The sequence below is a fragment of the Hippopotamus amphibius genome, chromosome 1 (assembly GCF_030028045.1).
Source record: "Hippopotamus amphibius kiboko isolate mHipAmp2 chromosome 1, mHipAmp2.hap2, whole genome shotgun sequence".
Lineage (NCBI taxonomy): Eukaryota > Metazoa > Chordata > Mammalia > Artiodactyla > Hippopotamidae > Hippopotamus > Hippopotamus amphibius.
In genome coordinates, this window is record NC_080186.1 from 99299492 (window position 1) to 99548182 (window position 248691).

A 248691-nucleotide genomic window follows, 5' to 3' on the forward strand; every position below is an offset into this window, starting at 1 on the left:
TTTGCAATGTGACTCCTTTAATTATGTAGTAATTTCCAGAATAGTATCCTACCAGAATTAATTCACTGGGGTGGGCAGCATATTTCTAGACTATTTTTAAACTGAACCTAAGCTTATTAAGATAGGTGAATTGAATACTTACAGAGTCATAAAGGTGATTTAGCAATGCTTTTGGCTTGTCACAAATATTACTATTTAGTACAAACTAAGATCATTTGGGTGTCTATATGACTATATATGTTAAGTGCTGGCTTGACTCAAGTAGCTCCATTCAGTTCTCACAACTCAGGTGAGTACTGTTATTATGCCCATTTTGTGGATGAGGAAACTGAGGTTATGTAAGATTAAAGTTTACTCAAGATCTCAGAGCTAGTAAGTAGAAAAGCTGAGATTTCCAGTCTGACTCCAGAGCTCAAGCTCCTGATCACTGCAGTTTTCTGTTAAGAGTCAAGATAATTCACTCTTGGTTGAGGCATGTGGCAGACACTGTTGGGTGCCTACTTAACAACTATTCCCCTTTTCTCCTCTGAAACAGAACTCTTATTTTGCCTGAGCTTGACTCATGATTAACGAACTATGGCAATTTCATTTTCTTTTGTCTGTGATTGGTCTGCAGTGGGCATATGACCATTTTCTGTCCAATAAGGGGGATTCTATGGGGGGGAGGCAGTCTGGGAAAGATTTTTCTCCTTCATAAAAATGGTAGCAGCTGTGCCTTTCCCTCCCTTCCTGCTTGTACAGTGACCTCTGAGGATGTGATGTCTGGAGCTGTAGCAGCCACATTGCAATCTAGAGGTGATAAGCCTGGAGATAAAAGTCAACATGAATATGATGTTAGAGAGCAGGCACAAAAAGAGCTTGGGTCCTTAATGATATGATGGTGCTGCCAAACTAACCCTGAGACTACTTTCATCTGAATGAACCTCATGTTAAAGATGTAATAACCCCATGCTTTAAGCTACTGTTAGATATTCTGTTCCTTGTGACCAAAGATATCCTGCTGGATACAATCTGGGCAGGGAAAGATGTTTTCCCAGAATTGCTGCAAAAATAAATGAGGTGGGGGTTATCACGACTTCATCCAGGAATCCGTTAGTGTAGGTAGTAGTTCAGAAAAAAAGAAACTACTCCAGCTTTGTGTCAGATCTGGCTAAATCTGAGCAATCCACATGATGACTATGTTGGATATTTTCCCTTTTTCTCTCCAGATGCTCTGCTTCCTCTTCTCTGTGTGACTGACTGATAGGAACTGCTTCAAAAGGCTCTCTTGCCCTCTGGCTCCTGGTTCGATTTAGCTATTGGGATGTACCAGCAGGAGGATGGAAGAGGGAGGTGAGTGAGAGAGAAATCCTCCAGCTTCATCCTTGGGTGATTACTTAGGCTGACTGCATCCCTGACTGAAGGTCACAAGCTCCTATCAGGCTGCCCTTTCTGTGATGAGTTTTGGTAACTATTTCTTCCCTTGCTTCTATAGATCTAGGAGCTTGTAGCCCCAGGGTTCCACACTTCCCTTGGGGTTTCCCACACCCTGCCCACATCTTTGTAAAGTGCCATTTGTTTCCTGCCTAGGCTCTGACTGATACAATGGCCCAAGCTTCAACAGCTGCAGTGATTTTGTCCACATCAGTCTGAGACGTGGTGAGATTCTGTGGAGTTATGCATAGTTTAAATAAGGGCTTTCCCCAACCATTAAAGGGAGGCAGGAGACTACATAAATGTCATACTTCAAAAGTGAAAGTATCATAGCTTAGAAAACACTTTCCACCTGAGGACAAGATATCAGAGAAAGCGACCTGGAAGAGATGGCATTTGGGCTAAGGATGGATAGGATTGTTTTAAATACAAAGACAAGGCAGAGTGTGAGCCAAGTCAGGGAGGAGAGAAAGCGCAAGAGTTTGTGAAAAATTAGTGCTGGAAGGGACCTAAGATGTCCTTTATTCACTGTTAGTTCTCTCCCCATCTCCTTTACAGGTGAGTAAACTTGAAACTGAGATTTGGCCAAGGTCAAATAGCAAGTAAACAGCTTGCCAGGACTTCAGTCCAGGTCTGCTAGCTACTAGGCTGTTTTCTAATCCACCTTCTAACCCACTCTACCCCACCCTACCTCACCTCAAGCAGTCTTACGTGTCAGTCTCTCCTACTAGACTGTGACCTCCTAGAGAGTGGGACCTCCGTTTTCTTCAACCTTGAAGTCCAGCATGTAGCACAATGTCTGATACATGCAGCACAATGTCTGACACATGCAGCACAATGTCTGATACGTGTCTGATAGTCATCCTCCTCTTCCTCAGCTATTAGATGGTGAGAAGTACCCACCCCCTGGCAGACACTAGACTGTATCTCATGTAATTTTCACAATAACTTGGAAGGGTATAATTATCTCCACTTATCAGCCGGAGGCTGCTCTGGCTCCGAGAGGCTGTCTAATATGCCTGAGCTCACACAGCAGTATGCAGGATTCTATTTTACCTTTCATCAACCAGACTCCGGAGTCTTTGCCTCAATGGGCGTTCAATAACTTTTGCTGAAGGAATGAACGAACGAGAAACATCGACTCATTGTAAGTGGTCAGCTGTAATTGGCCACCCCGAGGCTCCGCCACCTCTGCCCTCAGACTTGGCACATCCTCTCTTCTCCAAAGTACACCCTCTTATCTCTGCGCCGGGTGCAGGCTCCCATGCTCCGCCCCCCCCTCCGCCCGGCCGGGCCCCCCGCCAGCCACGCCTCCACCTCGGGGAGTTCCCGTTGCTCTTCCCAGCCGAGTTTTCTCCTGGCTCCGGCCGCTGCTCGGAGGGCCTCTCTCGGCCCTGCGATCTAGAGCCGGCCCCACTCCGCAGCACCTCCTCCTGCCCTCCCTCACTCTTCAAACTTCTTTTTTCCACTGTCTTTAAACTTCAGTCATCCTAGTGCCCGCCTCCTCCACTCGCAGCAACCAATCGGGGCTTCTCGTCCTCGTCGAGGGTCCGCCCCCTGCCCACCGGAGGCCAATCCCCGGCGAGGGAGTCGAGAGCCGGGGCTCGTTCCCAAGCGCCCGGCCCGTGACGGCAGCGCGCCGGGCGCCGCGCGGCGGGAGGGGGCGGGGCTCTGGGTGAGGGATGGGCGAGGGCGGGGGGGAAGGGAAAGAGGAGGAGGAGGTTGCGGCGGGTTTGAAAGCGGCAGTTTCCTGGCAGCTCGGGCAGGCGTTGGTCTCCGCGCTCCAGCTCCGCAGCGGCCGCGGTCGATCCTGCGACGGCTCTACGCGCGCTGCTGCGCGCCCCCGACGGGTTTTCTCCCGTTCCGGCTCTTCCCCCTTCGCCTCCCCGCCCCCCTGCTTCTGCTTTTCCCGCCGCTGGGGCGCGGAAACCGGGGGCCGGCCGTCGGCTGCGACCCCGCCCGGAACCCCTCTGGAGCCGCCCGGGGACAATCCCCTGCGCCTTTCTTCAGCCTAACCCGGGCGGCCCCGGGGAGCGCCGCCGGGCGGGGCGTCCGAGGGGCGTCTCGGGGCTTGGAGCGGCCGGGCCCCCCGCGGGCTGTGGTCGGGGGTGGGGGGGCGTCCGAGCGGCGAGGCCCCCCTCGCCGGGTTGCGCGGTCCGCCCGGGGCCCCCCCAGGCTGAGAGGGGGCCGGAGCGGCGCCCGCGCAGGGTCTCCCCCATGGTGCAGCGGGCGTCGGGATGTCGAAGACGCTGAAGAAGAAGAAGCACTGGCTCAGCAAGGTGCAGGAGTGCGCGGTGTCCTGGGCCGGGCCCCCGGGCGACTTGGGCGCCGAGATCCGCGGCGGCGCGGAGCGCGGCGAGTTCCCCTACCTGGGGCGGCTCCGCGAGGAGCCCGGCGGGGGCACCTGCTGCGTCGTCTCCGGCAAGGCGCCCGGCCCGGGGGATGTGCTGCTGGAGGTGAACGGGACGCCTGTCAGCGGGCTCACCCACCGCGACACCCTGGCTGTCATCCGCCACTTCCGCGAACCCATCCGTCTCAAGACTGTGAGGCCAGGTACGCCGACCCTGCCTTTCTGTCGCGGGATGGGGAGAGTCTGGGGTGGGCGTCTGGGGAGCGGCGGCCCCACCCCACCGCTTGTCCTCCGGGGTAATCGTGCACCTCCTGGGTGTGCCGGACCCCCTGTTGAGGAGGAGGGGTGGCGGTGGTGATTCCCATTTTGCCGGTGGGAAAACTGAGCTCTGGCCTGGCCGGGCTGCTCTGCTGGCTGTCGCAGGATTGCCACCAGAAGCTGGGTTTCCTTAATTTGTAGCTCCATCTCCCACCGCAGTTTTTGACCAGAGGAAAAAACCAGCCTTTTTCTGTTCTTTGTGGAAGAGGTCCTCAGGATTGTAGCATTTTCTTTGGAACAGTCTTAACGCATTTTGTAATAGAGGAAAAGATCTTTACTACTAAGGCACTTGGTGCCAAGGTTACCACCTAGTGTATCTGGGAGAGCTTAGCTGCTTCAGTGTTTCTCGCACACTAGCAGCACCTCGGAGCTGACAGCCTAACTCTTGTCAGCCCAGGTGGTTCAGGTGTCTGGGTAACGATGGTGTACAATATGCGATTTGTGGCAGGATGTGTTCTTGCAGGGAGCTGTTGAATAGTCTGGGTTTCGAAGGAAGACCTAGGTGCCTCCTAGGAGTAAAATCGTTGATTTTGCGGAATTTTGTTGAAGTAGTGGGTTGCAAAGGCTCCCGTTGCTCTGGTGTCTTTTATGCTAGTAAAAATCTGCTGCAAAGCTCGTTACATTTATGGCATACTTGCCAGTTTCAAAGCATTGATCAGACTGCGTACAGTGAAATCTGATAGGAGGTAACAGCCCTCATGTATTTGTTGTCGATAACGTCGCTGGTCGTTTCAGCATTGGTAGAATGTGGTTCTGTTTCCTGAGATGTTTGTAGGGGAGAGAATTATGACTACAACGTTATTAGAAATAAAACCATTTTTATTTATAATGGTCTGCTTAATTATGACTTGGGCTAGAAAAATCAGTCCATCCGTACACTGCAAAATGCTAGAAAATTCTGGAGAAAAATTTAACATGTTGTCTCCCTCACATTTTTTTTTTTTTCTTCTTTCTCAGCAGCTCACTTTGGAAATATCTCTCTAGTAGTCCTTAGGCTTAATGGGAACTGATGGTTTGTGGTGCAGTATCCACATGTGTGTGTATTGTGGATGTATACACACACACTCACATGTCCCTGCAATCTTAAGATTTTCTTCATATGGTCTATTCCATGACATTCATTTTAAGCTTATGGATTTATATGAGGTTTTCTTTTTTTTTTTTATTGTTAATTTTAAAAAGTTTGGCAGACTTCAAACATCTTTTTCTTTATAGTTTTTTTTTGAATTAAAAAATCTTTCTTATTTCAGACCTTTAGAGCCATATATGAAGGGTAGAGCAAAGGCTTTGGGGGCTGTAATTCAGTCAGGCACTTTCTGCAAAATACTATATATACAGCATTACTGGTCTACGTGAGATTTAGTTCAAATCCCATGAATCAGGGAATACTGAGAACACTTACATCATTGCTTTGTGTTTTGTTTTGATTAGTTGGGAGCCTATATGAGAGTATAACTTGTTTTTAAAAATAATTTCAAAGATGATTGAGGAGGAAGTTGATACTTTCTCAAGCTATTGTGATTCTTGTAGAAGACTGGGAAAATGTGTCTTTCATTGATATTAGTCTGGTCTGCATGTTATTAATGTCTGCATGTTATTAAAGGCTTTATATAAAATTTAACAAAATAATTCAAAGCTTAGAGTAAAGCTTAGAGTGTGTTCAGTGATGTTAATTAACTGTGTTTAAAAAAAAAACATATGCCCCAGAATGTAGTTGACATTTTTGTAGTAATAAAAATTTTTCCTCTTCCATACTGTCCTATTTTAAATGTTTAGCCAAAATAGAATGTACTGGGTATAGCACATTTTGTAATCATTAATAATAAAAGTTCTGAATAGTACACCTGTTTTTTTAAAGATACACTCTGCTTCAATAATGTCTAAAGGATACCACTATATGTCATCCGAGATTAATATTCTTGTTTCTAAGCAAGTTGTTGATTTCTTTTAAAAATAGTGTTGTTTAATAGCCTCATGTTAGGCATTATCTTAGATTGCTTTCTTAAATGGCTTTACGTAAACATTTGCTATAAAATAGCAAACTTTTTGCACATGACTTTAAATATTAGAAACTAAGAACTTGAAGAGGTTATTTGTAAAACTTTGAGTGTGATTAAAAACAGCATATATATTATCTCCAGAGGAGACAAAGATTCTATACTGTTGGGATTAAACTTGAAAAGTATAAAAATACAAAGTAAGGGAATTTAGAAAGGGATTTTCCCCCCTCCTTTTACCTAAACTTCATGAGAGAAATGGATTTTTTCAGTTTAATAATGTATTTTAAAGTGTACTTAGCACTCTGTCTCTTGTCTTGATTAATAACTCTTTATTAAACTTATTTATAACATGCCATTTAGAGACTAGCACAATGCAAGAGTGCATTCAGCTACTTGTATAAGATGTATTATTAGTGGGGAGTGACCTCATATTTTCTGACAAAGTCCACCGTGGAAGGATGAGCTGGACTGTAGGATATAACTGGCGTAGCACCGTTTCTTTCTTGGTTTCTCCTTTCATTTAGTAGATGTTAAAGGAAGCTTAGCCAAAGCCAGTACCCAGATGATTTAAGGAGGGTTCTTTCTGGCAGTGACTGTTTTTAGCTTTGACTTGGGGTTTTATTTATTTACTTTCTTTTGTTCTAATCTGTAATGGAGATTTGAAAGTAACTCTTTAAAATATGGTTCCTAATCTGAGGCTTTTGTGAGAGAATTAGGAAATTTCTTATTGAAATCTTACTATTAATGTAGTATTTAGTATTCACTACTTTCCTGCTCCACCTAATTCTTGGCCCAAATCGTCACTTGTTTCTTAATTACAACCTTGTCATTTGCGTTTTCTGCAAGAGAAAAATTTTCATTTGAATTTGAACTTTGTATTTTCCTGGTAGTAAAGGAAGTTGAACTTTGGACCTCTGGTGGAATTGTTTCATGACATAGTCCTGTGAGCAGAATAAGTTTCTTTGATTTTACTTCAGAGTATATTTTTAAACAATTTCTGTTCTGATTAATGATAGAAGCAGTTAATTTTATTCTAAAATTCCTCAAATTATGATTGTGCAGAGTATTATGGAGTATTTGCTTCATATACCTTAAACACATATTTCAGTGGTTGTGAACTATGTGGACTTTATTCCAGGTTAAATATTGATACAGTAAGTACATGAAATCCTTTTCTACTGCATTATCATGCACATAGTGCATTTGCTACCCTGTCTAGTACTAGATCTAGAGATACAAATCATGAGGAACAATGTTTGTTTGTTTAAACAAAAGCTAATTTGAAACAGATCTTGTTTAATGTTAAGTGTAGGTAAAAGTCTTCACCACTGACTCTGAGATATCCAACTTATAAGGGAATTTTGTTAAAATGAACACATTCCTAGAAATACTTTTCCCACTGATGAAGAAACATTCTGAAATGCTTTTAAGTAAGAATGTTTCTGTTATGCCAGTAATGAATAACTCTACGCCTTTATTCTCTCAGCTTTTGGATCTTTTTGTTATTCTTTTTGATTTAGTGGATACTTTGGGACTTGAGTTTTATTTAGGTGGTTGTAACATTTAAAGAAGCAAAAGGTGAGAGCAATTGCTAGCCTCCTAGGTTTGCAATATAAAAACATTTCTTGTTATCTTTTTTTAACCAATAGAAGTAAGAGACTGGGTGAGGCAGCCCCTTTGCTGGGGAAAATAGCATCAAATTTTGATAAACTTTAAATTCGAAACTTTCCTGCTTTTTGAAAGTTTGGTAACAATTTTTAGGGTCTCAAGTTGGTTTTAATAACTCAAGGTTTGGGTTCTGGACTCTATTCATCAGCACCTTCAATTCAGATGACAATTGGGCTTATACCACAGCGGCAGAACAAACTCTTAACGTTTGTCTCTTTCACTTTTCAGATCATTTTAATTTTATTCAGTTTAATGCTAAAACTGATTTTTATGGGACATGACTCTGTGTTCCTGAGAAATATAAAGTGTTTTTCTTCAGAGATCCTGGGATGTACTTTATAAAACCTCTTGTTATAAGTGGGTTTTTTTCCCCTCTTTTTTTCTCCTGGTCTCTACTCTCTCTCTCTCTCTCTCTCTCTCTCTCTCTCTTTCTCTCTCTCACACACACACATGGTAAAACAAATCTCTTCCACTTGTTCAAGTCTCTGACTTATGAAGTCAGTGCATAATCTTCTCAGGTGAATAGTTTCATATAATGTCTTTACTATATAACCCCTAAGTGCTCTGTAAATTTTGTGGGCACTTAGGATTTGGGGAGTGTACTGTAGGAGAACTTCATTTTTATGAACCACTTCAATATGACTTACCAATTTCAAACTCTGCCAATTTCCAAGCCAGTTTTCGGTTGGTTGTGATTTGACAAAGGATAACTGTTTTGCTATTAAAGATTAGAACTGTGTCTTCTATCGTTAATTATTTTTGTTTCTCTTCTAAAATTTTGAGACGTAATCTACTTGCCATACTACATTTTGGTAGAGAGAATGAGTGCCCTTTATTTAAAACTTCTTAAGGGTAAGATTTTCAGTAGCTCGGAGGCTTGGTGTCGCGAGAGACTTGTTTATGGCGGAAGAGAGGCAAGTTCTTTGCTCTTCTCCTTGAACAAATATTATTCAAAATGTTTTCCCAGAAATGCTCCTTTTCCTTTATAAAGAGAAAAAATAAAAGTTCTATTACTGGCACACATTCATTCCCTCCACAAACATTTAGTGGTGAACCCACTGTGTGAGCTAGCGCTGGCGTTATAAAAACATAAAGTATAAAAATGAGTCAGAAATGGTCTCTGTCTTCAGGAAGTTCTCAATTTCTTGGGAGCTTCATGATTCATTGGTAAGCAATACCTGTAGGAAGGATTTTACCTTTTTCACTTTTCTCCCAATACTTAAACAAATCTCTTTAGGTAAGTTTTAGTAAGAGTTTTGGTAGAAACTGGGATAATTAATTGGCTGCCCAGCATGCTGTTCTAAAAAGTGGTGTGGAGTTGTATCTTGGAGAGAAAGGATGCTCAAGTTAAAGGCTGACAAAAAGAGGGAAATCAAATATAAACAAAATTATCTTTTGAAAAGTCTTCAAAGTTAAATTGCCCTTAAAATACATTATATTTGTATTCTATTTACAATGCATTTTACAATACAATTTGTAGTTTATTTTACAGTGTATTTTATACATTGTGTTTGTATTATACCATTTTTAGGAGGTGTCTCACCCATGCTGGAACCCATTGCTCTGTTTTGGTTGAACACCAGATGAAGTAGTTTGCTTGCATTAAAGAGAGGTGTTTTTACAAAAAAAATACCTTTTAATGCGGAGAAATTATCCTCAGCTGGATATGCATAGTGAATTACAGAAGTTAAATGTGTACATGAGGTGAAAGAAAGGATTCATTGTTTTTTATGTCTTGTTAGAGTCTTTACCACCAGCCCTTATTTCCCGACTTGGGTGGTTGGGGAGGGAGTTATGGAGAATTTTGAACTCAACTGGGCTTTGAAAGATGGATATGTTTTGGTTGAGTGGAATTAAGATCCTCTCAGTAGCAGGTAAGAAGCAGAGGAGGAGCAAAACATGGGACAAGAATGTTCAGTACAGAAAGGTCTACAGTATATAGTCCCTATCAGTAGTTTTTGTGTGTGTTTTGTGTGTTTGTAAAACTTTATTTTTTGTAAAAGCACAAAACCCACATTATAGAATAATTGGAAAATACAGGGAAAATCATACTGTTTAAATGTGTAGGTAGTTCCGTTATGAATTGTCTCCTATTTTTTTTTTTAATTAGAACTGAAATGTTTTTTCTTCTGATAAATAATTCTGATAAGGTGCTTAATACTATTTCCACCTTTGGCATTCCTCAACTCATAATTTAATACTGTGAGTATTTTTACTTAACCCATAATGTAGCTGAAATATTACCATTAGTATTATATTCTTTATGGTTGATAGGCTTTCTTGGGTTGCCTTGGAAGCCTGGCCAATTTTATGGGCGAATACACTTCGCTACTCTAACAACGGGAAATGAAAATATATTCCCACCCTAACTTTGCCTTCCCTTTTGTTAGAGAAGTTGACTGACTTCCAGTGAAAAGGATAAACTGTTACATCTCCATTTCCCGCCTGTCCCTAGCAATTTAATTGTTGCACAGCTGCATTGCAGGGGTTCCCAGGAGTATTTCTCCCCTCTCCCCTCCCAATTTGAGACATCCCAGCATGGCCAGGAGAGCATAATTTGACTTATGACATATCTAAATACCTGAGAAAAGACCAACTGTACTCATAAGCTGTACATTGTTTTATTAACACTCATCCTGGACATATTGTTTGAGAGACTCAGTAAGAAATATAGAGGCTTAAACTTTTCTGTTATAATTTATTTGGGGTCTAGGGTTTTTAATATTATGGAATGGGAATTGGAAAGATATTTTGATTCAAATTTAATAATTAGGATCCATTCTATTTAGAAGCTTTCCTTCTCATCTTGGGTATGCAATATGAACAGTAACTGATCTAGTTAATTAAAATTTTCTGGCATCTTAGGCCCTTTGCTATATTTTTTTGCAGAGAATTTTAAACACATAATTATTTTTCTTGCTTCAGGGAAGTTTGTGAGAGGTTACCCTGTATCTCGTTGTTCTGGTTGGGAATTATATGTGACTGTGAAAAATAGGATTTTACTATACATGATGACATTTAACAGAAGTAATTTTATGAAATGAAAATACTTCAAAAGGGAGGAAAAATAGGCATTTATTAATAAATGCTCTATTTCTGAACTTAAGTAGAACTATGTTAAACTGGCTTTGTTTTTTCCTCTAAGAAAATAACTTTTAAAAAATCCGCTTTAATGGAGTAGTCCTATATTACTCTTTTTTTAAATTAGTTATCTATTTTATACATATTAGTGTATATATGTAAATCCCAATCTCCCAATTCATCCCACCCCCCACCCCCTATATTACTCTTCGGGTATGGTTATCCAGTTTGCAACAGGTATCTTGTGGTATGTAGCTTAGATTTCAGCAGGAAAGGAAAGAAATTTCGAATTCATGTCAGTTTTTGTGTTGGTAAGGGTTCTGTACTGCGAATCCTGACAGAAACACTACTGAGATTAGTTTAGGCTAAGATGAAATGTATTGGCTTATGTGCGTGAAAACCCAGGCATTGGACAGTAAGAGCTAAACTCTTGTTCTCAGGGACTGTTACTTGACTATCTTTCCTCCAGGTTGGCTTCTTTCTGAGCTCGGCTCTGTGTAGCAGGAAAGGTGGCTCTCAACCCCTCAAGTCATTTAGGTTCCTTAAATCTTCTCATCTTTTTTTTTTTTCTGGACTCCAATAACAAATCAGATCTTAAGCCGAGTCACTTTGATTGGCCTTGTACCCATCACAGACCAGTTGTGGAGAGAGAGCCATGGGGTACCATGATTGGTCAGGCCTGGGTGATATGTCCACTTTCACAGCTGAGTATAGAAAGCACAGTGTGATTAATAACTGTACCAGAACCCCAAGAGATAAGGGAGGGGTAGTTCCTCAAAAGATGGTTGCTGGGGACACAGCACTGCAGGAAATGACCTCTTTTAAAACATTTAATCTCTCCTGCTTTGAAGCCAACAGCAGTACATGGTTGTCATAAAGCTCTCATTTTTAAAAACCAGATATTGGCTGTAGACTACAACTGAGGCATTGATTTTACTCAAATATTTTGCTTAAATATTATCATTTTTGACGTTTTTATCTAAAAACTGCTTTAAGTGCTGGCTCTTTAAAAAATTGAGATGTTGATACCTTAATGTGCACAATTTAAAAGTGCTGCTTGGGTTTTTCTTCAATTTTCTTTGGATTTTTTTAATATCAAATAAGATTCTCCAAATCAATGCTGCTTGTTCTTAGGTAGATAGAATACTTTGGAGGATCATTTAATTATCTTTGACATTGAGAAAATGATTATTAGTCTAGTTAATGCAGTTTTTAAAACTTAATGTTGTACCGTTTTGAAAATGAAATTCTACACCAGTTGCTCTCTAAGATGGTTTGCTTTTAAAACAATGGTCTTTTAAAACATAAATTGACTGAATTACTATTGCGTTCTTTCCAAGGGCTCCCTAATGATACCTTTAAACCATGATCTTATAGAACTTATACATAAAGGAACTACTTCAGTGACGTTTTTAAGTTTGAAACACTGCTTAGGAGTGAAATGTGAATCTGTTTAACCACCTAAACAATCAGCTAAACACAGGGTTGCTTTTTCTTGCCTCCACAGAGGTACTTGGAGTAAAGGTGGAGGGTTGAAAGAGGGGCAGGTACTCTGAATATCTTTCCACACTATTTTTATATTCTAATTACTGTATTAATGTCTTCAACTTTGCCATAAAACAATTTTAAGATCATCCGTCACTTTATATATGACACACACAGTGGGAGTTTGCAGTTTTGCCGAGTGTTGTCTGGTAGTTGAACCTTTAGTGAATGTTTGTTTGTTTGTTTTTTCACCTCTTTATTGGAACATAATTGCTTTACACTGTTGTGCCAGTTACTACTGTACAGTAAAGTGAGTCAGCTGCATTTATACATATACCCCCATATCCCCTCCCTCTTGAGCCTCCCTCCCATTTAGTGAATGTTAAATGTTGGAAGGTTATTGATAAATACATTTACTGTGCATAAAAACAAACATCCATGGAACTGGGTATGATTTGTCAATAAGAATCATAGCAGGGGCTTTGATTTTTAGGTTAGTTCATGTCTTTCTTGTATCTTTAGACCATATTTGGAAAATTACTGCTCCTACTTCAGAGCCCTATTAGGACCAGAGTTCTCCAATATTAGTTCCTATATTGATTAATGAAGTCATGAAAACTGTTAAAATAATATAGCCTTCCTCATGGAGCTATATCTTAACCTACCTCTGTAGCTTTTGGCAGAACACTCTGTAAAATATTATTAATTTTAGCTAAGCATACTATTCAGTAATTTCAGTGTTTGATATAAGTTGAAATGTACATGCTAATGAAAGACTCAGTTTCCTTTGAAGAGAGTTAGATTTGCTAACTGGAGCTATCTCACAATGTAATGCTGATGAGTGAAATGACACATCAGCCTCCCTTTGGTGGCAGCTCTAAGTTGACAACCTTACTCTAAGTCTAATAGGAATATTCTGAGTTGGGGACTTGTCATGATAATGCTAGCTGCCACTTATTGAGTAACCATTGTATGTCAGGGTGTTGTACACCCATCTCATTTGAATGTGTTGGCATGCATGTATTCCTGTAAAAAGTGCATATGTTGTTATTCCTCATGAGTCGGGGATTATCATCTCCTTTTTACATGTGAGAAAACTGAAGATTGGAAAGATTAGCATGCAGGTCACACAGACTCACGGGAGCACTATGAACTGAAACAGTTTTGAATCTTCCTTCTTTGCATTCCAGATAGAATATAATTTCATTATATCTGAAAAATCTCTTACTTCCCTTTTCTCTATTAAAGGAAAACCCCCACAATTCTGAATTGTTTGAGTGGGTGTTAAATGCAGTAAAACACTGGGCAAGTACTTAAAATAAAAGCTTCATTGCTTGGCTCTGTTTCTAAACAAAGTTGTGGCAGTGCAGATTAATCTTGACAGTTCAGTTGCATGATAAAGCAGTAGTTCCCAAGAATTACTAATCAAACAGAAGGTCAGCCTTAATTCTGGCTCTCTTCGTCAGAAAATATTTTCAGCAGGTGCATGTGAAAGCTCAGATACTTTTAGGGTGAATATACTTGTGAAAACCGTACACTTGAAACTGGAAGGGATATCTTGTTCTTGTGTTCCCTGTTCACTTGCTCTAAAATTTACTCCCCGGGAAGGTGTGTGTTAGCACACTTATCTTGAGACAAGAAAAATGTTCTGAGGAATGTAAGAATGTGTTTTGGAATTAGGAATTTTTAATAAGTATGCAGACTCTGTTCAAAGTATACTTGGCTTAAATAAAATGTAGATTAACTCATGGTATTCAAGTCAATCTCTCTTCTTCTAGCCTTCAAGTACCGAACAGTAAGGTGGTTCCTTTGAAGAGGCAGTTAAAGCAGACCGTGGAGTACAGGCACCTCTTATTCTTCAAGTGTTTGTGCTGTTATGTTTTCTATTTGGGCTTAAAGTGAGTCACTCGATTGGACGGAACCATAGCAATCCAGTCAATACCCTTTGTCTACAGATAAATAAGTTAGGTTTAGCAATGACAGGTGACTCTGCTCAGCGCGAAGCTGGCGGAGCAGGGACTAGAACTCAGGTTCCTTTTATTGTTTTGATTTCTGGCTGAAGAATTTCTGTAAGAAATTTGTGAAAAAAGAATTAGGCTGGTTAAACATATTCTGCCCCTTTATGAAATCTGCCTTCTTTTGGAATTAAGTATAGCACAATGACTCCGTCTGTTAGGCCATCAGTATGCACGAGTGTCGTTGGAGGCAGTGGTAACCCAGAAGTTGGAGCACGAGAGAGAATTGTGATCGTTATATGCTTCAGGTTTTCAGGGCATTTTTAGTCTTCTGCAATGCTGTAGCTTATGGTTAAGATTTAAATAGTCAGAATATTGTTAGCTGGTGTAACAGCTGAACACTTAAGTATTTTTTACTGTTAATTGTTCTAGCTTTGAAAAATTTATTATTCTTATTAGAAAGATTCTTCACAGTGCTTTCAGGAGAGTCCTTCTGAATGGGTGCTGCTGTGTGGTAGACTGCTGTTGCTGTCCCATCCTGGCCTCTGCTTGGAGGAGTGATGAATTCCTCTGATTTAGAGCCAGCTATACTTTGATTTTTTTCCCCCTTGACTTACTAGGGGATGCAGTGGGGGAAGATGAGTTTTAGGGCCAGGGACTGCTCAGGGATGTGGTGAATGAACCATCAGGGGCACTTTTGGTTCAGGGTCCTTGAGCTTGTCTGGCTGTAATGAAAGTTGACATAACTGTCACTACTGAGAGATTGTGCTCCTGATGGGTACAGGACAAGTAGATGTCTCATGTCATGGTGAGCTGGCCACAGCAGAGGAGAAGGTATCACCTATGTGAAGCAAAATTGAAGAAAGGGGCTTGAGGTGGCCATTCTGGGGAGACAGATGCGAATGGTGGCGTCTTGATTGGACCCTTTTTATGTCTGCGAAGGAACGGCATGAGTGCTGTATACAGTCAATCCCCCATGTACTCCTTTGCAGTATAAGTCAGGGTTCAGTGCAGGAAACAGAAGGGATGCAATGCAGGGAATTCACTGCTTGGGGAATCTGTGGAAGAGCTAGAGGGCTGGGTTCTAGGCCAGGCCTCTGAGAATAACATCCAGGACACTTTGGAACAGCTCGCCATGGGAGCTGCCACTTCTGCCATAGTCAGGAAAGTAGCAATCGGGAAGTTGCCACTGAAACCACAGCAAGAAAATACCGCTGTTGCTGTGATCAGGGGGATCACAGCAGCCACTGCTGTGGCCATCATAACCGCTTGAAGTTTGAAATGTAGCGTCTGGCCACTGCTGTGACAACTTCTCCTTGATGCCTGTGAACTAGTGACTAGACGCCGAAATGCTCAACCTGGCACCGCTGCTTCTGCCACTGTCCCTCAGCATCCTTGAAGCTGGAGACTAGACACTGACATGTCTGTGACCTTCTTTAGCTAGCTGAAAGCAGCTGAAACCTACAGGCTGATAGGCTCTGCCTCACTGCTAACTTCTGTATTTTGTGTCCTGCATCTTAAGGGTAGAATCAAATTCTCATCCTGAATACTAGCTGTAAAGGAGCCTGGAAAATATAGTTTTGAATTTCCTAACCTCTGCATTTCAGGAAGGCTTTCTGTAAGGAGGTGGACGCTGGGTGCATCTTATTAAATATAGTATGTTAAATACAATATAGCCCTTTCTTGATAACTCACTGTCATTTCTGTGAGCTTCTCTTTCTGAAATGGCCTATAGTTGGGACGATCTAGGGCTGATGGATTTTTAACATCTGTAGTGATCTTTCGTACTAGGTTAGCTTGGGTCTGTCCTGCCTGCCATCTCTGCTTGCTGCGACATCTGTGTTTTATATCACTTGATCTCAACCTTGCCTGCAAGCTGCAGGCATCCAAGGACAGGGAAGGCAGCTCGACTGAAGCAGCGAATTCAGAGGCTGGTCAGCAACATATGATTTCTGTGGCCTAAAAAGATGAATGGGGCCAGTAAGAATCTTTCCTGTGAATTTGAACTAAGACAGAAAGGAAAGAATTTTCAATTGGGGTTGGATCCTCAGCTGAGGGGTTTTGCAGTGATGCACTGGAGTTAGCTGTACTCTTTCATGAGTTTGTTAAATTTTCAGGAATTTTGTGTCGATTGTCCAACACAACCATTTAAAAAATAAGTTGTATAAAATTATGATTAACTAAATTATATTTAAAACAGATACTACTGAAAATTAATCATTTTCTTATGATTTTTCAGCTTCAGTGAGTATAATTGACAAAATGTAATATATTTAAGGTGAACAATGTGATCTGATTATGCGTATATATTGTGAAAGGATTCTCACAACTGAGTTAGTTAACACATCTGTCACCTCACATATTTACCTTTTTGGCGGAGAGATGAGGATACTTAAATTCTACTTTCTTAGCAAATTTTGGTTATACAGTATAGTATTAATCAGCTTTAGTCACCATGTGATACATTAGATCCTCAGACCTTATTCATCTTACAACTGAAAGTTTGTACCTTTTTACCAACCTCTGCCTGCTTCCCCCATCTCTTAGGCCCTGGCAACCACCATTCTACTGTTTCTTTCAGTTCAACTATTTTGTTTTTAAGTTTCCACATCATTTCCTAATTATTTCACTATATTTTACTACCATCTGTGCTCTCTCGTTTCTTTACCTCTGTTCTCTCTGAATGGCAGAAATATCGGTGCTATATGATGGTGTGTCACTGCTGTGGTGGGAGTTGTTAGCATTTACCAAACACACTACTGATCGTAGCGGTGGGGAGGGTGAGTCGAGGTTGGAAAGGCCACGCTGAACCGTGTACAAACTAAAATTATAGGAGAAGAAACTATGAGTAATCAGAAAAAACTGACGCATGATGTAAGGCTGAGTGGTGTTAATAGCAGAGTGCTGGAGGGAAGGGCCGCAGACTCCGCTTCCCAAGGTCTGGAATCATTCTGGAATCATCATACAGCTCCAGTCTCCAAGAGATCCAACCCTATTTTATTCCCCGTTCTTGGAATTGTGTGAACTTGTGAGTTTCTGTGTGTTATCAACCTTAATAGAACACTTTGAAATTTTATTTTATTATGTTTACATGTCTTTTTCTCATGGAGAGGAGACAGCAGTGTTAAAAGTTTGGGTTCAGATTTTCTGGGATAGAGATGGAGGTAAACAAGGGAGAGAGAAGTGTGATTTATGAGCGTTTCTGGGGTGGGGGGGAGCTTTGTAACTTGTGGTTTTTGCTCCAAACTCTTCCCCCCAAAACATTTTACATTAGAATAAGGTTGAAAACTCCACTAAGGGATGACTATTATAAATATAAATATATATATATTTTTTTCATATAAGCATATAGATATATAGTCTGTGGTATTTTTCATGTGTAAACAATGCACAGACTATTGTAGTTGCTTGTACACAGAATGACGTGTTATTGTGTAACTGTCTGAAGCTTCAAGGCCAGCATCATGGGACATAGGTGGTATCTGTATTCGTGTAGCTCCTGCCTCTGCTTTCAGGGACTGCTAAGATGGGTGTAGACTGTAGATCCGGACTGTCTGTGTCTGTAGCGCATAGCCTCAGCCTCTTCAGCTGCCTTTAATCACCTGCTCTCTGCTCATGGTTCCAGTTTTGTTTTCTCTTTACTCTGATTGCTTCTCCCACGCTTCTCTGCTTTCCAAAGGAAAAACGGACCTTGTAGAGATCCTGCCAGCCAATTGCAGTGCTCCTTAACTTCTTCCTGGTGGATATCCAGTCTCAGCGGGTCGGGTGTGAACCTAGGGTGGTATTCTTCTATCTTCTGTTATGTTTGTCCTTACTGCTCTTTACCCCCAGAACATGTGTGTATATGTTTTCTTTTGTTTTTTCTATTTCTGGATTTGGAAATATTCCAGAAACCTGGTCTCTAGGTAGATAATATTTTACTGTTCATTTGATATCCATGTTTTAGAGGTTAGAATTGGACTGCTTTTAGTAAACCAAACTCTATCTTTTTAAAAGTCATTTAAAAAAAATAGTGGTTGGAAATGGATCTTTGAAAGGCCAGTAGATAATCTCTTGGGATAATCTCTTACTAAATGAAAGAATAAAAAATTGTAGGCTTCCTAGGTGGCGCAGTTGTTAAGAATCCGCCTGCCAATGCAGGGAACACAGGTTCGATCCCTGCTCCAGGAAGATCCCACATGCCACAGAGCAACTAAGCCCGTGTGCCAAAAAAAAAATTGTATAATTGTAGCATATTAATCCACTGTCAAAGTGTTGTAATGCAGGTGAGAATTTCACCAACACTTTTAATGTATTAAGGGATCTCTTATTGTAAGTAAACGGTATAGAAATATTTTATCATTACAAAAATACTAAGTGGAAATATGTATATATATTTTTTATTATCTACAGTTTGCAAACTTTTCAGCTCCTAAGATATTGTTTTTCTCCATCACGGTCACTGGTAGTGACTGAAGTGGTATCTGTGCAAATTATATTAAAAGCTCATGGCTTTTCTTTGATCATTTTCTAACTTTGGGGGCCTGACTAGGTGAGGGAACATGATCAGAATTTATCCTTTGTGCTTATGTGGAGCCCCCTCTCTCTAAGCAGTGGTACAGCCTCACTGAGATATTTACACATTTACTGCTCAGAATGATTTTCCTGAAAGAACAGTTGTGCTAGAGTGTAGTCTATGTGTACCACTTAGTTCCTTTCTTGCCCAGAGTTTTTACATCAAGTTGTTGTAGGAATCTGTTCACCAGCGGGAACAAGAGTACCTGTTTGTTGTTGTTGTTTATTTGTTTTTTAAAATAATGTAACTAAATACAGGAATTGATACATGTAATTTTACTTTATATATCACAGTTTAGGACTAGTTGTTTTATTCTATTAATAGACATAATAGAAGACAGAGGAGAAATCATAATCTCCATCCCATCTTTTGGTCTAAATAAATCCAAATGGATTTTTAGTGAAGTTTAATGGAATTTCACTGTTATTTTATTCATGACACTTGTTTGTAACAGGTTTAGAATATTTACGATTTGGGATCACCAACCTATTTCTCATACTTATGAAGTCGTTAATTCACCCATAGCGATAACAGGGCCCTGGAGAATTGGTACCAGAAAAAATATGGCCCTTCTTATTAAGTATCAGACTTCAGAAATATATTTGTGTCTACCTTAAAGATAAATAATATCATGACAAGTTGAAAGTTTGTAACTTTAGGTAATAATGCAGTATATACCTAGGGATATGTGTTGAATTGTGTCCCCCCAAAGTATGAAGTCCTAACACCCAGCACTACATTTTGGAAGTAAGGTCTTTGCAGATGTAATTATTTAAGATGAAATCTTCCTGAGTAGGGTGGGCCCTTGAGAACAGAAGAGACACAGGGGAGATCACCATACGGGGGGAGGGGATCAGCAAGAGGGGAGATCACCATATGACTATGCAGGCAGACTGAAAGGCTACAGCTATAAGACAGTGCCAAGGATGGATGGCCACCAGCAGATACTAGGAATAGGCAAAGAAGGATTCTACCCAGAGTCTCTGAGCACGGCGCTGCTGACACCTTGATTTTGGACTTGTAGCCTCAGAACCATGAGAGAATAAATTTCTGTTGTTTTAAGCCACCTAATTTGTGGTACTTTGTAACAGTCACCCTAGGAAACTAATATATATGTATCTATATGTATTGTAATGATGACTATATCCATATTGTTATTTAAGAAACATCTCAGTTCATTAAAGTTATCATCTTCTTTATAACATATTAAATTGTGGATTAATATGCTGTGAGTAGCCAAATATTTTTTATTCTTTCAACAATTAATACGATAGATAATAAAAGCTTATTACTGTATAAATTCCCTAAGCCTCAAGGGCTACAATATTATAGAGAAGGTGATGTCTCTTTCTTAGAACAGTTTCCCTGCTCATGCTGTCTACTCAACACCATCACTCCAATTTAACTTGCATTTATGTGTACTTCTAAGAAAGGTGATATGTAGATGTTATACTTTTATAATGAAAATGAGCAGATGAGAGCTAAACCTATCTTTTAATGCTTTAGCTAAGGTAGAAAAGGAAAGGAGACTGGCTTATTTTCTTTTAAACAACTTAAAAATTTTTTTTTGTTTTTTTTTAAAAGAGATATTTTTAAATCACAAATTAAGAAATTAATGGAATCTTTAATATTGCATGTTTATATTGCTTTTTGGCTTTATTTCTTCCAAATAATTTCTGGAACTTAAGCAAAAGAAAAAAGCTACATTGTAAGTAGGTGTTTACTGAGGGCAAATGAAATATTACTACAATCAAATGTAAGGATATAATAATTTTTTAATTCAGCAGATATTAATTGAGCATCTGCTTAGTGCTTGATAATATTGTAGACATTGGGAATGTAATAATAAATAAGGCAAATGATCTCTTATGGAGTTAACATTTGATTAGAAGACAGGTAATAAACAAGAAGATATAGACTAATGCCATAATAATCATGGAGGCAAAGAGTTAATCATGGTAGCATAGTTCTTATTATGTGCCAGGCATTGCTCTTAAGTGTTCTTCCTATTTAGTCTCACAATGACCCTATTTCCTTTTTTACAGATGAGAAAACCAAGGCACAGAAAAGATAAGTCATACAATTAGTAGACCCAGGGTCACACAGTTAGGAACCAAAGAGCTGGACTCTGAATCCAGACAGTGTGACCGCAGATTCTGTGCTCATAAGTGATGTACTCTGCTGCTGTAAAAAGAATAGATCAGGATGATGAGAGTGTCTTGTTTAGGTTGGGTGGTCAGGGAGAGCCTCCCTGAGGAGGAGACATGTAAGCTGCAAGTTGAATGACTAGAAGGAAGGAGTCTGTCACGTGAAAAATTTGAGAAAAAACATCTCAGTCAAATAGAATTGTAAAGTACAAGAGCTTAATGTTGGAACTTGGTGTGTTATTGGAATAGAAAGGCCACTGTGTCTGGCACCTAATAAAGGAGTGGGTGAAATTGATAGGGATTAGATCAAAGAAGTAAACGGGGGTCAACAAGGGTCTGTAAGCCATGGTAAAGGGCTTGGATTTTATTTATTCTTAGTGCCACTGGGAAGTGTAAACCTGGAGAATAATTGTCTGCTATACATTTCAAAAAGTCATTGTTTATGATTTGGGAGCGGGCAGGAGTGGAAGAAGGGAGATCTTTTAGTTCATGTGAAAGATAAAGATGGCTTGGACTGCTGTAGAGTAGTGGCAGGGAAATGAAGTGCATAGATTTGAGATTTTTTTTGTTTTTTTAAATTTATTTATTTATTTTATTTATTTATTGGCTGTGCTGGGTCCTCGCTGCTGCACACGAGCTTTCTCTAGTTGCTGAGAGCACAGGCTCCTCTTGTTGTGGAGCACGAGCCCTAGGTGTGTGGGCTTCAATAGTTGCGGCACATGGGCTCAGTAGTTGTGGCTCACGGGCTCTAGAGCACAGGCTCAATAGTTGTGCATGGGCTTAGTTGCTCCGTGACATGTGGAATCTTCCCAGGGCAGGGCTCGAACCCGTGTCCCCTGCATTGGCAGGGGGATTCTTTACCACTGCGCCACCTAGGAAGTCCAATTTGAGATGTTTTGAAGCAGGAAGTACTAGGACTTGCTGATTGATTGATTACAGGTGAGGGAGGAAGAGGAATTCAGGATAACTTCCAGTTTTTTGCTTTGAGCAACTGGTACTGTTTCCAGCAATAGAAAAGATGGGAGCTTGGGAGGATTGAACAGGTTTTTTTTTTTTTTTTTGCTGTGGAGTAGGTATATCCCCTACCTAGATTATTTTCTTAACTTTTTACTCTGCTTGCTTAATTATATATTTATCTAGCTAATACTTATATTTTTAATGTGTTTCGAAGTCATTAATATATTTCCTCAGGGAAGGCTTTGAAATGCCCATTTTCCTCATTTTACAGACGAGAATACTGAGGCTTGGAGAAAAGTGATGTTCAAGGACGTATAGCTAATTACTGATGGATCTAGGATTAGCATGCAGGTTATCATTAGTCTAGAGCTGTGATTTGGTTATATTTTAACTTACAAATAAGAATAAACATGAATTTTGGGAACTAGATAAGTTTTGCTGCCAACTGGTTTATGTGCTAAAAACACTTGGATCCAAACTTCAAAGACAAAATGCAGAGGATGTGGTGCTACTACTGCATTTGATTGGATTACACAGTTAGCTTAGCACTTAGAACTTGCTGGAAAGTACAATATGATGTTGTAGAATTGAGAACATTTTCAGATATTTGGTCCAGGAATGTAGCTTGGGATTCTTTCAAGCATTAATCCTCTTGTTGGCAAGGCCTTTGCATTTAATTAGCAAATGTTCCTCACATGCCTACTATGCACTAAGCCCTATGCCAGGCCGAGATATGCGAGGGAATGATTCAGTTCCTTTCTTTCAAGGAATTTAGCCTTTGACTTCTGTTTCAGTTTCCTAAAATCTCTCTCCATCTTTTGCTCTATGTTTGTTTAAAAATGTAATAAAAGCTGAAGTTCAGAAAGGTAGAGAAGCATCTTCAATCTAGGTAAGTCGTCAGGCTCTGTGGTAAAAAGTTATATGCATATGGACATAGGCTGCAGATTTTTCATTTGCATTGTGTGAGCACATTATTTTCTAAGGAGTCAGAATATGCCCTTTTAGTTTTTGTCTGATGGTATTAACTAGCTTGGTTATCCATTGTCAGTATCAAACCTGGAAGTAAATAATGATTTAAGTTGGTACTGAAATAGGAGACGTATTTGTCTTTAGAAGTCAAACTAATTATTTTATATTGATGTTATTTTTATGCTTTTTTGTAAAATAAATATTTTCAGTATTTATTGACTTCTGATCATTTGAATTTTAAGGAAATTAACCCAAGAAAGCACTGTGTTCTTTCCTTGCTATGGTTTTTCTCTGTTCTAACATTTAATATCCTCCAACAACTCTCTCAACTCTTTCCAAGCTCTTTCCAAACTTTTGTTAGTACCCAATGTGGATACTCCATTATAGCCATATAATACTAAAGTATTTGCCATATACTAAAGTATTTAGCTAAATACTAAAGTATTTGCCATACTTGTTCAAAATCCAGCCCTAAACTTATTTCCTTAAGAGATTTTTCTAGGATTAATCTATGACCATTTTTATTTCTATGCTTTGCAACCCCAGGACACTTAAATAGTTCTGTACTTTGCCATTATACATTACTAATTTTATAGCTCTTTAGTAATTTAAACTCCTCCCAGCAGGTTATCAGTAGAATTGGTCTGTTACCAATGTTGAGAAAATTCACATTTATGAATGAAACACTTTCTAGCCTGGAAGGCAACTCCGTACTCAAAGCTTCAAAGAGAGGTTCATCTTGATGGAAAGATTCAAGAGGAATAATACATGGGTAACTCTCCCAGATTTGACATGGAAAAAGAGAAATGAGTGGAGTTTAGCTCCTTGTTAGTGTGAATTAGAAAAGTGTAGGGGGGGAGAAGAAGCCATAATTGATATCCTTTTGAACTTATTTGGGATACGTCTCAACTAGGAATTGACTTTTTAAAACCTTCTCTTTTTAAAAACAGCACGAGGGACTTCCCTGGTGGTCCAGTGGTTTGATCCCTGGTCAGGGAACTAAGATCCCACATGCTGTTCCCCACCCCCCAGCCCCCCCCCCCAAAAAAAAACATAGCATGAGCATAAAATGACTTTACCCACTTGAATTCAGCAAATTCAGCAAGTCCTTTTTTTTTTTTTTTTTTAAACTTAAGCTTTGGAAACAAAGTCCAATAAGAAATAAAAGAGATGTGACATTGTTATTTATATAGTTCCCCATGAACTGAATATGGACATGGTTTCATGAAGTATAAAATTATCATATGTGAATTTTTTCTTTGACATCTCTTATTTATCCCTGTGAAATATTTATGAATTCTTTACACTTAACATAGGAAGACTGGCTAGTTTGGTCATAATCAGTACCAGTTTGGTCATAATCAAGTAGGGTGTCTGAGATTAGACTTCAATAACAGCATAATTTGCATTAGGGGAGAGATAGGGCTTAGGGCTAGACATAGGTAAGATTATAAAGTGGAATTAGCATTTGATAATCCCCCCCCCCCCCAATCTAGTCTCAGCACCCTCTCCCTGGTTGGCACTCCCCACCACTTGGCATTCTTCCATTATATAACAGATGTCGGGAAAGTTATCTGGTTAACCTATTCTGTACAAAGTTATACTAAACTGATGTAGGGAATTATCACTGCTGAACCTACTCAGGGATATTTCCGCCTTAAACTCCTATATGACTCAAAATAACAGAATTTCAAGTGATGCTGTAAGAACTTTTCCTCAAATTACCCCATTAAACTTATTCTGCCTAATTTAACAGAATCCAGAAAGCATCAGTATAAGGAAGGTATCTGTGCTTCCTAGCTCCCTTTTATCACCACATTTCTTAGGCATTCTACTTCTCTTGCTTGAGGGTTATCTTCTTGGTCTGTCTTCTTACCAGATGGCTGTCTGTAACAGTATTTTGTCGTTTAAAATAAATTAGTTGAGGGAGTTCTCTGTATTTTTTGAAATTCTTTGTAAGAATTGAAATGTAAGTCAGCTTCATCTTTTCTGAGTAACAGTCCTCTTGTGGGGTTGGCAAACCTCTTTTTACGAAGAGGTCTAGTGCTTGAGTTTTGATTATTAGATCTGAATTTGAATCCCAGCCCTGCCACAATTCTGTATTCAAAAGTTCTATAGAGTGTAAAGAATCAGGACAAAAACCCGGTCGTTTACCACCCAGAAGCAATCACAATAATTACTTTTTCTTTTACTAAATTAAACTTTGGCTATGACATTCTTAGACATGGGATTACTTGGTCAAAAAATGTAAACATTTTTGGGGATCTTGATAACTCAGGTTGTATCTTTCTGGTTCTGGAGCTAATACTTTTTTTCATTATACTGTATTATCTAAATATCTTTGGAGTTTTATTTTCTGTTTTAGCCAAATGTCAGATCTTTTAGCTAAAAAGAGTTTCTTTCCTCTTTTGGTTCCAAAAGTCGTCTATTATTTTAGATTATTTGCTAAATTATTAACTATACAGGAAAACTCCAGCCCTCACCTCACAGCAGTATCTGTCATACTGATAAATGATCATGATATACCAGGCTGTTAGCCCTTCCTAGGTGGAATGGCCCAGTGAGGATGCCTAGTACTGGTTGGTGATTGGTTGTATTCTGTCTTCTACACCTGAAACTTTACCACGGGTTACTGCTTGGATCAACACAAAGTAGGGTCCCTTTTTCCATATGTAAGCATCTCCAATTTGCATCTCTGGAACTCAAGCCCTCCTTTAGATAGCCAGATGGATCTTATGTAAAAGTAGAAGTAATCTTGGCTATACAACCAGAGTTGTTGATATTTCCATCTTTTAAAATTGAATCAGTCTTAAATTTCAAGTCAGTAAGTAAATTAAAAACCAAAACCAAACCTGGGGTAAGCTGCCAATAAATTGCAGAAGTGTTTAAATACATGAACTTTACAAATATAAAACTGTAATATGTAACTTACATAATATATATAATATATAACTCTCAGAAACTTACTCTCCTCTTTGTTGAGTGGTAATGTTTAAATAGTAAAGCTGAGCTCTTTTGGGCACATTGACCTTAATCTACTACTGAGAGTAGTAAGCTTTTAAATTGACACATACACAGCCCCCATTTTGGTATCCACAAAATGCCTTATTTTTAAAATGTTGTTTTTAAACCTTAGTTTTCACTAGCTACTTCTGATAGTAAAATTAGGTGCCTCTGTCATATCTTTTTTTAGAAAGCTAATTTTTGCATAAGGCTGGTTTTCATGTGTATCCTTGTACATTTGAATCACTGCCTCTGATTACTTTTCCGTAATCTATTCTAACCTCAAGTATCTAAAAGTGATTATTTAAGTCACAATGATTCTTGAAAAACAGATGGGTTAAATGAGCTATAAATTTTGTTGGAAATTAAACAAAACTGGCTTCTTTGAAGGGAATTGATTTATTTGTTGCTTTCCTCTCTGAAACTTGAGCAAAAATTAACTTTTAAAGAATGAAGTTGAATTTTCTATTTAATATCTACATAAAAAGAAAAACATACTTACCATTTAATAGTAGTAATAAAATAGTTCTATAAATTAACTCTTTTCAATCCAAGTTAACATATATTACTCAAGCAGATTCAAATAAATGATGCTTATGTGTAAGACACTACTAAGTGCTATAATTAAGACTTGAGTGTCTTTCATATTTCTAACACTAATTCCAATTGTTGTATGAAATTTGATATATCATTTTCTTGATGAGATGACATTATTATAATGATTACAAGCTTTACAATATTTGGGTAAAGGTGTTACTAGGCCAAATAATGAAAATCTGAAGCAAATCTTTGGTGTTTTCAGAAAATAGAGCAATTTTTAATCCTAGATCCTCTTCCCTATTATGTTTTTAGGTAGCTTTTTCTAGGAACATAAGTAATACTAATAGCCAAAGTAAGCAATTATAATTCAAGTAGTCTTTCTGCCAAAAGGAGAAAGGAATTTGGGGTGTTTTTGAGTTATCTAGGCCATTGCTTTCCAGATTGATTAAAATTAACAGAAATTATTAAAGTACTGTGTGGATGCATTTTTATAAACCAATCCTCCCAGCCCCACACAGATACCTGATGGGACACCTAACACTATCTGATTGGTTCTTTTGGGAATTTTGTACGTACCAGCAATAGCTGAGAATGAATAGTTTCTCCTTGTTCCCTAACTTTCCTGCCACTTATTCAAATCCTTTTCACTTTATGCTGAGACTGTTTACAGTGGCTGTGATCCTCCTTTTCCTCTGCTTTCTATTTCACATCTTCACTATCACATCCTGTATTCCAGCATCCATAAATAGAAGTGTAGCAGGAAAACCTTTACTATTGTAAAGTAAATTATACTATAGGTAAATGTTTATTATGGTGCATTTGTGAAACACTTTGTTATTATTTTTTTGCTGCATCATTATTTTGCTGGAAGAAATTAATGTTGGCAGATAAAGCTATTATATAACCATTTAAGTATTTTGTAAAACATTTGGCTTAACTAATACTGTACTTTTGTTTAATTGATTTTTATCATAAATTATATAATTTGCATAATAATTAAAAATGAATGTAGAGTTTGGGGGCACAGTATTAGGAAACATTAGTCATATACATAATATAGGGAGCTTTTACTTTTATTTTCAGTTTCTGCAGTGGTTTTATTAATCAAGGAGTCATATGGAAGTCTCAGTTGAGAAGTCATCTATGTAATCTCTTAAAATCCTTACAGATGGGGAGGAATTTGAGACTTCTCCAGGTTAAATCATCTTATTATTATTCAGTTTGGGAGGAGAGAAAGGAATAAGGTCTTTTAATCTTCTAGATGATCAAAACTGTTGGGAGTTCTGAATGGTTGTTTCCTCTCAACTTAATATTTATTGAGCAGTTAGAGCAACGTGCTTGGTAAAGACAGGTGGACCAAAAGGATGGGGCATTAGACATCATTGCTGAAGAGAAAGTCTAGAACTATTTTGGGCCAGGAGAGCAGGGTACACGGATGGGATGAAGGAAACACATGAGGTTTTTGACAAAAGAAAGGTTGGGAATGTCCTAAGGCAAGACTTAAAACTGTTATTTGAAGAGTGGTTAAAGAAATCTTTCAGTTTGGAAAGAGAATGAGTCTATTAGTTTCCTAATGTTGCTCTAACAGATTAACAAACATTTAGTGGCATAAAAGACCACAGATTTATTATCTTACAGTCCTGGAGGTCAGAAGTCTAAATGCGTACGCAAGGCTGCATTCCTTCTGGAGGCTCTAGGGAAGAATCTGTTTCCTTACCTTTTTCAGCTTCTAGAGTTTGTCTGCATTCCTAGGCTCATGGCCCCTTCCTCCACCTTTAAAGTGCATCACTTCAGCTTCTGCTTCCTTTGTCAGATCTACTTCTTTCCCTCTGATCTTCCTGCTTCACTCTTATAGGGACCCTTGGGTTTCATTGGGCTCACCAGGATAATCCAGGCTAATCTCTCCATCTCAAATCTTTAACTTAATCATATTTGCAAAGTCTCTTGGCCATATAAGTTGATACTTCGATAGGTTTTGGGGATTAGGGCATAGACATCTCTAGGGGAACCAGTATGCAACCTACCACAGCAGTCATGGGAGACTTGATAACTATATTCAGATATTTGAAGGGCTGACATGTGGAAGCTGGAAGAAGGATTAGGCTTTTTCTGTGTGGTCCCAAGGGATAGAATTAGAACTTGTGGGTGGAAATTACAGAGACAGATTTGTACCCACTATAAGAGAACTTTGTAACAGAGCTGTGAGGATGGAGTGGGCAGTCTCAGAAAGCAGCACGTCCCAAACACTGGCAGTGTTGAGCAGAAGACTAAAGTTCCCTTACAGGAATTGTTGCAGGTAGAATCTAAGCTTTGGCTGGATCTAGACAAGCTTTAGACCTTTGGTAGGCCTGAGATTGAGTGATTCTCTTTGCACAGTCCAACACTATCAGCATTTGGATGTGAAACACGGCCTGTGCCTTAGCAATTCAACTTCGAGTTCATTAGTTGCTTTACTGCTTTATTGTCACGCTGCAGCAAGGCCTAAAAGGGAGATTGAAAATGAGAGCTATAGATTTAGGAACCATCTGCTAAAACAGTGACCCAGTTCTATTTGGTAAAAATTCTTGTGGATTAAACGTTTTCACTTATTTTAATAACTCCGGTTCTTTCATTCAGGTGAAAAAAAAATCATATTTAAAAAAAAACCCCGAATAGATGGCATTCCTAAAAAGTTATATGGAAGAGAGTTTGAATTTTTAATCCTACAGTTTTCTAAAAAGGAGATAAATTTTTTAGAGATCATTGGTCTCATGTGAAGACTCTAGGTGAGGAATGTAGTAAGATAGAGTCAGTTTATCTGTGTTGAATATTCTATGGTTTCAATCAGAAGATCTAGTAGCTCACTTTCAGGCACACCCAAAAGCTCTACTGCAGCTCAGGGAATCTGAGATAAAGGGCTGTATACTGGGGAGTAGCTTATGCTGGTTGTCAGTGAAGATTGCTTTGGGAGACCTGAAAAGGTTTGTGCACTTTTTGTACTTTTAGACATCTCATAATACGCTTTGTACCAAATTCGTTTCCTTCATACGTTTTTAATGAGTGTTATAGATGAATACTTTTGGGGTGAGGTCTACTGCATATGCTTTGAGGAGTGTTTTTGCTGGAACTGAGCTAAATGAGCCTACTTTCTGGCCAGTCTGGCATACTGCAGCATCATGGCATTTACCTTTTTTTTCCTGAGGCAATTGTGCCTTATGCTTTCTAATGAACGATCTTGTGTCTTCACTAAGGATCTACAAAAGATTTCCATGGTTTCTCTAGCTTCCTCCTTATATTTCAGACCTGTCCAAGATGGTAAATATGCTTAAGGATCCTGTTAGATAAACCAAATGTTCAGTTAAAATTTCTGTGCCATTACATATGACAGGAAAGGGAGGTAATCCTATCAGAGGGTTTGACTGGGATATAAATCATTAAATTATAGCGTTGGAAAGGGCTTTGAGAAATTCTTATCCAACTGTCTAGTTTAAAGAGACACATCACCTAAATTGCTGGAATAGGTTCCTCAAGATGCACAATCTAAAGCAAGGTTTCACAAATTCTGGATTTTAGGGCCTTCAAGAACACTCTGAAACTGCATGCAAAATTTCTGTGAATGTGTCTTTTTAATAACACAAGAGTCCCTAGACTTTTGTTAATTCATTCATGAATTATTCCTACCCTCCTTTCTATTCTTTAATAAGTATTATGTGTTAAGTTTGTACTAGGCCTTGGGCCTTACTCTTAATATAACATATATTTCTTAACACACTTGGCTTTTTGATTTATCTGCAGCCTACGGGAAGTAACCAACCTTAAAACAGAGAACTGTAGTGTTGTAATAATGGATGCCAATAATTATTGTAGTTAAAAAGATCTCACAGGTTTTTCTGATTATTTTAGGAAGGATCTCAGAAGTGGACAGTATCTGTGTGCAATAAACCAGATATAAGGGGCTGTGGCTCTATAATTACTCCTGGTCCTTTGTGGTGTGTGTCTGGTCTGCCCCTGTCTTGCTTTCTTGTTATACTTTAGTGCCTGTAACTACCTTGGCTTTTTTTTTTCTTCTTTTTCTTTTTTTTTTTTTTAAATCTATATGTGTTTAGATTTGGCCTTGCTTACTGATTATCTGATACAGGGTTTGGTGACCTGGTTGCTGGACTATGTGCTTCCTTAGAAGTTGGTGTTTTTGGAAATTTCCCTCCTACTGACTTTACAGCTATAGATAAAACATGACCTGCCCAATTCTCTCTTTACCCTTTTTATTGTGAGTGAACTTCACAATTACTGTTTTTTGATTAATTGAAATTTTTATTGAGAGAAGTATAAATTTACATATAGTTATAAGAAATAATAGAGATATCCTATGTACCTCTTCCCCATCTTTCCCCAATGGTAGCATCTTGTACAACTGTAGTGCAGTATCACAATTAGGATATCAGTGTTGATCCAATCTATCAATTTCATTAGATTTCCCCAGTTTTACTTGTACTGGTGTGTGTGAGTGTGTGTATTTAGTTCTACAGATTTTATCATTTGTGTGGGTTTGTGTATCTACCACCACAGACAAGATACAGAACAGTTCCATCACAGGGGTCCCTTTGATTGCCCTTTTGTAAACACACTCATCTCCTTCTGACCCCTCCATATTCCTAACCCCACAACCATGACTATTTTCCATTTCTATAATTTTGTCATTTCAAAATGTTATGTAAATGCCCTCATGCAATTTGAAATTTTGGGGGCTTGGTGGTTTTCATTCAGCATAACTTCCCGGATCTTCATCCAGATTGTTGCATGTATTGGTAGCTCATTCCTTTTTATTGCTGAGTGGTAGTGCATGGTTTGTATGCACCACAGTTTGTTTAACCATTCGCCTGCTGAAGAACACCTGGACTGATTCCAGTTTGGGGCTATTGTGAACAAAGCGGGTATGAACATTCACGTACAGGTGTTTTTGTGAACATAAATGAAAAGGTAATACTGGCCTCGTAAAATGAGTTGGGAAATGTTTCTTCCTCCTCTGTTTTCTAGAATACATTGATAAATTGTATAAAATTGGTTTTAATTTTTCCTTTAATATTTAATGAAATTCTCTAGTGAAATCGTCTAAGCCTGGAGTTTTTTTTTTTTTCAGCGCTTTTAAATTACCGATTCCATTTCCTTAATGTTTCTAGGACTATTCAGATTATCTGTGTCATCATAGTTGAGTGGTTTTGAGAAATTATCATTTAATTAGTCATTTCTTCAAAATCGTTGAATTTATGAGTGTGAAGTTCTTCATAATATTTTCTTGTATCCTTTTCATGGCTGCAGGACCTGTAGTGTTATCTCCTATTTAATTCCTATATCGATGATTTGTGTCTTCTCTCTTTTTATTTTTATTAGTCTTCGCAGGTAAAGGTTCATCAATTTCAATGATTTTTTTTTCCCAAAGAACTAGTTTTTTGTTTGTTTTCTCTATTGGCTGTTTCCAATGTCATTGATTTTTGCTTTTATCTTTATTTCCTTTCTTCTGCTTGCTAGCTTTGGGTTTGCTTTTATTTTTTCTGGTTTCTTTGGGTAATAACTAAGATTATTGATTTTTTTTTAAAATTTATTTATTTGGCTGAGCCCGGTCTTTGTTGTGGCATGTGGGATCTTTTAGTTGTGGCATGCAGGGTCTTTAGTTTTGGTACGTGGGATCTAGCTCCCTGACCAGGAATTGAACCCAGGCCTGCTGCATTGGCAGCACAGAGTCTTAGCCATTGGACCACCGGGGAAGTCCCTGGATTATTGATTTGAGACCTCTCGGTTTTTTGTGTTTTTTTTTTAACTTTTTCTTTTATATTGGAGTAAAGCCGATTAACAATTTAGTGATAGTTTCAGGTGCACAGCAAAGCGATTCATATATCCATTCTTCCCCAAACTCCCCTCCCATTCAGGCTACCACATAACATTGACCAGAATTCCCTGTGCTATACAGTAGGTCCTTGTTGGTTATCCATTTTGAATATAGCAATGTGTACATGTTGATCCCAAACTCCCTAATTATCCCTTTCCCCTGCCCTTCCCCCTAGTAAACATAAGTTCGTCCTCTAAGTCTGTGAGTGACCTCTCCTTGTTTTTATTTTTTACTTTATTTTTTTGTTTGTTTTGTTTTGTTTGTTTTTAAGAACTTTCATTGAGATACAGTTAACAGACAATAAACAGCATATATTTAGAGTGTACAATTTGGTATCCCAATCTCCCAATTCATTCCCCCCAAACCCTCCCCGCTTTCCCCACTTGGTGTCCATGTGTTTGTTCTCTGCATCTGTGTCTCTATTTCTGCCTTGCATTTCCTCTTTCATAGTTGTTAGCATTTGCCTTATGTATTGAGGTGCTCCTGTATTGGGTTCATATATATTTATAATTATCTCCTCTTCTTGGATTGATCCCTTGATCTTTATGTAATATCCTTTCTTGTCTCTTGTAACATTTTTTATTTTAAAGTCTATTTTATCTGATATGAGTATTGCTACTCCAGCTATTTTGATTTTCATTTGCATGGAATATCTTTTTCCATCCCCTCACTTTCCGTCTGTATGTGTCCCTAGGTCTGAAGTGGGTCTCTTGGAGACAGCATATATATATGGGTCTTGTTTTTGTATCCATGCAGCCAGTCTTTGTCTTCTGGTTGGTGCATTTAGTCCATTTACATTGAAGGTAATTATCGATATGTATGTTCCTATTACCGTTTTCTTAATTGTTTTGTTTTTGTAGGTCCTTCTCTTATGTTTCCCGCTTAGAGAAGTTCCTTTAGCATTTGTTGTAGGGCTGGTTTGGTGGTGCTGAATTCTCTTAGCTGTTGCTTGTCTGTAAAGCTTTTGATTTCTCTGTCGAATCTGAATGAGATCCTTGCTGGGTAGAGTATTCTTGGCTGTAGGTTCTTCCCTTTCATCACTTGAAATATATCATGCCACTCCCTTCTGGCTTGCAGAGTTTCTGCTGAGAAATCAGCTGTTACCCTTATGGGAGTTCCCTTGTATATTATTTGTTGTTTTTCCCTTGTTGCTTTTAATAACATTTCTCTGTCTGTCTTTAATTTTTGTCAGCTTGACTACTATATGTCTTGGCATGTTTCTCCTTGGATTTATCCTGCCTGAGACTCTCTGCACTTCCTGGACTTGGGCAGCTATTTCCTTTCCCACGTTAGGGAAATTTTCAACTATAATCTCTTCCAATATTTTCTCAGGTCCTTTCTCTCTCTCGTCTCCTTCTGGGACCCCTATAATGCGAATGTTGGTGCTTTTAACATTGTCCCAGAGGTCTCTTAGGCTGTCTTCAGTTCTTTTCATTCTTTTTTCTTTATTCTTTTCTGCATCAGTGATGATCACCATTCTGTCTTCCAGGTCACTTATTCGCCCTTCTGCCTCAGTTAATCTGCTATTGGTTCCTTCTAGTGTATTTTTCATTTCAGTTATTGTGTTGCATATCTCTGTTTGTTTGCTCTTTAATTCTTCTAGGTCTTTGGTAAACTTTTCGATCTTTGCATCCAGTCTTTTTTCAAAGTCCCGGATCATCTTCACTATCATTATTCTGAGTTCTTTTTCTGTAAGGGTGCCTATCTCCTCTTCATTTAGTTGTTTTTCTGGGGCTTTATCCTGTCCCTTCATCTGGTACAAAGTCCTCTGCTTTTTCATTTTCTCTATCTTTCTGTGGCTGTGGTTTTCAGTTCTGCAAGACGAAATACTGCTGATACTGCTTGATACTGCTGTCTTCCCTCTTGTGGAGGAAGCTATCTAGGAGCCTCCTGTGTGCTTCCTGATGGGAGGAACTGATGGTGGGTAGGGCTGGGTGAGCGGAGCTTAGTAAAGCTTTAATTTGATTTGGTGGGCAGAGCTCAGTAAAACTTTAATCTGCTTGTCTGCTAATGGGTAGGGCAGTGTTCACACCTTGTTGGTTGTTTGGCCTGAGGCCACCTAGCGCTGGAGCCCACAGGCTCTTTGGTGGGGCTAATGGCGGACTCTGGGAGGGCTCACACCAATAAGCAATTCCCAAAACCCCTGCTGCCAGTGCCCCTGCCTCCTCAGTGAGCCACAGCTGCCCCCCACCTCGGCAGGCAACCCTCCAGCACCAGCAGGTAGCTGCTGCTGCTGGTTCAGTCTCCTTATCAGGTCACTGCTCCTTCCCCCTGGGTCCTGGTGAGCACATTTTTTTGTGTGCCCTCCAAGAGTGGAGTCTCTGTTTCTCCCAGTCCTGTGGAGGTCCTGCAATCAAATCCCACTGGCTTTCAGGGTCTGATTCTCTGGGGGTTCCTCCTCCCGTTGCTGGACTCCCAGGTTGGGAAGCCTGACGTGGGGCTCAGAACCCTCACTTTAGTGGGTGGGCTTCTGCAGTATAACTGTTCTCCAGTTTGTGAGTCACCCACCCAGCATTTCTGGGATTTGATTTTAACGCGATTGCGCCCCTCCTACCATCTCATTGCGGCTTCTCCTTTGTCTCTGGATGTGGGGTGTCTTTTTTGGTGAGTTCCAGTGTCTTTCTGTCAATGATTGTTCAGCAGTTAGTTGTAATTCCGGTGCTCCTGCCAGAGGGAGTGAGTGCATGTCCTCCTACTCTGCCATCTTAATCCTATCTCCCTCCTTGTTTTTAATGTGAATATTTAGTTCTACACATTTTCCTGTCAGTACTGCTTTAGCTGTATCCTGCATATTTTGGGATGTTGTATTTTCATTTTCATTTTGTTTTATGTATTTTATAAAGTTCCACTGAGACTTCATCTTTAACATATGGATTTTTTAGATTATTTCAAAGTGTGTTGCTTAATTTTCACATGTTTAGAGATTATCCTGTTGTCTTTCTGTTATTGATTTGTAATTTGATCTATATACACACTGTATATGATTTAATTTTAAAAAATATGTCAAAATTTATAGCCTCTTGGTGAATGTTCCATGGGTGGATGCTTGAAAAAATGTGTATTCTGCTTGAAAAAATGTGTATTCTGCTGTTGTTGGATGAGGTGTTCTGTTTAAGTCAGTTAGATCCTGGTTAATTTTGGTTGTTCAGATCTGCTACGGCCTTGCTGATTTTCTTTCTGGTAGTTCTGTCAGTTGCTGAGGGTGGGGTATTGAAGTTTCCAACTATAATTGTGGATTTTACTGTTTCCCTTTTCAGATTTGTCAGGTTTTTCTTCCTATATTTTGAAGCTCTGTTTTTTGGTACATGCACATTTAGGATCATTATGTTTTCCTGGTAGATTGATATTTTTATCTCTATGTAATATCCCTCTTTGTCTTTTAAAATTTTCATTGCTCTGAAATCTCCTTCATCAGATATTGATATAGTCATTACTGCTTTTTTAAAAATTAATGTTTGCATAGTATAACTTGTCCTTTTTTGTTTTTTAATTTTTTCTGTATTGGGTCTTCATTGCTTCGCACAGGCTTTCTCTAGTTGTGGTCAGTGGGGGCTACTCTTTGTTGTCATGTGTGGGCTTCTCAGTGCAGTGGCTTCTCTTGTTGCAGAGCATGGGCTCCAGGCTTGTGGGCTTTGGTAGTTGCAGCATGCAGCCTCAGTAGTTGTAGCACAGAGGATTAGTTGCTCCATGGCATGTGGGATCTTCCCAGACCAGGGATTGAACCTGTGCCACCTGCATTGGCAGGTGGATTCTTAACCACTGCATCCATCACCAGGGAAGTCCTCCTTTTACTTTCAGCCTACTTCTGTTGTTGAATTTGGACTAAGTTTCTTATAGAAAGCTCACATTTTTTTTTAATACATGCTGTCAATCTGTCTTGATGAGCATGTAGATCATTTTATATTTAGAGTAATTGTCTTGGTCTGCTTAGACTGCCATAACAATACCATAGACTGGATGACTTAAACAATGACATTTATTTTCTCACAGTTCTGGAGACTGAGACGTCCAAGATCAAGGTGTTGGCAAGGTAGATTTCATTCTGGCTTGCAGGTGGCTGCCATTTTGCTGTTTGCTCATATAACCTCTTTGTGTGTAGGTGGAAAGACAATGGAACTCTCTAGTGTCTCTTCTTATAAGGACACTAATCCTATTGGATCAGGGCTGCACCCTTTTTTACCTCATTTAACCTTAGTTACCTCCCAAAGGCCCTATCTCCAAATAGGACTTCACCATATGAATTTGGGCAGGGGGAAGGGGTGGCGGGTGACACAATTCAGTCCACAGTAGTAATTGTCAGATTGTTAGAACTTAAGTCTGCCATTTTTTTATTTGTGTTCCGTTTGTATCCTCTGGTTCTTATCCCTATTTCTCTTGTCTTCATGTGGGTTACTTGAGCATAATGTGTAGTTTTTGTAGTGGTTGCTCTGAATACATATGCATGTATTCAGTCTCCTGGTATCAACATTTTACCACTTTGAGTAAAGTGTGAATAACATGTTACACTTGTGAGGAAAGTATGAAAACCTGACTTCCTTTTAGGTTCCTTTACCTTCCTCATTTAAAAATATTAGACACCAGATGGCATTATAATTTTTGTTTCAGTCCTCAAATATGATATATAAAACCCAGAGGAAGGACAGTCTACTGTATGTACCCATATTTCTGCTCTTTCTGTTATTCTTTCTTCTTGATGTTCCAAGATTCCATTATTTCTTTTTTTATCATTTCCTTTCTGTTTTGAGAACTTCTTTTAGCCCTTCTTTAATGGTATATCTGCTAGTGACAAATTCTTTTAGAAGATCTTCTTTTTTTGATGATGTAATTTTTCCCTTTCATTCCTGAAGGATAGTTTCTCTGGATATAGAATTTGTGGTTGACAGTTCTCTTCTTTCAGTGCTTGACAAATGATGTGTATTCCTTCCTTTTGGTTTCCATGGTTTTGGATGGGAAATCCACTGTCATTCAAACTGGTGTTCCTCTTTAGATAATGCATTGTTTTTCTCTGGCTGCTTTCCAGATGTTTTCTTTGTCTTTAGTTTGCAGAAGGTTAATTATGATTTGTTTTGCCGGGTATTTTCTTTGGTTTATCCTGTTTGGTGTTTGCTCAGTTTCTTGCATCTGCACATTTGTTTGTTTTGCCAGTTTGAGGGAGTTTTTGGCCATTGTTTCCTTGAATACTCTTTCAATTCTATTCTCTTTTCTCCTCTCCTTCTGGGACACTGCTGATACAAATGTTGTGTTCTTTTATTAGAGTCCCATAGGTTCCTGAGGGTTTGTTCAGTTGTGTTCAGTCTATTCTCTCTGTTCTTCAGATTGGTTAAATTCTACTGTTCTTTTTTCAAGTTTACTGATTCTATTCTCTGTCATCTCCACTGTCCTGTTGAGTCCATCCAGAGAGTTTTTATTTCTTTTAATGTATTTTTTGGTTCTGTGATTTCCATTTAGTTTCTTTTTATAACTTGTATTTTTTTACTTATTATAATTTTTAAAAAGTGAAGTATAAGTGACACGTAATGTTATATTTCAGGTATACAGTATAATGATTCTATATATGTATACATTGGGAAATGATTACCACAAGTCTAGTTAACATCTGTCATCTTACATTGTTACAAAAAAATTCTTTTTTCTTATATGAGAACTTTTAAGATCTACTCTCTTAACAACTTCCAACTTTCAGATATGCAATGTTTGAATTATATTTGTATTATTAACTATTTATTAATAATATTTGTATTATTAACTATAGTTGCCATGCTATACATTACATCCCCATGGCTTATTTATTTTATAGCTGGAAGTTTGTACCTTTTGACCCCCTTCACCCATTTCTCTGATCTCCAACCCTCTGCTTCTGGCAAGCAAAAATCTGATCTCTGTTTCTAAGAACTTGGTGTTTTTGTTTTTGTTTTTAGAGTCCACATATAAGTGAGATCATACAGTAATTGTCTTTCTCTGTCTGACTGAATTCACTTAGCATAATGCCCTTGAGGTTCATCCATGTTATCACAAATGGCAAGATTTCATGCTTTTTTAGTGACTGAATACTATTCCATTGTATGTATATGCTACATTTTCTTTATCCATTTATCATTAATGGATACTTAAGTTGTTCCCATATGTTGGCTATTGTAAATAATGCTGCAGTGAACATGGGGGTGCATATATCTTTTCGAATTAGTGTTTTTGTTTTCTTAAGATAAATACCCAGAAGTGAAATTGCTGGAGTATATGGTAGTTCTGTTTATTATATATGTACATAATGTAAATACATTTATTATACTTATTTATATATATATTTTGTTTGTTTAGGTTTTTGCTTTTCATTTGTTTCAAGAGAATTTGAAATTGATTGTTGAAGCATTTTTACGACCACTGCTTTACCTTTCCTGTCAGATAATAGCAACAGCTGATTCACCTTTGTATGGATGGCACTTTATTGTCTTTTCTTGTTTGAGCTGTGATGTTCTTGTTTGGGAATGACAGACAATTTTCTTTTTTATTGCATTCTGGCCTTTTTGTGTATTATGTCAGATGTTATGAGTCATTTATATCTTTTGTTTTAACAGGTAGTTACCCTGTTAATGTTTAGCATGGCATCCTGCCTCCTTTTGTGGGCTCTGATTTCAGTGATAGCTTCATTTTCAGAACCTTTGTGGTGGTGTTTTGTTCTGCTTCGTTTATCTGGTACCACTGGGGCTCCCACTGGCCCCTGCTGGTGCTGCTAGAGGAAGTAGAAGGGCTTTCCCCAGGCTGGGCCACCTCATGTCTTTGTATGGAAGAGGGGAGTTTCAGGTCTGTGGGGCCAAAGATTTCCCCCAGGCTGCTCACTTGCTGTGGTGGAATTTTTCTTGCCGGTGCCATTTGGACATCCTGTTATCTCTCAATAGGACAAGGAAGCCCAGATTTTGAGGAGAAGGAGATTGTTTCCCCTGGCTGCTTCTTCTTAGTGGGACTCCCAATCATACCCTCTTGCTTTTGGTGGTGGGCTTACCAGGCACTGTTGGAGAGATTCTTGTTTAGTCCTGGAGAGAAATGAGCCTGCTGGACTGCCTTCTGTGCTAGATTGGGGATTGGGACGTGCCGGGACTGGGTTACTGTCTTCTGTTGGGTGGGGGGCACATAAGATACCCTGCCTCTGTGTTGTTTCTCTAGTCTCAGGATCCCAAAGCAATATGCCTCCCTGTTTACCACCTTCCAAAGTCTCTTTTGGTTATCTTGTCATTATTTTTAGCGTTTATAGTTGTACTTAGAGGGGAGGAGCGGGGATAAACCAGTCTAAGCAGTCTTGTCTGGACTGAAAGTCCTAATTATGTTTTAAAATATTTAAAATTTTTAATTTACAATTACTTTAACAGAGGATACCTTTCGTTTGAGGATATCTTGCTTCTTATATACTGACTCCACCAATGACCTTATGTGATCCTGTAAAGGTTGATTTTGTGTACATTACTTTTACTTTGCCAACCAGGAATATATATAAGTATTTCTAAAGTGAATCAAAATTCACTAAATAAAAATTTTGTTTTTCAAATGGGTAAACTTCTGTTATGTTCACTTAACTCCACTTATTGAAAAGACCATCTTTCCCCCACCACACTTGCAATATAATTTTTCTTATAAGTCAGGTTTCTAGGAGTGAGTCTTTCTCTGGACACACTACCAGGACTGACAGTAGACATATAATGCAAGTCACAAATATGAGCCATGTGTGTAATTATAAATTTCTAGTAGCCACATTAAAAAAGGTAAAAAGAAACTGATGAAATTTATTTTAATAATATTTTATTTAACCAACTATATAAAAATATTAATAAGTAATCAATGTGAAATTATTGAGGTATTTTACATTTTTTGGTACTATGTCTTTGATAGTAGGGCATATATTTTATATTTACAGCAGATCTCAATGCAGACACAGAATTGTCATCAGAAATACTTGATGTGTATTTAGGTTTCAGAAAATTTACAGTTGAAGAAGTAGACTCACATACCCTCAGTTAGTCCAAACTGTGTTTAAAAATTTTCCAGTAACTGAGTCAATTATCAGTTCTTGAATTTAAATTTGTTACAATAAAAGAAATTCAAAATTTAATTCCTGAATTGCACTAGCCACATTTCAGGTGCTCAGTAGTCATATGTGTCTTGTGGCTAATGTATTGGACAGTACAGCTCTATTCTGTTCTGTTGTTCTATTGTCTATCCTCACTCTGGTAACATATTGTCTTAATTTACTATAACTGTATAATGTCTTGATATCTGGTGGTATAAAGTCTTCCAACTTTATTCTTGGCTATTATTAATCCTTTAAACTGGCATGTAAATTTTAGAATCACCTTGTCAACTTCTACAAGCATTTTTTTTTGTTATCTGCATATAACAAGAAAAGCAAAGCCACATTGAGATATGGAGGTTGGCTAGTTAGTTGCCTTTGTTCTTTTCCTAGCTAAGCAACTGGTTCTGAAACATCAGCATCACTGTTCCTGCCAAATCATTATCTGCACCTCTGCAAAATTATAAAATATAATATGAGATGATATGGGCTTTTCAAGATCATTGTGAATATCAATTATTCAAGTCACAAATCGAATATGATTTAAAAATATAATACAGAATATGAAAAAAAATACATTTCCTTATTTCCTCTTGTTTTATTAGAGCCTAAGAAGGTGTTAGGACCAGAGAAGAGGTTGGAGTAGTTTGCTGGTATTGGAAATTACACACTTCTCTATACTATTTCTAGTACTAGGCACAGGGCCTGACACATAGTAGGGATTCAAATATTTGAATAAATAAATGGAGACACTATACTTTGAACTCTTTGATCAGATGTGGAGCCATTATACTTATTCACAAGCTAGGCCTTCTACTACTACAAACTGACTTTTTTTGGTTAAAATGGCTGAGTGATATTATTATACAAAGTAATATATGGCATTTAGGCTTTCTGGCATTTCTTTAAAATGTGAAAAGAGGTGTTTAGGGACATAATTATAATAGAATTACTATATAATTTGGTGTAACTCATGATGCATGATGTATGACAAGAAAGTGAATTGCTCTGATTTGAATAGAACACTATTAAAGTAAATCATCTCATGTTTTTTAAATAGTCCCCAAATTGTAGTCACACAAGACCAGTTATCTGGCTAATTGTTCTAATCCAAACATTGCCACGTTTAAATCTTTGATTGCATCACCACCCCTGTGAGCTAACTTATTAAATTCTTATTCCAAAGAAATTTTGCTGTTGGAATAGAGTATCCTAAAGTAATTTCCACACAGTTCTTTTAAGTTAGCCATGTTGAGTTTTAAAACATTTTCTGTGGTATTAGGTTGAGCAGACAAGAAAACATCCGTTGGGCTTCAGGGTGAGCAGTCAAGAAAGCATTCATTGGATTTCTTTTTCTGACAATATGACTGCCTGAATATTTAGGTTATGAAACATTTAAAACATGCTTGACTTAAAAAAAAAAAAGCATGACAACATAAAATCATTTTAAATGACTGGATGAGTTTGCAAAAAGGAGCAAACAAGATATCAGGAACATTAAGGTGGCTTTGAAGCCACTGGATACCTTGGGGACATATACAGACCTAGGTGACCAGTAGCTTTAGAGCACAGAGAGGCTGGGGACTAAGATGTGGGCTTCCACAGGTTGAGAAGTCAGACTGGAGACTACTGTAGGTAAAGGGCAAGCAAGTATAAAGCAAAAAAACAAAAGTACTTACCATACAGAAGTAAGAAAAGAAAATGTTCTCTCTGGCCTTGGCTTTGAATAGAGGTTAAAAGCAAAAAAAGCCTCCCTGGGAATTTGTGGCTGCTTCCTCGCACTCATATGTGTATCTGGAGTTAAATTAATGCTGTTTGCATGATCTGAAAAAGCCTAAACAAGAATTATAATTTAACCCAGACTTGGGTCTTTAATGCTCCAGGAGCTTGGCAGAACCATACTCAAGTCTTATCTGGAAGTAAACCTCTTCAACCAAGTTGCAAAGAATTGCCACAGAGATACATAAAATCCAAGTACACCATCAGAAACTACTGTCCTAACAAGCCACCATGTGTGAGAGTCAGCAGGAACACCATACCAAAGGACCAATCCCAGTAGACTTCAGTTATTGGAGTGTAAGTGTGGTTTTTGTTAGAGGAATAAAAGGAGAAATTGAAAACATCATAAGGAGCAAATAATTTTTTTTTTTTATTGACCAGGCAGTTTTGAAAATGAACCAAATAGAAATTATAGAAATGTAAAATGAAAAACAAATCTTTAAAAACCAATAGTAAGGTTAAATAGGAGATTAGACACAGCAGAAGATTACTAGAAGGTGGGTCTGAAGCTGATACTGAGAAGGCAGCGTAGAGGCAGAGGGATAGAAATTGTGATAAAAAGGATAAGAGATACAGGGAATAAATTACAGAAGATGATAGAGGGAGAAATGGGGAAGAGGCAAGATTTGAAGTGATTAATGGCTGAAGTTCCTCTAGGAAAAAGATCCTCATCTTCACTCCTTAGAAGCCCAAGGAATACAAAAAAATCCATACCTGGGCACATGGACTGTAGTGAAATGCAGAACAGTAAAGGCAAAGACAGAGATCTACTAGTAGAAACCTGACACAGGGAAAAATCGAAATGCTGAGAGAAAACAAGGGCCAATCGAGAATTGTATTTCTAGTGAAACAGTCTTTCAAACATGAAGGCAAAATATATTTTCAGATAAACAAAAACAGGGAGTTTACCTGTTTACTGAAGACCTCCCTCCTCCAAATAGCTTTGAGTGATTTACTTCTGATCTTAGAAGGAAGGTTTGAGGTATAAGAAAGAACATAGCGAAGTAAAATGGGAGATGTGGGGATAAATCTAAACATACATTAATGATGTAACACAAAAATATTTAATTTGTGGCATTTAAAAGACCTCAGGAATATCAGAGTTGTTAAAAATACTGTATTACAATTTGATGCAAATGGGAAAGAGATAACTAGATTTAAAACCTCTTCAAGCTCTTGCATCGTTTGAGAACCAGCTCTAAAAGATAGGATTTCTGTAAGTATGAAAGTTAAAAATTAAAGCTTAACATTTAAAAGAATGAAAACAGTAGATCTCTTCTAAATGAGGAAGAAAAATATGTAATGAGAAAAAAGCCAATCAGTTTAACAAAAGGCAAGAAAAAGAAAAAAAATGTGAGAAAAAGAGCACAAAGTAAAATGGGAGAAGTAAATCCAAATATTAGTAATCAAATTAAGTATTAATGGACTTAGTTCTTAAGTTAAAAGACACACGTCAAACTGAAAAGGAAAACAAAATCTAGCTATATGCTGTTGATAAGAGAGCCCCTAAAGGGTAAGGACAGAAAAAAGTTAAAGGTAAACAATGGAAGAAATAGGCAAATACTAACCAAAATATTTCTTGGGTAGTGATTATATTGTCAGACCAAATAGATTTTATGGCAAAATATTATTCGCATCTAAGAGGGGCTCTATATAATGAAAAATGTTGATTTTACTAGGAAGCTATTTCTAAGTTTGTATGAACCTAATAGCTTAACTCCAAACTATAAAGAAAAAAAAAATTGAATGAACTGCAAGAAAATTTGTACAAATACATCATCATAGTAGGAAATTCTCATATACCTCTCTAATACCTAATTCTTAGGTTCAGCAAACAAAAATAAGTAAAGTTATAGAAGATGGAAAGTTATAAACAAATTTGATTTGATGAATGTATATGGAACCCTATTCCCAACAATTGGAAAATATACTTTTTTTTCAAGCGCATATTGAAACATTCGTGAAAATTGACCATGCCTTAGGCCAGGGGTTTGCAAACTTTTGGTAAATGGCCAGATGGTGTGTATTTTCTGCATTGTGGGTCATATGGTCTTTCTTGCAACTGTTCAGCTCTGCTATTGTGGACTGAAAGTAACTGTAGACAGTATGCAAACACATGGGTGTGACTATATTCCAATAAAGTGTTATTTACAAATACAGGTGACTAGCTGGATTTGGTCTATAGGTCTTAGTTTGCCAGCTCCTGCTTAAGGCCATAAGAGTCTCAACAGATTTCCCTATCATGCAGACTACATTTTCTGACTAAAGTGCAATGATGTTAGAAAATCAGTGTTCTCTCCACACCAACATATTCAATACATACGTATAGGGGGAAAAATCTTCTTAACTCCTTGATGAAAGAAGAAATCAAAATGGAAATTTAGAAAGCACTTAGCACTGAATATTAATGAAACTACTATAAATTAAAATTTGTAGAATGCAGCTAATGTAGTGTTCACAGGAAGATTTATAACCTTAAAGGAATATAAGAAGAAAGGCTGGAGATTAATGTGCTAAGCATGTAACATAAGAAACTTACAAAAATAAAAGAAAATTAGAATAAATTCAAGCAAGGTAGAAAGAAGGAAATAATAAAGACAAAAGCAAAAGTCAATGGAATAAAACCCAGCACATCCAAAGTTGTTTTTCTTGCAGAGACATTAATAAAAAAAAAATTAGGAATGAAAGATGGGATATAATAATGATGCTGCAGATAAAAAAGAGATGAGAAAATTCTGTGAACATTTTTATGCTGCAGAATTGGAAAATTTAGATGAACAAGTTCCTAGAAGAATGTAGCTTATCAAAATTGACTGCAGATATTAAAAAAACAAAAGTTTGAGTGAAGAAGCTGTCAGCAATCTGATCTTCCTAAAAGAAAATGGGCTCAGACAGTGTTTCAGACATTAAAGCAATGATAATCCCAGTGGTATACAAACTCAGAGTAGAAACAAAAATAAAAACCTATTCTATGAGATTATTCTGAATACTAAAACCAAATAAGGACAGTGTGAGAGGAAAATTACTGGACCATTTCATTTATGACTGTATTCAGAATTTCCAAACAAAATATTAGCAAACTAAGCAGTGGTGTGTAAGAAAGGTAAGTTCAGCTTGTTCATAACTAGCCAAGAATACAAAGGTATTGTAACATCTCAATAGATATAGAAAAAGCACTTGATAAAATTCACCAATGTCCATTCAGGGTAAAAATTCTTAACAGATGTGGAATGGAAAGAAACTTTCTTAACCTATTGTAATTCACTAAAAACCTACAGCAAGACACTCAATATTGAAAGAGGCATTATTTTTTTTTTTGGAGATATGTATTTTATTTTCATACACTAGATCAAAACTCAGATCCCAAGGGTAATGGTGAATTGGAAGATCGATCAAGCAACCATACACAAATTGTAATAAAGTAATACAGTCCCCTCAAAAAATCACTTCCTCCTTTTTCGAGAGAACCAGATAATATTTCATTTAAAGACTGCTTCCATTTGTGTATACAATTGTCAGGACTGTTTTTAATAATAGGCTAGATGGAAGAATGTTTCTACTTGAGATGCCACAAGAAGTGCAGCCAGAAGTGGAAAGCCCTCGTAGATTTCCAGTGTGTTCAGGGAAAGTAGTCACTCAATGTTGACCTAGCCAGCACCAGTTTTTCTTTTAAAGTGGTAAATCCATTATGTTCACCAATGAACTGACAAGCTACACGGCATGATATTTAAAAGCTTTTATCAATCTATCTAGTTATTCCATGTTTATATAAATTTACTTACGTGTATTTTTTCTAAATCCAAGTATGAAACCAATATGAGTTGTCTACTGCATAATTGTTATTTTTCTTTTTATCTTTTCTTTTTGTTTTACTTTATCTCTGGTACATATTTCCTTACCACCTTAGTAAAACTCTGTTCTGTCAGACATATGTGAGATTATGTTATTAGTAAATGATTTAGCTATAATTCATATTCCAGGTTTCTTTTTTTTAAAATTTGCCGATATTTTAGTTATACTTTGTTATTCCTTGAGTTGTAAAAATATCGATCCCCTTTCTTCCCTACGTCTCCACCCTTTACTGGTTATCTTAATTTTTTTCCTGCTTTTCTCCTGTCTTTTGAAAGAGGCATTTAAAAAAAAAAATCAGAGACATAACAAAGATGCTCTTCATCACTGCTTCTACTTTATATTGGAAGTTATACATTACTTATAAAGTATAAATATATAAATTAGTTATGAGTTATGAAAAATATTTTTCTCAGTTGGAAATTCTAGCCAACCTAATGAGACAAGGCAAAGAATGAAAGGTATAAGAATTGGAAAGGAAGAAACAAAATGGTCATTATTTGTAGATGATAGTGTTGTCTACATAGAAAATTCCAAGGAGTCTGCAGAAAAATTATTAAAGTTGTTAGATGTAAAATAGACTAAAAATGAATAACGTTTAAATAAGCCAGAAACCAAAAGAGAATTTTTTAAAGATAGCATTTATAATTTATAAATTATATAAAGATATGTAGATATAAGTTAAACAGAAATGTATAAGACCTTTGCAGAGACTGTAAGACTTTATTGAATGAAAATAAAAGTCATAAATAAATAGATCATGTTTATGGATAGGGAGACTGGATAACATAATTGAGTTCCTCACAAATTGATTTGAAAATTCATGTGGCTTCATTCAAAATGAAATTTGAAAACTTATGCTAAATTTGCAGAGGACAAGTTATCCTAGAAACATGAAGAACAAATTGGGGCAAAGGCTTGGTCTACACTGTGTAATTTTATAATTACTGTCAGTAATTTGTAATTCGACAGTATGGTAGCAGCATAGAGATAGATAAATAGACCAATGAAGCAGAATAGAGGAACAGAAATAGACCTTTATGGGAACTTATATATCAGAGTGACATTGCACATTATGGGGAAAAGGATGAACTATTCACCATATATTGCTGGAAAAATTGGTTATCTATATGGGAAAAAATGAAATGGGATCTCTACCTCATACTCTATACAAATCAAGTTCAGGCAGGTTAAAGGCTTAATAAGAACAGCTAACACTTATGTAGTACTTAATATATACTTGACCTTGTTATAGCACTTTACATACATTGCCTTCTTTAATCACCGCATTTATCTTTTAATGGTAGGAGCTATTATCTCCTTTTTTTATGTGAGGAAACTGAGGTGAGCACAGAGAAATCAAGTAATTTGGCCAGGGTCATAGTAGCAGAGCTACATTTGAGTGCAGCTAGTCTGGCTCTGCTGTCTTTGTTTTTAAACACTGTGCTATACTGTTCCCTTCACTTAAATGTGCAGGACAGAATTCCAAATTTTTCAGTATAGAGATGTGTCTTTTATGACCTCAGGATAGGAAAGGATTTTTTTCAGGAATAGTTTTATATTTATCATGAAGAAACAAAATCAATAAATTTGGCTACTTTAAAATTAAGAACTTTTGTTTATCAGAAGATATCACAAAGAAAGTGAAAAGCCAAATGGAAGAAAATATTTGTAGTACATCTAACAAGAAAGGATTGTATGACCATAAATATAAAGAATTCCTATTGCACTATAATGTATGAGTTTTGTTGCTCTGTATCTTCTTCCATGATTGGAATGTCTTCTGATTGTAGTGGCCATAAAATGGTATATTTGTGGTTTTAATTTGCAATCTTTGATTTTTAGGGTGAGCATCAATTCCTATGTTAATGGCCATTTATGTTTTTTTTTTGAAGAAGAGCCAGTAGGAGATGGGACATGGGGCTGACCATCTGGCACTTTGGGGAGTGGATTCTACCTCCAGGTACTCCTGGGTCTATACATTTTATCAGAGAAGCACCCATGATCAGATCTGCCTCTCTGGCAGACTTTTGATTTCTAGAATATTTTTTATCTTCCTTTCAGACATACTCTTAAATCATTTAATAGAACACTGAATTTGCTGGTACAGTTCATAACATTTGGAAGGATTACCATTTGATTTATTCTCTCTAAATCCACAGCTATTAGGAAATAACCTAAAACTTCAGGATTTACTTAGCAGAAATGATTGCCTTCTAATGTATGCTCTTTCAAAGGAATTCAGAATCCTGTTACATAAGAGGCTATACAGCTTTAATCCCATGCATTGATATTTAGTGACCAGTTATACTTCCAAAAAAAAAAAAAACCGGCTTAAAATTTCCCTAATTTTCAAAGTAATACATAGTCATGTAAAAAAAATTTGGGAAATACAAACATGTAGATGATAATAAACTACAATTTAGACAACTGTGACCTAACACTTGTGGCACGTTTCTTTGTGGTCTTTGGTTTTTATATCTGTATGTATATAGTTGAGAATAATAGTCCCACTTTAAAAGAAGAGCTTTAACTTCTTATGCTGAAAAAAGTAGTAATCATGATTATTTAGAAATTTAATGACATGGAAGTTGAGTCAATATTTTTGGTCCTATTTTATCTTTATTTTGTGGTCCAATTTTAATTACTGTATGTCTTCCTATTTTATCTTTGGTTTTCCTGGGCAATGATTTTTTTTCTTTAAAGTCATGACCACTTTAAATCCTTTTGAGAAATGAACTGAGAGCATGTGCTGGTTGTCCATTTATTGCCTCTAACTCCAAATCCACCTTCATCACACTGGTTGGTAATCCTGGAACTGTACCCTGAAACATTTCTCCTTTGCCAACTGGTATATTATCAAGTTTTGTCAGTTGAGCTTGCTGGAGGGAACACAGCAAGAGAAAGGGACTTTTCTCACTGGTTCCCTGATGCTTTCCTCCTTCTTGCTCTTTGGCCCTCAGCCTACAGGGGGTGGGGGCTGCGGGGGGAGCAGCAGCAGTAAGCTCAGCTCCTAGGGAGTCTCAACATCATCCCACAGGTGGCCCTGTGCCCTAGTGGGTGGTTTCTTGCTTACCAGTGAAAACCTGTGGCACTTCTGTCATCCAGAAGACTAAAGCCGCACAGTCTCCAAAGTGGTTTGAATTTCAGCCAGTGGGTGGGGGGACTGCAGGGGAGGGGTTAGAGGATTGTCCTGTGCATTATAGAATGTTCAGCATTATGCCTGGCCCCTGCTTATTAGGTGCGGGTAGCACACCCTACCGCCTGAGTCGTGACTATCAAAAATGTCAAAAATTGCCAAATGTCCCTCTGGGGACAAAATCACCCCTGGTTGGGAACCCCAAGTGTAGTAGAACACTCTTCCTTCCATGATCATGTTTTCTTTTCTTGATTTTGGGCATATCAGTTCTCTTAATTTTCTTTCTTTATACTTAATGCTCCTTTTCACTCTGCTTTGCTGGTTCCTCTCTCCTTGGCTTCTTAATGTCCATTTCTCTCTCCCTGAGCTCCACACTTATATATCCACGTGATTAGTAGACAACTTCATTCAGAGCTCTAGTAGACATTTCAAATGTAGTATGTCTACAAATGAACTCCTGATCTCTGCCATCCTCCCCCCACCCCACCTCATCTCCATCTGCAGCCATCCTCGTTTCATTGATGGCAGTCCGTGTTGTTGAGGCCCAAACCTTACAATTTTATGTGACTTATTTCTCTCAAACCTCACATACAATCCATCAGGAAGTCCTGTTGGCTCTACCTTTCCAATTTATTCAGAGTGTGACCTTTTCTTACTCTCTCCATTGCTGTCATCCTCATTTCTTGCTCATTTTACTGTGGGAGCCTCCTAACTGGTCTCCCAACTTCTGCCCTTCTGTCCTTGATCTTCTCATCACAGCGCCCAAGTGACCTTTTAAAATGTTAAATCATATCATTCCTCTCTTCAGAGCTCTGCAGGGGCTCCTGCCTTTCATTCAGAATAAAAGCCAACATACCCAGCACATAATAGGTGTCCCAAAAATATTCGTTAAATGAATGAAGTACTAAATCAAATCCATTTAAATACATTTTTCCCCTTCCTCTTGCAGATACTTTATGCTTTTGACTACTACGCCCTGTTTCGTGGACTGTCCTCCTTTGGAGGTAGTTATTTCCTCTTGCCTCTGGTTCTGTCTTCTTCATGGCTCCACTTCTGTATGTACAGTCATATAAATCTCCTTTGGCCCTGTGTTTCCTTTTTGTACTCCCCATTCTTTCTTGATGATTTTAATCACACCAGTGGCTCTCAATTGCATAATAATATAACCAAGAAGTCTTTCCTTTAAAATTTTTATCTCCACTGAATATGAACTTCATGAAAGCAGGGATGGGGTCTTTCTTGTCAGCTACTTTATTTCCAGGGTCAAATATGGTTCTGGTACATTGTAGTCATTCAGTATGCATTTGTTGAATGAATGGACTTTAACTTTGTTTTTCATGGTGCTTTTTATAGGACATCTTCAACTGGGTGTCTTTATATCAATACGTAACATTTAGTGTGCCCCAAACCAAACTCATTTTTTCCCCACAATAAACCTATTCCCTCTCCTTTCCACTTTGCCTTTTTAGTAAAGGGTAAAAGGATACTCCATACCACTGTTAAAGTGAAAAATTTAGGTTTTATTTTTTTTTTTTGTTATTTTTTTAATTATTTTTTTTGGGGTACACCAAGTTCAATCATCTGTTTTTATACACATATCCCCATATTCCCTCCCTTCCTTGACTCCCCCCCTCTCGAGTCCCCCCCACCCTCCACACCCCAGTCCTCTAAGGCATCTTCCATCCTCGAGTTGGACTCCCTTTGTTATACAACAACTTCCCACTGACTATCTATTTTACAATTGCTAGTATATATATGTCTGTGCTACTCTCTCGCTTCCTCTCAGTTTCCCCTTCACCCCCCGCCCCCTCCCATACCTCGAGTTCTCCAGTCCATTCTCTGTATCTGCGTCCTTGTTCTTGTCACTGAGTTCATCAGTACCATTTTTAGATTCCGTATATGTGAGTTAGCATACAATATTTGTCCTTCTCTTTCTGACTTACTTCACTCTGTATGACAGATTGTAGTTCTATGCACCTCATTACATATAGCTCCATCTCATCCCTTTTTATAGCTGAGTAATATTCCATTGTGTATATATGCCACATCTTCTGTATCCATTCATTTGTTGATGGGCATTTAGGTTGCTTCCATGTCCTGGCTATTGTAAATAGTGCTGCAATAAACATTATGGTACAAGTTTCTTTTGGGATTATGGTTTTCTTTGGGTATATGCCCAGTAGTGGGATTACTGGATCATATGGTAGTTCTATTTGTAGTTTTTTAAAGAACCTCCAAATTGTTTTCCATAGTGGCTGTACCAATTTACATTCCCACCAACAGTACAAGAGAGTTCCCTTTTCTCCACACCCTCTCCAACATTTGTTGTTTCCAGATTTTGTGATGAAGGCCATTCTGATGGATGTGAGGTGATACCTCATTGTGGCTTTGACTTGCATTTCTCTGATGATGAGTGATGTTGAGCATCTTTTCATGTGTTTGTTGGCCATCTGTATGTCTTCTTTGGAGACATGTCTATTTAGGTCTTCTGCCCATTTGTGGATTGGGTTATTTGCTTTTTTGGTATTAAGCTGCATGAGCTGCTTGTATATTTTGGAGGTTAATCCTTTGTCCGTTGTTTCGTTGGCAAACGAAATTTTTTCCCATTCTGAGGGTTGCCTTCTTGTCTTGTTTATGGTATCTTTCGCTGTGCAAAAGCTTTTAAGTTTCATGAGGTCCCATTTGTTTATTCTTGATTTTATTTCCCTGATTCTAGGAGGGGGGTCCAAAAGGATCTTGCTTTGATGGATGTCATAGAGTGTTCTGCCTATGTTTTCCTCTAGGAGTTTTATAGTGTCTGGCCTTACATGTAGGTCTTTAATCCATTTGGAGTTTATTTTTGTGTATGGTATTAGGAAGTGTTCTAATTTCATTCTTTTACATGTTGCTGTCCAATTTTGCCAGCACCACTTATTGAAGAGGCTGTCTTTTTTCCATTGTATATTTGTGCCTCCTTTGTCAAAGATAAGGTGCCCATGTGTGTTTGGACTTACTTCTGAGTTCTCTATTCTGTTCCATTGATCTTCCTTTCTATTTTTGTGCCAGTACCATACTGTCTTGATCACTATGGCCTTGTAGTATAGTTTGAAGTCAGGAAGCCTGATTCCACCAACTCCATTTTTCCTTCTCAAGATTGCTTTGGCTATTCGGGGTCTTTTGCGTTTCCATACAAATCGTAAGATTTCTTGCTCTAGTTCTGTGAAAAATGCCATTGGTAATTTGGTGGGGATTGCATTGAATCTGTAAATTGCTTTGGGTAGTACAGTCATTTTCACGATGTTGATTCTTCCAATCCAGGAACATGGTATGTCCCTCCATCTGTTTGTGTCGTCTTTGATTTCTTTCATCAATGTCTTAAAGTTTTCTGCATACAGATCTTTTGCCTCCTTCGGCAGGTTTATTCCTAGGTATTTTATTCTTTTTGTTGCAATGGTGAATGGGAGAGTTTCCTTAATTTCTCTTTCTGCTCTTCCGTTGTTAGTGTATAGGAATGCAGGAGATTTCTGTGCATTAATTTTGTATCCTGCTACTTTACTAAACTCATCAATTAGTGTTAGCAGTTTTCTGGTAGAGTCTTTAGGGTTTTCTATATATAATATCATGTCATCTGCAAAGAGTGACAATTTTACTTCTTCTTTTCCAATTTGTATTCCTTTTATTTCTTTTTCTTCTCTAATGGCTGTGGCTAAAACTTCCAAAACTATGTTGAATAATAATGGTGAGAGTGGACACCCTTGTCTTGTTTCTGTTCTTAGAGGGAATTCTTCCAATTTTTCCCCATTTAGAACGATATTGGCTTTTGGTTTCTCATATATGGCTTTCATTATGTTGAGGTAATTTCCTTCTATACCCATTTTCTGGAGAGTTTTAAAAATAGCTTTATTGAGGTATGATTTATATACCATAAAATTCACCTGTTTTAAGGGTACAATTCAGTAAATTTTAGTGTATTTATAGAATTGTACATCCGTCACCACAATCTAATTTTATAACAGATTTACCACCTTGGAAAAAAAGCATCATACCCATTTATAGTCACTCCGCATTCCCACCCCCGTCCCAGGCAACCATTAATCTACTTTTTGTCTCTGTATTTGCTTTTTTTTTTAAAGTATTTCATATAAATGGAATAATACAGTGTGTGTTTTTTTTCTACCTGGCTTCCTTCACTGAACGTATTGTTTTTTGAGGTTCATTCATGTTGTAGCTTTTGATTCTTTTTTACTGCTGAGTAGCATTCCATTGAATGGATGTGTCAGATTTTTCTAATCCAGTCACCGCTTGATTGGTATCTGGGATGTTTCTAGTCTTTAGCTGTAATGAGTAATACTGCTGTGAACACTTGTGTGTGGGTCTTTGTGTGGACATATATTTTCATTTCTTTTGGGTAGATACCTAAGAGTAGAATCGCTGGGTCATATGATAAACCTATGTTTAACGTCTTAAGGAAAGTACTAAACTAATTCCCAAAGTGGCTGTGTCATTTGATATTCCCACCATCAGTGTACACAGGTTCTGGTTTCTTTACTGTCTTGCTGATACTTGATATTGTCTTTTTGATTATAGCTATTGTAGAGGGTGAAAAATGGTATTTCATTTGGTTTTTATTTGTATTTGATATGACTTGTGTTTGATTTGATATGTGTTTGATATGACTAATGGTGTTGAGCATCTTGTCATGTGCTTATTAGCCATTTGTATGTCTTCCTTTGCCCATCTTAAAATTGAGCTGTCTTTTTACTATTGATGTAAGAGTTCCATATATTCTAGATGCAAGTCTCTTACCAGATATGATTTGCAAATATTTTCTCCCAGTCTGTGGGTGTTTTTTTACTTTCTTCTTTTTTAAAAACTTGAGATATTATTCACATACTATAATATTCACCTCTTTAATGTGCACAATTCAGTGGTTTTTAGTATATTTGCGGGGTTGTGCAATCATCACCACTATGTAATTCCGGAATATTTTCACCACCCCCAAACCTAATATCCATTAGCAGTCCCTCCCCATTTCTCACTCCCTCTAGCCTCTGGCAGCCACTTGTCTTCTCCTTTCTGTCTCTATGGATTTGCCTAATCTGCCTCTTCCCTTTCTTGAGTGCTGCCTTTTGATGCACAAAAGTTGTAAATTTTAAGTTCAGCTTAGCAGTATTTTTCATCTTGTGCTTTTGGTGTCACACTTAAAAAATCCTTGCCTAACTCAAAATCACAAAGATTTACTCTTATATTTTCTTCTAAGATTTTTATAATTTAGTTCTTACATTTGGGTTTTTGGTCCACTTTGAGTTAATTTGTGTGTAGTGTGAGATAGAGATCCAAATTCATCTTTTTACATGTAGATATCCAATTCCCCCAGCATTTTTTATTAAAAAGTATCTATTTTTGGACCTACAGTGTATCACATGCAGGCAACACATAGTTAAAATCTTGATTTTTATCCAGATGACAATCTCTGCCTAAAACCTTCTGATTCTTCCTCAGAAATCGTTGACTTTCTTCCTTGTTTTCTATTTATTCTCTCACTGCCTTTGTCCTTGTTCAGAATATCAGAGGCCTCTCAGATGTTTTCTTCGTTTCCTGGTGTGGATTCCTTTCCAATGTTTCCAGATCTATTCTTTATACTGATTGCTTCACTCAGTTAATTTACTGACCAGGCCCATGTGGACCTTTGAGTTTGCAAACCCTGGCATAAAATGTCATGTTTTGACTCCTATAACTCTTCTACTCATTATTTTATTCACTAAGTATTTAGTGTCTGCTAAGTGACATGCACTGTTCTAGGCACTAAAGATAGAGCAGTATTTCTGTAAGCTTTTGATGATGAACTCACCACTCTTAAAATGTAGTAGCAAAAAAGCAGCCACCATTCATTTAGCTCATGATTGTGTGGACTGACATTTTGTACTGGATTCATTGTGCGGTTCTTTTGGTCTCGGCGGAGCTCAGTCATGCATTTGTGGTCAGCAAGACAGTTCTGCTTCTGGGAATTGGTTGACCGTCTAAGGCAGGAGTTGACTATCTGTGGCCCCTATTTTTATATGGTCCCTAAGCTAAGAATGGTGTTTATATTTTTGAACAGTTTTAAAATAAAACAAATCAAAGAAAAATATGTGATGGAGATTATATAAGGCTCTCAAAGCCTAAAATTTTTACTGTATGTCCCTTTACAGGAAAAGTTTGCTGTTCCTTGGTCTAAGACAATAGGTGTTGACTGGGCTGTGTCTCTCATCATCAAATAGGCTAGACTGGGCTTTTCACGTGGCAGCAACAGGGTTCCCAAAGAGAGTTGAAGCATACAAGACTTCCAAGGCTTAAATTTAGAACGAGCACAACTTGCCTCTGCTATATTCTCTTGGCAAAAGCAAGTCACAAAGCCATCTGAAATTCAACAGATGGAATAAAGGACTCCATTTTTTATGAGAGGGGCTGTAGAATCATGTTTTAAGAGGTGTGGATGAAAGGAGGAGACAAACCATGGCCATTTTTGCTGTCTGCCACAAGGAGTGGACAAACAGACAAAAAGCTTTCTGCTGTTCTGGAGTGTACATTCTATCCATAGAAGTAAATTCTCATGTTTCATTATACCCCCAAAATATGCCCTTTAAATCAGGCATACTGTCCTAGTTGCATGTCCCTGAATGCTAACTGATTTCTCACTTAGACTGAAATTACAGTTGTGCTTTATAAATGTTTACAGAATGAAAGAATAGTATGACTTTCTTCCCTCATTTGCTTGGTTAACTCCACTCTCCTTCAAGTCGGCTCACCTCTTGGAGGCATTTCCTGTTAGCATGCTGTTTCTGTGTTTACTAACATACTATAACACTTACAGCATGAACCAATTATACCACTGGTTCATGCTGAATTGTGATAATTTCCTATCTCCTTACTTAGTAAGGTGTTTGAAGACAAGGGTTGGTGTCTTTGGTGTTTTGTTGATGTATTTCCATTTGTATCCATGCTGTGTGTCAAGCACTGTGCTGAGCGCTAGAAGCAAACAAAACAGACAAGGAAAATTCTTGCATTCATGTAGTACAGGAGGTATTTTTAATAATACTGATTTTTAGCAAGATTAGTATATTACGTTTTGTTTTTTGCATTGTCTCCAAACTATTTTTCATCCGTAAGTCTTCTCGTATATGTTTTATTCTTGTGAGATTTAATCTTTAAGGCCTTTACTACATCACTTTTGATTTTTATAGTTGCATCTTTAGTTGCTATGCAATATGTGTGTTTTGAAAATTAAGTATACTAAATCTTTTATGTTGAAATTCATATACTATTTTGATTAATAGTTCAGTCTCTTCTTGGTTATTCACTTTTTCTATTCTTGATAGTCTTCAAAGACAGTATGTCTTACACATTTTTTATAATACGGGTTTGAGGTTCTGAGTTGTTTTTCCTCGAGGAAAATTAGATTTTAGTGTTTAGTATAGTGCCAAACACATAAGGGGCATTTGTTCATGGTAATAGCCTCTTTAGTTTTCTGTTTCATTGAATTTTACCCAAGATAATTATTCTTGACTGACTTTTAAATGGCTAAATAAATTCTTGACCTTCAGTGTAATTATAACTTTTTTCATTATGAATCACAGTGATACCCAGTTTTTCTCTTCTCTCCCCGTTTGACTCTTAAAAATATTAATGTGTAAATTTGGAAGTGTCTCTATTACACAGTTGCTAACTACTTGAAGTATTTTGAAAATATGCGTACGAATTTTATAAATTAATGCCTCCAGAAATGAAACTAAGGCCAAATTAGAGAAGGGATTCATTACCTTAAAAGAATTAATAGTATGATTCTTCCCAAGAGGTTATTGGATAGTCATATTACTTATTTATTCTTTCATTCTTGGTTCAGTCGTTCATCCATTTAATAAACAGTTTTTGAGTGCTTACTATATGTGAGTTACTGTGCAAGATGCAGAGATACAAAGAAGAATTAAACAGAAAATGTGTGGAGGGAGCTCTTTAGTTTATATTTAAATCTAAGATTTGGAATATTATAGAAAGCTAGAATATAAACATCTGGTGGAAGAGGGAGAGCAAAAAAGAACTTCATGGGATTTTAACCTTTTCTAGCATCTTACTTGAGCATCCTATAAAATGTAGCAAAAGATATTCTGATATTTTGGATTGAAAGCATAAGACTGTAGATCTTTCATAAATGAAGAATTTTTGGAAATGCTAATAGCATCTAGTTATTCTAAATCTTTAAGTGTCTTATATTTGTTGCAGTTTGTGAGGATTCAACAATTGTTGAAAACGCATATAAACATATGCATCTTATGAAAGTTGATGTTATGAGCTTTCTGAGCTGTTCAAAATGATGAATGATTGTTAGAATTATTAGAGTAATATAAATTATTTTGATTGCAGACTTAGAGAACTTATAGTTTGATCAGAAACGGGCTGAAAAACAATCATTTTCCTCTCATTAACTTCTTTTTTTTTTTTTGGCACACGGGCTTAGTTGCTCCGCGGCATGTGGGATCTTCCTGGAGCTGGGATCGAACCCGTGACCTCTGCATTGGCAGGCGGATTCTTAACCACTGCGCCACCTAGGAAGCCCTCATTAACTTCTTTATGATACAGGGTGTTGAGTAAGACATATACTTTATATAAGTGAAATCACATAATTGCCTTCTATATTATATTTTGTTATGTGTAGAAGGCCAGATCAAGACATGAAAACTTTAGTGGGATAAAAGCAGAAGATTTCTCTAAAGGCCATTTGGTTTGTAAGAATGGTGAAGAGGCTACACAGTAGCTCATATATTTACAAGCCTAAGTGATTTTTATTCTGTGTTTTTATTTACAAATGACTAAGATTAATCTGTGGATCAGCAAAAAGGTTTAAAATATTCAAAAATTGAAAGTTGGATCCCTCCACTTCCAAAGGTCAGTCCCTGCTGGGACAACACTTTTATCAGCCAGTCCGCCTCTGACATTAGGTGAAAACTCCAAAAGTTACAATTTGGCCCACAGACCCCCATGCCCCAAATCCCTGAGGTGGCTTTTGAGGTATTTAACAACCGAGATCAGGCTGAGGAGGGAAAAAAAAGACCCAACGTGAGAAAAGACAGGCCAGGACTCACATAAACCAGGCGGCTTGAGGAGGAAAAAAAAAAAAAAGTAGGGCTATTTGGGTTTTTTTTTTTTCATTTCGTTAAAATGGAAAGGGTGTTATTTAACCATTGATCTGGGTAATATTAATGTAAAGAATGTGAAATGATCCTTTTTCCCCTTTGATGCTCTTTTACTTTAATAAACAAACTACTTTTTTTGTGTTGAAAATCTTTGGGAATGGAGTGGTAGCTGTACAAGTTATATTAAAGCAAGGGCACTCTTAAAATTCTGATATTTTGGAAAATTTTATTTAGAAAGCAATTTAAACAAAGTCATTTAAAGGTTCATTTCCATTTTGCATTGCAGGAGTTCCTATACTCAAAATTATTCCTTGGAAAGACAATAATTACATATTATTCTGTGTATTTACTTTGACCAGATGAGTTAGATACTATGTCTTTCTCTTAAAAAAAATTATTTATTTATTTGGCTGTACCAGGTCTTAGTTGCAACATGTGGGACCTTTTAGTTGTGGCATGCAGGATCTTTAGTTGTGGCATGTGAAATCTTAGTTGCAGCATGCATGTGGAATCTAGTGCCTTGACCAGGGATCGAACCTGGGCCCCTGCATTGGCAGCATGAAGTCTTAGCCACTGGACCACCCAGATACTATATCTTATTCAATCTCTGCTCCCCGATTTAAGTGGCTTGGGCATGTGTGCCCACATATATATGCATGTCTGTCCACATATTACACTGTGTATATAAGGCACATGTATGCATGTCTGTCTGTATTATACTGTATATAAAAAGTGTATTAAGTCCTTCTCCTCCTAAGACATTCCAACTTTTATGAAGATGTATACGCATCTATAGAGTTATTTGAACATGACATTAGTAGAAAGGATGTCAAATAAGAATAAAATCAATATTGTACCAGATATTTTAAGGTTGTTTTAAAATGAGGTAATTAAAAGTAACACTCTCAGAGGTCTTATCTCTTTGATTTTTCTCCCCACTCCCATGCTTAGCCTGGTTTTTTACATAACTATTGTTTTATGCTAGTATTGTATAAATTTTAATATTTCTTTTTTAGTCTTTTCCTTTCCCCTTCCCTCTTAGGCTTGGAATTAAACTTTGTCCTTAACTATTAGTGTTTAATAAGAATAGTAAAATTATAATTAGAGCAAATGCATGTTATCTTTTAAATTGATTACTACTTCCATCATTCATAATTAATTAAATATCTTGATTTTTCTAGATTCTTGTTTTCCTCTTTTCTTTTTCTTCCTTGCTGATCTCATTGTCTTAGAATTAATTTGTGTTTCTTAATTCTTCCCCCCCAGATAACAGAAAGGAAGAGAAGGTCATACTTAAGGGTTACTTGATTTTCATTCACTTATTTATTATTTAACTGTGTTTGCTGCTGGCAGAAGTATTTCTCTGCTGCCTTTGTATGTATTGAATAATACATTAAACTACATATATTCAGCTACTCTTTCCCCAAACATATAGAATTAATCTTTTTTTCTACTTGTATTTGGAGCACTGTAGTTAATAGTTTAGAAACTCAGAGGCTTGTTTCCCTATATTTTCTGTTTGCATACTAGCTGTTTTTGTTTTTTTAAAACAATCTTTCCCTGATGTACCCCCTCAACCCTCCCTGGCAATCATCCTTTTTTATATAAAGACTTTTATTATCTGTCCCTTGTTTAACTCTCCTGCTTCTTCTCTTGTCACTTCCAAATTATTGGCCCCAACTGTACTGAATTACTTATAGTTCCTGAAATATGTCTTGTTTTCTCTTCCCTCCGTGCCTTTGCACATACTTGTACTCTACTTGGAATGTTCTTCTGCTGTTGCCCCCTCCCTTTCTCATCACCTGGCTGGCAAGCTCTTTGCAGCATATTCACAGGTCATTTCCTGGAGTCAGTTCATGATATTTCCTCCTGTCTGGGCTTCCACAGCATCCTATGTAAGCCTCCAAGGTTACTACACCGTATTGTTTGTCACCTCTCTTGACTATGAGCTCTGTGAGAACACAAATGGACACTCCCTTCTCTTTCTTCATGCTTTGCACAGAATTGAATGAATTCAATTGCCACAATGATTTTGCAGGAACTTGTTAGCATCTCCATTTTATAGTTACAAAAACTGAAGTTAATTTGCCCAGTGATACAGTTGGTAAGTGGTGGAGCCTGGATTATAACCTAGGCCTGTTTGACTCCACAGTCTCTGGTTATTTCATTTTGTCATGCTGCTTCCTCAACCATACAAATGTTAATAATTGGTGATGGGCAATAGTGTAATGTGGTGTAAAAAATGTGGACTTGGATGTCAGACGGATCTTGATTTTGAATTCTAGTTTGCCATTTAACCAACTGTTGGCAAGTTGCATAATCTCTATAAATCTGTTTTCCCTTTTGTAAAATGTGGCTAATAGCATTACCTATTTTAGAGGATTGCTGTGAGAATTAAATGAAATAGTATACGAAGGTGATTTTGTAATGCTGGGCATGTGATCTACTTTATAGGTGGTAATTGTTTCAGATAAGATATATAGCTATGAGCAAAAGAAAGATTGACTAGCAAAGGCTTAAACAAAAATTTTAAATGGCTTCACATAATACAAAGTTTGGAGATCGTCTTCAGGTAACCTAAGTTTCTTATCTTTCTCATAGTTGCAGGATATCTGTGAAGTCTCAGGTATCATGTCAAAAGCTAGAGAAAGTAAGAAGGCATGAACCCCAATAATAGCTTAACTGCTCTTCTAACTAGCTTAACTGCTCTTCTAACCAGTCTTGCCATTATCCAAGCTGTGAGAGAAACTGGGAAAGTGGAGAATGAGGTAGCAGTGACTAAACCAGCAATCATTCTTCACCTAGGGATGAGAACATAGCTCCCATGTATAAAATTAGAGAAGTACCTTCCACAGTGGTTGTGGTGATGCTGCTGCTACTGGGTAATGACATAGCCCTGAAAGCTGTCACAAGTTCTGCTTATCACTTCATCAGCGTGAAGCAGCTAACAAGTACGCATGGTGCATTGATTTAATCCATATCAAATAAAGGCTAAGAGTAGATTAGCTATGTCCTTATTATCTCATTATTTAGGGGCTAACATTTTGCAAAACTAGCTTTTCAGACATTTTCTTATCTCATTGGCTTAAGAATGCTTACAAAATTTGCTACGACTTCTGACTGCCCCCTCATCCCCCAGCCAACACATCAAACAGCCACCACCAGATAGACAACAACAAAACCTCATAACATCACTGGAGTCCCTCTGATAGTTTGATGGCTGTTATTTTTTTTGAGAGAGACCCAAAATTTTAGCTTCAACCATCAAAGTTCATGCTGTTCTTAAAGCTACTACTTCTCCCCTAGTGTCTCACGTTTGGGATTTCCCCTGATGCCCTTATCAGATTCAGTGAGAACAGTGGGATCTCCTGTACTACTTCCTCCTCCTACCCAGCTTCCTATTGTTGGAATCTTTCACAATTATTAGACCTCCTTCCACCTGCTCACTCTGTTGATTTTTGGCTCATTGGGAGAGAAAAGGGAAGCAGAACTGTGCAGCTCTTGCTGCTTTGCCAGTGATTGGGAGGGTATGTTACTCAAATGCTCATTTGGATTCTGGAATGAATTTTGCGATAGAAACAGTGGTGTGAAAGATGTTAGGGTTGTATTCTATTTTTAGTTCTCTAGTTCAGTTACATTTTGGCTTTTGAGGAATGAGATCTCCCTACCGTTATACATTGTTCAAGTAGGGAAATATTTTATGACTTCCAACCAATATAAAAACAAGCATTTGGAGTAGAATATATATCATGAGTGGAATATATATCATGAGTTGAATGGCCTATGCTTGGGTTTCACCTTTTCTGTACCTTGGTAGCATGCTGAACTAATGCTCATCCAAAGTGAAAAAGCAGGAGGAGAAGCTAAGGATATAGATAATTCATAGACTGGTTAATTATTCCCTCTATCATAAAAAGTAAAGTATATGGAAAATCTGAGTCTTGGCTGCAGAATGAAGTATGTTCTTTCCTGTGGGTACTTCATACATTTTTTTCCATTTTAATATTTATATTTTGAAGCTTCAGTTATTTTTCTATTGTCTTCACTCAGAGAGCTTAGAGATGCATATGTAAAGAATAATATCTGATTATTGCATGACTGTTGCTGAGTTTCATTCTTGGGCTCAACTATGTTGTTTTACCAATCAGTGTTAATGCCAGATTTTCTGGAACTGAGATTCACTAGATGGTTTTCAGTTATTCAGAAGCCACTGATAATTGAGTACAATAATAAACATGATAATTTTTAAGTTTGGATTCCATATATTGAGAGGCATATATGCTTTATTTACTTTTTGAAAAGGTTTTGAAGTAGATGAAAAGGCAGAAGATATGTTGAGAAGCAGATGTCGTATGACTAAAGTACCCAGCTGTGTGCTAACAAAATGAATCTCATGCCGATTAGTTAACAATTCTTTGGCAGTCAGAGATGTATGTAAAGCAGTAAACACAGCATGGGGAGATAAAAAAAATTTAAAACATTTTCTAAGCTTAAAACATTGGCAGTGTCTAGTCTACCATCTGTATTGCTGAAAAGTTGATTTTGTTATGGTTAAGTCATACCAAGGTCACGTCCCCCCCCCCAAAAAAAATTGGTTAACCCACTAGAGTCTTTATCCTCAGATATTAGCATTACATGTCTCAGCACTTGGATTAGTGAGAAAATATTATTTTAGTAAAATAAATTCCATTTGGTGTATATAAATCTAAAAACTTTTGTATTAGTACTCTTGTTTGTCTGTTATGAAACAGATTTTTTTTTAATAAATTTATTTATTTTATTTATTTATTGGCTGTGTTGGGTCTTCGTTGCTGCACACGGGCTTTTTCTAGTTGCTGCGAGCGGGGGCTACTCTTCATTGTGGTGCGCAGGCTCCTCATTGTGGTGGCTTCTCTTGTTTTGGAGCACGGGCCCTAGGTGCGTGGGCTTCAGCAGTTGTGGCACATGGGCTCAATAGTTGTGGCTCACGGGCTCTAGAGCACAGGCTCAATAGTTGTGGCGCTCAGGCTTAGTTGCTCCATGGCATGTAGAATCTTCCCAGGGCAGGGCTCGAACCCGTGTCCCCTGCATTAGCAGGCGGATTCTTTACCACTGTGCCACCTAGGAAGTCCAGATTTTTTGTTTTTGTTTTTCAGTTCTTGTTTGAATTCTTTCAGGTCAAATCTATTAATTATTTAAGATTTTTCTGTTGAAATGCTTCTTTGCCCAGTTTGGGTATATGACTATTTAACTACAGTGTGGTGTCATTGACCCTTACCATCATGGTCTTCTATGAGAAGAGGCAGAGCTTTCTCATCCTACAAGTCTTTCCTCTTTGAGTAGATAGTAAACTCTTTAGGATGGCCTAGTTAGGCTGAAAGTTCACTCTTTGGTACTTAAAATAATATTCCATTCCATTTTCCCTTATAGGACCCCAAATTAAAAATTTTACACCCATAGAGTATTTCTATATACTACATCAGCTCTTTGTAATTAGTTTCTTTTGGTTCAGTGATTTTCTTCCTGAATACTCAGAGATTTTGCATACCACACATGGGATTTTCTTAGAGATATACTGAAATACTTTAAAAATGTACAAAAATCAAGGTCAATATAATTTGTCTGAAAATAAAAATGAAAAGTATAATTAAACATTTATTAATGTGTGGGTCTGATTAAATTAGGGTACATAAAATTGAGATTTGGTGTGCATATTCCTATATTAATAGTCTGCAATAAATTGAAAACACGCTTCTTTGAGTTAAAAACTAAACAAAGATAGAAGTTCTTATAATACTATGGATCAGGAAAGAGATTCTTTCATTAGAGTAGTCAAGTTTCTTTACATCAATACATAACTTATTTTTAAGCTGAAACCTAGGATCTGAGAGCATTGGCATCCCACATAATCTATAACATTGTTCTGGTTATGGTGTCTGCAAAAATTTTCACTCATTGGCCTGTCTTATTTTTGCCTATATAGCTCTGCTTTTGGTTTGAATTGAAAATATTTTATGCATATAATGTAACTTATGCTTTGTTTGGTACCGAGAATCTTTCTTTTGGTTAAACGCCAATCTGGCAGTACCACATGAAGCTTAGGTAGAAAGTGGACAGAGAGGGAGGACTGCATACAGTGAAAAGAGTGAATGATGAAGAGGAAAAGGAAAGAGAGGAAAAGTTGTGTCATTTAGAGACTTAACTACAGGCCCTCTAGATACTCCATTAATTCATATAGTATCTTTGTGAACTGGAATCTTACAGAGGACTATAGAAAGGAAACTTCTTACAACTGTTCTTGTCTCTGTAATTATATTTCTCAAAATAAAGGAAACAAATGTTAATTGAATTTCTGTAACAAATTTTGGGAAATATTGTATATTTACTTGATTAAAAACATAATTTAGAAGCTATCATTAAAGATAAATTTTCATACTTAAAATCTATCATGTCATCAATAAAAGAGGCAGCCCTAGCACATTGGAGGCATTTGAGTTTTCATAAAATTCTGTAGTTTATTTTTTTAAGCAAGAGGTTTAATAATATTTGTTGAAAATCTTCATTATAACCATCATGGGCAGATTATATTAAATCTTCTCAAGTGTTATCCATCATTTGAAATTTTCCATTATCTTAAGGATGGGGGTAGAAGGAAGTTTTATATAAGGACTCAGAGTTTTGTTAAGCAAATAAAAACTGTGAATAGCACTATTAGTGAGCTTATGCTGTGTGTGTCAGTGGGTGGGGTGAGTTTTGAGATGTTCCTTCATTGTGTGGGTTTTAGTTTCCTCATCTAGAAAGTAAAAGGCGTGATATAATAGATGAGCTCTAAACTGTGTATTTAAGAGACAGTAAATTTATTATTCAGTTCAAATCCTGTAGTGTGGTATTCAAGGCCTTTCATAGCTAGAAATCTTTAGTTATATTTTATTTAATTTGCTTTCACAAATCCTATTGTAGTATTCACCATTCTTCAGACTTACAAATCCTGTCTGTTGGCTCCTAGCTACTCTCCACCCTTATCCCCGTTTACATTTCTTCCTGTAATTTTCTATCATGGTCAGTGGGATCACTGTTTACCTTGTCATCCTATGTTATAGGCGCTGAGTGCTTCACATGCATTCTTTTCTAATTCAGTCCTCATGGCAACCATATGATATGTAGGCACTATTGTTGTCTCCATTTTACAGAGGAAATGGAAACCTATAGTGATGAAGTCATTGCCCAACATACACAGCTAGGATGAGTCTGAGCCAAACCTCCAACCCGGGAGTGTGTTTTCAAAGCCTATGCAAGCCTTAACCTCTAGGTAGTATTGCTTCCTCTACATGCAGTCTCCCAAGTCCTGTAGATTTTACCGCCTGTATAAAACTTGAGAGTCTTTCTTCGTCTGTCCTTCCCCTGCCATTACTTTAATTTAGGTTCTTCATCCTTATCTAAACTATTGTGTTCGTCTCCTAGTCTAACTCAGTAGATGGTTCAGATCATTTAATAGTTTCCCCATTACATATAGGTTAAACTGTAAGATCCTTAACAGGTATAATCCATCCCCACATTCTATTACCTGCCCACTTGCGTCTTGTATTACATTATAAATCCCTTGAGTGTGGGAACTAATATCTTTGTATTCCTTATAATATTCTGAACATAACTGCTCAACCAGTAGTTGCTGACTTAATGAATGAAGTAGACCTAGGCAGGTTCTTGGCTTGGCAATTAAGTATACTTTTCTAGAATTAAATTACTCTGTGTAGTAGGAATAATAAGATTACTTTAGTATATCAATAATTCACGCATTATTATTTTACTGTAATAATAAGCCATTCAGTCCTCCAGTAATATTAATTTGAATTAATGCGATTTTAAGCTATTACCTGTGGTTGTTCTGAGTTCTGTAGAATTGCCTTTTTTTTTTTTTTCCCCAGAAGGGAATTAATAGAATTGAGACATAGCAAGAGCAGAAATACTGGGTTTTGAACATTCATTGTGGTACAAAATAAAAATCAGCAGTCGTTGACTCCTTGTTAGAAACTTGACTCCTAGTCAAAGATTTATAAACTTTACCTTGTATAAATAAGTCTGTAATCATAATCATTTATGATGCTCAGAATATACCAGTGATTCATGAGCCACTCTAAGGGAATGTGTGAGTAACTGGTATAAATCCGTACTTGGTTTTGTTTTAATTTGCAACTTTTCTCCTTAAAGTCTTTTTTAATCTAAAGTTTTGATGGGTACATTGAAACATGGTAAAAGTTATTGACAGTTGTGACATTATTTTTAACAAAAATGTTTACATCATAAAAACAAGACTTGGATAAGATTTCATGATAGATGAAGTATTTAAGATATGCTACATTTAATATCTGTTTCACTAACTGCATATTTTGTGTTAATTCATTTATTCTTTTTTTAAATTGAAGTATAATTCAGATACAGTAAAATTTACTGTTTTGTAGTATACAATTCAGTGGCTTTCAGTATATTTACAAAGTTGTCCAACTATCACCAATCTGTTATTGCAGAACATTTTTATCACCCCAGAAGAAATCCATGCTTGTTAGCAGTCACTTCCTTTTCTTCTCTGCCTAGCCCCTGGCAACCACTCATCTACTTTCTGTCTCTGTGGATTTGCCTGTGCTGGAGATTTCATTTGGATTTATACGATGTGTGCCCTTTTGTGTCTGGGCTTCTTTCATTTAGCATGTTTTGAAGCTTCGTACATGTTGTAGCACATATCGATTTCATTCCCTTTTATAGTGGAATAATATTCCATTGTATGAATACAGCACTTTGTGTTCATTCATTCATCAATTGATGGATATTTGAGCTGTTTCCACATCTTGAGTATTTTGAATAATGCTGTTACAAACATTTGTATACAAATTAAGTCAGAAAGAGAAAAACAAATATCATGTATTAACGCATATATGTGGAGTCCAGAAAAGTAGTACAGATGAAACATTTGCAGGGCAGGAATAGAGACGCAGACGTAGAGAACGGGGGTGTGGAGAAATTTTTATGCGAATATATGTTTCCCATCTCTTGGGTATATACTTAGAGTTACATATTACTTAGCAATTCTGCTGCTATGTTGAAGCATTTGAGAAACTGCCAGACAGTTTTCCAAAGTGGCTACATCTTACATACCCACCAGCAGTGTATGAGGAGTCCGATTTCTCCACATTCTCACCAACACTTGTTATTTGTCTTTTTGATCATAGCCATTCTAGTGGGTGAGAAATGAGCTCTTAGAAAAGTGAGTTTCTTTGTAATATAGTGTTAAGTTAGATGAAGGTAATAATTATTTTCCAGTTTACAGAAAAGTAACTAAACTTTAATTTTTCCTCCTGTAACTGGTATTAAATAATTAAACCTACTACTAATTAGTTATACTAGCTCTAGATACACAAAATTATGTACTCTTAAAAAAATTACACATGTAAATGTGTCATACGTGTTTCTGGTACTCCATCACCTATATAAACTTGGAAACTACTACTTTTATATATTTAAGTCTTAAGTACTTAGGCTTATAGAATGTTGCTTTTTCTTTTATTGTTCATGTTGATTATGAAAGAACAGTTCTCTAGTATATTCACATCGATTGTAATAGGGTTAGAAGTGTAATTTAAATAATATTTTAAGACTTTCAAATATGTGCAAGTGGTACATTTTAGTAGGATCACATAAATGGGTAGTGGAAGTTTAAATGACAAAAAATGAAAACAAGCTATAACAGGAATATATCTTGTGCCAGTTTTGATAGTGTTCACTATATTTTAAGTAGGCAGATACTTGTAAAGAAGTAGCAAATAATGCTTTGAATCATTTTCTTCAGTTAGGCTTGCTTAGAGCCAAGAAGCTTCTTTCAAAGCAGTAGTGCACAGACAAGGCTATTAGTCTCTTGGATGGTTCTCTATGCTGAAAGTCATGCCTGGGTTTTTGTAGATTTTTTTTGCATGCATATACAGCTAATTTGACCAATTTTTCAAATATTTCTTGAGGGTATACATAAGAATAAGGGTTAAGTTTTAGAATTAGAATAGCCTTTCCCTTGTGAGTAGAGTAACATGATTACTCTGGTAAAGATCCTTTCTTTACCTGAGCTACTGCTTGGAAGTTGAAGTAACTGGGAGATCTCAACTTATTCTCCTTAACATTGCTTATCACCAGTATTCCTGAGGCTGTTAGTGCTGATTGCCAGATATTCTTTTATATAATGAGTAGGAAGAGTTATGTTTGTTGATAATCTGTGTATGGTAGTACATCTGTATTCTTTCCTCATCTCTTAGTAGGAATGATGTCTTGCAAACTAACATCCTAACCCTTTGGCTCCTCTGACATGCCTGCTCAGAATAATAGTGATGTTTCTTCATATAGGTAACCCTAGTTTCTTTTAAAGTAATGGTTTATGGTATTATGACCCAAATGCATGTTTTAATGTTACACTAGTTGCTTAAAAGAAAAAGAACATTTTGCAATATTAGGTGGCAGTAATGTGATAAACTGGATGGTAAAGGATCAGTGCTGGTGACATAGATACCTAGGCTGAACAAAATGGATAGAAGGGGTGATCATAATTGATGATGAGAGTGACATCACAGTGGCGCTGTAGATAATGCATGAGTCCTGAATTCCCTTGTTCATTCTTACATTGGGGCAGGAAATAAATTCTTTGTAAGTGTTGTCTTACATTTGGAGGGTGTGTCCAGGCTTTAATCCTGAAGTCATATATTAACGAGATAATTCATCTAGCAGATTTGGGGGGCAGTATCTTTATTTTTCATCATTGTAATATTTTGGGGTTATAATTTCTAAGCAGTTGGAAAGGATATCCATCCAGAATAACCTGGAAATTCTGGGTAAATTATTTGCAAATATATATATATTTTCAATCAATTCAGTTAGTATCCACATTCAGCTTGCTGAATTTTTTTTTAAACAATTCTAAATTATTTAGCATCTTTATTCTCTTCCTAAATAATACAAAGCTTTTAATATACTTTACTCATTGTGCACCTCTATGTACAAAACTTATCATTATTAGAATATTCTTTTTAAAGAAACACTAACAATAAAACATAGACTATAATTTTACAACTTATCAACATCTGTGTTTACCATCGTTTCCCTGTGGGTTCACTTTTCTTCTTGCTGAATTGTATCTTAAATATTTCATCCAGTGAGGATCTACAAACTGCTTTTATCTTTGTGTCTGAAATATCTTTATTTCGCTATGACTCTTGAAGGATAGTTTATCTGGGTGTGAAACTGTACATTGACAGTTTTCCTTCTTCCTTTGAAAATCTGTCTTTTCTCATCTGTTTTTATTGGTGAAAAGTCCATGGTCAACCCACTTGTCTTTCTTTTGTAAAAATCCATCTCTTCTCTCTAGGAACTTCTTTCACCTTATATTCTGCAATTTTATTATAGAGTGTCTAGGGACAGGTTTATTTTTATTCATGCTGCTTGGTACTGATAGTGTCTTTTCAGTCTCAGGGATCATCTTTCCTCATTGAATTTTTTTTTTTAAAGAAAAATGTTTTAATATCAGGATTATGTCAGTCTATAGAATGAGCTGATAAACTTTATATAAGGATTATGTGTTATGTTAGGCTTTAACCTCTAAAAATGTTCTTATCCTAAATGACTCTGTGGGTATATAGATAATTGACTATTTTTTTTCCGGTCTGGCTTTGTGTCTCCTCAGATAGTTTTCATCTTCTGGAATGATTTTTGGTAATTTATATTTGTCTAGAAAATAGTCACATCTCTGTAGACTTTTAAATTTTTAAAATAGTGCACAGTATTACATATTAAAAAATTTTTCCACATATGCAGTTGTTACTCTTTCATTTATGATGCTCCGTAAGGCTCATTTTGATACCAAGTGTTCCTAAAAGTGTCATAATAAAGATCACTGCAGGAACAATGTTGTACTTGAGATTTTTGTTTCTCATAAAGAAATAGACATCAATTAAGGAGGATTTTTTTGAGGTGGAGGTGAACAGTGCAGTCAGGCAGGTATATTCGTCTGGGGAAATACAGCATGAACAGAAGAAAATGATTGCAAATATTAATAGTTTTCTCCTGTGTGATAGGATTGTGAGTGGTTTTTATTCTCTAGCATTTTCTTCTCAATTTTTTTACATTTTCTACAGAGAAAATAAACAAATAGTAGAAATAAACCTGAGCTTATGTTCCATGGCAGTGTGTCTGTATGTACACATTAGTTTTTTTCTTTCCTCCCATCCATCTGCCATTGCCATTCCCCTTTCCCAACTGGGTGATCAAAAATGAGGATGGATGGATAATAAATGTTTTTTCATGATTACTTCCTTAGCTCTCAACAGCAATTATAAAGTGTTCATTTTACAGAAATAGCCAGTTGCAGACATACTGAAATGACCACTTTTTGCTTTGCAGGGATAGTCTTTGCTTATAGAGAGGAGAGAGAGATCACAGTGTCTTTCTTTCCTGAGCAGTAGAAATGTAAACTGTTGACCCTTCTTTTTCCTGCGAAGCGAGGACCTAGCTTATTTCTTCTAACTTCCCTTTCCAGGCAGGGGAAGGAATGAGAGAGAGAGAGAGAATGCACGTGCCTGCACACGCTCGCAGGAAAAATGGACTATAGTTAGTACTAACTGCAGTAATGTTCCTATCCTGGAGGTCTAGTATAATTTTTAGGAAGTCAAGATATGTAGCCATAAGGGTATTTTATTTGGGAATTAAGATGCAGTGAAGTTATTTGACATTAATTCATTTTTGGAGTTTTGAGACAATTGACTGCCTCATTGCAGAATTTTTAATCTGAAATCTGTTGTGAAGATTGATGACCTCTCTAAAAGATCTCTCTGTAACTGTTGCATTAGGACATCAGATTTGGCCAAGTATTGATGTGTTAATTCTTTTGGATGAAATTCTGTGCATACACATACACACACACTGAAATCTCATTGTTCTACAAAAATTTTATTTTTAGTTATTTAACCTCTTTTTATATACTATTAAGGAAAATTATAATGGAAATGCAATGCTGTGAGTTTGCATGGACAACAAAGGTGTTCTCTTTTTTCTTTAATCTTTAAGAGTATGTCAAAGCCTTTTGTGGTGACTTATGATTCAGGACCGTCTCTTAGAAGCAACTGCTTTAATATTTTATAGTGACAAATGGGGAGTCACAAACATGGTAGTTATGTTGTATATTTTTTTCCTCTGTTGATTTGACTAGGATTAAACAACCTCTAGGGTGAACTACCTATTTAGCAAAAAGTAAGGAGGTTAAAGTAAGATGAAGGAGAAACAAGGAAAATAGGACGAAAGAAAAACCCAAGATTGGAAAGTTTAGTGAAGAAACTTTACTCAAAGACATGAAGAGGTCTTATTCCTCACTGTCCCCCAAAACCATGGCCAAAATTCTTACTTTGATTATTCATTATCAAGCAAGTGAAAGTGGGATCAATAGATGGTTGGCAAATTGATACATTCTGCCTTGTATGCCCTTAGAAGTAGGCAGTTGCATGTTATAAATTGTAAGTATGTAAGCATAAATATAGGTGTACATTGCAGGTTTCTTATGGGAAGGCCACCCAGCCTTGCTTGAATATTACCTGGTGCTCTCCTATATTCATAGGATATGAGTGGAGCCAACAGTTGGTTGATGAATTGAAAATGCTAGTTAGAGAATTACAAATTTATATATACATATATTCTATAAGCATTTTGCTTTTAATTTAAAGCATATATTTTACGTTAACTTAAAATCTTTTGGAGTAAAGTCCAGTTTTTTTCATTGAGTATGGGTCTACCGACCAGAGACTGCTGTCGTCTTTCTTCCATAAATAACCTAGAATGCCTATCTGCTATTTCCAATTCCAAGTTCCATAAAGTAGAACAAGAACTTAGACATCTGCATATAAAATTTGTATGGAATCCTACTTGAGTTTTTATTTTCATAATTTCTCTTTTCTAATTTTTGGAGATTTACCTTTCCAAAGATTTCACTGTTTTCCCAAGACGTTTGTCTTAGTTTTCATAGAAACACCCGTTTTTGTATTCACATTTCACAATATTTAATTAAATATTATGTAATCACAACTGTCATAAAAGGGATAAGAATGAACACAGCAGTATTTCAACTTGGGAAAACAGAATGTGACAGTATATTGCTAATGGAGTAGTCTACTTCACTCAAGCATTTAGCTTGCTGTGGGCAACTGTGTGTTTTAAAGAGGAAATTTAGAGCTAGCTGATAAATACAGTGGAGACCAGCTCACTTGGGAAGCGTCTTCTGTGCTTGACTTATTTTTTTTATTTTTTAATTTTTTTATTTTGGCTGCACACCATGCAGCATATGGGGTCTTAGTTCCCTGACCAGGGATCGAACTTGGGCCCCCTGCGTTGGAAGCACACAGTCTTAACCACTGGACCACCAGGAAAGTCCTGTTTTCTTTTGTAGGGACAGTTAGCTATGATGGGTCCTTATGGTTAAGACCTTTAACAGTGATCTCTGATGAGGAGAGTTGTTAAGGAGCTAAATATACACGTGTTAATAAGAGAAGAGAGCTGCAAGCAATCTGATTTGAGTTCATACTTAACCACTGTGTTCTCTACAGCGTCCCCTTGTGGGAGGTATTAACATTCTCTATGTCCAGGATACATCAAGTACACAAGAAAGAAATGGTGCGTAGAAAGTAATGTAATAATTTTGACTTATTCTCTGTGTTAAATAAACTAAAAAAAAACAGAGTTTACCATCTTTTCAAATATTTCTGGAAGAATTAATTACTAAAACTGATCTTTTCTTAGGATAGCAACGTATCACCAAACAGGAATTATGCAAACCACTTATGCAGACAAAATCCAAATGGAATTATGAATTAATAACAACACTTTAAAAAACCCACTTGGTTGATAATCGTTATTTGGGAGGAATATTTTGCTTGTTTTAGATTAGGTATCAGAGTCTTCTTCCTTGTGGGGGTGGTTTAGCCCAGCCTTTAGCCTGTTCAGTTCCTGAAGAGAAGGAAGGATAACTACCTTTTACCCAAGGGCAATAATTTAGCTCTGGTGTCAAACTAACAAGTAATGTACCGCCCACACATTTTTATTTTACTTAGTAGCTGTGAGACTGTGGGCAAATTGTCAACCTTTCTTGTCTCAGTTATATCACTATAAAATAGGAATTAGTATCTGTCACACAATTTCTATGAGGATTAAATAAATTAATTCATGTAAAGTTCTTCGAACAGCACCAAATATGTAGAAGTGCTCAATAAATGATAGCTACCATTATCCTTATCATCATTGAAAAAAGGAGAATAATGAGGTTGTTGTCAAAAATGTGCCCAGAGAGATGACCTTCAGATATGCAATATTGGCGATTAAGTACAGAAATAAACAGGAAGTAGGAGAACCAGGGGAGGCATAAGTGAAGAAGTAATGTGTTTTCTAGAATAGTTGTCATAGTTTGGGGCTCTGCCTCTTGTTCATTAAAAGATAAATACTGTATCAAAGTAGAAATGAAAAATATGCTGAAAAAAGGAAATAATAAAAATGACAAGAGAAATTGATAGGTTAGAGAATGGGAATGTAGTGGGATAAATATGAGAATGACCATTAAACATTTTTTCCAGCTTTATTGAGATATAAATGACAAAAATTGTATATATTAATGGTATACAGTGTGATGTTTTGGTCTATATATTGTGAAATGATTACCACAGTCAAGATAATTAACATGACCATTACCTCACATGGCTATAATTATGTGTGTGTGCACATGTGTGTGCATGTAGTGAAAACATTTGAGATTTACTCTCTTAGCAAATTTCAAATACACAGTATAGTATTATTAACTATAGTCACCATGCTGTACATTAGATTTCCAGAACTTATTTACCCTTCATAACTGAAACTGCACCCTTTAACCAACATCGCTTATTCCTGAGCCCCTGGCCAGAATACTTTTTGAAAAATCCCAATAAAATACAGGAACCTGTAGCAAATCTAATTGAGAAAGAAAAGAAGAGGGAAATGGGTTTTAAAACAAAAAAAGGAATAGCATAATTTGGGAAGAGATCTTAAAAATTATGACACTGCAGAGTTTCATAGTAATATATTTGGAAATTATGGTGAAATCTCAAATTTCCTAGCAAATATAAATTGTAAAAATTGACTAGAGAAGTAAGAGAATCTGATCATGTCACACCTCTGTTTCAAATTCCCTTAAATAGTTTCCCATTGTTCTAAAGATACACACATTCAACTTGCCTTCTAGTCCTGTGTGATGTGACCTCTCCCTGTGTCTCCGCCCTCACCCTTACTCTTTTGACTCATGGACTCTAGCCATACTGATCTTCTTTCTATCTACCAAACACTGTCCTCCTTCACACAGGACCTTTTCACATCATATTTGTTTTACCTGGGATGCTGTTACCCTTGTTCTGAGCAGTGAATTTCTATTTTTCTTTAGGTTTCAATTCAAAATTTCACATCCATGGGGAAACTGTCCTTTAATTTTCACAGACTTAGGTTTGGGTCCCCAAGCCATACGTTCTCATATTTCCCTGGATCTTTCCTTCATACTTAACACAATTAACCATGATTTCTGATTAATTATGCCTCTTTCCCCCTCACTAGACCATATTCTCTTTCAGGGTAGCTTTGAAGGCTCTTTGGCACACATTGGAACTCCAATGCCTAGCCCATAGATGTGTACTCAATAGATTGTTGCTGAATGAATAAATACCTGCATAGTCAAATAACTTTTCCATTTCTTCTTATGAGAATTACAAACGCATATTCTCAAAACAAAACAGATCCAAAATCTCTATGGTTTTAGGGACACATTCTTCCAAGCTTTCTAAGAAATGATTTTCTATATTAAACTGTTTCATAGTATACATATGGAAAACTATCTAGTTCATTTTGTCCCAATATCAAATTTGACAAGAGTACCAAAAGGTGGTATAATAGACCTAGTTCAGTCATGGGAAAAGCCAGTATAAAGTTCTAGCAAATCAGATTCAACAGGATATTAAAAGAACAACATGTCATAGATAAAATTTATCCATTGAATTAAAAAATGGTGAGTGAATATGAGGTCAGATATGAAAAACTACATGGCTTTCTTAACCAATGCCAGAAAAGAGTTTGATAAAACTCAATATTCCTTCTTCATGAAGTCATTATTAGGATGAAGACTACTTTAGTTGGGAAAAAAAAATTTCTGTCCAAATCAGTAACCAATATCATGCTATATGATGAAATGCTAGAGACATTTCTGTGAAAATAGAATAAGACAAATGCTTACTAATGCCACCATTAGTTAACCTTTTGTTGTTGTTGCCAAGTTCTGAACAATGCAATAAAACATAGCAGAAATAAAAGCAGGACTCATGGATACAGCTCCTGTTACAGGCTTACCTGCCTTATTTTATTGTGCTTTGCTTTATTGTGCTTCACAGGTGTTGCAGTTTTTGCAAATTATAGGTTTGTGGCAACTGCATTGTCAGATGATGGCTAGCATTTTTAGCAATAAAGTATTTTTTAATTAAGGCGTATGTGTGTTGTTTTTAGACATAATGCTATTGCACCTAATAGACTACAGTATAGTGTAAACATACATTCATATGTACTGGGAAATTTTTTAAAAATTGTGTGACTCACCTTATTGAGATATTCACTTTATTGCAGTGGTCTGGAACCAAACTGCAATATCTCTGAGTTATGTTTGTATTTGCACAGGGTGGTTATACCTAGAAGCCATAGAAACCAAAGAAAAAATGAAAAATTATTAGAATTTTATGAATTAATATGAATGTTAACATTGGATAAAAGACAAGGTTAGTGACTTTTCTATAACATAATAAATTAGATAATGTGGTAGAGAAAATTTCCATTTACTGTAACATCAAGGAACTCCTAATGAAAGAAAAATAAGGCAAATAAGATGAAGAGAATTATGAAATTCTACTGAAAGTGATCAAACAAAATTTAAATGAAAATCATACCATGATCATGAGTGGGATGGCAGAATAAAGATGTGAGTGCTTTCAGAATTGGTTAATATTCACTGTGCTAAAATCCCCAAATTCTTCTTTTGAAATTTGACCAGAAAACTTAAATTTACTGGGAAAAATAAGCAAACGAAAAAGACAAAATTTTCAATGAATATTAATTAAAAGTAAATAGCATTACCAAATACGTGTATTTTGTAAAACAATAACCGAGACAGTATAATACTAAAGAATAGAGAAACACAACTGAATAAGACCAGAAACAGTTTTCATTGTATGTAAGAGATTAATGCATGCTTTTAAAAAAAAACTTAAAAATCAGGCTATTAGCTTCGTAAAACGAAATATGTGAAAAGGTGATCCATATCATTAATCATGAGGCAAATGTAAATTAAAACTACAATTAGCGCCACCTCCATACACTCATTAGAATGGTTACGTTAAAAAGCCTGTTATTACCAAGTATTGACAAAGATGTATAATAGAACTCTTCATAAATTCTGGTGGAAACATAAAATGTTACAACTGCTTTGGAAACATGTTCAGCAATTTCTTTTACAAAGTCAAACATACACCTAACAATAGAATCCATCCATTCCATTCCTAGTTATTTGCGTAAGAGAAATGAAAATATATCCTTAAAGACTGGTCCACAAATATTCGTATCAGCTTTACCCACATTAGCCCCTAGTACTAAGATCTGTTTTTTGCTCACGCCACGTCTGATACCAAATGCGGGTTTTCCACATCAAGCAATTCTCTAATTCTCTGTGGACACCAGATGAGTATCCTACAATTGAGTTCAGTTCCGATACTAACTACCTGAAGTTAGCTCAGACCCCCAGATTAAGGCTTCAGTCTCACAAAACTGCCCCGTATTTCAGACCCTATATGTAGTGGGTCCCCAGATTACCTACACTTGTGTCCAACTTGGCTACAAACTGGGGGTTCTAGACCCCCTCTCCTCAGGTTAGATAATTTGCTATATAATGGCTTGCATACCTCAGGGAAACACTTTACTTACTATTACTGGTTTATTATAAAGACTATTATAAAAACTACAAATGAGCAGCCAGATGAAGAGGTTTTATACATATGGCAAGATCTGGAGAGGACCCAAGTTTAGGAGCTTTTGACCCCAGGGAGTTTGGGTTCTTCACCAACCCAGAAGCTCTCCAGACCCTGTCATTTAGGGGTTTTGTGAAGGTTCCATTTTGTAAGCATGATGGATTAAATCATTGGCTGTTGATGACTGCACTCAGTTTCTAGCCCCTAGAGGTAAGGGGTGGGGCTAAAAGTTCCAACTCTCTAGTCACATGATTGGTTCCTCTGACAACCAGCCCCCATCCTGTAGCTACCAAAGGACCCATGACAGTCATGTCATTAACATAAACTCAGGTATGGGTGAAAGGGGCTTATTACGACTAACAAAAGATGGTCCTCACCCTTGTCACTCAGGAAATTCCAAGGGTTTTAGGAGCTTCCTGCTGAAACTGGGAGGTATATGCACACATGAACACAAGTGCCCATGTGTTTTTTTTTTTAAGTGATTTTCCTTATGAATGGTGTCTTTTTTTTTTTTTTTTAAGATTTATTATTTTTACTTATTTTTATTTTTGGTTGTGTTGGATCTATGTTGCTGTGAATGGGCTTTCTCTAGTTGTGGCAAGTGAGGGCTACTCTTAGTAGTGGTGAGGGCTTCTCAGTGCGATGGCTTCTCTTGTGGAGCGTGGGCTCTATAAGTGTGGGCTTCATTAGTTGTGGCACATGGGCTCAGTAGTTGTGGTGCATGGGCTCAGTAGTTGTGGCTCACAGGCTTAGTTGCTCCGTGGCATGAGGGATCTGCCCGGACCGGGGCTTAAACCCGTGTCCCGTGTATTGGCAGGCAGATTCTTAATCACTGCACAACCAGAGAAGTCCCACATATATTTTTAAATATTGAGGTACAGTGACATATAACATTGTATTAGTTTCAGGTGTACAACGTAATGATTTGATATTTGTATATATTGTAAAATGATCACAATAAGTCTGATTACTATCACCACACATAGTTACAGAAATACTTTTTCTTGTGATAACTTTAAAAATTTACTCTTTTAGCAGCACAGTATTTTATAACTGTAAGTTTATACTTTTTGACTCCCTTCCCCCATTTTGCCCACCACTACACCGCATCTCTGGCAATCACCTGTCTGTTCTCAGTGTCTGTGAGCTCAGTGTTTTGTTTTGTTTTTAGATTCCACGTATAAGTGAGATCATACAGTATTTGTCTTTCTTTGACTTATTTTATGTAGCATAATGCTTTCAAAGTCCATTCCTGTTGTCACAAGTGGCAACATTTCCTTCCTTTTGTGGCTGAATAATATTCCATTGTGTGTGTGTGTGTGTGTGTATACACACACATACATACCATATTTTCTTTATCCATTCATCCCGGATGGACACTTAAGCTGCTTCCATGTCTTGAAAATATGTATTTCTTATACCACAGTATCACAGCCCCAAACTGAAAACAATCCAAGTGTCCATCAACAGGTAAATGGATTACAAAAAGTGGTTTGTCTGTATAGGGCATATACCACTATCAGTAATAAAAGGGAATGATCCACTGATACGTGCAACAGAATAAATAAATCTCAAAATCATTATGTTGAATGAAAGATGGCAGACATTAAAGACTTTATCTTAAAGACTTTATGCAATAAGATTCCCTTTTTGTAAAATTATAAGAACTGCAGACTAATCTATAGTGAGAGAGAGAGTAGATCAGTGCTTGCCTGAGGCCTGAAAAGTAATGTGAGAAACCTTTTGGGGGTGAAGGAAATGATCTGTGTTCTGATTGTGGCAGTAGTTTCATAGGTATATTCATCTGTCAGAACTCTTTGAATTGTACACTTTAAATGTATGCAGTTTATTATGTATCTATGTTTGTACTGTACATATGTGTTATACTAAATGTATGTTTGTTTATAGTTTCTTTCAGCTACTCCATTCAACTTTTCAGAACTTCCTGTTCACTGTACTTTCAGAAAGTATCCAGAACTCAATGACTTGTTATTTCCACTGTCACCCTACTAGTCTAAGTTACTATGATCTTTTGTTTAGATAATTGTTCTAGACTTTTAAGTAGTCCTGGGATGCTACTCCTGGCTTCAGTTTATCATGTTCTAGAGTCATCCTGTTAAGTCAGAGGTCAGATCACATCACTCTCTTGCTTAATACCTTCTATGATGTACATCTTATTTAGAGTAAGTCCATCTTAGTAGAGTCCTTACAAATGGCATATAAGAACTTACACGATCTGGCTTCTTATTACCTCTCTGACCTTATCTCCTGCTGTTCTCTGCCTCATGCATTCCAACTGCATCACCTTCCTTACCTTTCCTTGAACATTCTGGGCATGCCCTTATTTCAGGGCCTTTGACCTTGCCATTACCTTCCCTGTGGTATTCCCCCCCCCCCCGCCCTCCCCCCCCCCCACACACACACATCTACATGGCTTATCTCCTTGTCTCCTTCACATCTTTGCTTACATGTTATGTTCCCAGGGAGCCTTCCTTGACTACTGTTTTTAAGTCACTGCCCCCTTTGAACCTTTTTCACATCTCCTTTTCCTGCCTTATTGCCTCCATAGCACTTATTACTGCTAACATAATGTGTTTTACTTACTGCCTATTTCCTTTTTTTAAAATAAATTTATTTATTGGCTACATTGGTTCTTCATTGCTGCACATGGGCTTTCTCTAGTTGTGGTGAGCGGGGGCTACTCTTCATTGTGGTGTGTGGGCTCCTCATGTGGTGGCTTCTCTTGCTGCAGAGCATGGGCTCTGAGCACGTAGGCTTCAGTAGTTGCAGCACATGGGCTCAATAGTTGTGGCTCATGGGCTCTAGAGCACAGGCTCAATAGTTGTGGCACATGGGCTTAGTTGCTCCGTGGCATGTGGGATCTTCCTGGATCGGGGATCGAACCTGTGTCCTCTGCATTGGCAGGTGGATTCTTAACCACTGCACCACCTAGGAAGTCCCTGTCTATTTCTTTTGTTTATTGTCTTTCTCTCTCTCCTCTGGGGTAGGTAAGTTCAATGAGGGCAGAGGATTTTGTACATCCTCCCACCTTAGCTATTTTCACATGGTAGGTGCTCAGTATATATTTGTGGAGTGAATGAAATGTTTTCACTTGTCCTCCATGTAAATCAAACTCAAAATCAAATTCACTGAGTAGATGAAGACAGGGATAAGCTTCTGAAACAGGTTATTGTAATATTTCTGTTCCTTGCATTGTCCAGTAGATATTCTTTACCTAAGGTATAGAATTTAAAGAAATTCATAACTTAGGGAATTCATTTGATTTGTAGTACTTTGTTTCCTTGTTTGTAAAGGGAGGTAGATAGACTGAATGATCCCTAGAGTTCCTTTTTCTTTTCTAAGTCTGTGACCCTTTTAACTGGAACCCTTGTGGTTTGGGGGCTCCAGTTAAGAGAAACTCTTCTTGATTCTCTTTATAGATAGAGATATCAATGCTTTTATTTACTTCAGTCCTTATTCCTTTAAAAAATCCCTGTAGCTCTGGAACCCAGAGTTTGGCAAGGAAGAGATTAATACTAGAAAAAGGGTGGCAATTCATGGGACCAGAGTTCATCTTAGCAACTGGTTTGGGAGAGAAAAAAAAACAGTTTCAAATGACTAAGAATGGCCAGAACGTAATCTGAGTAGGAATCTGGACATACATTTCTTTTGTCCACTAATTGAAGAATTTAATGGGGGTTGTGCCCCAGAAATTGGTTTCAAATTATGAATGTGAGTCAGGAGAGAAAGTAGAATTTGATATACTACATTTTATAGATAGCAGTGGCTTTGTCCTGTAAACAGGTGGATTAAATAATTTTTAATGGCATTTGAAAAAAAAAGATGCAGAATATGCAACTCTTATTCCTTTGGGCCCTAAGAAAATTATGCTTAAAAGAAAGTGTCCTTTTACTGAAAAGTGAGGAGTAAAACAAAAAATATGGTAAGATGTTTTCATTATCTAAAATGCAGTTCTTTTTATGGTTTTAAATTTCAAGGTAGTATTGACAGTTGGTTTACAGCTGTTATAAGTTTTACCTCTCCTTGCTTTTAAGGATGTAATAACTAGTTTCATACACTTATTATCAGTTCTTGTTTCACTAATCTGCAGAAACATGGGATGCTGGTGTTATTATGGGTGTTAATTAATGCATCACTTTTTATGAATAGGCTTCATAGGATTTACATAGCTTTCCCATCAAGGGTTCAAAAGAGCATTTGAATATTTTAGTATGCCAATATAGTTTTGTTGAAATACCTAGATATTTGTAACAGCTACTATGTTGAAAATTAAAACCATAATAATGACAATACCACTTATTCACAGTCGGTAGAGCACATGCTTAGGTTGTTTTTTCTAGTAGTATAGATGGTTTTGAGCTGATTTTTTTCACAGACTTTCCAAGCCCTCTTGCACTTATTGGATTGTGTTTGCTAAAAGTTGACCTTGTAGTGTGCAGTCATGAGTTAGGGGAGGAGAAAGAGCCTGACCAGCCCCTACATTATTCTGAGTCATATTTCTTTTCAGTGGAACTAAACCAGCATGGATGTTGAGAGAAACCAAAATTTGGCAGCTTTTCATTTGCTTGATATTTGTAAACAGGCTTTTCTTTAGGGAAAGGAGTTTGGAGGAGGGCAGAGCTATCATTCTCTTTTTTTACACATGTGCAATTTCCTATTTGTCCCATACAGATTAAACATATTAATACTGATAGACTGTTTGAGTCTGAGACTATATGATAGTGATAGATTGGTATACAGACATTTCTATTCCTTGTTCAATAAGGAATATGGAATAAGTGGGGGAGTGGAGCCGACCTGTACACCTCTCATCTTGTCTTCAGCAAGGAGTACATGGTAACTTTCATGGATTCCTTTTTGTCGATTAAATGGCCAATGTTTATTGAGTACCTGTTAAGTGCCTGGGCCCTGTTCTTGGTGATAGAAATGCAGCGGTGAACTGGATAGTAAGTTCCTACTCTTAAGAAGATTGTAGAGGGGGTAGATAGATTATCTGTCCGTAAGATAAAATGATAAATGTGGGGAAGATAAAACAGGTATTAGTAGATTGTGATGGCATGGTGTATGGCAAGAGCTGTTTAGCTAGAGTCAGAGAAGCCTTTACTGTAGAGGTGACATTTGGATTGAGACCTGAAGGATGAGAAGAGGAAACCATGGGAGGACCTGCTTTAAGAGCATTCCCTGCAGAAAGAACCACAAGGTGACAGACAGCAAATCTATTTATGTTCAGGGACAGAAAGGAGGCCACTGGGGCTGAAGAACAGTGAGCCAAGGAGGGAAGAGCAATAAGAGATAAGGTTGAATAATAGTGGCAAGAGTGGACATCCTTGTCTTGTTCCTGATCTTAGAGGAAATGCTTTCAGTTTTTCACCATTGAAGATGACGTTTGCTGTGGGTTTGTCGTATATGACCTTTATTATTTATTAGGTTGAGGTAGGTTCCCTCTACGCCCACTCTCTGGAGAGTTTTTATCATAAATGGGTGTTGAATTTTGTCAGGAGCTTTTTCTGCATCTGTTGAGATGATTGTATGGTTTTATCCTTCATTGTTGATATGATGTGTCACATTGATTGATTTGCGTATAGAAGAATCCTTGCATCCCTGGGATAAACCCCACTTGATCTTGGTGTATGATCCTTTGAATGTGTTGTTGGATTCTGTTTGCTAGTATGTTGTTGAGGATTTTTGCGTCTATGTTCATCGGTGATATTGGTCTGTAGTTTTCTTTTTTTGTGATATCTTTGTCTGGTTTTGGTATCAGGGTGATGGTGGCCTCATAGAATGAACTTGGTTGTGAGGGCATGCACATATTCAAAATAGGAGAAGTCTTCCATATGACTGCTCATCAACTGCCATTCATAAACCTGATACACATACATTGAATAAATACTGCTCTCTGATTTCAAATACATCTCTAACAGGCCATGGCTTATCATTACTTCTGGTTCTTGTATTTTCATTGTCAAGAAAGTGCAGAAATACTTTTGAAAACTTTGATTTTGTTGAAGAAAGGATGACCACTTTCAGTTGAAAACCATTTTCATTTTTTAGATTTATAAGCTCCAATTAGAGTGATCAATCCAGTGAATTTTTTCATTTCTACATCATGTTTCATTCTGTGTACCTTTGTATATAGAACCCGCCTTCAGCATTTATCCACCTATGGTCTTTATTTATCAAGTAAATTTTGCTGCACAACCATCATAAAAGATGAAAGAATACTGTCACATATCCTTTTAGGTAAATGGGGTAGTCCAGGCTCTTTTATTTATGTATTTATTTCATTGAAGTATAGTTGATTTACAATGTTGTATTAATTTGCTGTATAACAAAGTGATACATATATATACTTTCTTTTTCATATTTTTTTCCATTATGGCTTATCACAGGATGTTGAATATAGTCCTCTGTGCTATACAGTGGGACCTTGATCCTGGTTCTTGTTGTAATGTATTACACAATGAAGTCCTTGTTTAATTGACTGTGAATCCCATATTTTCTTTTTGTCCTTCAAAAGTATATTGTACACTCATTGCTTCTTAGATTTGAGAAAATTTATTTAATATATTGTCATCTGAAAATTCATAATCTGAAGTTTTACTAGTATCTGCCTCTTCACATTCACCATCTAACAACTGTAAAATATCTTTCTCTGTCAGTTTTCTTCTCTTTGCTGTTATGGGTAGAAAACAAAATATTCTGAGTTCTCAACTTTACCAGCTTAAAAGTTTGTTAGAATGTGTACAGTAAAGTGTTTGCAATCTTACTTTCTCTAAAATTCTCGATGGATGTCATAATTGTATATTAAACAAATATTTATACTTATGCAGTTGCATAACACTGAACTAAAACTTTAGCATGAAAAGAAAAAAATAAACCCAAGAAGAATACAAGGATGGTATCTCCAGACTTCTTTTTGAAAGATGAGGCAATACTTTGGGTAATACAGTAAGAAAACTGAAGGATGGTACAGTAGTACATCATCCTTCTAGGCAATTTCATTGTTCTTCCATCCTCTATTTTATTTTTTTTTAGTATAGTTGGAAATAATTGATAAGTAATGATGAGATAATTTTCAGGATGGGGAACTAGCAGGAGATTTCAAGATAAAGGAAAAACAAGGTTACTGAGGCCCCATAGTATCTTAGATTTATGAAAGGGTCCAGTGGGACCCATATGGTAATCGCAAGATAAAATGACTTTTATCGATTTTTTTTTTAAAGTAAAACTTCTCTTTGTTATTTGGAAGACTTCTAAAAAAAATAAAAGTCATAGAATATCAATCCTTACAAATAGAACTGTTCAAAAAAATACTTAAAAACAAAAAACTTGGATCTAGTAGATGCTGATGATATTAACAAGGATTAAATTTGAAACGCTCATTAGACATCCTAGTGGAGATGTGGAGTAGTGGTTGTCGTTGTGACTCTGGAGCTCTGGGAAGAGATCCAGGCTAGAGATTTCAGTCGCAGAGTCAACACATATATGATATTTGAAGCATTGGGTCTAGATGGGATTACCTGGAAGAGGAGTATAAATTGAAAAGAGGAAAGAGCCAAGAATAGACTTTTGTGGCACCCTAGGCTTTAGAAGTCTGATGAGGGAAAGAGTTACAGAGAGGGTGCAAATGATGAGGTAGGAACCTGTGTATCAGAGATGAATGTTTTAAGTAACCAATTGGGTCAAAGGACGCGGAGAGGTTTTTTGTTTTGTTTGATTTTTTTTTTTTTTTAGTGAGGTCAGAGAGGTTTTGACTATTGGCTTTTTTAAAAATAGGGGTCATTGATGACGTCGAGAAGAGCTGTTTCATTGAAGTAGTAGAGCTTAGAAGCCTATATGTAATGCATTGAATTAAGAAAGTAGAAATAAAAAGTAGATGCAGCTTTTTCAGTAGATTTTGCTGTAAAGAGGAAGCAGAGAAATGGTAGTTGATGGGGATTTCTTTTGAATACACTTTAGGGGATTGAGAGAAATTGGTACCTAGAGTACCTAGAATTGGGGGTGTGAGCCAGAGAGATGTTGGTGCCTTAAATCAACATATTAAGGCTCTATATTAATATTTTCATATTAATAAACTCTAGCAAGGAGCAGAGCAGCGCTTGCTCAGTCCCCCCTCCCCCCCACTTCACCCCTTTCTTTTTTGATGCTGAAAGATTCTGCTAAGATTTTTACTTACCTTTTGCCTGTTAGAGACAGAAACACTGAATATTGGCCTGCCTGTCTGATTTTGTGATGCAAATCAAAGGGGAAAATTAAAATCTTTGTTAATCAAATCCCAGTTTTCTGGGGTACATTTAACACTTTAAGTGATATTTACCTGCCAGCTAGACTTCCTTATCTTTTGGGACTTGTTGAGTTGTAGTAATTGCTATCTAAATAAGATGAATTGAAATAGTATTTTATTTAAAATAGTGTAAAATGCAAATTTAGCTATTTTTTCTTGCATGAATGTTGTTTAGGATTATGAAGAACAAAGGTTCTGAAATGTATTTTATGTTTTGAGATATAAATAGTTAAAATGGAGGAAAAGTAAATCTTTACAATAGAAACTGATTTACTAAATATCTATTGAATGGACCAGTTTGGAGCAGTTAGATCTTATACTTAAAATACTAGTGTGTTGCGGGGGGGTGGGGGTGGGCATGCGGGGGGGTGAAGGAGAAGTTGGGACAAAGTGAGAGAGTAGCATAGACATATATACACTAGCAACTGTAAAATAGATAGCTAGTGGGAAGCTGCTGTATAACAGAGGGAGATCAACTCAATGATGGGTGATGCCTTAGAGGGCCAGGACAGGGAGGGTGGGAGGGAGTCGAGGGAGGGGGGGGATATGGGGATATATGTATAAATACAGCTGATTCACTTTGTACCTCAAAAGCTGGCACAAGAGTGTAAAGCAGTTATATTCCAATAAAGAGCTAAAAAAAAAAAACAAAATTAAATACTAGTTTGAATACAATTCTGTTTCATTAAAAAATAATTTTTCTCTAGAGAGTGTTAGGGTTGTATCTAGTGACGTTGACTCTGAAGTTGACTTACTTCACAACTTTTCTTCTTTATCTGCTTTGGATTTGGAATGTGATTCTTACAAATATTTGTTTGGGATATGTAGTTGTGCCAACTTCAATATTTTATGATTTAAGGGAATCAAAATATTTTCCTTACAAGTTTTCATTTTAATTTTTTATTTTACTTATTCTGTGTTAAAATCTTAATCCTCTGTGTTATATGTGATAGCTCAATATTGTAAGGCGGCTTAGACAAATAAGACTTTCTGGAACAATTCTAAGTGATATTCCGGGAACTCAATGGCAGTTAAACAGTACAGATGTCTTTTGGCTCTTGAAGTTTTCATGGTTGGCTTCCACTATATGAGATTGTTGGATGCAGAAATTATTTAGCATCATTGTCAGAAGTCCCTTCAGACTAATTTTGAAACCTAGTTTCTGAAACTCTCCAAAGAAGCAAGATCTCAAAATTTCTTTAATTTTTTTATTTTTTGATTTTTTACAATAAACTGCATATATTTAGAGTGTACAATTTGGTATCCCAATCTCCCAATTCAATCCCCCCCAACCCTCCCCACTTTCCCCACTTGGTGTCCATATGTTTGTTCTCTACATCTGGGTCTCTATTTCTGCCTTGCAAACTGGTTGATTTGTACCATTTTTCTATAGTCCACATATATGTGTTAATATACAATATTTGTTTTTCTCTTTCTGACTCACTTCACTCTGTATGACAGTCTCTAGGTCCATCCATGTCTCTACAAATGTCCCAGTTTCATTGCTTTTTACAGCTGAGTAATAGTCCATTGTATGTATGTACCACATCTTCTTTATCCATTCATCTGTTGATGGACATTGAGGTTGCATCCATGTCCTGGCTATTGTAAATAGTGCTGCAGTGAACATTGGAGTGCATGTGTCTTTTTGAATTATGGTGTTCTCTGGGTATATGCCCAGCAGGGGGATTGCTGGGTCATATGGTAGTTCTATTTTTAGTTTTGCAAGGAAACCTCCATACTGTTTTTCCATAGTGGCTGTATCAATTTACATTCGCACCAGCAACGCAAGAGCGTTCCTTTTTCTCCACACCCTCGCCAGCATTTACTGTTTGTAGATTTTCTGATGTTGCCCATTCTCACCGGTGTGAGGTGATACCTCATTGTTGTTTTGATTTGCATTTCTCTAATAATTGGTGATGTTGAGCAGCTTTTCATGTGCCTCTTGGCCATCCATATGTCTTCTCTGGAGAAATGCCTATTTAGGTCTTCTGCCCATTGTTTGATTGGGTTGTTTGTTTTTTTGGTATTGAGCTGGATGAACTGTTGATATATTTTGGAGATTAATCCTTTGTTGATTCGTTTGCAAATATTTTCTCCCATTCTGAGGGTTGTCTTTTTGTCTTGCTTATAGTTTCCTTTGCTGTGCAGAAGCTTTGAAGTTTCATTAGGACCCACTTATTTATTTTTGTTTTTATTTCCATTACTCTAGGGGGTGGATCAAAAAAGATCTTGCTGTTATTTACATCGAAGGGTGTTCTTCCTGTGTTTTCCTCTAGGAGTTTTATAGTGTCTGGCCTTACATTTAGGTCTTTTATCCATTTGGAATTTATTTTTGTGTATGGTGTTAGGAAGTGTTCTAATTTCATTCTTTTACATGTAGCTGTCCAGTTTTCCCAGCACCACTTATTGCAGAGGCTGCCTCTTCTCCATTGTATATCCTTGCCTCCTTTGTCATAGATGAGTTGACCGTAGTTTATCTCTGGGCTTTCTATCCTGTTCCATTGATCTATATTTCTGTTTTTGTGCCAGTACCATACTGTCTTGATCACTGTAGCCTTGTAGTATAGCCTGAAGTCAGGAAGCCTGATTCCCCCAACTCCATCTTTCCTTCTCAAGATTGCTTTGGCTATTTGGGGTCTTTTGCGTTTCCATACAAATCGTAAACTTTCTTGTTCTAGTTCTGTGAAAAATGTCATTGGTAATTTGATGGAGATTGCATTGAATCTGTAAATTGCTTTCGGTAGTATAGTCATTTTCACAATGTTGTTTCTTCTAATCCAAGAACATGGTATGTCCCTCCATCTGTTTGTGTCTTCTTTGATTTCTTTCATTAGTGTCTTATAGTTTTCTGAGTACAGGTCTTTTACCTCCTTGGTTAGGTTTATTCCTAGGTATTTTATTATTTTTGTTGCAATGGTGAATGGGATTGTTTCCTTCATTTCTCTTTCTGATCTTTCATTGTTGGTGTATAGAAATGCAAGAGATTTCTGTGTGTTAATTTTGTATCCTGCAACTTTACCAAATTCATTGATTAGCTCAAGTAGTTTTCTGGTGGCATCTTTAGGATTTTCTATGTATAATATCATGTCATCTGCAAACAGTGACAGTTTTACTTCTTTTCCGATTTGGATTCCTTTTATTTCTTTTTCTTCTCTGATTGCTGTGGCAAGGACTTCCAAAACTATGTTGAATAGTAGTGGTGAGAGTGGACACCCTTGTATTGTTCCTGATCTTAGAGGGAATGCTTTCAGTTTTTCCCCATTGAGAATGATGTTTGCTGTGGGTTTGTCATATATGGCCTTTATTATGTTGAGGTAGGTTCCCTCTGTGCCCACCTTCTGAAGAGTTTTTATCATAAATGGGTGTAGAATTTTGTCAAAAGCCTTTTCTGCATCTATTGAGATGATCATGTGGTTTTTATCCTTCAATTTGTTAATATGGTGTATCACATTGATTGATTTGCGTATATTGAAGAATCCTTGCATTCCAGGGATAAACCCCACTTGATCATGGTGTATGATCCTTTTAATGTGTTGTTGAATTCTGTTTGCTGGTATTTTGTTGAGGATTTTTGCATCTAAATTCATCAGTGATGTTGGTCTGTAATTTTCTTTTTTTGTAGTATCTTTGTCTGGTTTTGGTATCAGGGTGATGGTGGCCTCATAAAATGAGTTTGGGAGTGTTCCTTCCTCTGCAATGTTTTGGAAGAGTTTGAGAAGGATGGGTGTTAGCTCTTCTCTAAATGTTTGATAAAATTCACCTGTGAATCCATCTGGTCCTGGACTTTTGTTTGTTGGGAGATTTTTAATCACAGTTTCAATTTCATTCCTTGTGATTGGTCTGTTCATATTTTCTAGGTCTTCCTGATTCAGTCTTGAAAGGTTATACCTTTCTAAGAATCTGTCCATTTCATCCAGGTTGTCCATTTTATTGACATATAGTTGCTTGTAGTCATCTCTTATGGTGCTTTTTATTTCTGTGGTGTCTATTGTAACTTCTCCTGTTTCAAAGTTTCTTAACATTTGACTGTTTGAAAATTCTTTGGTGTTGATGGTAAAATGCTCAGTTAAACTTGAGGTAATGTTTGCCAAACTATTATTTTATATGTTCCCTGGTTGGGAAACTAAGATCCTGCAAGTCATGTGGCGAGGCAATCAATCAATCAAGTCATTGCCCAACCAGGGATCAAACCCGTGCCTCCTACGGTAGAAGTGCAGAGTCCTAGCCACTGGACTGCCAGGGAGTTCCCAGTGCTACCTTTTACATGTTCCTTCTGTACTTTGCAGATACTTCCACTGTAGAAATCATCAATGTAGTTGTTGCACACTTGTCTCTCTAGACCTGCAGAATTCAATATAGTACCTACTAGCCACAAGTTCTGTTGAGGACTTAAAATTTGGCTACTGCGACTGAGGAAACGAATTTTCTTTCTTTCTTCTTCTTTTTTTTTGTTTTCTTTTTTAAAATTTATTTTATTGAAGTATAGTTGATTTGCAATGTATTAATTTCTGCTGTACAGCTAAGTGATTCAGTGTGCATATATATATATACACATTCTTTTTCCATTATGGTTTATCACAGGATTTTGAACATAGTTCCCTGTGCTATACAGTAGTACCTTGTTGTTTATCAGGAACTGAATTTTATTTAATTTAATTTATTTTTTTAGGAACTGAATTTTAAATTTTATTTAATATAAATTAAACGTAAATAGCCACATGTGGTTAGTGGCTAGTCTATTGGATGACATAGTTCGCAGCTTTTGTAATGTGGAAATAGGATGAATAAGGGAAGACGTGGGTAAAGATCAGTGTTTCCAAGGAAAGTTCAGCTTCTGAATTGAGGTGTGCTGTGAGTATAAAATATACTCTGAGTTCTGAAGACATTGTACCAAAAAAAAAAAAAAAGAAAGAAAGAATGTAAACTTGCCACTAGTAATTTTTTAATATTGATTATCTATTGAAATGATACAGTTTGAGTATAGTGGGTTAAAATAAATATATTGTTTAAAATAATTTCACCTGTTTCATTTTAGTTTTTTTTAAGTAGCCACCAGAAAGTTTAAAGTTCTACATTTGGCTCACCTTTGTGGCTTGCATTATATTTCTGTTGGGACAGCGCTGCTCTCACAATGAGCTCCTTGCAGGCAAGGAATTTATCTTTTCATTTTTATCACAACTATTACCACACTTTCTGTATAGTAAGTGCTTAATAACTGATTGTTGAATGAATGAAATAAGTAGTCTCTAGAAATTGTAACTATGAGCCTTCTGAGGAATTGAAGCTTTAGATTAAGACAAGTGATTTTGCAGGTCTTTAGATATATATATGTCTGTTTCACAGTATATTTTGATATATGATTGATACATAATAAACACATGCCTGCACATGGAAGGAAAAAACTTGAGATCTAGGAAGACAACAGTAATAACATTTGTTCTGAGTACTTTCTTTAATTGAATCATTAAGTCCTCATAAACAACATCTTTGAGCCAGGTTCTATTAATAATCCCCATTTATAGGAAACTGAGGCAGAGAAATTAAGCAACTTGCCCTAACACACAAAAATATTAACTGGCGGATGCGTACTGTGAATCCTGGCAGTCTGGCTTCATAGTTTATGCTTTTCACCACTATGCTAAGGACATGTAAAGTAATATAATTATGGCCACCCATGATTATTTAATTACTTTCAAGGTATGAAAGGATTTATATGAATGAATCCTAGGCAGCATTGGACTTAGGGGACTTTATGGTGTTTAGAACTCCTTTGCTTTCCTGAAATGAGGAAAATTTGTTTAGGAATTGCAGTCTGCCTTTTAATTACTTTAAGATTTATTAAAGTTCAGCAATCAAAGTCTTTGTTTTTGTCCATTCAGTATGAACTCGTATTTTTAGAGACATTTTTTTCAGCTCACCAAAAAGCATAAAAGTGTTGTCACTGGTAGGGTATAAGTAAAAAATTATCATTTGGCTTCTGGGAAAACAGGAAAACAAAGTCGTCACTTATAATATGGGTCGCAGGAATCAACTGCTCAGTGACAGACCTATAGTACTTTACTTTTAGGGGTAAGCAAAAAAGCAAGGATATGTTTATTTCCCCCTCAGCTTTCTATTAACGTTTCCCACTGAAAGTTTTATTTCATATCTAATTGAAAATCCAGTATGCTATTATTCTGAATAAATCTTATCAAATGAATAGTCATGAAGCATCAGGGTATAATATTCAAGGGAAAAGATTTCATTTTTAACATGCTGCCACAAATTCCCATACATGCTGAGTTTGGGTTTCTTTCTTTCTTTTTTCTTTTTTCTTGTTCACATGATTCTTTTCAGTAGTAACATACCTTTTGAGAATTCATACATTTGTAAGGGTATTCTGGAAAACTTCGCTTGGAAAATACACTGTTGAAAGATTCAGATACATTTTAGGTAATAAAGTGAATTTACTTGTAGGCATTATCATTTTGCATGCAGAAAATAGGTTTATTTCTCTTGCTTGCATGAGTCTGGGTTGGCGGTCAGTTCTGAGTTGGGCAGCTCTGTTCCACAGTGTCATCCAGGGATATCATTCTTTTTATTTTGTTCTACCACCCCCTAAGGAAGTTGTTGCTCTTGTCTACAAAGATGAATCTGAATCACTGCCCTCACATTCATATTCTCATCTGTGGGACAGGGAGAAAACAAGTGGAGAACTTTTAAAAAAATATGTGACCTAGAAGTTACATACAACATTTCATGCCCATATCCTGTTGGCCAGAACTTAGTCACATGGATACATCTGTCTGCACATGAGGCCAGGAAATGTAGATGCTATGTTTTCGAAAGAAAGAGAAGAATGAGTATTGGAAGATTATCTGCCATGTGAATAATTCCCATTCAGCATTGTGCAAGATGCTTACTTAATCTGTATTATGTCACTCAATCCTCATGACTGTGATGCAGAGAGGTTAAATATCTCAGACTAGGTCATCCAGAAAGTAAGTTGAAGACCTGGAATTTGAACTCAAGGTCTGTCAGACTCTCAAAGATCATGTGGTTTCTATCACACATGCCTGAGAGAATAATTATATTGATTAGAAAAAGGGATCAAAAATTTTGACCCAAGCAACTGGGAAAATGGTGCTGTCATTAATAAAGACAAGAAAATCAAATGATTTTGAGTGGGATGATCAGGAATTCATCTCAGGGTATTTTTTGTTGTTGTTGTTTTTGTTTTTTAAATTTATTTAATTTATTGGCTGCGTTGGGTCTTTGTTGCTGCACATGGGCTTTCTCTAGTTGCTGTGAGCGGGGGCTACTCTTTGTTGTGTTGTGCAGGCTCCTCCTTGTAGTGGCTTCTCTTGTTGCAGAGCACAGGCTCTAGGCACATGGGCTTCAGTAGTTGTGGCACACGGGCTCTAGAGCACAGGCTCAATAGTTGTGGCGCACAGGCTTAGTTGCTCCATGGCATGTGGAATCTTCCCAAAGCAGGGCTCAAACCTGTGTCCCCTGCATTGGCAGGTGGATTCTTAACCACTGTGCCACCTAGGAAGTCCTATCTCAGGGTATTTTGAATTTAAGATGCCATTTTATATCCAAGTGAAGATGGGGAGTAGGCAATTGTATATGTGAGCCTTGAATTCAGGGTAAATGGTTTGGCTGAAGACATTAATTTGGTAGGTGCCAGTTTATAAATGATAATTAAAGCAATTAAGGGATTGAGTGTAGATAAAGAGAAGAGGCTCAAAGACTGTGCCCTGGGCCATTCCATCCTTAAAAGATCTGGGAGATGAAGAGGAATTAGAAAAGATTGCTCTCATAGATGAATTTTTATTCCTCTCATTAACTTTTTCAGAATGTCTCTGTCTCTGTCTTTTACACGCAAAAGCAGGATGTCCCACTCTCTACTCCCTAACTTAACTTTTGAATCCACCAGTAGCAAACCTTTTATCATCCTAGGAATCATGGTTATGTTTAACCATTGTCTTTGAGGTTGGAAGCATTGCGAAAAGTACCTGGCCCAAGAAAGTCAGGAAGAAGGGGCTCCATTCTCAATATGCTACTATTTCATAAAATCAGAATCTGAAAGTGGGCTCTTAACCTATTGATTGATACCTGGTTTTCTTTGTCACTACCTCCATCCATATTACTTAAGTAATACACATCTTATCTACTCTTTCCTTTTCTGGCAGTGTTCTTTCTGATTGCTTGCTTGTTTGTGATTTGTTTTTAATTTTCCTAGTTTCCTTCAGTGATTTTCTGTTTAGTAATGCATATTACTTTCTAGAAGTATGCGTCTGAGCAAAGAATACACAGGGTTTCAGAGATACTTTTTAGAGGATCTCCACTTACTTTATCCCCCAAAGCTTATACGCTTATAAGCCTGCTTAGGTCTGCCTTTGTAGTTCACCATCTAAATCTGTTTCTGTGTATCTTGATTGTTCAGGTAGAGGTGTTATTCTAAAACAATGAACACCACGTATTGAAAGAAACATATGGATGAGTTTCACAACAGATAAATTCATTTATGTTATCAATTTAAGTCACTTTATAAAAGTTGCAGTTTTGAACTAATGAGGACTATAGGTTTTTGAAAAAGAGAAGCGAACTTCTATCTTGATCTTTAAGTCTTTCATTTAGTGCCTCTGAAGCTGGTGGCATGCACTTTATTTGGCAAACTCCTCAATTTTATAATGTGTGTTGATATAACCCAAATCTCTCATTCCTATTTTTTTCCAGATTAAACCTGGCGTTTTCCATAGAATCCCATCAATCACCTGTACAATAAACCTAGTTCTATATTTATATTAGTTTTCAGTTGCTGCTATAGCAAATTACCACAAAATTAGTTGGCTTAACACAAATTTATTATCTTTCAGTTTTGTTAAGAAGTCCAGCACAGGTCTCACTGGACTAAAATCAAGGTGTCACAGGGCTTCCTTCAGCCCCTTGAAGTTGTGGGACTGAGATCCCATCTTCTTGCTGGGTGTCAGATGAGGGCTATTCCCAGTTTCTGGAGACTGCCCACATTCCTTGGCTCATGGCCACCTTCCTTCATTTTCAAAGCCAACAACAGTAGGTTGAGTTGCTCTCAGGCTTTGAAATTTTCCTCCTCTTTCAGTTTCATTTCTCTCTGGCCTAGCAAGTTGAAGTTCTCTGCTTTTACGGACTTATGCGATTTAATTGAGCCCACTGGGATAATCCAGGGTAATCTCAACATCTCAAGTATCATACTCTTAATCACATCTGCAAAATCCTTTTTGTCATGTAAAGTAGCATATTCCCAGGTTGGTGGAAGAGGGGAAGGTAGGGCGTGAATATCTTGGGTGGGTGGGTGGGGGAGATATTATTCTATTACACATTTCTAATATTTGTTTATTTTTAAATAGAAAAGTAAGTATAATTTGGCTTTTAGCAATAACAATTTAATTTAGACAAACTCATTTCTCTTTTTTTTCTCCCTCATCTCCTTTAATATGATTTCAATCCTTTGAAATTTAGTTTAGGATTTGGGAAGAGATTAATCTATATGACAGGGACTAAATATCAGTATAACTAATTCTATCTAAGTCACAATATTTCCAATTCTCTGTTTATTTAACTGTGATACTCAGGAGACAGGAGAGAAAGGCTTTAATATTGGCAGTGGCGGTGATAGGGATTATGATGCTGAACCTTTGGGGGTCTCAATTTCGTTTTCTTACTTATGAAAGCTCACTTGTAGGCTTTTGAAAATTATCTTAGTTGCTAAGATGTATAAGAATTTCATTTTTAGTTCAGATTATTCTATCCGTTTTTAACCATATTCTTATTCTCTAACTGAATCTTGTAATTTATATGGAAAAGAATACGTATCAATATTTGTGAACTGACACCATGGTTGTAAAGGTGAAGCCCTTTCTGAATTGCTTTGTCAGTGTCAGAAACAAGAATATCTAGGATCCTTTTCTCATACTTTCCCTACCCTTTAAAACATTATTGGAGAATTTAAATGTGCCTCATATTTTAACATGCCATTTTGATATGAAAGCAAGGAAGCTGGTACTGATATTTATATATGAGAGCTCTCCGTAGTAACTGACTTCTGATATTATTTCTTCTTAGGGAAGTTTAGATAAATTCTATTGTGCTACTAAATAAAAGTATCAATGCCACAAAGCTCTGTTTTTTGGAGAATATCTAAAAGATCTAAAGGCATGAAATGAATATTGTTGGAGTTGGGGTGGGCTTTGAATGTATTTATTTATTTTTCTCCAACTTTTTATTTTGAAAAAAATCAAACCTCACCAGAGTTGCAAGAATAGTACAACAAACCCTGTATGACCTTCACCTATATTCACTGATAGTTAATATCGATATTTTGCTGCATTTGTGCACATGCTCTATTTTTCTCTCTAATATATGCATGTGTGTGTATGTGTGTATATATCTAAATAGAGGTACAGATTTTTTTCTTTCTGAATTACTTCAGACTTGTTTGCAGATGTTTCACTTTCAAATAATTCAGCATAGATTTCACTTGGGAAATTTAACATTGATGCAATACTATTATATATTATATAGTTCATATTCAAATTCCCCCAGTTTTCATATTCTTAAATAGCAAGTGATTTTAAAAGGGCATTTATCACTTTGCAAATTTGAAAATCACTTTGAAAAATCTGCAGTTTTAAAGATGTATCATGTGGAAACCATGGCAAATCCTAAAAGAATGTGCTGGAGCACAGTTCTAAGCCAGAGGGAGTCCAAGCTGTGAATTTTCAGTACGAGTTTTGGGTACCAAAACTATGCATAAGTGATGTGAGGTCCTAAACTCTGTGAACTGTTGGTGTTTTCTTAATAATTTACATACTTTCTTGAAGATAAAAACAGGAGGTCTCCGAAGTCTTGAGATGTGGGGAAGATTTCTTGTCAAGTTCTCTTCTAACTCTAAATCTATGTCTTTCAATAATTTAGTAGATATTAACTATCTGTGAAACATGTGACATTGTTTTGGGTACTCCAGGAAATGGGAAGGTAACCCTTGATCTCTAAGAAGTCAAGGAAAGTAAGAAGTTGGATACAAAGAAATAAATGAAAGTAAACTGTATATGAAGACTAGTAAGATATAATATATGTTAACAAAATGCAATGAAAATTCAGAAACAGAAGAAACTGAGCTGGATGGTAGGAAGAGAACAGATAGGTTTCATTGGGTTGTAAATATTTGTTAACAGAAATCCAAGGTTTCTACTACAATTTCCCATTTATATAAAAATTGTAACTGGAATTAACAGCATTAATATGCACAAGGCAATATGTAACTCAGATTAACTGAACGAAAATGGGGGGAAACTCATGTGATATATTGCAAATAAAAATGACCATCACAATTTTTAATGAAAAGAATATATTATAATAAATTTAAGTTTAGAAAAATAAAAATTAAAAAGAAAAATATCACCTATAGTCACCTCATTCAAAGGTAATCCTACTGACATTTTAGTCTACTTTCTTTCCATAATTTTTTCTGTGTTGTCTCTATATTTACATTTGATCTTGCCAAATATCAATTACAGTATTCTGCTTCAAATTATAAAATAAACCTTTTTTAATAGCTATATAACAGTGGTTGTGGCATTTATTTACTAAAACATTCCCCTGTTGGTGAGTAAAAGAATTCATTCTATGTAAGAGTAAACAACTACAGAAATAGTAAAATTATGATAAAGAGAGAACAGATTTTTCCATGAAAGGATCTGCCTTAATTTTTTTATCCTGATAATTCATCACACCAAATTTTTAACTTATTTCTCTTGTTAATTTGTGGCTATTTTAACTGACCACTATTAAATTATTTTAGCTTTTTATTAGATCTAGTCTAGAAAATTCAATGCTTCATTGACTATTGGGAAGAATTATTGTGTATACAAATTTTACTTTTATAAAATATTATTAAAATGGAAAAAGGCTTAAGCAGATGAAAAAGACAAGTGGTTGGCACACTGGAAAATTAGAAGAATTTGATTACATCTAGTAAAAATGTAGAAAACTTAAAATTTTGTTTTGTATTTAATTGGTAGTTCATACATATGATGCTAGACAGAAAAAAGTCTTTTACCCTCATCACTTCCCAGTTCCCTTTCTAGTAGGTAGTTATTGTTACTGGGTTCTTGTGTTTTTTCTTTATAGGGTGTTTTGTGCATATACAAAGCGCATGTTCAGACACGTGAACATATTATTAAAATTAATGTAGTAGCCACCTTATACCTATTAGGATAGCTACTGTGAAAAAGAAAACACAGAAAATGACAGATATTGTGAGGATGTGGAGAAATTGGAACCCTTGTGCACTGTTTGTGAAAATGTAAGATTGTGCAGCAGCTGTGGAAACATTTATGGCAGTTCCTTAAAATATTAAACATAGAAATACCATAAGATATAGCAATCCCATTTCTGGGTATATCTCCAAAATAATTGAAAGCAAGGTCTTGAAGAAATACTTTGACACCTGTATTCATATTAGCACTATCATAATAGACAAGAGGTACAACAGGGTATTATTCAGCCTTAAAAAGGAAGGGAATTATGACATATGTTAAACCATGGATGAACTTTGAAGATGTTATGCTAAGTGAAATAAGCCAGTTACAATAAGACAAATGCTGTTGAGTCCACTTACATGGTTTGTCTGAACTAGCCAAATTCATAGAAACAAACGAGAATGGTGGTTGCAGGGGCTGGGGGAAGGGGAAATGGGGAGTTGTTGTTTAATGGGTATAGAGTTTCACTTTTGCAAGATGAAAATGTTCTGGAGATCTGCTTTACAACAATGTGAATTATCTTAACATTACTAAACTGTACACTTAAAAATGGATAAGGTTGTAAATTTTTTGTTTTTTTTTTCTACAATTTTTAAAAATAAATTTATTTATTTATTTATTGGTTGCACTGGGTCTTTGTTGCTGCACACGGGTTTTCTCAAGTTGCAGCAAGTGGGGGCTGCTCTTCATTGTGGTGCGTGGGCTCCTCATTGCTGTGGCTTCTCTTGTTGCAGAGCACGGGCTCTAGGCATGTGGGCTTTAGTAGTTGCGGCACATGGGCTCAATAGTTGTGGCTCATGGGCTCTAGAGCACAGGCTCAATAGTTGTGGTGCATGGGCTTAGATGCTCCGCTGCATGTGTGATCTTCCTGGAGCAGGGATCGAACCTGTGTCCCCTACATTGGCAGGCGGATTTCTAACTACTGCACCACGTAGGAAGTCCCTTTACTACAATTTTTAAAAGATTTAAAACAGTTAATACTTTGGAACTCCTTTCATGATTCCCAAATTTATATCTCCAGGTCTTACTTGCCATCTCTACCTGGTTCTTTTACAGGCATCTCACCCATCACATGCCTAAAATAGTACTCTTTTTTTTTTTAAAAGGTCTTTATTGGAATATAATTGCTTTACACTGTTGTGCAAGTTTTTGCTGTACAACAAAGTGAATCAACTGTATTTATAAATCTTGATTACATCTTTCTACCCAACCTCTTCCTTTCCAAGTGTTTCCCCCCTATTTTACATGACAGCTCAATTTGCTGAGCTATTCAGGCCAAAATTTAGAGTTGTCTTTGACCCCTTTCTTTCTCTCACACTCTACATCTAATTTGTCAGCAAATTCTTTGAGTCTAACTTCAGAATATCTCGTGTCTGACACCTTTTCACCACCTCCACCTAACATAGTCAGAACTAACTTTTCTCTTAGAGTTGGACTTAGGATGGCCCATTGCAGTGGCTTCCTGATGATCTCCCCTGTGTCTCCTCTTACCTCTTTAAAGTGTCTTCTCCACAGAGACTTTGCAACTCTTTCTTTTAAAACATTAACTGATTGTCTCACTTCCCTGCTTAGAACTCTCCAGTGGCTTCTCATAACACTTCGGATAAAATATAGAGTTCTTACCATGGCTTACAAATACTTACTTGGTCTGGCCTGGTTTCTTCTCTGAACATAGCTGCTACCACTTTCTCCATGCTTTCTGAGTTTCAGCCTTAATTTACTTGAATGTACCAAGAACAGTCTAGCCTGAGGCCCTCTCCTCTTACTTTGCTTCTGCCTGAAACAACCTCCGTATAGCCATATGACTGTCCATATATAAACTCTTCCCTTACTTTATTCAGATATCAACTCAAATGTTATCTCTTCAGATCTTATTTAGCCATGTTATCTACCTTGTACTCCCATTCTCTCCCTTCATGTTTATTCCTTTAACTTTCTCTGTTTTAATTAATAGTGTTTATCTCCCTGACATCTTGATTTACATTAATTTATTGGTTTTCAGTTTGTCTCCCCCTACGATGCTTTGCATCTGTTAACTACCTGGAGCAATGCCTGGTATGTGAAAAATAGTACGGTATAATACAGTAATAAAAAAAACCCAAACAGATTCTGGTGGAAGATTGCTTGGGTTCAAATGCTGGCTCCACCACAGTACTGTGATCTTGAGCAGGTTGCTGAACTTTTGTTTACCTCACTTTTCTCATCTGTGAAATGATGATAATACGGTATCGGCCTCTATGGATTGTTGTAGTCAAAGTGAATTAAAGTGCTGGTTCCTATCAGACAGTAAATGTATTAGTTATCTGTTGTTGTGTAACATATTATCCCAAAATGTAGTGGCTTAAAACAACAATAAACATTTTAATCTCACATTGTTTCTACATGTGAGGAATTTAGAAGTGGCTGGCTCGGGGTGGCTCATGAGGTTGTAGTCAAGATGTCAGCCAGGGTTTATTGTGGTTGGGGTATCTTCATTTAAGATGGCTCACTGCTCATGACTGGCAAATTGATGCCAGCTGTTGGCGGGAGGCCTCTGTTCTTCACCACATGGTTCTCTCCACAGGGCTGCTCTCAGAGCAGGTGATGCCAGAGAGAGAAAGGGGGAAATCACAAATCCTGTTATGATTTAGCTTTAGAAATCATACTCTGTCATTTTCATAATATTTTAATGGTCACACAGATCAGCCCTATTTAATATAGCATTGAAGAATACAAGGTGAATACTAAGAGGCAATAATCATTGGGGCCATCTTGGAGTGATTTGTAATAAGTGATATTTAAGTTGTGCTATTATAGTAGATGCTCAGAAAATATTTGATTGAATGCATAGGGGCATAAACAACAATTCATTTTATTGATGTTGTTAATGTTTGCATGATATGTCTTTCATCCTTTAATTTTTAGATTCTCTATATCTTTATATTTAAGGTGGTCTTGTAAGCAGCATATATTTTTGTTTTTGATTCAGTAAGATAATACATCTTTTAATTGAGTATTTGGTCCATTTACATTTATTGTGACAACATGTATTTCAGTTTAAAATTAAAAATTTTTTTTATTTGTTCCACCTGGTCTAAGCCATTTTCTTTCCTTTTTTGTCTTCTTTTGGATTATTTCTTATTATTCCATTTTATCCTATAAACTTGTTATAATATTCTTTCACTATTCTTTTAGTGATTTCTTTGAGATTACAACATGAGTTATAAAAGACTAATATAAATGCCTACTTTTATCATTTCCTGGACAGTGCAAAGACCTTGGCATACTTTGACTCCATGTATCACCCTCTGCTTTTGTGCTGTTCTTATAAGTGAATTCAGACTCTCAGTATATTTTAAACTCCACAAGACATAATTTTTATTGTTTTATATAATTGTTGAAATTTACCCATATTTTCACCCTTTCCATTGATCTACATTCTCACTGTATTTCCTTGCTTTTCTCTAAGACTTTTTGTTTTGCTAGAACTCCCTTTAGTGTAATTCTGCTAATGATAAATTCCTTTGATTTTTATTTGTCCAAAAGTACTGAGTATAGAATTTAGGTAGGGCATTATTTTCTTTCAGCTCTTTAAAGATTTTATTTGGTTGTCTTCTGACTTCCACTTTCTGATGAGAAGTAGAAGCTGAGTTTCTCTTTTGAAGGTAATACTTTGCTGCTTTTAAGAGTTTCTCCACCTCTTTTTAGCAGTTTTTACTATCATGTGCCTAAACGTATGGTTTTCTTTGTATTGTTAGTCATTTTTGATGTCCATATTGCTTCTTGAATCTATAGCTTGATGTCTAAGGCTAGTTTTGGGAAATTCTCAGCTGTTATCTTAATATATTGCTTCTGCTACAATCTCTTTCTCTTCTTCTCTGGGACTGCAGTTACGTCTATTAGACCTTTTCACCCTGTCTCATATGCTCATACACTCATTGCCATATTTTCTAACCTTTTTTTTTCACTCTGTGTTTTAGTCTGCATTCTCTTCCAGTACACTGATTTTTTTCTTCTGTTCTGTTGAACTTGCTTGTGAACCCAGTCCATTACGTTCTTTATTTTAGTTGCTTTCTCATGTCTAGAATTTTTGTTTCAGTATTCCTTCCAACTTTTTATTGTGAAAATTCTTCAAAATTTGAAAATTTCAAAATTTAAAGAAGAGAACAGTCAATACTTGTATACTCTATCTGAATTTATCAGTTGAATACATTTTGCCACATCTGTTTTATCTCTGTATATAAATTCTTTCTCCCCCGACTATTTGAGAATAAATTGCAGACAGTGTGACTCTTCTTCCTTAAATATTTCATGACTTTTTCTCCTAAAAACTTTAGCATATATTTCCCAAGAACAAGGACTGTTACTACATAATGTAATATAATGATCACACTGTACAATTTAATATGGGTATACCAGTTGTATAATATAAAGTCCATATTTAAATTTTCCCAAATATCCCAATAAAATCCTTTATAGCTGACCCACCCTTGATCAAGGATCACACATTGCATTTAGTTGTCAGGGTCTCCTTTAAATTAGAATCGTTTCTTAGCTTTTTTGGGGGGCATGGGTGGGGTAAAAGGTGATCTTCCTTGCCATTGACTTGGTTAGGTTCTAGGCTATTTGTTTTGTGGAATGTGCCTCAATTTGGATTCATCTAATTTTTCCTCATGATTAGTTTTGTATTAAACATTTTTGTTAAGAATACATCAAGTCAGGAAGTCAGTTTGTCTCATTGGTGATGTTATGTTTGATCATTTGTTTAAGGTGAAAATGCTTATAAAAATTATAGTCTCTAAATTAGTAATAGTTTATACCTGTTAAATGATGTATCAAAGTATCTCTTTCTCTAAATTATCTCTTTCTCTAAAACCTGGCAGACACTTAAATCATTTTCTAATATTAGAGTATTTCAAAGGGAAGGGTTTATAAGTACTGATCACATTTTACGTCTGAGTCACTGACAACTCACTTAACATGTCTACAAACAACTCGATTTTAGTTAGGGGGTCTTTTCTCTTTTGAATTTTGATTGCTCACCTAAAGCTCTTTACTAAGAGCCAATGTGAGTACTTTTTTATACTCAATACAAATTAATTGGTTTTGTAGTAATGGTTTAAACTAGCTAGATTTTGTTTACTTGTTATTTTGTTATTTTTAAGAATGACTGATTTTAGTCTGCTATGCTAGCTTAAATATATCCTCAAAGTAAGGCCATGCATTAAAACAACAAAACCACAACAAGACATTGTGTGGAAAAAATCTTCATAGCTTTTTGTTAGTACTTTAATTTTTCCATGTTTTCAAAGTACCTGTTGGACTATGTTATCTGCAGGCAGATGCTCCATTTGCTTAAAGAGATGGAAAACAATTGGAGTCAGTATAACTGCACAGATGAAGAAAACCATAGAGAATCTAAATATTTTTAGAACCCACTTGCGAGGCTCTCATATAATTGTAACACTTAATAGAGCAAGCCCCGCATGCTTTTTTAGAATTCAAGATTTCAAGATATTTAGCTTGTTAGGCTTACAAAGAATGTAATGTTTTGTTTTGGTTTAGTTTTTGAAGATACTGTACCTTTCTTTTAGTGCTAGCTTGCAATACGTATTTGAACTCGTAACTTCTTGAGTCTATGAAGGTAAGAGATACATGTTAGGAATTAAACCTAGGGCTAAAATTTGTGTTTGTACTAGGGATATAAAGACTATTATCTCTAGGAGCTTACAGAATAACATAAGAGACAGAGGTGTAAACACTGCTAATGAAGTGTATCTATAATAATGCATCATAGAAAATATAGAAACACAACAGAGAGCTCAGCTAACTCTGCCATATTAAAATGGAGCTACATAAATCAAAATAGCTGACACCATTAGACTGCTGTGATGATAGAAGTCTGTTTTTGGCAAATAATTGTGCTATCCTAAAACAACCCTAGGTTTTCTTGAATATACTGGATAAACCTGACTCATGGTTTTGAAGCTTTTAGCAGTTAAAATCTTTTTGTCAACTTTTTATTTTATTTGTTTACCTTTACCTGATACTTATTTTAGCATCATAGTCTGATAAAGAAATTCTGCTTTAATTTGCTGCTTCTTTGCCTATGAGTGCTTTTTGTGATTTTCAAGTATTTCAACTTTAATATTGAACAATAAATATATTTTCAGGTAGATATTATACTTTGATTACTACTTCAATTTAAAATTTGCAGAAATTTGTCTTTGCCAAGGGTAAGGTTTCTGGTCAATACAAACAGAACTATCTTGTATCTTTGTTCCAGAAAGGTCACATGTTTTTGAGTGTGAGGTTTGAGTTAGGAATTGGTTGTGCCAGTTGATGGATGGATGGATAAATGCTTTCCATAGCTCACTGCCAGTGAAGTCTACATGTATTTGTTAAATGTGACTGTCCACACTGAGTAAATCAATAAGCAAGTTATTCTCTAACCCTAAGTAAAGATCTGCAAAGTCTTTTAGAATCTCACAGAAGAAGTCAATCGCTGCCTTGATGGAATAGGCATTGATAATCAGTTTCTTGTATATTTTGCTAGCCTTTTGTTTATTTATTATCTGCTCATTTCTTATTATTATCATGATTGCATTTTATTGGAGATTTTTTTACCCTTTTTTTTTAATCACAGTGAATCAATGTTCAGTTGTTTAAAATTTCAAGATGTTTAAATGTTTATGTTTATAGTTTTCCAAATTTTTGCTCAGTCTTGGGATAGTACTGATTACCAAAGAAAACCTGACCCTTAATGAGCAAATAAATTTGCAAGCTGGACACTTTTTTTAAAAATTTAATTTTTATATAGGCCAGATTACCTTTCAAGGTATGTGATCTATTGCCTGGGGCTTCTTAGATCTCTTATAAAATGTATTATATTACCTGACATGAATATTATCTAGGTAAAACAGTATAATTAGAGCTTAATTGATTGAGCCAGATTCAGGAATACTGTGCTAAATTTTAATTATCTCAATACTGTAAATGTCTTTTTCAATCTTCAGCTTGGTTAACTTCTGTAATTTGCAGTTATCCCAGCTATTATCAAATATATGCACTAGAATTCCTTAAAATAGATCTTGAGTAACATTTTCACTGTACAGTAGTTTTTCCCCTGTATATAATTTATTTATATATTTACAACATGCACATATATATTATATATATGCTACTTTTCCATGACTTTAAGGTCAGAAGCTGCATTTTCCTTATCTTTGTATTCCTACTACTTGGCATAAAGAAGATGTTCTTTGAAGGAAAGGGGAAAGGAAATGAATAATCTTCAGGTACTAAGAACATCACAGTTAAATTACTAAGTGTGATTTTCTTTCTCTTATATATTTGCTTAGTTTGGTTATTTCAACAGGAATATAAAAAATATAGATGACTCAGAATGAAATGAATAGAAACTTCTGGAAAGTGGAATGGTAAGATCTAGAGAAGTAATAAGTATCTCATCATCGGAAACGAGCAAGCAGAGTTTAGATTATTGTTTGAGAGTGATGTTGCAGAAGAGAGTCCCTGTAATGGATAGCAAGTTCAAGGTGACATCTAGTATCTTTTTTTGTTCCTTTTGATCTTTATTGGATTATAATGGCTTTACACTGTTGTGCCAGTTTCTGCTGTACAACAAAGCGAATCAGCTGTATTTATACATATATCCTCATATCCCCTCCCTCTCAAGCCTCCCTGCCACCTTCCCTATCCCACTCCTCTAGGTCATCACCAGTCATTGGGTTGATCTCCCTGTGTTATGCAGTTGCTTCCCACTAGCTATGTTTTACATTTGGTAATTTATAAATGTCAATACTACTCTTACACTTTGTCCCAGCTTCTCCTTCCTCCCCTCTCTGTGTCCTCAAGTCTGTTCTCTACATCTGTGTCTTTATTCTTCCTCTGCCACTGAGTTTATCAGTACCTTTTTTTTTTTTAGATTCCATATATATGTGTTAGCATACGGTATTTATTTTTCTCTTTCTGAATTACTTCACTTTGTATGACAGACTCTAGGTCCATCCACCTCACTACAGATAACTCATTTTAATTCCTTTTTATGGCTGATTAATATTCCATTGTATATATGTGCCACATCTTCTTTATCCATTCATTTGTCGATGGACATTTAGGTTGCTTCCATGTCCTGGCTATTGTAAATGATGCTGCAATGAACATTGTGGTACATGTATCCTTTTGTAGTATCTTTTTTATCTTCAAATTTTTGTGGAAAATTTATTTAATAATTACAATGTCAAGATTTTGCAGTGTAGTAACTAGAGAATCAAAAGAATAAGATATAAAAAAAAACCACAAGTGGGGTGGTTCTTAAAGTACAATTTAGAGAGGATTTCTCATATTTTATGTGGAAGGAAATTTTTTCATTTTTTTTTTATACTTTGCTATTTAGGTAGAAATCATCCTCTAGAGAACCTTCTTTATTAAACAGGAAATCTAGAAGCTGGACAAGGGAGAAAAAAAGTTTTTTGGCTATATAAAAGTTTAAATTTGTATGGCAAAATAGAACGTAGACAAAATTAATGGTCCACAGAAAATTTGGAAAATAAAATATTTGCAACAGAGGTGTCAGATAAAAGGGTTTGTATTTATAATATGCAGAGAGCTCTTACAATTTGATAAGAAGACACAACCAAATAGAAAAATGGGCAAAGGGTATGAATAGGCAATTTTAGAAGAGCAAATTCAGATGGTCAATAATATTTCAAAGGATGGTCAGACTTATTAACAGTGAATGAAATGCAAATTAAAATAATGCCAAACTATCACTTTATAGCCTTAAGATTGGCAAAAATTAAAATGATCAAAAACACTTGTTACTTGGGATGGGGATGTGGGAAGTTATTTGGACACTGCTGAGGGAAATATGAATTGTTACTGCCTTTTTTGGAAGGTAACCTGGCAATAGCTATTAAAATTGAAAATAGACATATCATGCCCTAATGATTTCACTTAAGGGAATCTATCTCTAAGAATTAAAGCACTGGTGTGTACAAGGACGTTTATTTGAGCACTGTTTATAATATCAAAAATTACAAACTAAATTTCTATTAATAGCGGAATGGATAAAATATAGTATATCACAACATAGAATACTGTGTGGCCATCAAAAAACAGCATTATATGAGCCAACTTGGACTTTCTGTGCGGTATTGTTAAGTGAGGAAAGAAATCTATACAGAAGTATGTATTAATATATCCTATTCTTTTGTAGAACAATGTCCATGAACCTTTGTGTGGGTTTACGTATGAGTATGTGTACCTGCACATGTATATATTCATATGATAGTATTAGCTCATAACAACATAGAGGAGTGCATACTAGAGGGTTAACATGTTTGGGGGAAGTGATAATAAGGCAGCAGGAATAGGAAGAAGAGGGAAGTGGGGTGCATTTCCAGGCAATTAGATGTGAGACTGGAACTCCAGGGAGCCGAGATTCAAGATCTAAATTGAGAGTCACTACAGAGGTAGTATTAGATGTCAGCAGAGACCATGGCTAACTTCTTAGCATTTATCTATGTTTTTTTGCCATGTATTTTATCAGTATCTGCTTCACCTTAGCAAGACAAGAGCTCAGCAACAGGTTTTATAATAATTTCTGCTTCAGTTGGCTTATATAAAGATGTATTAATTGATGCTTTTAAGAAGCTTTTATTTATTCGACAAATATTTTTAGAGCACTTGTTTTGTGTCAGGCATTGTTATAGGCCCTACAGTGATAAGACATACAAGGTCCCTGTCATGGTAAATACACCTGTAATCCAGGTCACATACATACTATGAAGAAAAGGGATACAGAGGGCAGGGAAAGGGAGGGGAGGAGACGTGACTATGACTATACAAGACAGAGTAGTCGGGAGAGGTTTTCCTCTGAGGAGGTGAATTCGACAAAAGATCTGAATGAAATCAAGAGTCTGGCCAAGTGGAAATATGGGAGAAGAGCATTTTGGCCAGATGGAAGTCGGAATTGGCTTGGCGTGTTCCAGGACCCAGAAGACCAGAATGACTAACGCGTAGAGAGGGAGAGGGAGGCCGTAGGATAGATGAGTTTGGACATAGTTACTCATGAATGTTAATCTGGTCATGACAGGAAGTGACTGGAGGGTTATGAGCATCCAAGGCTGTGCTCGTTTGGATGTGGGAAAGCTCACCCTGGCTGCTGTGTGGAAAACTGACTCTGGGAGATGAGAGCAAAGAAGACTATTGCACTCACGTAGGCAAGAGATGATAGTGTCCCTACTTCCATTACTGTCTCGCTAATAGTGAGCAAGGGGTCAGATTTCAGATATATTTTGAAGGTAGAGGGAATGGAACTTGAAGATCATGGAAGGCCTGATATATTTTGAGTCCACTTTGGAATCACATGAAACAAATATTTTAGAACTTGAATATACTCGTGTCCTTACCCATAATAAAGTAGAACCCTTTAGAGTATTAAAAAGCAAAGCAGATGCAGTTTAAGGGAGGCAGTGATTAAAACTCCTCTTTCCTGTAAATCTCAAAGCAGTCATAAGTCGCCTCCAAACTTCATAGTCTTTTTTTGATAATGGCTGTAGGTCACTCTCCAGTGTTTGCCATTCATATTCTTTCAGAACCTGCTTTGACCCTCAGTTTTGTTGTTTTGTTGAAACAGCAATAAGTGATAGGGCAACAAAAACCACTTACTATTTACCATGTGCAAGGTATTGATTTAAGTGTTTTTCATATAGTAAATTCTTTCATTCTCAATCCTATGAGGTAGCTACTGTTATTGTTCCTGTTTTACATATGGGGAAACATGTAGCATATGGGTACTTTGACATCAGATAAACTCAGCACCTAAGCCTTTTCATCATATTTTATGGTATCCCCAATCCTACTTGTGAGGGGATAGCATTTATATTTTCTTACTTCACTAGTCTTTTTTTATTCTTATGTCTTACATGGTGTTAAAAAACTGTAACTAGAAGATCTGAGAGCCAGGTGACACCTTATAATTTTGGCAACTGTAAATTTGCCTCTTTCTATTATACTTCTAATTTTGGATATCATAATGATTTTTTCCCCCCTCAAACTACCCAAATGTCTTAGAAGTTACCATGTTTTTGAATCTAAACAGTCTCCCAGATGACATCTCACATCTGGAAGTTACGTAAAAATATTTCAACAGGTAATGTCTTGATTTTTGATTCATGAGGTACAGTTACCATACTGCTTTGTTTTTATATTCTCAGCGCCCAGCACAACACTTAGCACACCGAAGATGTTTAGTAAATGTTAAGTGAATGACTGAATGAAGAGACTACTTTCTCTTTGTAGTGTGGTATCATTTTTATCTGCTAAAGAAAGACAGATTTGTTCTATGAGACAGGAAAATATGCCCCAGTGTAGCCACCCCAATGGAAAGAGAGAGTTCCTATCTCCCAATAGTTATTTACCTGTCAGCCTATTGAAGGACTCTGGCCCTTTTGGACCAATTAATACTTCCAAAAAATGAGATATTATGACTGGCTAATTCTAGGCCATGGAGGCAGATTCCCTTACTAGAAGGAAAGGTATAGGGAGCTTGAGCAAACCAAAATGGTACTTTTCATTGTCCATCACAAAGATTAACTAGAATTTAAATTTCCAAACAAAACTCTTCTCTTTTAACCCCGCTTAATTTATGAAAAAGTGCAAATTTAAAAAAAAAGAAACACAGTGTGTAAACATGGGGAATGTATGTCTTGGTATTTTTGTTTAGGGGAAAAAGAAAGCAACTCTGTGAAGTGATTGAAAGGTATAAATCTTCAGGGCAAGCACACCACTTTCCAAATGAGGGTCTTAATCTGTTTGGTCAGAGGGCTAGAATCCAGGCTGTTTTTGCAGGCCTGGCTCATTTTCCCACTGCTTCCCGAAGGTCCATTAAAATAGTGAATAAATGCACCTTGAAGCTGTCACAACTCACCTCATTTAGCTGTACTTGCTTAGGGCAGTTTTCACAGTTCCTAGTCAGCCAAGCTGTTTCTGTTCGGTATAGGGGGAGGGGGGTGAGAAGGACAGAAAGAGTTGGATAGAGACTTGTGTGGAAGGTGGGAGAGTATGAGTGCTGGTGAGCTTTCCCTTCCCTTCATCACTGATAAACATCTCAGTGCTCCTCCCTGTCCCTGTAAATGTACCTGTATCACATTTTGCTGTATGCAGAAAGTAGTCCTTAGTGGAAGAACGGAGTCAGAGCAAGAGGAAACATCTAAGCTTTAAGAGCAAGAGGAAACATCTAAGCTTTATTGATCTGTGCTTATCCTACATCACTCCTCCCCTCTGTGAAAATGATGTTTTAAAAAAAAACCTCAGGACCTTTGTGGGATGTTGCCATTGCTGTTTCAAAACAGGAAAACACTTATGCATAAATTATGTGGAGAGAATATTTTTCTTGATTTTTTTCACCTAAAACTGAGTGGGAAGAAATTACACAAAGTGAGTAAATTGTGGTATTACTTATTAAACAATTCCATTTTCGCTTAAGCAAACCTAACATTAAGCAAGAGGGTCTTGTGAGGACTTTCCTGTTATGTTTGGGTATTTACTAAAACTCTTTGATACAAGTTTTTTTTCTTAAACTACCTTACTAAAACTCTTTGATATAAGTTTTTTTCTTAAATTACCATTTTGAGATCTAGAAACTTTTTCCCAACGCAAAACAACAAACCACATACACCCAGGCAAAACAAAAACAAAAACAAATCCCCAAATCCCCCAAACCCAAAACATATTTTAAAAACCCCTAAAATGAGCAATTCCATGGTTATTTTTGCCTTCTTATGAATTCTCTCAGCTGAAATCACAATAAAGTTTCAATTTGTCACCACTAATGAATAGTATTCAGTTATCTTCATGCAAATTGTCATTGTTGTACACATGCAGTCACTGTGTGTGAGAATGAATGAAAATAATTCTTAAGAAAATAATTCTTAAAAGATTGCCTATGAATACTATTTTCTATATCACTGTTTATCAATTATGGTCCCTATTTTGTCTCAATAGATTTTAAAAATGCAGGTATTGTTTTTTTTAAATATCTGTAAACCATAACCTCCTGCATACTGTTAGTATTGTAACTGCTACTTAGGTATAGAAACTTAGTAAGTATTTGATAATGTACTTCTAAACATGAGACTAAAGAGCACTAAACTAAGATCAACAGAGATACAAAATAAACTTAAGTCCTAGGCCTTGAATTTGGGATAATATCATCTACCCTCATAGTATTTCAAGTGTGTAAATGTGCACGTGATTCAAATCACAAGTATCTGGTATTTTCAGTATTATTCTTGAGTCTATCCCTTCTGCTAATAACTTTGTCTTTCACTAAGACTAATAATAAACTTTAATTGGGATCTCTGTCTGAAGTGTGTGCAACTTGGAGTGTTTCTCTTCCACACTGTTGCCAGATTCTTTTTCTAAACGCAGAGTCTTGGTGGTGTCACACTCCTGCTTCAATGTCTCCAACATCTCTAATTGTGTAGAGGAAAAAGTCTAAGCCCTAGCATGACATATAAGTCCCTCAGTGTTCTGGCCTCAGCCTAATTTACTGGTTTCATAATCTTCACTGTGATTCTCCTCCAGTCATGAAACCGTATCAGATTGCTTGCTGTTTCCAAACTTGCCTTCCTGGTTTCATTTTCACACGCATTGTTTGCCCTGAGTGTCCTTCTCTTACTTTGCCCCTCAAATGTCCTTTGATTTCTCTAGGTCTCTGCATTGTCATAACATGTGTCTAGATCTCTTGTTATAACAGTAAAATGTTACATTACAATTAACTGTTTCTTTCTTTCCCACTAGATTAGGGATTTTTAAAGTGTGGACTAATCATTATTTTTGTAATCCTCCTTCCTGTGCCCATTGTGGTGCCAGTCATGTAGGAATATTTCCTGTGCCTTTGGATGTTGAATTGGCTACAGATACAGGACTTAAACAGTTTTTCCCCTGAATTTTTTCAGCTGTAAAAAGGTCTGAGGAATATAGCATCTTCTTTCCATCATATTCTTTCAAAGTAGGACCTGCTCAGAATATACTGGTAATTTAGTTGTAGGTGGGGGGAGGTATCCTTAAAGTATGATCTATAAAACCGTGCTAAAATTTGCCTGGTAATGAATATTTAAAACTGAGTTAATAAATATTACAGGAGAGTGATCATATATGAACATAAGCTGGGGAAGAATGCTTGGGTAGTCATTTTTTAATTGTGCAAACTCTTAAAAATGTCTAACTTTGTGTCTGTCCAGGTTATTTGTGTGTTTTGTTTTTGCGTGAATAGATAATAGTGGTCAGTTCAGAGTACCAAATGTTGGTTACTTGGAAGCTTGTCAATTGAAACAGCTGGATTTTTTTCCCTTCTAAGCGTGTGTGCATACTTAGAGGGAGAAAAAAAAAAATCAGTTCTGCCTTATATCATTTGGCTTGTTGTTTCCCTTCTTTTAGCCAGCAACAAATCAGTTTCAAATTTAAGCATAAGTATGACTGAACTTAAGTATTTGCTATGCAAATGTTATAGGTGTGTACTTTTCATTTTTATGGCTCTAGGTGATTAGTTTATGAGATTTCGATTCATGAAATGGCAGATGTCTTCCCTACCTCCACAAGGTAATTAATTACAGATTGATTACATTTTTATGTTCTACTATCTGCATAAAAATTTGCCTATCACTGCATAAAAATTTGGCATATCATTACATTGAATAATTGCATTTGTTAGGCAAATATTTATACTAATATTTACCCCCACTCACAAAAAAAGACCGAAACATCTTTACTTCAGTAAAATCTAAATGTCACAAATAGTATTTTTTTTTTAATTTTTTAAAATTTATTAATTATTTTTGGGAGGGTACACCAAGTTCAAACATCTGTTTTTATACACATATCCCCGTATTCCCTCCCTCCCTCGAGCCCCCCCACTCGAGTCCCCCCACCCTCCCCATCCCAGTCCTCTAAGGCATCTTCCATCCTCGAGTTGAACTCCCTTTGTTATACAACAACTTCCCACTGGCTATCTATTTTACAGTTGGTAGTATATATATGTCTGTGCTACTCTCTCGCTTCGTCTCAGCTTCCCCTTCACCTCCCGCCCCCTCCCAAAGCTCGAGTTCTCCAGTCCATTCTCTGCATCTGCGTCCTTGTTCTTGTCACTGAGTTCATCAGTACCATTTTTAGATTCCGTATATGTGAGTTAGCATACAATATCACAAATAGTATTGAAGGAGAAAAGGAAGCCAGCCCCCAGCATGCAGCCTGAAGGATGTGTTTGAAGAGCTCCAAGGGTAGCTTTACCCATTGCCATGGACATAAGAACTAGTTGTCTTCAGTACCTATCACAGGGCCTGGCATAGACTGAGCACTCAGTCAATACGTTTAAATGACTGGATGTCTGAGAGTTTAGATTATTTTAATAGCAAAAATACTGTTCCCACTTACCATCAGTTTTTATTAAATTGTAGGGATGTTCTCTTATCTGAAGTCAAGTTAGAATAGTTTTGTTATAGTTGTTTTGCTCTAAATATTTTAGTTTTAGGCCTCTAAAACCTATTATTAGAATTTATGATTGTATTAAGTAGTAATAGGAAGGGAGTGAAAATAAGTTTGTAAGAAAGTCCTGTATTGGGCTTCCCTGGTGGCACAGTGGTTAAGAATCCGCCTGCCAGTGCAGGGGACACGGGTTCGATCCCTGCCAGTGGAAAGTACCACATGCCGTGGAGCAACTAAGCCCGTGGGCCACAACTACTGAGCCTGTGCTCTAGAGCCCACGAGCCACAACTGTGGAGCCCACATGCCACAACTACTGAAGCCCATGTGCCTAGACCCTGTGCTCCACAACAAGAGAAACCACCACAATGAGAAGCCCACGTACAGCAACAAAGAGTAGCCTCTGCTCTCCACAGCTAGAGGAAGCCTGTGCACAGCAGTGAAGACCCAACGCAGCCAATAAATAAATAAATAAGTAAATTAATTTAAAAAAAAAAGTCCTATATTAACTTTCTAGGCAAACTTGAGCTGGTCCTTCATCTTCTCTGTGCCTCAGTTTCTTTATAGAATTAAAAGATTGAATCAGAAATTGGAAAGATTTCTTATTGTAGTTTTAAGTGGCTAGATAGTAGTTTTATGAAAACTGTTAAGAAAGGATGTTTAATGAAGCTGATATTGGGCTATAACTTAAATGGTTTTGACCCAATGGAAGCTGAAATAATTGAGGAGAAGATCCCCTTTCAGGAACATTGCTCTCAGGTGGCAGCAAATCAGAGCTGTAAAAGTAGCATGAGTATAACTACTTTTTTGCATGTTAGTTGGAATTAATGAATTACAAGTGTGGAAGAAGATTTAATTATTTGAAATGTATTGGGGGAGTTGAGGTGTATGGAGAAAACATGACTTTTAAAATTATAATAGAATCGTTGCTAAGTTATTATTATCTCCATTACACCCTCCCCCAAATCCCCTCACCTAATTGTAGCAGAGGCTGAAATTCGTGGCTTTGTTTTGTGTGGGTGATAAATTTTAAAAATAAAGTTTCTCCTTTAGTTCTCTTTATTTCTCTTTAAATTTGGAGGTCATTTAGTACTTTAAGGGGGAAAAGACAGTAACTTTAATCTGAAAATACTTAAATGGAAAAAAAATCCCACATTTAAAATCAATAAAATAATTATAAGCTAAGACAAAATGGGTAAAAATGCTTCATATATTTTGTGGGACTAAGGGAATCATGAGAAAAAAACATTTTCTTATGTCAAGTGTTAGATTTCGAAATCAAAGTTATGCTATGTCTTGCAGATGTTTAAGCACATCAGTCTTCCATTCTGAAAACTAAAAGACTTAAAAATGAAATGTTAAGATCTCTCTTTATTTGGCTTTAATTGTAAATTGCAGGCCTTGAAGAGAGCATAATTAACTCTATTACTGCAGCAAACACTTAATGATCTAAATACTTTTTAATGTTCAGTTTGAAAATGATGGAGAACTGCTTTCTACTATGCCATCCACAGCTCTGTGTTCTTTTTTATTCTGTCTCCTCAGAAACTTGTGTTTGTTATATTTGTAAGGAAGAGGAATAAAAAAAATGCTTCAGGGCACATAATGTTTAAGATATTTAAAGCCTGTTCTTTTTATTCTGTCCTCTTCAGAGTAGACTGCTTAAAGATGATGCAAAGCATTTGTACTCTTGTAGTTCTCTTAAACCACAGATCCAAATTCCAAACATAGAATTTACCTCCAGGATATGAGAGATGGCAAAGGATAATGCTAAAATGTAAAATTGAAGAACAAATAAGAGAGGAGTTTTCCATATTGTACTAAATTCTGACATCTAGTAGTTCTGCGTCAGTGCCCTAATTGCCAACCTTTGCCTGATATTTTAAAGCATATATTATGTATCTTTATAAGTAAATCTGGATGTGGATACAGTGGAGTTTTTCAGTTAAATGTTGATTGGGGTCTCAATACAAGTTTCTCTTCTGTAGAACTTCACAGTGGCAAAATGAAAGTATGTAAAGGAGAAAACCATTTTTTTCAGTAAAAATGGCAAAGAAAATTATGAAGTCGTCGCAACAAACTTCCACTGATGCTTATCATTTTGTTGTGATATTTGACTGATATGAGTAATGTTTGGGACTATTTGGGTTTTGTGACATGACATTTGTTGAAATGGGATCTGTAAAGTTGGCAGTAGCATGGCTTGCTGCAGAGTTTCGGTTAAAAAGAATAAGAGAATGAAAACTAGAAAATAAATTTTACTGTCTCCTCTCAGATATGTGTCTAAAATTAGTCAAGAACTTCACTACATTAAGGAATAGTTAAATTTAGCAACTAAAGTTGTTTTTTGTTTATATATGACCTCCAAAAGTGACTTGACATTTTTCAAATGCGTACTCTGCTAGTGTGCCAAACCTTTTGCATGATTTTCTATCTCATTGAATTCTTAAAACAACCCGATGGCGTAGGTAATATCTTCATTTATAGATAAGGAAGTGAAGCACCAGAGTTAAGAAAATTGTTCACGGTCACTTACGCAGCTATAAATAAACGGACAGAGGCAGGACTCAAAATCAGGTTTTGTCTGATTCCTCCCATTGTTTCTCTACTGTACAAGATGGATGGGAGACAGAAATTTGATCCTTCTAATGCCCTTTCTTGTAGCCCTTTAATGGTTCCTCACTGCCTGCCAGGAAGATTTCCCTCTCCTGTCATATCCTTTAGTACCTCTAAAATTGACCACTTCCTCTTTTGTGCCCCCAAATCTGTCCTACTGGCTTCTGTAGTGACACCAGTAGCACACCTCCAGCGTTGCTCTTGGAGTGCAAAGACCACATTTTTCTGTCCCCAGTGATGGTTCACTCGTGTTGACTGAATAGGTGAATGAATGAAGTTTTAGATTTATGGCTATTGTTTTTACTCACTGTGTGCAACTTGGCTGGTTTCCTGTGTTTTGATGCCTTACAGTATGGCTTTATAAACTCGATAGTAGTAATTTTTTATTTTTGTAAGCAGTGGCTTTCCATTGAACATTATGATTGGCCCCATACTTAATTTTAGTTTAGTAATTGGGAAAAGCAGAGTAGTTAAAATCATACCAGAAAGAAACTTTGCTGTATTTTTCCTTACATGTCTACATATAGTACAATAAAAATATAGATATTTTATCTCTTCAACTTGGCTATTGATTAGATATTGAAGCATTTCACCCATAATCAGGATAGCACCCCATCCGCATTCCTACTTCTAAGTTGCCTCTATTCATACAGTGATTTAAAGTTTTGACAAAGTACCTAATCTTTCTGTAGCTAGCAGAACTGTTTCAAAGTGAAATTGCTATGAAGCTTATGTCAAATACATTTTCCTGTGATAAATAAAAATGAGTATTGTGTATTGTCTCTAAAGGGATCTTAATCTAACTGTTTTAATTTAAAAAGTAATTATATTTCTTTAGAATGTTATCTAATGTATTATATAAAATATGCCTATTCTGAGGGAATGAATGTCTTAAGAGTTGTCACTGCTTGTATGTAAATGGAAATATATAATGTAGGAAACAGCCAAGCAATTTTTGACTATATACTCTGTCCAAATTTTATTTCTTCAGAGGAATGAATAATAGTTTGTTTCCTCCATCATTATAGGAGAAAAAAAGGGGGGAGCATTGATCCTTTCTGACATAACCCTAATCCTGTTTATGTAAGCAGAAACAAAGGCCTTGGGAGTTTTTCTTTTAAAATATAGTCTTTGGGGCTTCCCTGGTGGTGCAGTGGTTAAGAATCTGCCTGCCAATGCAGGGGACGTGGGTTCGAGCCCTGGTCTGGGAAGATCCCACATGCCGCCGAGCAACTAAGCCCATACACCACAACTACTGAGCCTGTGCTCTAGAGCCCGTGAGCCATAACTGCTGAGCCTGTATGCCACAACTACTGAAGCCCACGTGCCTAGATTCCAAGCTCCTCAACAAGAGAAGTCACCGCACCAAGAAGCCCATGCATCACAACAGAGAGTAGCCCCTGCTCTCCACAACTAGAGAAAGCCAGTGCGCAGCAACGAAGACCCAACACAGCCAATAAATAAAATAAATTTTAAAAATTAAAAAATATATATATATAATCTTTGAGCTCCAGAAACCTGTTCTAAAGGTATGTCTATTGCACTATGAACTTTTTGAGGCTTGAGACCTGGTTCATAGCTCAAAGTATGATTGAATTTCTCATAATTAATTATCTTTTCGCTTCCTTATCCCATGAGGGAAGCCTATGTTAACCATTGGATAGAAGTAATTATTGTAAAACACAGTCCAAGGTAAAACTCTTGATGGCTTCTGTTAAATTTCTTTTTACTATTACTTTTTATGGAAATGTGTTAAATGTTCAGTAATGTTCATTATCCCCAAATAATGAGGCTACTCTCTGATGTCGCATGCCTGTGTCAGGGTCTCCAAGACCACTTGCAGGTTTGGGTGATATGCTAGGAGGACTCACAAGACCTAGCATGTAGTCCTACTTATAGCTATGATTTCCTACTGTGAAAGGAAAGGCACATGGTACAAAGCCTGAGGAAACCAGGCTCCAGCTCCCTGTGGAGTCACATAGGATGCCCTTAATTCCTCCAGCACTGAGTTATGACAACGCGTAAACTGTTGTATATCCGGGAAGCTCTTTAGAGATTCAGTGCCCGGATTTTATGGGGGCTGGTCACATGGGCATCCTCTGCCTAGCACGTAACCAGAATTCCAGACTCGCAGAGGGAACGCAGATATTCATCATGAACCACATTGTTTTCACAAACAGTATAGGCGCAGTGAGACATTCTTATCGGGAAATGGTGGGTACTCTCTCGAAATCCAAGTTCCCAGAGGTGAGCCTAGGTCCAGACTTGAAGTAAGCCTCTCTGAGGATAGCAGTCTCAGATCTGCTATGTCGACTCTTTTCTGCACACATACAATATAACTTGCTTTGGAAGGTAATAATGAATTCATGCCTGTTTTATGATAGCTACTATCTCTGGTTTGAAAGAAATATAAACATGGCCAGTTTAGACTTTAATACTTCAAGCATTTCAACTTTTGGATCTGATGTATTTTTAATAGAACTAAAAATTACATGTCACAAAATGATCACACTATGAATGAATATGTTGAGACTTTATTATTCTCAATTCCTCATGCATAAGTTCCATATACATGTTTAAGTTCAGCAAACATTGGAGTACCTATTGTGTACTTATTTTAGATGTTAGGAATAGAGAAATGAACCATCAGGCATGGTTCCTGCCCTGAAGATGCCCATATTCTAGCAAATAAACATAAGGGAAGTTATTTTATCAAATTGTATTTCCTAAGAGGTTTTAAAATATATTTCCTTATGCTACTAATGATATGTCTGTGTATTCTGTGGACAGTACTGTGTGGTCTTAAGGCTTTTATTTATTTATTTTTAATTTTTTTAGTGTCCTATTCTCAGTTCTGGGTTTTTGTGCTAGAGAAGGAGGAGCTATATTTAATTATATAGTTTTGGGCTGTGATAAACCACTCTACTGGAACCTGTTTATGTGCTGCCTGCTAACCAACATTTTAGTAACTGATAATTTTAGTAATTCCAGTTTAAGAAAAATTTTGCATTTAGTGCTAATCTTAATGTCCAGTAGTAGTAATCAAAATTTGATCTTATACAAAATTTTATATGAAAAGAAGTCAATTATCATTGTTTTCTGTTTCAGCCATGTCATCTGCCTTTTATTCCACCTCTACTCCTGCATTACCAACTTTTAATCAGTTTTGCTTTGTTTCATGTCATTTCCCTTTTCAATTTCACCACGTTAACATAATAGGTATAGAATTAATTTGTCCTCCAGTCTGTGTTCCTCTAAGATGGTTGTTCTAGTCTGTCTTCTAACTGATGTCAGATTCTTCTGTCATGTCTGTAGCTCCACAAAAAGGACACAGATGGGAAACCAGGAAGCATGGACTCTGGATTTGGACTTTTTTTTTCCTTTACGTTAAATTCCTGCAGTGCCATATGTGCGTTTTTTTGGTTTATTGTATGTTTCTTTATAGTTACTTGTGTGCTTATCTTCACCTTCTGTCCTATTAGAGGTTGTTTTTGTTTGTTTTTAACCACATAGATACAACTAGTTGTGACTTTGGGTAAATTACTTAACCTCCCAATGCCTCAGGCTACTCATCTATAAAGTGGGGGTAATAATAGTAAGTACTATGGTAAGACTTACTAGTGTCTTGTGAAGATTTAGTTAATACATGTAAATATTTTAGAATGGTGTCCAGCCCATGTTAATTACTGCATAAATGTTAGCTATTTAGTCCCAACTTTTTTTTTTATTAAGTTCAAACCTACAAAAATGGGAAAAGAAGAGGCAATGAGTATTTACCTTTCACTTAGACTAATTTTTAACCTATGCCAGATTTTTCTCTCTTTTATGTGTGTGTATGTGTGATTTTTTAAGGTAAATTATTGAAAGCAAGTGGCACACATTATGATACTCATGATACTTCAGCATATATCTTCTAAGAATAAGGACATTTTCCTGCATGATCACAATACCATTTTTATACTCAAGAAATATAAGAATGAGAAAACTACTTAATATACAGACTATGTTCAGATTTCCCCAGTTGCTCCAAAAATGTCCTTTTTAGTGTTTTTCTTTTTTCTTTTCCTTTTCTTTCTCTGTTTTTTTGAAAATCTAGGGTCCAAACAAGAATCACATTTGCTTTACTTGTCCTGACTCTTCAGACTGTTAATTTGAAGCAGTCTTCCTGCCCTTTTTTCTTTTCTTTCCCTTTTTCTTTTTTCTTTTCTTTTCTTTTTATTTGCTCTCTCTTTTTTTTTTTCTTTTCATGACATTGACATTTTTGAAGCGTCTAGGGCAATTGCTTTGTAAAATGTTCTTTTGAAAACTGCATGTAGAGATTAAAAGATAGATTTTGTTAAGCTGTATTTTCTCTATAGTTTTCACTTATCACAGTTCAAAGTTTTGAGAAGATAAATGAATAGTGGATATAATTTGAGTAATGTGCAAGATTATTAAAAATAAAATAAATGTTATGAGTAGAATATTCCAGAAGATAAGATTTATTAGATTTATAAAGAAGAAATGTGATTAGACCAAGAAGGTTATTTTATTTGACAAAAACTTTAAGTTGTTCTATTGCATTTTATTAATGCTACAGTATTTGTTGAGCTTTTGCTTTTGTTACACTGCCCTTGTTCTCCTAAATGCTTGCAGTCTAGAGAGTGAGGCAGACAAGTAATAGGCAGTTATAGAGCAGTGTGATAAAGCATATGGGTGTGTATATTTGATGAAAGTATTAGGCAACTGACTTAGAGTTGGGAGATCAGGAAATCTCTTTAAAGAAGTGACATCCATGTGCAGCCATGGATGTAGATATAAAGGTTATATAAGAATTCGCCAGACCAGGGGTTGGAGGAAGAGTGTTCCAGTTAGAAAAACTAACATTTGAGCAATATAAGAATTACAGTGGTGATGGAGTATGAAGAGGGAAATTATAGAGGAATTTGAGGCTGGAAATGAGGCTGAGGAGGAAAGCTGGAGGCTCTGTAAACCATAGTAAAGGATTTGAATGCTATTCTGAGTCCAGTTGGAAACCATTGAGGTTATGTGTGAAAGCAGAGGTGTGATGTAATCAGCCTTGTATTTTAGGAAAGCCATCTTGGCTATTACACTGGAGAACAGGGCTGGTAACAGGAGGCCAGTTAGGAAGTTATTGGCTTCCCCAGGCGAAAGATGGTGGTGACCTGGATTAGGACAGTGGTTGTTAAAATGGAGAGAATTGAATGAGTTTGAGAACGTCAGAAGATGAAATCAATAATATTTGGTGATTGAGGGGGAGGTATAGGGTTAGTTAAAAACAACAACAACAAACCCAGGCTCTAGAGCCAAAACACCTGAGTTCAAATCCTAACTCTGCCACTTAGTTGCCTTGTGAACTTTGGCAAATTGTTAAGCTTCTCTGTGTCTCATTTCCTCATTTGTAAAATGAGAAGAAACACAGTACTTATCTCATAGGACTGTGTAAGGATTAAATGAATTATGTACAGAGCTTAGAATGGTGCCAGGTACATAGTACTGTATAAGTGTTAGCTACTCTAGTAATTATCACTGCAATTTTTCATCATATTATCATTAATTTGAGATGTCATTGAGGGGTGAGAAAAACCAGGATTGATGTGTAGGTTTTTAATTTGGCTGCTAAGGCAAATAATGGTAGATTTTTTAATAGTTGAGGAGGGATGATGAATTCCCATTTGGGCTTGTTGTTTTCGAGGAGCTTTGGGGACATCCAGGTGAAAACACTCAGTAGGCAGAAGAATTTGGAAGTAGGGAAAAAGACATGAGTTGGGATATCCTTTGGGGAATTATGAAAATAAAAGTGATCATTAGAGAAGTTGTGGGAGTAGATGAGGCCACCCCAGTGAACAGCATGTTAAATAGGGAGGAAAGGGCAGAAAGGCTGTGTTATCTTTAAGAATGCATTATTTAGGCCGTAACACAAGGTATAAAACTTGGTGCCAAGTGGAGGGTTTAAAAGGCTTTCAGCTTTCAGTACAACTTTATTTACACTAACTTGGGCTTCAGAGGATTTTGAGCTGAGGTGAAGTGGCAGTCAGGCGGAAGAAATTTGTCCTCTATTGAGAAAACCTAGAACTGTAGAGAAGTTGATGTGCTAATAAGGAAGATGTTTCTGACTGTTGTTTTGCTTCTGACTGAGGGAAATAAAAGATGTAAGATTGATTACTAATCGGCGGAGGGGCAGAGAACATCAAATGAGTTCTTATGTCTTTGCGTGAATTATGTGCCCTATTGAAGTACATATCGCTAGGATTAGTTAATATTGTGTTTACTAAAGAATTCTCTATTTTTTCAACTTTTTGTTATGAAAATTTTCAAACCTACAAAAAACTTGAAAGGAATAGAACAGTGAGTACCCATGTAATGTTACCATCACCTAGACTCCATACTCCAGTACCTTTGAGTGAGTTTCTGTGTTTCGCCAAGCCATTTCAAAGTAAATTGCAAAGTTTATACTTCATTCTGAAGACATTTAGCATGTATTTCCTAATATACCTTGTAATATTATACCTTTCAATACCATTATCACATATAAGAAAATTAATAATAATTTCTTAATATCACTTACTATGCAGGCTTCATTGAGATTTGCCAATTATCTCAATGTTTTATAGATTTTTTTTTTCCTTCTTAAAAAAAAATCCAGTCAAGGTTCACATGTTACCTTTGGGTATTATCTCTTTAGTCCCTTTTATTCTAGGACATTTTAAAGTTTTTTTTGGAGGGGAACATTTACTTTTTAAGATACACACCAGAATGTTGTAAATTCTGTGTTTGTCTGTTTCCTCAAAGCATCATTTATCTTGTTCCTCTATCCTTCGTAATTCCTGTAAACTGGAAAGTAGGTCTAAAGGCTTGGTGTAATCAGATGAAAATTTTTGGCAAGAATATGACATAGGTGATACTGTATACTTCATATTGCATCAGGAGGATGTCAGATTGTCACACTGTTAGCAATACTAAGTTTGACCTTTTCTGTGTAATAATGTAATTTTCCCCTTTGAAATGAGCAAGTAATCTGTGAGGTAATTATTTCACTGATAATTTTATCATTCCTTCTGCATCTGTTATCTGGCATTCTTAGGTAAAGAACTTTCCCTCTTCTGCTGGGGATGAAGAACAGTTCTTTCCTCAAAAGGCAGGATAAATGCTTAATTCTTTACTTTTTTTTTCCATTTTATTTATTTATTATTCTTTTTGAGGTACACCAAGTTCAATCATCTGTATTTATATACATATCCCCGTATTCCCTCCATCCCTTGACTCCCCCCCACCCTCCCTGTCCCAGTCCTCTAAGGCATTATCCATCTTCAAGTTGATCTCCCTTTGTTATACAGCAACTTCCCACTGGCTATCTGTTTTATAGTTGGTAGTATATATATGCCTATGCTACTCTCTCACTTCGTCTCAGCTTCCCCTTCACCCCCCGGCCCTCCAAACCTCGAGTTCTCCAGTCCATTGTAATTTTTTACTTTTAATAAGAAGTTTTGAGAATGGGAAGTTTGATGTTATAGTCCCCTCCACTGGTTACAGATGAAATCCTTTTTTTCTCTCTCTTTTTAGAGTATTTTATGGACTCATGGACTTTTATTCAATTTATTGTAATCAATTATAACATTCTTCTTAATACTCAGATTCTCGCAAATGGCTGGTGAGAGTCTCTCAAAGTTGACTCTAGTGCACTTTTAATAGCCCTTCATTAGGCTTTCCCTTACTTTCTAGAAAGATGTAATGACCTAGGCTCAGTTATATTTTCCCTGCCCCAGATCTGGAACCAGTCATTTCTCCAAGAAGCCTTGGTTCCTTTTAATGGGGAAGGGTATGTAGAAAACAAGATATGAGCATTAGAGATGTTCATTACTACTGGAATGTCATTATCTCTAGTGGATGTACTTAGGATGTGTATATGTACCTATATTTATTCAAATTATGTTTGTATATACATATATGTAAGCATGGCTTCATGTTGATATCTACACACATTTAACTCTACAATTTTAAGATTGTATCTTTTGTCTTCCATTGAACATCTTGGTTTCTAATAACATGTACATAATTATTTATTTGCTTTATCCTATAGTGTAAATAAAATAGTTTCAAAATTATAAGAACTAATATTAATATAGCAAGCATTATGTGAAGCTTAAGATTTCTTTGCAATTTGTATTATCCTTAGAATATATCCCGATAAGGATGCAAGTCAGAGTACTATGTTCAAAAGTGACTTGAAATATTTTTTTGTCTTCATGTGGTTATATTGCTGATTTGATATGCAATTGAGTTCATTTATTTCCATTTGTTTTCACTGTTAAGTTTTCCTTATTTAGATTCTTTTTAGTTTTATTCTCTTGAATGTATAAAACATTTGTATGGTTCAGAAGTCAAACTGTATTAAAAAGTATAGTTTTATTTTGATTTTCTGTGTCTACCCCTTACCTCAGTCCTTTCATCACCTCCATCATAGGTAACTATTTTTATTAATTTCTGCTTTAGCCTCCCAATGTTTATGTTTATTATTGTATAACTATAACTCTAACTGTACATATTTTTTCTTCCACACCAGTTATATCATTTTATACCCCACAGGGACATACGTAGTATATTTGAGCGTAGAGCAGGTAATTTTTTTTAATACATCCCTCTTCTATAAGATAAAATTACTTTCAGGAATGACCATGAAATAAAATAAAATATAATAATGATAGAAACAAAATATAAACATTAAATGTTTCCTTTTATTGAATGTTTGAATAGAAAAATCATACTAGTAAAAATAAATTTTAAAATAAAGAGTACATTACAGAAAATGTTTGCTAAAATATCTCCACCAGAAAATTTATCTTAAATTTGTACTATATTTGTTAAAAAAAAAAAAAAACTCCTGAAGTTTTTCTTTTTCTAAAAAAATCCAGAGAAGATGATGGAATGACAGTGAACATTGACACTATTTGATCCACTATTTAGTAAGCAGGCATTGAAATAAACATTGCCCTTGTGGTTTCTTCTAGTAATATAAGAGCAGCATCTTTTGTTGTCTCTCCTAGCATTCTTAAGAATTTAATTCTTTTTTTATATGTGTCTGTTTCCTATGTTTTATTGTTGTATACTTGATGACCTTAACCCTTGTTTCCGTGCAATGTTCTTTGAATAACTGTTTTTAAAGCTCTGTATTTTACTAGTCATTGTTCAAGGCTAATTCCGGCTGTCTGCAAGTATTTTTGTGTCTGATTAACTCATCTAAAACTTCCCACCAGAAAAAAGATAACAACCTAGAAAAGAGAAATAGCATGCAGCTGTCATTGTTTATTTGGAATCTATTGTTCAAATGCAGGAATGTGTAGTATAACACAGGGACTAGAGACAAACTGTGCTCGAATGGAGTTTGAACTGTTTCAAAACTTTACAGACATAACTTCTGAAATGAATGTGTAGAACTGAGTCCATGTATATCAGAGGCCAAACTGGGAGTTCTCCAGATTAACTTCTGTGTATAGTTCAATGCTTAAGAAATAAGCAATAAAAATGTCGAATTTGAGGCTTACATACGCGTTATTAAAACTCAACAGCAACCGCAACAATTATTTAGAATGTGGAACAACGAAAGATTTTTTTTTCAGGGAGCATTTTATTGCTGACATTTAGAAAAATTGCCGTCACGTGATGATAAGGAGCAGCTCAAGTTTTAGTTCATAAATTCTCTGTGGATAGTGTGTCTCCTTATTGTGGGCACCTGGCATTGTCTGTTTCCATCACCCTCCTCTTGGTATGCCATTGCACACCCACCAACAATTTATACAGATGCCTGTTTCTTCACACCTTCACCAACGGTGTTGAGTTTTCATCACCTGATGGGTGAGAAGTGGTATCTGTGTTGTTTTAATTAGCATTTATCATATTATGAGTGCAGTTGAATATCTTTTTCTGTGTTTACAGGTCATTGCATTTCTTTTTCTGTGAACTGTCTAGTCATTGATTTTTGCCATTTTTTTTTCTAGTGTTTTTCCCTCTCTTTTCAGTTTATAAAAGAAATTACATTTTAACAAAAGTTGTGTTGGAAAAAAAAAAGAAGAAAGCAGGGCACAATCACTGACTAAATTGACTATGCTTTTGGGAAGCCTTAATACATAACATGATATTAACAGAAATCCCTGTTCCCCCCTTTAAAGTGGCTGATGCATTTTGCAGCCATACTGAGGAGCTAAAACACCCTCCCATGTATTAACCTGGTAAACCTATGACTGGTGAAGCAGTGCTTTTCAAATTGGACTCAGCAGTCTTATCTATTTTTGTACATTTGAATTCTTCATAAAATTTCTTTGAAGGTAGAATTCTGTTCTTAAACCATTTTTTTAAACCTCTGCTATAAAGTAAGAGTTGTTATTTTAAATTTTATAACATACCATTGTTCAATGACAGATATATAATTACAACCCAATTAGTAATCGTTAACAAATAAAATCAGTTAAATTGGTTCTTCACTGAAGTGACTCATTAATTTTATTAAAATTATTATCACATAAATATAGCCTTAGCGCTTAAAGATTATTCGTGCTTTGTAAGAAAAATTATGTATTTTGTCTTTGTAGAGTCAGTTATGAATCTTTTTGTATCTCAGTTTTTCATTGCATTTTTATACTGCAAATGTACACAGCTGCCCAGAAACAGAACTGAACATTAAACTTTATTTCCATGTCTGCAAATTCCCTTTCAGTCAGTAGTAATGTGTATATTTTCGTCTTTATAGTTACAAACAAATTATACCTACATTTTTGTGTTTGGGAGTTTTCTAGTTTTGTTTTGTTTTGGATTGTGAAAATAGTAACAACATTTAAGACAAAAACTTAAGGCATAGTAACCCATGGTCTTATCAGTAGCAAGTATTTAACTTTTTGCCAATTTATCTTATTTTTTAAGATTTTGTCTAAAATCCTCACATCTGACTCTTTAAAAGCCCTTGATATAGGATAGTCTTCTTCAAGAGCAGCAAAAGAGCTCTGTGGTTTTAATTTTAGATTTAAAATTTAGCAAATATTATGTGAAGTTTACGGAGGTTAACGTACAAATGAATAATATTATTTCTTGAGAGTTTAATCTTGTGTAGTATTATAAAAGTGCCTCATAATATCAGTAACAAGGTGATATAATCATATATGAAGGTGTGCATTTTTGAGGAGCTACAAAGAATTGATATTAGTCTTGAACTTACCGCAAACTTTTCCCAACCTAATTGTCATTGATTTATATTTCTCGGCAAAGCAGTAATTTCTGACTTTCCATCATGAAAAATAAGGTAGCTTGGATTTTGCCTGCTTCCTGTATCTGTTGGTCTTGTCACCTTGCCTGTGTCTCTTATTTCTTTCTTGTGTGTCACCTGTTTATTTCTTACCACAGTAACAGTATTATATAGTATTTGCCTACAGCAGCTCTGAATCACAAGCTTTCTTTAGCTTCAGTCATAGAACTCTGAAATTTTTCCTTTCATTGCTTGCTGAAGAAAAGGTTGTTAGGTGAAAAAAAATTTTTTTTTCTTTTTAAATCACCACTACCACCACAACTCTGAAAGACTTTGTTGCCAAGCGAATGGATCACAGATATCACATCATGTCTTTATCCATGAATTTATCATTTTAATCTCTCTTGGTTTTGACTCTTTCAATAATATCTAGTCTTTCTTTTGGGAAACTTGGAGATTGCCCCCACCCCCCAAAAAAACCTATTTTAATAATTTAAATTTGTGTTTTTATGATGCTGTTGTTTTTCTCTTTTCTTTTCTTATCTTTCTTTTCCTTTCCTTTCCTTTCTTCCTTTTTTCCCCCAATTTCATTCTTTAAACATTTTTCAGTTTTCTCCAGCTGCACTCCTTATTTATTGTTTAGTTCATTCTCTTTTTTCCTTAAGGACTCCTGTCATTTGAGGTTTGGGTTACAGCACTCTTCAAATCTGTGAGCATTCACGTCCTGTCTTGGTTAATTTCTTATTATCAGTGTATGTTTTTTGAGTTGCTTCCTATTTTACCAATCCAATTTTCTGCTGCACTGATTCTTCTATTACTGCTTCTACTGCCAGTATTAATGGGTTTGTGGCTAAATTTATTCTGTGCGGGTCTCAGTATCCTCCAACTGTTCTTCTTGTCTCCATGCTCCATATTGTTGCCAGAAGGATCCATCTGAAACACAAGTCTGGCTATGTCATTCCCCTGGTGAAAATTTTAGTTGCTTCTTCACTACAGAGTCATGTTCTAACCCTTTAGTGACACAAGTAAAGCCTTGTTACCTGAGCTTCCTGCATCTCTCTCTAGTGTTGTAATCCACCACCACCCTGCCACTCTTCCCTGGATCCTCTTCTCCATGCCTGGAACGCCCACCGTGCTCCCAATCCCTTCTCCCCACCCATACTCCCAGCCTAGATTAACTGGTTTTCCCCACTAAACACAATTATTTATTTTCTTTTAGCTACACACTCTCATGCACCTTCTACATGGTTTTCCAATGGTTTTAGTAGTTATTTGTTTATATTTGCCTGTGACACTCTAACACTGGGGCAGGTACTATATTATTATTTTTATAGCTTCAGCACTAGCACAGTGCCTGGTGTTTTGTTTTATTACCCTCCTGTCTTTTGATTTTATTTACTCTGAGGGAGAGGCTGACCTCTATCATATAATCTTTCTATCCTTTTTTTCTTTTTCATGGGAAATATTTTTAGTGGAGTCAGGCTATTTAATTGCTTTTCTCCAGTCTGTGTTTTCATGTACGCAATTTACTAATCCTTAAGATGTGGTCTTACAGTAACTTGTCCTAAATCACTTAGTACTCAGTCCCTGGATCAGTGTTCAGGAACCAGTTCTGTGAATGACCTGTTAAATACCCAGTCACTATTCATTTCAGTAATCAAATTACAGGCTTAAGTCAACCAGGACTGGCTTCTCTAGCCTAATTGTTCAGTCTCAGGCCTGGGGTGGTGCTCCAGTTTTGACAATATGTTCCTAGTTATGCAGCCCTGAAATTTGAAAGCCAGTTGTACAGCCAGGGTGGTCTTCCTCTCCTGTTTTTATTGTTTACCTCCAAGATTATATTGTACTCTAATTCTTAAACCTTTGAGAAAAAGAAAAAAAAAGCTTTATAGATTTCTAAAAAATGGTATGCTTTTGTCGTTGTTGTCTTTAACCTCTCAAACAATTAGAAAATTACAAAGCTGAGGGTAAAATTCTTCAACTTCTTGCCACTTAGAGATAAGCATATTTTTAGAATGTATTTTTGCATAAATACATGTAAGAAAAGTGTACCAATTTCATAAATGACATCTTGCACTAAATACTCCCTTTTACATCTCCCTCTTTTTTACTCAACAACATGTTTAAACTCCATCATACTTAAGAAATTGAAGATGGGTTTCTTCATTTGTAATTTATTCACCAGTTACCTATAGTTGGACATTTAAATCCTTTAAAAAGAATGCTGTGATGAACATTCATCTTTTGTTTTTTTTTTTTTGTATTTTTATGAGTATAACTTAAGTAGAGCTCTTCTATCAGAAGACTTGCAATAATATGTTGATAGATGTTACCATAACGCCTTTCAGAAAAGTTGTTCCAACTTACATCACCCCACATCTCTCCCAAGGCCAGACTTTTGTTGTGAGCTGAAGACTCTCAATTTATAGCTCTAAATTTAGATCTCTGGATTCAGATCTAAATTCAGATCATGGTATCTGTCTCACTTGCATCTCAAATAACATGCCCCAAACCTTAACCTGATTTCCTGCCTCAATTCCCAAACCTTTTCTTTCCCCTTTCTATTTCTTTTCTTCAAATGGAACTTAAATTTCCTGGTTATTCAAGTTAGAAGCCTGGAGTGATATTTTCTGTTGTCTCTTTCCCCCTTAATGGAGTCTAGTCACAATTTCATGAATATCCAGATATGAGGAGGCCCTGTATTTAAGCTTAATCTATCCCACAGTTTTTTAAAAGACACTTTAACAAAATACATATCCTTTTGATTAGGCAGTGTGAATGTAAACTTTTAGTGGTATAATCAGATTTGTAGCTCTAAAATTTGATTTCATGACACATATATTTAAAATGAAATTTAGAAATACTATTTCTTGTAAAAATTTTGTGCAAACTCTTTAGTATTTTGTTAACACTGAAATGAGTCACCTAATTTCCCAGTTCACCTCCTCCTCTCTTCCATCTAAGGTATTTGAGATAGTGTAGTTTTTAAATCTGTGTATAGTGCTGTCTCAGCCACAAGTAAAATTAGAGCAAAAATCTTTCCCTCACTTTTGTTGTTGTTTGGCATGTATTCATGATCTCATAACCTAAGTATGGATTGAACTGCTTTTTTCAAAAAGTGATTGCGAGGATTCCCTGGTGGTCCAGTGGTTAGGACTCTGCACTTTCACTGCTGAGGGCCTGGGTATAATCCCTGGTTGGGGAATGGAAACTAAGATCCCAGAAGCTGTTCGGAGTGGCCAAAAAAATTAAAAAATTAAAAAAAATAAAGGTACTTCTTCCCTTAAAAAACAAAGAAACAAACTGACCATTGAAAGATTGCTTGACAGGGACATCTACCACATGCAGTTGTGAAGTAATACCCCAAGGAAGAATTACTAAATCTCACTTTATTTGCCCCCCCCACCCTGTCTCCCCAGTAATTGTGTCAGATTATCTCTTAAACAATTGTTGTTGGTTTAGGCTAACATGCTTTTTTCAGACAGTACTTTGTATTTTTTCACAATAACATAGATCATTCTGTAATCTGAAACTTTGTAAGGGTTAAATATAAGACAACTTCCTCAACTAAGGGTAGTGTTTGGTATTGAAAACCTTTACATATGTATGGGCATATACAGTGAATCTCAAATCCATCTGCTTCTCCATTACCGTTACTGATCTAAAGCATCTCTCACCCGGGACAGTGGCTCTCACATTTTAACTGCATACCCCGTAGCTATGCTTGGCTCCCTCCTCTGTTTATTCTGCAGACAGAGATGCTGCCTTTTTTTATATGCCAGTCTAATCTTGTTACCTTGCTTAAACCCGTTAATGCTCTTCCTTGACAACTTTTCCTATTTACCCGGGTACTGCTTACTGTTACCTCATGGTACCTAACACACAGACTCTCCAGCTTGATGTAGAGGCGTACAGCCTCTATTTAGTTTTTCCGACGTCCGAGGAGGTATAGGGAGTTAGTGCCAAGGAAAGCTACATTCTGGGAGTTTTGTCACTATTTCTCCCTGAATGCTTCTATCTCGTGTTCCTAGGGATTGGGAACAGCAACTTATATACCTTTTGTTTTGTAGATCAACACATATATTCAACATGTATCAATATTTTGTGCTCAAGAGTCTGCAAAATGTCCTGTGCTTATGAGCTACGGTGTTGTATGTCAGCTTCTGGCATTTTCTCAGTGTGGTCCAAATTGTGTTGTATTCTTTGGAGTTGATGTTTGAATGGGCGAAGATTAACCCTATTTTTCCCCTTCTATTTCTGATTATTTCTCCTCATGTTGTTCTGTACTAGAGAGCCTTTTGTAAAAGTGACTTGTATTGTCATGTTGCCCTTTCAGTTCTTAAACCTAAATTCAGGACTATCAAGCTGGTAAGGCCATTTAGTACTCTTGATTGTGATTCTTACTGTACAGTTTCTTAGTTCTTACTCATTGGTATTGGAATTGATAGAAATTCCCATTGTCTTTTGAAATCGATTCTTTTTTTGCTGTTGGTTTAGTTTAGGGGTACAGATTCCTTCCTTCTTCCCTCCCTTCCTCCCCTCAATCGTCCCTCCCTACCTCTTTTTTTTTTTTTTTTTTGGTGTTTTGTTTGTTAAGATCTTTAATGGGAAGTGGGAGACTGGAGATCTTCTGGAACTTTCATTTATGTTGCCATTTTCTAAAAGGTCCTGATTCACTCAGCCTTATAGGTGAAGTGAGTGGGGGGGAAAGCATTTTTAGTGGAGGAACCTGAATGGGGGATATGCATAGAAATGACCATATATCTCTAAAAATGTTTCTTTGAAATTTCGACATTTTTTAGTAAGGATAATAAAAAATCCTTTTAAATATGTTCCTGATTAAACATAGAGATTAGAAATGAAAATGGGAAATAACAAATGATTTTTTAATGAATGCTGACTCTCCCTGGAGTCAGATCACTTTTGATGTTGATTTGGGATTTTTAAACTATCTACTTTAGAAAATTTCTGAGGATTAGGATAAATTGCTATTTTTAGAAGCTGTCAGAGAAAAAGTAGCTATTAAATTCCTTCTTTAATAGTGCTTAATTATATCAGCCTACTGCCTGAACCTAGAGGTTGAGATTGTTTACATAATGATGCATCTTAAGATACAATCTGAATTTTTTTTCCAATCAGACTTCTAATCAAGCACGTCTGTATTCCCTTTAGCTGTCTTTTTATTAGCTGTTATAATGAGACATCAGTAGCAGATCTCCCACCTCAAGTCCTGCACATTCTGCTGAAGCATATAACTTTGATTTGCAAAGACCACTGAACGCAGCTCTTCTGTTTTCAGGGAAAATGACAAGGCGCAATAGATGGCTTTGTACCCTCTTGTCAAAAGGTTGAAGCATTAATACTATGATTCAAATATTGGTGTGCCACCCAGCACTGGTTATCTGGCATTGTGACAGGTTTGTTAATGATTCCTGATGTGAGTGCCACAAAGAAAAAATTGTAAATAGCCTCAGGACAGCACTTTAGAAACACTGTTTTTCTTTAAGAACTAAATTTGCATGATCCCATCAAATAAAAGCTTTGAGAAGAAAAAGACCCACTTTTGATGGTTTCTTATTTTTTTCTACTCTTTTCTGCTAGGAAGGTTCATCTTACTTTGCTCTTTCTGATACATGACTTTTAAAGGGAAAATTGTGGTGATTTTGTTGTGTCTTTTCTAGAAGTGTGATTTTCATCTTTTTAAATGTAGATTTTAATATTCTATAGCTTATTTATCAAGTATTTCAGTTAAAAGCAAAATGGTTGGAACTTAACCTAGGTATGAGGAAAATACTACTTATTAAAAACAAATGATTAAAGGAAAACCTAGACAAATAGTATCAGCTTTTACATAGAACTTTTGCAAGTTTTTTGTCATAATGCTCCACTAGGTCAGGTTTCCTTTTCCACGAATGACCTTGAAGGGCAAAGTTTTTGAAAATATGGTTTCTAGTTTTTAAAAGTTTTCTCTCACTATAGTAATAGAGTTTCTTTGTAGAAAATTTGAAAATCCAAAAACCATGAAGGTAAGTTTTTTAAAATCACCCAATAATTATACCTGCAATAATATTTTAAGTATTGCTGATGTTTAAGTATGAGTTTATGTATGACCCTTACATTTTTAAAATTTGCGTATCCTCAGATACGTTACAATTTGGGGGTCACACTGAATATTCTGTTTTTCGACCCACTTTTTTCATTTAAAATACCTTATGAGCATTTGACCACATTGAAAACATTACTTTTAACAGTGTTGCTTAATGAGAGGATTTCTGTGAGGATTACATGTAGTAAAAGTGTTTTTCAGAGAAGAATTCCATTTAAAACTTTATCAGTACAGCAGTCACATTATCAAGTATCATTTTGGTGTGTTTAAGAGAATGTTTACTCAGCGCTATACTAGGTATTTTGGAGGACAGATACAGAGATGAACGAAACATAGTTCCTAGCTTCACATAGGCTGAAGATCCAGTGAGGGAGGTGGACCCCATGGTTTGTAGCAAGAACCAGCGGGGAGGAGAAATGAAAACAGGAGCTCCTTAATGTGGACTTCAGAGTTCTGCCTGGGTGTTGGCTTCAAAGAGCAGGTGAACAAGTCGTCAGTGTGCAGGCCTTTTGCTCTAACAGCTTTTGTATCTATACAACACTGGGTCTCCAGGTGGAGTAGACACAAAACTGAAACCAGTAGGGGAAAGAGTTGGGTGTGGAGGTTAGACGGGTAAGGCAGGGTGTTAGCAGGACTGGTGTAGTTGCCTCAGAAGTAAGAACAAATATAGCGACAACAGCATTTTCCTCTGGGGCACCAACTTTTTATAATATTTATAACTCAGATCCCCGGCCATGCATCAGAGTTTTTTAGAGAAATGATTGTTATTTGCAAATACATTCTACACAGAAGTACTTGCTTTATTTAAGCAAATAAAAGCCGTAAAAAACTTTCCAAAAAAAAAGTATACAGCATGATAATGGGTTTTATTTACACAGAATTTGAATATAATGAAGCGATTTCAATGCTGCATTAACATTGAATTCTACATGCAGTAAACAGTGTCAGGCTTTTAGGGATGGCATATTTAGTTTGGTGTAGTTAAGGGATTTTTCAGATTACCTAAACCAAAGAGTTCTTTCTTTAGCCTATGCTTCCAGGTCTTCTGATGGTAAATGCATTAAAAATAATAAGGAAGGGAGGGAAGGAAGAAAGGAAGGAAAGAAAGGAGGGAGGGAGAAAACTTTTCTAGGGTGTACTGGGCGAGGACCAGATGTTAGCAGCAGACTTGACCTTAAACTGCCAATGATGTAAGACCTAGGGCAGTAGATGAAATCTGACTAATGTGTTTATGATAGCTGCTTCCAGGAATCAGTGGAGAATAGACACTTTCATTTTAATTTGTACTACTGCCCTAATTTTTAATATAGACAAAGGATGTGACCTCCGGCAGACAAAGACAAATACTCTTTCTCACTTACATGTGGAATGTAGTAGAGATAGAAATAGAAACTCATATTCTCATAGAAATAAAGAGCAGAAGGGTGCTTTTTCAAGGGCTGGGTGTGGGGGAAATGGGGAGATGTTGGTCAAAGGGTACAGACATACAGCTCTAAGGTAAATAAGTTCTGGGATTTTAACATACAGCGTGATGACTATAATACCAGACTATATACATGAAAGTTGTTAGGAGAGTAGATCTTAAATGCTATCACCATACTTACGTAAAATGATAATTATGTGAAAGGATGGGGTTGCAAACTAACCTTATTATGGTAAATGTTTAGCAATATATACATGTATTAAATTGTCACATGTATACCTTAAACTTACATATATTATATGGCAGTAATATCTTAAAAGGCTGAGGGGAAGAAAAAAAAAAGAATGTGACCTCTGTTAGCAAGAGACTTTCTCCTGACTGGTGAGGTGGCAGCAGGATTCTGCAGAAGACAGCAACGTGCTTGATCGCTTCAGTCTGTGTTTCTTCATACTGTAACTCAGAAGAATACTGAAAACTGGCCAGTTTTAAACACTGAAGTGGCTCAGGAGATTCTGGAAGATTTAGTGCTTTTCAAATTTGGGACAGAATAAGAATTTAGCTATATAAATTATTTTAAAAATTAATTAGGTTCCACGTGCCTGTAATGAGAGTGGCATACTTAAAGAGTTATGTTGATAGGGGTTGTCTGAATTTATAACCTTGAATATCCTCTTACAGATAAGAGACAGAATAGAATAACAAGGTGGCATTTGAACACAAGTATGAAATATAGATGTGGCCAGTAAGAATATATCCATAGTTGTTGGCTTATAGCAATTATGAAGGGCCTTGGTGTCATACCCGAGTTAGCTGAAGTTCTTTTAAATTACTGTTACAAGGTTCTACTTAACCCACTGGCCCTTGGAACTTGTCTCAGCGTGTATGAACGCTTCTTCACTTTCTAAGAACCAGCTATACTGGATTTCTCTCAGTTCCTGTCAGCACTGTGTTCTTTCCCACCTCAAGTAAGTACCTTCCCATGTACCACTCCCTCTACCAACACTCCCCTCCCCCCTTTTTTTTTGTCTAATTGGCTTCTATATATCCTTCAGGTTTCAGCTCTAGTGTGATTACTTAGTGACATCTTCCTAGACTTCCTAGACTTAGGGTCTAGATTATATATCCCCACAGTGCTCTACGCTTCTCTTTCATAATGCTCTCGTGTTTGAAATTTCTTTCTCTGTGTTCATCTTCCCTCCTAGACTTTTAGGTGCACTGTCATTCACTGCTTTACCCCCAATAGCCTACTACTCAGAACTCAGTAAATCTTCTTTTATACGATAGATGTGACTGTTTCATGGAAGGGTGGGCTTTTATGAAAGATGGTCCTCTAAGCTTGTTTTCTTGTAAGCTTAAGCAAGAGAAGAAATTCATCAAAAGGTATAAGTAGGTAGATGGATGAATGGATGGAAAGAAGGGCGGTGGGGGAGGAAAGAAGGAAGGGATGTATTCTAGCACAGTGCTTACAGTGCAGGTTCTGGAGCCAGATTAACCAGGTTCAGATCCCAGGTCTGCAACTTTCAGTGATATAACCTTGGCCAAGTTACTTAAATGCTATACCTCAGCTCCTTAGCTATAAAATGGGAATGATACTAATAATATCTACCTTACAGGTTTTCATGAGGAGTGAAAATATATAGCATATAAGTACAATATAATAATTATTATTATGGAAAAGCATTCCTAGTTATCAGTGTTCTCTGTTTCCCATTTTCTTTTCATTCTTACATCTTCTCCTCAGAAACAGTAGAAGCAGGGTTTGGGGTTTTTTTCCCCCTACCTCTAGACTTGCGGTCTCCACTGGGACTAGAAGACGGTGGACTTGAATGGTTAGTTTAGCCTTAGTTTTATATTTCAGGATAACCAGGTACCATTTTGTGAATACATTTAAAATATTAACAAAGAACAGAATTTGAGGAATTGGCATAAAAACTATAATTAAAACTTACTTTTAAAGACATAGAGCTTGCTGTGTCAATGAAGAATTTACTGTAGCATTGTGACAGAGTCCAAATAAAGTTAATTTTATTGTTTAGGAAAGAGTTTAAAATAAAGTTTTGTATAGACTATTAAAGAATGTTGTATCAGTTAAGTGAGTGTTCTGAAATTTCATATATTAGATGATGTAGAGGGTGAAATGAACAATTAAAGATACAAAATTAAGCTGTTCCACTTGTTCTGTGTGCTAGTTCCTGGGACTAAATCTGTAAAAACAGACCATGGCCTTGGCCCTAAGATAACTGTTTTTTTAATAACTTTTGTGCCATAGAATATATTTTGCTATGTGTAGAAATGTCTTGTTCAAATACCATTTACAGTTTCACAACAAGTGGACTGTAGTTTGGTTTATTTTGTCTTAGGGAACGCCTGCCTTGAACCAAGGAGCCAGTTTGAAGTTAAACTTATGTGTATCTTTTTCAGTAGTTTCATGGAGCTTAGGAGGTAGGGGAAGTAATAAAAGGCACCGCTCTTCTGAGTCTAGGTGTAATAGGAAATGACTAGTTAGTAATATCAGCTGTGTTGAGCTAGTTAGATTGAACTGTCTGTTGGGGAACTTCACCAGGCTATCTTAGTCATCATAGTAAGGAAGAAAAGTGGGACATGGTTATGCCTGTACTTTGCCTTTGAGGAAAACAATAAAAAAAAAAAAAGTTTATGGCATCTGTAGGTGTGGTTCCAAGACTAGAGATTTCTAAAAGAAAAGTTAGCTGACAAAATTCTTATGGGTACAAAGAATGTTCTGAGCAGCTCAGGATTTTTAAAAGATATATATGATTGATAATTGGGTGGAACATAGAATCACATTTGTACAGTGCTAAGTAGATTGTAAGAAATAAACGTAGAAGAATTTCCTTTACTATCGGTCAAAGCTCAAAGGAGTCTAGATACTTCAAAGAACTCAAAGAGCTTTTAAGGTTGTGTTTGGAGCAAGAGCAGTGAGAAGCAAGAGGTAGGCTTACTGTGAGAAGATGTTATTGATAGCTGTTTACAGGCAGAAATCAATTCTATACCATTCTTGCTTTGCTTCCATAGTCTGGAACTAGAAGAAATACTTTTCCAACAGTAAAAGATAAAACAGACAACCTCAAATGAGGGAAATTAAAGTAAAAAAAGATGAGGTGGACTTCCTAGGTGGTGCAGTGGTTGAGAGTCTGCCTGCCAGTGCAGGGGACATGGGTTCGATCCCTGTTCTGGGAAGATCCCACATGCCACGGAGCAACTAAGCCCGTGTGCCACAACTGTTGAGCCTGTGCTCTAGAGCCCATGAGCCACAACTATTAAGTCTGTGTGCCACAACTATTGAAGCCCACACGCCTGTGCTCTGCGACAAGAGAAGCCACCACAATAAGGAACCCGCACACCACAACTAGCCCCCGCTTTCAGCAACTAGAGAAAGCCCGTGTGCAGCAAGGAAGACCAAACGCAGCCAATAAAATTAATTAAATAAATAAATAAATTTATTAAAAAAAAAAAGATGAGGCGATCCTAAGAGTATCATTCACTTTAAATGAAATTAAGTTTTCAAGACTCAGCTGAATTGCCCCCCAGGAGTTAAAGGGACTCTCAGATATGATCTCAGTTATTGTCAATATTTTTGTGAAATTATGGAGAATGTGGGAAGTACAGGAGACTGAGGTGAGACAAATATCCCAGTTTCAGTTTCCAAAAAGGCACAGATTGTGAAAACGCAAGTCTAGTTCCCTAACTTTAAGCTGCAACAACATTGGAAGAGATTGTAAATAAATAAAGTTAATAAAATATTCAGTGTTTAGAAAAGAATGTGGTGATCTCCGTGAATCAATGTGACTATTTAAGAATAAGACCTGCCAAACTCACCTCATTTCTTTTTTTTTTCTACTACTGGATTAGACAATAGTAAAAACATGTCATATCTTGACTTTGGCAAGTGGTTGACAAAGTCTCCTAGACTGCCCTTATGGAAAAGACAATGAAATGTTGGCAATTGGATTGGTTTACAGCTGCTTGCATGGCCACACCTATGCCAGCATGCCACACTATTTATCTAAATAATAACCAGTGACTCTATACAACCGATTCCTTAAAGAGAAATGGTAGTGAATATTAATTGGCATACATTCAGAAAGTGTGAATTTGAGTTTTGCGTTCTTTTGACTAAGGATTTGTGTATTGAAACTTCAGTGCCTAGATTTATTCATATGATTAAGGTTTCAGTTATAGACTTTTCCCCTCTTGAGCTGTATTATAAGATTTATAGATCTATTTTTAAGTTTCATAAATCAGCTTGACTTATAAATCACTTAAAAGTTGAAGAATAATCTTAACACTTAAAAATAAAGGCTGGCTGGGTAAGAATGCAATTATGGAGAATCTTTTTTCTTACTTGTTTACCAGCTGCATTAACCCCAAGTAGATGTTTTTCATACTCTTGAAATGTCAAGTTTCTGTGAAACTCTCCCTAGACAAAAGGCAGAAGTTCATATACAATTCAATAATATAGATAATCTCAACAGTATCTCTGTGAGCTAATGTTTCTGTTGGCCTTCTGGTAATTCCACAGCCATCTGCCTATACAGGATGTTTGTACTTTTTTTTTTTGTAACATTCCCTGGAACCACATCAAAGAGGAGAGCATAATATTCTGTCCCCTTATGAAAGTTTTTTTGGTTTCTTGAAGCAAGGAAATCCATGGTGACTGCTATATCCAGTATATTCTATTAATCTTAATGCCAATCCATATAATTTTTTAATCTTATATAATTGACATTTCATTGATATTTGTAGTATTTTGTCCCCAACCTCAGAAAAGTGTGATGATTTCTTTGAATAGTTACACACTTTAAATAAAATATCCCATTTATGAAATTGTACTTGACCCTCTTCTTTGCAACTGTTTATCTCAGCATTGCATCCAGAATCCCCATAGAAGCTGAGGGTGAAGATAGAGTACAGTTCCCGCCCTGATAAATCTAGGTGTTATTCTTTCAATCTATTTCTTTCTGCTTTAATGGTTCTCTCAGCCTTAAGGTCTTGTGGGCCCTTGAAATAGGAATTGAGTTAACTTCATTTTCCCGTAAGAGAGCCCCTCATGCTATAATTTGTGATCTGTGATTTTTATTATGGCTTTGTCTTTAATTATATCTAATTCAATGGCTGTTGTTTTTATTGATTAAAATCCAGTGTGGGTTTTTAGCATCTTATAGTTACCTCTGTGAGTTATGCCGTATTTTATAGTGAAGCTCCAAAATTAAAAAATTTAACTTAGAGGGCTGGGACGGGGAGGGTGGGGGGAAGTTGTGGGGGGGAGGGGATATGGGGATATGTGTATGGGTGCAGCTGGTTCACTTAGGTGTACCTCATGAGCTGGTACAAGAGTGCAGAGCAATTATATTCCAATAAAGAGCTTAAAAAAACATTTCAAAGACCTTGAATTAAAAAAGAATTGATTCAGATTGTCTTCTTTAATAAAACAGGCATTATCCTTTATCCAGATTAAATCTGTTTTTGAAAATATGTTGGATAGCAGGTTTTTAGATAATAGAGTCTATATAACTTATTTCAAACAGAAAAAAATGATGCATTCTGTTTAAGTCAAAAACCCTAACCAAACTTCTGCAAACATCACTAAGCACTTTCAAGCACCTATGTAACAACCCTCCAAAGCTTTTGTATACTGATTATTACAATGCATTTGAAACACTCCTTACCTAATTTTTAAAATACTTAATGAACTCATTATTGGGTATGATTTTGTTTAGTAAGCAATGAGACTGTACAGTATTGATTATGAATTGGGTTTTTCTTCTCCCCAGCAATAAGTTCCATAATATAAATAAAAAATGAAACAATATGATTCCATTTACATTGGAGTTGGGTTGGTGGGGCCCCTAAATGCCTGGGAGAAGCAGCCTCTGGGTCCGCACATTGTTCTGTGTTATTCCTGTAAATATCTTTCAGGTTTTCTTCTTTGATCACAACGTTTCCCCCTTCCTCAACATCTATTTTTAACAATGCAAAACAGGGACTTTTTGGTTTATGTTTATTAGTTTAGGATCTGAATGTTATCTCTAAACTTTAGAAGCTCTCTGATTTCCTGCTTATTTTAATCTTCTGTCATATAGGTTATATTTATTTACATATGTGAGAAAAGACCAAAAGAAGGGATTAGAAATGCTGTGTTACAGAATAGTGGTTAAAAGAATGAACTGATCTGTAGTAACCTTTTGATTTATATAGTCTGGTCATAACTATGCTGTTCCAAATAAAATAAAGAGTATATTTTAATCAACTAGTCATTTCTTATTCAGTAAGATAATCTATTTTGTTTTAGCACCCCTCTTTTCTAAATATCTAAAATCCTATCTAATGAAAAGTGTTTGGATTGCTTTGATGTTCATTTTAAGTTCAACCCTTATTACAAATTCACTACTATCAGATTTCTGCATTTCTCTGTTTTTCTGCTTAATATTTCTTTGAGATCCCTAATATTCCTCTTTTTAGTTTCCCATTTTCCTCACAAATAAGAAAAAAACCTTTCATTTATTTATTGTGATGTTATTGATTCACAATGTGAATGTTATTTAATCACATTGTATCTTAGGAGTCAAGCAAGTGGACCGAAAATGCCTGTTCAATCTAGTGACAGGCAGAAGGTTTTCGGTAGGACCCATTTGGCCTATTAGAGGTGAGAAACATGGCCACTGTGGGTGTAACATAGTTTGAGAGGGGGAAGAGTGAGTGCGTTTGGGTCAGAGATGGCCAGAGCGGAACCATGTAGGGCTTTCTAAGCCCTGTTTAGAAGTTTGAATTATATTCCAAAAGCAGCAAGAGGTCATTTGTGGCTCTGAACAGAGTAGCGTTTATCTGATTTATATTTAAAAATCTCCTTCTGGCTTCTTTGTGAATGGTGGGAGCAGGAAGGAGCCAAGAATGGATGCAGGGAAACCTATAGAAGGCTGTTACAGAATTCCAGATGAGAAATGTTGGTGGCTTGGCTTAGATGGTGGCAACGGAAATGGAGGGAAGTGGCCAGTTATGGGATATATTTCGGAAGTAGAACTGGCAGAAGTTGCTAATGAATTGAGGGATAGAAGTAAAAAGGAGAAATTGAGGGTGACTTCTAGGTTTGGGGTTTGTTCTTTTGGATTGGTAGTGGTAATCTTCTAAGAAAATTCCTCTGGAAAAGCTAGAGGAGAGGAAAATAATGGGAGAGGATAGAATTAAGAGTTCCATTTTAGTCATCTGAAATTTGAGGTGCTTATTTGACTTCCAAATACATCTGCAATATAAATGGAGTGTGATGAGCTTGGAGCCTGGTGGAGATAGGTCAGGGATAGAGATAAGAATTTGGCATTTAGCAGGGTATAGATCATATTTAAAGTCATGGGACTGAACGAAATTACCTTGGATATTTGTCATATTCTCTGACTTATACTTCTTCCCTCTCTTTCCATGTAAAATTATGCCCACATTGTGTATTGCAGGTGTACATTTTAATTATACCTGTAATAATTAAACTATTATAGTACCTGTAATAGTTTGGTATAGTTATATTGTTTTGGATAAAATATTCTGATGTCTTTTTCCTATTTATGGCTAAATGGTTTCAGGGTATTCATTAACTAACACTGATATTTTAACTGGAGATCTAAGAGTTATGTGTTTTATCTTGTGTGTGTGTGTGTGTTTTTTCGTAGGCAAAGTCATTAATAAAGATTTGCGACATTACCTGAGTCTTCAGTTTCAGAAAGGATCAATTGACCACAAACTGCAGCAAGTGATCAGAGATAATCTCTATTTGAGAACCATTCCATGTAAGTATGAGATGGAATAAAATAAATGTGGCCAAAATATCTTTATTTAACTAATCAAACATCTAGAAATAATTCAGTAGAGTATCTCATATGAAATTTTGGAGACTAAGTTGAGGCCTTGGCATGAAACAAAAATTGGATAAAGAGAAAAATTTTCAGAGGACTTTCAAGGGTTTTGTTTTTAAAAATAGAAAAACTAAAAGATTCTGTATTTTGACTTTTTAAAAAGTCATTAGACTTTAAAAATTTAAGAATATAAATGTACATGTTGCTAACTAGATTTTTTTCCTATAAATCAATTCCTAAAGCCTATGCAGTAAGAAGACATATTTGCTCTCAATGCCTGTACACTGAGAACAAACATTTTTTTAATTATTAGGATACTACTAATTTTAAAATCTGCCCCTACCTTAAAGACAAAAAGGAGGAAGCGTGCAGTACCACCTTTGCACTAATCCATTTTGAATTTTTACCCAGATGTTGGTGTATCTATTCCAGTCTTGATAGTTTTCATAGGACTTGATTGTTGCTGTAACGATGTTTTTGGCTTTTTTAATTTTTAAACACATAACAAATCATATATGCTTGGTTTAATTAGTATAGATCTGCAGAGGAATAAACACAGTAAACAATAAAAGGGAATAAAAGGACATACTGACTTGTTTTACTTTTCAGTATATTTGGAACTCCTTGTGGATACTAGCTTTCATAAGGCCTCTGGAATTCTCGATTTCTTTTTCTTGTTGTTTAATTTCACACATTGCCCAGTTCATCACCAAACCTTCCTCATCATGGTTCTTAAATACCTCTCTCTCTGTATCACCATAGACCCTCACTCTTTCTTGCTGTAAACAGCAACAACAACAGCTAGCATTCTGTGGTTGCAAAGAGCTAAGTAAAACTGACTTCAGAATCTTGATTCTAGCATTTTACTCGTTGGTTTTCTTGGGCAGGTTACTTAATCTTTCTACGCTTCAGAATCTCCACGTATGAAATGTGAATCCTAAGGCTCACCTTATATCACTATTAGAATTGAAGTGAGAACATGAATGTAAATCACTTGGTCTAGAGTAGGTACTCAGGCAGTGTTTGTCCCCTTGCCCCATTCTAACTGTATCCCCTGCCTCCCATGTCACCTCATTCCAGTCCATCTTTAAAATACACGTCTGATTCGTATCCATTTGTAGTTTATCCTTCAAAGAGTCCTGTTGACTACAAGCCTGGACTCCTTAACACAGTATGAAATGCTTTGTTTTAAAATCTGATTCCTTATCTATGATGGCCTCCCATAAATCTACCTTGTCAGGTTTCAGGATTGCAACTTCTGCCTTCTTTTCTTTGCATTTGCCTGATAAATCTTGGTCCATCTTTTTATTCTTTTATCTTTCTGAGTCTGTTTTACAAATAGTGTTGAACTTTATAGCCAGTGTGAAACTTTATATTTATTGATTTGATCGATATCTTTAGTCTCAGTTTTGTGTTTTTCTATTTTTTTAAATAAATTTATTTATTTATGTATTTACTGGCTGCATTGGGTCTTCATTGCTGCACATGGGCTTTTTCTAGTTGAGGTGAGCGCCTTTTCTCTTCATTGCCGTGCGCAGGCTTCTTATTGCGGTGGCTTCTCTTGTTGCAGAGCATGGGCTCTAGGCATGCAGGCTTCAATAGTTGTGGCACGTGAGCTCAGTAGTTGTGGCACATGGGCTTAGTTGCTCTGCAGTATGTGTGATCTTCCCAGACCAAGAATTAAACCCATGTCCCCTTGCATTGGCAATTGGATTCTTAACCACTGCACCACCAGGGAAGTCCCATATTTTTCTATTTTGTAGCCAGTGTGAAACTTTGTGTTTATTGATGTGATCGATATCTTTAGTCCCAGCATTGTCATGTTTTTCTCTTTTACCCATATACAAGTCTTTTATATAAAAAGCCTTTCACTATGTAGTCTATTTTATTTGATGTCTCTTTATTCTAGTGGCTACCTTTGTACCTTTATATAATACTCTTTGTTCCTCCTCCCTTTTTTTTTGTTCCTGCTATGAGCAATGTTAAAATTATCTAGTCATTTCTTCTTCTTCCTTCCCTCTCCCTCTCCTATCATCTGACTTGAAGTAATATCCTTTTATTCCCAGCAAATACAAGGTAATCGGCAAGCTTATTCTGCTTTGCATATGTTTTCCTTATTCTCACTGTTTTTTGATCCTTGATCTGTATCTATATTGGCAATACAAACAACCATTATGTACTGCATTCTCCCCTTTATAATCATCATTTATTCACCATTCTATGGGTAGATGCATATTTAATCAAGCTACAAACACTTATGTTGTTGTTTCTGCAGTAATTCCAGTTGTCTAAAGCTTGTTCTCTACCAGATTTCCATGAAGGATTCACAGGATCATTATAGCAGTTTCTCTGTGGCCTTTATACTTTAAAGTTTGTTTGGATGGATATGAAATTTTTGGCTCATAATTTCTTTCACTATCTTAATTATCTAATTATGTCTTATGGCATAAAGCTTTGCTCTTAAAAAAATCTGAAAACAGTCTGATTTTTATACTCTTATAAGTAACTTGGTATTTCGCCCACATGGGGTGTCTCAGGGTAGCACTTTTAGTCTCATAGCTCCAGAGCTCCCTCCTCCTTGTTAAAGCAAGTTAATAAAAATATGTACTTGTACTTTCTGCTGCCCTCTGCCACTTTTACTTGAATCTTCTTTTTAACTTACTTCTACTGGCCTAGTTTTGCCGTTTCTCCCCAGTGTGAGATTTTGCCCTAGAAAGGAGCTACAATTTATTCGTTTTAATTCATAGGTTCCAAAAAGCTACAGCCATTTCAGATCCTAACAGGAACTCCTAACTTACAAATTGAACTGCCCAAAACCTGTCCAAGAATCTGGAAGCCTTGACGCATCAGTAGCAGTTAGCAAACTGAATGGTCACATCTGATCTCTAAATGTATTTCTTTACTAAAAGATGGCAAATCTTCCTGGAGAAAATTCTGATTCCTGGCCTGGGGCAAGGAAAGTACAAGGTGAGCTTGGAACATCCAGTTGTGTCAGAAAGTATGCTTAAAAAATTGGGGGGATATATCAGAAGAACATAAAGAAAAAAAGCCACCTAGATGGGGTGTCCAATGACAAAATCTGAGACAATTTAAACAATGAAATTAATGAGAGAGAGACATTTATTGTTGTCAGACATTGCACTGTAGATAGAACACAACTGTAATCCTTAAGAGAAGAGGAAAGGAGACTGCACACAAAGGAGTCCTATAATTTCCTCAACTTTCTGCCTGGAGGCACTTTCAAGTTACAGCACAGGAAGGGAGAACCCAGGCAGAGCTTAGTAGACTCTGAGTTGAAGGGACAGAAATATGAGTTCAAGAAGTCTGAGGTGTTTGGAATTTGCAGGACAGAGTGTCAGAAAGGAAAGAACTATGAAGAAAAAGATTTCAGGCAAACTGCATAGGGTGCTTCCTTGGGTCTGTTCCTGAATACTAAGCTGAGAATGTGTAGGATGAGACTCCACAGAGCAGGGCAAAGAACTCTCTGTGAGCTGTAAGGTTAACAATTCCCAGAGCTTACACAGGGCCAGGAGAAATTTGAGTTCTAAGCCTGAGTGGCGAGACCCCGAAAGGGTAATGACTTACTAGTAGGGTTAAAATGACCATAGATTAAGCTTCTTGAGGCCCATTTTAACAAAGCTTAATTATAAAGTCCCCAAAGGATGAAGTGAATCAGCATGTAACTTAACTGTTAGCAAAAATAGAGGAAAGGAGGGAGGGAGGAAAAGGGAATAATCAACACTCTTTAAAGGAAAACAACAAAATCTAGATGCTGAATAACGTAATATTCACAATGTCCAGTGTTTAATAAAAAGTTACTAGGCATACAGAAAAGCAAGGAAATGTGACCCATAGTGAAAGGAAAAGTAAGCTGATTAAAGGAAAAAAAAAAACCCAAACAAGCCAGAAATGACACAGAATTAGACCATACTAAGAATTTTAAAATTATCATAAATATGCTCAAGGATTTAAGGACAGTATGAACAAAATAAAGAGAAAGCAAGATATATATTTGTAAAAAGAACTAAATGGAACTTCAGAAATTCACTGGATGGGCCTAACAGCCTGTTAGGAACTGCAAAGGAAAAGATCAGTGAACTTGAAGATTTAGCAATATAAACTAATCAAACTGAAACATGGAGAGGAAAAAGAGTAAAACAATTAACTTTTTTAAAGCAATCAAATAGTGAGAGAAACAGAGACACTCCTACCTTTGCCACAAAGGACTAACTGGTACTGGATTACCATCTTATCATAAACAACCAGAAATTGGGCAAGATATCTCTAACCCCTGTTTTCAGACATTGGATTATAAGCTGAACAGGACTGTGATGTGTTCATAATGACCTGTGGCACACTATCAAGCCAAAATGGAGGAAGCAGAAAAAATATTTGAAGAAATAGTAGCTGAAATGTTTGCACATTCAGTGAAAACTATAAACCCGTAGATCAAAGAATCTCAACAAACCCCAAGCAGAAGAAACATTAAAAAAGAAAAAAAAAAAAAAAGATCAACATACATCATAGTGTAATTGCTGAAAACCAGTGATAAAGAGAAAATGTGAAAGGCAGACAGGAGAGAGACATACAAGAGAATGCAGAATGACTGCAGACTGAAAGTCAGTCAAACGTCATCTTTAAGATGCTGGAAAGAAAAAATGCCAAACTATATACAGTAAAAAATATCCTTAAAAATAAAGATAAATAAAGAAATTTTTTGAGACAAAAAAAGGATGAGGGAATTTTTCTCCAGCAGACTTGTACTATAAGAAATAGTAAAGGAAATCCTTCAGATGGAGTGGAAATGATACCAGAATGAGAACTAAAAGGAAAATAGAAAAAACTTCATAATTATAGTTCAAGATTTCAATACTCGCTTTAGGAAAAGTAAGCAAATCAACAAGGTTATAACATGAATAATATTTTCAACCAACCTGACCAAATTGTTATTTGTTAGAGTATGCTACCCAACCACATAAGGTTATATATTCTTTTCTAGTGCACATGGAACATTTACAAATATAGACCATAAAACAAGACTTAGTAAATTTAAGAGGATTTAAATCATACAAAATATGTTCTCTGATCATAATATAAATTAGAAATCATTTACAGAAAGATATCTGGAAAATCTCCAAATATTTGGAAATTAAATAGCACACTTCCAACTAACTTGTGAGTTAAAGAATAAGCCACAAGGAAAATTGCAAAGTATCACACATATCAATACAACATATCAATTTGTGGGATGTTGCTAGAGCAGTATTTAGAGGAAAATTTATACTACTAAAATACTTATATTAGAAAATAATAAAGATCTCAATCAATGATCTAAATTTCTACCTTGAGAAGAACAAAGTAAACCCAACTTAAGTAGCAGGAAGGAAATAATAAAGATAAGAGCAGAAATCAATAAACTAGAAAACAGAAATGATAGAGAAAAATCAGTGAAATCCAAAGTTGCTTCTTTCAGATTAATGAAAGTGATAAACTACAGTATTGGGAATGAGAGAGATGGCATCACTAAAAATCTTACAAGTGTGAAGTGGATAATAAGGAATATTCTAAACAACTTTATGCCAATAAACTCAACAACTAAGATGAAATGGTTAAATTCTTTGGAAGACAAAAACTGTCAATGCTCACTCAAGAAGAAATTGATGAATTGAACAGCCTTGTATCTATTAAAGAAATTAAATTTGTAGTTTGTAACTTTCCCATAGAGAAAACTTCAGGCCCAGATGGTACTGATGAATTGCTCCAAATATTTAAAGAAGAAATAATGCCAATTCTACACAACTTCTTCTGAAAATTAGAACAGTTCTCAGCCTCACTCTGTGATCTGAGCATTATCCTGATTCTAAAGCAAGACGAAAACATTAAAAGAAAAGAATATTAGACCAAAATTTTTCATGAACGTAGGCTCAAAATCCTTTAAATATTTTAGCAAATCAATATATAGCAGTATAGAAAAAGAGTAACACATTATGGCCAAGTGGGATTTGTCCGAGGAATGCAAGGTTGGTATAACATTTGAAGATTAGTATAGTAACAGACTATAAAAGCCATATGATCTTCTCAATAGGTGCTGAAAAAAACATTTGACAAAAATCCAACTTCAGTTCATCATAGAATCTCTCAGAACACTAGTCTGCCAGTTTGTTACTCACTGCCTCTTGGCTTCAAATCTACTCTTTTTGCCTACTTATGATACTGTCACATTTTCTCCTTACCATCTGACACAATGTTAAGCTTTGTCAGTAGAGGGTGCAGGAAGGATGCTGGAGAAAGAAGAGGCTTCTTTTCCTGGTTCCAGCATGTCTTTTTCTTTTTGCTTCTGCCTGCAAAAAGATACCCAGTAAATTTTAGCAGCACTCTAGTGGTCAGCTACCCAGTGGCAAGTTCAGTGGTGCACCTGGGTGGGGGAGGGGAGGGGGATGGGGCTGAGGGGTGGGGATGGGGAAAGTCCCAGCAGCGAGTTTAGGAACATCCTCATGAGTTCCACCAATGCACCAGCTGAATTCCTCGCAGTTTCCTGGTGAGTTCTGCGGGGACCAGCAGGCTCCCCAGATTTCAGCAGTATCTCTTGCAAGTGATTTTCCAGTGGGTTTCTAGCCCAGCCAGTGTCCCAGCTGGTTTCCTAGTAAGTCCAAAACACCCTCCTACCTGCATCCCTACCACTCAAGGCAGCTTGCTGGTGAATTTTATTGCTACTCCAGCAGACAGTTCTCTGCCCACCAACCTCAACCCACTGATTGTGAACCAGCTCTGTCCCAAGGCAACCCAGCAAACTTCTGTACCATCCAGTGGGCTGCTACACACCTTCTCCAACAAGATCTGAATCCTAGACTTTGAGAGCATCTCTTTGAGAATAGTACTCTTTAGAGTTCTCTTTTATTCCCTCTTAGTTAATTCTTTATAAATAGTTGATAATTCTTTACATTAAGCTGTCCTTGTTCAAGTTACCATCTAGTTTCTTGCTCCTGTTTGGACCCTGGCTGTACAGAATTGGTACTGGTAGTAGTCCCAGGAGACAGGCCCTCCAAGAAGGGATTTTAGGATTGGTTTTTGTTGTGTACTTGGGCTTGAGCACAGAGCCAAATTCTTTCCAGTGGGAAGTAGGTTGCTGGTAGTTCATGACAAGTGGCATCACAATTTAGTCATAGTATAACCTGTGGCTGATTGTGATGGAAGTAGTACCAGCTGAGCCAAGTACCTTGCGAACCCAAATGACTGCTACACTTGACCATTATAGCAGTAATAATGGCTAGAAACACTGAGGTGCAGGATGGATTCTCCTGAGTGCAGCAAGCACTTAAAGAGAGAAAGTGACGACATAAAATCAGATGATTTATTATTATTAGAAACTAATATAACAAGATTTTAATAACACTTTTAAATGATCTCAACCTGATACAGGCATTTGCTAACAGAAAACCTTAAAAGAAGGGAACAGTAACACAAATGCCAAATAAAAAACATCTAAAAATTTGAAAGGTAATACCACACATATTTAATGTTTGAATTTTTCACTCCTGAATTTAAAGCACACAAAGTATCAATTACATTATCTGATGGCCTTATAACAAATATTCAGACACAGAAAAAAATATATTTCATTTTTTACATGGACATTCATAAAATTGTTGCGTATGTCCAAAAGCATCTTCAAATTGGGTGTTAGCCATTGGTCATTCATGTAAGCTTGTTTCTTTTTATAGTGATGAAAATGTTTTGTTTTCTTGCCCTGATTTTGTTTTCACCGTTGAAATCTATATTGCTTTTACATCAGATTTTAGACCAGCTCTGATTTCAGGTTGAAGTGTTCTACAACAACATTCACTTCTTACATTTCTTCTCTTAAAGTATTTTTAAAGCACTGAAACTCACAGCAAATATCAAATGGTGGAAAATGCCAGAGAACATTGTTGGATAGTGTTCAGGTAACATTCAGATCTCCCAACCGATGTTAAAAACATTACACAGAATCACATATTGAAACTGCCAGTTTAACATCTCATCTAGTCTTCAAAACGTGTGATTTTTTTTGGAACATCACTCATAGGATTTATATAAAGTATAAATATATATATAATCTTATTAATGTTATATTTGCAAGAATGACCCGCTGTTAGCAGCAGAACCCTGACTCCACACTTGCAGCATGGGCACAGCTGCAGGTAAGGCTGAGTAGATTGTGACTGCTGCACTCCTCCATGCCTCTGTCCTAGTCCCCGAAAATGTCGGCTTTAACATTTGATTCTACTTTTCAGTGTTTCCTGCTCTTGCTTTCAGTTAATATCAATAGATTCCTTCAAACCAGTAACATCTCTATGTCAGATCATTAAGCGTTAATTCTCACAGCAGAACTACAATACCTTTTGTTCCTTCGTTTTCCCCATCAACTAATTTTTCTTGGGATTTAGAAAAAGCAAATTTGCCAAGGAGCTCCAGAAAGGAATTCCTACATGGAGACAGTAATGTAAATCAACTATAGCTCTCATATATTGTTGGTGGCAATGCAAAGTAGTGTATCTACTTTGGGACTTTTTCTTACAAAGTTAGACATACACTTATCATATGGCCCAGCAACTCTACCCCTAGGCATTAACTCTACCCCTAGGCATTAACTCAACGTAAATTTAAATCTAAATCTTCCCTAAGACTTGTAAGTGAACAGCAGTATTGTCTAAAACCTGGAAACAACCCAAACGTTCACCAGTGGTGAATGCATAATCAAATTTTGGTGTATCTTTACAGTGGAACCCTCAATAATGAAAGGATATTTAACGGCAAACTGGATGAATCTCAGACGTGTCATGCAGAGCGAAAGAAACCAGACACAAACCACTACTGGAATCAAATTAGCGTATGATTTCATTTATATGAGATTCTATTAAAGGCAGAACTATAGTGATGACAGATGAGTGGCTGCCGCAGGGTGGGAGACTGCCAAAGGGCACAGGCAGGCTTTTGGGGGCGATGGTTCCCAAAATTCGTAGAATTGTACCATTAGAATTAGTGAATTTTATTATAGATAAATTATATCATGATAAAGTGGCCAAATAAACTCCCACAATTATATACTTTTATATTATCAACAATTAGAAAATGAAAATTTACAGAAGGATATGTATAGCATAAAAATAGCATAAAATATTTGAAATACATAGAAATTAATCTCTAAATAAGTACAAAGTGTAAAGATCTCTGTAGGGTCAAATTAAGGGACATTAAGGAAGATCTAAATACATTGACAGAAGTTTCTTGTTCATGGATTAAAGACTCAATGTGGTGAAGATATCAGTTCTCTGCAAGTTGATTAATAGATTCCAAAAAAATTCCAGCATTTTTTAGCCTATCTGATTGCAGAATCTGTATAGAAAAGTTATGAATAGGAAAAACAAGGTAAGTGGACTTGCTCTGCTCTATCTCAAGATTTGTCACGGCAATGTAATAATTACAACATTGTGATAAAGGTGCAGGAATGGTCAGTAGATAAAGGAGATGTAATAGAAAGTCCAGCAATAGGCACCTAGTCTTATATGGGCGTTTCTGTATAAGATTCCCATGACAGAAGTGCCATGGCTGATTAGAGGGGAAAATGACTTTTTGATAAATCTTGTTGAACAAGCATTTGGGAAAAAAAGTAAATTGGACTGCTAGCTCATATCAAGTCCAAAACAAAACAAAAAATGTTTTAGTACATTAAAGTACTAGGTGTGAAAGGCAAAGCAGTAATGCTTTTTAAAAAGAATGTAGAATACCTGCATTGCCTTGGAAAGGATTTCTTCAACAAGACACAAAAACCATTAGCTATAAAGGAAAGAAAGGGTTGATAAATTTGTCTACATTAAAATGAAAAACTTCTGTCATCAAAGGACCGTTTATAAAAAAAAAGGTGAAAAGAACTCACAGAGTGGGAAGAAGATACTGTCTGTTCTGCAACATTTGTTTCAATAATGCAGGTAAGTTCATATGTGATTGGTAACTAGGTAGGAGAATGATGTCAACTGAACTGAGGTAATATTGGTTCTTATTTCATTTTCCCAGCTAATGTTTTGTATCATCAAGTAGCAGCAAGTAAACACAGACCATACAGGCATAGCTGAGTATTGTTTCTACTGTGTATGATGCCTATTCACCTCAATTTGACCTCTTTTCTCAGTTTGAACTTGTGCTTTATCTTAAAATTGTTGGTTGTACCTTTTGCCTTATCTTCATTATTCGGTAGCCTCCACCCTCCATGTATCCCTTTCTACGTTTCCTTTTCATTTTTTTTTCTTACTGTTTTTAAAGACAAAGTGTTTTATCTATTCTAGTATTTTTATTAGGAATATAACATATCTTTTAAACTGTGTTAATATTTTTCATTGGGGTTGTGACTGATTTTACAAATGCTCTGTTTACAAAGTTGCAATAGGTTTTGAGAGATCAACCCTATCCTATTTTTTCCATAATCTTCTCTTATTTTTGGTGCATGATTTTGCAGAAAGCACTATTTGAAAAAAGCATATTTCATATTTTAGCAGAAATACCCCATTTGCAACACATATACCTGGCAAAAGATTGCAATGCTTCAATACTAAGACACAATTATTTCACATTTTAACCTCTCTACAATTGGAATGCATCTTAACAATATATGAAATCTTTCAATTATAATTGCCAGTTTTTTTTTCTTTTATAGGGGTAAAATAATGGTGCATTTTAGAAGCTGCTGATTTCTTAGATTTGATGAAGTAACGTAGTATCCAGAATGCAAAGAACTACAATTTTAAAAAGACAGGCAACCCAATAGAGAAATGGCAAAAGACTTGATCAGCCACTTCACAACAGAAGGAATCTCTGTGGCCAGTAAATATATAGAAAAGAATGTTTACTCTTATAAGGCAGTTGCACATTAAATACACAGTAAGATGACTTTACATACTTAGCATGTAGGCAGAAGTTTAAAAACCTGATAACAAGTGTCATCATCCTTTTGGATACAAAAAGAATGCTTATGGTATGATTCCATTCATATGAAGTTACAAAATAGGCAAACCTAAGCTGTGTTGCTCACGAGTGCATTACTCAGTTGGTAGAAACATTTTTAAAAAGAAAAGAAATCATCATCACAAATGTCAAAATGGTGGTTACTTTGCAGGTGGGGGAGGGAGAGATTTATGATTGGAGGCACACAGGGGCTTTTGGCATCCTGGTAATGTTCTGTTTCTTTACCTGGATGAGTTTGCTTTATTATTACTCGTTAAACTATATATATGTAGTTTAATGTACTTATATATATGTGTTTTATGTACTTTTCTGTATATTTCAGAATAAAACAAAAAGAAAGGAATGATCAGTTATGTCAAAGGTTGTTGATTGGCCAAGTAATGTGAGGACTGAGACTTGAGCATTGGGCTAAGCAAAGTGGGGACTCCTGATGCACATACCAGATCGTCTCAGTGAGAGTGGTTGGGGCAGTGATCTGATTGTAATGGGCCCAAGAGAGAATGAGAGGAGAGCAATTGAAGACTGAGTAAGCAGAACCTGGAGGAATTTTTATGTAAAAAGGAGAAATATAGTGTTGACTGGACTGGAGGGGATGTACAAAGCTTTACATTAAACATATAGAGTATCAGGAGAATAGAGAGGTAAATTTTCTGGAACACTGATGGCAATGGAGTAGGGTAGGGGAAGGTAGAGACCTTTTTTTTTTTTTAAGAACTTTTATTGAGATATAGTTAACATACAATAAACTACATATATTTAGAGTGTACAATTTGGTATCCCAATCTCCCAGTTCATTCCCCTCCCCGCTTTCGCCACTTGGTGTCCATATGTTTGGGTAGAGAACTTTTTATGTGTATGAGAGTACATGTTTTGAGGGGGAAGAAGTGAAAATTTATAATACGTTTGTAAAGAGAATTAACATTAAAGCTGCTTTGTAAGCCCTGGAAATATATATGTTGGAATCACACATAACATTTTATATCTGTTAATGGAAAGAATCATGAACACCATCTTGCTTAATGCCACTTTGCAGAAAGAGAACGAAGCCCAGAGGGATTAAGTACTTGCTCAAAATTGTGCCATTAATAATTATCCCAGACTAAAACACACAGTTGCTCCTGCCGCTTGGGTCAGTGCTTTTTTACATAGTATTATCTATAATATGGTTTGCTCTTAAATTGGGTTTTGTATAGTCATTATGTTTTATAGTAGAGTTTATTTAGATAATATTTCAATTAGCCTTTGCTGCATAATAGACTACCCTAGACTGTAATGGCATAAAATAACCACCATCTATTATTTCTCATGGTTTGATGAGTTGGCAGATCTCAGCTGGGCCCACTCATGTGGCTGTAGGCATTGGCAGCTTAACTGGGGTTGGAAGGGCTAAACTGGCCTCACTCACATGTCTGGAGCCTTGGTGCTGTTTGTTGGATGGGGCTCTCTCTCACCATTCAGTAGTCTCGCCCGGACATCCGTACATGGTGGTGGGACCGTTCCATGGAGGCAAAGATGGAAATCTAGACTCTTGAACTTGCACATCACATTAAATTATTCAAAGCAAGCCGTAAGTCCAGTGCATATTCAAGAGGGGGGGCAACAGGCCCCATCTCTTGATGGGAGGAAGTACAAAATCTGTGGCCATGTTTTTCCATTTATCACAGCTGCTAATCATAAATTTAACCACTGAATTTATTTTCCAGTGTTAACTTTTACTTAACATGGAGCTAAAAGCTGTTGATTTGGGGGATCTAACAATGTAGTTGTAGTCAGTATATGAGAGACAAAAATTTGATAATGAAAAAATGTTAAGAAAAAGGGATGTTATGTTTTCCAGATTTTGTATCCTCTGTGATGTAAGAGAGATAAATGCTCATTTTTATAAAAAGTTGGGTAAAAATAAGGGGGAAAATTCATTGAATACTGTCTTTGTTGCTTAGAATATTGGTTTAATCATTACTTTCTGAGAACATTACCATTAATGTTTTATCATCATCATTGTGGATTTTTTTCACGTTACAAAATATAATAGAATGTAATGCCACTGAAAAGTAAAAGCAATAGTTTCCCGTGAATTAATTTATAATAATGGTAGCATATTGCCAGGCACTGTGGTAATTACATTTGTATGAAATTTCACTTAATTTATTGGACAGCTATCTATATGAGTGCCTACTGTGGTTCTTACACTGTGCCAAGATTTGGGGCTATTGCTCTAAACCAAATAGACGTGGTCCTTGCATATTGCCATACCCTAGGTGGGAATCAAGGAAGGTTCTCTAAAGAAGCTTTCTAAGCCAGACGTGAAGGATGAGTAGGAGTTAGTTGAGGTAAGAGCGAAGGGGAATAGGAAGTCTTCCAAGGAAAAGAATGGTTTGGACAAAGACTTTGGAGATAAGCGAGTGCAAGGAACATTAAAAGAATTGAAAAAAAAAAAATCTATTACGGCTAAAGCCTAGAGTGTGGAAGGGGTGAGGCAAGAAAGAAGCTGAAGAGGTAGAACCTGGATTTTATGCCAGAATCATGGGAACCACTGATGGGTTTAGAGGTTATTTTTCAGATTGTTTTAGAAAAGTCACTGGCTGCGGCTTGGGTAAGGGGTGTAGCCAGGGAGAAGAGAGGGTTGACCCTAGGAGACCAGCAATACAGGCCATAGATAGTGATGTGAATTGAGTGAGTGTGAGAATGAAGACAAGTATAGGAATCCTACAGGTATTTAGGAGATGGAATCAACCAGGTTTGGTGACTGGATGTAGAGTAGAGCGAAGAACCCAAGGTAACTAACTCAGGTTTCTGGCTTGGAGAGCTATTAACAAATAGGGAGCGTGAGTAGAAGAATAGGCTTGGGAAGGCATCCTTGGCAGGACAATATCCCAACTCTGTTTCCAGGCTAGGCACCTGAATCTCTTTTTTGTATTCTCTAGTATTTGAAATGACATTTTCAATATCAGTTCAAAAAAATATTGACTCTTGTTCAGTGAAATTCAATAAAACATAGCAATGCTGCCATAACCTGATTTTATATCTTGGGTCTGAAAGAAAAATTTTACTTTGGTTTAATTCCTTAATAGATAGACATTTCGTGCTCTGTTGCTGTGGTGAATTTCATTAAGCAATTTACTTAATGTTTTGAAATTACGTGAAGAGAATAATGGCTAAGAAGCAATATGTGAGTTCCTATCTTAATTCCTAAGCCTTTTATTCATTAGTCTAAAATAATTTCATAATTAATACTTGTTCAAGTTTTTTAAATGGAGCTCATTAAGAGTTTTTAAAAGTTTTTCTCTTTTTTATTGTCCGTTACAAGTCTAGTAAGTAGAATGTTAGTTTACATTTATGCTGAGGAAGAAAAAAGTATGTAAGGTAGCTACATGAAAATGAAGCCTAGGGACTTCCCTGGTGGTCCAGTGGGTAAGACTCCATGCTCCCAGTGAAGGGGGCCCGGGTTCTATCCCTGGTCAGGGAACTAGATCCCGCATGCATGCTGCAGCTAAGAGTCCATGCCACCAACTAAAGATCCCATGTGCTGCAACTAAGACCCAGTGCAGCCTAAATAAATAAGTAAATAAATATTAAAAAAAAAAAGAAAAAGAAAAAGAAAAAATGACGCCTATCCTGGGTGGACTTATCTCTCCTTCAAATGTTAAGTAATGATAATTGAGGTTTAAAAGAAGAATTAACTGCTCTGTCTTGGAAAGTTAAACTTTCTTGGACACTCACATTTTAATCTTTGTAATTGTGAATTTCGTAGCTATTTGCAGATTTTATTAAAGTATATTTATTTACTCATCCTACATTATTTATTGTCCTACTTTCACCTAGGAATGTTAATTTGTCTAAAATGCTCTGATCATCACTCTAGAAGATACAATATGTTCAGTAGTCTGTTTCCCATGTGTTCTCTATAAACTGAATTTTCTATTATTCACAATGTTGTGTAAGTTTAAAAGCACTTTACAACCTATTTTTTTCTTTTTCTTTTTTTCCTTAGGCACTACAAGGGCCCCCAGGGATGGGGAAGTACCAGGGGTGGACTATAATTTCATTTCTGTTGAACAGTTCAAAGCACTGGAAGACAGTGGAGCATTATTAGAAAGTGGAACGTATGATGGTATGTCCCCAAATATTGACAACAGCAACCCAGAAAACTATCTGATTGATTCTAATTATTTCAGAGGGCATTTGATCAGTAAAATACTATTTTTTTAAAAGTTTTTTTCTATCAGTCTTTGGGAGATTTTTCTTTTAATTAGGCTATTTGTAATTTACTAATTAAAATGGGATTAAACAATAAGGAAGTGCATTCTGTATTATTATAAAGTTGATTGTGAACAATGTACTAAAATCATTCAAAGTGGCCAGTTCGCGTGTTTCATAGTGATTCACGTTCATCATATGAATTCAACAGGTATTTGTGGGTTCTATTTATGGTTGGAAATAAAAATACTGTACACTTTAAAAAATCTATTTATACCTTGGATCTCTTGGAGAAAAGAGAATATAGATTTGAGAAGGAAAATAACAAAAACAGAAAAATTGGTTTTCTTTTCATAACTCTTTTCTCTTCTCACTTGATTCTAGGATGTACTGATTTAAGATCAATTTCAACTTTTAAATGATTCTTTGTTAGATCTTTTTTTTTTCTTTATCTAACACTGTTCACTGGCAAGCTTGTGCACTCCTTTAGCACCCTGTCCTTTTCCATTATTGCTTTACCATGCTATTATAATTGCCTTTTTCACAAGCTCTGTGAAAGCAGATATCATGTCTTTCTTACTCAATATTATCTTCAGTGCCTAGAGATGATGTTCAATAAGTATCTAACCAAGATTTCAGCATATCCAAATACGCATTTGTGTTCTACCCCAAAGAGTAACTCTTCATAATTTCTCTCTTTAGCTATACCAAGAGCTCAAAACAGGGGAGTCTTCATTTACTTCCTTCTTTTTCTCACAGTTTTCATGTAGTCCATTACCAAATCTAGTCATTTCTTCCTTTGCAGCAGCTTTCACACTGCCTTTCTTTTTACTTTCATCACCTCTTAATTGGCTCACTGGGCTAGCTCATGCTGGCCGTCGCATTTGACTTCATTTGTTCCAATCTCTTCCTTCTCACCGGTCCACCCTGCTCATTGCTACCATGCTGGTCTTCCTCAAGTGCAGTTCTGGTCATGTCTCTCTCCTTCAGAATCTTTAATGATTTCCTCTTGCCTACTAAGTTTGACCCAGCCACCCTTTCTGGGCTTAGCTCCCATGACTCATTCATTCACTTATTAATTTATTTGATCTTTCTTTCATACTATGTGCTGAACACCGTCAGAGGGACTAGAGATGCTGTGCTGAGCAGTATTGAAATGATACTGCCTTCAATAAATCCTATATCTTAGTGGGGACGGCAGTCAAAAAACAAACAAAAGGACTAAATTGAGGTGTTATGAAGGAAAGAGAAACAAGGTATTTAAAGAAAATAATAGGAATGTCTTATTTAGATAAGATGGCCAGTGGAGACTTCTCAGAGGAAATGACAGCTGCTTATTTTTTATTTTTATGCAATAGCCTACCCTCATTCACCTCCCTCTTATAGGCAACCATTCTGATGTGTTTAATATATGTTTTTGTTTGTATGTGTTCTTGCAAAATGTATATTGTGTCTTGTGTACATGTATTTATTATTTACATCTGGACTGTGTTCTGTCTCACTAGTTTTTAACTGTTTTCACTTATTACTGTGTTTTTTAGATTCATCCATGTTTCTGTACTGTATTCGCATGTAATTCATTGTTTTTTAACCTCTGCACGGTACTCCATGTTGTGAATCCACCACCTAACCATTCTCGTAGTAACAGACTTCCAGATTGCCTCCATCTCCTCACCACCACAGAAAAATCTACAGCATCCTCACGCATGTCTTCTTATAGATCTTTGTGAGAATGTCTGTGGAATATATATCCAATTGTTGGGTTATAAGGTATACCTATAGTTAGTGTGATGAAGTAGTTTTGGGTAGCTCTTTAGTCTCTGTTCCCATCAGCAGTACCATAGGCATTTGGTTCTGTTTTAGCAGCTATAGTAGTGACTGCATGTCCTCCTCAACACTTGGCATCATCCAGCTTTATAATTTTGCCAATGTGATGGCTGTAGAAGTGGTATCTCATTTTAATTTTAGTTTCTCTGGTAGTCCGAGAGTTTGAGCACCTTTTCATATGCTTGTTAGTTTTTTTGGACTCCTGCAAATGGTCTATTCATTTGCTTTGTCCATTTCTTAAAAAGTGGGATCTCAATCACATTCCAGTTTGTAGACATTCCTTAGATATTTAGATATTAATCCCTTATTGGATATAGACATTTTCTCCCATTCTGTCACCTAATAACCTTGTCCTGTGTTTCTTCATTAAACAGAAATCCTTAACTTTTGTCTGTCAGATTTATCACTGTTTTCCTTATGATTTGTGCTTTGAAGTGTTGTTGAAGAACTTGTTCTCTGTCCATAGATAACAAAGATATTGTTGTCCATTTTCTTCTGTGTTAATAACATGACAAAGTGGCATAGTCCACATTATTCATTACTGCATGCTCAATTCAGAGGAAAAGCAAATTGAAGTAACAGTCATCCACCATTTCATACCCATGAGACTGACAGAAATTTTAAGGTCTGATAACTGTGGGAAATGGAAGCTCCCATACCCAGCTGGTGAGAATCCCTTTGAAGAGTGTCTTGGCAATAGCGAGTACATTCAAAGATGCACCTAGTTCTGACCCAGCAGTTCTCTCTCTGGATGCCTACCCTAGAAAAACACTTGTCTGTGTGCACATGCAGACATGTACCCGAATAGTCATGACATTATTGGAAACAATAAGGGAATGGAACCAACTCTCTTTTAGTAGGGGAACTAATAAAATACATTTTAATTTGTTCATAAAAAAAGGACTGTTATGTAACAGGTGACTAGAATCTACATGGAATAAGTCTTAGAAGTACAGGTGTATAAAAAGAAGGTTGCAAAAGGATATGGACAGTATACTGTTTAGAAAAAAGAAAGATATGAAATGTAATAAACACTCCATGAAGCGTTTATTAAAACAATAGTGTTTATATGTTATGTATGCATATGCACATGTCCTAGATGTATACAACATGCAGGGAAGTGACATATACCAACATTAGGATAACTCAGGGAGAGAGTGGGAAGAACAGAGACAGGAAATTAGGGCATTAATTATATACGTGACTGTATATGTATGTCATTAAAGAGGGAAAAACGGGAGACTTGAAAGGAAGCTGGCAAAAGTTAGTATCTGGGGATGTGTAAATAAATAAGTAAATAAGTTTCTAATACTATTCTAACAGTATTGTATATGATTTTATATATGTTTAAAATATTTGATAGATGATGATTCTATTGTAAAAATGAAAACCCTTCAGAAAAGAAAAAAGAGAAAAATAAAAAGCTCCAAAACAACTTCAAAAAGATGAAAAACTTCAAAAAGATAAAAACCTTGTAATTCTGTACCTTCCAGTATCTGAAATCTTGATATTTACCAACAACTCAAGAAACATCTAATTTACTTATAAACAATGCTAGTTTTCTTTTTTAGTCTAAGCCAATAATTTTTTTAAAATGAAACTGCCAAAATTTATTATGAAGTTCTAAATTCTTATCAGTGATTATGGATATAGCAATCACAATATCCTGAATTTTTCCAATTTTCACTCTAGAAAAAAATTAAACCTCCTAGAGTTAGATAATAATTACTAAGAATACAGAGTAAAATGTGTTTCAGTGTTTCCTGTAAAGCTACCATCCTTAGAAAAAGTGAAAAAAAAGAGAAAAAAAAAGGAAAAGGAAAAAGTTGACTTTTTACTCTTTCATGGTACATCCAGATTTCTTGGTAGTATGATTATTGGACATAATGCAGGGAAAAAATGATATCCTAGAGCATCCTATTCCCCAGCCAAATCTCTGTTGGGAGCATTTCTGTGCCCTCTGTCCCAGAGAAGTGTGAACTGGCTTTTTCATTGCTTGCTCTACTTATGGGCCAGAAGTTTACAGAGACCCTCTTAGTCTGTTTTAATATGAATCTTTGCATCCATCTGCATGACAGGGGTAACTTCATTTCAAACGTGGATTTGGAGGCAAGGGAGTAGTTGAGTGGGGAGAGGCAGCATGTGGTTGCCAAGTCTTATTAGTTTGATTTCATTGTTTTGTCTTGAGTATTTTAATGACAATTACCTCCCAAAGTCAAATTTCTGAAGAATTTATCTTAATACTTTTCCCCCTCAAACCATGCACAACGTAAGGTAAACCATGTTATTTGTAGATTTGCCTCAGTGGTATGGTGAACAACCTATGCTTTTTTTTTTTTTAATCTCAGAAAAATAATCCATTATGTACCCCATTAATTTACCTTACATGAATGAGCACCTTAATTACCTCCTTAGCTGCCAAGGAATTTGGAGATTTTTTAAAAAATAAAAGAAGAAGATCATGAGTATTTTATTCCCTGTCCATGTTTATCTTTCTGTAACATCAGCATAGTGGTTGATGTAAGGTCAAAACTAGCAGGAGCCACAAACTGCTAATGTAGCTAGACCCACTGAGCGTTTTCCATCGTATGTGGCTGCCTATTGGGGACTCTGTGGTAAATTGAGAAGATATTCAGTTGTTTTCATTCCATTCCGGGCCATTCATTTTTACTGCAAAAATTACTGATTTTCAAGACAACATAGTAAAGTATTTCTTGCTTTCCTGAGAGTAGGCCAATATTGAGTTATGCTAGTAAAGTCTCTGTTTGTTCAATAAATTGTCAAATAAAATAATTAAAATCCTGAGGAAAACTTTGAAAAATTGCTTTTACATAAGCAGCCTACGTTTCAGAATAGACTGGTTGGTTCTTAGCTTTATCCTTTGCCTACGTATTTCCTTATTTTACCAAAATAGTTCATTATGTTACACATCAGAACAAAATTATTTGAGTTAGTTTTCTCCTCCTTTACTCCCACTTTTTATGCCAATTAGTCTTACATGAGAGCACTGATGCATTTAAATTCACAAATTAGGCATGCAAAGCAAGCCCTGTAGAAATAAATAACCTACATACGTGAAGTCAACTTCCTGGCCTTAGTACAAATAGACTTAAAGTGTTAGATAATGTTAGATAGTATATAGTGGAGGGCAGTTGAGAAATAAGTTCTTTCTGGTCTTTCCCCCTCCTCCTATCCCAAGAAAAAGTGCTTTGGCCTCATTTTGACCAATGGTGGGTATTCAGAAACTTCAGTATAAGGTAACAGGGCAGAGACACACACTAGGTCATATTGTTCTGACTCTCAATTCAGTACTTTCAGCTGCTGTTATTTTGTCCACTTCAGGAAACTTCTATGGAACTCCCAAGCCTCCAGCAGAACCCAGCCCTTTCCAGCCAGATCCAGTTGATCAGGTCCTCTTTGATAATGAGTTTGACACAGAATCCCAAAGAAAACGAACTACATCTGTCAGCAAGATGGAAAGAATGGACAGCTCTCTTCCTGAAGAGGAAGAAGATGAAGACAAGGAAACTGTTAATGGTGGTGGAAATGCAGGTTCGTAAATAGATGAACAACTTCTAGCTGATCCTTAAGGTTGACTTTAATATGATACTGAATTGGTAGTAGTAAAATTTTTCGCAAAGCATATGCAGAGCAAGTGATGGGATTCTAAGGTTTTTTTGTTTAAGTTTTGTGTGAAACAGTGTATTTCTGTCGACTATCTTTTTTTTATATTATTATTATATATATATATTTTTGACTGCATTGGGTCTTCGTTGCTGTGCACAGGGGCTTTCTCATAGCACCTGTGGTGAGCAGGGGCTACTCTTCATTGCAGTGCATGGACTTCTCATTGCGGTGGCTTCTCTTGTTGTGGAGCATGGGCTCTAGGTGCGTGGGCTTCAGTATTTGCAGCATGCAGCCTCAATAGTTGTAGCATGCAGGTCCTAGAGTGTATGGGCTTCAGTAGTTATGGCATGTGGACTCAGTAGTTGTGGCACAAAGGCTTAGTTGCTCTGTGGCTTGTGGGATCTTCTGGACCAGGGATTGAACACGTGTCCCCGCATTGGCAGGAGGATCCTTAACCACTGCGCCACCAGGGAAGTCCTTCTGTCGACCATCTTTTAAGTTGAAGTGAGTTGCCCCAAGTGGCAGTTTGGATAAATCAATTGTAAACTATCATTAGTAATAATATAATATGCCATTACCCTGCTGCTTAAAAGATTTGAGATTCATTTCTGATGCTTGAATATGGGAATTTTGTTGGCCTAAGTCCTACTTTACAGAATTTGAACAAAATGTAGATGTTTTAAGATATAGCCTTCAACTAAAACAAAGATTTAGAAATATGCTAAGAAAAAATTACCTGAAAGATTTGTTAGCAATATTTTGAGTTTCAATTCTGAATCACTCAAAGAAAATTTCCAAACGTGACTGTCATATTTTTTCATTAAATGCAAAACCAGCAGAAATTTAATGGTGTGGAGAATCTTCTCCTTTTGAGTACCTCTAAGTAATGTAGTGATTGCTTAGGAGATTGTTATACTTTTACTTAATAGTATAACTAGGAACACAGAGTGATAGCAGAACTGATTTCAGTGCTATTTATTATAACAATTCCATTCAAAACACTAGAATATAAGCTTCATAAGGGTTGGAATTTTTGCTTGTTTTGTTCATTGTTGTATCCCTTGAGCACGAAACATGCTTGGAACATAGTAGAACCTAAAAAAATATTTTACTGGTACCAATAAATGAAAGAATTGGATTACATCTACAAATTTGCAGAATCCATTACCATATCATTTTCCCAAAGTGTCCTGATGTTTTCCTTTATCAGTTATTAAAATATGCTGTTACCTATTGCTTTAATAATTCATTGCTTTTGTCCCTCTCCACAGTGTGAGTCCTGTTTTATGGTCCTAACATCTTACATTGTTATGTCACATATGTGCTCAGTGAATTACACCAATATATTTTGGTGAAAATGGGTCTAAAAAGGTTTAGATGAATTCACATCTAATTCTTTAGGGATTGTTAAGGGAAATCATCATATCCTAGAGCCTTTTGATGTTGATGTCAGCTTTGCTCTCCCACAAAATTATGTTAACATTTTTAAATGCTTAATGGATTAGAAACCATGACTCTGTCCCCAAATGGGAATTTATGTGTTCTTAATTTGAAGGAAACGAAAATGCTCTTTTTTTACGTCCTAATGTAGAGCCTTTCAGTGAGCACTGCAGTTCCCTTAGAGGTAAACCTATCTGTAAGCTCCATAGTTTATGCCTGTCATGTGAGACAGTTGTTAAACCAGATGTTACAGACTCTTTGATGTTAATATTTGAAGGGAGTGTATCCAAGAGTGTGTGGGAGGCAGTTTGTATACTACCCCTTGTGTGTAGGTACCCTAGGACTCTTCCACTGGAGTGTATATTTCTTTGTAACAGAAAATATTCAGAATATTTTAAGGAAAAAGTAATAGAAGGCATGGCTAAAAGCCTTTGGTCTTTTCTGAGTAAGTACTAACCATAGTTGTTAACTTATTCAAAGTTGCTTTGTGTGTTGCTTTGGGAGACTAGAATCCCTGCCTTGAAAGATAAGAATATTGTTAGGGATGGAAGTAGGAGCAGATAGGTGGAGGTTTATTTGTATATATCAATATGTATATATTTATATCTTGCTGAGAATTGATGTAGGAATGCTAATGTCCCCCAATAAGATGATGCATATTATATAATAATGCTAAAATTTTTTCCAAGACTTAAACAACATTTTCAAATCATTGGCTATTAAGCAAACTCCTTTATGCAGTCTCTTGAAACTATATTCAGAAGAGTATTATTGCTCATACAGTTGCTTCCAGTTTTCTCCAGTATATATATCTCAAGAATGTAGCTCCCTTCCAGATTGATTTATACAGTGGGTGCATTTTAATTTCTATCATTTTTTCTGCATAGAGAATAAATCATGTGTTTCCTTAAAATTATTCATTCAACAAATATTTACTGAGCACCTGCTAGGCTACTAAGTGCTAGGCATTGTTCAAAAAGCTGGGAAAAAAAGCAGTGAGCAAAACAGACAAAATCCCCTGCCTTCATGAACCTTAACCTTTGGCGGGAGAGACAGAATTATACAACATAAATGAATAACGTATAGAGTGTTAGATGGTGCTAAAGAGAAAAAGCAGAGGGGAAGGATAAAAAGTAGTGGTGGCCAAAGTTTGCAATTTTAGATGGAGTGTCAGAGAAGACCTCACCAAGAAGGGGACGTTGAAAAAAATGAGGGACGGAGCTCAAAATATCCTGGGGAAGAACATTCCAGCCAGAGGGAATTATAAGTACAAATAAGGCCTGAGGTGGGAGCATCCCTGGATTATTCAGGCATCAGCAAGGAAGCCAGTGTGGCTGGATACAGTGTGGACCATACATTATATGTGGTTGGGGCAAAGTGCTGGGAGGGAGTAGACTAGAATAGTAACAGATGAGGTCAGTCAGATGATGATGGGGGTGGGGGTAGTGGAAACACAGATTATATAGGATCTAGTAGGTCATCGGAAGAATTTTGCTTTTTATTCTGAAATGAGAAGCCACTATATGATTTTAAATAGAAGAGTACCATGATAAAACAGGTTTTACTTTAACAGGCTCATTCTGGCTACGGTATTAAGAAAAGGCAGGAGGAGGGCTGGGTATAAGCAGGGGTACCAGTTAGGAGGTTATTGCAGTAATTTAAGTGAAAAACGGTGGCTTAGACTCAATGAAAACATGAGAGGTAAGAAGTGGCCTGAGTCAATAATGTTTGCCGACAGACTGGATATAAGGTATGAGAGATCAGAGTCAAAGGTCACTCCAAGGGTTTTAACTTGAGTATCTAGAAGTTTGGAGTTGCCTGTATTGAGACCAGAAAAGTTTTAAAAGGAGTCAGTTTGGGTTGGGAAAGGGAACTGTGGTTGGGATATTTAAGTTTGGGATGTTCGTTAGACGTCCAAATGGAAATGTCATGTTTGAAGTTGGATTTAAAACTCTTTGTTCTGGTTTGAAAATATGTATTTGGACACCATCAGCATATAGCTTGTATAGCAATGACACTGAGCGAGATCACCAAGAGAGTGACTGTAGAAAGAGAAAAGGTACAAGGACTGAACCCTGAGCAGGCACTGTAATATATGCAGATCAGGGAGACTGAGAAGAGCCAGTGAGATAGAAGGAGCACCAGGAGAGTGTAGTGTCCTGGACACCAGTGGGAGAGAATGTTCCAAGAAAGAGTGATCCAGCATGCTACTGATAACTCAAGTAAGACACGCACTGAGAACTGATTGTTGAGTGTAGCTATGTGGAGATGACTGGTCCTCTTGATAAGAACAGTTTTATTGATGAGAGATCAAAAGCCTTGTTGGAATGAGTTTCAGAAGGCAAATGGAAGAGTTGAAGCGGGGGTAGCAAGTATAAACTCTTTCAAGGCGGTTTGGTGTAAAATGGAGAGAAATGGGATCGGTTTGCTAGAGGGGAAAGAGAATTGTTTAATTTCCTTTTAAAGAGTGGAGAAATAGGGATTTCCCTGGTGATCCAGTGGTTAAGACTCCATGCTTCCAATGCAGGAGATGCGGGTTCAATACCTGGTCGAGGAACTAAGATCCCACATGCCATGTGGTATGGCCAAAAAAAAAAAGAGGAGAAATAACTTGTTTGTCTTGAATTTCTTTCTTTAAAAATGGAGAATGTTTCAACTATTCCTAAAGAAAGTCCTCTGAGACGCATTTTGGATAAGGGTTCTGATTACAGCTATGAACTGATGGATGAGAGGAAGATAATATTTTATTATAACAATGTGTGGCCGCAGTACCTGTTAGGATCTCCACAGGGGGTTTAGGTAGGGTTATCTTGGGACCCTGGGCACCATGTACTGCTACACTTGCTGTGTTAATTGCATCGTTTATGGTCTCCTGTGTCATTGGTATATGTAAAACCCTAAGACCAAATTCGAGGGTTTATTTAGGATTTTCTGTTTGTTTGGTGATATGAGAAACAGAAAGAGAGAGAGAGAGAGGGCGAGAGAGCAAATTGCTGATGGCAAGAGGGGATGGGGATGTCTGCTAGAGACACAGACAGTTCTTCCATAGTAACAGAAGGTGGAGTAAAATGTGCACGGTTGCTGTGTAGATATGGTGGTGCGAATTTGTGAAAATTCTCTTCTGCTTGCTTCTGTTTTCTCAGTGAAATAGGAAACAAGATCATCAAATGAGATTGGGATAAGGCAGAAGTAGTAGAAGATTTAAAGAGAAGGAAGGTATGAAATCATTATCTAGGAGAGTCAGAGTGAATGGACTAAAGAAATGTTCTGTGATTGTTATACATCATTTAAGGCCCTCTTGAGGCTAGTCATTATGAGTTAAAGTGAACTAGTTAGTACTGCGTGCATTCAGCTACACATACTAGCAAGGAGTAGGTGGAGAGTAAGATTTAAGCAGAATTATAGTTCAGTCAAGCAGGTATGATGAAGTATGGTAGGGAAAAGGGAATCAGGAGTATTTACAAGGGAGTGATTATAGTGGTTGCTCATGGAATTTAAGTTGGGTAAGTAGGGCATTGAGGACATGACATGGCTAGGGCATGGTTGGGGGTGAGGAACAGTGAAAGGTAGTAGGTGGTAGGATTAGTGGATTTTAGACCTTGTTTGGATAAAGGATGGTTGGAGTGGAGGTACTATAAGGAATGACATATAATGACATCTAAGGCCTCTTCTAAGACTCTCTGATTCTGAAGCATTGCCTGCAGGTTGGAGCTATTACAGCTTTATTATCTTTTAAGTTCTAGAAACAAGTTAAGGTGTGTGAATTGTGAACTCCCTAGAGAGTTTTAGTATTCTTACCTACATTTGTGGACTTTGGATCCTATAATGGATTTTAATGTCACCAACAGAGAATTATATTTAACAACAATAAGTCTATTGAGTTTAATTTTTAAAAATTAGTATTATTTTAAAAGCCTGTGTTAAATGTACACAAGACAGCTTGATATAGCAGTTAAGAGCATAGACCATTTAAATTCAAATCCTGGCTTTACTGTTTATTAGTTATGTAACCCTGACTAAATTAGCTTAACCTTGCTGGACCTTAGTTTCCTCATCTATAAAGTGGCAATAGAAATAATATATACTCACGGGGTTGCTGTGAGGATTATGAGTTAACATATGTAAAGTGCATAAAATAGAGCCTGGCACATAGAAGGACTGAATAGGTGCTGCTGTGGGCTGTTGTTGTTAGTATAATATTGATTGGTATATATTTAGTATATACAGAATTGATTCTAATGTTGTTTTTGCTTCTTTCCCCAACTAGCATCAGGGGTGCTGTACAGGGTTAATGTCACTTAGCAAATGAAAAAAAAAAAAAGTATGTTTATCTGTTTTTTCAAAAGTTATAGCGGAATGTGGACACAGTAGACAAGTAGACAAGGAAATCTGCAATATATATTTGGCATTTTGTTAGATTTAGGGCTGTTTGAAGAAAAATGTAACTTTACCTAACTTTTCACGCTGTTCTGTTTGAATGGCAGAAAACAGAGAGAGGCATTCTGAGTCATCTGATTGGATAAAGACTGTCCCAAGTTACAACCAAACAAATAGTTCCATGGATTTTAGAAATTATATGATGAGAGATGAGAATCTGGAACCACTGCCCCAAAACTGGGAAATGGCCTACACTGATACAGGGATGATCTACTTCATTGAGTAAGCAAATGTCTGTATCTTTCCTAATGTGCCCTGTCACTGTGAGACTTGCCTTTAAAATTTCTTAACCTTATTTCACAAGGCTTCCATTTGTTTTTTCTTTCTTTAAAAATATTTTTCATGCAAATTACAGTTGATTCTTAATCTGACTATTTCCCTGGATGATATTTCTTTTTGATTTGATTTGGATAAAGAAATAGTGTATTTGACCTCTGGTTTTATAAAAAACAGGAGGATTAAAAACAGATTTATCACTAATAATGAAAAATGCAAGGAATAAAGGGTGTTTTGCTTTGCCTTTTTTTTTTAACCTTTTGGGTAGATTGTCCAACTTAATGAGTATTTCACAAATTACCATCATTTGGAAGGAGGCCATATTTATTATCTGAGCTAAGTATTTTCAGACCTAGAGTTTGGGTTTGATGTATTCAGGTGATATAGTTAAATAATGTAGGCGGAAAGTATCACTGATCTTCAGAGCAATTGGTATGATATAAATTCACAAAAAATAAAACTATTCTATGGAAAAGCACTATTAATATAAATATAAATATATTTATAGGGTTATATGTGTTTGATCAACCTAAAATTTTGTATTGTTTGCACCTGATAATAAATATTATACAAATAATTTTGCATATATATTATTGCAATTTGAAGTATTTTTATATTCCCATGCAACTATAATTCTCTTTAAAGCACTTTGTCCAGAGGTAGAATATGAATGTAGTAAGATTATAGAATATAATAATTAAATAACAATTAAAATATTGAAGGCTGAACTACACTCAAAAAATATATACGTACTCAGAGAGGAATTAAAGATGGGAGACTTGAACCTGTTTCCTCAGTTTGTCCCAGATTCCACAGTCTTCCCACAGAGTGAGCATCTTGCTATACCAAGTGAGATTCTAGTATTTAAAAGATTTTATGCACGTGGTTTTCTTTTTACCATATGTGGTACCTTATTGATTATGTTATACATTTATATAAACATTAACAACCAGAATGATACACAGCGGACAAAATTGGGTATGCTCTTCTCTGTGGACAATTTAAGGGGTTTTTAAAGGGTAATTTAGACTTTTGACTTTCATGCTGACATTAGAACTAAACCCCCAAGTAAGATGTAGAGTCACTAAGAGAGGCTGAGATATCTTTAGAAGCACATTATGAGACATTGAATCTGACAATAGTTTATCCTGCAAACAGAGATAAGTTAGTAAATTCTGGGGACATTCTTATAAAAGAAATGCTTTTTTCGGTGAGCATTATTAAAATGTATTAACGGCCTAAATGTAAAATCTGAAACTATAAAACTCCTAGAAGAAGACATAAAGGAAAACCTTCATGACATTGAATTTGGTAAGGACTTTTTGGATATGACACCAAAGCACTGGCAGCAAAAGCAAAAACAGACAAATGGGACTACATCAAACTTTAAAACTGCAGCAAAGGGAAACAGTCAACAGAGTGAAAAAACAACCTATGAAATAGGAGAAAATATTTGCAAACCATATATCTGACAAGGGGTTAAATATCCAGACTATAGTTGAATATTATGTGCTGCTGGATAAAGCTCTCATTTGCTGTAGGTAATATGTTTGGTCCGTGTTATTGCTGCTGTTAAATCATGAATCTGTAAAAAGAGAATATTAATATAGGTCTATAGTCTTTAGCTGTTTTGTTTTGAGTATAGACCCCATGGGTGTTTCTTTACATTGAGGAATAATGAATAAAAATCCTAGCAAGTTGCCTATATCTGCTAATTTAGCAGTAAAAATTTTGGATCTTTGGAACCAAAGTTAAGCTTTACTCAAGTAGCAATTTTGGATTTGGTTTAGCTAGATATGTCGGTGATTTTTTTTTTTCCCCTAACAATCTGCATGTTCCTAGGCTAGAGTTCTGATCATTTTCATTTTGCTAAAATTGATTTAACTGGTTTTAGTTTGGGGAAATTATCTTTGATGGAATGTGTAACACAGACTTTCTAGAAACAATCCCAGTTTCTCTTGCTTAGATTATCCATTATTCAGCATACATAAAAGTGTTCCTACCACAGTCTACCAACTAGTATCACACTTGGCAGTGTGTGGAAAGTGACTGCATAGCTAGCTTTATGAGCAGCTCAGGAGTTAGAAAAGGTGTAGAAGATGAGCTTAATTTCTTGAAACCACTGGCTGCATCTCCTAAGAGTGGTCAGTGTAGAGATTAGTGAGTTAATCTCAAATTGAAGACCCTAAGAAAAGATCAGTTGTTTACATTGTTATTCTCCCATTGCTTTGATAATAATTTTAATTTATATTTTGTTTTCTTATGTATTTTCTTCCAGGATTTTTCTTTCTTTAATATCCTTATATTTCAGATACTTAAACTACAACACTGTCTACTCAGCAGTGTGATAGCTTTGTTTTAGCATTAGTATTTACTGCATGGTGACTGATCTGAAGCTCACTAATTGTGACCCATAATGAAATCAAACAGACATTGCTCTTTGAAAGCATCTGTGGCCTACTTCATAAAAAGAGATGGCAGGGATCTTTTTCTTCTACTTTTTTTTTTTCCTGTTAAATATATGGTCCATACTAATGTGGAGTTGAGTTTTACTATACGCATAATTTTTACTTGCATGTTGCAGAAACAGACACTTTAAAACCTTTTTATTTTATTTAATTCTAAAGAGTCCTGGTGAGGACAGAGGCTCTATCTGATTGTTTGTTCATGTCTGTATTCCCAGTCCCCAGCACAGTGCCCACACAGCACAGGCACCTAAGAAATCTAGTGTTTTGGGAGGGAGAGGGGAAGGGATTCAGTTAGCAAGTAAACAGGGTTTAAAGGGCAGCTTTTTCTGGCTAAGATAATGCACAGTATGGGGCCACGTGCCCACCCTTGGAAATGTTTTGACTGCTTAGATAAGCATCTGTTATTATGCACTTAAGAATCTCATCCCTTCTTTAGAGTCTTCATTCTTAAATTAGTGCCTCCAGCATTACCTTTCCTTTGTAGCAGTTTTGAAGTAATAGACTGAGAACAACAGGACTATTGAATGAGAGGTATACAAATGAAGCCTGTAGGAAGTAAATGTTCACACATTATACACCTTTTAGTCACTTTTCATCTTTGCTTTTGAAATACTTTTCTCCCTCTTTATTTTACTATATCTAATGGAAATCTTTGTTCTTCAGCCACAATACCAAGACAACCACCTGGTTGGATCCTCGTCTCTGTAAGAAAGCCAAAGCTCCTGAAGACTGTGAAGATGGAGGTGGGGATTCAGAAACCTTTTATACCATACTTATTCTCTTTATTCCTTCTTGCTCTTCTTGCTTAGGTAATGAGTTTTCCAAAACCCTAAACAAACTATAATGCACATAAGCATATAAGCAGTGGGTGGTTGTCATAATCAGCTAATTCTGGTCATTATGTCATTGCATCTAATTTTATGCGAGACTTTATATCTCTTTTTTTGAGAAGTATACAATTAAATCCTTTTTAAAAAAAATCTTAAAAATAAATTTGACTTTTTTTAAACATTTGTTTTAAAAACAAATTTAAAAAATTCTAAATAAATATTTTAATAAGGTAGGTACATTCTCAACCACAGGGTAGCCTCCTCATCATGTCTGTTAATCCCTCAAAAATATATTTAATTTAGTATCACTAGGATATGCCAGTATCTATAAATCTTAGCCATTTAGAACAGCGATAGAAACTCAATGAAAGTCTCTAATATATCTTCCACCCCACACACAATTTTTACTGCTTAGTAGAAATATTATTTCTCTAAGAATCATTAGATAATAATGCTTGTCTAGTATATTATAGGTTATGTTTAATGGTATAGTCTTACAAATAAGTATATCATTTACCCCAACCAAAATGTTTGCTGTGCTTTCTTGAATATAGAGTGTGGATGAGTAGAATTTGCATTTATTTTGTATGACTCATCAGAGATTATTTATCTTGGTTTAAAAAAAAATGAGTGGAACATGGATGGACCGAGAGACTGTCATACAGAGTGAAGTGGGTCAGAAAGACAAAAACAAATATTGTATAATAACACATTTATGCAGAATATAGAAAAATGATACTAATCAACTGGTTTGCAAGGCAAATATATGGACACCAATTGGGGAAAATGGGGAGAGTTGGGGGGGAATGAACTGGGAGATTGGGATTGCCATATATACATTACTAATAAGAAAAAAAATCAAATTATATGATTTAAATTATGCAGTTTATTGTATGTCAATTGTATCTCAATAAAAGTTCTTAAAAATAAAAATAAAAACAAAAATTTCAGCAATACAATAAAAAAAAAAAAAGAGTGGATTAGAATGAGATTCAGATAGTCCTATAGAGTGTATTCCAGTCTATGAAAAAAAATTTAAGCAGAATTTATACATATTTTGTTCAGCATGATAGAATTTTTCTAGGAATAAACAATTGGAAAATGAAATATTTAAAATTTATTGGTAATGATATAAAAAAATAGATACCTTGGAGCAAGTCTGCTAAAAGATGTGCAAGTTCTATATGCTAAAAACTACAAAACATCACTGAAATAATAAAGACCTAAAATAACTGAAGAGATATACTGTGTTCATTGATATGCTGTGTAGATAGGATGACAGATATTGTTAATGATGTTCATTCTCCCTAAATTGATACCTAGATTCAGTACAATCCCAATCAAAATTCTAGAAGTCTCTTTTTAAGAAACTGATAAACCGATTTGAAAATATATATGGAAATACTGTACAAAGACTCAAGTTAGCCAGACAGTCTTTAAAAAGGACAAAGATAAAGCACTTAGGCTACCAGATTTGAAGACTTGCTGTAAAGCTACAGTAATCAAAAGTGTTGTCTATCCATAGGGTAGACAAATGGATCTGTGGAACAGGATAAGAGAATCCAGAAATAGATACACACATATGTGATCACTTAATTTGCAGCCAAGGTGCCAAGTCAGTTCAGTGAGGGGAGGAGAATCTCTAACAAATGGTGCTGGAACAACCAGATATTCATAAGGAGAAATGAACTTCAACTATACCCTTACTCCATATACAGAAATTAATTTCAGGTGGCTCAAAGACCTAATCATAATAGCGAGAACCCTAAAGCTTTTGGAAGAAAATTTAGGAGAGTATCTTCATGACTTTGAGATTAGCAAAGATGGAGAAAAACAGTAACCCTTGTACATTGCTGGGCAGAATGTAAAATAGTACAGCTGCCTTGAAAAGCAGTTTAGCAGTTTCTTAAAAAGTTAAATATAAGTTTACCATATCACCTAGCACTTCCACTCCTAGATATCTACCCAAGAGGAATGAAAACATATGTCCACACAAACACTTGAATGTAAATATTCATAGTAATGCTATTCATAATAGCTAAAAAGTGGAAACAACTTAGATGTCCGTCACACAATGAATGGATAAATTGCGGTGTAGTCATACAATGGAGTATTATTCAGCAATAAAAAGAAATGAAATACTATACATGCTACAACATGAATGAACCTCAAAAATGTTATGCCAAGGGAAGGAAACTAGACACAAAATATCCTATTCTAGACATTTCATTTCTGAAATCAAGCATGATTTCATTCATAGGAAATGTCTAGAATAGGCAAACCAGTAGAGCCACTGGGCAACAAGTAGATTAGTGGTTGCCCAGTGCTAAGGAAGGGAATAGAAATTAATTGTAAACAGCACAAGGGATCTAATTGGGGTGATGGAAATTTTCTAAAACTGGATTGTGCTGATGGCTGCACAACTCAGTAAATTATTAAAAATCAATGAATTGTACATTTTTTAAAACAGAAGAATTTTATATATGTAAATTATACCTCAATAAAGTTGTTTAAAATAGCCAAAGAACTTGAACAGACATTTCACAAAAGAAGATAAAGAATAGCCAGTAAGAACATGAAAAGGTATGTACAGCAACTATACCTCAGTTTTTAAAAAAGCATAGAAAGGTGCTTATCATTAATCTTCTCTACAGTGAGATGTCATTCACATCCCCTAGAAGAGCTAAAGTCAAATACTCTGACAATACCAAAGATTGGTAAGATTGTAGAGCAACTGGATCTTTTACTTTCTGGCGGGGATATAAAATTATATGAACACTTTGGAGAAATTTTGGCAGTTTCCTATGAGGTGTTCTGTCAAGAGAAATGAAAACATACGTTCCCCAAAAGACTTTACCTGAATGATTATGACAGCCTTATTCATAATAGTTCCAACCCGAAAACATCTCAAATAGTCATCAACAGGAGCATAGATAAACAATTTGTGTATATTCGTGTAATGAAATATTACTCATCAATGAAAAGAAGAAGCTATTGGTACCACTTAACAATGTGGATGAACCTCAGAAACATGTTGAATGAAAGAAGAAATGATGGGTACTCAATTATCCATTATTTAAAGCCTAAGAACAGGAAAACTCATCTATGCTGATAGAAATCAGAAAATGACGGGGGAGGAGGGGAGATTGGTGAATTGAAATAATTCTCTGGAATGATGGGTATATTCTCCACCTTGTTTGGGGTGATGGTTATATAGGTATATGCAGTTGCCAAATTCATTTTTTATACTTGAACAAGCACTTAAATTGATACTTTAATCATTGAATGAGCACTTAAGATCTCTGCATTTTGTTGAATGTAAATTATACCTCAAGAAATAATTTTTGAAATAATTTTTTATAACATCCCTTGTCTATAAGACTTTTCACAATAAGTTTCTTATGGTAAAATCAGCCATTGTGAAGGTAAACAAGAATATGTAGTACTATAGAATTGGACTTTTAAAGATTGTGAATGTGGTATTAGTCTTCCCCGGCATGTCTCTCTTGCTGGACTCCATTCCTTTTCCTACTGCCTAATTGTTTCAGTTCAATTCTCTGCCTTTTCCTGTTTTCCCTTGTAAAACGTATTTATTTTCATAGCCTTAACTATCAGTTTACTGTAGCTGGTCTCCTTATCTAAATCTTTAGTATCGTCCTCTGTTCTGAATGCTATTTCTGTATTTCCTACCACATTTGAGATTTTCTTTTTGATTGCCCTACTAGCACTTCAGATAAGCATATTTAAAACTGAATTTAGCATCTTTCTCCCGTAGTCACCCTGTTCCTCTTTCTGTCGTAGGTACCATCCTCATAATCATCTGGGTCAAAATTCTTTCGGTCATATTTGCTTCTCCCTCTCCTCTTGCTCTATTCCCTATGTAGTTTCCAATCCCTGCTACTCTTTCTTTTTTCTATATTTTGCCAATATATTATTGTGAAAAATTTCCAGCATATAAAAAACTGAAAGAATTTTTCAGCGAATACATATATTATAATGAACATTTGGCTATATTTGCTTTTTCACGTAGCCGCCTATACATCTATCCTCTATGTATTCATGCTTTTTTTTTTTTTAATATATTCCTCTCCCTTTCTCTAACTACCACACACTTGGATTATTCCTGGTCTTTTTCTCCTACAGTTACTTTTCCTCAAATACATCTTTTAGGCCAGTGGTCTATAAAACTATCTATTTGAGTTCAGGAAGAAAATGTCAGAACTTATTTTTCATAATGTTTCTATTGGGAAAAATTGAATTAAACTTCTCTACTATTTTATATACAGATTGGTAATGGCATTCTACATGATTCTATATGTCATATTATCATGTGCACTCCCCAGAGTGTCTTGAGGGAAGAATGTGGGTGGCACTCTTGCCCTTGTCAAGAGCCCTGTAAAGTTTTGCAGTTTACTTGTGCACAGTTCAGTCGATTTATAGACTATGTTACATGGCTTTTAATCCACACAAAATTAAAATGCGGCTTTAAAAGATTTCTACAAAGACACTGCTGATTGGAGATAACACAGATATGCAAGCCCAAGCTAACAGTGAGAAAATGGCGGAGCAGACACTTCTTATACATCTCATGTGAGCTTTTTTAAACCACATTGAGGTAGAATAGGGATAATTGTTTGTTTAGTTTTCATCTCTTTTTTTAAACTTCAGTTTTGTGTATGCTTTATTATGTACATGTTAGAGTAGTGCATATATGTTTATGAATATATATATGTAAATCTCTTGGAAGTACATGGTCAGATTTTTTACTGATAAGACTACATTATCAACAAACTTTAGCTACATTGTCTATTAATCTTTCTAAACTGTAACTGCCTTCAGTCCTCTCCCTTGCTCAGGTTAATGGCCATTATAGTCAATGGCTCCCTACTGTGAGCAGAATAAGGTCTGGACTCCTTGGGGAAATATTGGAGATTTTTTGTAATTGAACTAAGTTCTGTATTTCTTTCTCAGAGTATTTTCATGCCATAAGTATGACATGTTTTTGTCTTTGCCTTTGCCACAGGCCCATTTCTTCTGCCAGGAGCCAGCCTTGTTTCCTGTGTCCACCTGGCTCATACCTTCTTATCCTTTTAAGCTCAAATCTAAAGTATAATTTTTTGTAGCCTCCTCTGTCATTCTCTTCCAGGTCAGAATTGGGTGTTCTCTCCTCTGTGCACAGCAGTACCGTATGCGTATTTCTATTGCAGCACTTACTACCTTGCATTGTTACTAGGTACCTATACTCTGTAAGAGCAATGACTTTGTCTCATCTTTCTATCCCTTTAGTAGAGACTTAAATGTTTGGAAGGAGGGGAGGAGCAAAAGAAAGGAAGGTACAGAAGGAAAGAAGCTACTCTGTCCTCCAGATTATTTTGGTCATCCTTCTTGAAAATAATGTTTAATCTCTTTAAGGTTCTGGGGAAAGCAATAAATAATAATTCTGTCTTCATTCACTAGTGAGGAGTCAATAGAGAAATAAGACAGGAAACAGAGATGAGATTAGAATACCATCTGATGAGTGAATATAGCTTTAGCTCTGCACCTGTATTGGGCTTACTAATATTTTACCCCAACAAGAGGCAGACTTAAGCACTCAATCTCTGGCCTCTGTGTTCAGATGTTTGACTCCTCCCACAAGGCAGACACGGTGAATGGCCCAGATTGTACCCTCTCTGCAGGCAGGCTAACATCCAAAAGAGGAAGAGAACCCAAGAGGCCCTGAGCCAAGCACATTGAATTCATTCTCTAAAACTCACCAGTCAGATAAGACATTCTTTCTTCCTTGGAGAACAAAGTAAAGGGACTCAGAGAAACTGGAAATGTTTCTCTGGATGAGTGTGTCCCCCTAATGCGCTTTACATTATGGGTGACCATATGTCTTGGTTGGCTGAGGACTAATCCAGTTTATTCCTGCTGTCCCAACATAACTATTAATAGTGTCCTCTTTTACTCTCAAAAGTGGAGAATACTTTATATGGTCATCTTAATTATACCTTTCTTAAGATAGAACAGCCAATGTTGCACTCAGTATTCTAGGGATGTTCAGAACATTTTGATCTAAGAGTTACTCTCCCACCCCCATTACTGGGTCTGCCTTTCTGACATCACCTGTACTTCCCTATGGGAACCACAAAATTTGGAACCTGGGGCCTATTTGGTTTACACTTAGCCAAACTTTACCGCTTTTTCCATATACTTTGTCTTCTCCCTGAATAGGGGAGAAATAGCCCCACAGTAGGCTATTTCCAGACTAGAATATATCTGACTTACATTGGTAATCTCCACAGTACTTTGCACAGAGTAGATAGGGGAGAGTAATAACAATATTTTTAATGTCAGTTTTTATAGTTTAAGATACTATTTGCATTTTGCTGAACATTTAAGATCTTCTAGAAAAATTACAGTTTCTGAAACTTGCCCTTTTCTCCCCAGTCTTCTGATACTTAGAACCTGTGTTTTTGTACCATATCTGATGGTTTAATCGACGTACATATTTATCTTCCACTCAGAATAATGTGTTTTAGTTAAATGGTTATCTTAAAAATTCAACATTAGGAATCCATTTTACTCTCAACCCATTCCTTTTCTCTTATGATGAAAGATTACATTTTTTACTAGAGAAATTTTTACTAAAATATATTGAATGTCAATATCATTTTAGAACTTATCGAATTGTAGAAGAAAATTATCAGCTGAATAGAGCTCCTCAATGAGAAAACAATTGTAACTCACATATTTCAATAAGGAAAATCCTGTTTCGAGAAGAGGAAAGATAAATTCATGGGTTTTAGAATCAATCAGCTTCTTGATATGCCAGAAATAGTTTTGCCTTTTGAGTCAGCTTTTGGGAGGAACGCTTTAGCTTCTAATACAGAAAAATATGGTTAGGTCTCTCCTGTCTCAAAAGTAAATAAAGACATTTTCTCTTGACCCTACTTCTCTCCCAGAGTTCTCACACTATTTTTTTTCACAGCCAAGTTTCCAAAGGGGCAGGGAGGGGGAGAAAGAAAGAGAAAGAAAAGAAAAAAAAGGTGGAGGGAGCTATCTCTTCTTAAGGGCTCCACCTTTTATTTTACTTCTTAATACTACAATATGCTGAATGTTGCCCCCTACCTTTCTAGTGAAACTGCGTTTCTTAAGGTTACCAATAACCTCCTGCCTGATTGCCAAATTTAGTGGACTCTTTTTTAGCCCTTAACTCGAGTCCTTGACAGCTTTATAAAGCACTTGTTGGCATTGATGGACACCATTCCCCCGACTATTCTTACTTTCTCTGCTCCTTAAATTGTTAATGCTCCTAAGCTTCTATTCTCCATCTTTTTCTGTTCACAATTTATCTAGGTAATCTTGTCCATTGCCATGACTGTAACTACAGTGTCTCCCACATCGTTATCTTCTCACATTTCTCGTTTGAGGACCAGGTTCATATTTCCAAGAGATTGTTAGATACCTCTGCGAGGATGTTGCATAGCCCCTCAAATGTAACAACTCCCAAACTGAGTTGTCTTCTGTATACCTGCACTTCCTGCCATCACCAAGTGGCATTACATCCTCCTGGTTCCATGAGCCTAAAACTGGCTATCATCCTCAACTTTTTCCTCACCCTGTCTTCTTCGTTACAGCTAAGTACCAAGTTCTGTCAATCCTGACTTTAAAAAACCTGACATCTCTTAAGTGTCCAATGGTGCTTAGGTACTTTTTCCATATTATGTCTCCTAAATGCCTCTAAATCCACATTAATACCTCTTTCCTCTTCCCACAGCTATTTTCATCGTTGGTATCCAGTAAATATGTGATAATATATCATCTTCTTACCTGAGGAGCCGTTAACCTGGGGATCATCTTGGCCTCCTCCCCTTTCTTCCTCCCTCAATCTTTGTTAGTCACTGAGTCCTGTTGCTTTGACTTCCTTGTCCCTATTATCCGTTCTTTCTCTGTATTCCTGCTACCAGTGCCTTAGCTCCAGCCTTCATATTTTCTTATCTAGGCTATTAATGATCTTCTTGTTTGCCTTTATTCTTACTCCACTCCATCTATTTCATCCTTTATTATTGATGCCCATAATTTTTCCCAAATATAAATGTAATCATGTCACAGTCCAACTTAATCAGTTTCATTATCAACAAAATAAAGACCTGACTCCTTAACCCGGCACTCCAGAAATGTGTTCTGGTGCTTGCTTATAAGACAAGCCCCCTTGCATACATCCTTCACTCTAGCCCTATCAAATTATTTGTAATTACTGCAAACGCCAGCCATTCCTAATACCTCAGCGCTCTTTGATCTGTGGAGTGGCCTCCCTCTCCCCAGTCCCAACTCATCCTTTAAGACTGCTCAAACATCACCCTCTTTTAGAAGACTTTTCTGATAACTGCTTTGCCAGGCACTTGGTGTCATTCCTCTGCTCTCCCCTAAAAGCTTGCCTTTATCTTCATTATATTATTTTTCTCTCCCGTCTTCCTTTTTAGATGATGAACTTCTTGATGTCAAGAACTGTATTGTTTCTAATTTTCATTTTGCATAAGGAAGAAGAGAGGAAGCAGAGAAGGAAGGAAGGGAAAAAAGAAAGCAAAAGGGGAAGAAATTCAGTAAAATGAATTGACCCACTGGATAGTGTGTAAAATTGCTAGGTATTTTAGTCTTACTTTTATTACCTTTATTTAAGTGGCAAGTAATAACCACTTTATCTGTATGAATCTGCTCTGCAAAAACCTCACTAATGTTATCATGTATGAGGGTTTAAAGTGATTACTAAAAGTAATCTGGAAGATAAATTACCAATTTGTTTACTCTCCTCAAGAAAGGGCTATACTTTGTCTGTTAGCTGCTAATTGCTCTAAGTGCTAGCTAAAATGCTGACTCAACTTCCATGTTAACAATGAAATATATCTATGTTGATCTTTTATTCTTATTAGGCATTATTAACACATCCTTTTTAGTGAATTTTTCAGATAGCAAATGGAATGTTTCAACTATCTCTATAGTTGCTTCAATTCTCCAAAATTCTCAAAGACAAAGCATAAATCCATTTGTGGTGTAGTTGTAGGAGTCATCCTTACACAGCACAACTGAGTTCCCATGTTATTTCAAGAAATTTTCTATTAAAGAGAAATAGCTCTCTCATGGAAGATCCTCAGTCATAATGCTTTAGAAATATTATTATTAGAGCACTTTTTACAGATATAATCCACGTCATATCCATGTAACAGTTGCTTGGTGTCGGCTTAAAGAAAAACGCACGAGAATTGTGAGTTCGTTTTATTCTGGGTCTTACCGAGGCCTACAGCCCAAGAAACAGCCACTCAGTAGCTCTGAGGAACCGCTCCAAGGGGTAGGAGAGGAGCCAGAATATATATGAATTTTTTGGCTAGGAAATTCATGTAGTCAAGCATAAATCTTAGTAAAAGATTACTGCTAATCACAAAGAACAGGTATCTCCAGTTAGTGGCCTTAGTACTTTTCTATGTATGGAAAGATGCAAGGATCTAGGATTGTTGAAATTCTTCTTGCGATATGCATCTTATCTAGTGGCCCGTTTATCCAAAGCCTCGTCCTGTTTTGTTTTATTTTCATCCTGAATTCCTTTCAAGATGCACTGTCCTGGGTGACTGCGGTGGGTTGCACCTTAACCCTTGTAGAACTGGATGATGAGTGATGATCTTTGTTCTTTTTTTGTTCACATAGGTCATAAAATATTGTACCTACTTAATTGATGATTGTTTGCTTCATAGCTGTGGAGGATCAAAGTGACTGAAGTGTATCCCCTTTCTTCTCAGTTGTTTCGATCTGTTTTCATATAGTAGTTACGCTTCAACTATTCTCATCTTTTCCACCTCAGACATTTCAACCAGGTCCTTCAAAGGAAAACCACAAAAGCTCACCAAGCTTCAAAACCACCCGTTAATGTATATACACAGGCAGAAAAACATGCTGGAGAAAGGGGTGGAGGTGATTCAGAGCTTTTCACCAAGAGGCTAGTCATTTATTCTCTCTTTTTGTTCTGAATATGGAATAATACTTTTTATTACAGCATAATAGTTTATGTTGTTTATCAGGTTCATTATAATGGAATTTTTACTTGCAAAGTCGATATATCATGCTTAATGATATAAATGAATAAGTCCTTTGATATTTTCTAAGTCTGTTTGCTGTCTAGCATATGTCATTTGTGTGTGTGCGCATGTGTGTACATGTTTCAGCACAGCAGAAAAAGTCTAAAAGAAACTGAAAATAAAAAGTGGTCATCATAGTGTACAACTGTAGGTTTTTTAAAAATTTCTTCTTGCTGGGCTCCTATGTATAATTGATAGCAATAAAAACCAGCTGGTAGGAACACTCCTGCCGGGTTAATCCATGTCTGACTAATAAAATGATTCTTCAGCAACCTTGCCTTGGAAAACAGAGTGGGAGGGAAAGGGGATTCTTTCTTGACATGGTCAGTTTATGTTGCAAAGACCAGAATTTTTTTTTTAACTATCAGAAATTCAGCTACCTTCAGTTTTTCTGGTTATGTTTTATTGGTCAGTTTACTTACAATAGCACATAATAATCCTATGTAAGGTATTTCTTTGTAACCATACACAAATATAGATTCTGTGCAAGGCACTGTGTAGTTAAGTAAATTTTCCTTCAGATACTTAGATCAAGCTGTTGCAAGGGAAAGCGGGTATTTTCTTAGATTTTAAGCAAATCTAGATTGCCCACTTGAAATGGCAAGACTCCAAGGCTGGTCTTTCCTGTGGGGAGAAGTGGGTCAGATGTAATAACAGAAATAATTGACAAATCCTTTGTATAATAGTGAAAAAATTAACAAGTCACTGCTGCTTGTATTGAGCTACAGGGTGTGTCATTGTTATCAGGCTCTTTAAATGAAAGAAATATACCAGGTAATTTCTTAAATAATTAGCATTTTTATGGCTTGTGATTCGAATAAACACCTTTGAATTTGTCTTTTGTTCTGTGCTTCTAATTACTTGCTGAGACACTCACTAGCTATTGAAGAAACCACTCAGAGTCAAACTGTGTTTGTTCTTTGAAAGCAAGCCCTCAGCTTTCCGTCTGTCTCCCAAATATTAGTGTAATGCAATAAAAGACACCAATTCGCTCGGTAAATTCTTTTCTTGTTGGTTTTGAAACTGGTATTTCACTCAATACTTTTTTTTTTTTTTTTGCAGAACTTCCTTATGGCTGGGAGAAAATAGAGGACCCTCAGTATGGGACCTACTACGTTGAGTAAGTTTGTTACCTTAGTTAATGTTCTCCCAGATGTTTTCCTTTCATTATACAACTTTAGGGAGTGAATGAAGTACTTTATGCTTCTGCAGTCCAGCTTTCAGGGTTCGCCACCCTGGGAACGAGACGGTAGGGACAGTGGGCATTTACTTCCCTGACTTTGGGCTCCCTAGAAGTTGGCTTTGAAGTAAGTATTGAAAGCCAGGGGGAAGTTGCCCAGATGATTAATAGCTAGAGATGTTATCAGTACTACTACGGCCTCTAAAGAGAGTAGTGCATAGAAAACTGAAATAAGGTGAACTATTAAAATAGGTCACTTTCAACACTACACCTGCATGGTTCTGAAAGCAATGAAAGGACTTTAAGGGCATTGTATCGTAGTGATCCAAAGTTTTGAAGTATATGATTAAAACTGTTCTCTCTTTTAAGGAATTAATTAAGGAAAACTTAGTCTTCTTTTTGGGGGGTGAAAGTTGCTTCTCATACAGCTGTTATGGTTAAATTTAACGTAAAGCTATGCTGGAGTAGAGGATCAAACACCTGGCTATGTTAGCCAGAGAAATTAGGATAACATTAACATCTAATTTTCCTTCCCCTTTCTTCATTTATCTAACTGCTACATCATTATGATCATGGGGATTGCTTTCTTTACAGATGGTATAGATAGAATTTTGACCTCAGGCATCTAGTACCAGGCAAATAATTGCATCTGAGAGGTTACTGTTTACTTGGGAACTAGGTGTCTGCACCAACTGTCAACATAGTGAAAGCGCAATATTATTACCTGGAAAAATAGCAAAATGAGTATCTTCTAGCTTTATGATTGCTAATTAAGTTTTCATAACTTGTTGGCAAAAACCAATGCCACTTCGCTAAGATGAGTAACTCTGCGTCCTGTTGTAACACTAGGTTATTACCTGAGTCACTGTGGTTAGAGAGATTTTTGGAATGATTTCTTAAAATCTAACTTGTACACTAGGAAGATGACTCAGTTTGACCCTTAGATACATAACTCCACAGTGTCAATATTTCGGTTCCCTTGAAAGGTTATGTTAATTTTATTTCCATTGTGTTACTTCATATCTTTCTGATACTGTGATGTGAAAAGTATACAACAGTTCTTTTATTTTTTTTCTAAAGCATATTTAGTTAAAACAAAAACAACCATTTTTCAAGTCAAAGTAATGTTTGAAGGCTAGCTGAAAAGGATTTGTGATATTTTTCCCCCAATAGTCTATTTTAAATGGGCTTCAGTCAACTGTTATTTGCCATTAACACTGCTGAACATTTCTGAGATAATGATTCTCATTCTCTTAGTATCTGTTCCAAATGAATTTGAATACATGGTCAAGAGGTGACATTCATTTACCTATTATAAAACCTTGGGATAAATGATCTGGTTCTCATTAAGCAAGGATATACTAATATTGAAGCAACTTTAGGGCAAACCCTGAAGTGCCGTGCTCGCAGCTGTTGTGGAGTTATGCAACATAGCCTCATTAGAAGCAACAGCAGTGGCAGCGAAGCGATTGTGTGTGATTGTTCCCAGACGAGCTCGTTTTCCAGGAGGGTAATTTATTAGATTAAGGAAGAGCAGGCTGTGCTCAAGATGCACATTCGTATGGAGTCAGCTGAGCTCTGGAGTGTGGTTTGATTCCCACATTGGTGAGGCTTTGAATCTCCGCTATGGTTATCTGCAGTGAGTTTACTGATGGAGATAAACAGCTGCTACTTGAATGGCTACTCTTTGGCTCTCTTAGTTTGTCAAACCAGATGGTACAGTAATTGCTCTTGGCAGGAGCCTTATAGTAGTAACACCAACTGCAATGGCAGGTTTTTTTGGTAAGTATTTCTTTTAGAAGATGAGATTCTGAAATGGATTAATTTATTTTTGAAAATAAAATTATTCCCAAAATTTGATGGCAGGGCTTTCATGAAAATGCTTATATATTTAGAAATGTTGTCTTAACGTATTGCTTTCACTGTCTTGATGCAGTTAGGTGACAAATTCAAAATATGTCTGCTTTTAATGTCTTAGCTCTACATGAAGGATAATGATTTTGTTTGTTGAGATGAATTCTTAAAATTCTTATACACAAAATTTAATACAGATGAAATTTCAAATTGTATATTATATATTTAATTAGGCTCGTTTGCTACCCTTGTTTAATTTTTCTGATAATGTCATATTCTCCTCTCTTACTTCCCCTAGCTAGTTTTATAGAAAACAAAATTTTTCTTAATAATATTATGGGTATAAGTAACTAAATGAAAAGGAAAGTGTTTTTACTGTTTTATTTTTGGGGTGGCATTTTAATCTAGATAGTCTAAAGTGACAGATGCAATTACTCCCTTCAGTAAAATCTTACATTCTTTTGTCAAAGAATTTTCAGGAAAGGGATTACTCATTTGCATACTTCTACTCTCTTCTCCCACACATTACAAAGAGTGTAAATACAAATTACAACTTTTTATGTTCTAATGCCTGGGTGGCAAAGTGAGTCATTCTAGCTGATGACGTTAAAGTGAGCCAAAGTTCTTTCCAAACAGGTTTATTCTTTTCTAAGTGTCAATTCTAGTTTTATTTTTTCAAGAATATGTGAATTATCAGTACCTAATAAATAACTTTAAAAATGATGCCTCACTGAAGTTCTTCATTTTCACAGAAGGTTAAACAGTTAACTCAATTGATAAGGTCCCCCCTCATGGTAAGAAGCAGAAGCATACTTGAGTTTTAGTGAAATCAGAACCCAAAGGATGTCAAGTAGAACGTGCCATATTGAGAGCTCTGAAACTAAATACCTACATGTGTCGCAGGGTTAATAATGCGCTAGAAGCCTAAGAGGCATAGAGACGCACACTCAGAGGCTAGCTCACCTGCTGAAAGGGTTGGTTTTTGTCCCTGCTGCCCCCTCCTCCATCACCATTAATGTTCGCAAATGGTAAAGAAAATATCCAACTTGTATGACTATTTATGTATAGATTTTGTAATAGTCGGCCTATCTGAAGACAATCATAATCTGAAATTCTCATGATTTGTTGTTTAATTGTTAGTGTTTATTAATGTCACGTCTTATTAAAATGGATTCTACTGGAAAATGCATTTCATTTGGCTGAAATATATTTGTACTATAGAAGTCCTAGAATATAATTCCCCCTTGCTTCTGTATTAGACCTATTTGCGGTCTTAAACATCTTTTGTACAATAGTTGCTTTCTTAACCAACAGACACTTATCTGACTTGCCAGAATAACCTATGCTCAGTTCCCTCTATAAAACATACTCTTACCCATAGTGTATTGAATACTATTAGCTAATGGCCTACCTCTAGTCTCCCATACTTTTCTGCTTTCCCCCACAGACTTTTATGCTTTCAGAGTCAGTTGTTCTCTTTCACAAGCAAGGGAAAAGCAAGTTTGATAAAAGCAAGTCACTTGCTTAGTTGCTGCTACATTGATGTGGGTGAGTCAGTTGGAAAAATGATAGTAAAATTCTAAAAGGCTTCTGTACTCAGATTTCTTCAAAAGTGTCTTCACAGCTGCTTCACTTTACAGAAACTGGAAACCCTCCTACCATTAACTGCCTTTAAAGAAATTAACTGATTACTTACCAACAGTTCGGATTGTATTATATATGAGGGCTTCTACTGTAGTTTTGAAAACTGTTATTAGCTGTATTAGAAATGTTTATAAGGAAGCTATCGTGAATACTTCAGCAGCTTTGACTTCTAGGCATCTTCTGTGGGCCCTTCTTTAGATTTGCCAAAAGGTTCTTCCTCTATACCCTGTCAGCATATCTGGGTTCCATAGTGTAAAGATACATATTTATCCCTTAACCTATGATAGTCTGTTTTAAAATACGTAATTCTTGCATATTAAACTGAAATGCATATTTTTCTGTATTTTACAGTCACCTTAACCAGAAAACCCAGTTTGAAAATCCAGTGGAGGAAGCCAAAAGGAAAAAGCAGTTAGGACAGGCTGATACTGGGTCTTCTTCAAAACCAGGTAGAACTTTTACCTCTATCTTCTCTTCTAAGAATAACTTGTGAAACTTATATGCTGAAATAATAAAAGTGAGTTTGAACTTTCTGTTGTCGGGGCTTTGAAATTCAACAGAGAATATCTGATTTTTGTCACTGTAAAGATATGAATAATCTTAAAAAAACATCTGGACATTTTGAGAATACTGAGATTTTTCTCATGCTGCTTAAATAGAAAGTATGAAATTGTTGGGAGAAAGGACTGAATAGTTTTGTTTGGGTGCAAGTTTTTAATTTGAAGATTGGGTTGTTTCCTAGTGTTTAAAGCCAAGCCAATATTAGATCTCTAATTCGTTATGAGCTTCTCCCAAGTTAATTGCTTAGATCTAACATCAGTAACTGACATGAACAAAATACTAAGTAAACCCATTATATTATTGCCTACATCATTGATTCTCAAGTGGGATGGTAGGGTATTAGCAACATCAGGATCATTTGGGGGAACATTTTAAAAATACATAGGTCCTGAGATTTTGATGAACCTAGCCATGTGTATTTTGAAAAAGATGCCCAGGAATTTCTTATGTCCTATTTATCCCTCCTCATTTTCTCCACCTTCTCTCTCTGTCATTAATAAGGTCCATCTGGTCATATCATAATAATCTAGTAGATTCGTCACTTCTGTTGCCCATGAGAGAAAGTTTTTTCTTATAGCTACTCTTCAAAAACAGTCTCTTCCCTTAAGTTTTGCATTTGATTTAGTAAATATTTTTAGTTTAACAAATATATTTGAGCACCTGCTATATGCCCAGTGCTTTGCTAGGTACATGGTGTTAAAAAATGTTTAAGAGTAAGACCGGTCTTGCCCTCGAGAGTTCATGAGCTAAAGTAGAAAACCGATGGTTATAATACATGGTGATAGGTGCCATGCTGTATTAGTAGTTGAATGTGCAGGGGGTGGAGCAGGTTTGAATCCCAGCTGCGTAACCTTGGTTGAGTTTTTAAACTCTTTGTTTTCTCACCTACAAAATAGGAAAATAGTAGTACCTACCTCTGAAGGTGGTTCTGAATATGCAAATTAATACATGTAAAGTGCTTACAATACACGTAAAGTGCTTACAAATACATGTCTGGCACATGGTGACCAATAAACAATAGCTTTCATTGTTATTAATAGAGGTGTACAAGGTACAGTGATGGCATAAAGGACAGAGTGCTCTTCTCTTTAGTGGAGGAAATCAAGGGGCCAGGGGAACTTTCAAACAGAGGACATATGTGAACTGGGTCTTGAAGTGTCAGAAAAAGTTGTCAGGCAGATAAAACTTTTAGTGGAGCAAGAAGGCATGCTGGGGACTTCCCTGGTGGTGCGGTGGTTAAGACTCCATGTGCCCAATGCAGGGGGCTCGGGTTCGCTCCCTGATCAGGGAATTAGATCCCACATGCATGCTGCAACTAAGAGAGTTTGCATGCCGCATCTAAGGAGCCCACCTGCCTCAACTAAGGGACCTGCCTGCCACAACTAAGGCCCAGCGCAACCAAATAAATAAATATTTAAAAAAAAAAGGAAGAAGAAGGCAGTGGCATACTGGGTAGAAGGAACAAAATATATAAAATCATAGAAGCATGAAATAGTGGTCCAGGGGTCAGAGAACAGATGCAAATGGCCAGAGCATAGGATATTGTAGGGTAGTAACAACAGATGACGTTGTAAGGATAGGCAGCCATGAGAAGAAACGAGTTTCAAAGAGAAGCTGAGTATTTGTGTCACATGGTGCTGAAAAGTCAAGAAAGTTGAAAATTGAACAGTGTTTACGTTGGCCTTAAAAATGTGGAGGTCAGGGACTTCCTAGGTGGCGCAGTGGTTAAGAATCCTCCTGCCAGTGCAGGGAACACGGGTTCGAGCCCTGCTCTGGGAAGATTCCACATGCCGCGGAGCAACTAAGCCCGTGCACCACAACTATTGAGCCTGTGCTCTAGAGCCGGTGAGCCACAACTATTGAGCCCATGTGCCACAACTGTGAAGCCCACGCACCTAGGGCCCATGCTCCGCAACAAGAGAAGCCACAGCAATGAGAAGCCTGCGCACCACAGCAAAGAGTAGCCCCCACTCACAGCAACTAGAGAAAGCCCATGTGCAGCAACGAAGACCCAACACAGCCAATAAATAAATAAAATAAATAAATAAATTTATAAAAAAAATGTGGAGGTCATGTGTCACTCTAGCAAGAGCAAGGGGAGAGTGAAATGAAACTGCAGTAGAATAAAGAGGAAATGGGAGGTAAAGTGAAGACAATGGGTTTAGCTATTTTGATAGCTTTGAGTATGAAAGTGGTAGACAGACGAGATTAACTGAAGAGGAATGAGTCCCCATTTTACAAATAAAGAAACAGACTTTAGGAAAGATTAAGCCTCTTGCTTGTAATCGCAGTGAGTGTCAAGTCAAGATTTGAACCTAGCTTTACTGACTTTAAACTCAGAGTTCTTTGTATTAGAACATCTATTTCCTGAATGTGCCCATGTCTTCCATGGTACATATCAAAGGAAATCTTCTCTCCTTTACTAAACTCAATTCCTTGAGGGCAGGACCCATATGTTTTATTACTTTAGATAACCAGGCACTCTCCTATGAGAGAGTAATGACTCAGCACCTGTCTTTCAGGGGCCCACAACTTAGCCAGGGAAACAGACATGTAACAGACACATAATTTTAGTATAGTATGATATTAGAGATATAAACAATAGTGTTGGAACAAAGGAGAGAGAAATTAAATCTCACTGTGAGAGGAAAGGAAAGGCTTCCTAGAAGTGATGGAAGTTATGCTAATCCTTGAAGAATAATGGTTACCATTTACTGAGACAGAGACAAGTGCTGAATTGGATGCTTTATACACATCATCTCCTTTAAGTCTCAGAATATTGCTGCAAGGTTATTAATATTATTTTCCCATCCAGATGCCTTGATGGCATCAAGTCACAATTGTCTGATGCTTCCATCCCAGGGATGTAGTTGCCACAGGGAAAGAAGTATTCAAGTTTGTGAGTCTCCTTCCTTAGACAGCCTGTATGGGTTTGTGTTTATCTGCATTTATTGAGCACTTACTGTTCGTCAAGCACTGTTTCTTATGCTTTCTGTGCATTACCTAGTTTAATCCCTGTAACAACCCCATGAATTAGATACTATTACCCACATTTTATAGATGAGGCAACCAAGACTTTACAAGGTTAAATTATATTCCAAAATTATTCACGTAAATCACAAAGCTTGGATTTAAAATCAAGATTGTTAGACTCAATGATAGTTTCTTTGTGCCCTTCTTATTCTCACTTTTCTATATCTAAATTCTGGTAAGACCTACTTCTGATCAACTTCTAATTGGCTTTGGCTGTTTTATTGCTACTTTCCCAAATTAGGCGTTAACCTAAACTTTCCCTCCCACTTTAATGTTTGCACATCTTGGAGCTCATATATGACGATTTTCTGATTTAGGCCTCAGAAGCCAGTCTTATTCTGATATTCACGGGGACTAGAACATGGGGTAGCTGACCAGAAATATTTCAATATTTGACATAAAAATGAGAAAGGTACATTTCATCAAAAATGGTTTCCTCAAGTACTTGTACACAGTACTTAAATGATCTTATCTACAATCCGGTAGGCAACACTAGTGAGTAGTCATAATCAGCTTATATAACTGAATAGGCTTTGAGCATGTCAAATAATTTTTTAAGTAATATTTTGCTCAGAGATGCATTGCTAGTTTAAATGTCAGAGGCTCATCAAGAGCCAGCAGTGCACTGAGGTATTGCCATTCAGAGGCCTCACAAAATAGTATTTACTATGGTGAATATACTGCTGTCTGGAGTCTAGTCCTCTACTTTGAGAAGCCCCCAAATAGCTGATTTTTTTTTTTTTTTTAATGTCAAATGCTTGTATCTGTAAGAGACCAGCAAATCTGGGAAGAACATCAGAAATAAAGTAGACCTACTCCCACCCCAAACCTACCTTTGTCAGTATTTCCAGCGCAGCCCTACCTCTTGCAGGAGCCACGTGCATACCGCACGGTCTAGACAACCATACAGAGCAGCCCCAAGGATTGCTCTTTTCTAACTGCCAGCAAGCTTTAATGCATGACTCTTAGAACACTTTGCTTAGAGGGGCAGCAGCAGGTACATACAGATAATTCTGGGCTTGATATTTAGTGCTAAGTGTGGTCTAAATATGAAACAAGTCACCCTTGTTCATTTGAGTCATTAGGGAAATGAGCATCAAAACCACAGTGTGACCATTCCACACCTACTAGAATGGCTATAACCAAAAAAGCAGACAGTAACAAGTGTTGGCAAGGACGCGGAGACGTTGGAACCCTCATACATTGATAGTGGGCATGTAAAATGGTGCAGCCACCTTGGAAAAGTTTGGCATTCCTTCAGAATGTTAAACATAGTTATGATATATTTATGGTAACTGCTGCATTTCCATTCGCAGTATGTACCTAAGAGGAATGAAGATATCTGTGCACATAAAACCTTGTACATGAGTGTTCACAGCAACATTATTCATAATATCCAAAAAGTATAAACAAACCAAACATCCATCAACTGATAAATGGATAGATAAAATGTGATATATCTGCACAGTGGAATATTATTTGGCAATAAAAAGGAATAAAGAACTAACACATGCTACAACACAGATGAACCTCAAAAAAATTATGCCAAGTGAAATAAGCCATTCAAAAGACCACATATTATATGATTGCATTTATATTAAAAGTCCAGATGGGGCAAATCTATAGACAGAAAGTAGACTAGTGTTTGCCTAAGACTAGGATGTGGGGGCAGGTTGGGGAGAAATGGTGAGTGACTGCTAAAGAACACAGAGATTTCTTTGGTGTGTGTTTGTGGGGAGAGAAAATGTGCTAAGATTAGATTGTGGTGATGGTTGCACATCATTGACTTGTATAATTCTGTCATATGTAGATTATATCTCAGTAAAGTTGTTAAAAAAGAAATTTGTCAGAAAAGTTTAAACCATATTTTAAAAAGGTAACTTAAACAATGCTTTATAAATTATGAATCTGTGCAGTTTGATCCCCACGGTTTTCATAAGTGCCCTAACGGCAGCTAGGTGGAAGAGAGGAGCAAAAGTTTCTGGGAAAGAAAAGAAAGGTGTTACTTGCAAATATGGATCACTTTTAGTTCTAAGGCCATCTGAGGAAACCTCTAAAAATAGACTTTTCAGAGGAGCTGTGCTTTTTTGCCTTCCTAAAGTTCCCATTAAACATGAGTAAAAGGGAAAGAAGCATGAAGCTATTTACTGATAGTGCAGGGATTCACTCCTCTCATCAGATATAAATTAAAGGCTGCAGAAAGCCTGGGTCATGAATTATAAAAAGTTCTCGATGTATTCTCTTTTATAAAGTTTGTGACAGTTGCCTTCATCTTCCTAGTATAGTGTTTTCTACATGGATCTCAGTAGTTGCTTATTCAAATGAAATATACATCCGAATGAGTGCCCAAGGCTTTCAGGAATTTAGTAATAAAGGTTATCCTTCAGGTGTGTCATTTTGACTTCTATATAAAGGACTCTTTGGGATAAGAAAAAGTAAGTACAAACAAGGCATCGAGGAAGGGGATAAAGTAGATGTTTTTACCTTTCCAAGGACATTAGACGAGCCCTATGAAAGGGAGATGATTCATTAGCTAAGTTTTTTGCTTCAGTGATTTAGTTTATGAATTTAAATTCCAGCTATTCTGTAACATTAGATTCTGTTTTCTTTCTGTTATGGTTTGTTACATTTAAGTTATATGGACTATCTTGGAGATTAGCTTCAAGGGCTATATTCATTGTAGTTACTCTTGTTTCTCATTTTTGCCCAGATATGGAAAAATCACACTTTACTCGAGATCCATCCCAGCTTAAAGGCATCCTTGTTCGAGCGTCATTGAAAAAAAGCACAATGGGATTTGGTTTTACCATTATTGGTGGAGATAGGCCTGATGAGTTCCTACAAGTGAAAAATGTGCTGAAAGATGGTCCTGCAGCTCAGGATGGGAAAATTGCACCAGGTAACAGATTTTTCAGAAATACTTAAAGAGAGACTTCCCTGGCGGTCCAGTGGTTAAGACTCCATGTTTCCACTGCAGGGGGCACTGGTTTGATCCCTGGTCAGGGAACTAAGATCCTCCACATGCCACAAGGTGTGGCCAAAAAAAAAAGAAAGAAAGAAAGAAATACTTAAAGAGTTGTGATACTATAGCAAAAATTATAGTGAAGAAATTATGTATGTTATATATGTAACATATATAACAAATAATATATAATAGCTGTGTAAGTATATATCATATATATAATACTCTATAATAGCTGTGTAAGTATATATCATATATATAATAATCTATAATCGCTGTGTAAGTATATATCATATATATAACATATACACGCATGCACACACACATTGGGTTGGCCAAAAAGTTCATTCGGGTTTTCCCATAACAGCTTATGCAAAGCCTGAATGAACTTTTTGGCCAACCCAATATATAAACAGAGAACTAAATTATACAGCTGAAGAGGGAGATTCCTGTATTAAAATAGTTTATCTTCTAAACCAAGTGCATGCTAGTTTTGAGGGAGGGTCATTTTTATAAATAAGTGGAAACTTAGTCAAAACATATTAATTTATTAATCTTTTGAATAGTTTGTATATTTTGAGATAACTCTTGTACTAAGCTAAAGATTTATTAATCATCTCAGAAAACTGATTTTCTCTGATTATGTTGAGTACTTTTGGAGGTATTTAACATTTACATATAATCTTTCTTGAAAAATGATTCATTGTGATGTTTATAGTGATATTGAACAAATTGTTATATCCCACAGTTTTTTCCCAAGTTGGTTTTTTGTTTTTCTGTTTTTATTTTGTTTGTTTTTGCTTCCGTAGTGGCTGTTAGTAAAATTAAACTGCAGTTTAAGAATTATAGACAATAATATCACTATTTTTACAGAGCTGTATAAATCTGTCTTTTATACAGTTTTCCCAGCATCTTCATTTGGTGGTTGTTAGGTATTTTTATATGGCTGACAGTGTTTATGGCTGCGAGGGTTAAAGGAAGTTTAAGACTAGTTACTGATTATGGGGAAGGTTTAAGTATTTGTTTCCAGAAAGATTTTAGTACTCCACTGAGGTTGCTTCTTACACTGTTTGCTAGACTTTTCTAATCCTCTGTTATTTCACATACTTTGTGTAAATATGTCCCCCATTTGAACGATTCAATTATCATATTACTTTTGATGGCAGATACCAACTTATTTTTGATTAGGATATGGAATCTCTCATATTATACTTCCCCAATTAGGTGATAGAAACTTAAACAAGAAAACTTAAAATAATCAAAAGTTATATTTATAAAGAAAATTATTTTTTGGCTTTCCTTTATTACTTTATAAAATTAACCTCTAGAGATTAAAATTTTTTTTAATTCTTTATTTTTTGAGGGGGCTGCATTTGGTCCTTGTTGCTGCACGCAGGCTTTCTCTAGTTGTGGCAAGTGGGGACTGCTCTTTTTTGCGGTGCCTGGGCTTCTCGGTGCTGTGGCTTCTCTTGTTGCAGGGCGCAGGCTCTAGGCACACAGGGCTTCAGTAGTTGTGGCACTCGGGCTTAGTTGCTTCGCATCATGTGTGATCTTCACAGGCCAGGGATCGAACCTGCATCCCCTGCATTGGCAGGCGGATTCTTAACGACTGCACCATCAAGGAAGTCCCGAGATTAAAATTAATAGTAAGATTTTTCCCTGAGTCCTCAATTTTGACTTTTTAAATATTTTGTCCATGAAACACATCCCATAGCTATTGTATATGTTGTCAGGATTTTATAATATAGATTCAGATTTGTCTAAAATTGTTATTAATTTGTATAGCAATATAATACTTCCATAAAAATTCTAGGTACTTTGACTAGGGGAAGAAAAGTCAAAACTTTGTTTCTAATTAGTCTAATTTCTATATCTTCTTCAATTTTGAAACAAATTTCCACAGACTAACATTTGTTTTTAAATACCATTCATGTTGATTTTTTTAAAGCCTACATGCAATCAGAACAAATTAAAGCACCTTAATTTGGCAATAACCTTTTAAATAATCATATTCAAATAAAAGCAGAAAATGGGTGAGACATCAGAGGACAAATTTTAAAAGTTAAAGCTGCATTAAAAAAAATACATTGATGAATGTCAAGTGGTAATAATCCTGCAATCAAAGTGGTCATAATAATGTAAAATCCGGAAAGCAAAACCAACTTTTACAAGGATTAATTCAGCTGAATTTTCAGCATCTTAAATAATATACTCTTTGCTTGTGTTGAATTTTTTTTTGCTTATTTTTCCTTTTGAAAACTAAATTACACTAAATTGAAAACCTACAAAAAAGAAAGATGCTAAAAGAAAATACGTTCCTAGTTATTATTCTAATCTTCAGCCATACATTGTTCAAATAGAATGAATTTTTAGGTACATTGTAATCAATGGCTGCTTAAAATCAAGAAATAAGGTGGTATTTAAAGATTGCCTGTTTGTGCAAGTAGCCAGTGGAGTTATTCATTTCTATGTATTGAACACCTACTACAATGTGCCTAGCTTTGTGTGACCACTTAAGTGTGAATCAAAGGATATACTAAAAATGATAATATGAATTTGCAGTTAACTTTTTAAAGATTCACTTGAGCTTGAGGTCATAACTCTTTGCCACTAAGATAATTAAGAACTTATACATTTGCATATTCTTTTTAGAGAGGAGTCACAGAAGGGAGAATGACATGTCTGTTTTCAAAATCTGTCTTTTCAGTAGTTAATGAACAGTAAGGGGTTTCCAGAATTCAAATTTAGATGCTACAGTTCAGTTATGTGCATCTCCCCCAACAAAAAATGAACATATTTGATGGTTTTAAAATATTTTTAACATGGTTTATGTTTTACCAGGTGATGTTATTGTAGACATCAATGGCAACTGTGTCCTTGGTCACACCCATGCAGATGTTGTCCAGATGTTTCAATTGGTACCCGTCAGTCAGTATGTCAGCCTCACGTTATGTCGTGGTTACCCACTTCCTGATGACAACGAAGATCCTGTTGTGGACATTGTTGCTGCCTCTCCTGTCATCGATGGACAGTCATTAACTAAGGGAGAGACTTGCATGAATACTCAGGATTTTAAGTCAGGAGCAATGGTTCTGGACCAGAATGGAAAATCGGGACACACCTTGATTGGTGATCGTCTCAATGGACCATCAGATCTGAGTGAGCAGAGAGCATCTATGGCATCATCAGGCAGCTCCCAGCCAGAACTAGTGACTATCCCTCTGATCAAGGGCCCTAAAGGCTTTGGGTTTGCAATTGCTGACAGCCCAACTGGACAGAAGGTGAAAATGATATTGGATAGTCAGTGGTGTCAAGGTCTACAGAAAGGGGATATAATTAAGGAAATTTACCATCAAAATGTGCAGAATTTAACACATCTCCAAGTGGTAGAGGTGCTAAAGCAGTTTCCAGTAGGTGCAGATGTACCATTGCTTATCTTAAGAGGAGGTGAGTAAAAGCACAACAAGGAAAAATCTTCATTGTTCATGCATTTGTATCTGTGAATTGTCCTTCCTTACAGGTCAGAATAACTCTTCCCAGCAGACTTAACTGGTAATTAGTGTACATTTTCCCTGAGTTCTGTCTGACTGCTTCCATAAGCAGTATCTTTTGTAGCAGTTTTTTAGTTATTAGTGGTTTCATTTGTGTCCATTATGGATTTCTTTCCCTCTATATTCTTTTTAAAATCTGATTTATGACTTTAATGATGAGAGAGTCACAGCATTGTGCTACTTCAAATGAAATATATCCTCTTAATTTCATTTTCTCTGTTGACGGCAATAATAGACATGGACTCTTTCAAGCAGTGGTACTTCATCTGGACCTCTGTAATGTACCAAGGATGTTTAGAAAGAGCTAGCATCTCTGTGAATAAGCAAAATGTTGGATGGTGTGTTAATCTGTTCTGTAAAAGCAATCATGATAGCTTGTGCTCATAAAGCTTTTATCTTAAGCTTTAGTATCTGTCCATAAATGTTAATTAAACCCCACAGTGCTCATGTGAGAGAAATATAACTTTATTTTCCAAGGGCATCAACCGACCTGAACTGCTCCCAGACATAAATGCAGTTCCAAGGACTAATCACAAAGTTGCGTTTCAATGGGGTTTCTTAAATCATACCTATGAGTGACTAGTATTTTAAAAAATAAAATTTAGCCCTTCACATGTATCTCACTGGCTTTTAGTTTTCATTTTTGAGGCAAATGAGCAGTTTAACTCCGTTGGGGCTTTTCAAATTCTCATTTCTTTGAACTATTTTTGTTTCTTCTCTGGTTGATACGGTAGAATGTGTTAAGAGTATGTGCAGACCTCTTTGTGAGGGCTGGAGGGTTATCCAGAGTTCCAACAAATATGAGTCCAGGGTTTGGTGTCAAACAGGGTTGGTTGTCAATGTCCTGCCTAGTTGCTGGTTGATTCCACAGTACAGGAAAGAAATGTTAATCTAGTTGAGTCTTTGTTTACCTTATCTGTAAAATGGCAGTAACATTTATGCTTTAGGATTGTCATAAAAAATGAAGTATGTGTGTAATGCCTGGCACGTAGAATGTGTTGGACATAATTTACTAGCCTACTAAAAGTCAAAGCTAGTTTTGTCATAAACATTAGCAGTATTTGTGATCTGGGAATGCTTCTTCTGTTTTTAAAATGTGGCTCATTTTTTTTAAGGTCCTCCTTCACCAACTAAAACTGCCAAAATGGTGAGTATACAGTGGTCCTCAAATGCTTCTTCCAAACACGTGGAGAGAGATGCCACCTTCCCCTCCACGAGGGCAGCTCACAAGGGTGGTGTTTACAGACTGGGAGGAGTCAGGAGGCTGACTGCCCTGGGCTTGTATCAGAAACTCAAGGGAAGCATGTGAGTTAGAAAAAGCCGCCTACAGCGGAGGTGTGCTCTGCTAGTTAAGTATTTCTGTTGCAAGAATAGTAGAGGCCTGTGCTACCGATAGTCCTGTCTTGTAAATAGTAACATGTGGACACACTGAGGTGCCTACTGATGGATCCTTTTACTTTGTGTTTCAGAGGAGACAGGGAAAGGAGTAGCTAAACGTTTGGGCAGATGTAATACTACAGTGGGAAGATGTAGTTTCACATAAGCTCACGGGGACTGTACTTTACCCACATGTAGATAACCTGACGTTTAGGGCTAAACAGGACTTTCCAGAGCAGTTGTGACCCCTGTGCTCAGTTTGCTCGTTATCCAAGTGAGAGACTGTCAGACTTGGAACAGTTTGCTCTGGCATTCTTCTGAATAGCCTATTTAAGGACCTGTGTAGAGAATAAGACCCAAACAAAGGACGCACCAAATAATGGTATGAAAGAAACTGTGCTAGGTACACGTGTCGCTACTTAAATATCCACAATTATAGGGGTTTGCATATAAAGACAGTTATGTATAAAATCCCAATTTGCTCTGTTTTGCTTGATTCAGAGTCTGTCTTATAGTTGAGAGGTGGTCTTCCATAACCATCAACCATAGGCTGCGAAACAAAACACATCAGATACAAGCAGATTAATTCCCTATAGCCCACCAAATAGGATCCTCTGTAAACCTGCGGTTTTATGGGTCCAGAGGAAAGAAACACTCAGCACTTTTATAGACTGTACCACTTAAGTCCAATGTGCACAGAAATTCTTTTTTGCCTATTCCGTTAAAATTGCACTGTATTTTTCTCCATTTCTCCGGTCCCTCTAGAACTCATTTTTAACTCCTGTGCCATGCTATCTATTGCATAATGGATGCTAGTGCAGCCATGGGGACCCTAATGCTTTATAATTGATGAAAGTCTCTGATGACCTCTCACTGCTTCTGACAGAATCCTAGGACACGTGGGAGAAAGAGGAAGAGGCTACTCTTATCTCCCGGCCATCTGACTGGGTCTGGGTCAGGGAAGGGTACCTCCTGGCACAATGCTTTGTAGCAACTGTCCCCTCACTCCTCCCTGGCAAGCTATTGCTCCTGCATCCTAGTCACATTAATTATCTTATCACAAATGTCTATAATCCCCCTCTCCTAACCATAATTCAGGATAACAAGCTGTTCTCAAAACCATAATATTTATTTTCTTAGGCTATTTATTGGATTTCGTTTTTTAATTTTATTGAAGAAGTCATTTTGCTGAGCTATTCTTTTGGGAAAACTCTCTCTGAATAGGAATGTTTGAAAATATCCCTTATCTGATTCTCAGGGCATGGTGCAATTTTTCGTGATATAGTTGAATTGGCCATGCAGGTTTTCGCAATTTATAACCTAAATTAGAGTTAACACTTCCTATTTCATTTTCTTAGAAAGAATATTACCTTAAATGTCTTCACTGGGAATTAAATTTAGTGAGTGGGTAGGTGGGTTTTATTAAGAATTACACGGAGGTGTTCTCTCAGAGTCCCCTGCTTGCTTTACTTGGAAGTGCTGCCTTATATTGTATCCCTATTTATCTTCTTCTCAAAGTCAATTTGTGTCCTGGCGGTGGAGAAAAAGGGAAGAATTGCTTTAACATAGGACTAATTAAGGCCTTTTGATTGACATCATTATAAACTTTTTCTAATTTAAGTGAAATATGTTTTAATCAAATACACACGGCTGTGAAAGTGAATTCCTTTAAGACTGCAAATATGCAGTGGCTTTGACCCTGCTGCTTACACAACTGTAACCAGTTGACATACCCGGTTCAGACAACAATTTTATGCACTAATCAACCATCTGGCTTTTCGAGGTACTAAGTAAGGCCCTTTTCCATTTCAGAAAACAGATAAAAAGGAAATTTCAGGAAGTTTGGAGGCCATAAATGAGCCCATTCCCCAGCCTATGCCTTTTCCGCCCAGCATTATCAGGTCAGGATCCCCGAAATTGGATCCTTCTGAGGTCTACCTGAAATCTAAGACTTTATATGAAGATAAACGTAAGTAGCTGTGGAATATTTCAGGAAAGCGTGCAACAACATTAATTTGAATTTTCTTAAAAACTCGACTTTTCCATCTTTCAGAACCATGTTGAAGTTATTCCTTCATTCCCATTTTAAAATGACTCTGGGCTTCTTCCATTTATACTCAACATTCATTCATTTATTTTCTTCAAAACCATGTATTAAGTGCCTTCTATCTACCCAACGTCACAGTAGGTAATGGGAATACAGAGGTAATAGGGTACATAGGCCCTGCACCCAAAAAGATGATTAAACCTAAATGGAAAAGACAAAGAGGTAGTCAAATACGTATACAGATAAGTACAAATAAGCCCGTGACAGGTGCACTGATAGAAGGATGGACTGGAGGAATTGGGATCCAAAGTAGAAAATGGTCAATTTTACCATTGTGGGTAGTAGGAAGTGTCAGATACTGCTTCATATAGGAAGTTAAGCTTTAACCAAGTCTTTAAAGACAAAGAGGTAGGTGTTTATGAGACAGATAAAAGGGAAAGAAAGAGGGAGTAGCGTTTGCACACTGACCTTGCATGGCCTGGGTTCTGCAAATAGTTCAGTTTAGTTGGGTGTGCTCAGCAAGGGAAACCAGAGGGGAGGGCAGGAGCAGCTTGTGGAGGGTGGATTATGCCTTTCGGGGGAAGCTGGAGACAGTGGTATACGTGATGGAGAGCCACACAGTGGTTTTACCTGTAGAGATGAAATTATTGGATTTGTCTTTTAGGAAGATTTTCCTGGCAGGAATATGAAGGATGATGAGTCAGGGGGGGTGTGTAATCTGAGGAGGAAACCAAAGAGTAGAGTAGACTCCTTAGAGGAGTCCAGCTGAGAGATGATGAGAAGAGAGGGTGCATAAGGCAGAAATTCATACTAATTTACTTGCTAATGATAGATCTTTTCCAAAGTAAAATCATAGATTTAAGTAGGTTTAATCTTTTAAATTTATTTATTTTTAGAAGTAGATCTAAGTCTACCTTGGAAAAGATGTACACAAGTGGAAATATTATATACAATTGACTTCATACCTATTTAACCAAATACAGATCTTTGTCTGGATAGTCCCAGGCCATATTTAGGAAGATGAAACACTGATTTGAAAGCATCAAGAATTAATGGCAGTATAATACTGAGTGCATGGAAGTGGGAGTAAATATTCCTAAGCAGTCTTGATTCCAAGTTTGGGTTAGAGCACAAAACAAAGATTTATGATTGAATTTTATTGTAGTGTTAATCCTTTTAAAATAAATCAAAGTGTGTATTATGTGTGTATGTTTGTATATATTTATTATTTTCTGGTTTTCCTTAGCACCAAACACCAAAGATTTGGATGTTTTTCTTCGGAAACAGGAATCAGGGTTTGGCTTCAGAGTGCTGGGAGGAGATGGACCTGACCAATCTGTAAGTTTCAGTAGTTTGGAATTTGGCTGATCCTGTTAAAACTTTTAAGTAGAGATTTGGTAGAATATGGTCTTTTTGTTTTGTTTTCTGTTTTGTTTGGTTTTTTAAAAGATTTTGTTTTCTCTAACAGTTTCATTAATATGAGGAAGAACTGCATTTCTATTGGTGTCATAACACTTCAGTTAACTTGGTATAGCTGTAGCTAAAACTGTAGGTAAAAGCTGAATATGTCAGCTGTAATTTAGAAAGTAATAAATGGTTATATTTGCAAAGCATTTAAATCTAGAATTTTATTTATACAGGATTCTCACTCAAACTTAGAGAACGAATATAGTAGGTTTATTTTTGTTTTGCCCTTAGTTTGACAAAGAAGTAATGTGCCTCTTAGAATTTAAGAATATATTTAAAGTTCTTTTGTATAATATCAAGAAAGACTACATTATTATCATGCTTAGAAGTTAGATGAATAAAAAACATTCTTTTAAAATGACAGGCTTCTTTCTATTTCTGACTAGAACATTTGATTTATAGAGTATAAATGTGTTCTAATTAGTTATATCAGTTACAGTTAAAATAATCATCAGAGACAAATAAAGCTTAGGGCAGGTTGCCCTGTTTAGGGCAAATATGAAATACCTTGGTTGTTTCTCTTTTTCTCTTTCTTTTCTTTTTAGTTGCACTATGATTGACATATAATATTATATTAGTTTCAGATGTACAGTATAATGATTCAGCGTTTGTATACACTGCAAAATGATCATCACAATAAGTCTAGTTACCATCTGTCATCATACAAAGTTATAATTTTTTTTCCTGTGATAAGAACTTTTAAGATTTATTCTCTTGGCAATTTTCAAATATGCACTACAATATTATTGACTGTAGTCCCTATGCTGTACATTACATCCCCATGACTCATTTATTTTATAACTGGAAGTTTGTACCTACCTCCCACAACCCCTTTTCCACTGTCAACCACCATTCTCTTCTATGAATTTAATCTGTTTTGTTTTGTTTTTTGGATCCCACATATAAGTGAGCTTATACAGCATTTGTCTTTGTGTGTCTGACATTTCATTTAGCGTAATGCCCTCAAGGTCCATCCATGTTTTCATAATTGCCAGGATTTTGTTCTTTTTAGTGTAGTTTAATCTTCACATTTGGTGATTTTTCCCAATTTTCTTCTTGTAATTGATTTCTAGCTTTATACCATTGTGATTGGAAAAGATTGCTTGATATAATTTCATTCTTAAATTTATTGAGACTTGTTTTCTGGCTTAACATGTGATCTGGCTGAGTAGTATTTTGTGTGTGTGTGTGTGTGTGTATAAAGAAGATGTGATATGTGTATTTCTTTTTTTTTTTCCTAGTTGCTATGGCTAGGACTTCCAATACTATGTTGAATAAAAGTGGCAAGAGTGGGCATCCTTGTCTTGTTCCTGATTTTAGAGGGAAAGCTTTCAGCTTTCCACCGAGTGTGATGTTAACTGTGGGCTTGTCATATAAGGCCTTTATTATGTTGAAACATGTTCCCTCTACACACTTTGTTGAGAGTTGTTATAAATTAATACTGAATTTTGTCAAATGCTTTTTCTGTACCTGTTAAGATGATCATATGATTTTCATCCTTCATTTTATTAATTTGGTGTATCACATTGATTGATCTGTGGATGCTGAACTATTCTTACATCCCTGGAATAAATTCCACTTAATCATGGTGTATGGTCCTTTTAATGTACTTTTTAATTCAATTTGCTAATGCTTTATTGAGGATTTTTGCATCTATGTTCATCAGTGATAGTGGCCTGTAATTTTCTCTTTTTGTGGTGTCCTTGTCTGGTTTTTGTATCAGGGTAATGTTGGCCTCATAGAGTGAGTTTGGAAGTGTTCTCTCCTGTTCAGTTTTTTAGAAGAGTTTGAGAAGGATAGGTATTAAATCTTCTTTAAGTGTTTGGTAGAATTCACCAGTGAAGCCTTTAGGTCCTGGACTTTCATTTGCTGGGAGGTGTTTAATTACTGATTCAGTCTCCTTACTAGTAATCAGTCTGTTCAGATTTTGTACTTTTTCATGATTTAGTTTTGAAAGATTACATGTTTCTAGGAATTTATCCATTTTTTTCTAGGTTGTCCAGTTTTTTGAAATATAATTATTCATAGCGGTTTCTTATGATCCTTTGCATTTCTGGTAGTATCAAGGGTAACTTCTCTTTCATTTCTGATTTTATTTTTGAGCCCTCTTTTTTTCTTGGTGAATCTAGCTAAAGGTTTGTCAGTTTTATTTATCTTTTCAAAGAGCCTGCTCTTAGTTTCATTGATCTTTTCTGTTGTCTGTTTAGTCTCTATCTCATTTATTTCTGCTCTGATCTTTCTTATTTCCTTCCTTCTACTAACTTTGGGCTTCTTTGACTCTTTTTCTAATTCTTTTAGGTGTAAAGCTAATTGTTTGAGATTTTTCTTGTTTTGAGGTAGACCTGTATTGCTATTAACTCCCCTCTTAGAACTACTTTTCCTGCTTCCCAGAGATTTTGGTAAGTTGTATACCCATTTTCACTTGTCTCAAGGTATTTTTTGATTTCTCTCTTGATTACTTCATTGATCCATTGGTTATTCAGTAGCATGTAGTTTAATCTTCACATTTTGTGATTTTCCCAATTTTCTTCTTATGATTGATTTTTAGTTTTTTACCATTGCGGTTGGAAAAGATGTGTGATATAATTTCAGTCTTCTTAAATTTATTGAGACTTGTTTTGTGGCTTAACATGTGCTCTGTCCTGGAGAGTGTTCCACTTGAGAAGAACGTGTAGTATGCTACTTTTGGATAGAATGTTCTGTATATATCTATTAATATTACCTGTTCTAATGTGTCATTTAAGGCCCCCATTTCCTGATTGATTTTATGTCTGCATGATCTAGTCATTGATGTAAGTAGAGTAATAAAATTCCTTACTATTATTGTATTGCTGTCAATTTCTCCCCTTAGGTCTGTTAATATTTGCTTTATATATTTAGGTGCTCCTATGTTGGGTGCTTAAGTATTTACAAATGTTATATTCTCTTGTTGGATTGTCTTATTTATCATTATGTAATGCCCTTTTTGTCTTTTGTTACAGTTTTTGTTTTAAAGTCTCATTTTGTCTGATGCAGCTATAGCTACATCTGATGTAGGTATAGCTACCTCAGCTTTCTTTTGGTTTCTTTTTCCATCCCTCTGCTTTTAGTCTTTCTGTCTCCTTACATCTGAAGTGAGTCTCTTATAGTTGGCATATAGATGGGTCCTGCTTGTTTATACATTTGGCCACTCTAAGTATTTTGATTGGGGAATTTAGTCACGTTTAAAGTAATTTTTGAGAGGTATGTACTTACTGTCATTTTGTTAATTGTTTTCTGGCTGTTTTCTAGTTCCTCTGTGTTTCTTTCTTCTTCTCTTGCTTTCTATGTTATGCTCAGATTCCATTTTTATTATCTTTTCTGTATCTACTATAGGTTTTTATCTGTGGTTACCATGAGGCTCATATATAACAGATTATATATATATATATATCAGTCTATTTTAAGTTGATAGCAACTTAAGTTTGAATACATTCTAAAACTCTACATTTTACTCCCCCCACCACATTTTACATTTTTGATGTCACGTTTTGCATCTTTTTATTTTGTGTATCCCTTTACTGGTTATTCTAGTTATTGTTATTTTTACTACTTTTATCTTTTAACCTTCATACTATCTTTGAGAGTGATTGTATTTACCTTATCCATGAAATTTAGACTTCCATATGTTTCTTGTTGCTAATTAATGCCCTTTCTTTTCAGCGAAAGAAGTCTCTTTCACATTTCTCAGAAGGCCAGTTTAGTGGTGATGAACTCCTTTGACTGTTGCTTGCCTGGAAAACTCTTCATCTCTCCTTCAATTCTGAATGATAATTTTGCCGAATAGAGTATTCTTGGTTGGAAGTTTTTTCCTTTCAGCACTTTGAGTATATCATGCCACTCCCTTTTGGCCTTCAAAGTTTTGCTAAAAACCTACTCATAGTCTTATGGGGATTCCTTTGTATGTAACAAGTTGTTTTCCTCTTGCTGCTTTTAAGATTCTCTCTTGATCTTTAACTTCTGACATTTGAATTATCATGTGTCTCCATGTGGATCTTTTTGGGTTCATCCTATTGGGAATTCTCTGGGCTTCCTGGATCTGGATGTCTGTCTCTTTCCCCAGGTTAGGGCAATTTTCACAGCCATTATGTCCTCAAGTTTTTGCTCCGTTCTCTCTCTCTTCTTCTGGCACCCCTATAATGCAAATGTTACTTTGCTTGAAGTCATTCCATAGGTACTTTGGGCTATCTTAACTTTTTTCATCTTGTTTTTTTTCTTTTTGTTGGTCTTGTTGGGTGAGTTCCACTGCCCTGTCTTCTAGATCACTGATTGTTTCTTCTGCTTTATCCAGTCTGCTGTTGAATCCCCCTAGTGTAATGTTCAGTTCAGTTATAGTATTCTTCAGCTCCATGACTTGTGTGTACTTTCTTATATTTTCTGTCTCATTATTGAAGTTCTCACTGTGTTTATACATTCTTCCCCCACATTCAGTGAGCATCTTTATGACCATTACTTTGAACTCTTTATCAAGTAAATTACTTATCTCCATTTCATTAAGGTTTTTTTCCTTAGGTTTTATTTTGTTCTTTCATTTGGGATATATTTCTCTGTTTCCTCATTTTGCTTACCTCTCTATTTTTGTTTCTATGTATTACGTGAAGCAGCTACCTCTACTAGTCTTGAAGGAGTGACATTGTTTAGGGATGACCTTATCGAAATTTCAGCATTGCCCTAGCTCTTGGTTGTCTCTCCAACCTTTGTGATTGTCTAAGAAACCTGATTTATTCTCTATAAGTCCCAGTCATTGAGGGTGTGCCAACATCTGTCAGCGTTCCAAAGAGAGGGATCTCAGTCTTTACCTAGCTTCAGGCTGATTGGAAAACATAACCTTAGGCAGCAGCTTTTAAAGTATGTCAATGTATACAGTCCTGTGGGACTGCAGTTGTAAACTCTGCTGGCCTCCAGACCAGGAGATAAGAAGGTATCCCCTGGGTGACAATTGCAAAACTCTGGGAGGTACCAGAGAGCTGTAGTGAAGCCAGGAAAGAATGCAAAGATGGTATCCCCAGTCTGTGTTCCCTGAAAGTACCTCTGTAGCCTCTAGATGTGTGGCAAATCTGAACCCTTCCCCTCAAGCTAGGACAAGTAAATAGACCTTTTTCACAGAAAGACTGGGGTGGGGTGGGATATTTCAGTCTGCTGTCTGTGTAGTGCTGTGGGGGTGGGAGGCTGTCAAGAACTATCTCTTCTACTGTTACAGTCTCATGGGACTCTGGAATGCAGGCCACCTGGCCACCGGAGCCAGGCAGTCAAGGAGTGACCCATGTGTGGACTGCATGTGCCTGCCAGCTTTAGCTAGGCAGCAAGAGGGTGCAGGTCCAGGTCATGCCCACTAGTTTTAGTGGGGCAATAGGAGAGAGTAGGGCCAGGGTGCATCCACCAGCACATCAAAGTAGAAGGAAGGCACAAATATTGGCACCTGCTAGTGCCTCCATCCCTGGAGAGAATCTCAGTAGAGCCCCAGCCCTCCAGCAGATGCTTTAAGAGTAGCAAGTGAATCTCCTTCATATATAGTCTAGGCAGTTTTCAAACTGCTGTTTTTACACTGGTCCCGAGGTGAGTGAGTCTTTCTGTAAGCCCTAAGAAAAGTGTCTCAGTTTCCTGTAGCCCTTTGGGTCTCCTGGATGTGAGCCCCTTTGGTTTTCCAAGCCAGACATTTTGGAGGTTTGTCTCTCCATTGTAGATCCAAAGCTTGGGTTACACGATGTGAGGCATGAACCTCTCACTCCTCAGGAAGAAGCTCCAGATTTGTGAGATCCCTCTGATTATGGGTCACTGTGCTGGCGGGGTAGGGTTTGGCAGACCATGTCTCTGCCTCTCCTACCCATCTCGATGTGGCCCTTTTACCATTTTTTGTGAAGGAATTGTTCAGCTAGTTTTCAGTTCTTTTTCAGAGGGAATTGTTTGATATGTAGCTGTAGATTCCATGTGTCCATGGAAAGAGGTGAATTCAGAATCTTTCTACAATACCATTTTGGACTGTACCTCCTCCAAACTAGTTATATTTCTCTTGACTGTTTCTGATGGTAAATGTAGTTTTGTAGATGTAGTTTGTTGCTTTCTATTTTGTTCATACCCACAGTGTTTGTTCACTTAGACATTTTAAGAATTTTTCTCAAGCAGTTTGGGAGAAACCATTCTCTTCTCTTCTCTTTTTTTTAATTGAAATATAGTTGACATATAATATTCTATGTTACAAGTGTACAGTATGGTGATTCACAATTGTTAAAGGTTATATTCCATTTATGGTTATTATAAAATATTGGCTATATTCCCTGTTTTGTAAAATATATCCTCATAGCTTATTTCATACATGATAGTTTGTACCTCTTAATCCCCTACACCCATATCGCCCCTCCCTGCTTCCCTCTCCCCACTGATAATCACTAGTTTGTTTTCTGTATCTATGACTCTGCTTCCTTTTTGCTGTATTCACCAGGTTTTTTTGTATGTTTCATATTCCACATATAAGTGATATGACACAGTATTTGTCTTTCTTTGTCTGATTTATTTCACTTAGTATAATGTTCTCCAAGTCCATCCATGTTGTTTCAAATGGCAAAATTTCATTCTTTTTTTTTATGGCTGAATAGTATTCCATTGTATGTATATGTATGTATATACAGGTGTGTGTATGTGTATGTATATATATACACACATATATCACATCTTCTTTATCCATTCATCTGTTGATGGACACATAGGTTGCTTCCATATCTTGACAGCTGTAAATAATGCTATTATGAATGTTGGGGTACATGTATCTTTTTGAGTTAGTATTTTCATTTCTTTTAGATATATACCCAAGAGTGGAATTGCTGGGTCATATGGTAGTGCTATTTTTAGTTTTTTGAGAAACCTCCATACTGTTTTTGGCAGTGGTTGCACCAATTTATATTCCCACTAACTGTACAAGAGTTCCCTTTCCTCTACATTCTTGCCACCATTTATTATTTGTAAATGTCTTGATGATAATCATTCTGACAGATGTGAGGTGATACCTCATTTATGATTTTGACTTGCATTTCCCTGATATTAGCAGTGTTTAGCATCTTATCATGTGCCTTTTGGCCATCAGTATGTCTTTTTTGGAGAAATGTATATTTAGATGCTCTGCCCATTTTTTTAATTGGGCTCTTAGTTTTTTTTGTTATTGAGTTGTATGAGCTATTTGTGTATTTTGGAAATTAATCCCTTGTTGGCCTCCTCATTTACAAATATTTTCTCCCATTCTGTAGGTTGTCTTTTTGTTTTGTTTATGGTTTCCTTTGCTGTGCAAAGGCATTTAAGTGTAATTAGGCCCCATTTGTTTATTTTTGTTTTTATTTCCATTATTCTAGGAGATGGATCCAAAAAGATATTGCTGTGATTTATGTCAAAGAATGTTCTGCCTAAGTTTCTCTCTAGCAGTTTTAGAGTATCCAGTCTTACACTTAGATTTTTAATCCATTTTGAGTTTATTTTTGTATGTGGTATTAGAGAATGTTCTAATTTCATTCTTTTACATGTAGCTGTCCAGTTTTCTGAGCACCACTTATTGAAGAGGCTTCCTCTTCTCCATTGTATATTCTTGCCTCCTTTGTTGTAGATTAATTGACCATAAGTGTGTGGGTTTATTTCTGGGCTCTCTATTGTGTTCCTTGATCTATGTGTCCATTTTTGTGCCAGTACTATACTGTCTTGATTACTGTAGCTTTGTAGTATAGTCTAAAGTCCAGGAATGTGATTCCTCCAGCTCTGTTCTTCTTTCTCAAGATTATTTTGGCTATTTGGAATCTTTTGTGTTTCCATACAAATTAAAAGATTTTTTTGTTCTAGTTATGTGAAAAATGCCCTTCATACTTTGATAGGGATTACATTGAATCTGTAGATTGCCTTAGGTAGTATGGTCATTTTAACAATATTAATTCTTCCAGCCCAGTAACACAGTATATCTTTCCATCTGTTTGTGTCATCTTCAATTTTTTTCATCAGCAACTTATAGTTTTCCAAGTACAGGTCTTTTACCTCCTTAGTAGGCTTATTCCTAGGTATTTTATTATTTTTGGTGCAATGGTAAATAGGATTGTTCCCTTAATTTCCCTTTCTGATAGTTCATCATTATTGTATAGAAATACAACATTTTTCTGTATATTAATTTTTTATCCTGCCCCTTTACCGAATTCATTGATGAGCTCTAGTAGTTTTCTGCTGGCATCTTTAGGATTTTCTACATATAGTATCATGTCATCTGCAAACAGTGACAGTTTGACTTCTTCCTTTCCAATTTGGTTTCCTTTTATTTCTTTTTCTTATCTGATTGCTGTAGCTAGAACTTCCAATACTATATTGAATAAAAGTGACAAGATTGGGCATCCTTTTCTTTCTCCTGATCTTAGAGGAAATGCTTTCACTTTATCTTCTCTTAAATGTCAGCTTCTAGCAGCTCTGAAACTAGCCCAGACATTTAGGATTACCTAATTATAGAATCCTGGTTGTTGGCAAACAGAATGAATTAGATCTGTTCACCTAGATGCAAGTGAATCTTAGGTTACTCTGTTCCCTTAAAGTATTTACTGCTTTATAATTTAGGAACAAGAAATATTTCTCTTTTGTGTATACTAAACTTGTACTGATAGCCTTATGTAATGGGAGTATTGTAAGAATTATTCCAGTTGCTGTGAACAGTGTACAAAACAAAATATTTTCTGATGACACTCAATGGACTTTACTTTTAGTAGCTACTCCACAAAATTGCATTTTCTGAGTTTAATGTTTATGCTTTGTTATAGTGATGGAAGTGATAGTAGTACTTTTAAATTATTGAACTATTGTATTTTCTGTCTTCCTTGTACCCAACGCAGACGATCCAGAAGAGATTACATGGTTTGGTTATTTGAAGTGCCATTTTGGAGACTGGTCAATTTCTAAGATTTCACCTTTTTAACATATGACAGTTTTCATGTTGAACTGCAAAAATCTGTTGGTTTGCACAGTACTGAGTCAGGAAGTCCTTAACTTAGTAGTTAAAGATCTTAATAGATCTTAGTAGACTGTATAGACCAACCTACACTTTATATCTTATCAGATATACATTGGGGCCATCATTCCTCTGGGCGCAGCTGAGAAAGATGGTCGGCTCCGTGCAGCTGATGAGCTGATGTGCATTGATGGAATTCCTGTTAAAGGGAAATCACACAAACAAGTCCTAGACCTAATGACAACCGCTGCTCGAAATGGCCATGTGTTATTAACCGTCAGAAGAAAGATCTTCTACGGTGGTATGTGAACCTGTTCCTGCTCTGATAAGTTAAAAAGGAAACAAAGAGACTTAGTCCACATTTTTTTGTTTGTTTGTTTTTTGCTTTTTGCAGGTTATTTTATTATGTTTAATAATGTAAGAGAGAACTCATTTGGTGTGATCCAGGCCCTCATTGTGGAAGGCCATGTAAGGTCAAAAGGATTTGGAAAGAATCCTACTACTCTCAAAAAAGAGAAATAAGTTTTGGGCCTCTACATTAAGATTATATTAATATATTGATGAATTTTGCCAATGTGGTATTGTAGGTTGGAGTATCAGGTTAAGTGTGTTTTCTGAAAAACAAATGGAAAGGTATTTAGTCATACCAAGATGTATCCCATTAGCTGAATATCAAAATGTTTCTACTTGACAAGTTTTAGTATAATATACTTTAACATTTATTGAGTCTTTATTACATCCCATACATATTGATTCTTTTACTTACTCTTTACAACACTATGATGTAAACACTGTCATTATTCTAGTTCCTCACAGAAACGTTGAGAAACACATAGATGGTAAGTAGTAGGACCAGGATTAAAATAGGTAGTTTAATTACAGAGCCTGGGGTCTAAACCATTACTCTAGGATATGAAAATCTCTTGTATTTTCCTCTTCAATAGTTTTGTGATTATTAAGTAGAAATTTTTAGAAGTGAATTCTTGCCACTTAAAAATTTTTAAAAGACAACCCCGTGGCACCACAAGAGTGTAAGCCTCATGGATGTTGGGAGTTTCGTCCATTTAGTTACGTGGTGTGTCCCCAGTACTTAGAAGAATGCCTGCCTGGCACAAAGTGGACATTTAAAAAAATGCTTGTTGACTTGATGAATATTTGTATTACGCTTAAGAATGAGGCCCTGTGTTTTTGATTGCAGCATCCGAAGTAAAGACCCATCTCCCTTCATAAATATCAGGCATTCTAAGATGCATACAGATTTTAATGCAGTATTGTCTCTGTCTGGTTGTGCTGCAGTCAGAACATAACTATACAGAGTAAAAACTGTGATGCTAGGGTGGGGGGGACTCGAGGAGGGGGGGAGTCAAGGAAGGGAGGGAATATGGGGATATGTGTATGAAAACAGATGATTGAACTTGGTGTACCTCCCCCCAAAAAATAAATAAATAAATAAATAAATAACCAAAAAAAAAAAAAAAAACTGTGATGCTATACAACTAGAGGTTGACTCCTTCCTGGAAAGCATCATGAAGAAGTTTCAGAGTATAATAGTTTGATATTATTGGAAGCATTTTAGCTAATTCATTCTAACCATGCATTATAGCAAAAAGAATCTTTATTTTTTATTAATGATTGGATGTTGGTAACACTTTTTTGAGGTTCAAAATATCCTCAGAATCACATAGATTTTGACCCAAAGAGACCTTGTAAATGCCTATTCATCAATAGCAGTATGTTGTGGTTGTTGTTTATGATGTTTCGTATCAAATTATGGCACAAAATTTGCCCTTTTTTTGAAATCGATTAGGAGTAACTTGTGTCATGCTTTCTGAAATTCTGATATTATCCTTGAACAGGAGGAGAAAAAGGTATAGATTAACTGCTCATTTGCTAGGGATTCCTTATGACCTAATCTTTGCCTAGGAGAGTTTGCAGTTCATGTGGACAGCTTGTTATGTGCCTGAGAACTGCTAATGGTTAACTTATCTGGTATCACCCATCAGGAAACTGCAGTTGTAAAACACATTGTAAAAGATAAATTCTGTGTAGATGGCAAGCTGTTCTCCACCTGTAATGGGCAGCATCTCTGTCCTGATGCAGTGACGTTCCAGATGTCATGAGTGTCAGTCACTGCACTAAATTATATTTAAAGTTGATTTTAAAAGGGAGTTTACGATGTTGTTTTTCATGATCAACTTTAAAAAAAATTACTGGTCAAGGTTAAAAACCTGGTTGGGATTAAAATAATTCCAAGAAGCATTTTTTTAGAATCAAATTTCACAGAAGCTTTGAAAAACTTCCTTTAAAGTTAGATAACGTTTTGCATTTTTCCAACTATGTAGTTAAAGAGCATTTAAGAAGTCAGCTGGACTTCTGCTGCCTACATCTGCACTCACATTATGTCCAAAGGTCACGTGGGTGGAGGCACTGCTTTTCTATCCTTTATGTTATTAGAAATGAAGTTTTCTTGTGAAAGGCTTAGCACAAAAATACTCTAGTTATCAAAAGTTATGACTTTGCAGAAATATCAAAATTGATCATGTTTGTTATAGAAAAACAACCTGAGGATGACAGCTCTCAAGCCTTCCTTTCAACACAGAATGGATCTCCCCGCCTGAACCGAGCAGAGGTCCCAGCCAGGCCTGCTCCCCAGGAGCCCTATGATGTTGTCTTGCAACGAAAAGAAAATGAAGGATTTGGCTTTGTCATTCTCACTTCCAAAAGCAAGCCACCTCCAGGAGGTAAGGGCTTCTGCATCCTGTTATCCCTCCCTATAATTCCAGTTTTCTGAGTCACCCACTAGGGTTTATGAAACTAGTTAGGAATCATATATTAATATAAATTGCCTTAGAGACTTATCTTTTTTAAAATGCTGAATATTTTCTTTATTTTCAAAATTAGGTAATCTGGGGACTTCCCTGGCAGTCGGTAGTTAAGATGTCACCTTCAAATGCAGGGGGTGTGGATTCGATCCCTGGTTGGGGAGCTGAGATCTCACATGCCTCACAACCAAAAAATCAAAATGTGAAACAGGAGCAATATTGTAACAGAAATTCAATTAAGACTTTAAAAATGGTCCATGTCAAAAGAAAAATCTGTCAAAAAAAAAAAAAAGGAAATTGACTATTAAAAAAAAAAAAATTAGGTAATATGAATCAAACCTTCCAGGCTTCAGGTTTATATGTCTGTCTCAGATTCCATAAAATAAGTTCTTGGTAGCTTGGTTTGTATCAAGCTTATATTGTGGCAGTATATCAGGGATGTGACCTAATTGAAAGTGAAAGGACAATGCTGAATTTTTAAAATTATGGGGGCATATAGGTTTTTTTTTCAAATTAGGAGAAATCGTGTATGCAGAAATGAATTAAATGCTAGAAGCAGTTGAAAAGAAGCAAAGCAGATTAACAGAAAATCTTGACCTAAATATGTCTTAAATAGTCCTTTCATGTTATTTGATAATAATTGCCATATTCTAGCTATAAAGTGACCTTCTTGAATGATAACAGGCATTCTTAGCTTATACGCATCATTGAAAGGTAAAAATTTTCTCAGAACCTTGAAAAATTAAATATCCTGAACCCAGTTTAACAGAATATTGTCATCTGAGAAGGATGAATATGTATATTAATTCCCTCAACAAAGAAGGAATTACCTCTAGTATGTTCAGGGCTGTTATGATTCAGCATATTAAATATTTGTCGTGTCTTTTATGTTTCTAACAAATAATCATCTTTAAATATAATTATAAAATACAAATGAATATAAGATGAGAACCAGCAAATTAATATTTATGTATCATGCTTGTCTGGTAGCTTTATTTTTCCAAGTCAAGTGATAAAAATCTTTGACCACATGAAAATGCACTCTTGCCTTTTCCAGTGGATTTGATTATACCTTGGGTAGTGAGATCCTTTTCGACTAGATGATCACTAAAACCTTAGTAAAAAAGGGAAAACACTTTCAGGGAAGTGTTGTGAGCCAAAGCAATTTGCAGAACTCTTGCTAAAATTAATGCAAGTGTGTAAAAGAAGAAGATTCTGTGACATGGATGAGTTATTACTATAGTATCAGGTCACTGCTCACTGATACTAGTTTCCATTTTCCAAAAGCCGTTGCTATGGTAATGCTCGGAACTGGAGCTGTCACTGATGCTGTGAGGATGATTATGTGGCCTGTGTGTCAGAAAAATAAAAGGAAGCAGCTTTTAGGTGGATTTTATGTTGTATCATTGGAAATCAGTATTTTGAAAAACAACCATTTTAGATAATCATATTCTCATTCTAATACCATGCAGTAATCTCAGGCATTCAGATTAACAAAAATAGTGAAAGATTATTAGTCAGCATGATAAATGCTAACCACTTTTCATACTGAGGATGCTCCTTCTCTAGCACTACAGAAATTATGGGAGAGTCTAGTGTTACTTAAATATGTTTAACATATTTCTATATTTGTTTATATTTAAAATCTATGTTATTACACTTTAATATGTTATATAGTAAACATACTATTTTATTTGCATATATATTTGTTTATCTTTAAAATTTAAAAATCTTTTTATACTTATTTGTTTAAATTTCTTCTTTACTATTTTGATGGTTTTGTATACCATAAATGCTAGGTCTCTATATAAGATAGTGTCATTAAGTGCTGGGCTTTAATAATCAGAAAAACTTGGATTCTAGGCCTGCTTATGTCTTTTAATAGCTGTCTGATCTTGGGCACATTACTTACCCTCCAACAGCTCCAGTTTCCCCTGTGAAATGAGGATGGATGATAACACTTCCTGTCTCGTATGTTGTGAGGATTAAAGGAGATAACACACATGAAGCACTTTGCCTGGACCTTCAATAAATGTTAGCTGCTGTTGCTTTTTTGTAGTTTCTGCTGCCATTGTCATCATCATTATTTATAAAATTGTCATTGCCTCTTGACCTTTTTCTCCTAAAGAAACGTTAAAAAGTTTATCAATATTTGAGTAACGAGATGGGAAAGAAAGCCCAATTAAAATGTAAGATTGAGGCAGCAGCTAATGTGTGGCAGGAAATGAGTGTTTGCAGCTCATTAATTATCAGCCTGAATGGTAAATTAGGCTTAGGGTATCATCAGTGAATTTTATATAAAGTACTTGAGATTTTCAGTCATGGTCCAAAACCAGAATTCGTAATTTCACTGAAGTGCTAGTTAATAATCTCACAAAATTCTGAGCCCTGCAAGCATTCTTCTTGGAACTCCATTTAACTCTTATAGCTAGAAGGATCCTGGGGTGAGCTTACATGAGGAGCTTTCTCTCCCAGACACTGAGCAGTTGCTGCAAACCGCATAACCGTGAAAGTGTGGTTTAGAAAAGAGCAAGCACAGGTGAAAAGGCCAGAAACCTGTCTGTCAGAATAGATCATTCCTTATGGATCTTGTCCTGGTATAGATTGGTATTCTGCACAGTTTAGGCTGTTGGGGTTTTTTTCCCCCCTTCTGCCGAAATTTCTTTTCTGCTGACATTTATCACAAGAAGAGTTCCCAGTAGCATCTCTAATACCAGTTATAAAATCGTGAGATTCTCTACCGTTGACTTTTTCAAAGATCAGGGATCCAGGCCCAGCATCCTTCTTGCCTTGGACCCAGTTTGTGTCAGTGCCACGTGAATGGAGTACTTAGAAAAGACCTCTGTTGAAGATGATAAGGACTTGGCTAGTTTTTGCATTGCCAGTACTTTAGAGGTTTTAGTGTTTCTCTTATCATATACTTTTCAGTTCTGGGTGCAAAGGAGTTCTTTGAGAAAGGGACATTTCCAGTTACCATCCTTTCTTTTCCTGAAAAGAAATGTTTTAAGAGCACTAAAATGATCCCAGCAGCTGGACAAGCCAGTCTGTGAGACAGATTTAGGCCAAAGATGAATGAAGACGGATAAATTGGCTTTATGGCAAATGCCTATAGACTTTGTATACCAACAAAAAGGCAGGACCTCAGACTTTTCCTTAGCCGTGTGTACGCTAAGCAGTTACCTTGAAAACTTCCCAGTCTATTCAGAGAATGTTCAGAAGTTATCTTTCTACTGGTCTGTTTGTTATTTTTAACTATTTTGGTGGTGCCGCTATAAATACCAAGACAGTTAACAATCTGACTACTTTTATCTTCCCTCACCTCGACCACTAACCCTTCAGGAAGTTCTGTACCAAGATTTGCCAATTCCTTTTGACCACGTTGCTCACATGATGAGAGAGGAACCACTGAGACATCAGAGGTTCATCTCATTTGTTGCTTTCCCAAGTCTGAAAAAGCCCCTTTCAGTGTGCCAGGGAGCTGAATGGTTTTCTTCTCTGGGGATATGGAATGAACACTGTGTACCAGTAAGTCTCTTCTAAGAAAGAGAGTAACTAAGATACTGATTTAGAAGGTCACCACAGGGCCACTGTGTGATTCTCTACATGTTCCTGATGTGCCACTTGTACTGTCAGAGCATCAGCTCGTGCTGCACGGCACAGGACATGGCCCACGCTGCTCTGGAGCTTTTCTAATTACTTTGTTTACAGGGAAAATGGTAAATAAGTGCTTGTATAATTCAGAGCTAAAGGGCACTTGCTTCCAACATTGACTTCCTCTTTTTTAAGATAAAATCTCCCACTGTAAATCCTAGAAGAGCCAAGGAATGGCACTCACTTTCCACGGGGACATAAATCATGGCCAAGAGTAACTTCCAGTTCAAATGAAGGTCTATTAAAATGGTCCTAACATACACGTCGATGTAATTCAGAATCACTAGTAAGAAGCCCATTTTACTGTGGAAATTAAACATAATCACAGTGCCATTTAAAAATATTAAATTATCCTTATTCATAACAATCCATATTCAGCAGGAGCCCAAGTGTGTGATAAATATACTGACCTAGGCAAAGAAATTCTTAGAGAACATAGAAGGAACATTTGTTTCTTAATACGAATGCCCCTTACTAAATGGTGAAAGATATTTTGACAAGATTTCCTGAGTCTCTGAGAATTCATTTTAAGGCATAATAACGGTGAAGTGTCTTAATAGTTACTCTAGGAAAGCCTTTAGCGTTATGCTAGAGATATAATAGAACTGCACAGAGCGTCTTTGCAAACGTCTTATGCTCAGCTTTGCGCATTCAGGGTAGGATTTTATCCATAAGCCAAATAATCTTAATGTTGAACATTTAATGTTCTAATTCTACTCAGCTTTTCTAATTAAAAAAAAAAATCTAAAGGCATAAATAAAAGGGATTAATTTTGCTCTAGAAGTAAGTAGGATTCATTTCAGTGATCAGTCATTTCACTGTAACTGGACTTCTGATCAATCTGAGTCCTAAACTTGATTTTGAACTGCATTTATTTACAAGATTCCATGTGGGAGTAAATGCCCCTTCAACAGGACCAAAGATGATCTCATTGTAGCAGTTTCTAAAAGAGCCAAAAAACATGGTGCAGCCTAAACAGCCAACAACAAACAAGAAACATGAGATGTTCTCATTAAGTATCACTGAGGTCAGTAGTCTTTAAACGGGATTGTTAGGATGACAATATAAAAATTGGAAAAAGATTTCTGCTAAGTGGAAAATAGCAAAGGGTTTATGTGCTATGATTGCAACTGTGTAAAGAGTATCTATGAGTGTGGACAAAGAGTGGAAAATACTATGAAAATAGTTGCATTCGGATAGGATGATTACATGTGGTGGTTTTTTGATATATCTTTAAAGAATTTTCTTTAATGTTATTATGTTGAATTTTTGATGATGGTAATAAATCCAGCACTCAGAGATATGTTAAATAATTGAAAAACCTGGGTGTTTGTTTTTTTTTTTCCCGTAGTCATTCCTCATAAAATTGGCCGAGTCATAGAAGGAAGTCCAGCTGATCGCTGTGGGAAGCTGAAAGTTGGAGATCATATCTCTGCCGTGAATGGGCAGTCCATTGTTGAATTGTCCCATGATAACATTGTTCAGTTGATCAAAGATGCTGGTGTCACTGTCACACTGACGGTCATTGCTGAAGAAGGTAAGGAACCATTAGACCTGCGTTCCCCAAACTGATTTGAGGGGCACAGAGCCTACAGAAGGCAGTGGCTTCCTCCAGCGTTGCCAGAATCACTGCGGTGATAGAACCATTTATACACCCTGGAGTCTCATATTTTGCCTTTTCCATTTAATGAACTTAAGAGACAGTTTATTGTAAAGTTGTCAGTAGCTCAAAAAAAATAATGCACCTAGTGAGTGGTGGCCATTTATCTATATGCCAAAAGAGTAAGCACCCAGAGCGAAAGACATTGGTAATACTTCTCAGATCTTATTTTCTTAAAATAATGTCTTTAGTCTCTGCTTGAGTGAGAGAAAATCCTCTAAAGAGTTCAAAGAAAGTCACTGTTGATATCAAGCCTTTCATGTCAGGCCCATGCCATAGTGTGCCTTGCCTTGCGGGCAGGGCTTTGTTCTGGTAGCTGCTTTATAAGTGGGGGAAAGGGAGTACGTAGGAATGGCCAGTAAATAGGGCATAAAACGCACTTAGTGTCTTGCCTTGCTTTAAGGCTGCCTTTGATCATTAAGAATTTCTAATTAGAAACCGTTTTGAATGGCACCAGTTCACGATCTTTGTTTATGAATTACAGGGTAACCGTTACATAACACTCATCTCATTTTTCCTGATTTTGTAAAACTAACGAGAAGCCAAAAGCAACAGAATTGTAAAGGGTCAGTCTTTCATGTTAAAATTCCTTGTACCGTAATGTGTGTTCATGTCCTCCTTTCCCTGCATGATCCTCTAATCTAGTCAGTTTTCAGGTCTTTTTATTCTTGATTCTTCCTTTCTTTTCCCTGCACCACTCACATACATTTGTATGTAAGGTATTACGTAAATCTCCCTTCTGCCCAAGATTCTGTAAGGGGAGATCTCTTTGTGGACGTGAGTTCGTCTGGCTGCTCTCTGAGGCCCTGTCTCGTTCTCAGACTCTGTGACATCCCTGCCTCTGCTCCCAGGCTCTGACCCGCACTCTGCTGGTTCTTCCTTCTGAAGGCCTCCTCTGTGGAAGCTCCAGTGCATCCCCACTCTCTGCACAGAAAGTGTTTTACAATTTTGCTCCCAGCCTGCCTTTTGAATTTACCTCCCAGTTCTTTCCAAATTCTCTCTCTCTCTCTCTTTCTCCCTCTCTCCTCTCCGCCCCCCGCCCCCCCCCCCCCACCTTTTTCTAAATCCTCTTTTGAACTGAGCCTCATTGGCCTCTGTACACGTGGGCTCCTCCACTCAGTCCTGTAGCACTCCTCATCCCTGCAATTCGTTGAGCACTGTTCTTACATCACTGTATCCCTATTAAAAGGGTCTACTCTTTGAAGACAAAGAATATATTACCAATTGACTGTGATACTTGCCAGGCACTCAGTAAATATTTCTTTGAATGAAGGAATGAGTAAATAGATGAATGAGCAAATGAACAAAGTAAAAGTCAGGAGATTTTCAGTACTGTGCCAGTACCTAGCAGAGGCAAGATAGAGGAAGGAAGGCTTTTGACTGACAGAGTTCACTGACACCCATTAGCTAGTTGTCTGACCTTAAACAAGCCACTTAACATTTCTAACCTTCAGTTTTTTACCTGTAGGATGGGAATAATGGTATCTATTTCAGGATCCCACGTGAAGATTAAAGGTGAAAATGTACATCATCTGCATAAGCACCCCAAGGTGCTCGTCTGGTGCTAGCTGTCATTATTTTACCACATCCCTGCCTGGCTGCCTTCCTCATTCAGGTCTCTGCCTGAGTCTCACTGCCTAAGGAAAGAATAACATTTAGGAAGCACTTACTACTATGTGGCAGGCCTTGTCCTAAGTACTTTACATCTGCTGACTCATTTAATCCTCACACTAACCCTACGTGGGCACTATTAATTTCCCATCCTATAGATGAGGAAATGAGCCACAGAGCAATTAGAGAACTTGTCCATAGTCATAAAACTAGTGACAGAACAGGTATTTGAATCAGGCATTCTGGCTCAAGAAGCTGTGCTCCTAACTGCTGTGCCTTCCCTAACTAATCACAGTACCTAAAATAACCCTCCTTCCGCCTGCCCCAGTCTTCCTCTGTTCCCTTACTCAATTTTACTTTTTAAAAAGTTATTAATTAAAAATTTTTTTTATTGACGTATAGTTAACCTACAAAATATTGTGTTAGTTTCACATATATAGCACAGTGATTCAAATATATATGTACATACACACATATATATTCCTTTTTCAGATTCTTTTCCCTTATAGATTATCACAAAATATTGAGTATACTTCCCTGTGCTATACAATAGGTCCTTGTTAATTGTTTTCTATATAGCAGCGTGTATATGTTAATCCCAACCTCCTAATCTATCCCTCCCCCACCTGCCTTTCTCCTTTGGTAACTCTAATTTTGTTTTTTATGTCTGTGAGTCTCTCTCTGTTTTTCAGCTTTAGTTTTCTTCATTGTGCTTATTTCTATCTGAGAGTATTGAACTATGAGTTTGTTTATTGTCATCTCCCCTAATAGAATGTAAAGTCATAAGATTCGTGAAGTTAGAGATTTGTCGTGTTTGGTGCTAAATTCCAAGGGCCTAAAACAGTGTTACCCACATAGTAAGTGCTCAGTAACATTTTTTGAATGAAGGCTTATTGTTACTTAATATGATTTTGGTAAGATTTCTTTATACCATGATGTCTATAGCCTGCTTTTTTTAGCCTTAAATTTGTTCCATGACCCACAAAGAAAAGCAGGCCTCAGTGCCACAGGAAATGACATTTCAGGGTTGTTCTGAAAATGATGTATGTTGTGTACTTATATCACCATGCTTGGCATGCAGTAGTGATAGAAGCTGCTAGAAGTGGTGGAACTAGCAGTACATCAGTGTTTCTCAAACCATATATAGAAGCATCAGTGGTTTTTTCCCCTAGTTCATCACAGACCAGCATTTTTGTAAAATCTGATAAAAATTAAATGAAAAACAAAAATGAAGACAAAATTATTCTGTCAAATCATTATAAAATTTTTACTCAATATCTGTACGCATTTTACTACTGACTAATAGACCACACTTTGAGTAGCCTTGAGACAGAGAAAGAAGTGGTTTCTGTTGCTGAATGATATAATTTTTTTTTTTTTTTCAAAATTATCCTTTATTGTTGATGGTGTTTTCTCTGAGAGGTCGTCAAAATTACCCAGTCGTTTTTCTTTCATTTAAAAAGTAACTTTGGAATTCCCTGGTGGTCCAGAGGTTAGAACTCTGCGCTTTCACTGCTGAGGGCTCAGGTTCAATCCCTCGTCAGGGAAATAAGATCCCACAAGCTGCATGGTGTGGCATGGCAAAAAAAAAAAATTTTAACTTTGACATTCTGGCACAAATACTTCTGGACCTGTCTTCTGGACAATCTTAAGATTTCTTATATAATGCCCATCAGTGTTTAGGAAAAGTAGAAGGATGGAGGGAAACTCCCTAGCAGATCCATGCTTTAAAGTGTGTTTCATATGTAGGTGCAGCCTCTTAAAATACAATCACATTTGACATGTACAATCACATTTCAATGATTACACCTTATTTTATTATACTCTAAGTTTTATTAAACTGTGGGGACACTCAGAATCTTACTTTTCTCAAAAATAGAAAGTGTCCCTTCTGTCCATAAAATCACATTCATGGAGTTTGTAAGCCATCCAGGCTTCTCATTGTATCCCATATAAAGTCTATCAGTTGCACTAAAGAGTCAAGTGAATATTTATAGCTCTACAGCTGTTTTTAGAAATCACACATCCAGATCTATACATCAGGACCACATTCCTTCCCATGTGATACTGCTCCCCGACTCTCCATAAGCCATTCACTGTAAATCAGTAAAAAGTTACCTGGAAAAAGAAAACTTGTTTCCTTCATCTTCTTTTCTCCCTTTTGCTAGATATGATTCAGTATTTGTGCTTATTTTGCCAAGTCATCATGTCAAGGTGTCATGTATAGTATGTAACTCTCAAACATATTCAGGACTCGGGACTTACTCTGTCTCGTGGTATTCCCATAATACTTCCACCTCTTCACCATGGCGGCTCCTTCTCAAGTCTAGAGCATAAACCTACTAAACCTGCTTGTGCTTGCTTATTGTAAAGAAATCTTTAAATTGTATTATTTTTCAAAACTGATTTCTCATGTTGTGTCAGGTCTTGTTCATTTCATTTTTAAGAGTGAACACAAGTTACCAAAGACTACCAAGGACTATATTAGGATGGTTCTGGTAGAGTTGCCATCATTTTTGTTTTGTTTTCCATTTATTTATCTGTTTATTCTCACTTGTCTCCGTTTTCCACTCTTATTTCTCTCACGACTCCTACTGGCAGCTACGCCAGTATATTTTATGTGCCTCTTTTTGTTTATGTCTTTTAAAATACATGTTTGTGTGCGTGTATTTATTCTTTAGTTGTATAAATAGTATTGTGTTATAGATTTTATGCTGGTTTTTTTTCTCGGAACCATATGCTTTCTTTTTTTTTTTTAATGTCACTTTATTGTTACAAGATCTAATCCAGGATCTTGCATGGCATTTAGTTGTTGTATCTTCTTTTTTCTTTTTAATTGAGACATAATTCATGTACTATAAAATTCATTATTTTGAAGTATACAAGTCAGTGGTTTTTAGTACATTCATAAGATTGTGCAGCCATCACCACCAATTCCAGAACATTTTATCACCCCTGTAAGAAACCACTACTCGTTCTTTCTCTATGGATTTGCTAGATATTTCATGTAAACGGAATTATATAATATGTGACCTTTTGTGTCAGGCTTCTTTTCACTTAGCAAAATGTTTTCATGGTTCATCCGTGTTGTAGCATGTCCTTTTTATGACTAATGAATATCCCATTATGTGTACATACATTTTGCTTATTTATTCATTGTTTGATAGACACTGGGTTGTTTCTGGTTTTTTTCTGTTGTGAATAATGCTGCTTTGAACGTTGGTGTGCAGGTTTTTATACAGATGTATGTTTTCATTTTTCTTGGGTATATACCTAGGTGTGGAATTGTTGGGTCATATGGTAACTCACGTTTGACTTTTTGAGGAACTGCTGAGCTGTTTTCCACAACAGCTGCATTGTTTTATATTTCCACCAGTAATGTATGAGGCTTCCAGTTTCTCTATATCCTCACCATTTATTTTCCTCTGTGTGTGTGTGTGTTTAAGCCATTCTAGTGAGTGTGAAGTAGTATCTCAATATGTTTTTGATTTTTATTTCCCTGGTGACTAATGATGTTGAGTTTCTTTTTGTGTTATTGGTCACTTGCATATCTTCGGAGAAATGTCTATTCAAATCCTTTGCTCATTCTTAATTGGGTTGTCTTTTTGATTGTTGAATTATAAGGCTTCTTTATATTCTGACTTTAGATGCATATCAGATACATGGTTTGCAAGTCTTTTCTCCCATTTTGCGGGTTGTCTTTTCACTTTCTTGATATTGTCCTCTGATGCACAAAAATTTAACGTTGATTTGTCTAATTTATCTATCTTTTCTCTGGTTGCTTGTGCTTTTGGTATCATAGTATCATATGCCTTCAGGATTTATCTGAGTTGCTGGGTGAGCATAATTGATTGCTTTTAACTATTTGACTGTTTTCCATACTGTATATTTACCACACATTCCCTGTCCATCCCCCATAGAGAGCCACACTGTCTCCAGCTCCACGTTATCACAAACTATCCTCATACACCTTCATATATGTACCTTATAAAACAGTGTGAGAATTTATTGGAGTGAAGTTGTTTGATCAAAGAGATTGCTTACTTTGACCAAGTATTGTATTATCAGATTGTCCTCTGTAATTACTGCAACCGTCTATACTCCCATCAACTGAGGGCTCCTTCTCGTCACATCCCCACCAATACTCGGCATTCTCCAGCTTTCAAGTTGGCTAGTGTATGGTATGGAAAGTGTTACTTCATTGGTATATAACTTGCGTTTCTCTGCTTACCCATGAATTTAAGCATCTATTTGGATGCTTGTTTGGGGGGAGGGGAGTTCTTTTCTTCTTGCCTCTTCATATTCTTTACTTGTTTTTCTTGTGGGGTTGCTATCTTTTTCTTTCTGATATTTAGAGATTCCTTGTGAATTATATAAGCATTAGTCCAATTTAGTTTCAGAAAATATAAATACCTTTTCCTGTCACCTGCATGTGAACGTGGACTAGGGTGCCCCTCACTATACAGAGAGTCTTAATTTAGATGTCACCAGAGTAGTCAGTTTTTACCTTATGGCGTGTGCTTTCGAAGTTTTATTTAAGATAAGTTATACTTCCCCACCCTGTATCACAGAGATTTTCTCTTCCATTACCATCTACTGGATTTCTAATTTTGCATTTTGCATTTAGATCTTTAATCCATCTGGAGCCTACATTAATATATAGTTTTAGGAGGGATCCAGTTTTATTTTTTTCTTCTTATAGTACCAGCTATTAGATAGTACCAGCTATTAGATAGTACTTCTTTTCCTCATTGATTTGTAGAGCCATCTCTTCTGTATATTAACTTCTCCTTTAAACATGATTCTCCAAGCTCTCTCTTTTATTTTGCTGGTTCATCTATTATTATCTATGTGTATATATCATATATATACATGTAATTTTAAAGTATATAAATATAATTTTTAAGAGTGTGTGTGTGTGTATTATATATTCACAAACACACACACACACACTTTTTAGTCTGTAACTTTATGGTGTATTCTAATATCTGTCTGTTAAGGCAAGTCTTTCACCAAACCCCCACCAAATCAACTAGGTATTCATGAAACTTTCCATGTAAAATTTTAGAGCCAATTATTAAGGTCCTCTAAAAAATCCAACTGCAATTTTTACTGGAATATAGTGAAGATATATTAACTTTGGGGAAATTTATACCTTTAATTAAGTCATCCCACCTAACAATATGGGATATCTCTCCAATTATTCTGGTCATCTTTTCAGTAGAGTTTTAGAAAGTTCTTTCATACGGTTCTTATTTATTCTTAGTAAAGATGATTCCCAATTTATTATGTTTGTTGCTGTAGTTTTAACTACAGAATTTTGTTTCTCCTCTGGTAATGCACTTTCCCTTAAGTAGTTACATACAGAAACTCCAGCAAAAGTTTAATTCTCATTAAGGGAAAGATATGCTTAACCCATTGCTTTACTATTTGAAGAGTTTTCAGATAAAATTTAGAGAGAACATAGGCCTGTTTGACATCATGGAATAAATATTTAACTTTGAGAAGTAGAACATCTTTTAACACAGAAATAAAGTGAAGTTAGGTAGCATGGGTTGAAAGACTAAAAATGAAAAGAATACCAATGATAGGAAGTTTATTTAACTTTGAAGAGGATAATGAAAAAACATGTAACTGAAAGAGTAAGCACCAACTTGTGGTGCTTTCGCCTAACAGTGACATCTCTCATCCTTCGGGGAAGGTAGAGGAAAACTTGAAACTGATCAGCTTATTTATACTATCCTGCTCTGAAGTTACACACCTGTTGCTCTAGCCAAGCTAGTGAAGCCAAAAAAATTATCTCAATGGGACTAATAACAAAGGTACATGTATCTCCCAGTCATCTTGTTGCTGGATGTAATTTTTCCCAGCAGTTTGCATTCCCTTGACAGTAGCCATGAATTTACAGTGACAGAAGAGAATTCAACTCTATAATGGGTACTCAAGTTTAGAGGCAGGTAACTAGAAACTGACGTACCCAGTAAGCAAAGGTGGAAGGACTTCTGGAATTTCTAATGGGCACAGGAATATGAATGAAGTGTGATTGCTGCAGTCAAGGAGTTCACAGTCTAGCAGGGGAGACAGGTATTCACCCAGCTCTGACACAATGTGGTAAATGCTATGAAAACTGTGCTTAAGGAGCCAGGTAGGATTTCACAGAGGATGTGACATTTTGAACAAGAGATGAAGTGGGAAGACAGGAGTGCCAAGTGACAGTTTGGATAGTATCTTATGAGCAATAGAAAGTTGCCATAGGTTTCTAAGCAAGGCTGTGGTGTGTTTCAATGCATGTGCCAGGACTGGAACCCCGGAGGCAGAATAAAGATGAGGTTGGTGGCAAGCAGGTCAGCAAGGAGGCCCATGTAAGTAATCTGTTCAGCTGATTAGGGAAATTAAATTCACGACAGTAAACAAAACTGCAGCAAAGGAATTTCCAGGTCACCCCCTGCCAAAAATAAAAATTAAAAAGAGTTCATGCTCCACTGTCCCTTCTTGGATCATTTGATTTTAAAGAGGAAAGACAACCCTCTGGACAGGTTCTGCGAGGTTGGGCCTCCATCTCTGCGTCTGGTACATGTTGAAATCCATGTAGATATGAGAGCAACAGGCAGTCAGAGCATCAGAAATCCCTGGGGGCTGCCACAGCTCAGCCAGACTTCCTTACTCTCCTCCCGCCACTGTTTCTACTCTGGCCTGTGTTTTCAGAGTACTCTCAGTTACTTTCAGTTCCAAGAAGTTCTTAAATAAGAATAAATTATTTATCTGTTTTTCGTCCCAAGAACTTTGAAGAGAAACAACTTAATCCGAGCCATAAAATAGTGATGTATTTGATGACCCTGAAGTCCCAGCTTCCTCAATAGAAATTGCTTCCTAAACATTCCTATTTCTTGTCTTTCACGTCAGTCTTTCTCTGTTTTCATTATACTCTGGGATTCCGGTTTTATCAGTTTCTACATGTTCTAACCTAAAAATGGCCTCTACGTGGAACATTTTTGCTAAGGTATGTAAATATTTTCAGAATGTATACCTTAAGAGCAGTGTAGCCCCGACCATCTTGATGGCTATGACGCTGACCGCGGTGACCATTGTAACAGAAACATTTTCATAGTGAGTACGATATGCCAGGCGCTGTGCTAAGCACGGACATCTATACCTGCGCTAAACCGGTAACCCCAACGAGGTAGCTGTAATTCCCTTTTTATAGATGAGATGATTAGAAGCACAGAGCATTTAAGTAATTTGTTCAAGAGCACATAGCTAGTAAATGATGGGATCTGGCTTAAACCCCATGACTCTTGCTCCAAACTTCATGGTCTTAATCATTATTCTGTGTTCTCTCTCTCTGATATTTTAAATATCCTATGTTTTGAAATTTGGGCAGGATAAAACATTAGAAACCTTCAGCTTTAAAAACATGAGTCTGACAACCTTAAGAGTGTCTTTTAACTGTCATCTTCCATGAATTGGCATCTAGTTCTAGATGTAAGCAGTTACTCTGCTTAGTTACGAAATCCGCCTTCAGAGAACAACAGGAGTTCTGGAACTGTTGAGGATGATACAGAAACAAATGTTCCTTTTTTCATTTACGTTTGTGCTGTTAGAAAATAGAATCAGTAAAATCTTTATAAACATTTGTCAACACTCACGATGATTTTATAAGTTTGTCTTTGATACTAGAGTTAAGTGAGATAACCACTGCTATATTAAAGATGCAGGTTAAAGATATGTGTGTAGTTTCCAGACTGACCTCTGTGTTCCAGCATTCCTGAGACCTGTCTTTGTTATCTAGAGTAGCTTACCAGTTTTGAGGAGTGCTCTCTGGAAACCCATAAACAGGTTACAAGATGGTTCCCGGAGCTCAGTCCTCTAGACAATATCACAGCATGTGTTCGCTTCTGATTTTCATGTTGTGTGGACGACCACAACAAAGGTGAAAGAGGGAAAGTGCATGCAGTAAGAATGATTCCTGTTCTCTTCAAACGTAAGCATCAATCAGAAGCCACAGGGAAAAGCCGTTAGCGTTCCAGCTGCAGACAGCTGACAACAGTGCTGCCCGTGTGAATTCACCGCCGTCGCGAAAGTGATAACCACTTGTTACCGTCTCGCTTTCACAGATCCACTTGGCCTTCACATTTTTATGTACAAATTCTTATTTCTCTTGTTTTTGCCTTTGAACAGAGCATCTTGGTCCACCATCAGGAACAAACTCCGCCAGGCAGAGCCCAGCCCTGCAGCACAGGCCCATGGGACAGTCACAGGCCAACCACATACCTGGGGACAGGTGGGGCTGCTTTTCTCAGGTTCGGGGTTTTTTCTCTCCTCGTCTCCCCACTTTTCATCACTGCCCCCTACCCGTCTCCACATAGTTATGCAGAAGCCAGCTGGTGAGGTCAAAATGAGACCTCCACTCCCTCCAGTTCCTCTGTTCCTTCCTCCCCCTTCCCAGCCCCACCCAGGCCACAGCGTAACCATCCAGTCCTGCTGACAGGTGGGGATTAGAAAGAAGTGACAGTAGCACCTACTCTGTGGCTCTTGGTCCTCACAGTTTTGATAGGGAAGCCCCAGACCCTACGCATTGCCGTCTTCTCAGACTACCTGAGCAGTATCTGTGCATATTTCTTTCCTCTTTTGTTGAAAATATAAGTCATGAAACAAAAAGTAAATTTCCAGAAATTCAGCATCTTCACGGGCGTTGGTGCTGCAGAAGAGCCATTTCTCACTGTGACAAGGTCAGCTTATCTGCCCTCCAGTTCAGTGACTTGAGTGCAGTTTTCCTTGATGTAAACTGCACTGAGATGCCCTTAAAACAGCAACAACAAAAAGCTAAACAAAAAAACAGCATGGGGGTGTTTACAGACTTTAAGCCATGCTGGAGTTAATGGCCAGTCTTTGCCTGGCATCCCTCTGCTTCTAGATACAGTCTGTCTTTATAGCAGTTTGTCAGAGGGCGAATGGCAAGATTCAGCCCTTAAAGGAAAAGAAATTGATCTGCCTTTACTTTTAGTCTGTTTTTCATTTTCTCAGTTCAGAGAGTGACTTGATTTCTCTCCTGTAGAAGTGCCACAGAAGGTGAAATTGGAAAAGACGTCTCCACTTCTTACAGACATTCGTGGTCTGACCACAAGCACCTTGCACAGCCTGATACTGCGGTGATTTCAGTCATAGGCAGTCGGCACAATCAGGTAACAGAGATTCCCCCCAAATGCAGACTGTACTTTTCAGTTGCTCAGTCACTGACCCTGATGAATTTTAATTGCACATCAGTTCAGATAAATTTTTTTCCCCAAATTGATCATTCTTAAGGACCTACTCTGTGTTTGGCATTCTGTTAGTGTCCACGAGAGAACGTAAAGAGTGAAAGAGCAGTTTACCCTCTATTGGAAAAATTTTATCCCTTAGTTAAGTACGTAGAAATAGCAGTGTTTTAGCTAGCCAAAGTAGAATTTGGGGTGGGTTTTTTTTTTTTCTTTCTTTTTTCAGGAAAATTAGTCAAAATCTGCTTGAAGGAAACACCATCCAAAATTCTGCTCTCTGATTGTTCTGTTGCACATTGACCAACTAGTAGAGAAGACATGTAATCTTCAAATTAATTTAGGCTGCATTTATAGAAATTAAGTAGCCTTTTGACCAAAACTTATATTCCTTCCTCCTGATACAGAAATGCATATTGATATCATATAATATCACTTATATGTGGAATCTAAAAAATAGATACAAATGAACTTATTTACAAAACAAAAATAGACCCACAGACATAGAAAACACTTATGGTTACCAAAGGGGATAGCGAGGCAGGGAGTAGGGGATAAATTAGGAGTCTGGGATAACATGTATACACTACTATATATAAAATAGGTAAACAACAGGGACCTACTGTATAGCACAGGGAACTGTACTCAATATCTTGTAATAACCTACAATGGAAAAGAATCTGAAAAAGAATAGTAACTGAATCACTTTGCTGTATACTTGAAACTAACACAACATCATAAATTAACTAATTACAGTTAATTAAAATTAACTGTAATTAAAAAAATCAATTAAAAACCAGTGAATTAACCATTTAAAAAAATTGAGGCCAGCAATTTTTTCTCTTTTACAGTTTTTTAAAGACTGTAAAAGAAAAAATCAATTAAAAACAAAAGTGCACATTGAAAGTATAAATCATTTCTTCCAGCCATAAAAGTCGCCTTTCCTCAAACATTAAATAAAGCAGTCCACGCAAACATGTTTTTCTTATGTTCTCTCTCTCTAGAGCCTTGGTTGTTACCCAGTGGAGCTGGAGCGAGGCCCCCGGGGCTTTGGATTCAGCCTCAGGGGCGGGAAGGAGTACAACATGGGGCTGTTCATCCTGCGTCTCGCTGAGGATGGTCCTGCCATCAAAGACGGCAGAATTCACGTGAGTTGGCTTCTGTCTGCAACCTTTGGTTCTGGCTCCAGACTGGAAACTTCTGAAAATAGTTGATTAAGGGAATGCAGAAACCTGCTGAATCTATGAAGCAAAATTTTCCCTCACTAAAACCTGAAAGGCAAATGCTTGTCGTGATTTCGTTTCCTCTTTGCAGGGTGCTGCACTATATCACAGTTAGGCTGCTTGTGCTGGCTCGACTTTGGTCAGTAAGAAAAAAATCAATTTTACTTACATAGGAAACATTCAAGGGCAAATGGATTAATAAATAAAATATACTTTCATCTTATTAAAAGTCTTGGGAAAGCCAGGATGAAACAGAATCATCGACTTCTTGCAAGAAACAATAGTCCCAGGATTTTTTTTTGTCCCTCTTAGCTACTTCTAGAGGGAGCCAGAGATCAAAAAGCATGACTCTCCCAACCTTTATTATCACTTGCAGGACTGGAAAATCCTATCAGCAGTGTTCTAGCATAGGCCTTCTCAGCTCTGAAACACTGTAGCTTTGTGTGTAGCATGGAGGCCAGGTTGTTTATGGACCTGCGGAAGATACTTTCCTTCCTTCTCTGGCTGGTACTTAGAGGGTTCTTACACAGAAGGTATTTGCTAGCCTCAATTTTTTTTTTAATAGTTAATTCACTGGTATTCAGTTAGATTATATGCTAAAAATTTTTTAAATCCAGACAGCTGTTCTCCTACTACTCAAGAGAACTTTGGACTTCCTCCCTCTACTACTAATAGGCCTCAGGGAAAGAGAAATTTTTCTTTTTCTTCTTTTTTTTCCCTCTCTCTTTTTACTTTTAACTAAGTAAACTAATTAGAAAGGCAAATGACCTTGGCAAATTATTAGATGGTATATTCTAATAATGATTAGAAAATTCTTCTGGGTGATTGCAATTTTGAAGTATCCACATCACTGCTCCACTCCCATCACTCATTTCATAAACATATATTGAGTGTTTGCTTTACCCAGGGATTTATACATGATAATGACCTCGAAACAAGATACCATCTTTCTCTAAAGGACTAGACTTTTGTACAAGTTCAAAGAAGGTGAATGTGAGTAGAGAAGATTTCGTAGGATAGGTGGTATTGACAGTCAATGGGATTTCAATAGGGAGAGATTAAGAAAACATTCCAGGCTGAAGAAATGAGCAAAGGGGTGAAACTAAGGAAGTACATGTCCTATATAGGGAACTGCAAGTGGTCAAGTTTACCTAGAGTCTATTTGGAAAATACATAGGGGAGCAGAAGAAAATGAGACTATGAAAGTAGGATGAGTCACCAATGTGTAGGTCCAAGACAGTGGAAAGTCACAGAAGGCTTTTGAGCCAAGAGTTCCTCCTCAGAGCAATACACTGGTAAAATCAGTCTCTTGGTGTGTAGGATGGTGGAGGGGATAGGGCTGGCTATAGTTTAGGCATCTAGTCGTGGTGGTGGGAGTGTAACTTGAATGGTAATACTTTGGGTGGAAGATAAGTGATGTGTGTGGGATCAACTGTTAATAAAGAAAAGACCAGTTTAGATGACTAACAAGTATTAAATGAGTGAAGGATGAAGGAAAAAAAGAGTAAAGGATGGCTTTAGAGGCTTCACCCGGCCTGTACTAAGAAAAAACATTAGGGAGGCCAGTGGAAGAAAGGATTTGGCAAAGAATGACGATGTACTAAGTTGTAGTCGTGTTGAAGGACCAGCTGGTTGAGCAGGTGTAAATATTTAGCAGGCAGTTAGGACAAGAGGTAAAGTCCCAGATTGTGACATTACCTAGACAGAAATGATGATTGATGCCTTTGCCATAGATGCATTCGCTAAAGGAGAAGATTTAGACAGCTGTGGACCAGGGGCAGGACTCTGGATAAGGTCTGTCATTAGTGGACCAGCGAAGGTAGAGAAAAAGGGGAGGGTGAGAACGCAGAGCAGCAGAAGCAGAGCTGGAGGGTGTGGATGGCAAGCAGAGGGGCTGACGGCCGAAGTCTTGGTGTGACTGAAGCTGAGCTGCTGCCTCTCGCCCCAGTTCTCTTTCTTGTAGAGACAGTTTAATAAAGTGGGGAGAACATGGGTTTGGAAATCAAGACAAGGATCGAACTCTAGTTCTGCCACCTTGCAGCTGTGCATAGTTGGGTAACTTCTCTGAACCTCAGTTTCCTAATCTGCAAAACACAGACCTGCATGTAAAATACATGGCCCAAGTAAACTTCTTAGTTTTAGTAAGAGCTGTTTGAGGCACTGTTTATGGGGATGGCATACTTATTTCTGGTTTTCTTGGTCCTTTTTCTCCTCTACTCCCCACCTTTTAAAAAAAAAATCCGTTTAAGTCATTTAAATCTGGAGTTTTAAAATAATCTCCCATTGTATGTTGTATCACAAAAATCCAGTTAAACCAACTAGGATATAATTGAAATGTTGGTTTTAAATATAACCCTCGGATACACTAATCTCACCAAATAAAAGGCAAGGAGGCCTTAAAGGATTCTAAGTCTACTTCTAAAAACATGTTATTCTTTATAATGAACAAAAACTTTAGAATTCTGTGATTAAATCAGCTTTAATATAAAAAAGAAACTCTGAAATTTGAAAACAAAAGCAAATAAGCTACTACTGCTATGTCCAGGTTTGTTCTAAACTCTAAGAAAGTAAGTCAGCTTTTCAGAGAATTATTTTTCTGGCTACTAAATTGTCAAACTCTTGACTTGGTGTAAGGATCATGGAAGCTTTGCTGTAAATGACAACTTTCTCAGCGGCCACTGCCCCAAAAGATGAGCGTTTATCTCCAGATGACACTTGCGTGTGAAGGCACCTGAGCATCCTGTCTGCCTCCCCTCTTGCCTCTCTCCTCTTCTCCCATGTCTTTTCTGTTAGGCTAACACTGTACTTTGTGTCCTGTACCTATTACTCCAGTATCTTCAGCACCTGAGGTAGTGCCGTGAATATTGATAGTAGATGTTCCATAGATATTTGCTGAAAGAACAGACTGCACAGTTAATATTTCTAGATGAGAGAATTAATTTTTTTAATATTTCAGGTTAACTCCCAAAACGTATTACTGGGTAGACAGGACGTGAGCTATATGAAGGAATAAGCAAACAGTGTACAACAAAATATTAACTTTTAATATAGATGGAAAGGTGTTGAGCGGATCTGTAAATTTAGTGAGTCTTCCGCTGGTCCTTAAATCCTGTTACGATTTAGAGAGGAGGGGAAAAAAGGTCCTGGGCTAAGGGAATGAGAGATCAGCTGCATGGAAAAAGTTCATGTTAGGGAATAGTGTTGGACTTAAATATTTACCATAGAACAGAATCAGATTAAGAGTCTGCTATCTTCCAGACCATGTTTTCACTTATATTAGCTTTTGTCTCACAAAACCTCTGTGAGGTAGGTGCCATTATCCCCACTTGCAGATTAAGACTGAGGCTCAGAGAAACTAAGTCATAGCCACAGAGGGACCCGGGTCTGTCGTCCCTCAGCCTGGTCTGTGTGCTTTCATGTCAGGTCATGATCGTGTCATTTGAACTCAATTCCTTTGGGAGGCAGAAAGGTTCTTAACAGGTTGTAAGATGCTGTAAGCAATATGTTAGAAATATTGTTTAGTCATTTTAACATTTTAGTGGATGTTGTTTTAAAAACTGCAAGACCACCTTAAAAGTGACTTTTTTTTTTTAAAGGAACATGATTTTTCTCTATCCTTCTTCCTACTTTTCTCCTTTTGATTCTCCTATTCTAATTTTTTTCTCCCCCTTTCATTTCTCTCCTCTCTCCTCTCCTGTGTCTGCCACAATTCTAGTTTTCAATAATACAAAAGCCTGACCTTGAACCTTTATTTTTATTATCAAAAGATATAGTCCCCATTGTGTGTATTTTTATCACATTTAAAATTTTTAAAGTAACAAACTTTTAAAAGAATCTTTACATTTCCCTCTCAAAGGTGTGATTTTTTTTCTTTCGCTTTGTAGAGTCCAGTCTGGAACCTTTCCCCTTCTGAGGGCCTCTCTACCATAAATCTTAAATCCGTGGCTTTCCTCTCCTTCACCCTAATTTTTTACGTTAAACAAAAATGACACCTGGTGGCAAATCTGTTCAATTACAAGTTTCACTTCAGTTTACTTGTTGTGCTGAAAGAATAAGAAATATACAAGTTTGGACAGAGAATTTAAGCCAAAGAATATAACTGAAATGAATTAAAACCTCAGTCACATTTTTACAAGGTGTACCCAAAGCATGCTCCAGGTAGTATCTACATTTCCATTTCTCTAATTACCAGAGGGTTTTATATCTGGTGCTAATTTGTCATCTGTGTTTCCTCATGAAAATGTACAATCACTTATTAAAGGGAATCTGGGTACTGACTTCTGTTTCCCTTATATACCTATTCTGGATATAAGGGGTTTTATGAATTATGTTTACTACTTTTTCTCCATCCTGTTATGTTTATCATCATCTTTGGGTTTGTTTTTTTGGTTTTTTTTTAATTTTTTTTTTCCACTTTATGTATTAAATCCACCTATTTTGTGATATCATCCATTTCTTCTCCCTCATCTTTTTTTTTTCATAAATATGCAATAAAATTTGTTCTATTTTCTTAGTTTGCTTGAAAATTTTTCGCACTGTATAGAACAGGGTGCCGTCTATAGTTAAATCTTCATCCTGATACACTTTAAAATTTTTTCGGAAAATCAGAAAATAGATCATTTGAAAATTAACATTTATTTGTGCTTGGTGTATAACTATGTTTCTAGCTCATTAATTCCCCCCAATAACCCCAGGAGGTAGGTGGGTACTAATGTTATCCCCACTTAACAGAGAGGAAAATGAGACCACTCTGCTAGGATGAGGTCAAGCCAGGAGTGAACCACAGACATTATAATGACTCCAAAGCCCAGCTTGCAAGCCACTGTGCTCTGCTGCAGCTCTGCATACCTACCTGCCTCTGTTAAATGACTGCTGCGTCCTCTTCTGTTACGTCTGCATTGTTTTATTTAGTAAGCTCTTACAAATATTTGAATTGCTTTTTGGAATTTCAATAATTGTCCGTTATTCAGTTTTTCTGTTTCGAAGCCCTTCGGTTGTTTGTCACCTTGAAATATAGTTTAAAATCATTACCAGCATTATCTTTAGTCAGATCCTTTGCAAAAGTTATAATTTACTCATTCATATTTTTCCTTTTTCTTTTCAAATAACTACAGACAACATTTCTAGTAAATAGCAATGGTACTAAGGCATTTTGTCCTGATCCCTAGGGAAATCACTGCACACTAAAGTCATTTAGTGTAATTTGGTTTTAAATAAGTATTCATATTAGTATGAATTTCTCCAAGCTGAATTTTTTTAGAGTTTAATCTATAAATGTTACATGTAGGTAATGCCTCATATATACAGGGCATAGCAGTAATACAAAGGAAGGAATGGGCAGTTCTCCCTGGAGGCCAGGATAGGCTTCAAAGATGAGGAGCCACCTGCCTAGGTTTTAGATATTCAGCGCAAGTCAGAAAGTATCTTTCACAGGTGGATTAATCAGAGGTAGCGCTGTGGTATCATGTGGGTCATAGAGCCTTCACCTCTCCCACCACTTAACCTCTGGTTGAAAACTTAGACTTTGATTCTTGACTTTAAGATGCCCAGATCCTGCTTACATATTTTACAAATGAAAGGCAGTCAGTCATTCAGCAGAGCTGGGTGCCTCTAGGGATGACAGAACAGAACTGAAGGAGGATGTATAGTTTCATGTTTCTGTGAATGTTCCCTGTCTAGGTTGGTGACCAGATTGTTGAAATCAACGGGGAACCTACACAAGGCATCACACATACTCGAGCAATTGAGCTCATTCAGGCCGGTGGAAATAAAGTTCTTCTTCTTTTGAGGGCAGGAACTGGCTTGATACCTGACCATGGTAAGTAATGTAGCTCACCTGTAGCTGAAAAGCTGAGAATGTGTTAGGGAGGGGGCAGCAGAAGGAAAAGGAATATCTACTTGGAGGGGCAGATATTTTACTAGCAAATTCAGAGGTAACCACCAGAACCATCTAAAGTTAGTTACATAGCATAGTTCATATAAATAATAACAATACAAAATAAGTGACTTTGTATAGCACTTTTGTTAGAATAGAATATATATGTTAAGCTAGTTTCAACAGAAAACAGTTGCTTTTGGAAAGAAATGTGCCTGTAAAGACACAAGAACATTAGAGGCAAACGATTTTAATGTCATGAAAAACATTTGAAATCTCTTCAAATGTTTTTTTTTCCGTATAGTAAGATGAGTTTCTTTCTTAATGAACAACAATAAGAAGTTTAGGGTTTTCTGGTTATTTGTCAAAAACAAGTTACTATAGCCCTACCTGGAGACAAGGAGTTGGACCTGGGACCACTTCTGTAGTCCTGTTACTGATCTTAAACTTCCTTGGTTTCATTGTATGTTTTTTAAATATCACAATATTTGAAAATCACTGTTTTTCAACTGAGTGCACTAGTCTAGAAGCACACCACCACTTAGTCCTCGTCCCTTCCGGTTTCCTCCCTTCCCCCCATAGAGTTTTTGTGGGGTAGGTGTAGACGTGACCTCCTACAGTCCCCTTCCAGACTATAATTCTCTGACTGTATTACCTTCCACCATCTGCTTGTAAACCATACATCCCCAGTGACACCTTTGCTAACTGCGCTATGATGTTTTTTTACACAGTCCTAGGCTTTTTCTCTTCCTTCTTCAGGTTTGGCTCCTTCCGGTCTGTGCTCCTACGTGAAACCTGAGCAACATTAAGGCTTTCAGGGCTTTTCTTGGTCTTTCCTTAAAAAGATTTGGTAAATTTGCATGTCTTGTAAATCACTTCCTTCTTTTTTTTTTCTTTTTAATTAAAAATGATGCTATTAAATACATCTACTTCTATCTTCTGCACTTTTCAATTTCCTTTTGACATTAAATTTGACAGTTTAATGCAAGAAAATTATTTACAAATGCCCATGAACTCCATTCTGGTTACCACAGTTTGGTCTCTTTTATTAGTGATTTTGGCAAATCCTTAAGCTATATCCATCAATAATAGCTAAATTAGTAACCTCCTTGGACCAGGTAATTTGGTCCAATTTTATTATTTGTTTAAGTTTTTTATTGGGCTTTTACTATTTATAAAGAATTTACACATCATATATTATTGTACCTATTATACAAAAGTAATTGGAAAAATGAATACTATTATTTTGTGTATATATATATATAAAACCACCACCCTTCATGTACAAGTATAGCTGTCTGTATACATCTGCCTTTATAGAGAGAGATCTAAACATACATAAACTTTATAAAATACTCAGGCTGTTTAAACAGTCAGTAAAATTCAAATGGCTATCAAAGTTCAAAACTTAATTGTTCCTATTTATAATTCTAAAATTTAATAATGTTCTACTCAAATCACTTTTTTTAGGTGATTGGGATGTTAATAACCCTTCATCTTCCAATGTGATTTATGATGAACAGTCACCATTTCACCCATCTTCACATTCTGCTTCCATATTTGAAGAGTCTCATGTACCAGTAATTGAAGAATCTTTGATGAGAGTTCAGATATGTGAAAAGGCAGAAGAATTAAAGGACATTGTGCCTGAAAAGAAAAGCACTTTAAATGAAAATCAGTCTGATATAAAACATCAGTCTCTTCTCCATAAAAATGTGAATAAAAGGGATCCACCCAACAGTCATGGGCACAGTGATAAGAAAAATCTCTTGAAAGTAGAAAATGGTGTCACACCAAGAGGCAGATCTGCTAGTCCCAAAAAGTCAGCCAGTCGATATTCAGAGGAACATTTAGAAAAGATTCCCAGTCCTCTAAAAAATGACCCCAAAAGAAGGCCCAGAGATCGATCACTCAGTCCGAGGAAAGGAGAGAATAAAAGCAGTCAGATCAGCACCAGGGCGGCTCCTGGACAAGATCTTTGTAGAAAAACCAGAGGACGGTCTGCAAGCCCGAAGAAGCAGCAAAAAACTGAAGGCAGCAAAGACCAATCAAATGTGAACCGAAGAGTAGGGGGCCATGCTAGCAACAGTGCTGAGCAGGTCTCAGAAGGGAAAGAAAGGTCAGGTGTTATCAGGAAAGATACAAATCAGAGTCAGCCTGGAAAAAACAGAACCAGGTCTCCAGAGAAAAAAAGCAAGAGAATGGATGAAAAGTCTCTTCCATCCAAAAAGACAAACACTACTAGTAGAGCAGTATTGGAAGATGAAAAAGGAAAGAAAGCAACCTTAGGAGAAACAAGTTCTAGTAAAGATAAAATAGGAGAAAATGTCAAAATATCAGAAAAGAAGCTGAAGCAGGAACCTGAAGAGAGAATGGTTTCAAACAAAATAGAAGATCACAAAAGAAAAGAACTAGAGGCAGCTGACAAAAACAAAGAGAGCGGAGGGTTCAAACCTGAAAGTGGTTCTCCTGCTAAGAAAACACCAATAACTCCAGGGCCCTGGAAGGTGCCAAGTGCAAGTAGAGCCACAGGCACTACTGGTGTGCCTGAGAAGCGGCTGTGACCTTTAGTATAAGACAAAGAAAAACAAGTTGTAATATTTTCTTACTAAAAAGCAGCATTCCCCCCCAAATCATTTTTTTGGAAATTCTGAAACACACATAAGTATGTTTTAATTCCAGCATCAAGTTGCCTAGGCTGCATGAAGGGCCTGCAGGATTGCTAAGAACCCACTGTCCCCCTGGCTGGCTGCCCCCCTTGCGCTCAGGAAGGAGCCGCATCCACGTGCTCGTCGGACACGCCCCACTCAGGCCGCCCAGCTCGTCTTCATGAGTGTCTGAACAAACAACATGCTGATATTCACAACGTGGTCACAACTCACTTTATATTTGTGCCAAGTTATCTACTGTATCATGTCTACTTTATCCTTCTCACTCAGATATTTCCACAGTAATGAAAAAAACTAGGTTTGGCTTGGAAATTGATATTCTCAATAGCATGTTGCATGTTTACAGAGAGAAATATTTGAGCCCTTGTAAAAGAAGAGATTGTTATCTCATCATTAAAGGTGGCAGTTGCCTCTCCTAACAGCTACTGATGACGTCCCCGTTTAAAACTCCCAAACATCACTACTGGAAAGAAAAAAATGTAGTCAAATATTGACTTTCTTATGGTTGTTTATTTTAATTCGGCTGGATGAGGTATTTCAAGTAACTGTTAAAGATATTATTTACAAATGAATGTTTAATGAGAAAGTACTTTAAGCGATTAAGAGTTCACCTCCTGCTGTGTTTTCCAACCCTAATGTGTTATAGCATCTCAGATCACCCTTTTATTTCAGTTATTTTATTATGAAACCACAAAGAAGCTTGTGGAAATATTGCTTATTGCGATTTGAAGAAAAAACTAGCAAATTTCTATTTCTGGATATTTTGGCTGAAGCAACTACTAAGTCATTAGTCAATACAGAATATATATTTGAAGAGGGACTTAATCATGAAACCAGTTTCACAGTCCATTGCCAGATGAAGTACCAACTCATCTGGCAGCAGCTGTACAAGTTTGGGTGTTCAGAAGCAGAACCTGTGTGAGACCAGCTCAGCAAGTGAGGACAAACGTGGTGGTAGACAGTCCTTGCTAGATCTTATTTAATTTTAATTTCTAGCTATGTTCGCTTCTTTAAAAACAAGAAAGGGAGAATAAACATCTTTTTAGCTTGTACAAATTTGCAGGATTCTTTTTTAAAGTCTAATTAAAGATGTTTGTTGGAAGGTGGAGACAGTTTTTAGCTCCATAAAATAGATCCGGGTTTTTCAGCCCCCGGAAGCAACATTCAGTAGCATCTATAAATAAAGGAACATTCTCAGAATAAAACCATTTTCTGGAATATTTGAACACACTTGTTCTGTCACCCTGGGTTCATCTTGTTATTGTGAAACACATCATGTCCAGGTCCTGCCCTCTCAGAGTCTGACTGTGAAATTCTTTACTATAACAACTAAATCTGCCCCTGTAGATAAGACATGCTACCCAGAGTGAGATTTTTGAAATCCCCTTTTCATCCAGAACTATATTTACCCATCTGTTGTAACTACATGAATAGAGAAAAATTAGAAGGCTTGATAAATGCTAAGAATTTAGTACCACAGAAATGATTTATTTTCCCTATAGTCCACAATTAGTGATAAAAATCCTATTTTTATTGTTAACTGTGACATAACTTTGATGTCTTCTGTTGTCAGTCTGATGTGGCTCTTTCCTTTCTGAGTAACCTGTCATTGTACTGATTCTATACAGACTTAGCAATGTGGCCTTGGAATGCTAAGAAAAATATGGATATACTGGTTGTAAATGTTTATATATTGTACAGTACCTTTATATATACACTTGAGGTTCTGATTAGAGAAAGAGATCTGTAAATCGCTCGTTATTTTTTATATAGATATTAAAAACAAAAAACAAAAATCAGTTCATGGCCTGCATTTCTTTAACTGTCAGGTGTATGTAATGTTCCTTTTTCTATCTGTGGAGCTAATTCTCATCATGGTCTGAGTCCTCAAATAGATTTTTATCCCTACAAGTAACAAATATTCAAAGTCCTACATTCAGAAAGACTCGTACAATGATGACTTTACCTGTATAGCTATGCTTTTATCTATACGTAAAGCTCAAAATTGGTTTGAGTTGAATATCACTATACCTACATCATACCTTTCACTGTAAGGAAAATAGCTTTGCATAATTTGCTGCCCCCCAAAATCCTTTCTTACACTGTCAGGGAGAGAAAAGACTTGTCTTACTGGAAATTGTCATTAGACAGTGTAAGTCCAGTTACCACAAGGTCACAAACTCATCAGACTCTGGCATTTTACATTATTTTAAAAGCATTTTATTTACTATAGGTTGTACTTAACTTGTAGAGTGAGGTATTCTGACTTGATTTCACTGAAATTCTTGCTAAGAATAATGCCTAAAACCTGGTTCAAGACCATGGTTAACTGAATACTCTTGAGAAGAAAAATTAAATCCCGCCTGCCATTACTGAATTCACACTGAAAAGACACCCCAGCCTCCTGGCTCCCGAGCCCCACCATGGAGATGTATGTTGTAGCAAAGCCTGCAGAGTGGCAGCAAAATCATTTTGTTGTTGTTTTAGAAACATTTTCTTACTGTTCGTAACAGCAAGAAAGTTCTGGGATGCTATCACGTTGTCTCCCTAGAGAGATTAGTGAGGAAGAGCCTATACTATTGTCTTCTAACCCCCTTACATCAAATTTTTTGGACCAAGTAGTTTTTGCACGATGTCAACTATTTCAGAAGTCTTTGGACACAGAAAAGCACGTGGCTTTTTATTTTTACCTGAGCATATCTTGGTTATTTCCTTTTTTTAATAGTCAGATATTTTCATGTAGACTAATGACTGCTTTTCAGCGTGGACTAATGAAGAGTTTCATATTTAATGTGTCCAACATTCAAAGCAAATTGGGTTTTCAGAAAGCAAGGAGTACTCTAATTAGTGAAACTGTATGACAGTCTTAAGTACTGACCTCCACAGAGTTGTGTTTAAGCTGAAGCTTAGTCCAGAGTAAGCTCCAGGAACTAAGGAACACTGGTGTAAACAGACTCCAGTCACAAAACGTGATGATTCAGTCTGGCAGGAAGAATCTATCAGAGCAACTTCTTACATCATCCTGGCATGCTTCAATGCTAAGAACTACTTGTGCTTTTTAAACAATAACAGATTTGTTTATTTAGGCATCTCTTGATTGCTTATGCTATTAAGGTTTATCAGCAATACAATGACTGGTTTAAAGCATGCCGTAATTATGACATGAACTCTATAATCTTTGCTTCAGTTAACTGAATTAGTTTAAGATATCCACTAACTTGGACCTGTTTTCGATGTTTCTATGGAAGTACAGCCTTAAGTGTAAGAAGGGAGTATGAAGGCTTATGAAGAGTACAGTTTATCTGCTAAAGAACTCTGAAGCTTTCTCACACATACATTAAAATACAAAAACATAGCCAAGTGCTTTAATTTAGCCTGAACCTATGTTTTTCCAAAGAATCCGGTGGGTATTTGTCTATTTTACAATGTTTGCATTAAAGTCTAGCCGACCGGTTAGCAAATACACAAATCAAGAGACTTATTTTGTCCTTAATAAACAACTATTTGTTACCTTGTTACAGCATATAGACTCAGCATGTGCTGCAGGAAAGGTATGGAATTATTGCACATTTGTGAAATTCAAACTTCATTATTCGAGATGGGCACCAATAACTGCAAGAAGCAAAGGATTACTTTAAATGACCAAACTAGTCAACACCTGTATAGATGAGATTAAGTTTAATGAATTTACTTTTTGGTAATCCCAAATCATACACTATATTTAGGAGTGAGACCCATTTGGCCCATTATAGACTGTATAGACTAAAAGATTTTGACATTAATGAATGTCATTAATTTGAAAGAGGGTTATTTTCACAGCGCACAGTTTCACTTACCTCTAGATACAATGAATCAAAAATAAAAACACAGACCCATAAGCTTATACTTTGTAGGACATCCTGGTATTTAGAATTTTTCTATTTGTCTCTGAAAGTTAAGAAAACCATACCCCAATTAGGCAAGCATTTGGTTATTCAACTTTTCGAAGTGTTTATATTATACATGAGACATAGTGTACATATTTAGGAAGTTTGAAGTCATACCGCCATAGCAATTTTAGGAGAGAATTCTTCCCAATACAACAAATTATAAAAGTAACTGAACAGGTATATTATCCATCTATGGTTATTACTACTTCAATTAAATGTATAAATGGCCTAATCTAGTTCTATTTTTACATTTTGGTTTATTTCTCAGTAACAGGTAAAAGTTAAAGTATTGCTCCTTTTGGAAGATCAAAACAAGAGTTCAAGTTCCTAGAAATTACTATACAGGAATAAATGAAGCACTGAGAGTACAATTCTTCCATCCTCATAGAAAAAAACAAAACAAAAAACTGCATAAATGGTAAATTACTTGAGGTCTGTTCTTCATTTATTCTATGCAATTATATTACATACCTATTATGGGGACCGTCTGCATTCTGGGGCCCTAGGAGTGAAAAACAACAACAAAATTCCTGCCTTAGGGGCTTACATCCCAGTGGGGAAGGACAGAAACAAGTAGGCCAAAAATAAACAAGCAGATTTTGGTAAATGCCATGAAGGAAATGAACAGGACCATATACCTGACAACAAGGAGAAGATGGGGAACTACTTTAACTTAGAGAAGGTCCTGCTAAGGAACTGACAGCTGGGAAGCCATTCAGGAGAGAACCTAAAACATATTCCAGGCACAGTCTGAAGTAAGAACCTGGTATAATGGAGGAACGTGGGGAAGCCAGCGTGGTTGTCAGGTACTGAGGAGGGGAAGCTGGAAAGGGAGGCAGGCCAGATAATGAAGAGCCTTGGAGGCCAGCACAGGGAGAGCCAGGAAAGATTTAAGTAGGAATGATATTGTCTCCATATTTTTAAGCTCATTCACGTCACGTGGCTGTGGAGAACCGACTGCAGGAGGCAAGCGTGAGAAGGGAACAGCGGGTCAGCACAGTTATCCAGGCGAGCGTGAAGGAGGCTTCGCCTATTAGCAGTGCAAATACAGAACTGACGTGTACAGGTGGTAGATCAGATATGGAGGGAAAGAGAGGAACCACAAATAAACCCTAAGCCTTTGGCTTGAGAAACTGAGTAAACTTTTGTCTATTTACTAAGGTGGGAAAAACACGTACTCTCCCACCTCAGACAACTTTAAAAAAAAAAAAAAAAAGGAAAAATATATATGAAAAAACGGGTGTTACACGTTGCACAAAGCAGTGAAAGAGTGGAATTAACGCGGTGAGGCCCGTGATTGCCCCAGATTCCTCAGAGGCAGTTTCTAGGCTATGGTGCAGGAAGGGGGAACCCAGACCAAACCAAGCGGGCTCGCTGAGTTGAGGAGGTGAGAGTTAAGAATTTGGGGAGGCCAGGACAGCTAGAACTGGCAGGCAGGGTACCAAAGAGAAGACAGCTGCATAGACAGGAAAGAGCTCCAAAAATGTACAGAGGGTTCCTTTCAAGTCTTCAGGTGAGTATTGATCAGCACAAGGAAATATTCAACAGGGAAAGAACCACCAAAAAGAAGCAAGCTAAAAATTCTTGAGCTAGGAAGCGTTCAGGTTCCTACAGTCAAACTGGAAAAACCTCATCGTGAACAGGGCATCAGGTAGAGTACTCAGGAAGACATTGCTTCAGTCATGGAGAAAAGTAGCACCAAAGTAAAGGCTGCTCTGGCCCACCGAGCAAAGCTTAAAAGCAAATTTGAAATGATCAAACTGTTTTCAAGTCACTTAACTCCATTCATTCTAAAACAAAGCTCAAGAATATTTAAAAGATACACACATACACACACCCAACACCCAACAATGTAAAATTCACATTCAATAAGAAATTACTAGGCATATAAAGAAGCTGGAAAATGACCCAAAATGAGGAGAGAAACAAATCAGTAAAAACAAACCCCAAAACAACACAGATGATAACGGTTTTAATGTCCTTATTTACTATTTCTATTATAAATAGTACGAAAACAAGGTAGGGCAAAGAAACAGCATGTTAGAGACATGGAAGATACAAAAAAAGAAAAAGCAATATCAAACTTCTGTAGACAGAACACATTGGGTAGGATTAACAGCAGATTAGTGCAGAAGAATAGGTTAGTGAACTTGAAGGCACAGCAATAGAAACTATCCAAAGTTAGAAGACTGGGACAATGTACAGAACATCAGGAATCTGTGGGACAACTTCAAGCAGCCTAAGATACATGTGGAGTCTCAGGAGGTGGGAGAGTGGGGTATAGAACACTTATTTTAAGAAATAACAGCCAAGATTTTTCCAAATTTGATGGAAACTCTAAATTCAGAGACCCAGTAAGTACAACAAATCCCAGGCACGCACACAAAATAAAGAGAACTACACCAGTGCACGCTATAGCTAAACAGCACAAATCCAAAATGATAAAGACCTTAAAAGCAGCCAGAGTTTAAAAAAAAAAAAAAAGACATTACATACAGAAGAACAAAGATGACGACGACGACGGCAGACTTCTTGTCAGAAGCAGGGCAATCCAAGAGGCGGCAGAGCAGCAACACTTTTAAAACTAGAATTTTATGCCTAGAAAAAATCTCTTTCAAACATAAAGATTCAAAAATCTTTCTCAACAAGGTAGGCCTATACACCTTGCTAAAAGGATTTTGGATTTTTACCTTCAAAGTCATATGAAGCCACTGATAGATTCGAAATGATGAGACTCGCATTTCAGAAAAGAAACATTAGCTTTTGAGATGAATAGGTGGGCATGGGGAAAGGGGCAGAAAAGCAGAATCTTGTTTTTTGAACAAAGGATATTGACTTACATGAGGGTGGTGAAAGTGGGGATGGAAAAGAATGGACTGATTAGAAAAATATCCAGAAGATAATTATGCAAAGACTTGGCAACCGGATGTGAGGTATGAGAAAGGCAAGAGTCAAAAATGATTCCCAACAAATGAATGGATACAGAAGATGTGGCATATATATACAATGGAATATTACTCAGCTATAAAAAGGGATGAGATGGAGCTATATGTAATGAGGTGGATAGAACTACAATCTGTCATACATAGTGAAGTAAGTCAGAAAGAGAAGGACAAATATTGTATGCTAACTCACATATACGGAATCTAAAAATGGCACTGATGAACTCAGTGACAAGAACAAGGAAGCAGATACAGAGAATGGACTGGAGAACTCGAGGTATGGGAGGGGGCGGGGGGTGAAGGGGAAACTGAGAAGAAGCGAGAGAGTAGCACAGACATATATATACTACCAACTGTAAAATAGTGGGAAGTTGTTGTATAACAAAGGGAGTCCAACTCGAGGATGGAAGATGCCTTAGAGGACTGGGGCAGGGAGGGTGGGGGGGACTCGAGGGGGGGGGTGTCAAAGAAGGGAGGGAATATGGGGATATGTGTATAAAAACAGTTGATTGAACCTGGTGTACCCCCCCAAAAAAAAAAATAATAAAAAAAAAAAAAAAAAAAAAAAAATGATTCCCAAGTTTCTGACCTGAGCAACTACACATACAGATAATTTTACTCACCTGAAAAATCATTTAAACCAACTATACACCATTAAAACCATAACTGAAACAATTCACAGGAGTAAACTATTCTAAATACTGCATTTAAACCAAAGAATTCACTGTGTAAAAAATTCAGAAAAAAACTGAACAGTGGTGGTTTTGTTTGTTTTGTTTTGGTAGGAGAAAAAGATAAAGGTATTAGCTTTCTTCATCTGAAATCTGCACTGAGCAGCTCAATCCTAGATTTGAGATAGTTGCCCTTGTTCCTTATGGAAAATAGTTAAAGCATGATTTCTATGAGCCATCTGTTGAGACACTGAAGTGCCTTTGCAGATCAGTGCTTTCCAAAGGTAAGTCACTATAATGGGGTTTTACTTTTTAAAAATAATTGTAACTCTGATGCAGTATTTAGAATGGCTGGAAATTTTTGATAATCCACTTCTAGTTCAGCAATTTTGTCCCCTATGTTTCTATCTTCACAGTTAGGCATCTATCAGCAAAAGATTTTTAAAGGGTTTTAAATAGTAATTACAAATGTTTACTGGGGATTTACTAACATGGCTAAGTACGTTACGCTATGTTAAGTACCTTACATGATAATCTCATTTAACCTTAACTCTATTAGGTAGTTATTATCATCATTAAACAGGTAAGGAAATTGAGATGCAAAAATGTTAAGTAACTTGCCTTAGACTATGAAGCTAAGTAGCAGAGCCAAGGATATGAATCCAGAAAGGTCTGACCTCAATTCCTGGACTCGAGAAATTCATTTTTAAACCTCAAAAATCTTCCTGCATTTTAGGATATGTGTAAATGATACATTGATTTTGCATGTACATACTTTATATGTAATAAATAAGTTTCTTAATTATTTCCATTTAAAAATTCACAAAATCTTGGCGTTAAAATGTGGGCTTTCGGGACTTC

At 36.5% G+C, this 248691-nt stretch overlaps 1 protein-coding gene across 4 annotated transcripts; it reads left to right on the forward strand.

The window, feature by feature from the left end:
• Nucleotides 1-3509: 3509 nt before the first annotated feature.
• Nucleotides 3510-242076, forward strand: MAGI3 (membrane associated guanylate kinase, WW and PDZ domain containing 3). Of its 4 annotated transcripts, none has more exons than XM_057701704.1 (21): nt 3510-3966; nt 142479-142595; nt 157651-157770; nt 163026-163235; nt 169235-169409; nt 172595-172674; nt 183936-183993; nt 187903-188000; nt 193856-194044; nt 196949-197554; nt 198774-198805; nt 200848-201004; nt 202329-202420; nt 211635-211827; nt 214079-214267; nt 219351-219536; nt 229449-229551; nt 230326-230452; nt 231526-231669; nt 237424-237562; nt 239090-242076. In XM_057701704.1, the coding sequence occupies exons 1-21, from the start codon at nt 3651-3653 to the stop codon at nt 240181-240183; spliced, it is 4425 nt and encodes a 1474-aa protein (XP_057557687.1). In that variant the 5' UTR covers nt 3510-3650; the 3' UTR covers nt 240184-242076. The 4 variants fall into 4 exon arrangements, with proteins under 4 accessions (XP_057557687.1, XP_057557964.1, XP_057557780.1 ...); XM_057701981.1 differs by having other exon boundaries at nt 240302-242076; XM_057701797.1 differs by lacking the exons at nt 3510-3966; nt 142479-142595; nt 157651-157770 and adding an exon at nt 160138-160349 and having other exon boundaries at nt 239090-242075.
• Nucleotides 242077-248691: the final 6615 nt, after the last annotated feature.

Excerpts from the sequence above, each read along its gene's own strand:
- MAGI3 (XM_057701704.1), top strand. The coding sequence starts at position 3,651 with ATGTCGAAGACGCTGAAGAAGAAGAAGCACTGGCTCAGCAAGGTGCAG. Across the intron at positions 201,005-202,328 it reads GACTTTATATGAAGATAAAC|CACCAAACACCAAAGATTTG; the intron begins GTAAGTAGCTGT and ends GGTTTTCCTTAG. Across the intron at positions 229,552-230,325 it reads AACCACATACCTGGGGACAG|AAGTGCCACAGAAGGTGAAA; the intron begins GTGGGGCTGCTT and ends TCTCTCCTGTAG.